Source organism: Primulina eburnea, chromosome 11 (genome assembly GCF_022965805.1).
Source record: "Primulina eburnea isolate SZY01 chromosome 11, ASM2296580v1, whole genome shotgun sequence".
Lineage (NCBI taxonomy): Eukaryota > Viridiplantae > Streptophyta > Magnoliopsida > Lamiales > Gesneriaceae > Primulina > Primulina eburnea.
This window is the reverse complement of record NC_133111.1, coordinates 3,306,126-3,508,891: the sequence shown is the minus strand read 5'-3', so window position 1 is coordinate 3,508,891 and position 202,766 is coordinate 3,306,126. Positions and strand designations below refer to the sequence as shown.

The 202,766-nt window shown below is 33.4% G+C and overlaps 27 protein-coding genes, 2 long non-coding RNA genes and 1 pseudogene across 52 annotated transcripts; 15 read left to right on the top strand and 15 right to left on the bottom strand.

The window, feature by feature from the left end:
- The first annotated feature begins 15,991 nt into the window (after nt 1-15,991).
- Nucleotides 15,992-23,960, top strand: LOC140804506 (actin-related protein 5). Its single transcript, XM_073160545.1, has 12 exons — nt 15,992-16,155; nt 16,276-16,346; nt 16,694-16,818; nt 17,786-17,830; nt 18,211-18,313; nt 18,445-18,554; nt 21,252-21,361; nt 21,448-21,538; nt 21,630-22,061; nt 22,224-22,351; nt 22,747-23,101; nt 23,219-23,960. The coding sequence occupies exons 1-12, from the start codon at nt 16,055-16,057 to the stop codon at nt 23,711-23,713; spliced, it is 2,166 nt and encodes a 721-aa protein (XP_073016646.1). The 5' UTR covers nt 15,992-16,054; the 3' UTR covers nt 23,714-23,960.
- Nucleotides 23,961-24,416: 456 nt separating this feature from the next.
- On the top strand, nt 24,417-29,060 carry LOC140805096 (RNA pseudouridine synthase 3, mitochondrial). 5 transcript variants are annotated; one of them, XM_073161285.1, is made up of 10 exons: nt 24,417-24,638; nt 25,735-25,856; nt 26,382-26,453; nt 26,608-26,766; nt 27,091-27,138; nt 27,241-27,321; nt 27,492-27,608; nt 28,033-28,134; nt 28,208-28,366; nt 28,562-29,060. In XM_073161285.1, the coding sequence occupies exons 1-10, from the start codon at nt 24,596-24,598 to the stop codon at nt 28,940-28,942; spliced, it is 1,284 nt and encodes a 427-aa protein (XP_073017386.1). In that variant the 5' UTR covers nt 24,417-24,595; the 3' UTR covers nt 28,943-29,060. The 5 variants fall into 5 exon arrangements, with proteins under 5 accessions (XP_073017386.1, XP_073017384.1, XP_073017385.1 ...); XM_073161283.1 differs by having other exon boundaries at nt 25,410-25,856; XM_073161284.1 differs by having other exon boundaries at nt 24,417-24,824.
- A 1,074-nt stretch (nt 29,061-30,134) lies between these two features.
- Nucleotides 30,135-34,664, bottom strand: LOC140805095 (telomere repeat-binding protein 3-like). Its single transcript, XM_073161282.1, is given in 11 exon segments — nt 30,135-30,608; nt 31,007-31,070; nt 31,186-31,337; nt 31,339-31,507; nt 31,658-31,899; nt 32,166-32,245; nt 32,348-32,401; nt 32,483-32,647; nt 32,761-33,559; nt 33,644-33,789; nt 34,493-34,664. Coding segments are annotated over 10 exon segments (2,013 nt in total). The 5' UTR covers nt 33,725-33,789; nt 34,493-34,664; the 3' UTR covers nt 30,135-30,401.
- A 3,915-nt stretch (nt 34,665-38,579) lies between these two features.
- Nucleotides 38,580-40,406, top strand: LOC140805072 (uncharacterized). The gene is made up of 3 exons (XR_012112261.1): nt 38,580-38,893; nt 39,306-39,674; nt 40,332-40,406. It is a non-coding gene; the product is annotated as an uncharacterized lncRNA (long non-coding RNA).
- A 6,141-nt stretch (nt 40,407-46,547) lies between these two features.
- LOC140804520 (probable transcriptional regulator RABBIT EARS) lies at nt 46,548-47,084 on the top strand. Its single transcript, XM_073160555.1, has one exon. It carries the CDS (start codon nt 46,548-46,550, stop codon nt 47,082-47,084), a length of 537 nt encoding a protein of 178 aa, XP_073016656.1.
- Nucleotides 47,085-51,984: 4,900 nt separating this feature from the next.
- Nucleotides 51,985-54,018, bottom strand: LOC140804490 (cysteine proteinase inhibitor 6). The gene is made up of 4 exons (XM_073160529.1): nt 53,756-54,018; nt 53,156-53,375; nt 52,800-52,945; nt 51,985-52,360 (listed from the first exon to the last, which is right to left on the bottom strand). The coding sequence occupies exons 1-4, from the start codon at nt 53,999-54,001 to the stop codon at nt 52,223-52,225; spliced, it is 750 nt and encodes a 249-aa protein (XP_073016630.1). The 5' UTR covers nt 54,002-54,018; the 3' UTR covers nt 51,985-52,222.
- A 2,550-nt stretch (nt 54,019-56,568) lies between these two features.
- On the top strand, nt 56,569-58,330 carry LOC140805001 (protein phosphatase 2C 37-like). Its single transcript, XM_073161183.1, has 4 exons — nt 56,569-57,178; nt 57,277-57,606; nt 57,697-57,802; nt 57,898-58,330. The coding sequence occupies exons 1-4, from the start codon at nt 56,705-56,707 to the stop codon at nt 58,239-58,241; spliced, it is 1,254 nt and encodes a 417-aa protein (XP_073017284.1). The 5' UTR covers nt 56,569-56,704; the 3' UTR covers nt 58,242-58,330.
- A 3,913-nt stretch (nt 58,331-62,243) lies between these two features.
- On the bottom strand, nt 62,244-63,476 carry LOC140805033 (2S seed storage albumin protein-like). Its single transcript, XM_073161213.1, has 2 exons — nt 62,881-63,476; nt 62,244-62,277 (listed from the first exon to the last, which is right to left on the bottom strand). Exon 1 carries the CDS (start codon nt 63,447-63,449, stop codon nt 62,976-62,978), a length of 474 nt encoding a protein of 157 aa, XP_073017314.1. The 5' UTR covers nt 63,450-63,476; the 3' UTR covers nt 62,244-62,277; nt 62,881-62,975.
- A 724-nt stretch (nt 63,477-64,200) lies between these two features.
- LOC140804417 (probable methyltransferase PMT11) lies at nt 64,201-70,071 on the bottom strand. 3 transcript variants are annotated; one of them, XR_012112174.1, is made up of 11 exons: nt 69,257-70,071; nt 68,728-68,877; nt 68,343-68,613; nt 67,546-67,656; nt 67,045-67,204; nt 66,677-66,934; nt 66,428-66,550; nt 66,168-66,245; nt 65,622-65,907; nt 64,569-65,009; nt 64,204-64,460 (listed from the first exon to the last, which is right to left on the bottom strand). XR_012112174.1 is itself a non-coding variant. In XM_073160431.1 (9 exons), exons 1-9 carry the CDS (start codon nt 69,923-69,925, stop codon nt 65,706-65,708), a joined length of 2,022 nt encoding a protein of 673 aa, XP_073016532.1. In that variant the 5' UTR covers nt 69,926-70,071; the 3' UTR covers nt 65,530-65,705. The 3 variants fall into 3 exon arrangements, 1 of the variants encoding a protein (XP_073016532.1); XR_012112173.1 differs by having other exon boundaries at nt 64,201-65,009; XM_073160431.1 differs by lacking the exons at nt 64,204-64,460; nt 64,569-65,009 and having other exon boundaries at nt 65,530-65,907.
- A 3,779-nt stretch (nt 70,072-73,850) lies between these two features.
- On the top strand, nt 73,851-79,068 carry LOC140805705 (ultraviolet-B receptor UVR8-like). 4 transcript variants are annotated; one of them, XM_073161986.1, is made up of 11 exons: nt 73,863-74,244; nt 74,751-74,824; nt 74,911-74,995; nt 75,461-75,595; nt 75,665-75,898; nt 75,987-76,229; nt 76,502-76,545; nt 76,975-77,157; nt 77,463-77,553; nt 78,434-78,477; nt 78,682-79,068. In XM_073161986.1, exons 1-11 carry the CDS (start codon nt 74,043-74,045, stop codon nt 78,802-78,804), a joined length of 1,458 nt encoding a protein of 485 aa, XP_073018087.1. In that variant the 5' UTR covers nt 73,863-74,042; the 3' UTR covers nt 78,805-79,068. The 4 variants fall into 4 exon arrangements, with proteins under 4 accessions (XP_073018086.1, XP_073018087.1, XP_073018088.1 ...); XM_073161987.1 differs by having other exon boundaries at nt 73,869-74,244; nt 75,464-75,595; XM_073161988.1 differs by having other exon boundaries at nt 73,874-74,244; nt 75,464-75,595; nt 75,993-76,229.
- A 1,395-nt stretch (nt 79,069-80,463) lies between these two features.
- LOC140804336 (mannose-1-phosphate guanylyltransferase 1) lies at nt 80,464-83,793 on the top strand. Its single transcript, XM_073160289.1, has 5 exons — nt 80,464-80,764; nt 82,204-82,358; nt 82,464-82,526; nt 82,621-82,860; nt 82,958-83,793. Exons 2-5 carry the CDS (start codon nt 82,248-82,250, stop codon nt 83,627-83,629), a joined length of 1,086 nt encoding a protein of 361 aa, XP_073016390.1. The 5' UTR covers nt 80,464-80,764; nt 82,204-82,247; the 3' UTR covers nt 83,630-83,793.
- A 102-nt stretch (nt 83,794-83,895) lies between these two features.
- On the bottom strand, nt 83,896-86,959 carry LOC140804337 (CASP-like protein 5B1). 2 transcript variants are annotated; one of them, XM_073160291.1, is made up of 4 exons: nt 86,630-86,959; nt 85,863-85,995; nt 84,309-84,475; nt 83,896-84,140 (listed from the first exon to the last, which is right to left on the bottom strand). In XM_073160291.1, the coding sequence occupies exons 1-4, from the start codon at nt 86,758-86,760 to the stop codon at nt 84,113-84,115; spliced, it is 459 nt and encodes a 152-aa protein (XP_073016392.1). In that variant the 5' UTR covers nt 86,761-86,959; the 3' UTR covers nt 83,896-84,112. The 2 variants fall into 2 exon arrangements, with proteins under 2 accessions (XP_073016392.1, XP_073016391.1); XM_073160290.1 differs by having other exon boundaries at nt 83,896-84,475; nt 86,630-86,954.
- Nucleotides 86,960-93,865: 6,906 nt separating this feature from the next.
- On the top strand, nt 93,866-99,055 carry LOC140804294 (protein DA1-related 2). 7 transcript variants are annotated; one of them, XM_073160197.1, is made up of 12 exons: nt 93,866-94,583; nt 95,074-95,213; nt 95,734-95,821; nt 95,972-96,083; nt 96,184-96,304; nt 96,897-96,980; nt 97,075-97,194; nt 97,291-97,503; nt 97,581-97,643; nt 97,942-98,057; nt 98,163-98,221; nt 98,506-99,055. In XM_073160197.1, exons 1-12 carry the CDS (start codon nt 94,538-94,540, stop codon nt 98,862-98,864), a joined length of 1,521 nt encoding a protein of 506 aa, XP_073016298.1. In that variant the 5' UTR covers nt 93,866-94,537; the 3' UTR covers nt 98,865-99,055. The 7 variants fall into 7 exon arrangements, with proteins under 7 accessions (XP_073016298.1, XP_073016296.1, XP_073016295.1 ...); XM_073160195.1 differs by having other exon boundaries at nt 95,047-95,213; XM_073160194.1 differs by having other exon boundaries at nt 93,867-94,583; nt 95,047-95,213; nt 95,933-96,083.
- A 196-nt stretch (nt 99,056-99,251) lies between these two features.
- LOC140804298 (uncharacterized) lies at nt 99,252-99,884 on the bottom strand. The gene is made up of 2 exons (XM_073160203.1): nt 99,507-99,884; nt 99,252-99,417 (listed from the first exon to the last, which is right to left on the bottom strand). Exons 1-2 carry the CDS (start codon nt 99,823-99,825, stop codon nt 99,401-99,403), a joined length of 336 nt encoding a protein of 111 aa, XP_073016304.1. The 5' UTR covers nt 99,826-99,884; the 3' UTR covers nt 99,252-99,400.
- LOC140804297 (uncharacterized) lies at nt 99,728-101,027 on the bottom strand. Its single transcript, XM_073160202.1, is given in 2 exon segments — nt 99,728-100,746; nt 100,748-101,027. Coding segments are annotated over 2 exon segments (525 nt in total). The 5' UTR covers nt 100,792-101,027; the 3' UTR covers nt 99,728-100,265.
- Nucleotides 101,028-102,402: 1,375 nt separating this feature from the next.
- Nucleotides 102,403-105,662, bottom strand: LOC140804295 (rop guanine nucleotide exchange factor 5-like). The gene is made up of 8 exons (XM_073160198.1): nt 105,379-105,662; nt 105,110-105,310; nt 104,674-104,790; nt 104,442-104,596; nt 104,085-104,159; nt 103,717-104,007; nt 103,122-103,457; nt 102,403-103,020 (listed from the first exon to the last, which is right to left on the bottom strand). Exons 2-8 carry the CDS (start codon nt 105,303-105,305, stop codon nt 102,658-102,660), a joined length of 1,533 nt encoding a protein of 510 aa, XP_073016299.1. The 5' UTR covers nt 105,306-105,310; nt 105,379-105,662; the 3' UTR covers nt 102,403-102,657.
- A 2,129-nt stretch (nt 105,663-107,791) lies between these two features.
- LOC140804296 (guanylyl cyclase 1) lies at nt 107,792-112,744 on the top strand. 4 transcript variants are annotated; one of them, XR_012112159.1, is made up of 11 exons: nt 107,792-107,930; nt 108,841-109,159; nt 109,328-109,452; nt 109,824-109,935; nt 110,507-110,581; nt 110,983-111,071; nt 111,356-111,417; nt 111,659-111,731; nt 111,942-112,017; nt 112,400-112,505; nt 112,578-112,738. XR_012112159.1 is itself a non-coding variant. In XM_073160200.1 (11 exons), exons 3-11 carry the CDS (start codon nt 108,995-108,997, stop codon nt 112,439-112,441), a joined length of 819 nt encoding a protein of 272 aa, XP_073016301.1. In that variant the 5' UTR covers nt 107,797-107,930; nt 108,338-108,383; nt 108,841-108,994; the 3' UTR covers nt 112,442-112,739. The 4 variants fall into 4 exon arrangements, 3 of the variants coding, with proteins under 3 accessions (XP_073016300.1, XP_073016301.1, XP_073016302.1); XM_073160200.1 differs by adding an exon at nt 108,338-108,383 and having other exon boundaries at nt 107,797-107,930; nt 112,400-112,739; XM_073160199.1 differs by having other exon boundaries at nt 112,400-112,738.
- A 2,485-nt stretch (nt 112,745-115,229) lies between these two features.
- Nucleotides 115,230-115,959, top strand: LOC140805325 (18.2 kDa class I heat shock protein-like). Its single transcript, XM_073161595.1, has one exon. It carries the CDS (start codon nt 115,356-115,358, stop codon nt 115,818-115,820), a length of 465 nt encoding a protein of 154 aa, XP_073017696.1. The 5' UTR covers nt 115,230-115,355; the 3' UTR covers nt 115,821-115,959.
- Nucleotides 115,960-116,500: 541 nt separating this feature from the next.
- Nucleotides 116,501-119,284, bottom strand: LOC140805185 (uncharacterized). Its single transcript, XM_073161415.1, has 3 exons — nt 118,826-119,284; nt 118,198-118,560; nt 116,501-117,346 (listed from the first exon to the last, which is right to left on the bottom strand). The coding sequence occupies exons 1-3, from the start codon at nt 119,081-119,083 to the stop codon at nt 116,702-116,704; spliced, it is 1,266 nt and encodes a 421-aa protein (XP_073017516.1). The 5' UTR covers nt 119,084-119,284; the 3' UTR covers nt 116,501-116,701.
- Nucleotides 119,285-119,588: 304 nt separating this feature from the next.
- On the bottom strand, nt 119,589-120,451 carry LOC140805186 (18.2 kDa class I heat shock protein-like). Its single transcript, XM_073161416.1, has one exon. The coding sequence runs from the start codon at nt 120,300-120,302 to the stop codon at nt 119,841-119,843; it is 462 nt and encodes a 153-aa protein (XP_073017517.1). The 5' UTR covers nt 120,303-120,451; the 3' UTR covers nt 119,589-119,840.
- Nucleotides 120,452-121,321: 870 nt separating this feature from the next.
- LOC140804608 (17.3 kDa class I heat shock protein-like) lies at nt 121,322-122,116 on the bottom strand. The gene has a single exon (XM_073160674.1). It carries the CDS (start codon nt 121,953-121,955, stop codon nt 121,485-121,487), a length of 471 nt encoding a protein of 156 aa, XP_073016775.1. The 5' UTR covers nt 121,956-122,116; the 3' UTR covers nt 121,322-121,484.
- A 2,623-nt stretch (nt 122,117-124,739) lies between these two features.
- LOC140804637 (17.3 kDa class I heat shock protein-like) lies at nt 124,740-125,536 on the bottom strand. The gene has a single exon (XM_073160709.1). The coding sequence runs from the start codon at nt 125,521-125,523 to the stop codon at nt 124,909-124,911; it is 615 nt and encodes a 204-aa protein (XP_073016810.1). The 5' UTR covers nt 125,524-125,536; the 3' UTR covers nt 124,740-124,908.
- A 1,361-nt stretch (nt 125,537-126,897) lies between these two features.
- On the bottom strand, nt 126,898-131,757 carry LOC140805785 (uncharacterized). Of its 2 annotated transcripts, none has more exons than XR_012112339.1 (6): nt 131,475-131,757; nt 129,844-131,107; nt 128,855-128,921; nt 127,681-127,799; nt 127,282-127,358; nt 126,898-127,182 (listed from the first exon to the last, which is right to left on the bottom strand). It is a non-coding gene; the product is annotated as an uncharacterized lncRNA (long non-coding RNA). The 2 variants fall into 2 exon arrangements; XR_012112340.1 differs by having other exon boundaries at nt 126,899-127,182; nt 127,282-127,333.
- An 11,616-nt stretch (nt 131,758-143,373) lies between these two features.
- Nucleotides 143,374-146,787, top strand: LOC140804237 (probable sugar phosphate/phosphate translocator At3g11320; annotated as a pseudogene).
- A 615-nt stretch (nt 146,788-147,402) lies between these two features.
- LOC140804236 (sedoheptulose-1,7-bisphosphatase, chloroplastic-like) lies at nt 147,403-149,874 on the top strand. Of its 2 annotated transcripts, none has more exons than XM_073160110.1 (8): nt 147,403-147,648; nt 147,729-147,854; nt 147,967-148,152; nt 148,452-148,533; nt 148,633-148,854; nt 149,059-149,159; nt 149,250-149,321; nt 149,433-149,874. In XM_073160110.1, exons 1-8 carry the CDS (start codon nt 147,532-147,534, stop codon nt 149,715-149,717), a joined length of 1,191 nt encoding a protein of 396 aa, XP_073016211.1. In that variant the 5' UTR covers nt 147,403-147,531; the 3' UTR covers nt 149,718-149,874. The 2 variants fall into 2 exon arrangements, with proteins under 2 accessions (XP_073016211.1, XP_073016212.1); XM_073160111.1 differs by having other exon boundaries at nt 147,404-147,648; nt 147,735-147,854.
- Nucleotides 149,875-157,991: 8,117 nt separating this feature from the next.
- LOC140804290 (glycosylinositol phosphorylceramide mannosyl transferase 1-like) lies at nt 157,992-161,602 on the top strand. Its single transcript, XM_073160185.1, has 5 exons — nt 157,992-158,451; nt 159,411-159,807; nt 160,360-160,523; nt 160,616-160,686; nt 161,239-161,602. The coding sequence occupies exons 1-5, from the start codon at nt 158,255-158,257 to the stop codon at nt 161,397-161,399; spliced, it is 990 nt and encodes a 329-aa protein (XP_073016286.1). The 5' UTR covers nt 157,992-158,254; the 3' UTR covers nt 161,400-161,602.
- A 423-nt stretch (nt 161,603-162,025) lies between these two features.
- LOC140804289 (uncharacterized) lies at nt 162,026-164,613 on the bottom strand. 3 transcript variants are annotated; one of them, XM_073160183.1, is made up of 4 exons: nt 164,382-164,613; nt 163,827-163,944; nt 162,562-163,712; nt 162,026-162,373 (listed from the first exon to the last, which is right to left on the bottom strand). In XM_073160183.1, the coding sequence occupies exons 3-4, from the start codon at nt 163,704-163,706 to the stop codon at nt 162,127-162,129; spliced, it is 1,392 nt and encodes a 463-aa protein (XP_073016284.1). In that variant the 5' UTR covers nt 163,707-163,712; nt 163,827-163,944; nt 164,382-164,613; the 3' UTR covers nt 162,026-162,126. The 3 variants fall into 3 exon arrangements, with proteins under 3 accessions (XP_073016284.1, XP_073016283.1, XP_073016285.1); XM_073160182.1 differs by lacking the exon at nt 164,382-164,613 and adding an exon at nt 164,199-164,362; XM_073160184.1 differs by lacking the exon at nt 164,382-164,613 and adding an exon at nt 164,220-164,360.
- Nucleotides 164,614-168,964: 4,351 nt separating this feature from the next.
- LOC140804980 (pectinesterase-like) lies at nt 168,965-170,933 on the top strand. Its single transcript, XM_073161159.1, has 2 exons — nt 168,965-169,884; nt 170,027-170,933. The coding sequence occupies exons 1-2, from the start codon at nt 169,524-169,526 to the stop codon at nt 170,701-170,703; spliced, it is 1,038 nt and encodes a 345-aa protein (XP_073017260.1). The 5' UTR covers nt 168,965-169,523; the 3' UTR covers nt 170,704-170,933.
- A 17,868-nt stretch (nt 170,934-188,801) lies between these two features.
- LOC140804869 (uncharacterized) lies at nt 188,802-192,963 on the bottom strand. Its single transcript, XM_073161026.1, has 5 exons — nt 192,302-192,963; nt 191,864-191,981; nt 191,165-191,279; nt 189,619-190,671; nt 188,802-189,370 (listed from the first exon to the last, which is right to left on the bottom strand). The coding sequence occupies exons 1-5, from the start codon at nt 192,426-192,428 to the stop codon at nt 189,125-189,127; spliced, it is 1,659 nt and encodes a 552-aa protein (XP_073017127.1). The 5' UTR covers nt 192,429-192,963; the 3' UTR covers nt 188,802-189,124.
- A 795-nt stretch (nt 192,964-193,758) lies between these two features.
- Nucleotides 193,759-195,462, top strand: LOC140804518 (uncharacterized). The gene is made up of 3 exons (XM_073160554.1): nt 193,759-193,821; nt 194,657-194,701; nt 195,098-195,462. Exons 1-3 carry the CDS (start codon nt 193,759-193,761, stop codon nt 195,341-195,343), a joined length of 354 nt encoding a protein of 117 aa, XP_073016655.1. The 3' UTR covers nt 195,344-195,462.
- Nucleotides 195,463-202,766: the final 7,304 nt, after the last annotated feature.

The following is a 202,766-nucleotide window of genomic DNA, read 5'->3' as shown; positions in this document are numbered from 1 at the left end:
TACTTCTTTAGTGCAGCACCAGAACCAGCAGGGAAAGGTTCTCACGAAGCCTTTCATTTCATCAAGCTAAGGAGGCCGGATACAAATGTCCAAAAATTTATCAAGGATCCTCCAACAGAAGAAACACCCCTGGTTGCTTCAATCACTGAAGATGACATTTCTACCAGAAGAGCTTGGGGTCTATGGGTCTGTCTAACTGAGATGGACAAAGTCAAGTTTCCGTTCAAATTCTATAATCATTCAGTAAACGGATCATTCCTGTTAAATACCATGACAGGAAAAACAACAAGTTTTGCAAAAGATTTATTCGAGAAAAAGAGAAATCTTTTGTGGAATAGCAAGCTGCCGGCAAGTAAAGAAACTCGTCGGAAATTCTGTAATATGGCACATGTAGGAAGATGGTCTGAAAACATCTGTCCAGAATGCCAAAACCAGAAGGAACCGGAATTCGGTAAAGGATTCAAGCCGAGATCTGATCGGAAATACTTTACCGATACCAGTACAAGTGGGGATGAACCCGCATTCACGTTTTCCTCGAGGAAACCGAAAGCCAAAGATTCCTCGACAAAGTTGATAGTGGACCTGTGACTAGTCCACTCACAAAAGAAGGACCACCATGTGAATAATCATGTGAGTGGGATGTCAAAACAGGACCACTAATAATAGGTGGTAGGTGACTCGTTAACCACTAATAAGTGGAAAAAGACAAGATGACATTGGATACCATAAACCAAAAGAGAATCCAATGAAGAAAAGCAAGATAACTGGTCCCGAAATTTTATCTATAATTAAGGACATAATAGAACCAGTTAGACACACCAAGATCAAAACTTAAAGATGTGCCGAGTATATCTGAAAGTATTGAAAAGAAGAATCAGTTACAAGAGGAAAGAGGCGGAGGCCCTTAAATGGCTAGTTAATTGTTTCCAGGAAAAAAGAGACGAAATTACTGCAGATATCCTAGAAACTCATCGTCACTGGTTTCTAAGGAAAATAAAAGAGGATGAGGAGTTAATTTCTAGATTAATAATCTAGAAAAGACAGGTCAAGAAGGGACCACTCAACCACTATATGGTCCCTAAGCAAGTTGTAAAGGCTAATGAAGATTTGAAGTCCGAATTTCAAATCCGAAGGAGCCTTCTATAAATAAAGGGCAGAAGGAAGATGAAGGCATCGATCAACCTCTTCATTTTTCTTCCAAATCATTTGTAATATTTTCTTTCAAGTTTATGAGTGTAGTGAGTTCAGCTACTATTAGTAGCTAAACAAGTTTCTCCTCCTCTACAGGAGGTTACTATGTAATAAATAAATGTTTGTGTTTGAATAAAAGAGATCTTTGCTCTTGCCCCTCTCATGTATTATTTTCAAAATTTTATTTTATACTGTACACTTTAAGGTAGGAAACGAATTAGAGTTGTGCCAAGTACTGCTGAAGGAATCTACGTCAGTAACCATCGGTTGCGATCGCGTGGTTGGACTGTGAGGAGCAGTTCGTAAAATACGGTGGATATAACCCGGTGGTACTCCGGTCAAAGAGGTATAAGATTTTATTTTATTTTACGGAAGCATGATGGGCCTTTATTTATAAAAGAAAAATCAATTATTTAAAATTAAAGGATGAAGGGTATTATGGGAAGCTAGGTACTAAATTTAAAGTTTGAAAGATTCTTGTACTGATACGTAAGTTGCTCTTATCGAATTCCTCACTTCGAGAGCTCGACCTTCCTTACTCTGTAACACTCAAATTAAGCTTAGAAGGTGGCCGAAGATATAACCCTCAAACGTTCAAGTCAATATGAGATCTCATGTGAGACCGTTTTACGGATCATAATCTGTGAGACAGATCAACCCTACTTATATTCATAATAAAATTAATATTCTTAGCATAAAAGCAATATTTTTGTATGGGTGACCCAAATAAGAGATTCGTCTAACAAATATGACCCGTGAGACCGTCTCATACAAATTTTTGTCTTAATTTTACCATACTAAAACCCGGTCTTCTTATAGATAAAAATCAGGGTTCTTGCAAATATGGGAAGATCCATCTCTGCACTTGGACTCCTGCCATGTTTATTAAGATCTTGGAAGATCTTCATCTGATTTATTGGAGTTGTAATTTTGCATGTCGCAAGTACACATTGTCAAGTTTTAGTATATGATTAAGTAAAAAAAAAAATCCCGAAGAGAATATATATTCAAAATGTATATCAAGTATCATAATTAAGATTGTCTTTAACTTTATTTAGAAGATTCAATGATGTTCTCAATTGTTTATAAATAAGAGTAGGTCTCTTGTGAGACGGTCTCACGAATCTTTATCTGTGAATCAAGTCAACCCTGCCGAAATTCACAATTAACATAAAAAATAATATTTTTAATGGATGACTCAAATAAGAGATCTGTTTCACAAAATACGACCCGTGAGACCGTCTCTTACAAGTTTTTGCCTATAAATAAGTGAATAAATAAAGCACATCACAAACATACAAGTAAATAAATTCAATGAGAAAATGAATTTAGATTGACGATTTTACTTGGTCACCTCTATATTTAATTGTTGTTGGAATTTGTACAACTAAACTCATTTTGTTCATTAACCGAGAACATTAAGTTAAATATTCAATTTCCTAGGTGATAAATAGAATTGTATTGTGTATTACTGATATTAATATTCATATTCAAAATGTAGCAATACAAAAATATGCAAATGATGTTCTTACCACTATTCCAATAAATTTATACACATTCCGAGCAATATAAACACCAAAAGATGCGTTTTTAACTTTTTATACGATCTTAATTCAATCATATCTCCTAATTTATATATATATATATATATATATATATATATATATATATATATATATATATATATATATATATATATATTGTGTAATCAGTCGAATCATGACCGATAATTCAAGAGCGTCAAGAACAAACAAACACAAATAAACGAAAATATACGTTCTCGAAATATACGTTCTTCAATCTTCTTCCTTCGTCTTCCGACTCATTCTTCCAGTGCTTGCTCACAGGTATCCTCGTTCGTTGTTCGCACGTCTTCTCGTGCACGGGTCCGGCTTAATATCGCGAGGCCGTGCGCATCTCTCTGCTCTGTCTTGAACTCTTGTATGCTTCTTTCACTTCCAAGATTCATTCCATTTCACGTCCACTTTGCTCCGATCTAATTTTTGTATGAGATTTTTTTTTGGGTTAGTAACGATGTATTAGACATAGGAAATTTGTAGTAACATGTGAGATAATTATTAAAATAGAATATTACATAAACATTTTGTTATTGAGTCAAGTATTATTTTTGAAAAGTGATGAACAATTAAATTACATTAATGAAGAATCTGAAGTACGAGAATCGCGTGGAAATTAGTTTTAGGGAAGGGAATAAAAACATTTATTTTGAGTCGCCATTTAGTGCAATTTATTTGTAAATCTCACTAAGCTTGTAGGACAGCCTCACTGAATTTTCCTTTTTCTAGAATTTTTTTTAATATTTACATAAAGATTACAAAATTATTGTGAGTCGCCATTAGGGCAATTCATTCAGATGCCACTAGTTTCTAATTTACCTCTATTTCGTCTCAAATCGAGATATTAATGTTAGATATCATCGGCTAATTCATCTCAAATTATTATCACGTTTTTGGGTGAAAAACTAAGAACTAAATGAGCGAGGATTCGTTTTGGGGGGGAAAATAAAGTAGTTTTTATAGTATTATGTCTCTCGTGAGACGATCTCACTGATATTTATCCATGAGACGAGTCAATCATGCTTATATTTATAATAATATGTAATACTTTTGAAATAAAAAGTATTATTTTTTTTTTATGCGTGACTCAAATATGAGACATTTATCACAAAATTGGAGATTGTTCCACCAAAGTTTTTGTGCTTAATTTAATAATCTCATGCATTTATTCACCTATAATTTAAAATTTAAATAAAACTTTAAAACCCACAAGAATACAATGTTTGTTATAAAATCTATCTTATATAGATATATAAAAAATCATTGTATATTAAAAAAAATACTCTAATTTAAAAAATTACGAATGGTATATACTTGCTACATTTTTTTTTCCCGGAAATTAAAATTTGATATACCTAGGACAAAGTGGGTGCACGTGACATAAATGGCCGGATGAACGAGTCGTCCAGTCATTCCAAGGGTTTCGAGTGAAAATAGACAGACACATGGATAGGACACGAGCAAAGGTAAAAAGTGATAAGATGGATGATATGCAAATGCCGACACCCGCATTCATGCTCCTATACCAAAAATGTCTCACATCATATTATTTTAATCCACGGTGAGAATTATTTGAATGATATATATACTGATGATGGTTTGTAGATGGGATGAGTTGGGTGGACGATTTATCGAGCCGGATAGAATCTTCTTAGACACGTTAGCGACCGGACATATGCTAATCGAGCTAAAGTACGTATCCACACATTTTAAGAACAAAAAACGTTAGTGGGGAATGTTTTTTGACGTAACCACTTCTACGTTCGAGTCATCAAGTCTTTACACAAAAGAAAGTGCAATCGACAGTATACATTGAGTTGTTCATGGAAAATATTATGTGAATTGAATATTTTATGATCAAGTAAAACTGACTATTAATAGAAGAACAGTCAATAATGACTTTGTTTTTAGTGTCTGACCACTCTTCATCACATGATTACTGACAACCCATATTATTTCTACGTAGTCTTATCACATCAATCCTCTATTGAATTGTTTGAAAATTAATGTAGTGTTTGAAGATGTTTGTAAATGTTAATTTTGGAATTGGCTGAAATATGGCAGATAAGGGTGTCTCGAAAAAATTTCGTTGAGTTAAAAAAAATATAATTATTTTCGAAGAATCATAATCAGCATGAGAACAAATTACATATTTGAATTAAACTAAACAGAAACATAATGATGATTTGTGATTGAGAACCACAAAAATCTGATTTATTTAGATGTTTCAAACACTCTCGAAATATGTTGATATTTGAACAAACACTGATTTATTTGTTTGAAAAAATTTAATTTTCATAGAAATAAGACTTAATAGTGACCAAAAGCCAGGTACCTATTCTTGGTAGTGATTAAAAGCCAGGCCATTCAAGCTAGAAAAATAAAATGAAGGAGCCACTCATATATAACCTCTACGCAAAAACTCGAAGATGCATTTAATTAAACGTTAATATCTAAATTTGAAGTTGTAATCGATTTTATTAAGGTTGCCGTGTGTCGTGTCGGTCGGCGCGGCGTCGTATTTGTCTCCGGTCATCCAGACAAAAAGTAATGTGATTCCTTTCTCTTTGTTAGTCAACCATCCATCTTTATATGATTCCCCTAGATTTTAGCAACGCTCAGTGGTCATTAGATTGCAATTAATATTTAATCCAAACTCATTACATTTTTTAATTATGCCAGATTAACGACCACACCACACCTAGCACGACATTATCAATATCATTTAGTATGTGTGTGTGTGTATATATATTTGAAGTACACATAAGTACGCACGTTAGTTGTGTGACATATCAAAATTATATGCACGTGCATCGATGATGTGTCATTCACGTATTAGACATGATGAAACTAGAAAAATTGCACATTCAAAAGGTGAGTGACACATCACTGATGTTCACATAAGTATGAATTTAAGTTGTGCAATATATATATATATATATATATATATATATATATATAATTTTGAGATACTGTGCATATTAGATGTGATGGAACATATACAAATATATATTGCTAGATTCATGATAAAATATGAAAACATATACTTGAAAAATTAATTTTCTGGCTGATGGCCTGTACCCAATCCAGTATCGAAATCTCAGGTTTTGAATGAGATATCGAATTCGATATTCATTTGTAGCCAAAATCCTCCAAGTGATTTTTTCCAAAAATAAAATAAAATAATGTAAGTCAATATTTTTAAAATAAGTTGTGGGCTGGTCAGTGTACATATTGAATCACTACCGTGAAATTTGACTCGAGTTGAATCAGTACTCTACATATTAATTCACATGCAGGCAGTAGTTGCAAGTTGAAGATCTACTCTTTTTTTCCCCAATTAAATAATGATATTCAAATATATGTTTGAGTTATTTTTATGGACTTTTGATATGTAATAAATACATTCGTATATTCAACCATTAAATGCATTGTCTTAATAATAGGTTTCTTGTGAGACAATCTCACGAATCTTTATGTGTGATACGGGTCAACCATATCGATATTTACAATAAAAAATAATACTTTTAGCATAAAAAGTAATAATTTTTAATGGATAACCCAAATAAGATATCTTTCTTACAAAATACGACACATGAGACCGTCTCACACAAATTTTTGTCTTGTTTTAATTATGTCCCTAACAATTAGTAATTTATTTAAGTTTTGGTCAAGTAAATAAGTCTGAGAACAGAAATAATAATTTTAAAAAAAATTAAAAGTATTTGTAAATAATCAGGGAATATTGATAATTATTCTATTATTACAATTATTATTATTATTATTATTATTATTTAATCTAAAATTGAATGCAAACATTAAAATCAGTTGATGCACACTTTTGTCTATGAACAATGAACACCTGTTGGTTCAATATATTTCTCAATTTTAATTTAATTTAATTTATGGGGACGACATAGAATATGGTCTCAAATATTTATTATAAACTTTAACATTTTTTTTAAATTTGTGTACGTAAAACGAGGGATACTCGTAGCTAGCTAGCTAGCTACATTATTATTATTATTATTATTATTATTATTATTTATAAAAATTATTTGGACAAATATGCATGGGTACGTGAATTATATATGCAAAATTCAAACTTTGTCCTTTTTAAAAAGCCGACAAAATTAATTAAAATAAGATCCATCAACCCACTAGCCCACGACCCCCTTTTAACATTATTGTTATCTAGTACATTATTTATTTATTTATTTTTTAAAAAAATATTTTGCCATTCGGAAATGCATAGTGGTACAAATAACAAAACAAAAAAAAGTGCCTGCACAAGTAAAACTGATGTTACATTTACTAAAAAATTAAAAAAAAAGTTATACGACATTAGTACATGTTATCTTATTCGCAACTTTTCCTGTTTTTATTTAATACAAAATATGGAACTTTTTTTTTTACCATTTATATTTTTAAAGTAATGTGATATCTGTTGAAAAGTTGGTAGGAGTCAAGTATGTGTAGCAGTAGTGGAGGAGTCATCACTTTCTTAACATTTATATTTGGAGTTTTAAAATCAAATGTATTTATTTAATTGTCAAAACTGTTCACAAGTTAAATACTCACTTGTAATGCAATTATAATATGGTAAAAACTTATGTGAGATGATCTGATGGGTCGTATTTTGTGAGACAGATATCTTATTCGGGTCATCAATGAAATTATTACTTTTTATGCCAAAAGTATTACTTTTTGTTGTGAATTTAGGAGGGTTGACCCGTCTCACAGATAAAGATTCGTGAGACCGGCATACACAGGAGACCTACTCATACGGGCGGACCAGGAATAAGACAAATGAGTTGTGAGACATAACGTACAAACTAGGAGACCTAAACTCAATAATAATTAATAAGTACTAAATCTCGTTCAATATAGAGTGTCAAACAATCGGCAAGAAAGTCATCCTCCATTTTATTGCGAAGTGCCGTCTTCACATGCTTCATTGCTGAAAAAGCCCGTTCAATAGTGGCAGTAGACACAGATAATGTCAAAACAAGATGAATCAATCTAGTCAACATAACATAAACACTTGACCGTCCACTCTCGGTCAATTTCTGACACAACTCAACAAGTATAGAAACCTTTAAATTCTGCATCACATCGAGTTTATAAATGTATCAATTCATACTTCAAAACAACAATTTCTTGATCTGTGAAATCTCCAGGATAAAACTTCTTCGCAAGCTTGCAAATATCATCACTTAATATAATCAGTAGGTCTCTTGTGAGACGGTTTCACGAATCTTTATCTGTGAGACGGATCAACCCTACCGATATTCACAATAAAAAGTAATACTCTTAGCATAAAAAATAATATTTTTTCATGGATGTTTCAGATAAGAGATCTGTCTCACTAAATACGACCTGTGAGACCGTCTTACACAAGTTTTTGCCAAATATAATATATCCATAAACATTTTGTAGAATTTGGTTTTTGTCTTTGCTGGGAATTGAGATTTCCGGTATGAGATATGCTACAAGTATAATAAGATTTGTATAAATTAAAAAATTCGATACAAATATTTCATTTTTCAAAATCTTATTATAAATTCAATACAAAATATCATCTTTTAATATTAAAATCTTTTTATATAAATGTTGTAAATATTCGATGTAGGGTATATTTGTTGTTTCTTTAGCTTTATTCTTCCAATATTCTCAAGTTTTATCATATGTTCCCATGTGAGTCATTGAGAAAAATAAATAAATATAAAATTATGTCCTATTGGGGGAGGAATTAGAGGATGGCATGCAACACGCCAATAAATTTTTTTTTAACAAAAAAGAATCGAATTTTTATACAAATATATTAAGAAATTCAATTTTTTTAGGAGAAAAAAAAGAGGAAGAATACAGAAATTCTCCTCCGTTAATACCTGGTTGGCCCAACAATGTTAATCCTTCGATCGCTAGTAGTAGCCCATTAGCAATTGTTGGCCCGTTCAGTAATTTTAAAAAGTCCAATAGGCCTTTTATGGGCTCTCGCTTGGAATATTTGACGACTCTAATGTACGAATATTTGACGATTAGACTTACGAATCTTTATCTCTTAGTGTTGGGGAATTATCTCGAAGTGATGCCGATCACGATGATAATAGTACCCAAAAATGCGGAATAAAACAACCAACAAGAACACAAAGATTTACATGGTTCACCCAATATAGGCTACATCCACGGAGCACTGCAACTTTTATAACAGGAGAATATTACAACAAGTGTATACACCAATACACTCAATATCTCACGATCCCGACCCCGAGTATACCGAGAAAATATTTTCTCTAACTCACAAAAGAGAATTCCCGCACTCAAGAAAAAAATACACTCTTTTTTTCTCTGCACTCTCTTTTCATCAAAGCTGAAAAGCTTTTGATTTTGGGATACAATAACTGAAGGAATTGAGCTATATTTATAACTCAATTCCTCGTTCAATTTTATAACAAAACCGATGTGGGATATGTGAGAAAGCATGTTTTATATTATTTAATTTAATGCGGGTCCCACCCCATTAAATTCGTACATAACAATTCTCCCACTTGAAGACTTGATTTCAATCATGTCTTCACACCATCAGTGCAGCAGCTCATACCTCCTTTGTTAGTCCAGGAGACCAACTAAAGTCAAACACAACTTCAGTTTTTCAATGATAACAGCCTTCGTGAGCATATCAGCTGGATTCTTGCTTTCAGGAATCTTCTCAAGCTTCAAAACTCCATTCACCCGATCTCTAAGGATCCCCAGTCCAAGGATTTGTTTTGCAGCACCCAAATCCTTCAAAGCAAATTCCTTTGATAACTCTTTCCCGAGTTTATCAATCTCATCCAGACAAGCTCCTGCTATCAACATATCATCTACATATATCAGTAGTATGATATAATAACCATCAAGCTTCACATGACAACAGTGATCAGCCTGATACCTCAGAAAACCATCATTATTCATTACACTGTCAAACTTCTTGTACCACTGTTTTGGAGCTTGTTTGAGACCATACAAGCTCTTCTGAAGTTTGCACACCATTTTCTCTTTCCCTCGTACTTCAAATCTCTGTGATTGATTCATTTCTTCATCTAGCTCACCATGAAGAAACATCGTCTTTACATCTAACTGTTCAAGATGTAAATTTTCTTTTCCCATCAATCCAAGTACAGTCCTGATAGTAGTTAACTTTACCACCAGAGAGAAAATATCAGTGTAACCAATGACTTTCTTTTCACCTTTTACAACAAGTATTTCTTTGTACCGCTTGCTACCGTCATTTTCTAACGGGTACTCCCACTTGCTCTGTAAAACCTTTTTACCTTCAAGAAGTTCTGACAACCTCCACATGTGATTGGATGACAGCAAATCCATCACATCTTCCATGGCTAACTCCCACTGTTTAAAGGTCTCATAAACATCCGATTTATTTTTCACAAAATAAACCCAAAATCTCCTGCTCGAATCGTCAACAGTAGTGCCATAATATCTTGAGTGATCTCCAAGGAATGGCACAGGAGATGGTCCACATACATCAGTAAGTATCAGCTCCAAATCCGCCGATATCGGTTCTCTGACCTCTTTTGAAAAGCTCACCTTTTTCTGCTTTCCAAAAAATACAACTTCACACAGCTTGTGCTCAACGATCTTTAATCCCGGTAGCTTTCCGTTTGAAACAAGCATCTTCATTCCCTTTTCACTCGTATCCCCAAGCCTACTATGCCATAGACTTGAATTAGCTCCAGCATCCACAGCCGCTAATTTATTTCTCAAACTGGAAGTCATATAAAGTGTTCCAGTTTTCTTTCCTCGAGCAACAATCATGGCTCCCTTTCTCACTTTCCAGGAACCATCACCAAAGGTCACCTTATGGCCTTCGTCGTCAAGCTGTCCCACTGAAATCAGATTGTGTGTCAACTTTGGTACATGCCTTACTTTGTTGATTTTCCAGACAGATCCATTTGTCATCTTCATCCGGATATCACCCATACCAATTATTTCCAAAGGTTTTCCATCAGCCAGGAAAACTTTTCCGTAATCTCCCGCAATGTAATTATCGAATACATCACGATTACCAGTGGTATGAAACGAAGCTCCCGAGTCCATAACCCAAGAATCAACAGGGCTTTCCATGGATAATAGCAGAGCATCATGTACCTCCTCAGTAACAACATTAGTGTTGTTCTTTGTTGATTTGCAATTCTTTTTCAAGTGACCAGTCTCACCACAGCTCCAGCACTTCACATTCTTTTCAAAGTTGCTTTTGTCTTTTCCATTTCTTGACTTGGACCCACCATGCCATTGGTTAAAACTCTTTTCGCCACTCCTGCCCCTTCCTCTATTCTCGATAGAGCAGAACTTGATGATGTTCCTTCACCAGAATCCATCTTGCGAACTTCCTCGGCAAGAATTTGATCTCTGACATCATTAAATTGTAGCTTTCTTTTTCCAACAGAGTTGCTAACCGCTGCCCGCATTGGTTCCCAATTGTCTGGTAAAGACGCCAAAAGAATAAGTGCCCGAATCTCATCATCAAATTTAATTTCAACAGATGTTAGCTGTGAAACAATCGTGTTGAATTCATTGATGTGTTTAGCCACCGAAGCACCTTCTCCCATCTTCAAGTTGAATAACTTCTTCATGAGATGTACTTTGTTAATTGCCGATGGCTTTTCGTACATGTCCGACAAAATGGACATCATCTCCTCAGTTGTTTTTGCCTCCGCCACGTTATGTGCCACGTTCTTCGTTAGGGTCAATCGTATTACCCCTAACACTTGTCGGTCAAGAAGCTTCCAGTCATCATCCTCCATCTTTTCTGGCTTCTTTCCAGATAGAGGTTGATGCAACTTCCTGCTATACAGATAATCTCTAATCTGTAACCGCCAGAACGAAAAATCTGTTCCGTCGAACTTGTTGATTCCCGGTCCCGATCCATCATCTCCGCCCATCACTTCTCTAGCCTTAACAGAAAATCAAAAAAATCTTTTCTGATGTGGAAGATCAGACAAAGCTGCAACCACAGAGCATACTCAGAATTTTTAAGAATTTTCACAACAAGGCTCTGATACCAGTTGTTGGGGAATTACCCCGAAGTAATGCCGATCACGATGATAATAGTACCCAAAAATGCGGAATAAAACAACCAACAAGAACACAAAGATTTACGTGGTTCACCCAATATAGGCTACATCCACGGAGCACTGCAACTTTTATAACAGGAGAATATTACAACAAGTGTATACACCAATACACTCAATATCTCACGATCCCGACCCCGAGTATACCGAGAAAATATTTTCTCTAACTCACAAAAGAGAATTCCCGCACTCAAGAAAAAAATACACTCTTTTTTTCTATGCACTCTCTTTTCATCAAAGCTGAAAAGCTTTTGATTTGGGATACAATAACTGAAGGAATTGAGCTATATTTATAACTCAATTCCTCGTTTAATTTTATAACAAAACCGATGTGGGATATGTGAGAAAGCATGTTTTATATTATTTAATTTAATGCGGGTCCCACCCCATTAAATTCGTACCTATGAATGACCCAAATAAGATATCTGTCTCACAAAGTAAGATCCGTGAAATTACCGTCTCACACAAGTTTTTGCCAATATTGTTTGTAACAATTTTATGAGACAAAAACAATTATAAATTTTTTTTAACAAGAATCTTATTCATATAATGGCAAAAACTTGTGTGAGACGGTCTCACGGGTCAAATTTTGTGAGACGGATCTTTATATGGGTAATCAATGAAATAGTATTGCTTTTTATGCTAAGAGTACTACTTTTTATGGTGAATATGAGTAGGGTTGACCCGTCTCACAGATTGAGACCCGTGAGACGGTCTCACATGAGACCTACTCTCATATAATAGAGAAGATCTGATACGATATCTTTAACATGAAAAAATGTAGGGGTAAACGACCGATGTCGAAAAATCAAAGAGGATAAAGCTATGAAAGGGGGATTTGTTAAAACCTGTGTGTAAAACATTACCTCTGTTTCGTACACAAAAAGTACAGACATAGATGCAGGTGCAATTCAAGACATGAAAAAGAAGACAAAAGTTCTTAAATTGTTGCTGCTGAATTATATTGTTCTTAGGTTATTGCAGTTCTTCCTATGTTTTTGGCATCACAACAACAAAATCCAAATGCCATATACATACATACATATATATATATACATACATATATATATATATCGTTAATTTATTATTTTATATGATAAATTCTCTTTTGAAACACACTCGCACATATTATTGGAAACGGGTATATATTAATTACTATTTTGAAGCAAATTCATAATATATTTTCGTAATATGTGGTAGATATACTGTAATCTATTATATTTTTCTCAAATTTAATCAAAGGGGCTTCTTACCTGTTTAATTTCCTAATATTTTTCATGTTTTGAGAGCAAGATATATAACATGCACCAATATTATGGCTTCAAAAATAGAACTAGTCATTAATTGCCGCTGCAGCATCATCAAGATTCTCACACGAACTAGCTCAAAAATTGAAAGACGAGTCGCATGAATCTTGATGATGCTCCATCAGCAAAAACTGACTGAAGGGTCTTCAAATCTTCATCGTTCCCAAACTTGAAACCCTATATATTTTGAGGAAAGATTCCAAGTCTGCTTCAACAAAAGGTGGCTTAATTAACTTCCTTCAAGATTTAAGGAAGTATGAACGTCAAAAGAGAGTGAAATGAAAGATTATGTAGAGAAAAGGGTAAATTAGCAGCAAAATATACACATGAAAAAAACCAAGAAAAATAACAAAAAGGGTCAAGAATTTAAAGGGATCGATCGGAGCTGAGTATATATATATATATATATATATATATATATATATATATATAATATATATATATATATATATGTAGAAGCAAAGAAATAACGAGAGAAAGAAGCAAAGAGCTTCCAGTGAGGGTAACTAGCGAGAATGACAAAATGTATCAGAAGATGCATGATTATTTATAGAATTTATTCAAGAAGACTGGTTGGTGACAAAATATTTATTTAATTTTAATTTATTTGCGCCACACTATAAATCTCGTCTAAACACGTCCTGGTTTATGTAAATTCTTTATACAATATTTCAAATTTTTTTCTCATTATATATTCACCTAATTATAAGTGGAAATTGGATGAACTCCAGTAAGTCTGTGCAATATATGTGTAAAAAAAGAGCTTATAAACACTATTGTATTTTATAAGTATTCATCAAATGTATACAGACGTCGTAATTAATCACACACACACACACACACACACACACACACACACACACATATATATATATATATATAAAGATATATGTTGGATGCGTAGCGATGTCACGAGAAGATAACATGGTTCACTAGCTAATAATAATGAGCACAGTTAAGCATCGCAATTCTTGGTACCAGATTTGACCAAAAACTTTATTACTTTCTGAGGATGTCCAGTTGCTATACATGTCAAATACTAGAAATCGTAGGTTGTCCAAGAATGGTAATGAAACTTGGAAATTAGGTTTGGAGTATTTGTTGCGTCCTGCACAAGTATTATTCAAACTTGGGTGATTTGAAATTTGACAGACTACTGAGAGGTGAGAGACCCCTCCTCCTCTGTACGTTGTCCGATCCATTTCCTAGCTGCTACTGCTACTTCAAATATATATTGAATTTAAATTATTTCTTGCTTTGATTCTTCTTTCCCATGCATTTTCCCATTCTTTAGCTCCTCTCTAACCTTGCCTTTCTAGTGAAAACCCTACTGTTCGTGGTGGACTGAGTGAATATATATATATGGGAATTGATCAAATCGAAAATACTTACAATATTTAAATATGTTTTAGCTAGCTTAATTCATAGATATAAAATTTAAGATAAACCAAATGGCATCTAAGTACGTAGATTCAAAAAGCGTCTTTGCCATCTTTCTGAGTTGGAAAGTGAGAAAATTTACTTTCGGGCAAACCCGATATGCAGCAATGAGCTTGCACACTCAGTGCGTGACTTTCCAGGTTGTATATATCCAATCAATCGAGTGAAATTTGAGTTCCGAACATAATGCGCGCTCATGACTCACTGCGTGGTGAGCCGAGGTGCACAGCGCCGCGCCCTTTGTAATTCGAACTCTGGATAAATGGCTTGCTAGACGTTTATTTTGCTATATGTTTTTGTGCTTTTGTCGAGTATATATATATGTAATGTGAGTAATGACTTTTGGTTTACATTTTGCATTTAAAGTCTCGAAATATGTACGTATGTCTTTTGTAAACTCTGATATTGTTTTAACCCGTTTACTTTATCTGTATTAAACTCGGAATATCTAATAATCCCATATTTCATTAATTGTTATATAACCCAATAATTATTGCCACGATACTTTATGTTCAGAGATTATTAGCTTTTAAGCAGCAAAGAAAAATAGGTGGGTGGAATATAATTTGATTATATTAACAAAATATTAATTTTCGTTCGAATAAGTAAAACTTGCAAAGTTCTCTTAATTTATCATGAGTACGTAAGTTTCTTTAACCATTAAATTGTAATTAATGAGTGTGATGACCTAAATTTTGCCAAGTTTTCAATTCGGTGAGCCAAATCCTCAAATCCTACCTGTTCAAGTTGGGAAAAATGTGCCAATATGATCGGAAGTATGTCCTTTTTAGACTGCATGACAGATTTTATTTGTGAAATAAGTCAATCATGCCCACATATATAATAAAAAATAATATTTTGACATAAAAAATAATATTTTTTTATGAATGTCTTAAAAATTGACCAATCTGATCGTCTAACATGAATTTTTGTATACGACAGAAGATGAGTCACACACATGAAACAGAATATTTGGTTCTCCAAATCAAGCCATACCTGACATAATTTAGGTATTATCAAAATAAAATATATCAATGACACTAATTATTTCAACGTCAAATATAAGAGTGTATTCAATTTTGAAAATTTAATATCTTTTTATTGACTATTGCTAAATATCAATCAATTAATATTTCTTATTTATTTATTTATTTATTAACATTTTAATTGTTTCGTATCATTTAAGCACAAAAACATGCTAAGGCAATGTACCTGGTAACATGAACCGTCCACTGAAAACCGGTCTGGCATAGGCACCGGTCTGGTTCGATGGTATCTTTCCTAAGTCTCTTGTGTGAAGATGATGAATGCAGTCGAGGAAAAAAGCTTTTGGCGCCGCTGAAGATTAGCCTGTCTTCTTCGCCTCCCGGCTGGTAGATATAGCGGACGTGTGCAGCCTACTAAAATGCCATTTGTTTCGAAGATACAGAGACAATCCGATTACAGTACCTTTCCTTCGGACCACCCTATCGTTATCGACAATGGTGGCTCCTATTTTCGAATTGGGTAAGCGGAAAAACCCTAATTTCTGCAATTTTGTATTGTTTTTGCTGGCTTTATATTTTAAGTTGAGTGTTCAGGGAATTACGTATTATGTGAAGTTTTTTTTTATGTGTGTTGCGGCAGATGGGCAGGAGAGAGCGATCCTCGAGTTATTTTTCGGAATATCATCCAGAGGCCCCGTCATAAGATAACTGGTAATCCTTGACGAGCGTTTGTTAGCTACAGTTACTTCTTTTAAGTTTTAACTCATGAGTTCAGAGGAGCCTTTTAGCTGGAATTTGGCGGGGGCATTATTTTCTAAAGTGTTGGTGAACTTGAATTTTTTGTAAGGAATGTGGCTTTCCTTGAAATTTGTTTTGGTTTAGTTGACTTTCTTATGTGAATTGTTTTGACCATGAATACATTCTTGCGATACGCTGTGAAGGGGTTAGAATTCGCTTCTGGAACAGATAAATTTCTGACTTTCAGCCAAATCATTGAATATTACTAAAACATGCACGGATACTGTACATATTGGTAACCTATAGATTTTTTTATGCAGGTGAAACTATTACAATTGTAGGTGATCATGATACTGCATTGTTGAAATACTTCGATTGCACTAGGTCAGGACCTCGTTCGGCATTTGACAGCAATGTTGTTTATCAATTTGAAATAATGGAATACGTAAGGCCGACTTCACTTCTGGTTAATTACTTCGTTCTTTAGCCATTTTCTTTGGGAGATATGTTGTCTGATTCCTCAGTATCCCTTCCCCAGAAGAGCTAGAAACATTTTACATATTGATATTGGTATAACCTTTTGAGTTTGCTATCATCTTCTATGCTTGTAATTAGTACAAACTTTCCATATGAAGAATGGCTGCAGTAAAAAATTAGTGACACAAATGCATACTCTGGAAGAAGCTAGCTTGCACCGTTATATAATCAAAGTCATTTTGTTTTTTGATTGATGTTATATTATGAAGATGTCATTCCTTTTTCCATATCTAAGTGAAGCTGTTGTTGTTATCTGGATTATAGCATGTCATAGAGCATGGTTAGCGAAAGAGTGATGTATAGCATACAATATCAGGAGCCACTGCTAGCTATTTTGTGACAAAAATTCATACAATCTATCAGAGCTGACTTTATACTGAAAGCAACCGAACCAATGGTCTTTATTCTAGAAGCAACCAAATCAATGGTCTGTCCAAGTGGCGTCATTCTTATGATCGCTGTTAACGTTGTATGGTTTTTATGACATCCTATAAAGATCAATGATAGAGTTGATGCTTATTTTGTGTAGTAATCAATTGATTCATTCTTGTGTGAGGTGATCTGAAGAGATGCATGCGGAATAATATAGTAGGCAACGAATCATATGCCAAATGCACAAGTTCATTTCGTTTTTTCTAACATCTAGAACTAAGAATTATGATTTTATCAGGTGTTGATGGTTATTCTAACAAAATAATGCAGTTGTATGATTGTTTATCGCACACCCAAAGTCTAGGGCATGATGTCCAGTTTGTTAAGCCATTGGATTTTGTTCTGTAACCATTTTGCATTTCAGTGTGCAACTGGATTCTTGAATTTTGAGAGCAGGAATACTAGCTTGTTTAATGACTCTTAACCTGTTGATGCATGACTAGATTCTTGACTTTGGCTTCGATCGATTGGGTGCTGATCAATCACAGGTATATCTTTACTCCATCTATTATTAGTTTATATATTTGTGGATAGAGGAGAGTTTTTGGGGATGGTCAGTGGTTACATATGCACTAGATGTGTGTCCATTAATGTATGGATACATGGGGCACGTGTATCCACCAGAAAAAAAGTGATTATATTAGAGGCTAGGGGTTATAATCCTCTCTTGATCTTTTAGTGGAATGAAAACTTGAGAAAATCTTACAGAAGTTGCTTCATTGCGCACAAAACCTTACAGAAGTTGCTTCGTTACACAGAGTTTTATTTTATCTTCGAGTTTGTGACTAAATCCGAAAATATCATGAGGATTTGTGAGCTTCGTTTTGTACTGTGTTGCCTAAACCTGTCACAATTGATTGTCTAACAGATTGATCATCCTATCTTGATGACCGAATGTGCTTGCAATCCTGTTCAGTCTCGAAGTAAAATGGCAGAACTTCTTTTTGAGACATATGGAGTTCCATCAGTAGGTAAAATGATTGCAATTCGACATATGCCGATCTTATTTATTGTTGGTCCATCTCATTCTTTGGGTATTGTTACTTGTCATTTGTACTTTTGATCCACTGCTAAATGACCTCTTGTTTTCATGGCATTAAAGCATTTGGCGTTGATGCTGCATTTAGCTACAAGTACAACCAACAACTTGGAATGTGTAGTAACGATGGCCTTGCTATCTGCTCTGGATTCAATACAAGTCACGCTATTCCGGTACACTATGTTATAGTAGTTTTGTCGATTAAAATAATGCATTATAGATTGGCTTATTTATTAGCTCGAAATGGCTTATTCAAAAGATGTCTTTGAAACAAATGGTGCAGCACTTCAAGTAGTTGTGTGCTTTAGGCATGACCATTTATAGCATATTCTTTAAGTTCTCCATTTCTGAGGCATATCAATGCAGTTGACTTATGTTGTGCAGTAACATAAAGCATCCTTACATTTGTAAATACTAGCATGATACACGTGCGTTGCACGTAATTTCAATTATATTATAAAAATTAAAAAAATATGATCTTCTAAAAAATAATTTGAATCATTTTGTTATTTATCCGAGCTTAATTTCTTATCATATTAGACGATTTATAAGAACTTATATAACTTACTCTCAAAATTGTTTCCCAAATTAAAATTCAAGCAGTTGATTTTATGTTATATAATAAATTGTAATGAACATAATATATAGAACAAAATAAACTGAAACAATTTTTTTTTAAAAAATATATATATTCAAACACAACGTATATTCATAATAACCTAAAAATCAACCAAATTATGTATTTTACAATGTATAAATCATAACCTACAAAAGTGAAGCGTACTAAAGACAAATAATAATCAATTTAAAATCACTATGACTAACTCATAAAACATTATTAATACAAATGAAATAGTAATATTGATAGTAAAATATAAATCATAATATTTAATTTAACCTCTTAAATTTTTTTTTTACTTTTTATTTTTACAATTCTATATCATGGATGATAAATTTATATATCGATCTTTCGTAGACTAACATTGATGACTGTTAATTTTTGTTAAATAAATTTTAAAATAATAAATAAATCAATATATGTAAAGATGACTTTTTTCCCTTATCTATTTTTCATTATAATATTTAATTATGTCATATTTCATTTAAAATAAATTATTTCATTCTATATATATATAAATGTGTGGATGATAGAAAAATTTTCCAATTATAAATTTAAAATCACCGTGATTCACTCATAAAAACAATATTAAAACAAATGAAATAGTAATATTGATAGCAAAATATACCTCATAATATTTAATCTAACCTCCTAAAGGATTTTTTTACTTTTTATTTGTACAATTATATATCATGGATAATAAATTCTATATATCGATCTTTCGTAGACTAACATTGATGACTATTATTTTCTTGTTAAATAAGTTTTACAATAATAAATAAATCAACTTATGTAAAGAAATGCACATTCAAATAAGATTATATGGTAAATATCAAATAAACTCATATAATAATTATTAGATATAGATTTTAAACTATTAGTATGATTTTCTAGTATGCACCACGTATATTAATTTAACCTCCAAATTTTTTTTTACTTTTTATTTTTACAATTCTATATATCATGAATAATAAATTCTATAGATAAAATTAATATAGGAGACACATTCTAATCTTGAAGTGAGTATAGAAGGTTAATTTTGTCATTGCACAATTGAAAAACAATATCCTTCATCCACACTTTTATAGGTATATAGATTACAATTCTATATATCATGAATAATAAATTCTATAGATAAAATTAATATAGGAGACACATTCTAATCTTAAAGTGAGTATAGAAGGTTAATTTTGTCATTGCACAATTGGAAAACAATATCCTTCATCCACACTTTTATAGGTATATAGATTGTACCTTTGAATGCTTTGAATGTCTCATTTGAATAAGTGATGATTTGTGTGGAAGAACTGACAACAGAGTGAATTTTGTGTTTTTGCCATTTTACCCTTGAAACTAGTGGTTTGAGGTCGTGGTGTTCACTCAATGGTTTTCACAAAAATGTTGTTTTGGTAAAAATACATCATTTGACATCAGTTGGATATCCTTAAAATTAGAAAAGGGAAGGAGTGTGGTGTGAACTGTGTACTCTATTTTTACTTCATTCACTTAATTATTTAGCAGCTTGTGTCAATCATTTTACGTAATTGGAAAGAATGTGCTGTACTTACTTGTGGAGGCTCGTTTGGCATTCGCGGGCTTGGATTGTATGAGTGTTGATCCCAAGTCTGCTGACTATGCATTTTTAGGAAGTCCCATCTGATATGTAAGTGGGGCAGTAATGATTTATTGATTAAGCACATTTAGTACATCGAGGTGTCCGACAATTGGTGATTTTTCTAACCTGATAGTATTATTACTAGCTGTGAAATTAGTAATCTGCCCTTAATCTAAGATAACAGAAGTGGGAAAATATTTCCCTGACTTCTCATAATTTTCTTTCCAGTTGCAACCTACATATGTTGGACCCAGGGTATTCATGAGAATGATCAAAAAGAAAAATTAAAAGGAGGATGATTGCTGCATATCATATTTTACTTCTTATTAACTGTTAGCTAAGTTTTTCTTGGTTGTCCTTCTTGACATGCATGAGTATGATAAAAGAAAAATTAAAAGGAGGATGATTGCTGCATATCATATTTTACTTCTTATTAACTGTGAGCTAAGTTTTTCTTGGTTGTCCTTCATGACATGCATGAGTATGATGCCAAGTTACTTGTCAATTGTGTAAGACCGAAATTAGACTGACTTGTAACTTACGTTTGTGCAGTTATTTACTTATTTACCATCGATGATTTCCCGTGTGTTACTGCTGGGAACATTTTTTGGCTCATATTTCGTCTTTCTGTTTCAGTTTGTGAATGGAGAACCTGTGTATGAAGCATGCTGCCGGACTAATGTTGGTGGATATTACATCACCGATTATCTAAAGCAGCTTCTTTCACTTAAATATCCTCACCATATGTAAGCTTGCATGCCCAGTTGTATTTCACATTTGATACCAGTCAAAGAGATGACAAAATAAAATACACGTGAAAACTCTAAACCAGGACTAAGCTGACGTGGGAGAAAGTTGAAGACCTAAAGATGGAGCACTGTTATATCGCACCCGATTATGCATCTGAAGTTCGATTGTTTCAGGTAACCATTTTCTTAGTAAGGACCTCTCCCCTTTTCCCATTCTCTCTCGCATAACTCCCTATGCAAACTTATCATTTAAATGGTGTCACAGAAAGGGGACAATAAAGCCGAAGAAAAGACCAAGTGTTGGCAGCTTCCTTGGACACCCTCACCAACTGAGGAGGCACCTTCAGAAGAAGAAATTGCTAGAAAGGCAGCTGTTAAAGAAAAACAAGGTCAAAGATTAAGGGAAATGGCTGAAGCTAAGAAGTTTAACAGAATAAATGATCTAGAAAATGAAGTGAGAGACTTGGAAATGCTTTTACAGAAGCTCAGGCACGCTAAAGAAAATGACATTCCGTCAATCCTTGCAAAGACTGCATATATTTCTAAACAGGATATGGAATCTGCTTTTGCTAAGACAGTGCAATCTTTACGCAAAGCAAAGGGTGAACCTGTTGAAAATGTCGAGAAGATGGATATTTCAACAGCTGAAAAGTACAATCTTGTTAGTGTACCAGATGAGACGCTGACACCAGAACAGGTCCTTCATTTTATGTGGTGTTGCATAGTCCTACTGCTTCATCATAAATTCTCATTCTTCTGATCTTTGTTTGCATGTTGTATTGTGCTTATAACTTACGAAAACAGTTCATTATTTCATGAACCTCGACATCTGATTTGAAAACCCAACCATTATTGACAGCTTAAGCAAAAGAGGAAGCAGTTATTCATAAAATCCACGTCTGAGGCAAGGCAGCAGAAAAAACAGAAGCAAGTTGAGGAGGAATTGGAAAAAGAAAGACAAAAGAAACTGGAGGAGGAAAGACGCCTGTAAGTTGCTGACCTTGCAATTTCGTTTTGCATTACTGCTTTATAGATAGGAGAGATTATTGTTGGAATGAATTATGTGATTCAATGGTTTTGTATTTTTTTTGATAGAAAACTATGATTTATTATAGTAGAGCTAACGTTTACAAGATAAGTGGATGAGTGATCCACAAAACAAATTCGTGCGAGGAGCTATGGGAGAAGATCAGATTCAGGGTGGCGAGTTGGACGCTCAACATACCGCAGTTTCGGCATATGCTTATATCAAACCTAGTTAGGGATTGGAGATTTATTTGTTGATAGTGATAGGGCTGTTTCTGATCACGGATTCTGTTTGGGTTTATTTTGACTGCTCTTGTTTCTCTTTTCTCAGTATCTAGTTTTAATTTTTTGAATAGAGAGAATCCGGTGCATTATTTGGAGGAGTTGCAAGCAAAATACAGAGATCTTTCTGAGAAACTCGAGCAGCGAAAGAGATTAAAGACAAATGGTGGACATACAAATGGAAATCATAATGGCTCAGGAGCTGTTGGTCGTGGGGAAAGATTGAGTTCTTCCCAGAGAGAGAGGATGCGCCTGCTGACTACTGCAGCATTTGACCGGGGCAAGGGAGAGGATACTTTTGGTTTGAAGGATGAGGACTGGCAGCTCTATAAGTTGATGAGTAGGGATAATGAGGATGATGATGAAGATAGTAATAACAAGCCTGATCCGGAGGAAATTGAGTTAGCCCGCATCTCTTCTAGACTCCGGGTGAGCTATTCCTTCATGTATTTATATTTGTTGTGACCCTTCCATCTTGTATTTTTTTTGTTTCCTACCATTAGGTCGATTCTCCTCTACTGAAGCTTAGACCTGGATCATGTACAGGAAATCGATCCAACCTTCATATCTGAACCAGGACCCTCTTCTGCAGAGGCACCTCAATTTCGCCCACTGACCAAGGAAGATTTCCAGATTATACTTGGAGTAGAAAGATTCCGTTGCCCAGAAATTCTTTTCCACCCAAACTTGATAGGCATCGATCAAGCAGGGTTGGCTGAAATGGCCGGGGCATCAATAAGGAGATTACCATTAAAGGGTCAAGGGTTGGAAGAAAGAATAACCAACTCAATCCTCTTAACTGGTGGGAGTTGTCTCTTTTCGGGCTTGAGCGAGCGTTTGGAAGCTGGAATTCGAATGATTCGACCTTGTGGGACACCCATAAAGATAGTCAAAGCGCTGGATCCAATCTATGACGCATGGCGTGGAGCAGCTGCCTATGCTGCCACGATACAATTTTCTCGTCAAACTTTTAGCAGGATGGATTATTATGAGAAGGGTGAAGATTGGCTCCGGAGTTATAAATTGAAGTATACGATTTGACCATTTGTTCGCGATGCTCTCGGCAAGTTCTCGAGTTGATTGCAGTGAGTGTTACACATAGGGAAGGGTGTAAGCACGAGACCATCTCTGATTCTGTGTATTGCTATGCTGCTAGTTTTGCTCGTGCGTGCTATCTATATTTGTTTCCTTTACTATCTTTGTAGTATTGAGGAAACTACAATATTTTATTTAGTCTGCAATGAAAATCTATTGCCAATTGTAAGATTTAATTCGCCTTCGCCAATGTAATGGGGAAAAGTCGATTGGTGCAAGCTTTTAGCTTAGGAGTTGGGTCTAGATTTGTTAAAAAATAGTCCTAGATATATATAGAGTTAATCCTTGATTCAAAAATTAAAATATAATTATCGTAGCAAACAAGCAATTAAAGGCTACAAATTTAATAAATTTGGCTCATAATTTCAAGCAAGATGTTTGGTTTCTTGTAATAAGACTATTACATGTCCAATTTTATAATGACCACTTTTTTAATATTTAGGCAATTTTCTTTTAAGATTTAAGATTATGATGTGTCATAACTTTAAGAATTAAAAGAATTGGAGTATTATTTTATTACACAAAAATTTTATATCATCTCACGAATTAATTTTGTGATATAAATTTTTGAATTGACCTGATTGTGAAATAAATTATTATAATTTTACATTAATACATGCTTTTAAATATTTTTTGGGTGGAAAAAAAAAGGGAATTAGGGATACAATTTCCTCAGACAGTCTGCCTCCCCCAACCATAATCTCCGCACGAGCCACAACCATCCACCGCCTTACGAAACGAGTGGCCGGAAATCAGCAAGTAAAGCGGAAAAAAAAACAATTTTTTGGTTTGTTTTCTATTCTTCGACGAACAAAATTCCCCGAAACGATGTTTATAGGCTGTCATACATTGATTCTCAAGTCTCGAAAGAGTATGAATCTCAGCCTTTAACCGTTTTTTGCTAGTTTGATTGTTTTTATACTTCTAGTGTTTCAGCCTACGTTTGATAGTGAGTTTTAAGATTGCAATAGTGTGTATAAATGCCGCTGCAGCAGCATGAAACGATTGTGCCCATGCAAAAGAAAATACCACGGCAAACCCATTCTCAACGATGGATGTGAGTTAAATAATTTTTTTTTTTGGTTTTCAGCCTTTAAAATTGTGTTTTTAATTTTGAAAATGCTTTTTAGGATTAATCGAAATTTTAAGTAAAGTTTCTACTTCGGACATTTTTAGTGCCGGAATGATATTCGGAAATTATGAAATCTGGTTTTATGAGTTGTTTCTAGGATACTTTTATTCAAGTTAGACATTGAAAATCACACAAATGGGGTCAGCAAGACAGAAATTCGACAAGTAAAACCTATAGCGGATAAGTGCATATTAAAAAATAAAAAAATTAGAAAGTGTGGAATGCATACTAAATAGGTTTTTTTTATTATTATTTTTATAGATCATTTTGAAGCATTTTTCTAGTCAAGTTCTAAGCTTTGGAAGTGTGTAATGAGATTTACAACCCAAGTTCATAGGATAGGATTGAAGGTGTTTGTTGTTATATCCAATTTGGTTGTAGTGTGGCTAGATAAGTAAAAGGAGATGTAATTGAGAAGTGGTTTGTGGTATAGGTTTGGATTCTGTACGGTGTGCGTGGGATGCCAATTTTTTCCAGCAGCTAATCATTTTTCACAACCTTTTTTCCCAGGCTTTAGCATTGATATTGAACTTAATTCCTTAGAGAATGAGATACTAGAAAGCGAAACTGGAAAGCCCCTGAGTGCGATGACTCAGGAAGTCCATAAGGTGTTTCAACAGCATTCAGTTAAATCAATAAACTGCATAGATGCTTAAGAAACTCCTGAATCACCATAGCCTCTTGGCGGTTCGGTACATTCATGGGTCAAAGATCCATCCTCCACCACCAGCTTCTGCTCAGGCCATAATCAGAATGTCGGATAATGTTTCACATTTGGCCCGCTCCAAAAAAGATTCAAAACCTCCGCAACTGATGTATTTGCCTCCATTCCCAGGGCACCCTCTGCCAGGAAGAAAATCAGTCTCGGCTATGCGTGTCACAGCCATCAGCTGGCTTAAATATTACTTTGATGATGTTCATCCACACGCCATTCAAACCCTTTTCAATCGGTGCCTCGTAAGTGTTGTTACTTTCATTTCTTTACTGAGCTTCTCATTTTCTTTTGGTGCATGAGTGTGCTCCTTAAGTTGTGCCTTTATAAAGCTATATTTTCTACTCACCAGTGTTTGTATGATTTGATTGCAGAGCTCACAGAACACTTTTCTGCACCATGAATTACTGAATATTGTGTATTTTTGCTGATTATAATTTTTTCCTGGAAATAGAGAATACAGTATCTTTAGGAGAGACACAATTATGATAATAAATTATTAATCTACTTTGCTTTGCTTTTCGATTAATGTCTAGAACAAAGATGCTTTGTGAATTTTTAAAATGAGCAGAACAAAGATATGCGAAAAGACAGCAGGCATTCAGTAGATCTTGTAGGTTATGCAGTGGTTTGCGGGATGAGTTGATTTACTTCTCTTAATCAGGCATGGAAATCGAAGAGAATGTCCTTTTTACCTACATGCAATAGATGCTAGAAGTTTGTTTAAACATCGAAGAATGTAGTTTCAATACCCTACTTGTTTTGAACAGGTGCAGATGGAATCTCTTGATTCAAGCCACTCATCAGGATGCTACAAAGGGCAAGCAATGCTCGTAAAGAAGGTACTGTTGCTTTTATGAAGCAACTATAAATTTAAGACACTTATTGGGTGATGGAAATCTTATATTTCATTTCCTTCATATTTTTTCATTTTTTGAGTTCAACATTTATCATGCCTTATAAAGTCATCTTTCATTTGTAGTACTAAATGTGCAGATTAGACATAATGAGGTCATGGAGGTGGGTGCTAGAATCTCAGTGCCTATTTCAGTTGCTGAAAGTAAAATTTCCAAGAGATTCGATGTTATTCCGAGCGGAACATTGTATCCAAATGCTGATGAGATTGACTACTTACGAAGAATTGTGAAGTACAAGGCATGTAGTTGATTAAACAATATTTCTTTTGTCTTCCAGTTAAATGTGAGAAGAACAAACAGTTGCAACATCGTGGATGTACATACTACGAAGTGCTTTCTGATTGCTTTTAATTTGTTAATCTATTCTCTTGTATGACACGCAAATACACTGAAAGAAAAGATACAAAACACCTTTTCATTCTACTCTATACAATTCTGTTAGCTGGACAAGGTTTTTCTGTTACTGTGGCTATCCTTTGTGGTGATGCTTGAATGACCACTCTGCTGTAGTGCCTTGATGTTGGTTATCTATATTGTTGATTTTGTTGCTTCAAAATTTCAGGATTCTGCTGTGTTAGTGTTAAACAAACCTCCTAAACTGCCAGTCAAGGTTAGCATCCTTGACTTGTGAACCACATTTTCTTTCAATTGGGTTTCCTAGGTGCTCTTTCGCATTTGAGTTGTTAATGCATATTGCTTGTCATGTAATTAGGGAAACCTGCCTGTTCATAATAGCATGGATGCGTTGGCAGCTGCAGCATTGTCATATGATTATGATGAGGGCCCAAAGTTGGTGGGTTACACCGTCTTTTCTTTGTTTCATGATGAAAGGGCGTCAACTAAATCTCACATTGTTATCCTGAAGGCTGAAAGTAGTATTTGGTGGTTTATGTTACATATATATCTGCTAATTTCATGTTTTATAATTTTAAGTTTGTTGATCTTAATTACTTGCTCTTTTAGGTGCATCGTCTTGACAGAGAGAGTAGTGGCCTCCTGCTATTTGGAAGAACAAAGGAGAGTATGTCCTATCTTCAACAGCTGTTCACCGATGTTCAAAATGCAGACTCCATGTTTAAGGTACTACTGTTGAATCAAAGCTGCCAACCATTTAATATATAGAGTTTCTGGTTGTTAATTTGTCCACAGTTACATGCACCTTTCTCCATAGTAGCAATATGGGAAGTTTTATGGCCCCCAATGGAGTGTCCGAGTTGGTGTAGTAGATGAGCACTTGACCAATGGTCAGGAGTTAGATTCTACCTACCAACACCTTTTCAGACGATCTTTTCACACAAACTTGCCCAGTGCGGTTTAACTGGCTTACATGGTTTGCATGCTATTGCATTCCCGGTGCGTGCTGATAGCGGCTGCGGGTTCCACTTCATAAAATATAAATAAAAATAAAAATATGCGGAGTTTTATTGACAATTCTTTCTCATTCTATTCCTAATGAATACTTCAGACTTCCTATTTATATCCTCTCTGATCTGCTTGATTCAAGGCTTGGAATGGTGCTGGGAAGACAGTCTATCGGAGATATTGGGCATTGGTCATAGGCTCCCCTAAGCAACCAGAAGGCTTAATTTGCGCCCCGCTGACAAAGGTTGTCACTTTGACACGACATCGTCATCCTGAATGTGGATTTTAGCAAAAGAATCACATGTTTGTTGTTGCAGATACTTATAGATGATGGGGAAACTGACAGGGTTATTTTGGCTCATAATTCGGGTTTAGAAGCATCCCAAGAGGCAATAACAGAATATCGTGTACTTGGTCCCGTGATCAATGGATGCTCTTGGATCGAGTTGTGCCCGCGTACAAACTGCAAACACCAGGTTCCACAAAGAAAATTGATATCCTTTCCTACTCAGAGTATTTAAGAATCGCACCTCCAGTTGATGTACATTCTGCAATAATTTTGGATTTACATGTTTTATTTCTTGACGCAATTGACTGTATGGTGTTTTGATTCTGGTATGGAGGACGAACTCTGCACCTTTGAGTAATCTGTTACTCGGTTCTTTTCGCAGCTCCGAGTGCACTGTGCTGAGGCTCTTGGCACTCCCATAGTTGGTGACTACAAGTATGGTTGGTTCGTTCACAGAAGATGGAAGCAAATGCCCAGAGTCGATTTTGAGCAGAACACTGGAGAACCTTACAAATTGAAGCGGCCTGAAGGTTTGGATGTTCAAAGAGGTAGTGTCTTATCAAAAGTTCCTCTCTTGCATTTGCATTGCAGGGAAATGGTGCTACCTAACATTGCGAAGTTTATCGATCTTAACAAGCAAAAATTCAGAAAAGACGGCGCAAACTCTGAGCTTCATTCAAAACCAGATATCCTGCGCATAGTGGCGCCAATGCCTTCTCATATGAAAATTAGCTGGAATCTAATGTCCTCTTATTTGGTTTAGAGCATGTCTGGAAATGAGCATTGTTTCATTCAAAAGCAAAATTTAAAAAATTCAGATTTTCAGCTTATGAATCATATCCTATGTTAAAATTGAGTATTCTTATTTATTTCGTGGTTAAGTGATGTCTCTCTCATTTTAGAATTGTGTCTGAACATTGTAATATCTTAAAAGTGAGGATTGACGATATCGTGTCATAGTGACTGAGCTCAATGTTTACCGAATTCCCACATGTAGATTCTATCTGCCGCACTCCTGCACACTTGAACAATTACGAGGAAAATTTTAAAAATTATTAAGTTAAAAATTACGGACAAGATGTAAAGAATTTCATTATAATATTTTATGGTGTATGATCATTCATTAGTGGTATGTCATATTATGGTGATTGAATGGTTCATTCTCTACTATAGAGTAGTTGGATCGCATGTTTTTTTTTTATCTTTATTGGGGAATCTTTTGCTTTTGAATGGTCTCCGAGACAAACGTGACTCGTGTGGACCTTCACCATTTGGACTTGTCTCTACATTAAGTTTATCTTATGATTTTGTTGTGTTCTTCTTTGCTTCTAATGTATAACTTTGATAAGCTCTTCTTGTAAATATTTCAAAGTATTATAATAAATTATGTAAATATTTAATCTCGAACATATGTTCGAATCCATAATTTTGGAAAAAAATCACCTCATCAAACATTTAATTACACAACAATAACAATATTGTATGGTCAAAATAATTTTATTTCAACTTTGATATTATTTCTGATCTAGTTATAAAATCAAACATATTTTCGATACTTTATCAAAGCTGAGAGCTCAAACTAAGATTTTATGTTCTATGGAGTAAATCCTAAAGTGAACTTGAATTGAGGATTTTCCAGTAATTTACCCTAATTATATAAATAGTTATTTTAGTTTTAACAAAATGATAATTTAAGAATCATATGACAGAAAATCACAATCATCCCTTAGTATATTCTTTTATAATGCGAATTTTTATGACAATCATCCCTTAGTATATTCTTTTATAATGGGAATTATTATTATTATTATTATTATTATTATTATTATTAGTTATTATTATTATTGTACGAGAATTTTCAAATGTCTTCTTCAGGAATTCTGGCCATTGCCATTAATATCATAGAATAAAGAATGATAACTTTGGTTTGTGTATCAAAATTCAGAAGGAAACTAAAAGTTAAAAAATCTGCAATAAATTATTTGCTCATTATTGTTTCAAAGTCTAAACAAATGCAAAACAGTGTAATTTCAACTAGAACACCTTTATTCCACCAACTATTTACAAAGAGCCAGTTTAGCACAGACCAATCAGTGACTACGAGAAGAATACTACATCAATCGAACTAAAAATAAATCACACTTTTTTACAGTTCAATGGTCAAGTTTTCCTAAAGAAAGTAGTACTGAAACTTTATACATTTTCACAAAGGAGGTTCCAAACTATTCATGCCCCAACCATTTCACCACGGATATCATCGACGATGTTAAGGCGTTCCATTGATTCTTTCCATGTTGCTGCTTACATTGATGCTGAGACCAGTAACTGTGGGAGGATAAGACTCGGTTTAAGAGCTCCTGTGGCACTGGTTCGCCCCTTCTTTGCTGAGGGGATATGCTTGCCGTGTGAACTAAGGTTTTCCATTTATCCTGGAAAAAAAAAAAAAAACCTTTCATCACATGGTCAAAGGTTTGATTTATTTATTTGCTTGATTAAGTTATTAATTAGAATCTAAGAATATCCAAAACAATCCATGTGACAGGTTCTTTAGCTTTTAATGAAATCATAGTACTCAACAAAAGATTCGATTGGGTATTATACACCTATTAAACATGTGAAATACAGATAATATCAGGCAGATCCATCTCCTAAAATGGCGGATCTTGAATTTAAAACTGACAGAAAGAATTCTTAAAACTAAATAACAAGAACTAAGATCCTCAATCAAGAAAGTATACTTGTGGTTTAAGAAAATATACTTGTGGAAGAGGAAACAAATTTCTAAATAGTAATAGTATTCAGATGATATGACAGATACATTTCCTACCTTCAAATCAACATAGGTTCTATGATCTGCATCCTCAAAAGCACGCTTTTTAACGTCACGCCACCTGCACAATGAAATTAAATATCTCAATTTATGTGATCGAAACATTGGAAGAAAATAATATCCATCAATATTCTCAACAATCTACACTTCACATCCTCCAAGATCCTCTATATTACCTTCCTGTCCCAAGATTTTCAACTGCTTCAACCAGGGCTTCCACCTCTGATACAGAAAATGGTCTCCTTGTTCTACGCTGCGAAACTTCACCACGTTTAAGTTTCGGGTCCACTGGAACTAATGCTAGTGACTCCACATTCAATTGGATTGATTGGAACCAATGCCTTAGAATCCGGAGTTAAACAATCTGTTGATGTGTTAGTAGGGGTTTCAGGGGAGGCAATAGGCTTTCTTTTATCAACATCAGTATCCAACTTATTAACAACTGGAATATCCGAGGAGCTCGAAATCCCCGAACCAAAGTCTGCAGTGGCGGGAGACCTGGAGATATAGTACATGATTAACAGGTCCACCGAGAAATGGAAAGCAATTCAAGAAATATCATTAAAGTAGCTAGTTCAACAGCATCATTTCTCAATCTGAAAAAATAATTGGAGACTCAACTCCAACAAACTGAAGATATCATAATACCTAGGTAATTTTTTATCAGCATCACATGGAAATGCTAGGGGAAGCTTCTTTGGAGTCATGGCCGACGAGAGATTCGTAAAACTTGGCTCTAATGTAAAACCGAGGGTATCAAGATTGCAACTCTGGGAAATACCAGCCTGCTGCAGAGTTCTATTCTCATCTCGGACCTTCTTTCCTTGAAGAACCACCCCTACTCGTATTCCACCACCAAGTATAGCAGTAACAGCCTCCAATACAGTTCTCTGAAAAAAAAAATGCAGAGAACTTCAATAGTTTAGCTATCATGAATTAAATTTCCTAAGCATACTGCCATGCAGGAATAAAATCTCCACCACTTGTATGATTTAAATGATGTGCTGTCGCCAAAATGGTAACCCTTGCAACTCACACCAAGATGGCATGTCTTGTAAATCACATTATAAAATGCTCATGTGTCGCCTCTGCACAAAAATAAAGATACTACATATTGTAATTTGCATGTAACAGTGAATAATGAGGAAAGGCAAACCTTCAGAGAACCAACAGTTGTAGTTTCAGGGACTTCAACATAAAGTTCTGGCACCCTGAAAGACTTGATGCTAAATTTCACTGAATGAAGAGAGAAAAAAAATCCATAAGAACTTCTTTTGAATCAAACAAAGATCAAGCTAGTTAAGGAATACATGAATTTTGTGGTCAAATCTCTTATACCACGAGAATCCTTCACTTTTTGGTGACCTTTCACTGTAGCTGACAGTGCACATGCTGCAAGATATTACAATGATGCCTCAGAAACATAGCTAAAAACAGAACAAGATAATACAGTAAAACAAAATGACAGAGGACCTCGTTTTTCGGGAGAACTGGAAATGCTTTCACCGCTGGTCTCCTGATCATATGCAATGGTAAAGCGGTGATCAAACAATTTCCGTTTCTTAATAGGTGCTCTTTGATACCTTTCTCGTGCATAAATGTTCTTCCTGTATCTGTAGAAGGACCTCATTCTCTCACCTGGTAACAAATGTTATGTTGATGTGAGTAGAAATAAATTATGCACAGATCATCATCAAAATGCAGAAATTTAGAACTTCTTACGATAATAAAAATATTTCAATTCCACTTACTAGAGTTATAAACATCACAATCCTTCAGCTTTGGAGCTACTTTCCAGTATTTGGATGTCAACATCTTCCTTATCCTACGGTTTCCACTCCATGGTTGTGGCCTAAAGGGCCTAATCTTGGTGCTAGGTTTATTGCACCCAAAAGAATATTCATCATCATCACTATTTCCTAACTTTACATTACTCCAGTGGTTACTTAAGAAAGCCCCAGTGACGGGGGCTCTGTGCAAGGGCAACTGTACATTACTATCTGAATTAATCAGTACATTAGTATTCACAGATTCTGCATTTGGATCCTTTACAATCGATGTGGTAGCCACAGTTACGTCACTAATATGATTTTTGTTATCATCTGACTGCGATTCAAGTCCATTCTCCATTTTGTTATTAAACCTGTCATCAGTCTTGCCCTCACAGAATCCTAGCTTAACATCTGAATCCACATTCTCGAGTAAGCCCAAGCTTGCATGTGCAGAAGAGCATTCCAAAATGGGAGTATTTCCCTCAAATGGAAATCCATCCAAATTGGACAAGAGATTACGCTCCTGAACATAAACTTCTGGAACAAATGCACTCTCAGCACAACTTCCATGGTCAAAGCCTTCTGATTTCAAAGGGTTACCATGCTGTCCCTCAACAAAACCATCTTGACCAATTCCAAGCTGCCCTTTCTCTTCGCCTGCATTACTGCAAGCAGAGCTTTCAGTCTCCTGCAATAACTTTCCAGCTACAGCTGCAAGTAGTTCAAAGGGGCAAAGTTCTTTGTCTTCCACCAATTTCTTGAATGTGCGGCGTTTACTCTGCGGTACAAACAAGATGAGACACTTGTCTGCATATACAATAATATGATGGCGTAAAATACATGATTTTAGAAATAAAGTTACCCGAATCGATCTAGGAGCCCTAGGAATAACTGGAACTTGGAATCCATTCAACTTCTCATCCAACCTCTTCTTCGACACCATATCCTAGGCAGCATGCCAATACGAAATCATCAAATGCAATGATGTGATGTGAAGTCACCCTCAATCTACAAAAGTCGGACATGCATCAGTCAACAGGAAAGAAATCACTCTCTTCACAGATGGTATAATTAATCAAAACAAGTCACGAACGTAGAAACAAAAATCCAGATAAAACCCTATGCTAACGAAACATGATTACTTCAACATAGTGGTTCATCAGTACATTCCAATCATCCATGAAGAAGAAAAGATGTAAACAAAAAAAAAGTGAATTTCTTGACAAGTAAATTAAATCATCGGCAGGACACAACTCTTTTAACTTCTTTTCACATCATAGAACCTTCGCGCAATGGCACAAAAAAACAGACAAAACTGAAACAACAAAACGAATCAAATAAAACCACAAGTAGAAGGTTGCAAACTCCAAATAAAGAAAGATACAACATCAGGCATTTCAAGTTGGTCTTTTTATTTTTCAGTGTCGCGGAAAATACCACGCCAAACTTGCATTAAATTCCAGATCTGCCGCTAATCTTAAACAAGAAATTCCCATTTTTGCACTCTAACCGAAATCACAAAATTTAGAAGAATTCCATCAGATCTCAGGGAGATCAACAAGAATTTGGGGAAAAAAACAAACAAAAACCCACCAAGACAAAATTTTTAAACAAACCCAAACAAAAATTCAGAGAAAAAGAAAACAAAAGAAGAAATCGGAAGCCAAAATGATCACAAACAGAATATTTCTCAACAGAATTCGAATTTCACCACGATGATTGATCTGATTCGCGGAGAGAAATCTAGGCGTCGTTCTTGAACCTTTGACGTTTCTATACACAAAATTCGAATTTACGTCACGCAATGAACTACTGTTCGCTTTGATCTTGTAATAAGAATAAATAATCTGCAAGAAATTTTATATAATCATCTGTATTAAACCTCTGAAAATACAACCAACCGTTTAATAAACCCCCCGCTGTTTACTTTTCCATCCATATCTAATATTTTAATATATATTTTTTAGTGAGAGTAATTTAAAATTTTACTCTCCATTTCTTTTATCAATTTTTCTTAATTTAGCTATCTTTAAATATTTATTAATTAATTAGAAAATATTTTTTAAAATAAAAATAAGAGTGACAATTTGACATTCTCATACCCATGTGGATAATATAGCTTAGATTATAGTGGCTATATGACAAAAACTTATATGAGATGTCTCACGAGTCGTATTTTGTCAGACATATATTTTATTTGGGTTATCCATGAAAAAATATTACTTTTTATGCTAAAAGTATTACTTTTTATTGTGAATATCGGTGGGATTGACCCGTATCACAGATAAAGATTTGTGAGACCGTCTCACAAAAGACCTACTCTAGCTAAATATAACCTCAAATGACCATAATATTTTCAATTCCAAAGCCTAAAATTTAAGTAAAAATTTGTGTGAGACGGTCTCACGGGTTGTATTTGTGAGACATGTCACTTATTTAGGTCATCCATGAAAAAATATTATTTTTTATGCTAAGAATATTACTTTTTATTGTGAATATGGGTAGGGTTGACCCGTCTCACAGATTAATATCCGTGAGACGATCTCACATTAGACCCACTCAAAATTTATTATGAAATCTCACGCATTTTAAAAGTAGGAGAAGATATACTATTTAAACTAATAAAATAATAATAATCTCAAAATTTCTTAATTTATTTCAATTTCTACATCTTTTTACAGTAAAATAATAATATTTTAGTCGTAACTTTTTTTTATGTTAAATTAAATATTAAAAAATAAATTCCCATTCTTCTCAACGTAGGTGTGTGGTGATATTGCTGTGTAAACAATTATGTTAGTTGGGAGTAATGTTAAAATAATTAATCAAATTTATTAATAATATTATTATTCGGGCATGCTGCGGTGGCCATATGCATGGATTAGATAATGAATATATTATTGACCACAAGACCGGATGAGCCGGTAGGAGGGGCAAAATAGTCCAGAATTTAATTGTGGGGTGGGGTGGGGTGGGGTTTGGGGTGGGGGCCTTAAATCTCTAATCCTTGGACCACTTCCTATTTGCTCTCAAACTCTTTGCAACCACCACTATGCCTATCTCTTAGATAGAATCTGCCACGTGGTACTATACATATTTTTTTTATGTAAAAATTTGTGTGAGACGATTTTACGAGTCGTATTTTGTAAGACAGATCTCTTATTTGAGTCATCCATTAAAAATATTATTTTTTATGCTAAGAGTATTACTTTTTATTATGAATATCAATAGAGTTGACTCATCTCACATATAAAGATTCGTGAGACCGTCTCACAAGAGACCTACTCTATTTTTTTAATAATTAATTCTTTTCATCAAATTCAATTTTGTGTTATGAATATCTACTTTGAACTGATTTATGAAAAATATTATTTTTTTATTATATATACGAATTAAGTTAATCCGTCTCATAAATATAAATATCTGACGAACTAAAAAAATACATCAAAAGCTCACAGATAACAAAGTTTTGTCTCGTCACATTTTATTCTTTCATAATATTATTTCAACTTTAATATGACTTCTTTTAATTTCTCTCCAAATTTTATTGTTTTCTAACTTTCGAGTATTATACCCAAATTCCTTCGGCTGTATCGTTTATCATTGATATAATTTATTTTAATATATTTATTCAAAAATATGTTTGATATATTTTAAATTTAAATATTAGTATGTTGTATAAGTTGATGGTTTGCTGATACCTAGAGAATCATGGGATGAAGCTACTAGACACTCTTACCATAATTCGATAAGTTTAATCAGAAATTAATTTCTGACATTCTCATGACCAAATATTTGTGCATGAAATGAGGCAAATTAGTGTAAGCCCGAATAAAAGAAAATGTACTGGATCACAAAGAGTTGTGAAACTACGGCTAGCTGTATCTCTAAACCATTGAGAATAACACAAGCACTGGATTATTTGTTTCCGTTGAGAGAATAAATTCAAGAAGTTGAATTATATAAAATTATGATATAGTAAATTCAAGGAGTTGAATTTATAATAATTAAATTTTGAGAAAAGAAATTGAAGGATTTGAATTTATGAGATAGTAAATTCAAAGAGTTGAATTTATGATATTTAAAATTTGGAGAGAATAAATTCAAAGAGTTGAATTTATAAAATTTGATAATTTAATTTATTAAACTAAAAAGTTCAGTTTATTAAATATTAAATTAAAAATAATGGGAAATATGTTTAATGGGCTTGTAGGAGTATATGTCTAACAAATTAAATAACTAATGTTCTTAATGAATTTTGATTAATTAATTAAACTAGTTGGACTAGTCCAATTAATCAATCAAGCTCATTAAAGTTAATTATGGAACCTAAATCTTATATTATGAAAATTAGGTAATGAAGGCTTGGTTTAAGTAGAAGACTTTTTCAAGGATTCGTTTTAATAAATCTCAACGCAAAATCTATTCTAATTTTCTAGTGCAAGTTAGAAGATGAACAAATAATTCAGTCATGGACATGATTCGAAGATTAAAGAAATGAGTTTTAGAAGAAAGTTCGTAGATATTTACAACAAGAGCTACGTCTCCAGTATACCGGAGTAATTTGTGTCAAGTGAAAAAGTCACTAAATGTATATTACTAAATATCTTATGTATGTTTATTTAATTTAAGCCATACGAAAGTCCAAAGAATATTTTGAATGTCAAAATAAAATTTTAAAATTTCCACTGCGTTTTGAACACGAGAAAAACGATATACATTTAAGGTAAAGCTTTTTTTTACAGGGGAAGTTGGATTTGAATTTCACCATTGAATGTTGTGTGTTGTATAAGTTGATGGTTTGCTGATATGACTCGGTCTATGACTGATGTGGGGAAAAGGGAGGAGGTCCTTATGGTGCTGGAGTAACTAGGGGACAAGATCTTACTGTGAAAGATTTTAGTGGGAAAGATTCAATCAAGCAAGATTTCAAGACGGTATGCATTACCTAAAACCATTTTCATCTGTAATCGTGAATTCTCATGGCTTGTGTTATGCGTTTTGATTATCTTTTTTATGCTTGAACAAGCAGACCAATTTCAAAGGTGTCAAGTTTTTAGGAGCAAGCTGCTTTGATGCGGATTTGACTGGTAGTTCCTTTGTTATGATCCTTCATGTTTTTCAAGTGTAAATGACTTTTATGCTCATTAGCTTATGCTGGTTGAGCAAAGTTTTATTGTCAAGCAACTGATGAATTTGAATTACTCCATGAACATTTGAGTGTATATCAGCTGGGAATTTGGTTAATAATCAAAAAATATCCTCGACTCATGCCTGGTCAGTTGAATCTTTTTAATGCTTTCAATATTGTGTCAACACTTTTGTGCCCGATCCTCGAGGAATAACACTGAGAAAGAAGGACTAGGGGGAGTTGGAAAAAATTCCTGTTTAGTTTTTGGTGGGGTTGGGGATGAAGTTTGACAAGGAGTAGGTAGAGATTGTATATGTTGGAGCATCAATTTCTCGTACCAAAGGAGCAACGAATGTTTTTTTAAAAAATTGTTTTTGACATTCAAAATGTTTCTTGAGTTTTGTATAATTTAAACTATTCACATGGTGTTTTAGAATACTTTACATTTGCGTATATAACGTCAACTCCAACTATTCCGGATTTTAACCGGAAATAATCTTTGTTATAAATATTTACGAACGGATCTTTCTGCTTCTTCAGTCGTCTAATCAGGTCTCGTACAGATCGAACTAGATATCTAAAAGAAATCCAGTGAGATGGCGGCGGCGGCGTTGGCGCGGCGGACGAATGGACATCTTCATGTCCTTACCAATGAAACATTATGTTAATTTCATGTTCGACTTGGTGGAGGTGGTCATACTTTCCTCTGTCAATGCCACAACTGCATTGTAGTTGCAAACCAGGATGATAGGAATGAAACATAAGGTACACCCCTACCATCTGTTTCCGAATAGATTTCACCAGTCAAGTTTGTAAAAGTGTTTGATTTGCACCAAGCATATTAGTTCTGGCTTCATTTTCATATTAACATAGTTTTGATTTTATTATCACCTTTTCATCATTTTTTCTGATGTCTCAGGCGCTGCTCTTTCTGATTCTGACCTTAGAGGTGCAGATTTCTCTTTAGCCAATTTAACAAAGGTGCCGAATACTCTTTGTAGAATAATAGTTTGGATATTCTTTCAACTTTTTTTCGGAAAGCTGTGGAGAGATGCGTCTACCACTTTGAACCATCTTTCCACCACTTTAATTTATTTAACCCTTTTTCCTATAACAAAATTCATTGTCCTGTGTGAAACTAATGAGGTAATGAACTCTGTTTGCTTCCAAGCTTGATATTTTTGGATTGTAACTTCATGGTCGGGAACTCTTGTTCCGATTTTCATAATTTTCGATTCTATTCTCCAATATCATCTTTTCTAATCAATATTTGATGTTCTCGGTATGGGAATGGTATAGAACAAACCTTTCATCACATTTTTTTCCTGGATTTCTCTGATAATTTTTTGTCATATTTGGTACTTATCAGACTTTACTGATGTTCCATTAAGAGACGAACAACGACAGTACCTATGTAATGATTCATCAGCGGCTCTTGCCGTCACTCTTTCGCATAGTAAGGCGCTTGTTTGACTGAAGTGATTTTAGTGTTTTCTCGATAGGGTGAATCCAGTAACAGGAAATGAGACTCGAGAGACGTTGCTATGCAGGTAACATGTCCTTTTGGAGATACAAAGTTTCCATTTTCTTTGGTGAGAGATACACTCCGAGCCTGCTACCAACTACTTAATGTTCTATGTGCATACGTTTTTTTAAATCGTTGAGTGATATATATGGTTTTTAAGTTGTCATGGGCCTTTTTTTGTGGCGTGTGGTTTTTTTTTTCTTGAATTATTATTTGTTTTTATAGTCGTAAATTAAGGTCATCAGGGGTAAGGGTGGGTTCGGTACGGTATACCGTACCGAACTACGGTATCGTATACCGTACCGAAAATATCGGTATGGAAAAATTCCATACCGATATCGATACCGAAAATTCGGTATACCGCACATCGGTGTACCGAATTTTCGGTATAGAAAAAGTTCATACCGGTACCGTACCGACACCGAAAATTTTGTCGGTATACCGAATTTAAATTTTAAAAAAAATAATAATAAAAAATTATTTTCGGTATTTCGGTATATACCGAAATACCGAAAAAAAAAATATTTCATACCGTTACAGATACCGAAATGTTCGGTATACCGATTTTTTCGGTAAGTTCGGTATTTTTTTTTGGTACGGTTTTTCGGTATTTTGGTATTTTTCTCATCCCTAATCAGGGGCGGATTTATATTAGGGCCCACGAGGGCCACGACCTCAATTTTTTAGATGTTATTATTGAAGAGTTTGAAAATTTTAAGCAACGTCGAATTCTTTTTAGTTAAAAATTTTCTTTTTAAAACGTATTTTTTATGTTTAGTTGAATATAACCGATGAAATTTTTGTTTTTTTTTTTAATATTTTGTCCTTATGTTATAAGCGGCCTCTACATAGTTCGAACTCTACATAGTCGAAATTTTAGATCAGCCTGTGAAGGCGATGATAGGTTTCGCGCTGTTTCAATTTTCTATATAATTTTAAGTTGTTTTCTATGTTTTGGTGTAATTCCTTTTCAAACTTGGCCTGCTTACATAAACTCCGAGTGGCGGAGTGGGTTCCAAAATTTCCAATTTTTAAAGTACATGCATATGTTTGACACAAGACAGAGAACTTTTTCCCTTTAAGGGGATATGAAGAGATATAGTGATTCTAGATAAACTTTAATTTTGATTTTTTTAATCTTACAGGGGTGTATTCGTTGCAGAGATTTGCTGATATCTATATATATATAAAAGTAGAGTTTTTGTCAAAAATAGTAATTTCCCACCAAAATGACATTTTTAAAAATGGAAAGATTTATCATGAATATTGACATATGTGTACTGCAATTAATGATCACTTCAATTATTGTTTGCATTGATTATATCAATTTATTTAATTCAATTTTGAATTTAGTTAATTTTTATATTAATTCAAAAATACTTTATATATTATATTTTTTTTATTTTTTACTCAAATTAAAACTAAATTCTATTGAAAACATAAATTATATTAAAAAAATTTGCATTGATTTCAGTTTATAATTATAAATTATATAAATAAATTTAAAATATAAATGATTGCAATGTTCAATCACTCATTAGGTAAATCATTCAAAAATAAATTTTTTATTTTAAGTAATTTTATGTCCAAATTACTTACTAAAAAGAAATACAATATTTAATTAGTTTATTTAATTTTTATAAAAATAAAATTGGTTGAGTCTTAAAAGTTATCACTACAACAAGATTTTCCAATGAACATTAATTTACCATTTAATAATCAAAATTTTTTATCTCAAATATATATATATATATATAATCAGAGTTTTTGTCAAAAATAATAATTTCCCGCAAAAGTGACATTTCTAAAAAAATGGAAAGATTTATCATGAATATTGACATACGTGTACTGCAATTAATGATAATTTCAATTATTGTTTGTATTGATTATATCATTTATTTAATTCAATTTTGAATTTAATTATTTTTATATTAATTCAAAAATAATTTATGTATTATATGTTTTTATTTTTTTACTCAAATTAAAACTAAACTCTATTGAAAACATAAATTATATTAAAAAAAATTGCATTGATTATATCAATCAGTTTAATTAAAAATTATATAAATAAATTTAAAATATAAATGATTGCAATGTTTAATCACTCATTATGTAAATCATTCAAAAATAAATTTTCTATTTTAAGTAATTTTCTATCCAAATTACTTATTAAAAAGAAATACAATATTTAATTAGTTTATTTAATTTTTATAAAAATAAAATTGGTTGAGTGTTAAAAGTTATCACAACAACAATGTTTTCCAATGAACATTAATTTACCATTTAATAATCATAAATTTTTTTATCTCAAATACATATTATTTAGAAATTACCTTAATTTGAAAGAATTAATGCGTTGTAGTTTTCTTCCAAAATCATATGTATATTATATATCTTGAATTGTCTTCTTAAAAATTCAAATAAGAGATCACAAAAAAATTAAAAGAGTTAGATTCAAAAGAGTTTCAAATGAACATAAAATTAATCTCAATAATCAGAAATGTTTAACACACAATGCATGTAATTCGAGATTTTCATAATTTGAAGGAGTTAATGTATGATATAATTCTGTCGAAACCATCCGATGTATAATTTTTGTCCCCTGAGATGTTTTATTTGAATTTAAAATAATAAATAATGCAATATTGTATATTATATTAGAAACCGCTTTTATTATATTTATTTTATTAAATTTATCTACTCCAAAATTGAATACTGAAATGACTTCTTTTTTCAGCACCATACATGAGTTGAATCCTTCCAAGATGTAATGTTCGTTTACATTTAGATTTTTTCGTTGTTATGAACTACATACATATGGAAACAACGAGAACAACAAGACACTTTGAAATCTGTCTTTCATGATCGAGAAGTAAAAAATATTATTATCTATTTGTACAGATTTTAATTATTACATATTACTAATGTGATAATTTTTTTCTATATTACAAAGTTTACGGATACATGATAGTATAAAATTTCCCGTAATGAAAATAATTAAACCAATTCTAAAGAAAGTAACCATCTTATTAGAAAAAACTTTATAAAATTTATTGACATTGTTTTGGAATACACATAATAAATGTTAATTAAATAAATTTTCGGATTTATACATAATTTACTTATGATCACATGTTTCATTTTTCTTTCGGAATAATAGATTGTTATGTATATGTAAAGATATTTTGTAAATAAAATCACAACCTATTTGGATTGATGAAATAATTATTGTTATCATTCAAATATGTCAAACATGTGTCATGTCACAAAATTTTTTGTGAATGTGAATTTAGACGAAATTACTGAACTTTTAAAAATTATTTCTCATTAATATTATTGAGTGTGATTTAAAATATTTTTTATCACATGTTAAAAAATAATAATATATAGTTTCTCAAAAATTAAAGAATTAAATATGTATTAAGGTTGGTGGCCGACATCAATACACTAAACACGATAAGCATCATGTCATTGCCTTAGGCTAACACAATCTAAAATGTTGAGATATGATAGCGATTATTAGCCCTAAAAATTAATCGACATACGTTGAATTTAAGAAAGTTTTTTACGTGCATACGAAAAAATAATTTTTATTTGTATTTTAATAATTATATTATTTTTTTCAATTTAAATATCTATTCATTTTTACTAATTTTTAATAATATCATCCCGTGCATCGCACGGGTTAAACACTAGTTTTTTAAACAACGGACTTTTTAGAGTTGATAGATTTTTACTTACTTTTGCAGAATCTCACAAATTTTTAAAGATTTTTACAGAATCTTGTAACTTTATTTGCATTACTTTTATGAGTAGATCTTTTGTGAAACAGTCTCACGAATCTTTATCTGTGAGACGGGTCAACCCTACCAATATTCACAAGTAATACTTTTAGCATAAAAAGTAATAATTTTTCATAGACAACCCAAATAAGAGACATGTCTCACAAAATACGACCCATTAGTCCGTCTCACAAACTTTTTTTTATAAAACTCTATTGATTTTTAATTTATTATTGTGATCTTTTTAAATTTATTTGAACTAATAATTGAACGTGAATAACTTTTTATTTATTTTAAATATTTTCCTCTTTTAATAAAATATTTTTTATATATTGATTTTACGAAAAAAAAAATAAGTATTAAACTTAGACAAAAACTTGTGTGAGACGGTCTCACAGATTGTATTTTGTGAGACAGATCTCTTATTTGGATCATCCATGAAAAAATATTATTTTTTATGCTAATAGTATTACTTTTTATTGTGAATATCGGTAGAATTGACCCGTCTCACAGATAAATATTTGTGAGACCGTCTCACAAGCGACCTACTCTTAAAATTATTGTAATTAAACTTCAGTTATTCAATTCAACGTACGTGTTTATTTAAATAATTAATTTTTTTTTTAAAATACAACAATAATTTTCAATGTCAATAAAGAATCAAACTTAAAATAATTTCATTCGTTTTAAATAACTTTTGGTATAAAAAATATATCAATTTTGTTTTTGACAATATGTCAAACCAAAAAATAAACAATAGAATTATTTATATCAAAAAATAAAAATATGCGAAAATATTTGTAATTAGGTCAATTTTATAAAATTTTAATATATATAATTTATTATAGTTATATATATATATATATATATATATATATATATATATATATATATATATATATATATGTGTGTGTGTGTGTGTGTGTGTGTGTGTGTGTATCAGTCATACACATTTATGTATATATTAATTTAAGTTAATCAAAAATATCATGTGTAAAATTTTTGAGTTATAATTAAATCAAGATATAGAATAACTAAAATTATAGAAAATAATTAAACATCAAATATTATATAATATTAATAAAAATTTAAATTGTACTTATTAAAAATAATTATTATTTTCAATTTATAGGTCAATAAAATATTATAATTTTTTTAATTATGTAGTGTAATAATTTTTTAAAATTTTAATAAATATAATCTTAAATTTTATTAGGTTTTGTATAGGGGTGCAAACGAACCGAATCGGACCGAATAATGCTAAAAATTTCAGGCTCGAGTTCGGCTCGAATCTAGTGTGTTCGAGTTCGAGCTCGATTCGAAGTTCGAAATTTTCAGATATTTGGGCTCGAGCTCGGCTCGAAATGAAGTTCGAGTTCGAGTTCGGCTCGAAATATTCGAATATATTCGTGAACTATTCGAATTATTGCTCGAATATTAAGGTTTGAAAGCTCGAAAATACTCGAAATGTATATATATTTATTATATAATTATATTATATTAATAAAATATTAAGGCTCGCGAACTATTCGCGAACTATCGAACAAAATAATATGGGCTCGAGTTCGGCTCGAAAAAAAGTTCGAACATGTTCGAGTTCGGCTCGAGTTCGATAAGTTCGAATACGAATAGAATATTTATCGAGCTTGCTCGAAAAGCTCGCGAACATATTCGGTTCGTTTGCACCCCTAGTTTTGTAACTGAAAATCTTAAAATAAAATGATCGATGTTAATAATTTTGATTTTAAACTATTGTTAACAATAAAAAATATGTTTTTAAAAATAAAAATAAAGAAAAAATAAATGTATCAGGAAAGAATGAAAATTTTAATGTTTGTATTGAGTATGTGAGTTTGAGAAATTTATCGATTAAATGTACATTCAAATCTTTAGGTTGAATCAAAGACGTTTTTTGACATTTTATTATTTTATCTCAGGCTTTAATTCTTGTACTTGATAGAATTCAATGGAGTCATTAAAAGTCTATTCACATTTTGAATACATATAGACTTTTATAAAGTTTTTAAAAGTCAAGTTTGAATACCACGTAACTTTTTAAAATTCAACAAAAGTTTACATTTGAATAACATTAAACTTTTATAGAGTATATAAAAGTCTATATTGAATATCTCTAGAGTTTTAAACTCCATAAAATTATTAAAAATCTAGAAGCAATACCGATGTGATTGCGCTGAAATGGGTGAGTCGGGTAAGGAGCTCTAACGGATCAAATCAACAATTTATAGTGTTTCGGAATTTTGAGTGAAGATAATGGCTTGGATTAGCACCTGCAAACAAGAAAGTAACTCGTGAATGGGTGTCGGTGGGTGTCCGACGTAGCCACTCCGATGCTTAAGTCAGCAGGTTTTCAGATGAACACCAGCAATATTTGAGAGAAAATATGTTTAATGCTTGAAAGTTAAAAGATTTCAAAATCCTTAAATGAGAAGTGTACATGCTATTTATAGTAGAAAATGGGGTAGATACTTCGATTCCAGTGCCACCTACTAAGTATGGCAAGTCGGTTGCTGATACTCTAGCTTCTGATGGCTTATAGGAAACTTCAAGTCCAAGTTGTTCTGACAGATTAGACTGTCTGTATCCATCACAATCGAGTATGGTGCAAGTTTCGAGGTGACCCGGGTAGTAGAGTATCCGGGTGGTTGGTGGAGAGTCCGGGCTTATGATGATCGCTCGGGAAGAGCCGCAGTGCCCGGGAAAAGAAGATTTGCCCGGGTCTTAGGAAATTAACTGGCGCATTGACTACTATCTCGGCTATCCAAGTAACAAACCGGGTTAATGATGATCCGGATCTCTATGGGGATATCAAATACATTAATGTTTCAATATATTAGTTTGATTCAACAGACAAACCAGGGAAAATCAAGTCTATTATTGGCATTCACCAAGCTGTGAATGGATGAACTTATTTCATGCGAGATGGAAAATGATTTTCAATTATTGACAAAAATATTCCCGTGATCTTCTTGGTTGATGAGACGTTATGTTCATTGAAAAAAATCATGTATCTCACGTGTAAGAATAAATGTGACGTGAGCTGTTAGATGCACATTTGGCATAGTCTAAGACTATAGCTAGGCTGAACCCAAGGGATGTTCTTCTTTGAGTTAAAAAGTATGGTTTTTCATTTGAATTATTAGATATTAATATATATGTAGGACTGGACTGAAAATGGCCAAATGAGAGACCACCACACCGCAAAGCTACCAAAAACACCTTTTGTAGCTTTCATGCATTCAATTCACGCTCATAAATCCCGCCTTTTAATTTCTTCACAGACACACAATTCTCCCCTGGGAACACTGCAATGGAGCATCGTCAGAACACTCCCACTTTCCCAAAATGCTCCACGAGAAATCCTTCATCCTTTCAAGAATTAGTGCGTCGCAAAGAGTTGGTTTGGCCTCCAAGAAGATTCTACAGTTGCAGCTTCTGCCGAAGAGAATTCAGGTCTTCACAAGCTCTAGGTGGACACATGAATGTTCACAGGAGGGATAAAGCAATGCTCAAGCAACAATACTCCCCCAAGTCGTCCCCTTCAGATCAAAGCTCTGATCGTATGCAGAAAGATTCGGCAATGTTCTTTCTCGACATTGACTTCGGGGGCCTGCAGATGTTTCCTTCTGCTGGTGATCATGAAATCCGAACAGTACCATTGTTCGAGGACGGTGAGTTGTTAGATAAGACAGTAGCGAGCTGTAAGAGGATCAAGAAAAGTGACCGTAACTTGCCATGTTTGCGAAGGGAACTGTTCACAGGTTGTAAGAAGATCACTGGTTCCGTGGAAGATGTGGATCTTGAGCTCAGGCTAGGATCAAAACCCCCCCTCCCTGCGGTGAACTGAAATAAATAGGGTTTTTTGAAGTCGAAATGGATGCAGAGTACCGTGGACATGCATTAAAATTGAAGTATGTGTTCACCAACCGTGTCAACCTCTGTGTCCAACAATGGTGATATTCACTTATTTGATACGATGAGATATATCAAAATTGTATATTCAATAGATGAGTGTTACTTTATTCGTGGATACTAAGGTTGGCATAGTTGGTGAGCAGTGTTGCATAAGATTTTAACATCATTTATCTTGGAAATTATAAGGATATAACATCAATGTTACAGTTTCTCCTTTATCTCAGAAGTTGATTTTATTAGTTTTTATTCATATATTATAATGCTTATGTTCTACAGGCTCGTTCATGGATTCAAACAAGTAACTTTCTATTCAACCATATGTTATAGACATACAATTTCACTAGCAATCTCAAAGCTAACTGAGCATATATGTCGTAGAAATATAAGAGGAAGATCATGAGTTAATAAGATAAAATGATATCTCTAATTAGTACGAGACGTTTTTGATAAAGACCAAAAGCAAATATATGAAAGCTTGGACTCAAATTGGACAATATATCAAGGACCAAAAATTACAGCCTATGGAGAATCAAAATGAAAGTGATCCCGGTTCACAGTGGTCTGTCGGCGACTATCAATGAAGAATCGTTCAAAGAAATGACGTCAGACGCAAAAAAGACTGCAATCTTATTAAGTTTAGCGACGAAGTGCTACGAGAAGTCGCCGAAGAACTGACTGCACTCGAGATGTGGGAGAAACTTGAGAGTTTATATCTCAAGAAATCACTAGCTAACATACTGTACTTAAATACATCGTTGTACTCAATTTATATGGAAGAAAGAAAATATCTAAGAAAGCCTATGGATGACTTCAACAAAATCATTCTCGATCTCAAGAACATCGACATCAAGACTGAAGAAGAGGACTATACGATTCTCATATTGAGCTCTCTGCCCAAAATCATATGAGCACTTTGTTGATACAATCATGTATGGAAAAGAAACACTCACCATTGCTGAAGTAAAATCAGCACTCAATTCAAAAGAATTGCAGAGGAAACATGAAAGCAAGGATGAACTCAATGTTGTCAAAATATATGGAAAAACAGGACAGATATGCAGTAAACCAAACAAGCGTGCTGTTCACAGTAGAGTATGACTAATGTATAAAACCAGCAAATCAGTATCTTGAAGAAAACAATAGTATAATGCTTAATTAAATCAAACCGAGGCCTGTAGCTTGTACAGTTTCCTTAAAACAGATTCGCCCCATCCGGTATGTGCTCTGAGGATTCAGCGGACGTCTGTATCCCAGGATACAACAGAAAAACCAGCAGAGTTGCAGCACAAAGCACTATGCTAGCGAACAGAATCAGTACCTGAACTTTATCAATAAACAGAGCAGAAGCACAACAAACAAGCAGAAGCAGTACTATAGCAGAACGAGCCGCAGTACTGTATCAGAACAGAAGTACTGTAGCAGAATAGAAGTATTGTAGCAGAAGCACTATAGCAGAACAGAAGCACTATAGAAGAACAGAAGTACTACTGTAGTGGAATAAGCAGAAGAAACATCCCCTATTTAATACATGTCAATACCATCCATATGAAAGGCCATGGGTTGCCTTAAATATACCTTAAAGATGGTAGATGAAGCACCAACAGTTGGGGAGATGAAGCACCAACAGTTATATCATGCGAAAGGTTTCAAGGGCATGTGAAAGACCTCAACTGAAAAAAAAATAACAAAAGATGGCATAGACTGCTAGGCAACTTTTGCCTTGATCGGTCCAACATTCGACGCGCCCGTATGCTTGCACGGGCCCATGATTTGGGGCCCCCTGCGCCTGTGTGCGCGAGAGAGCCTCTTGACCAATCATTGTTACACCTCCATAAAGTATAACACAATATAAATTTATCTATACCACTTCGTTTTTCAATGTGGGACAAACCCACCTTTCAAAATTTCCATTCACTCACATGGAAAGCCCATAAGCCTAAAAGCCCACCTTTAATCCAACACTCAATGGTGAGGAGTTCATGGTCAAAGGAAGATCTATGAAACGAGAATCAAGAAACCACAGGAGCAAATCAGGATCTAAGCCCAGAAGTAAATGGAAATTTTTCCGTTGCCACAAAGAGGGCATTTCAAGAAGGATTGTCCGGAGAGGAAATGGAAGAATCAAGAAAATACCAAAGAAAGTGTAGATTCAGCTACTGTAAGTGACGGCTATGAATATTCAGAAGTGTTATTTGCAGCTGTTTCTGAACCAAATGACAATTGGATATTGGACTCATGATGTTCCTTCCATATGTGTCCAATCCGGGAATGGTTTCATGACTTTGTAGAAGCTGAAACAGGATATGTACTCTTGGGAAACAATAAAGAGTGCAAAGTAAAAGGGACAGGAACCATTATTGAGTTAAAGCTAGCTGATGGATGCAGAAGAACAATATCCGATGTCAGGTTTGTCCCAGACATGAAAAGAAACCTAATATCAGTGGGAATGCTAGATTCTAATGGTTTCAATGTCAGGGTCGAAGGTGTTGAAAGGTTCACTCACAGTGATGAAGAGATTCGAAAGAATTGGTTTATACATCCTGGAAGCAAAGACAATTGTGGGATCCATGGATGCAATAGCTAGGAAACATGATAAAACCAGCTTGTGGCATGCACCATATAAGCGAGAAAGGCCTTGTTGAATTGGGAAAACGGAACATATTAAGTGGAGATAGAATTCAAGAACTTAGTTTCTGTGAAGATTGCATCTCGCTGAGAGGATGAATAACACCATCCTTCAACGTGTGAGAAGCATGCTATCAAAGGCATGTCTGCATCTAAAGTTTTGGGCCGAGCCTGTGGAGACATCTTGCTACTTGATTAATAGATGCCCATCATCTGCCATTAACTTCAAGACACCTCTGGAGATGTGGAGTGGACATCCCTCCGACTATACAAACTCAAGAATATTCTGGTGTACAACATATGCACATATAAGGCAAGATAAATTACGGCCAAGAGCCAAGAAATGTGTGTTTCTGGGATACGCCGAGGGTGTTAAGGGATAGAAGTGGTGTGTTGAAACTGGAAATGAGAAATTAGTATTAAGTAGAGATGTCGCTTTTAATGAGGATGAGTTTCCATGCAAAACTCTATCAACACCTAATGATCATATGCCAAACCAAGACAGTAACTTGCAACTACGATTGATAATAGTGTTGGATCAAAAGTTACTGACTCTCAGGACCAACAGATCAAGACCAGTTATCTTCAGATGAACAATGACTTTCATTGCACAATAAGCGGTATGTCTATAGGAAACAGTCATGGTCTAAATCGATCTTCGTGGGTAGATTTCTCGAATACTTAAAACGAAGGAGGTAAGGGCTCCCATTCAAATCCATGATGAGATCAAGGCAGACAGTGTTCTTAGTATTTCATGTAAGGCATTTGGTCCAAATGCAGTGTAGAGGAGTGACCTCGAAGATGAACATATGAGATTTGAGGAGATGCTCTAACCAAGAGAAGAATGACGATCCTATCGAAGATATGATTATTGATAATGCAACTAATATCATATTTGAAATAGAAGGTGAAGAATGAAAGGATATCTACATTGGTGTGAGACCTTTTTAACAGAAATCAAAAGCAAATCGTGACAATATCATATAATTGTGAAGGTACATGACTTTCATTGGACACACACACACACACACACACACACACACACACATATATATATATATATATATATATATATTTTCCATACAAATATTTTTTTTGCTCTTTTTAAAAAGTTTTTAAAATTTTTTCTCTCAACCTCCACTCCGCCCCTGCATACACACACGTATATAATATATACACACAATAAAATAAAAAATTTGAGGGGGGCGGTGGCATCTCCGGTCCGTCACTGTGTGTATGAGTACGTACGTTGTCCCCATACATGAAGGTTGCAGAATTCAATCTTGCAATAATTTTATTATATTTTATAATTCTTAAAATAGAAGTCTGAAGGACCATTGACTTATAATCCAAACAATTAATAATTCTGAAAAGTAGGCATTTATTTATATGGTAAATTGACGTAACGAATATATTATATTCCTTGGATGGCATCAGACCCAAATCAATTAGCTGTCATGCAGAACACCGATTTACGTGCAAATGCCACAAACATGTCATCAAAGTTTTCTAAAAGATAGTTTTATTTTTAAAAAAACCAGAAAGATAACTTGTGATACAAATTAGCTTTTAAGACACTGTATAAAATAATATTATTTTGTAATAAAACAAATATAAAATCTAAGAAAACAAAATATCTATAAGATTTGACACTTAATTTTTGTTATTTGACAAGTAAATCTATTAAATTTTGAATAGTGACATTTGATGTGTTGGAATGGTGCAGGGGTGGTAGCATTAATTAGCTAAACAAGATGCATGGATGAGCGCTGACGTTCCAATAGGGATGATGCTGAAATTTACACATATCTGTAACGATCAAATAGCTAGGAAGGCATTAAATTTAGATTTTATTCATATTGTAAAAACGGATTTAATCGATGATGAATTATTATTATTATTATTTTTTTAATCGACACCATCAGTTTGATAATATAAAAATTGGGTCCAGTCTGATTCGAATCGTGGAACCCGATTTGATTCTCCAAGAAACGCCAAAAAGCACAGCACAAAATGACGAAATTGGGAATTCCAGATAAAAGTATATATCCCATCCTAAGTTAAACCCTTTTTTTCTTGAAAAAACTTATCATTTAAGCTTCTCACGTGAACCGTAAATTAATTTCTGATACCCCAACGGTTATCATAAACCTTTCTTGAAAATAAGCTTTTAAAAGAAATAAAATACGGACAAGCAAAAGCAATGAAAAAACAAAAAAGCAGCATGAGGCAGAAACAAAACAAGGGTCACTTTCATCGACAAAACAACCAAGTCAAAAGTGTAGTACATAGACAATACAACACAATTCAAGATCCTTATATAACATGACCTTTGATGATAGTATTCAGCAAGCACGATTAGTTACTTAACATGAGCTTATTCGGACACTACCCTTTATTGTTAGAAAGTTATGCAGACAGCATCGACACTAGTCAGTTCAGCAGTTAAGAGTGGTGAGAGTCCATCTGATTCAACAGGAAATTACCTTCACTATTCCTATGCACCTCAACTTTGAACTTCTCCTCTTTAGCTCCTCTGTTCACCTTGAGAAGCATGTCGAACTTAGCAGAAACATCGACCACCTAGGACAGGGGAGTTGGACAGAATTGATTATCATCCTATTTGCATTTGATTTTACTGACTAGCACACAAGGAGTGACTTGCACACTCTCGAGTATGGTAGTGCATTTTCTATGATATATGGCATTACATTTTCGATGTATAGTTTCACTAAATGTTAAGACAAATATTCTCGACCACATCACAATGCCTTTAGTGCGGCCGTGAGGCAATAACGCAGCAAAAAATGTATCATAAGTATGCAGATGGCATAAACCAACAAGGCAGCCAAAAAATAGTTGATCTAATCCATGAGAACGAAAAATATGCGAAGGACCGGGATCCTTTGATATCTATTATAAGAAAAGTCTATTTGTTTCGATCAAGGGAGTCTAACAAATTAAGAATGATAATACATAAACATACTTATCAGAGCAAAAAAAAAAAAAATCAAACGTCTACCTCAGCGTTCGCATGGACAATTTCCCTAAGTTCGTAAGGAAACAACGAGTTAGATCTCTCCTGAATAGTTTTCACAGCATGTTGAGCGGCATCTTGAACAACTGGATCATGCACAGGCACCGATTGCCATCCAGATCCCTGTTCATCTGATTTGAAACAAAATCATAACAACCATTTTCTATCCCCGCGAAAACCAAAAAAGGTCATGTCTTTCCTGAACAACCTCTGCTTTTCTATTGTGCCAACCTACCGAGTCTATGAACAAGATCAGCAAGCGTACAGTTCAACCAAGGTCGATAAACTAGAGGCCGTAATGAACTTATCATGAAATAACTGGACTAAATCGGCAGCTATACCTTTCTTGACACCGAGATCTGAGGACGTAAACGCAGGAACATCTTCAACATGCCTGAATTCTTGCAGCTCCTTAAAGTTCATCCATGGTTTTACCCAAACTTTTGCCTCATAAATCTTCTTCTTCCCAGCATCAAGTATCTCAAGTGTAAGATGATGCATAGTACCAGCAACGACTTGTTCTTTCGCCTTCACTACCCTCGCCAACTCAAACAATGAATTCTGGAAAGATAATCGGATATAGCTTATTAGATAAAAAACGAATTAAGCCAGGGATTTAGTTGCATGGAGGAAGAAGAAAGAAAAACGCCTGATGAATAGTATATCTCAACTTCAAGACAATATCTCCGTTACTACACAAGTAAATCTTGCAGAAAGCTACCTAGAATTTGTTAGCATCAAAAATCTGTAATTCCTTAGGAAGGAAAAATTGGGACAAACCCAATTTCTTAGCATTAAAAAATCTCCAAATTCAACGAGTCATTTTCGTTAAAAATACAAACTTCGCTCCAAAACACAACCCTAACACTCCAATTCCTCCTCCCGAATTATGAAAAAGAAGCAATTTAATCAAAACGGAGAAAAAACGAGACAACGCGCACCTCCTTTTTGTTATTCTCTTGGACAGCAAAACGGGCGATGTTTTCGATCTCGGCGCTGTTTTCAGAATTGGAAGATTCGCGGACGCCTCCGAGGGTGGAAGCCATTTGAATCAGATGATTATCTTCCCCGCCGCAAAACCCTAGCTTTTCTTCTGGTGGATCGAGAACGACAGCAATCGCTGATGAAGAAAAGCAAAGCAGCAGGATGCAATAGAAACGTAAATTCAACAAATAAATTAGTCTCATTTGCTTCAGTTTAACCATTTTCTTAACACGCAAGTAAACAAAATTGTATTTAAATCCTACCAAAACAATTATTATTATTATTATTATATTATTAAATTTGAGATACTCAGAGTAACTAACTTTTGATATCTGTTTTAATAATTATATATATTAATAAAGTATTAAAATCGTAATATAAGCCACATGTAATTTGGTAGATAGAATCTTCGTTTTTAAGACATATAGCCGTTAGTTCAATTTTTTCTTGAGGTTTTTTTATTTATTTATTTTTAATTCATATATCAAAATTACATAATACTCTCTCACTATTTTTTATAATTATGAAAAATATTGTACACGTATGCAACGAGTATATCGGTCCATAATTATTATTATGATAGCGAATAAAAGACTGGATGAGGTAAAAGAAAAATATAAATAAAATATGGTTTTGTGAAAATATATCTATTACTTCTATTATCTATACTATTATATTAAGTGTGAGGCCTTAGAATAGCTACTTTTAAGGACACAAAAATATTTAATTTCATAATTACCCTTCTTACCATACTTAAAACATTTTCAAGTCATTCCATATTTTAAATAGAAAAATATCAAAATAAAACTTCCCTTTTAAATCGAACAACTTTTCTAAATCGAAAATAATTTCGTGTTAATTATTTAGTATTATTTGATCAAATTAAAAATAATAATAGCACATGCATTGTGCATCTTTTACTAGTTATCTATTAAGAATCTCCTTAATAGAGACAAAAAAGTGGTTTGTTTTTTGCATTCTCAATTTTGTCCTCATTTGATATCAAAATTACATGTTTGTTTTTAATTTTTTTTATTTCAAAATTTTTTTTTTTAAAAAAAATTTACAACGATTCAAATAGTACTTTAATCTCTCGATAATTTATCAAATTTTATTTTAGTCCATAGATAAATATAAAAAACTGTACGCACGCACCACTTGTTCAAAACAGCTAGTATTAATAAAAAATTAATAGCACCTACTTTAGAAATAAAAATTAAAAAACTAGACTTTTAAGTAAATAGATTAATAAATATAAAAATAAAATTAAAACAGATGATAAATTAATTAAAAATGTTTTTTTCTCTTCCGTTTTTTAATTTTTTTTTTTCCTGAGAAATTAATTATGTTGGGTGGCGTGGAGGGATGTGGCTTTGTGTAACCTTAGCACCTGGCTTAAGCCGCAAGCGTCCGATTTTGTCTTCGCATTGAATTCAACTACATCAATTTCATAGCCGTTATCGTCATGTGTGTGTCTATATATATATATATATATATATATATATATATATATATATATATATATATATATATATATATATATATACTAAAAAAATAAGAGCCATAATTTTAATATTAAAATACTAAAAATCATAGGATCTTCTAATTAACAATCATTAAAAAATTCAATTATCTAAACATTTTTATTTTCAAATTATTTTATTGATTGAAAGTGTACAAATAAATTTATATTTATTTAAAATTTATATTATAATAGATGATTATCATAACATTCTGGGTAAAAATAATAGAATTACTAATTAATACGAATATCAATTGATAAATTAAATACTGAAATTTTTATATATTTTAAAAAAAATTTAATAAATGCCATTTTTCTAATTCTATATTATAGCATCATAATTGTATATTAAATGTTAATAGAATCATAACTCAAAATATATTTAAACAAATTAAAAATAATAATAGAATAATTTTTTTTATATTTTAAATTAAAGTGCAAGGTTTAAAACCAAAAAAACATTAAACAGCCCAAAACCAAGTGCAAAACATTCGATCATCGAAAGCATGCAAATTGGGATAATAAGTGAGCTTTTTCATACGCAGTTGTGCTTTAGCCGTCATATGCGACAAAAACTTGTGTGAGACGATTTCACAGATTTTATTTGTGAGATAAATCTCTTATTTGGGTCATCCATGAAAAATATTATTTTTTATACTAAGAGTATTATTTTTTATTGTGAATATGGGTAGGGTTGATCCGTCTCACATATTAAGGTCACATTGAATGTATGAAGTTAACATTTTTTTAATCGATTTATTTATATTGAAAATAATATATAATATACCATGTTCAAATTTAAAGAGAAATTTAGGAAATAAATAAATAAATAAATATATATATATATATATATATATAATTTGTGCAAAAACTAAAAAAAAAATTAGCCAATAAATTATTTTGATAATCGGCATCGGATCCACGTCAGTTAAGAATACGTGGCAAAAAATATAAGGCGAACACACTTGAGAATTCGGTGAGTTTTTAAGGAGTCAACTCACCAAAAATTAAATAAATATTTAATCAAAAAAGAAAGTAGGACCCACTTATTTAGATCACATGCGTGTCATTACGGTACGATTCGTGTTAGCTTCTCATTGGTTCACGTTATATTCCCAAACACGTGGTTCACGACCATGAGGAGAGAAATGAATGGACGGCTCGGATCTTCCTTTTCTCATTCAGTGTTTCTACGTCAAACCAACTATGTGTGTCGGATACATTTCACTTTCCTGCCCGGGACGGTGACGGGCATGCGGGCAGCTGCCCGATCAATCAACAATTACTATAATGTGTGTTCATAAAATCTCGCATGTTTCTTTGAATTCTCGTTGATTTCTCTGTCTTGTGTTTTCCGTTGTTCCTTTGCCAAGAGATTGTTATCATGGCGGGTATGTGCTGCGGAGTTAATATTGGTGAGACGGAGACGGCTGCGCCGGTTGAGCCGAGCTCGAAATCTGCTCGGAGGAGGAGGCTGCTGGAGATCCACCAGTTCAAGTTTCTACCGACTGATAATGCGGTGGCGACGCCGATGGAGGGTGGCGGAAGAAGGAAGCGGCAGAAGATGGAGGAAGTGGTTCCGGTGTCTTCGCTGAGGGACGTTCACAACTGCGAGGCGAAGGAGATGGAAAAGAAAGGGCTCGAAACAAAATGGTTAGAGTTGACAGCATCGACTTCGAAACAGCAGCTTGGAGAGCCGGTTCCTGAGTGCCCAAAATACGGTATGACTTCTGTTTGCGGAAGGAGGAGAGACATGGAAGATGCGGTGGCGATATGTCCCAGTTTTTCTGATCGAAACCCTAATTTGACGGGCGGGATTCATCTCTTTGGAGTCTACGATGGTCATGGTTGCTCACACGTAAGCATCGAAACTCTGCTTTAAAGCACCTGGATAAAAACAAAATCTTTTTGCTGCGAACGGGTTTTGATTGTTCATCTTGACTTGGTTTTTTTCAGGTGGCGACAAGGTGCAAGGATCGAATGCACGAAATAGTGAAAAACGAGATCGAAAGCGGCGGTGGAGCTTCGTGGGATCAAATTATGTCCGAAAGTTTCTCGAAGATGGACAAGGACGTCACCGAATGGTCTACCGGAGGCGGAGCTGGGGACGAAGTCTCTGCATCCGCCTGCCGGTGCGAGCTAAAGTCTCCACAGAGTGAGGCTGTAGGATCAACCGCTGTAGTGGCGATCGTGACGCCGGAAAAGATTATCGTCTCGAATTGTGGCGATTCTCGAGCTGTTCTTTGTCGAAACGGCGTGGCGATTCCCCTTTCCGTGGACCATAAGGTTGATTGATATGCTAAAATTCAACATTCTGTCAAGAAAAACTTTAAATTTGTAATACTTGGTTTAACGTGAATTTTGCTTCGATTACAGCCGGACCGACCTGATGAACTGAAACGGATTCACGATGCCGGAGGCCGAGTTATATACTGGGACGGGGCTCGAGTTCTTGGCGTCTTAGCAATGTCTCGTGCAATCGGTAACTCTCATTTTCCTCATTCAGAATTAACGAAATTTATTTAACTTCATTTCTTCAATATCCGTGAAGAAATTATTTACGATTTCTTTCTTCAGGTGACAATTACTTGAAGCCGTTCGTCATATCGGATCCGGAGGTGACTGTGACGGAGAGGAGGAAAGAGGACGAGTGCTTGATATTAGCCAGCGACGGGCTTTGGGATGTGGTTTCGAACGAGACAGCTTGTGGGGTGGCGCTCAAATGTTTACAATCGTGTAAACCACGTTCGCCGCCGATATCGCCGGGGAATGACATCACCGTCACGGCGGCGGGGGAGAGTTCCGACAAGGCTTGCTCGGATGCATCCATTCTTTTGACCAAACTAGCCTTGGCTCGCCACAGCGCCGACAACGTCAGTGTTGTGGTGGTAGATTTGCGGAGAGGCCAAATCGGTCATTAAATTATTTTACAGCGATACAACGTGTATTTTCTACCTTCCTTGAAGAGCAATTGCAAAAATTTATAATTAATTAGTACCGATTACGATCATTTTTTTTTGCATTAATATATATATATATATATAGAAATTTTTTGCAAAAATTTATAATTAATATATATTTTAAATGAATACACATTTAATTTTTAATTATTATCTTTTGACCGAAATACATCTAATGAAATTCATTCAAAGTGCATGCCTTTTTTTCTTATAATAAATATAATATTAATTGAAAATTTTCATCATTGACCAAATATGCCATTTATAATTACAATTATAATGATCAATTTTTAAAGATTTATATTTTCTATAAAACAAAGTTGTTTCATAAATAAATATGTGTTTGAACAATTATTTTATAAAAATATTTTTTCGATTAAAAAGTATTATGTATTAATTTACATCATTATTTTTATTTCTAAAAATATCAAAAGGCAAATTTCTATTTTTCCTTAAAAAATATAATTGGAAAACACCATTTTTCAAAACCATTTTACAAATATTTTATTGAACTCGTAGTTTTTTATTTAAAAAATATAAAAAATATTTTAAAATTATTGTAAAAAAACCGTAGTTTTACTAAAAAAAATTCTAAATTCAAAGTGTGCCCTGCCCATGCGGTTGATTGAATAAATTCATAATCCGTGGAATAGAATTGCGACAGACGCGTGTTAAATGAAAAATAAATATATTTTAAAAATTACATTTTTTTTAGTGACCAATTGATATTGGAATATATTAAAATATTAAGAAGAGCACTCTGTTGGCCTATATATCGTTAGAATTATATATATTAATTTCATTTGAATATTATTAAAAAAATTAAATAAATAATTCTTACGCATAATGTTATTAAAAAAATTATTTAAAATTTAAAAAACAGATATTCCAATCATTAAAATAATATAGTGTTGATGCATGTGTTTAAAATCAAATTATCAAGATTTGATAGTTAATTAAATACTAGTTGTACAGATAATACCAATATAATAGGCCTGCCAGAAAATTTTATGGCAGGGAAATAAATATTATAAAAATAGAGTAATACTCCAGCTCCATCAAAATTGGATATTAAGTTTGTCTGTATTATTTTTATATAAATTAAATTAAAAAAAAAAGGAACTAACTATATTTTCTCTACTAGCTAGCTGATTATGTCCCCATTATAAGTTTCAATTTTATTTTCCGTGCCGACGAGACATGAACCTAATGATTAAGGTTGATGTTTTCGAGATTTGTTAGTCTCATGTTCGAAATCTAGTTGATTGTGAATAATTTTTCCACTTTATTTAGTAGATTGAGTTGTTTCTTTGTATTTTTTTTAAAGGTGTCAATTCGGGTGAGTTGAGTCGGGTTGAGCAACAGCATTATTCAAATATTGTTCAACCCGAACCCGAGCAAACCCGAAAACTCTCAACTCGAACCTGGACCCGATCAACCTGATTGTGAATTTTTTAAAATTATTTTTAAAGAAAATTAAATGAAATTCAAAAACATATAATAATATTTTAATTTAAACGCATAATAACAAAATATCCCTCGTATATATGATTTAAATTTGAAATTTTAATTGTAGAAAATAAAATAAATTTACTAAATCAAATAAACAATTATATAAACAATAAAAAAATGTACAAAATAAAGATTAAATTATGAAAATTTATTATATAAATATACAATAAATATTTTTTCAGACATACAATATATAAAAATGTAAGAAATATTTATTAATTATATTTATTTTATTTTTAAAAAAAGTAAAATTTTCGAGTCAATCCGAGCCCAATCCAACCCGATCATTTTTTTCGGGTCACTTGTCGTGTTCTATCCGATCTGACTCGAACCCGAAATCTCCAAACTCGAACCTGATTTTTTTTTGGCTTGAACCGTGACAGATTGGTGATTCATGTCTGATTTTGACACCCCTACTATTTTTGTCTGAGATAAACAAATATTGGGTCTGTTCTCAAGTCCTGTGTGTAATGGGGCATTTACATTATATATTTTTAATATGAAACAATAGCATATTTATATTCTAAAAAAATTATTTTTTGCTTGTATTAAATATATATTCAACTTTCCACGTTTAATGAATAATTTTACTAATATACCTATAATAATGTGCATGACTGTATAATTTTCGTTTTTTAGTATCATAAAATAAGAGTGTATTAGAAAATTTGTCACCATAGTTGTTTTCCAAATATGATTTAATTTATGTGAAAAACAAATGAGTAGTTCTCTTGTGAGATTGTCTCATAAATCTTTATCTGTGAGATGGGTCAACCCTAGCGATATTCACAATAAAAAATAACATTCTTATCATAAAAGGTAATATTTTTTTATGGATGACCCAAATAAAAGATTTGTCTCACAAAATACGACTTGTGAGATCGTCTCGCACGAATTTTTGACAAAACAAAGTAAACTATATAACTGGAACCGATGGAGTATATCATCACTGATTTGAACAATCTGGGATATATATGAGATAAATTGCAAATTTTCATCTTAGAGTTATGAAAATCATGAATTGAAAATCACTGGATTTTTTTCTAAAGCATAGCTGAAATCCCTTACTGGGAAATTAATTAGTTAAAAAATCACCTTACATTACGCTCATGGCTATATTTTTTTTGTAAAATATGAATGACCAAACATTGTCATATTATTTTGTAATTATAACTCGATCGCAATAAATTTGTTATGGTACATTTGCTTTTCGCGCGCATGTAAATATATACGTGAAATTATATTAACATTTTTTTAAAAATAAATAATAATAGAAATTCTTTTCAAATTCAAGGAAGATAATAAATATACATAATATTTATTACATTAAAATGGTTAAGTAAATCCCTTATGATACATTATATATATCTGGGTCGGTTATTGATAAAGTGAATAAATATGTCATTTCTTGAAATCTCTATTATAATTCAAAATTGCGGTGTAATGTGTATTCTCCCATGTTTCAGTCGTGGAATATGTAAAGTAAATAAAAAGAATAGATTTTTATTCAAGAATGAAATCTTATTGGAATTGTCCATATTTGATTCATCTTTCAAAATCCTACAACACCTCGGATATGATGAAGATAAATTGAAACAATATTTTGTAAATACGTAAGTATCTTGAATATGTGAACCAATTCTTTCTTTTCTAATCGGAAAGGACAAAAGAATGATCTTGTTGTTTCTTCGGTAATTTCTGATCTTTAATGGATCTTTCAGTGAGGTTGAACCAAGATGACGTTCAAATAATCTATCAGAGAAAAAAAAAATGAACGGATTTTGTAGAATTCCCAAGAAATTCTTCGATTTTAAAATGTTTCGAAATTCTTCGATTTTAAAATGGCCAATGTGTTTCGAATTGTTTGTTGAGATAGACAAAGTCAAGAAAGACTTCTTAAATTATTTTGGACATATAAAAGTTCAGAATCAAATCTTTTTAAGAAAAAAATCTTTTCTCATGATAACCAGCTCCAATCCCCTTGCATATTTTAACCTTTTCGACGTGCTACGTACACATTATTTACAATAAATAGATTTTGTGAATATTATTATTCCATGTCACACAGGCTGGCAAGGTGCAATTTATAATTAAAATAGTATTAAATCCATTTTTTTATTAATTATTTGCTTGAAGAATTGGGAATATTTATTAAAATCTGCGACTTCTCCAAGGTTCTTGCGTCGGGGTCCCATTTTTATTTTATAATACTGTATGTACATATTTGTGAAGAGTGATATTTACGTGGAAAGCAATGATGGGACAACTGCTGCACTTAATTACATTTTTTATAGTATGGAATTCAAGCATCTTACCGAACTTCGTTTATCCTTTGTTCATTGGATAAATGGAATACAATTTCATAATCTTAAGACAATTTCATGTTAATTTAGTTCAAACCCAGAGTGTTAAAATACGAGGTTAATTTAAAAAGAGCCGATTTTTATTTCATTCCGATGGATTTATTATCGTACAGACATATATACTATTAATTGTCCCACATCGATGGAATAATATTCATGGGACTTGCATATATGGGCTTGGACAATCCTCCCCCCTTGAGCTAGCTTTTGAGGTTGAGTTAGGTCCAAGTTCCAATCTTTACATGGTATCAGAGCCCGAGTTTCACCGTTATGTGTTGGACTGCCTATAATTAGGCCACCCGTTCTGCCCATAATTGGGTCATTTGTAAACTCCACGCTCCAGATGTTCATTCCTGGGCGTGAGAGGGGTGTGTTAAATGTCCCACATCGGTTAGATAAATAACCTTTGAGTGGCATATATTGGCTTGGACAATCCTCCCCCTTGAGCTAGCTTTTGGGGTTGAGTTAGGTCCAAGTTCCAATCTCAACATGGTATCAGAGCCCAGGTTCCACCGTTATGTTGTTGAATTGCCCACAAGACGTTGGACCTTGTAAACTTCACGCTCCAGATGTTCATTCCTGGACGTGAGGGGGGTGTATTAATTGTCCCACATCGGTGGAATAATATTCATGGGACTTGTATATATGGGCTTGGACAATCCTCCCCCCTTGAGCTAGCTTTTGAGGTTGAGTTAGGTCCAAGTTCCAATCTTTACATATACAACCATAACAACTGATCTCCCATCGGAAAAAGACAGCTAACTCAACACAACAGTTGGGGAATATACAGCTAGCTGCATCTGCACACACTCCTTTGAATCTACAGAAACACGCCGCTCAATTGGCATTGCTGGGGGCGCCTCATTTGGCACATGCGGGGAAGATCTCTAGCTCTCTCGTACACCTTTTGGAATTCCTCGCCTTGGTAGCCGCCTCCCTCCTGCTGTTGCTCCCTCAATGCCTGCTTGATGGCTTCGCATCGGCACTGCTCGTTCACATTGCGTAGTTCCTCGCAGCACTGCATCAGGGATTCGCGCTGCTCAGGGCGGTTCAGTGCCGGAACAAGGTCACTATCTTCTGAGTCGTCGTATAGGCCTCCTCCTCTTCCTTGTTGCAAGTACCTTTGGCAGGAGCGGAACCTATGACCTTGTAGCTGCTGTTGACACTGTTGGTGCCCAGGTCGATTGGTTTCATCGTCGATGGTGGTGGTGATGGTCGTGGTGTAGGTGTTGGCGGTGGCCAGGGATTGCATGGCCACAAGGAGAATCGACGCAAGTGAGAGATTCTTCGCCATGTTCTGTGGTGGAAATGGTAAGGTTTCTGTGGGTTAATGGAGTGAAATTTGGTGCTGCGATGAAGGGATTTTTATAGTATTTTTTTTGGTGGATTTGCATGGGATTTTACGTGTTGATCGACTAGAGAAACGTGGATGAGTGGCGTTTTCGAGCTTCCATGTCCGGTTTGCATGGCTTTTACGTGTCGATTTGATGACATAAATTAGAGCTGGTGGAAGAATTTTTCTGTACGAGGTGGCGTTTTCGAGCTTCCACATCCATGCAAGAGTTTTTATTTACATCCTTAACAGTTGCTGGTACTAATTAAAAACTCCATGCTTGTTTTCTAGTTTTTAAAAGATATAGAAATATACTTCAATATTTGCACTCTACGATCTGCATGTGAAATAACATCAACTTACGAACTAGAAATCCAACAACAAATTAATCTACCATCCTCATATTAATTAGGAAACAAATCTTACTCTCGCTAACATTCTGGTATATACATTGATCAATGAACTTCTGTTATCCCTTAAAAACAGTTGTACGTTTTATACTTGATTAAGGAAAACGATCAGTGTTAAATTGTTATTTCCTGAAAGAACTTGATGCAATTTGTTTCCCTCTCGTTACTATGGGAATCTGCTTGTATCTATTGGCAAGGAGAGAAAATTAAATTAAATTGTTAAAAGGTTTCCAAGAGTGTACGTAGCTATATGCTTTGGCTTAATAAAAGTGATGCCATAGTAAATATTATTAATGAAAGCTGTTGATGCATGCTCAATTTGAGTTAATTAGCATGGTAAAATAAATGGTTGATCTAATATGATCTTGATTCATGTGTCTTCTGAAGGCGGGAGGGCTGTTGCTGTAAAACATTGAAGATATTTGTGCTGTAAACATAAACAGGCTTAAGTCCGATATATAGGTTGAGATTGATCAATCAAAGTTCTTTGGCTGAACTCTTCATTTATTTCCTTGCAAAGGTATTTTTGATACCAAATATTAGCATAGCAACATTGTCGTTCCTATTTGGATATCAGATTCATGTTCAAAATAATAGTCAAGAATAGAAATAAAGTCGCTTAAAACAGAATAGAGCACAGCTCTTCCAATGAGATTGACATAGATTTTACCTGATTGCACTTTCCGTATGCTGACCATTGCCCAAGGCCTTCTGAGCGACGTATTAGCCCGTTTTCTGGACGACGGGAGGATGTTTACAGCAACACGAGATGGTCACCAAATACCTATTCACTATTTATAGCTAGAAAACCCATTGCAAATTCAGTAACCGTGCAATATGTGGCAAGAAAACCTGCTACAGATCACAGCAGAAATGGCCTTAGCCCTCATTTACAAGCTCAGAGGAAACCATTGCCGTTACAGGTAGGAAAGAAGTTTCGGAATCTGAGGATTGATCAACAACAAAACGGGACGAGTAATTAGCCTGCCCAGGCATCTTCAAGTGAAAGGCAGCAAAATTGGTGGCCAAGATCCCAGAGTGTAATTGGTCAACTTCATTCTGATGGCCATGAAGTTGAATATTTTGTACGTGGCTTGCAGAAAACCAATACCTTGTCAACAATAAAGTGGCAAATTACCCCATCATGTGTTGGTGAAAATGCTGTATTTGGTGTACAAAAGTAGCCCAAATTATATGAAAATTCGTCTGCTGTCAATGTCAATATTCTATCAAAGAGCATGCCTCCGTGAATGGTTCACACATTTGGTAAAAAAGATGATTCATTTTATGGAGGTTGATGATCTATGAACACGGGTTAACGTAGTTTTCTACTTTTCTTAGCTCTTTTGATACTTGGTTCTGACTTAAGATCGTGTTTGGTTGGACCGATGGGTTCATGATCTGGTGATCGGTTGTTTATGTAATGAAATTTGTGTCTCATACGTACCACAAACCTACGAACTTCGCATGTAGCAAGTTTCAATATCGAATGAAAAAAAAATTGTCTGTTGCTATCGTTATTAGCAATTAAATTTACTATGCCATTATGTTGTGTCCGAACATGACTCGTAAAATTGTGTTTTTGATTCTTTACGGAGCCGTTCATGACATACGTGACGAAAAAGGTACAATTTTTAAATGACATCACTTCAGAGGAAACTAAATCTATTTTCCAGGGAGTGGGATAATTTTATAAATTATACACAAGATCATTCTCTTTTACCTTTAATGTGAAGGTGAAGGGATGCATCTCTATCCACACACACGTAGATGAATGCAATATACTCTGAGTCTCGTCATCTCAAGACTACCGGAGGCGTTTGTCACAAGTCAAGATCCTATAACTTGCATGAGGTCCCTCGGATGTATCCCTCAATGATACATGCCAGCCAAGGGCGGTACCAATCGATTGAAGTTCATCCATTACGGAAAGAGAATCACGAATGTATACAAGTCCACCAGGCCTCAACATTCTATCCATTTCAAGCATGATGGTAGAGATATTGCATCTGAGATAGACAAGTCAACAAATATGTCCTAGTTTCAGTAAAATAAACAATAAATGCAGTTTCCGATTTGTGAGATGGTCAACATAGTGACAACGAACATCAAGAATTTCCACGTAATAATCAACTGCCAAAGTACTCTGTATATTTAAAAGTCAGAGCCTGATAAATATTATAAAATTGCAGGATTTCATCCAGAACAGATTATAAGATCCAGAAAGAAAGAAGTCACATGGAGCAAATAGAGTAGAAATAAAACTCACCTCTTTCTTTCAACAGAGAAAAGTCCTGCTGCGTGAATCAAGTCATAGGTTCTTGGGTATGTGTCGAATGGCTCACACCTGAAACATTGCGGGATTTTCATTATGCGATAACTGGTGTATTGCTATTTAAGAAAGTTTTTTTTTGACAATACTCAATAAATTTAAGCTTGTAAACAAAGATATGTGGGGAGTGCCGTGGCGTGGTGTTTGTGGTTAACGTACATAGGGGATGAACAGGAAAATCATAAACAAACATTTACCAGTCGTGCATGACACCAATGAGACCACGGTCATATATGACAGGCAATGTATTGGGCTCACTTGTAGGAATAACATTGAGCACCCAGCAATCCAAATTGTTTTCAATCAGTGCTGCTGCAAAACTGCCAGGTAAGAACTAAGTATCAATATCAAAACCCAGGAAAGCCAACTGATGGCAAGATATGTGGTCCTTCATATCATAAATTATGAAGGAGTGTGCTGTGAATAAAATGAAGGGAAAGAGTTACCCTCCAAAACCGGCTCTCATGTCCAACACGTTTCTAAGTTTGAACTTGTTCCAATGTAAAACACGGACATATCCTCCAATTATCTCTTTCCAGTATCTTGATTCTGCCCGGTAAAGCTCTTTCCTTGATATATAAGCATCAGATTTTATGCTCTGAAGCCTATCTGGAGGATTTTGCAGGCGTTCAGGCCAAGTAGCAATGTTAGAAGCATATCCTTCCTCAGGTAGGCGAGCTATACATGCCTTTAAATTAACATACCTAAAATATTTTGAAATGGGAAAAATTATACCATAAAACAAAGGTTAATTAAAATCTAGACGATGAACCTTAATTATCACGACAGAAAAACGTGATATCAGATACAATACCAAACATTGTCTGGGTCGTCGTTAGATTCACAGAGTGGGGGTTGCATTCCTTCCTCCCGCCTCAAATAGCAGCTGTTATTGAATGGCTTCTGCCATATTGCAATGTAACCTTCCTTCTTTACAAGGTTCCAACAAAGACGCGTGGTAAGGTTAATCATATCTGGAAACGTTAAATAAAACTGTGTTAAAAAAAGACTGCCAGTCGCTGATTATTTTGGAGGCAGGCATCCAAACCTGTTTACGCAAATGCAATTCAAATTCTAAGTGTCTCTATGAAACATTAATGATATGAGAACTCGATATTTTTCCTTTTTTTGTTGCACAAATGTAAATATCACACCAAGTTCAAAGGAGGGGACAAAAGCAAGGCCAGTCATGGGAAGATTTGGAAATGTTTTATTTCTTACCACGGAAGTCCAGAACCATTGGGATTTTAGTAGAAAGGCGTGCAAGTAATTTGGCAATAGGTCTTGATTCATACCAAAGTTTTAAGCATTTTACCTTTCCATTGCTCTTCAAGGACTACTTCATGCTTATAAACAGGCTGTGCTGCCCAAACAAAATATCCTCCTGCTCGAAGCAACCTGTTTACCTCAAGCAGCAATATCCCATCTATGAAACAACGCACAAACCATAAGCACTAACAGCAGTCATACTGATTTAATATATCTATTGAAGATCTTCCGGGAATAACCAAACAAAAGTGAACGTATTTTGCATTTGAACGAAAATTCTAATCACAGAATCGCCCGCATTATACAACCACAGTCAATCAACAAACAACAAGGCAAAGCATTTCTATGACTTGATGCTCAAAAGCACAAAACTGATTCATATATCTTATCATTACACTGAAAATATTAACAATTTCATTTTCACACTTTATCAACTTTCTAAAAATCACAATGGCTGAAGAAGTAACCATACTGTTAAGATTGGAACTTGGACCTAACTCCACCCCAAAAGCTAGCTCAAGGGGGAGGATTGTCCAAGCCAATATATGCCACTCAAAGGTTATTTATCCAACCGATGTGGGACAATTAACACACCCTTCTCACGTCCAAGAATAAACATCTGGAGCGTGGAGTTTACAAATGACCCAATTATGGGCAGAACGGGTGGCCTAATTATAGGCAGTCCAACACATAACGGTGAAACCCGGGCTCTGATACCATGTTAAGATTGGAACTTGGACCTGACTCAACCCCAAAAGCTAGCTCAAGGGGGAGGATTGTCCAAGCCAATATATGCCACTCAAAGGTTATTTATCCAACCGATGTGGGACAATTAACACATACCATCTCGAGTCCAGTTGATTCTACACCTCGAACAATGAATCAAGTCAAATGACTGACTTGGATAAAGTAAACGTCTAGTTGCAAATGCAGCCACCATCGCAGGCACGCCACGTTCAAGTGCAAATTGAATCTGATTCTCGTGAACATCTTTTGGAGCTATAGAAAGCGTAATTACATTCCGTGACATTAGATAAGCGCCAAAGCTTGCAACACCACAACCAACATCCAAGACAACTCGAGTGTGTCGACCAAATGCAATTTCAGGGATCATCTAAATAATACGAGCAAAAAAGAGAGTTTCAAATCTAATTTTGGTTCTGTTTAGGCCATAGCCTATTTCTCATATTTCGACGTTGGCGGATAGAAATTTATAACATCTAAACACCTTCTGAATCTGATCCAAGTAAGGATCAGCTCCATGAATGAACTGAGTGCCACCTCCAGGAAACTTGAACTTCTTCTTGTCAACCACAATCCAATTCTGACCTCCTTTGTCCTCAGCTAATCTGGCATGAGGAACATTGCTAAACCAGACCTGTAGAGAATAATCAGTTGTAGAAGATTTCCAAAAAGTCTAAATAATTATGACTCTCATGTGCACTCCGAAAGAATCCTAACAGCTCTCAAAATCATCACATGAATTTGGATCACAAGTCAAGTAGTCACTGCACCTATATCTAAATCTGTATTTAGGCTTGATACATATCAAGCTACGTATCATGCATAAGAGAAAAAGGTGCTTGGCTAAACCGAACGTTCAAGGAGACTATGACTGTTTCACTTTCTGAGAAAGAACCCAAATTTAACATAAATCCAATCTTAAAGAACAAAAAACCCAGTCTTTCAAAACAGAGAGCCAAAAAGAGGAGAAAAAACATTGAGAAAAATATTGGTAAGCAAAGACAAAACATAACCTCATCTCTACTTCTGGGCCAGGGAATCGGAGTTTTGTACCCTTTAGGAGCAGGGATCAAACAATTTAAACCCTCTCCCTTTTCCGGGCAATGCCGCTCAAATTTCTCCCCTCTTCCCGTCGAGTTCAACTTCCTAATTGTTTTCTCATTGTCCAAACAAGGTATATAGTCACTCATACTCTCCGCACACATCGGAAACTTCTTAATCCGAACCCTAATCTCACCCTCTCGCTCTAAACCAGGAGTCTCATTGGCCCTCGTCCAATTCTCCAACACCTCAGGATCATACTCTCCCACCTCAAAATCATCCGTCATCCTACCGTTCTCATCCACCACCCCCATCCTCAATAAAGACGGAGGTTTCGGCGCCTTCAGCTGCGGCAGACGAGGAGGAGTCGGTGAAATCGCATTTTCCTTCATTCTTGATGCAGGAGGCGACACCGTCTCATTTAAATTCGACGACAGATCAAAGGTTTTGTTCAAATTGGGAGAAAGGGCGATCGTAGACGAAGTCGGCGGCAATTCACGGTTCTCCTGAAAGGTGAAGAACGAAAGCTGCTGGGAAAAGGATACATCAGAGAAGCGCTTGCCCAAGTAGAAGAAAACGACGGAAACAAAAAGAAAAGCAGATATCTTGATCAGAGCCGATGATCCTCCGCCATTCTTCATCTTCAAAACTGTAGTGATTCAATGGAAGCAAGGGAGAAGAAGAAGGTGTGGTGAAGATTGATTGAAGTAGAAGAAAGCTAAACGTTGGTTCTCGGGTGTTCTGTTCTCGAAGCCACGTTCTATGATCATTCAGTTGCCTTCTTCAATTACTCCACAGTTAATTCAAATTATTTAACTAATTTACATTTTTCCAAATTCCTAAATGGAAAAATATATAATTTAAACAAAAAAAAAAAAAAAAAACAAGCATAGCTAGCTATATTGGATTATTCTTGATAATCTAATGCAAAATAAAAAATAAATTTGTACCGAATAATATATATCATCACAGAATGCACCGTGAGTGAAAATGATTTTGAATTTTTTTTTATAAAATTGCATACTTTTATGAAAAAAAATATCATACTAATTTTTTTAAACATTTACAAATACTACTTTATGATTAAAAACAAAAATTATTAATGTATTGATTTAAATGATCAATTTTTTCAAAATATTAAACTTAGATTACATTCAAACTATTTTGAAGTCGAATTATTTGATCGAAACCATCCTACCTCGAAAAATATGCCATTTCTGATCTAAGGGAGGCCTCCTGCTCCGAATAAGCTGTGTTTAGACGTTGATGTTGAGTTTGATGAAGGTAGAAACTTTTTCAGTGGTGGGGCTGTGATCCGAGATAATAATAGTAGAGTTTTGGGAGCTTCGGCTCGCATTATTCGTCATCCAAGATTGGTGAAAGTTATGGAGTTACGTGCCATCAGGTTCGGTATGGAGTTTTGTTTGAATCTTGGTCTCCATGATATTATTTTCTCATATTCGATGCTTGTTGTTCAAGCTATTAGCAACTCCCTAGTTGACCTGGGTCCGAGTGGAGTGCTCGCATTCGACATACTCAACTTGTTGAAGTCAGATACTTTCTTATTTACCAACCACATGTCGAGATCGGCCAATCGGGTTGCTCATCGGATGGCTCGTGAAGCTTTTGATGTTTCTTCTTTTATCGTATGGTGTTCTGGTGATATATCAGCTTGATTACTTAATACTGTAAATCAAGATATTATGAAGTAATGCATTTGTTTTACTTTAAAAAAAAAAAAACTAATTACCTATAATGTAGGGGCCTCTCAATATAATGACATCATGTGTCATAAAAATGAAATTTGAGATCTTATAAATCTCCCACCCTATATAAAGAAAAGAGAAAAAAAATTACCTTTAATGCATTCTTTTGGTTCCACACGTGCTGGTTCTCTTTTGACAAAAACTTGTGTGAGACGGTCTTACGGGTCATATTTATGAGACGGATCTCTTATTTGGGTCATCTATGAATAAGTATTACTTTTTATGCTAAGAGTATTACTTTTTATTGTGAATATGAGTAGGGTTGACCCGTCTCACGGATTAAAATCCGTGAGACGGTCTCACATGAGACCTACTCCTCTCTTTTACCCGCAATAAAGAGGGTTCTTCTTTAGATTTCGAGACTCAAGTTTGATCATCATTTGATATTTTTTTTAAGAAGTGGACCGAGAATGGAAACGAACTTAATTTAATTTACAATAACATAAAAAAAACCAATAAAAAATTAAAGGATCAAACCTTTAATACAAAAACTTTCAAGAAATCATATACCAAATTTTATATCATGTGCATGAAGATGACTGTCTATCTATACCATCCTCAAGTTGTTCCTTCCTTTAATAATAGAATAAGTTTTTTTTAGACGGTCTCACGAATCTTTATACGTAAGACGGATCAACTCTAATGATATTCACAATAAAAATTAAAAAGTAATACTCTTAGCATAAAAAATAATATTTTTTCATGGAGGACCCAAATAAAAGACTCGTCTCACAAAATACGACTCGTGAGACCGTCTCACACAAGTTTATATATATATATATATATATATATATATATATATATATATATATATATATATATATATAAATCTTGAAATTTTATTATTCTCTAAGCTTAAATTACTGTGTTTATTTATATATCCATACCTAACATGTAAACACGAGATAAAGCTAGTTGTAGGGAAGGTAGCCCATCACCTATTTGTGACAAGTAACTTGCTCATACAGCCTTGCCCCATAAAAAGGCCACATGATTTGGGACCAAGAATCCCCACTTGGCAAACAGGGGGAATGAAAATGGGCAGCATCAACAAAAATATAAGTGGGTTTCAAATGCCTTTGCACTATCCAAAATACACTAAAAATGAGTACCAAGAGATGCCGGAATGGATGCTGGATAGGCTGTTGGCTGAGTACGGGTTGCCTGCAATTGGTGACTTGGCTCACAAGCGCGATTTCGCAATGGGCGCATTTCTTTGGCCTACTAACAACAAATCTTTCCATCACCACTCCAAAAATAGCAAAGAGGCCGTCGATCTTCTCAAGAAAAAGAACGACTAAATACACGATATCATGAATTTTTATTTTGATTTTGGTGTCTAGATTTTCTGATATAATTGATATAAAAATTAAGTTAAGCTCAAACCATGTTTGACTTTTCTTATTTTTACATCTATTATTATGTTGAAAGGATGTGTGCTAGTTGAACAATTCAAAGAAAAATTCGATTCAAAATCTCGGTTTTCTTTGGGTTTTGAGATTGGAATGGAGCCACTCGAGAAGTCAATTTTCAGCAACATAGATGGGCCTAACCCGTGTGGTCCTGGCCGTAGGCCCAAGATTTGATAGAGGGCCCCAATCGATACAATCATACCAACTAATCAACCAAGGTTAACGAAAATTAATTATCGAGGGACCCATATGCAAATTTCAGTACTTTTGGGGTCCAATTTAAAAATCCAAGCCAACATTAACCACTGAAAAATCTTGAGGTCAATCAATCACTCGCTCACTATAACTAAGATCCATTAAAATTTCTCCAGATCGTCGAATATTATTTTGAGGGAGACAAATGATATTTACAATCTGGTCATATGAAATACGAAATCAAATTTATATAAACTTACTTGACATCGCATTTTTATATATCTAGACAAAAGATTTCACACGCGATCAAACTTGTCTAGTTTTCTTTTAGTATTTCTCCTTAGAGTTCAAGTGTACGGCTATTGAAAAGAGCTTGAACTGTCCGAGAATGCTCGGATTCTTTTAATAAAATAATGAAAATTGTGAAATGACTCCAAAGATTTTCAATTTAGACCATTTTCATAAGAGAATATTATTCTTTTTGTTAAATATAAAATATTAATAAAGAAAATTAAAAAAAAAAAAACCCTTTAGACATATAGAATTTTTTTTAAAAATAGGAGATATCTATGGGAAAATTTGTAAAATACCTTCAGTCAACTATTTAATTAAAAAAATGACATTTTCATGTGTATTTGAAAAAAAAATTCATTTTTTTAATTAAATAATTGAAGAGTGTATCTCATGTGAGACCGTCTACGGATCTTAATTTGTGAGACGAGTCAATCCTACAGATATTCACAATTAAAAGTAATACTCTTAGCTTAAAAAATAATAATTTTTCATTGATTACCCGAATAAGAGATCCGTCTCACAAATATTACATGTAACATTGTCTTGTACAAATTTTTGCCATAATTGAACTAGATTAAAATAAGAAAAATAAAATGCCCCAATACCTACAATTGTATGAGTCACCCATTAATATCCTGATTGGCTTATCTATTGACCAAAAACAGAAGACAGAGATTAATCATCACTTGTCATCAAACCCTTACTCTCTCGACACGTGTCGCTTCATAAGGGCAATGTCGTCTAAAAGCCTCTGGGTCCCACAGAGAGACACGTGACAAGGAATAAATGAACGCAAGGACACAATGGTCAGCGGGAGCTCCTTCACGCCTTCCAGAAACTTCTTCGAATTCCTGGCCAAGAATCGTCGAAAGATCTACGGTTCATAAGCCGACACTTGTAAACAGTCCACGTGATCATCCTACGTAGCACTCGTATTAGCCCAGAAATTGATACGACAATTTTAGTGTTTGCTTTGCTTTTCCAGTTTTCCATTTTCAACACAGATTCAGTATTCGCTTCTAGAAATCCATAGATTAGGTAGAGAGTATTGATATTTTGATCAAGAATTTGGTGGTACAATATCTCGGGGAATGAATCTACGTGGGGAAGGAGTTGGAGAAAGTGAGAGGAAGGAGAATGAGAAATTGGTGCTGATGTGGGGGTATTTACCGGGAGCGTTGCCGCAAAGGTCGCCGCTTCTTTCTCCGGTTCCCGTACGGCTGCCCCCCGGCGCTGGGAATTCTTGGAAGGATGTTTGTGGTGGTGGCTGTGGTTTTGCCATGGCCATTTCAGGTTTTCTTTTGCCTTGGAATCTTCTTCTTCTTGATATAAAATAAAAAAATCAGTTGGGTTTCTTTGTTTTTTCTGTTTTTCTTTCAAATTTTTCGAAGGGTACTTGACATGCATAGCTTATGTTCTTCAGTTTCTGTACAACGCTTTTCTGATTTATCAAGATCTTTATCTATATTTTTGAGTGAAACTGACAAGATTGAAATTTGTAAGCATTTTTGGCATCAAGCTTCAATGAAATCTGCAAAATGCAGGCCTCAAGATATACTTATACTATATTATAGGTTCATTTCCAAAGTTTATGTTTCATATTTTGAGATTAAAGTCAACGGGAATCTTTCAAAAAATTTAGTTGATACACGGATGAAAATCTTGGATATAAGCGACCTATTGTTTACCCAAGATTTTACTAAATACTGGTTTAATTACATTTTTATTTTGTTTTTCTAACTTGAAATCTACTGTTATAAACGTTCGGACTTCTAATCTTGCAAAATTGATGGTGGTAGATCCCGGGAAGCTCATTACATGGGGATCTACAGATGATTTAGGCCAAAGCTACGTGACATCAGGAAAACATGGGGTAGTGCGACATATTGTTTTGCTTTGTTGATTTGCCTCTTCAGTTTCTTCTTTTTTTAACCTGTGTATTCACCGATAATTTTTAAGGAAATGCCAGAGCCTTTTCCACTTCCGACAGAGGCCTTAATAGCGAAAGCTGCTGCTGGTTGGGCGCATTGTGTGGCTGTAACAGGTAGGCTTAATCCGATTTTCAGTATTGAAGTAGTGAACAACGTGTTACGTTGTTTGCCTATAGTTCTCTCTCTTTATCTGGTAATGAACTTATATTAAAGAATAAAGATTAAAGCAAAGCACACAGAACCATATTCTTTAGAATTTAGATGTACAAGTAAAGTTATATCACACAGCATCAACTATGTAACAAAGATTAAAAAAAAAAAAATCATCTGTTTGATGTATGATTATTGCATTGAATTTCATCCAAAATTCACAAACCCTGCATTTTAGGCAGTGCCTCCATATGTTCCCCGCTGACTCCCATTTTTGGTTGGGTTTGGAAATGCAATAACATGGTTGTTGAAAACTTTATAGCGGATTAAAGTAAAATGAATCCGAGATTAGCTGTGCATGTAATTGTTTTTCTTGGTTCATATATTTCTGTTGCATCATAAACCGACTCAGCGCAAATGGTCAAAAGCAGAGGGTGCAGAAGTTTACACTTGGGGGTGGAAAGAATGTGTTCCTTCTGGAAAGGTCTTTGGTGACACTGCAACAGGATTAAGCACAGAGAAGGACGTCTTTGAGAAACACAACTTATTGGTGGCTGATCAAGGTATTTCCTGTAAAAAGTCTTGCATTCTAGTTACACGGATTAAAATGTTGAAGAGTGGCTCCATTACAGTGAGCCCTCGGTCTCAGGGGTCAAAATCCAGAGGTGGGACAGTGTCTGGTGGAGATATGAAAGGTGGGGATGAACCTACGAAGCGAAGAAGAATATCCCCGGCTAAACAGGTAGCTGAAAGCTCAACATCTGGTGATGAAACTCTCTCAGCCTTTCCATGCTTGGTGACACTTAGCCAAGGTGTAAGGATAGCTACTGTTGCTGCTGGTGGTCGACATACTTTAGCATTGTCAGGTAAATTGTTGTCACATTACTTCATTGCAACATGTTGCTCAGGGAATTTAATAACAGGAGAGCTGTAATCTTGTATATTTTTCCTAAGTTTCAGATGTAGGACAGGTGTGGGGTTGGGGCTATGGGGGTGAAGGACAGCTGGGATTGGGTTCTCGGATCAGAATGGTGTCGTCTCCTCATCCTGTGCCATGCATTGATTTGTCCTTCTCCAAAGATCGCTCCATGGCCCTTTCTCGTGGAAGCATGGGTTCAGAGGGTCAAGGTTTTAGAGTTCCTGGAAGTTATGTAATATCCATTGCATGTGGAGGTCGACATAGTGCAGTAATTACAGGTATGGTCTTATTACGTTTTCTGTCATACACCGCCTGCTTTGATTTTTACAATATCGTGACTATGCTAAATGATTTTTTTATCATTGTGCTCACGAGTCAATGCAATTAATTGTGTGATATATCCTCTTTACAACTAGATAATACGTCAAGGTTTTTTTGTTGCCACCATCTTCTTCCTGGTTGGTAATAACGAATAACTTTCTTGTAAACCTCCATCTGAACTCTTGGGTATTTACGCATGGATGTTTTGATGTGATATTTTGGTGAACAGATGCTGGTGCAATATTAACTTTTGGTTGGGGATTGTACGGACAGGTGAGATCTCAGCTTTCTTGCGATTTTCAAATGAGTTTTATTTGGTCTTGTTAGTTTATGTACATCCTACATATACAAATAAAAGTCTAATATGCCAGTTTTGCAGTTTCTATGAGTTATGTAGAAGATGGTCGGATGATTTTGACTTCGCTTCTAACGTCGATTTGTGAGGCGGCTTAGACGTACTTATTCATTTGTGTCATATATTCACTGTTTACCCCTCATCATTTGACTTAATACATATATTGGCTACCTCTTAAAATCTTCATCTGATGTTGATATGCTAAGTTAGTGTGGTTCAAACAATTTGTTTTCTCAATTTAATTCTTAGTTTTGTTCTTTTGGTCCATTTATCAACTCTCATCTCATTGTTTTGCATGACCGATTAAGCACAAATTCATTCTTATGGAATACTGTTTCATAATGCAGTGTGGTCAAGGAAGTACAGATGACGAGCTAAGCCCAACCTGTATATCTTCCTTACTTGGCATTAAGATAGAAGGGGTAGCAGCGGGACTTTGGCATACTGTCTGCATATCTGCTGATGGTGATGTTTATGCTTTTGGGGGAAATCAATTTGGTCAGTTAGGAACTGGCACAGATCAAGCTGAGGTATTGTTTCAACTTCCTTTTGATTGTACTGAAAACTTCAAAGCGACACATATCATGAATTTTGATAATCTTGATGCATAATCACCCACTGATGGAAAGTGTTGTATGAATTTTCTGTGGAATTCCAACAATACTGTTGTCTCGTTAGAATTTTATTACTTCGAAAGTAGAAACATTGCTTCCAAAATAACTAAATAGGGTTTCACATTCTTGAGTTTTGACGCATTTTAATTCTGGTCATGGAATATTTTTTACTTCTTGACTCACAACTAATTCAGTATTTCATTTTGTTGAAATGCCTTCAGACTTTGCCTCGACTGCTGGATGCTCCATCTTTGGAAAATGTGCACGTGAAAACTGTATCTTGTGGAGCTCGTCATTCTGCCATTCTCTCAGGTATGGTATGTAAATCATCAAGCAAGTAAAGTCATGTAGAAATCTTGAAGATTTCTTATATGGAGCATTTTTTATTGACTTTCTTTTTCAAGTGAAATTATAAAGATATAATCCACATCGTTCAGTAAATGTTCCATAATGGTGTCACGCATGTCAACCGCTGCAAGCTTTATAGAATTTAGATGATTCAAATTTCAAACAAAATGTTAATTTTTCCTGCTCAAAGGCAACACATCCAAAGAAAATTTCAAATTGATAAGCATTAAAATGAGTCCTGATTGTCCTCGTTAACTCCCAATGAAATATGCATTCAAAGATTTACCTTCCTCAGCTGCCGGAACACGTGAAAGAACTACAATTGTGTTATGTTGAAGGATTTGGATTAATGAAGAAACTGAACTTGGTGTAATTTCCGTAGGATTCAACTCCATGTTGGAAACTTAATAACTTGGGATTCGCACCCCAACAATTTTGTTTTCCTTAATCACGGATCTGAAATCATTGGAAATTTGTTTAATTACATCATGAGAAGAAATAGTTGTCACTGAAGAAAATTTCATTGTGTAGCATACAAATTCGCCTACACGTTGAAACAAGCTAGAATGATGCCACTGTTAAAATTTGAGGTCATGAAGAGTTGGAACACACGAGTGATGCATTTTGATCTACATAAAGCAAAGAAGATCAAAAGCAAACTGTTTATTAAATCGAATGTGTACTCGTACTCGGAACTATATGCAAGCTTCTTCTCTGATTAACATCTAGTCCAGTCTATTCTTTATTTGGCAACATATGCTTGTGTGATAAAACCACGTTGAGCTTCATTTCTCACTGGTAGTGCCTTTCTGATTCACCAACTCTTTCTTTTCACTTTGTGCAGAGGATGGAAAAGCATTTTGCTGGGGTTGGAACAAGTATGGTCAGGTACAGTCTCCAACTTTTGGCGTAGTATACAAGGATCAAACAATAATAACAACAATTTTCCTTAAGATATTCAACATTTGATGTATTTCATTACCATACGCAAAGATTCTATACAGTTTAGTATATCAACAACCATATAGACAATGCAGTTACATATGCTACACGGATACATTGCAATCCAACTAGTTTTACATGATCCTGCAGCTTGGATTAGGTGATGTGATCGACCGCAATGTCCCTTGTCAAGTTTTAACGGACGGATGCATCTCGAAAAATATAGCATGTGGCTGGTGGCATACTCTACTGCTTGCTGAATCACCAGACTGAATATCTTCCTCCTGGTCGCCACAGTTTTGATAGTTTAGAAAGTTTCCTTTCCATTGTCATTAACATATGTCCAAGTTCTATGTATACGTACGTACAATAGCTTTTGTACATATACTTGTATTCATTTGATGACTATTCCTTAGTGGTTGAGGCCTGCTACAGTTTAACAATTCCACTGTACTGATGAATTCTTCTGCTATGTTGGCACTGATCAGCCATGCCATGTACATTGTGTCATATGTGCCAAAAATGTATAATTTGAGATACGAAAATATGTTTTAATATTTTTGAAAAATGGTTGCAATGGACCGTGATTCAGTGGTATCCCACAATTTACATTTTTTTATTTAGAAAATAGGCTTAACTTTTTAGAGATTAGGTCTCTTGAGAGACGGTCTCATGAATCTTTATTCATGAATTTTTATATGTAAGACGGATCAGTTCTACTGATATTCACAATAAAAAATAATACTCTTAGCATAGAAATCAATACTTTTTCATGGATGATCCAAATAAGAGATATGTCTAGTTCTCACAAATATGACCCGTGAAATCGGTTCACACAAGTTTTTGCCTTTTTTAAATACTTCTTTATAACATAAACGATACATTAAAAGTTTTTGTGATTCTTTTATTAACGGTTTATGTATCGGATTTCATTCACCCCATGGATGGGAATTAGTGATTGGTTTTGTCTACAAGTATTTTGGATTTGTTCATAATGATCAAATCATATCTGATTTTGTTACTATTTTTTCAGTTATTCTCGATATTATTTTAAATATTAGATTTTCTGTTATTTAAATCGTGTATCCCGTCTCTTGTAGCTATGTATCATTACATTTTGTTTCTTCCACAACATGATGACAAAACTTATGGTTTTCTTGATAAAAATGTTTAAAATGTCAAACAAATTAAACAATGGTGATAAATCTGGGAAATAATTTATTTGTGATGACTCGTTATAACATGTTCTCATATGAAATTAAAATCCAAGCCATGGTCTGGTGCCAAAGTTCAACAACCTCGTAAATTCTTAATTAGATCGAAGCCATGTTCCATCTCCTACTTGTTAATTTTATGCATAATTTAGTAACTTAATTATTCAAATATTTTTTCAATTATATAGGAATATTCACATGATGAAGATAAGATCGGTTAAACATTCATTTTAACTCAGCGATATGTGATCATTAGATGTTGTTAAAAAAAAAATTAAAAGGAAAGTAGTCGATTTTTTAAATGAAATATCTCGAGAAAAAATAAGATAGAAAGTTAAATGTGTATTAGGAATATGAGATGATGTTTTAAAAATAATTGAGTTAAATATTATAATTTATTTTTGTTTCAGATGTGATATTTAACTAGTAGACTGTGACAGAATATGATATATAAAAAAATGAAAAAGACGTTTTTTTTATAAAAATTTAAAATGAAGGTTTGTCAATTTTTTAAATGAAATATATGATGGAAAGTTAAATGTAGATTTGTAACGTGGAAGGATGTTTTTAAAGTTAAATATTATAATCTATATTTGTTTCATTGATATAACATCAACATTTGTTACGAAAAATAATAAAATTATCAAAAAGATTTCTTAATTTTAGATAATTATAAACATGTTTTGCACGGAATTATTTTTATCATCCAATAATAATTTTCATGATTTGTGCTAATAGAAGTTGGATATGCCAAACATTTCTTGATCCGGAGATAAAGTAATATCCAAGGCAGAATGGATGGTTATCTGTAAATACAGGAATAAATCCAAGATACAAATACAGATTTGGAATTTCTTGATTGTTGAAAATCTTTGAAAACTCTCCATCACTCCCACGACACCGACACTAGTGACAGGAGTGGCGCTTTAGATGCTGGGGTCTTACTCAAGGCAACATAGACAAATAACAAATACAGTTCTTTGACAGGAGTCGGATCTGCCACGCCTAAAGGCAAAAGGGTATCGTTTTCTGGATTGAATTTCCATCTGAGATCTTATGTTTTATGGAATCCGTCCCTGGGTTTGTGTTACAATCTTTGTCCAATCTGAATTTCGTTGGTTTTTGGATATTAGCTAGTGATATTGTGTGTGTTTTGGATGGAATCTGGCAATGTGGATTTATATTTGTCCGATTGCTGGTCTTGATCAGGCCTTTGTTCATGTTTGATCGAGTTTTTATTAATAATATTATTTGAAGGAAATGCTTTGAGTCTTATGACTATGGTATGCTCATTTGGATCTGTTTGCACATGGTACTTTTTTTGGTGATTTAAATGAGTTTAATAGTCTTCTATTTTGAATATTGGAGATGTGTTCATTCGATCACCCATGGATATGGATGTGAGTGCAATTCTAAATCTAGTTTACATTTCAGCTGTTGGACACTTTCCTCTGGAAAGTCAGCTTTACATTTTTGTCGGAGATTGGTGCTTTGCAATTACTATAATCTACAGTACTAATATTTGTTGATAATGCTAGGTGAGATAAAATCTTCACGATAAAAAAACAAGTTGTGGACTTGATATGCAAGTGCTGCTTTGAACTCCAAATATTTCCTCGTTGATTTAATGTAAATTGAAATTTTTTGTTTAAAATTTTGCATTAGGTGGTTAATGCTTATTGCTACTCCATTACATCTGGGTAGGTCTCCGGTTTTGGTCCTGCTTATCTAAGAACTTGTATTGGTGGCTTAAATTTAAAGGAAAGTCTTCTTGAAATCAACATGTAATGTATTTCATGCCATCTGACAGTCTTTTTCCGAAAACTTTATAGAGTAGGAATTGATTGAGAGTATTGGTTTTTTTAATCCATCTTAAAAGTTGAAATACCTGTAGTAGCAACTTTGGCATTGTCCAATGACCTAGAACTGGTAGTCCATTATATATCTGTTTACTTATTGAAAGATCCAGCCTGTAATACAGCTGGAAATTTGTTGCTTTCTGTGCTAAATTTGGTGCATGTTTCAGCGTTATCTCACGACGTATATGCTTGCGTCACCCCACTTTGTATGTTGAAGGAAAGTTTCAGTGAATCATACATGCATAATTGGATATTTATTGTTAAGATTTGCCTAAATAACTAAATTTCATGATACATATGGGTGGTTTTGAGATAATTTAATGTTCAACCGGCAGAGGGGGAAGGGAACATGACAACACGCTTCAACCACAGCTTTAAATTTTATGTATTTTCCTCTTCTCGACTCCTCCATGCACATAATGCATTCGTGTCGATGTGAGCGTGAAACGGTTATGGAGAACCAACAACTTCGATGCATTTGAGACGTATCATTATATAACATTACAGATGTCAGTGTAGAGTTTTATAGAGCTGCATGCTTCTTCCTTTCTCCTGCATAAATATGGGGTTGAAATGACTCAATTTCCAATTTGTTTCAGGCTGTTAAATTAAATCTATAGAGAAAAAATTTCTCAATCTAAGGATGAAGGCACTAATCCTGGTTGGAGGGTTCGGCACTAGATTGAGGCCCTTAACGTTGAGCGTGCCAAAGCCACTTGTTGATTTTGCTAACAAGCCCATGATTTTGCATCAGGTATAAAATGTCTGGTCAGCTGTTTTTGAATTATATCTAAGCTTACATTTGATTAATCAATGTCAAACCCCAGTCCTTAGTTCAATATGTACGTTTCTATTGCAGATAGAAGCCCTCAAAGCTATTGGAGTGACTGAAGTGGTCCTGGCTATCAATTATCAGCCTGAGGTGAACTGTTTTGTGCTTTCTCTTTCCAGTATTACAGATCACTAAGAACTGAGTACAAATAGATATTTTACTAAAATTGAAAGTTTTTGTGCAGGTTATGCTGAATTTCTTGAAAGATTTTGAGGCGAAGCTTGAGATTAAGATTTCGTGCTCTCAAGAAACTGAGCCTCTTGGAACAGCAGGTCCCCTTGCTTTGGCTAGGGACAAATTGATAGATGATTCTGGTGCACCATTTTTTGTTCTGAACAGTGATGTCATCAGTGAATACCCGCTCAAAGAGATGATTGAATTCCACAAATCCCATGGAGGAGAGGCTTCCATAATGGTCACCAAGGTAAGGAACCTCGACATGTTTTTATTTTTTCTTAAGATTCTTGTTTTGATCCAGGTCATACTTCATATAAATGGTGACAATTAATCTCTTGATTTAGGTTGATGAGCCATCTAAATACGGTGTTGTCGTGACGGAAGAATCCACTGGACAAGTGGAAAGGTTCGTTGAGAAGCCAAAGTTATTTGTGGGTAACAAGATCAATGCTGGAATTTACCTGTTGAACCCTGCAGTTCTCGATCGTATAGAATTACGCCCCACCTCAATCGAGAAAGAGGTTTTTCCAAAAATAGCAGCCGAGAAAAAGCTATATGCAATGGTCCTGCCGGGGTTTTGGATGGACATAGGCCAGCCAAGAGACTACATCACCGGTCTAAGACTTTATCTCGACTCCTTAAAGAAGAAATCTTCTCCTAAGTTGGCTGCGGGATCTCATATAATTGGTAATGTACTAGTGGATGAAACTGCAAAAATTGGGGAGGGATGCTTGATAGGGCCTGATGTTGCAATTGGACCGGGTTGTGTGGTGGAGACGGGCGTGAGGCTGTCTCGATGCACGGTAATGCGTGGTGTTCGTATAAAAAAACATGCTTGTATTTCTAGTAGTATCATTGGGTGGCACTCGACTGTTGGCCAGTGGGCTCGTGTGGAGAACATGACGATTCTTGGAGAAGACGTTCATGTCTGTGATGAAGTTTACAGCAATGGAGGGGTGGTTTTGCCTCACAAGGAGATCAAGTCGAACATCTTGAAGCCAGAGATTGTGATGTAATCAAGTGTATGATACTTCAGATGTTTTGTTAAATTATTTTTACTTTTCCTCCTGTGTAACGTTGAAGCTTATATAGGTACCGCCACTGGTTTGAAATTATAACTTGTAAAATAGCATTTCCTGATTCGTCCCATCAAAATTCATATATATTGTAAATTAAACTACGACAGTTTATTTTTATTGTTTTGACAACTCTGATAAAAATCCTCGAAAATTTTGGTTTTTATTAAACAAGAATATTAAAGTGTTTATTTGTTCAGAAAAGAGAAACTAAAACAATTTAACGTTCGAATATAAAATTGAACAAGAGCTTCCTTAACCTTTATTTTTCTGTTGGCTTGAATCGGCCCTTTTCTTTTGTATATGAAACCCGACCAAATACATTGTTTTTTATGAAACTGTTTTTTCCTATTGACAAACGCTTTTATGGTAAATCCTATACATCCAACCGCGCTCTTAGTCCAAAGCTGGAAAACAATGAATTCACATGTGCATGCAGCAAAGTAGGAACCTACAATATCAAGTTCAGAGCCATTGTTGGGGCAAGATATTGAACTCTGTATGGGGGCATCTGAAAAAATCGTTAACACACTTATATACATGGCAATTTATAAAAAAATGGTGTCAACGACAAAAAAGGCATGTTTATATTGTTGCGAAAAGCCAAAACATGACATACGAAGAAATGGCAAGAAGAAACCATGATGCAAAGGCGAAAGCTATGGATATCTGGAACATATAACAGGAGAATTTGAGCTCCATTTGGCAGATTGTTGTGTCTCTTGTAAAGAGAACCATCACACCAGCGGAGGAGCACGCAGCTGCAAGAGATAGAGTAGCTGTTACCTGCACAGACAAATGCATATATCTTTAGCAATGAAACTCGATCCAAAATTTGAAATCAGTGCCAATACTTCTGGTTTAGATCCTAAAATGTGTCGCAAAAGTTGCTCTTGTTTGGCTTATGTGATGCATGCGCTGCATAACAATCCAAACATAAATCTTGCTGATAAAACATTTGATACAGCGAAATGTAGTTGATCCAAAGAAGTTAATGAATTTCAGGAGAACCCTAAGCTGGTTTTTATATATCAGTTTTCACCATAGTTTTCAAATGTGATACACGCACATCCCCAGTATGATGATTATCTGATTTGTTTTTACATGGCACCCACAGCTGACCTATTTAGAGTCGATGCATGCACCCTTAAAGAACGTAACAACACCGCAGCCACATTTTATTCCATTATGATCATCTCCACAATCACTCAATCAAGATCCACTTGAAAGATATATAAGCTTTATATACTTTATATGTTTTGTGTGACTGTCTATGTTGTACAGCCATAGAAATTTCATTTCAGCTATTGTATGGTTAAAAATAATCGATTAATCCAATTATTACTAGCTAAAAAATTTTGTCAAGTTGGATGTGTTCGATCCTACAAGAAATCTACATTTTCAAGAAAACCCACCTTTAAGTCCAATAACCCCCCTTCTAACAAAAGCTGGATTAGTTCTTTGGACCATTCCAATGTAACTTTTATCCTTTCCTGAAGTTTCTAGTCTCATGTGACAACATTTCTCTTCATGCGATTCACACAATATTGAAGAACAACGTGATGAAAACCATTAGATGTGCACATTGAATGGTATTCTTGAGAAAAAAGTATCAGCTCCACACTTTCGTGCACCCTTTTTACTATCATTGCTTAATCTGCTTTATGTTGTTTGGAGTGCATTGTAACGTGATTTTTAAAAGAAAATAAGAATCCTTATAGTGTTAAGATATGTCAAGGTCCTTAGATGAAAAAATAATATAAAACTGCAGCATGGGGCAACAGGTGCACTTGCATGGTTTTCCCAGGTGGTTGTATTTCTAGTGTCAAAATCAACCCCAACATAACCAACAGAGGAAGCTTCTGCAGTCAGACTCTTAAACTAATAAGTATTTTGACAATAATAGAATAAAAAGAACCGGAAATTATAAATCATCTCATGTCGGGACATGCAAGTAAGCGAGAATTATGCTTACTTTGATGAAAAACTTTACTCAACTTCATTAAACTACTTGTTTCAAATAAGTTGAATGGCTTGGTTTTGAGCAAACATATTTTCTCACCTTAGGAGAGAGAAATATCCTTCCTAAGTGGAATTCTCTTGGTTGATTTGGTGTTGGAATGTTTGGATCGAAGCATTTAAAGATGAAGCTTAATTAAGAGATATAAGTTACCCAATCACCAACGACAAAAAGGCTGACTATGATGTGATTATGCAAATCTTTGTCGAATCTCAAAGCATGCACGTCGAGGCACGCAAGTCCAAAGCTCCACAAAACCTGAAGCCCCATTGATGCAATTAAGTAGCTGTTAAAGATGCTTACTGATTAGCAACTCTTTGACAATATATTGCATACACAATTCCTACACTAAAAGGTCAAAAAATAGCCTAGTGATATGAGAAAGAACTGGCAAGTCTTTAATTTACAGTAAAATGCACAGAACATACAAGAATATGTGCTCTTCAGCATGATAACAAAAAAACACAGCACATGCTATCAAATTTGGTGACAAACATGTCAGATACAGCCGAAGTCCTACAACATAAATGAACACCTCAAAATATGAAAAGAGAACCAATGAACAAACATGCCACTCAAAGTTTATATTTGCTCGCTTAAACCTCAATTCAGACAGCAATTTGAGTTCTCAAAGCTTGATGGATCCCACACCCGTCATAAATTCTACATTTGATAGCAATTGTTGTAAAATGGAAATACATAAAAGTTACGGATTAAATACTTCCCCTTTCACACTACATCAAATTAAGAAATTTGAACCCCGTACTCCTCCTGAGTAATACACCCAAAAACAGGAAAAATAACCAATAATTCTTCCTTCATGTATAGATAAAACCCTGACAAAACCAAATTGTTTTTCCCCAAATACCACAAGGAGCCCACAAATAGAATGAAACCAAATCAAGGTAAGGGTAACTTACCAAAAAGCAGTAGTGGTCGAGAATCCAGAAGCGGAGGCCATAATTCCAATTGAAGCTGCAGCAAATAAACACTGCCCGATTCTTAGTATCAGCCCACTCTTTTTCCCTGGACTGCCAAATAGCTCCTTCATCTCTCTCCTACTCCTCCCTCCCTCTCGTTCTCTCTCACTCTGTGTGTGTGTGTGTGTATATGTGTGTGTGTGTTGAAGGTAAAAAAAATTGAATCTTTTACGGCGTGGGAGATTTTCCCAAGAAAAATGTCACAGTGGCAAGTAATTTCAGAGCATCCCCATTAGCTCAAATTATCTCAAAAGCAACTATTAATATTGCAAAAATACCCATAAAATAATCTCTTTCAATAAAAATATTATTATAATGTTTTGTCTCATCTTTACGACTTCTGCAATCTCCATCTTAAGCTTCATCTTATTTGATTTTACGTGATTTTCTACATGTTTGATTGACAGGGTAATTCTGTGAATTTCATCACTTTGTCATTGTGTTCTATGGTGTATTTTTGTCGGTGAATATGGTTGATTTGTTGATCACGTAAATTGGCCAGGCTCAAGCCTGATGTTAAACTACTTGTACTGTGATTTGTAAGAAGACTATCTTGTGATCCAGACGTTAATCCTGATGTCGAATTGCTGGATGTCAGCATTGAAAAGCAAGAAGGCAAGTCGATAGATAGACGATGGTGAATGATTTTGTCTGATAATCTCTCGCCACCCCAAGCTTCAGGCGGAGTAATGGAAGAAGAGTCGTTGGTAAGAGTAGATGTCAGGGTCGATTTCAACTGTCTGTGGGAAAGTAGAACGGACGTCATCCTGCAAGAGCTCAAATTGTATCAAAACACATCATTGAAGAAGACAAGCCGTTCGAAAAATATAGTAATTTTAATCGAGGACAATCAAAGTATCTGCCTATCTACTATTTTTATTTTTCTAACTGTTCTTTTCCATGTTATGTATGCAAATTATATGTTTGCAACCGTTGCAAGAGAAGCCGAATTCTGCCTATTTCAGTCAAAAATTCTCATAAAAGAATTTTCCTATGGATCCCATATGTCCTTGACTACTAACAGGTGAGTTAGTAGAAAAGTATAACTTCCTTGCCAAAACAGAATATGAACCATCCAATTATCTCATCTAGACAAAATGCATTGCCATGATGCAGACCTTTGGGGTGCGACCGGTTGTGTCCCACAGGTGGATCATGGAACCATCATCGCCAGCTGTGACCAAAAGGTGCCTGCTCATCCTACAATAATCAAGCAAGCCCAAAACCTGCTCTTGCAAATTTCAGGATAAAAGAAGTTAAAATAGAACATATTAGATATGTGCATACATACGAATAGCATACATTTCGAAGCACTGTTGTTTTAACAGAAGATCTTAGAATAACAAAATCAACCTGTCCATTTGGGTCCCTGAGTTCAGCAGCATTTGTACTAGAAGCAATGCTATGAAGTATGAGATCTCCGTTACGACTAACAGAAGCTATATGTTCATCTTTGCAGTTGTACATTACTGATAGGCTCATAATAGTTAGTATTTTTATTTTCATATTTCTCATTATTCCAATCTCCGATATGTTTAATTGATACATTTTTGTGTAATTTTATTGTAGGAGGAACTTTTACGGTCTTGGAGCAAATTTGAGCTAAAAAGGTGATGTTTATCACATTTGAAGTTTCCAAGATAGAGTTGAAACTGAATGACCAAACTAGAAGAAGTCTTGGAATAAGGCGTGGCCACGCCTTATGACGATACTTCAGCTACAAAAAATTGCAAGAAGGGAAAATCTAAATAAAATATTATCTATTATTTTATATTTTATGATTAGGGTTAATTAAGAGGTTAGTGGGCTTTTTAGCAAAAAAAAGATTTAGACCCAAATGAGCACACTATTCACGTAACAAAAAGGAGGAGGCGGCAGGAAGATTTATTCTCCAACCATTCCTCCACATCTCACGTGAAGCACAAGAAAAAGTGGTTCGAGGATTTTCTCTCCAACTCTCTCCACACTTTTAGGCTAAGTTTTATTTTTTGATTCAAGGGATATTTTTACTATTTCGATTTATCGCTTAAGGCTTTTTGCACTCTAATTTAATATTCGTGTTTTGTTCAAGTATTTGTTGATTTATGATTTATTTATATGAAAGTTGTATGTTGATTAATCTGACAATTTAATTCGATATATAATTTTATATTGCTATCCATGAATTCAGTAATCCGTAATTTTCATGAACGATTGGTAAATGAGTAGCGATAGATTAGGTGTGTTGTGTTATCATAGCATATTTAATCTAAATAAATCAACGAAACTCGATCTATCAATTGCAGCTATCTCGGATGTTAGATTTAGGATTAACTGTTTTCACAAACGAAAATGCTATTTTTGATTAATATAGAACGCTTAATTATTAATAAGTTTTGACTGGATGCTTGGTTTGGTCAATTATTTTAAGAAAACACAAGAATTTTAGCGGCTATCTCTATAATTCTAAAGTTAATTGATTGTAATTGCATGAATAAATATAGGTTAGTCGATGAACAGTGATACAATTGAATAGTAGAAATCCCTTGAATCGAGCTTGGTAATATTAATTTACATTTAATTAGTTTTTCATCTTGATTTGTTATTTCTTCTTGCATGTTAAATTAGTTCTAGTATTTTATTTAATTCATATCCAAAATCCGCCCTTTATTTGCATTTTGCTCGAAAGAAATAAATCTCCCGTTCCCTGTGGATTCGATCCTGCTAATCATTACACTAATTTTATCTAAAGAGTAGGAATTTAATTTTGGTGGGTCAACGACAACACACCAATTACCCATGTTATAGTATCACAATGGCCTTTCAACCGTCTGACACATTTGTTATTCTGTAAAATCCTATATTCTAACAACCTGACCAGTTCCAGCAGAGCAAAGATAGCGAGATCCTTCGTTGCTAAAGCTTAAAGTTGATATGGACTCTGAAGGCTGTTTAAACAGAAAAGGAAAATATGAAAGAAAGTCAAGTAGATATTTGAAGAGAAGACAACACATATTTCAATAAACCAACTCAACTCATGCTCACATGTTGTGACTTCCAAGTCATTAAAGGGTCATGTCAAATTTTTTTTAGGTAAAAATTTGTGTGAGACGATCTCACAGAGCAGTATTTTATGAGACAGATCTCTTATTTGGGTCATCCATTAAAAAATATTACTTTTTATGCTAAGAGTATTACTTTTTATTGTGAATATCGATAGAGTTGACCCGTCTCACAGATAAAGATTCGTGAAACCGTCTCACAAGAGACATGTTCTTCCTTTTAAGTTTATATCAGGTTTTAATCCACCAACAGTTGAGTATTTTATCTCCCGGTACGATGATCATTTCATGCCTAATATATTTTAAAAAACTTGATTATTGTATATTTATAATATAATTCTAATTTTAATTTTAATTATAACTACTAATATTAATACTTCGTTTATAGACAATCAACGAAATTTTATTTAAAAAAATATCTTCGTTTATAGAGAATCAACCATGAAGCTCAAAAGAGATTAATACAGGTCCATGAACGAAGGCCCAATAAAGGCATAAACATTTAGCCCAAATGAGCTGAACTCTACCGCTAAAGAAAATGACCCAACGGCCCAAATAATTTAATATCACGAAGTTACATGGACAAGTTATCATATTCGGGTCGCCCGGATGATAACCTGGGATAATTTTTTAGCACACAAAAAAAAGAATCAGATTTAATAGAATCGTAGCCAATTGGGCCCAATCCAGATCCGACAAAACAATTCAATTCGGATCGGATCTTTGATTCGATGATTTGAAATAATAATAAGTCGATATATTATATTATTTTTCCCAAATCATGTTGTACACCCAGTTTGTAATGGGATTTTTTTTAAATCTAAAATTAAATAAATCTGTAACGAATATAGTATCCTCTCATAAACGAAGTTAGAAATCGAATATGACGCGAGCCGCCGTCATCGACGCCTTCACTCGCAATACAAGATTGACCTAATTTCTCAACGACAGGTCGAATAAATTTGATTTTGTTTGATCTAATTGTCAATATTCTATCTTTTATTTCACTAAAATGATGATATAAATATGTGCATTTGAGGGAAGAATAATCTTTTTTTCAATTACACTATCGACCGATGGAAAATGGAATAATTTGTATGCTGACAACTAAAAAGAAAAAGCGTCATTCTAATTAACCATTTAACCAATTCGTATGAAATAGGTTAGCTTTTGGTAGCACATTTTGGCTGGAGATAATATATACTTCCAGTAAAAAAAGGTACCAAAGCTGAACAAAACACGACTTTATGTGTCGACGTCTAGTCATTTTATGCCTTCTTTTACGTACGTATTTCTGGTATTAAATATACGTGTATGCATGCGTACGTACACACATACAAATTTTAAATGCCTGTGTAAGTGGCTGAGTCAGAAATATGACTCTGCCCGAGTTATAATTTTAAACATTAGAATCTTTTAATATTTTAAATTGATATATCCGGACTAATATCGTATTATTTCAAAATTATACAAAATTTATACATAAATTTGTTAAAAAAATTGGGAGCCTGGGTACAAGAGCATGTAGCTCCGCCACTTGTATATATATATTAATATAAAGGAATATAACGTGAGTTTTATATTCATGGGAATAATAACAATGGTAGGCTCAAATGTAAGAATCCGATACCTATAAGTTTGCAACACTTCATGTTATTAAATGAATATATATATGTGTGTTAGATTTTAATGAAAAACTTTCAGCACGACAAACTTTTGTTTATCGATTCCATTTCGAGAGCATGGGCCAGTTGGAATATTTATCATCCTACAAATGAACAATTAACGTGGCATGCAATATTCATTTTTGTATGTAATTTAATATATTAAAATATCGTTTGTAGGATGAGATAATGAAGTATGTATGGAGTTGGAATTTTTTCACGGTTTTAGTAAAACCATGGACAGATTATTACGGGTTTTTTAAATCGTAGGTTTATCGATGGATAACCTAAATCGTCGCTGTTTTAGAAACTGTTTAAAGAAACTCATCGTCAAATTTACTAATGGAGACGTTTTTTTAAAAAACCGTCGTTAGTCGCCTATATATATCTCTCCCCTCATTTTTTCCGCGATTTTTGCTTTTCTCGTCTCGTATGGTCAAGTTTTTACCTCTTTTTTTTTTTTTTGTCAAATTTCGTGCATTTTAATTACTATAACTTGTGTTTTTGTCTAATATTGCAGATCTGATTCACTTCAACTTTATAAGTCCACACTTCAATCATATTTTTTTTATCGTATACATAGTTTTATTGTTAACTAATAGATTTTTATATGAAAATATTGTATGTTAGATTATTTAATTTATTGTACTAATTAATTGTACGTTAGATATAACTAGTATGGATGTATGCATGTGTTATAGTATTAAAATTATAAATAATATTATTTTGTATAAAAAAATTAGTTATTTTGTATAAATAATATATTCCGTCGCTATTTTTAAAATTATTTTATATTTAAAAAATAATTAATTTAGAGATTTTTTTTTTCAAAATTCGTCGCAAAACTAGCTAGTCGATAATAGTTTACCATCAGCCAGTTTGGCAACATTTTTCGTTTGAAAACTGTGGCAAATTTAGAGACGGTTGATTTAATAATATAACTCAAAACATCGCTAATTGAAGTCGTTTTTTTTTTGGTAGTGTAGATATGATCATTATCAATGGATAAGTTAAATAAAACAAAGACGAGCAACTAACAAATGCATCAGCATTCTCACCAAAAGATGATTTAAAAATAAATCTTTGCCCTTAAAATCCAAGGTATCATTTATCATGTCAACTCTCCATTTGAGTACTTGCATGAGAATATAAACATTGACATGGAATGTTGGATTTCCAACTTTCAACTAGCTTTGCCAATACTTTTGACAAGGCAAGAAGGAACAAATTTAACCGTTAATTTGTTGACGCTTCCCCTACGGCCCTGCATTACCCATAAGTTATATCATGATCGATTTAAAATATTTGATTTGGGGACTGACTGCAAATTTACTGAAGATATAATTTCATACTTACATAGTACATATGCCACAATATTTTTCTCAATAGATTTCCCAGAAATCAGTTAAACAATTTTTATATAGAATAAGTTTCTTGTGATTTATGAGACAGTCTCAAAGATTTATAATCGTAAAACAAATTAATCTGATCCATAACTATAATGAATAATAATATTTTGACATAAAAAATAATATCATTTTATGAGTTGAGTCAAGTGCGTGATCTATCTTACAATATTGACATGTGAGATCATATCAGGTAAATATTTTTGTTTTATATTTCAATCACATTCATGATCGTATAGGATACGATACTTATTGTGTTTGAAATAGTAAAAGTGTTAGTTTCTCATCCTCTTTCTCCCCTCATATTTCCAAAAACTTCTCAATCAGCCAACGAAAATTGGCCTGAAAAATTGGTTAAATTCTAAAAAATAAATACTAATCGCACGAAGAGTAACCCTCCTTCATTAATTTAAAAACAAGCAACAATTTTTTTTTTTGAGTTAGACAAATTAATGTTAGAATTGAGTTCCGTACTTGAGATGTCATCCCAAATTTGGAACATTGGTGTCATATAAAATACAAGATATCGACACAACAAATATTTTTTTCTGGAGTGATCGGCGCATCATGTTAGCTCTTGATTTCGATAACATGTCAGAAATTATTATTACTACTTTATAAAATTTGGAATGAGAAACTAATACTTTTTACGCTAAAAAGTATTTTGTGAGACGAATCTATCGTATTTTGTCAGAAATTATTATTACTCTTGATTTCGATAACATGTGTGAGACGGTCTTATCGATCGTATTTTGTGAGACGAATCTATTGTTTAGATCATCCATGAAAAAATATTACTTTTTACGTTAAAAATATTACTTTTAATGTGAATATCGGTAAAATTGACATATATGACATCTCACAAGACAGATATCTACTCAATATGCAAATGGCTGGCAGCCATTATGAAACAGAAGGAAGAGAACATGCGTATGGAATGAACAGCCCCTTAATTCCGCATTCATCGTATTTAGAGAAAAAGTTTAGATGCATAATTAATTTACATCCTAAACTCGAAGGCCATTGCAGTTTATGCCAAACTGATAAATGGATAGCCGATGATATGACGGCTCGTGTTACTTCAATTCCCAGTATCGTATTCGACGGTTCATGTTTCTTGACATTGACGCACTTCCTCTTCCTCTCGATTTTCTCTCTTACAGACCAAGATTTCAAGGACAAACGAAAATATTCTTGATTCTCGATTGATTTATATTTCTGATGCGATCGTCTTCTGATTGAGCTTTACTTCAATATCTGAACCTTGAAATGTGTTCTTCGCTCGACAACTTCAATTCTCAGCCGTTCAAGCTGCAGCCTTTACCTTTTCTTTTCACTTTACATATATTCCCCTTTATTTTTTTCCCACTTCCCCCCATCACCAATCTCTCTCAGTAGATTCTCAACTCCCCCATTTCATTTTCTTCATTCCTTTCCCCAAGCCAAGAATCTCTTTTCCCTCTCGCAGATTCCTTCTCTTTTCATCTTTCTTTCCCTCAAAACTTAGCTTTATTATGGATGATGCCATCTCCTCTTCTCTCTCTCTTCTTCATTGTCTTCTTCTTCTTCTTCTTCTTTTTTTTCTTCTACTTCTTCACCATCTTCTTCTTCTTCTCGTGTCCTTTGTATTCTTCATCTCTCTTAGTCCTTTTCACCGTTTGGGAACCTCCCTTTTGGACTACTCGAATACCGCGGGAACCCTTCTTTTATATATAAATTTCCATCCATCTTGGCCCCATGCCATCTTCAGAAATCAACCACATCTCTCAACCGTGTATTTATGGTACGTCTTATTGTTTAGTTTGATAGAAAATGTTGTGTTTTAGCGTTATAGGTGTTGCCCATTTGATAACTTTGGTGTACTTTGTAGTTTTTTGTGCAAAGTTTGCGTCTTTTCGTGTTTCATTTGATGCCCTTTCCATAGTGTTGTTTTTTATTTGAACTTTTATTGTTCTGCCGTTTGGCATTTTGGTTAATTTCCCTTATGATTTTGGCTATCTTCTAGTCATGTTTAGTAGATTTTTGGAATATCGTGTTGATGTCTGTATGGTTGGTATTTGGATAATCTTAATATCATTGCGTCGAATCATGCTGCAACATGCAATTGAGCTGACCGAATATGTGACGGAGAATTTGCATCTTCATTGATGCTCAAATGCCAGTCATGGTTGAGTTTTAATTAATTAAATAATTATGCGTTCTTCTATATATGAGTGAGATGATATGAGGTAATTATTGGGTTTAAGCAGGTCATGCTCTTTCTTCTCATACAGAGAGGAAGTCAAGGTTTATGAAATGGCTTAGCAAATTTTTCAAGAGCAGCGCTGACAATCGGGGAGTCGCAGCCAGTGGACAGCGACCTCAGTTTCTTGGGGACGAAAATATGGTCTGGCGTGCCCCGATTAGATCCTTGGTATTAATTTTTTTATCTGTTCGATTGACTTGAAAAAAATCTACGAGGAAACTGAAACATTTTTCTACAGCGTGGCAATAAGTTCTTAATGTGAAGCTTAGTTTGGTGGTTAGCACATGTGGAAATTCATGTTAATGGTTAATGATACGGACAGGAATTATTCCAGTTGAAAGTTGAAGAGTTTCCTCACATTGATCTAAATATTGAAATTCATTTTTATTTCACTTCAATTTTTCATCAAGTTTTATTCCCACATCATTAAAAGATTTATCAGACGAGTTCTTTGAACTTATGCCAATAATCAACCTCAATTTTTCAGTCCTCTTACATCACGAGATTGAATGAGTAAAGAAAGGCTAGAATCATGCATCTTTTTATTGAGATATTTGTAAATAGATTATTTGTTTAACCATAACTGATACCTGCATGTTAGCCCAGCTATCATCAATGGTATTTTAGCTGCTCTCATCATTGCTTGGACATCTTCTTTGAATATGTTGAACCTGTCAAACATCTGTAGGATGACCGAACTAGAGTCAATAGACAAAAAGAAGAACTAGACAGGGCAATTGCACTCTCTATGGCTGAAGATATAAAGAGACCAAATGGTAACTCATATATTGTGATTTTCTCTAAATTATCATTCATAAGTAGAGGACTTGAGAGAATTCATCTTGCAGGAAACAGATGGCAAACGAAGATCGATGAAGATCTAGCAGGAAACAGATGGCAAACGAAGATTGATGAGGAACTAGCAGGAAACAGATGGCAAACGAAGATTGATGAAGATCTAGCAAGGTCACTTAATGATGATTTCAATTCAGCATACCCTCCATACAGCCAAAGAGAACACTATCCCCAGGGATATAGGTAGTTTATGTTTAACGTGATGTAATTTTTTAACTTTTGACTTCTATACCAATTCAGTGTTTATACATGGCAACAATGTGGCTAATCCCGTTACTTGCAGAATGTGTGCTGGCTGCAAACGTGAAATTGGGTATGGAAATTATCTGGGATGCATGGGGTCGTTTTTCCATCCAGAATGTTTTTGTTGCCATGCATGTCGTAATCCAATTACTGAACATGAGGTATTTGTTATGGAATATGAAATATTTGATGCATCCTTGAGTTACCTCACCTTCGAGGTTCTAACACTTTCTCGGTGGGGGAGTGGAGGGGCGCAATGTTTCCTTTCTAATAAATTGTACATGAATTGTCAATTCTTGTTGTTGCGACCTGTTAAATTATGGAATTATTCTTGGATCTCCTCCCATAAGCTCAAACTTATGAGAAAAGGGGTTCTAACATGATTTCGTATTATTAGGTCACAAGTTAGAATCATATAGATGCAATCCATTTATATTCCATTAGGTTGTTTTTGGGTCATTATTTCTGGTCCCATTGTCAAATAACTGCAACATTTGTTCGTATGCTTTGAATATCAATTTTGAATATATATTCCAAAGTCTCCAGTTTACACACGAAGGAGTGGTTTAAAGTAAAAGTATTGTTGCATTGCCTCCCATGAGCTCAAACTTTTGGTATAAGTGATTTCTGACACGGCCAAGGATATTATTTTATCGTTTTTTTTTTGGATCTCAATCTCATCATCTAAATAAATTACGCGACCGGGATATTTCTCTCATTTAGTTCTTATTGGTTTTTCTTTCTTGATTCAAGTTCTCTTTATCAGGGAATGATACGTATCACAAGTCCTGCTTCAAAGAGCTCACTCATCCTAAGTGTGAAGTTTGTCATCAATTTGTATGTGGCATCATTTTTCTGCCTACACTACATTTCATATTTCATGATCAACCTTTTGCTATCAAGATTAATAGCCATATATACACATACACAGATCCCGACTAATGGAGTAGGCTTGATCGAGTACAGATGCCACCCATTTTGGTCCCAAAGGTATTGTCCTTCTCATGAACACGACAACACAGCTCGGTGCTGTAGTTGTGAACGTTTGGAGGTATTGAGTTTTTAGACTTAGTACATTGCGCTAAAATTGAATTTCAACAGTATTAAATCGAAGGTTCAACTTAAGAGTTTTTTTCTTTTTCCCAAGTCATGGAGTACTAGATATATATCACTGGGGGATGGACGGAGCATATGTTTAGAGTGCATGGAATCTGCTATCATGGATACCGGTGATTGCCAACCACTGTACCATGCCATTAGAGATTACTATGAGGGTATGAATATGAGAGTCGATCAGCAAATCCCAATGCTTCTTGTTGAGAGGCAAGCCCTCAACGAGGCTATTGAAGGAGAAAAACTTGTAATGATTGTCTCCCTTATTTTTTTGTCCTTGTTTTAATTTTTAAACAGCATGAGTTTACTTTCTTTTCCTTGCAGGGTTTCCATCATATGCCCGAAACAAGAGGTTTATGCCTGTCTGAAGAGCAGACTGTTACTAGTGTAAGATCTTCAGCATCACTCTATATGGTTTCATCTTGTGTTTTAGATTTTAAAATGTCAAACTTTTAACCGAGGAGAATAGATTATTGTAGTGTTCTACATTGGTTGTGTGGTGAAATTGTAGTTAATTTCTGGGTGGTTAATCTGTATTTGTGTAACATTGGTTAATCATTTTCACATCGTCCAATAAACACGAAATAATAGCAAAACCTGCTGTTTATAATAGCAAAACCTGCTGTTTATAGTTTCTATTTAGGCCCTGAATGTTTATGCAATGTCTTGTTATATGAGCTTTCAGATACAAAGGAGACCAAGAGTGGAACGTCGTGGATTGGTAGGAATTAGAACACAACCACAGAAACTAAGTAGGAAGTGTGAGGTTACAGCCATTCTGGTACTCTATGGCCTTCCAAGGTAACTTGTGGTGCTCCGTTTCGAAGACAATTCCATATGAAAGTTGTCTTTTACATGTGAAAAGTATCTAAATTTAATGGTGTATCAAATCAATTCTTGATGCAGACTACTAACTGGAGCTATCCTGGCACATGAGTTGATGCATGGATGGTTACGTCTTAATGGTAACTTGCTGATACTTTTACTTATAGCTGGCACAACAAATGTCATTGCTATCCAATGTTACTGTTTATATAGAAGAGCACTTGAATTGTGATGCTATATTTCGAAAATATTAAAGTTGCATGATTATTAATAGATGCAGCTTTTGTTATTATGGTAAACATTTGATGCTACCATAAGCTCAAACAACATCCAGAAATTATGATTCACCTGTGTCATGGAAACACGAGCGTTCAGTCCAGAACAGAACGAGTGCTATTTTTTTTATTTCTCATGTCCCTTGCAGGTTTTCGTAATCTCAAGCCTGAGGTAGAAGAAGGTATTTGTCAAGTACTATCTCACCTGTGGCTCGAGTCAGAGGTGATGCCTGGAACCAGAAACAACCCCCCGCTCACGTCTACATCAACTTGGTCGTATGGATCCACAAGCGTGCCATCTACATCAACAGCATCGTCATCGTCGTCTAAAAAAGGTGGTAAATCTAGTGTCGAGACTAAGCTAGGCGAGTTTTTCATGCACCAGATAGCACATGATGCCTCTCCGGCATATGGTGGAGGATATAGATCTGCCATGAAAGCAGTTAATGAGTATGGTTTACGTCGAACTTTGGACCACATAAGGTTTACGGGAACGTTTCCCGAATAATTACATGTTGAGTTGTTTGTTGTTGTGTTTGTACACACACCTTTACTTGTGGAGAAATCCACAAGAGGATCAAGTATGATCATATGGAGAGTTTGTGGATCAGCTCTCCCTTATTTTCTATTGGAGCCGTGGGTATATTTATGGTCGCAAAAAATCAACTTTTTTTAAATATATCTGTATAATCATTAATATATATTTAGTATCTTGTGACATGTTGGGAGATTTGTTTGATCATTGACATTATAGCATTACTTAATGTTCAAAATTTTAATATAATGATGGCTTTTTACATGATTAAATTAAATAATTATGTCTCACTAACATAGTAACATATATACTTGTTAGATACATAATTAATAGCAAAATCAGCAAATTAAAAAATAATAATGAAAAGAAGGAAAGAGTTTTGTTTATTCTCCATGTGTATATTATTATTGTAATTACATTACATTTGCTAAAAGTAGCATAAGATACACAACTGATCATGCAGTACTGGTACTTCAAAGGCACTGAATTGCCATTTCCTCCAAGCTATTTTAAGGCAAAATGTAAGCTGCAACATTAATTTCCAAAATATATGATCAGAACTAAATAATGAATTTAAAAATAATAAATTATATATGTTCCTTAGAGAAATAATACCTCCACATTTGTAACCAACCGGCCTGTCAGCAAGGTTGCATCTCTTGGGAATGGTTATGGCGATATCAGCCTTCACCCCGGAGCTCTTGGCCGTTTTCGACAGCATAACTGCACACAAGCACTTGGGGTTCTGCCCCAGTTTCTTAACCTGAGTGCAGCAACCTTTGGAAACCGCGGCGTTAGAATCTTGTGCGGCGGAAGCGCACGGAAGAAGCTTCATCGCTTCCATGTCTGGGGTTGATTTAGGACATTCACCGGCTGAATACACACCGGCGATCCCGATGATCATGAAAAGCATAATGCAGAAGAGTTTGTCCATTGCCAACTAAGTGAAGTAGTTAGTTTTCAGATTGTTTTTCCTGGTTTCGATGTATGAGCTGATGTTTTTATAGTGAAATGTAGGGCTTAAAGGGGAGTGGGAGTGAGTAAAAATCCACCATCGTTGTTAGTGGACGGAGCACCAATTGAGATGATATGATTTTCAATTGCTGCATCGACTACATATGTGGCCGGTTTGGCCAAAAAGACTCCATACGTGTGATACTTGTGTCACTCTTTTTTGGCACAATATATTTCTGAAGTTATTTTTGAGGGAAAAACTAAGTGATGAATATTACTAAATTATATTTGATTAATACTTTTTTTATCCATAAGCTCTGACTCAGACCATCTAAAAATGGACTTGGTCTCCTGCTGGACTCAATTAGGCTGAACATTATTACTTTTAATTAATTCAATGAAAGGAATTCGGCAATTATTTCAACGAGTAAAAGCGTAAAGCACAGTACAAACATAAATCAGAAGCCCCGACGGCACCAGAATCACGAGCGGCACCACCGCCGCAAACCCATGCCTGCTCCCTCCACACCCCAGCATTCCTAGCTTTATCTGCACCACGTTCACCAGAGCCAGCATCAAGAAAACCGACCCACATACCGAACCCGCGGCGGAGAAAGCATACCCGATCCGGAGACCCGTCTTGTTCACCAGTGCCAGGTCTATCGGCCAGTGGGCCGGGCTGTCGCGGGCCAATCTGATGGCCTGTTTCAGCCCCAGCGCCACGAGGCTGGAGAATAGGAAGCAGCTGAAGGAATACACGTGAAAACACACGAGGCGTTCGGCGGTCGTCGGGCTCGGGGAGCAGTCTGGTGGTTGGGTCGGATCGATGAGAGTGTTGTTGGGGTCGGCTGGGTTCCATGCGAGGCCGATGAAGACGGCGAATGTGAAGAGGGAGTTGACATACGATCCCGTCGAGGGCCGTTATGTGGATGCTGGTAGCCGACATCTTTGGCAGCGCCGCGGCGGAGATTGATCGGAGTATCGGAGATTGATCGGAGTATCGAGAAGAACGTTATGTTTTCTTGATTGCTGCCCCTAGGGAGTTTAAAAAAGTGAAAGTTACTCCTTTTGCTTTTCGGACATTTGGACGCCGATGTTTCGGCGTAGGATAACATATAAAAAAACTGCAAATTAATTTCTTATTCACGAAGAATACTTGAGAAGCTGAGAATACTCAAATTTGGTTCATATATATTACTTAAAAAAAATGAAAATTGAACTTGCCCTAACCATTACAAATTAGGATAAAAACCTTTAATCTTGACCTTACATTGTGTTTCAGTGCTTACAAAACATCTAAAAAATGGGCTAAATTCATACTCGAAGCATATCTTGATTGGTTGGTGATATTTTGAAATTGAAGTTCGAAACATGGTGTAGACTAGATAATCTTCAATTTCTTCGTTTTTACACGCAATATATTATGGATTTATCTGCCGTTCAAAATGTGAGTTGTCGGTCTATCTAAGATTCAAAACGAGTCTGACAAGCCGAAAATTGTTTATATAGGTGGGGCTTAAGAATTTAAAAACGCCGACTTTGATAAGTTTAATTATAGCAACTTATATGACATGTACACAATGTGTTTTGTCAATAACGTTAATATGTGATTTTCTATAAAATCTGTGTGTATTAATATAATAAGGGCTTACAAAGATACCAGGAGAAAAATAAGTTAAAAAATATATCGCTTGTATAAGTATACAGATGTAGTTCAAATTTGGATTGATGAGACTGTCGTTTCAGAAATGGTGATGAATCCAAAAGGAAATATAGTTACTCCTCCTCAATTCAAGACCAATATGTTCATTTTCTTAACGAAAATGGTCTTAAGTCTTGTCCTCTTTCGCCAGAACATGTGTCTGATTTAAATGTTCGCGAAATTCATGAGACTTTTACATGTTGTAGCCATGATATCTCCCCTCATAAGTCTAGTTATGCTCAACTTGAATTTGTTACATATGTTCGTGAAGATCTTGTAAAAATGTATCTCATAAAAATTATGTCTTTAGTGACAATGATGAAGTTATTAGTGATTTTAATGAGTTTGTTGAATCTTCGGATGCAAATTACACATTGTTAGCCTTTTTTTGTTTGGACATGAGTATTCATCCATAAAAATTAATTCCCACCAATGAGTGTTAATGCGCAGATAACATCTTTCTCTCCTAATAAAAGTTTTTTGACAAAACTTATTTATTTTCCGATGATGTAATAGCATTATTTTGCGGCAAAAATTTGTGTGATACTGTCTTGCGAGTCGTATTTTGTGAGACAAATATCTTATTTGACTCATCCATGAAAAAGTATTACTTTTTATGCTAAATGTATTGCTTTTTATTGGATTGACACATCTCACAGATAAAGATTCGTGAGACCGTCTCACAATAAACCTACTCTTATTTTACCGGGAGATGAACGTTTTACTCATTTGATGAAACTTTTGTGTGAAATTCCACAGTTGTCTTCTTTTTTTTTCATTTAAAAATTTACTAAGCTAGTTCTGATTATTCCTTGTGAACAAAAAAAATCATTCAGATTGGTTTAAACGCATCTTTCATTCAAAGAGAATTCTCCTAAAAGAAACCAACACTTTTCCATGTACTCCCTGCCCCTTTTCCCACTCAAATAAATGAGTTGACCAACCAAGCCACCAATGTTTTCAAACTTACATATATGTGTGATTTAAAATGTTTCGTTCGAGAAACAACCAAAAGCTATCCTCGTTCTACTATCACTATTTGACCTCTTTGTGAATAGAAAGATGTCTCCTTCCCCTCCTTTATCAGATCTCTGCATTCAATAATATCACTCAATTCTTTACATTTACCTCGCTTTCCAGGTAATTTATGAGCACCCTTCTTGCTCCTAATCCACGGAGTGGGGATGGTTTTTTGCCACTGCCACCAAGATGTGGACTCCTCTGGCCTCTCGCAGGGCTATTAGCAAGTCGAGCAGGTGAAAAGTTTGGCGTGGTGAATGCTGTGCGGTATGGAGAGCCCGAAATGGTCACTGAATATGGGACTGAAACCTTTCTGTGGCCAATCATGCTGGTTTTATTAGAATGTTTGCTTATGTCATCTACGTAGAGTAGATCATCGATACGTGCCACGATGTTGAATGCCAAACTTTCTAAAACCCTTGAGTAGCTCTCTAAGATGGACTTCCCCACATCCTTAGGAGTTTCAAAAAAACAGGAAAAACAAATCAATATATAGATTGGCTAAAAGATGAGGCTTTCAAGAAGAATGAGATTAGCTGGTAGTTAGTATAAACCTTGTTGCACTGTATTTTGCTGACATCTAAGTCAGTTTGTGCAAGACATGGGAACCGTTGTCTCAAACATAGAAGAAGGCTTTTAGCTCTTTCAGCAAGCAGATTCCTCTTGTCTCCGTCTGTCACTAGCTCTTTAACAATCTCCCAAGAGGATTTAGCTGTGGAACGGTTTGTGGCCCGTTTTTTCCGTAAGTCGATTGCTGCCTCCACTCGATTTGCTATGTCTAAAGCTGAATATTCAGTAGACAGATCGAGGCAATCAAGCAAGCATTCCGAGGAGAAATGTTCAGAAGTGATGCAACGGTATATGACATCCCCCAGACAGGCTCTCTCATTCTAGCATTTTGAAGTAATTAACATCAGAATGTCAATTTGGTTTAGTCGTATGATATGCTGGGGGACTAGAAACACCGTAAACTATATCATTCGAGAGAGAAAAAGCATTTTAACTTCAAGAAATCCATAATAGCTCATAAATAGAATCTATAAATCCTCAGCATTTGCTAAAATATTTTCAGGTAGGAAAACTATCTGGTCTTCTATAATCTTGCTTTGCTAGTGTGCATTTAAACGGGTAAATGCAAGAATTTCGGACCTTTGGAAGAGTTTCTGAGTATGATTCTGGAACTTCCATCTCAGCTAAGGCAATGCTGTTAATAGCCATTGCAGCTTTATGGATCTGACTTGCACATTCACGCCTGTGGTTTAATTTCTTTCTCGTGTCTTCAGGGAGACCGCCAGGGGGGACACGTGGCACAGGTAGCCACCATTTATCCTCCTGTCGTTGAATGGCTTTCTGAAATGAAACTGCACCATTAGCCTCTGGTGCTATTGTACCTTTATCAACATACCAAAATTCTGTATTGGTGAATCCGTCTAGTATTTCCTGAAACCAAAGCAATGTGAAATCTACGCGAACTAAAATAAACAGGGATAAAAACAAGAAACACATTCAAATCTTACTAATAGCATGTTGTCAAGTTTTCGAAGAGCTGGGAGATTAAGAAAAAGATCAGATCTCGGGCGACAAGTCATAACCTGAAGCAGTCGAAAGTGACCATCATTGAAATATCTTACAAAATACAAACTCGTAACTCCATATCAGTTACTAAAATGGCATAGGTTCCGTCAAAGTAAAGATAACTGTGCTATTGGAATAGTCAATCATTCAACTCAATGAGTGAAAAGTAGAAGCATCAGCTGAAAAATGAGCAAGATTTTCAAACCATTTTCATTTTACTTTTCTGAACAAGATCTTCTCTCTGAATAATGCTGAACAAATCATAAATGCAAGTTTCTTGAGAAGCGAACAAGTATTACCTCAACCTTAGTTCCATCAGGAAATGTTTGGCAAGATGGTGCCAGTTCTACTATATGACCACCCACACAAACAAGACATTCAATCTCTCTTTCCCACATTGCTTTCTTCTCAGATTGTAGGGGCTCCAATCTCGACAGTTGCCCAAATACAGTAGCTAGACATATAAGAAATAAGAATTATGATGTTAACTTTAGAATATGTAAAATTGAAAGGAAGCAACTAAGCCTATACCGCAAAGATTGGTGATGGCATTCGAAATAGCCAGGGCAGGGGAAACCCCTTTGCCACTTCCAGACATGTCTTCACCAAGTAAAAGTTTTGCAAACTTTTCTTTCATCATCTCCAATTCTATTCATTTGAATCAATATCATTAGCCAGATGTTAAAATTTTAAGAAACCTAGCGTTCCATTACTAAGCTAACCACACCCCTTATCATGTCATGAGTACAACTTCGCAATAGGTCTTACAAACAACCAGACAAAACATAAACTCCATCAAATTTCAATTCCTCGTGAAGAATACAAATTACAAAACCACAGCAACAACAAGAAATATGTAACTTGCTTGATAAGTTAAACACAAAACAACAAACAATACCGATCTTTGTATTCAGCAAAACAGAAATCACGTTCCAGAAAAAATGGAAATTTAAACTTCATATTTAACCTGAAAGTCTTGATCTTTGATTATTGAACTTGCAATAATCAGCAACGCCATTGACATTAGCATTAAGCTTGCGTTTTCCTTCAAATGCATCGTTATTCACGCAATCTCCTGCTCTTCTTATAGGCCAACCAAGAGGATCTAACAAAGAGTTATCGCATCCTTCCTTCTGCTTGATATTCTCAGTTACACCTTCCATTTAAACTTCAACTTCCAAAATTAAAAACACCAAAAATAGCTGGGAAAAAAGCTACTCCAGATCAAGAAATGACCGGCGTAGCTTGATTCTCTCAGTCCAAAAAATGGGCTTATCCAGTGCCATTAAATCGCACTCCAAAGTCTCGATCTTTACTCAGTTTAAAGAGCTCAAAAGGTGAAAAAAAAAAGCAAGTTAAAGGCTAGAATCTTTAAAAGGGATTGAATTTCATTTAACTTGAAAGATTTACCGGGAACGGTGGATTTGATTTTCAAAATTCTACAAGGTATAGAACTGGTAAAGTGAGGAGATCAACGTCAAGTTTTAATCTACGATTTCCGTTCAAAATGAAATTGATACATGGCTCCATGTTTTGCCCTTTTAAATTCATATTTAATTCATACTAGTACGTGGGGTTTTTAAATTAAATATCATAAAAATCAAATAAATTTATCAAAATTGTACAATTTTATAGATTCATTACATTCAAACATTTATCCACAAATTGACCAATGAGACGGTCTATCATGAGTTTTGACGACGATAATATTTTTATTTTAAAAAATAGTGTGTTTAGAATGTTTGATTTTCAGAAAAAATAAAGAACCGAGATAAATTACGGAATATTTTAAAAAAAAAATCTTGACAAATATATCAAAACCAATAAACCAAAAGTTTAACTTAATTTGTTTCATTTATTAAACATTCTAAAGGTTTATCAAATCCTTACAAATCTGAAAAAATGGAATATTTTGATAAATTTATTTGATTTTTATAGTATTTAGATTAAAATCCTAGCATGTGTACGATAACAATTAGTAATTAGTCCATCGTTGTGGCTTGTATATTTTTATAATTAATTTGATTTATATTCAAATAAAATAATGTCATACCTATAAAAAAAAGTATAAGAAGACATACAACAATTTGAAATTATTATATTTAAATAAGATCATATCATAATTGTAAAATTAACGATAAATTAGATTATGACTTAAAAAATTTAAAAAAAATAGCCACGATGCATTTTTTTGTCGTAATTATAAAGATTCAAAAGATATATAATATAAAAATGTTATTTTTATTAATGTATTTTGTTTATAATTTTCTACAATAATTTTGTAGGGTTGGTTGAGAGAAAGATATGGCAAAAATGGTTAAAATTACTAGTAAGTACAAGAAATCGAAATCCAAATACCAAATATGACATTTGGCCAAAAATTTGGGGCGTCGGTTTGGTATAACCAACTAGACCTTTGAAATTTGACAAAAACTTTTGTGAGACGATCTTACGAGCCGTATTTGTGAAACGAATCTCTTAGTTGGGTCACCCATGAAAAAATATTACTTTTTTATGGTAAGAATATTACATTTTATTGTTAATATGGGTAGGGTTGACCCGTCTCACATATTATGATCCGTGAGACGGTCTCACATAAGACCCACTCTTGAAATTTCGGTTTGGTATATTTTGTCTGGTCACGATGATTAAATTTAAGTTGCTTTTATGGCGACTTAGTGTAAACGATATTATAATTTGAAAAAAGTAGTAATTAGATTTTAATAGAAGTTGAGTGAATTTTTTATTTGATAGTTAGCTAAAATGATTATAAGAAAAAAAAGAAGCATATATTAAAATAGTTATAGCATGCTACATTATTTTGCAACTTACAAAAAACATAAACTTTTTGAGTTGTAATTATGTTTATTTAGGTTTTAATAATATAATACAAACTAAAAATCAAATAAAATATTTTTATATAAAAAATCATATTAAATTAACAAAATTTATTACATGCTTTAATTTTCTGTATTGATGTAATTAGTTCGAATCAGTTTCATTTGGTTTAATTTCATCCAAAATTTGAATCATATCAAATTTTTGTTTGATTTTAAATCAATCCAAATTTTAATTGCGTAAAACACAATTCAAACCACGCAGTTCGATTTGATTTTATAGTTTGGTTCGATTTAGTCCGGTATTTAGATATATACCCATACAAAAAATCAAAAGTTACTAACATACGAAATTTTGTGCAAACATGGGATCATTTCGAATTTCATTGTTTTTTGTGTATATTAACTTAAAAGGTCATAATCAATATCAAGTTTGGTATTAACAATCATTGTTGTTCTAGAAATCAAATTAATCACGTTTTGTTACACAAATTGATACACTTGTACCTTATATGTAGTCTTCAATTTATGAAATTAATTTTGTGCAAATAAATAAATATATTTTTTCCCTTAGAATAATTAAATATTACAAAAACAAAATCACGGGTCGTATTTGTGAGACAGATCTCTTATTTGGATTATCAATGAAAAAGTATTATTTTTTATGCTAAGAGTATTACTTTTTATTATGAACATGGATATGGTCGATCCGTCTCACAGATTAAAATCCGTGAGACGATCTCACGTGAGACTCACTCTATTAAAAAATAACGAAGTTGGGATATGTTCGGTGGATCCCGGTGAAAATTTATTTTTGTTGCCCCCCGAAATTTAAAACAAAAAGGAGAAAAAGAGAGAGAGAAATATAAGAATCAAACGCCTTCCCTGATAGGCCTTTGCGCCTTCCACATCTCGGAATCCGAATTGTTGTAAACAGAATTAACCGAAAAGGTACCCTTTTTTCCCTCGCAAAATTGCTGCCTTTTTGTTTAATTTATGCTATTGTTTTTTGTGATAATGCTCATATAGTTTTGTTATTATGACGTTATTTGATTTTCTACGATTGAGATTTTTGGATATTTTTACCAATTTTTTAATATAATATAGATTTTCTTTTTGATTATTCTGGACTGGTAGTATTGTTTCTGTATTAAATAAGATGATTTTGGCGGTTTGATTTCCTGTAATCGTTTCTTGGATGGTTTAGTCTGGTTGACCGGTTGTACTTGAAATCTGGAACGTCTGTATAAGTGTAACATCGAATTTGCTATACAAAGGACGGTCTTCGGTGTTGAGCTATAATTTTGAATGTTTTTTAGTTCTTTACGATCGATTTGTTCATATTACTTTCAATAGAGGTGTATCGGCTTGGGCTAGCTCGATGGGGGGAGAAGGAAAATAAAGGTTGTTAATAAATACCCTTTTCACGCGTATAAATGTAGTAAGGTTGGTTTGTATGTAAGCCTGCGGGTATAAATTTCTGGTTCTTTTTCATTATTCTTCTACGTTGAGCCTGGTCCAACAGTCATCATGTCCTTATTAGAGAGACTCGGAGGGATCACATGTTTCAAGTATTTTTATCAGCTGGTTTAGGATTTCTCATGGCATTTTTATGGGGATTTGGGGTTAAGAGTTTTGTTTTATGTTAAAATGACCTTTTCAAATAAATTAACAACTTAATGTGTTTTTTCCACCTCTTGAGACAGCAAGATTGGCTTATGATATATCTGTGGTTCTGGCATAACACCACCTTAATTTTTCGTGAATGCATTTGAAGATTAGCTGATTTTTACAAATGGAACTTGACAAGAAGAATACGGACCTTTGTGAAAATATAAGGTGATCTTTGAATGGTTTGCAGGGTATTTTGTTCGAAGACTGAAGTGTTGTTGACTCATCAGCTGTCACTGCTAGACAATTTGGAATTCAGCTATAGAAGCAGCTGAATCCTTTTTCTCGACCAAAATATACATTTTAAGCCATTTTTCCTTTAACTATAGTAGTGTATATACTGAATGATGTGGCCTATACATCTTGTTCTCAACAAACTATTAAAGCCAAACGAAGAAGATTTTGAAGGATCAGCTGGAAATCACTTGAATTTTATAGAACCCTACCAATTAAAACAGTCATCGAAACTCGATCAGTGCAAAACTTCCGTCTTGTCCCACTTCATTGACGTAAGTCTCATTTCTTCAGTGGCCTTGTTATTTGATGTGATTTTCCTTAGCTATTCCTGAGCTCAATTGCAGTTATGTTGTGGTCCTAGGTACTAGAAGATAATCTAGAATTCAGTTGCATGCAGCTTTTTTCATTTCAAATAAACTGGAGTATGTCAATGATTCTAGGTCCCGCATATAAATCAACAATACACGTGGGATTGTGGTCTTGCTTGTGTTTTGATGGTTTTGAGAACTCTTGGGGTCTATGACTGTGATATTCAAGATCTGGAAGATCTATGTTGCACTACAAGGTACCTTGTTTTTGAGAAGATCTGCAACTCTAACTCATGCTTGGTCAAATTTTCCCTGGCTTTTTTCTTAATGTAATAGAATGAAGAAATTTTAGTGCTTCTGGATCTCTACTGAGTTTTCTCACTGTCTCCATTTTTTAAAATCAATTCTGTTGCCCCTTTTACTTTTCCTTCATACTAATTCTTAAATCAGGATAGTTACTTGCCAGCTTGTGCCTTATGTTGTATTGTCCTCGTAGAGTACCGATAAGCTGTATTCTTGTTTTTCTATCAGTCGATTATTAATGGTAGTGATAATTATGGTCTCAAAGTGTGTGTATATCTGGAATATTATTCTGACAGTCTATCATTTTGTCATGTTTCCATTTCAGTATTTGGACTGTTGATTTAGCATATTTGCTGCAAAAATTTTCTGTGGTCTTTACCTACTGTACAGTCACACTGGGAGCCAACCCAGACTTCTCGGTTGAGACCTTTTACAAGGTAACATTCTCGGTGGACTTGAGTAAGTAAGTATATTGCCTGCATTAAGTGGTAAATGTTTATAACGAGTTTTTTTATCTAATAATCAATAACCTCATTGATTCCTTAAATGTCATATAAACCGCGAAGATTAACTTCACAACAATTTCATGCACATATAGCTTCATGGTACACTTGGTTTGTCTAATGTTGCTTCCTGTAAAAGTGGTTAATCGGAATTCTGAAGGATGAAGAATGTTGTTTGGTTCCTTTAAATTTCTTTTTATTATGATGGATTTATAGAGTTGATGCCACTTGGGAAAATGAATGCGTGGTAATGACACAATCACAGAGGAGTTGGACAGTTGGGTTTTGCTGATATGTTCTGCTTCTTGTCCCATTGCATGTCTACTTTCAGTTCGCCATCACACTTTTTGGTCCCCTTTCCATTAATATTCGTCATGCATGAACTTTTACTGGGCTATGTCCACCATTTTCAATTATTATTGCTGAAACTTGCCCTTCATCTCTATATGATTTGCATGTCAAATTATATACTCATTACCTCTCCCATAATTTGTATCTTATGCAGGAGCAACTACCTAATGATTTAGTTCGAGTAAATATGCTGTTCCAGGAAGCTCGTGAAGCTGGAATCTTTGTAGAGGTACAATCTACTATCTATGTTCATAATACGTTCCCCATATTTATGTGCCTCCCAAAGGACTTGTCTATGGATAATTTTTTGAAAATCCTGATGTACCATACATGAATTAGTTCCTTAACGTGCTAGCTATAGGTTGAACACCTGCATCTACCCGACCTATTATAGATTGAAAATGATATGCTACCGAATGATCTCATTGTAAATTTCTTCTATGGATTCAAGATACAAAACAAGCTTATATCTCCATGATATGTTTTCATAACTTCATGATTAGCTTTTTCTTGTTTTTGGTCTCTATGGCCAACTTTTCCTATTACAAAGCCACTATCTCTTGATTTTATGCATTATTAATTACTTCTACTTTTTGCCATCAATTTTAATTTCATTTTTATTGTATGCAGTGCAGATCTGTTAGCACCAGTGAGATTTCTGAGCACATCTCATCTGGAAAGTATGTTGCTATTGCTTTGGTTGACCAATACAAACTAAGGTACACCATGCGTTTATCTCTTTTATTGCTTGATTGAGGAAGTCTTTTTTTCTTTTCAATTTCCAATTTTTTGTCAAATATGGCAGAGGCGTGCAAAATACCAAAAATATAAAATTACAGTGAACTATTCAAGCTATCAATGTGATCGATCAGACAAGTACCATGGGCTTTCGGTAGACTTGTTTCATCTCCAAATTTGCCTGCGACAAGTCTTAAAAATATGAATTTGTTTGTTTCATTCTTTGAAGAATAAATTCTAACTCCTCCTTGTTTTCTGGATGCAGTTATTCCCGGTCTGATGGTGTTTGTGTCTCCAATATCTGTAGTGGAAGCGCAGGCTACACCGGTAAGAATTAATCAAGTATTGATTTAACTGGCAATCTTCATTAAATGTCTTGCAAAACATTACTTTCATGCGTAGATTTGTACTGGAAGTAATACTATTTAAATTTGTAATCATGTACTTTCCCATGGAGCTGTTATCTCAGTGATAGCAATTCAATGTTCTCGATTTTGCCATCATGGTCTAGTTCCTTGCACACACATGCACACACACGTCAGACTGATTTCTACTACTGGCCCTGCAGGACATTACGTTGTTATATGTGGCTATGATGCTGTTACAGATGAGTTTGAGATTCGGGACCCTGCCAGCGCAAGGTTTTCAGTTTTTTTGTCTTTGTATGATGTTGTGTATTGGTTTACATTAAAAATCTTGAGATCACGTTGAACTTCAATGAAGCAGTCCTAGTTTTACTGATGTTTTCGCCCCAGATGGATTTTTGAATATTTAATCTAATATTTGTGGAGTTTGTTCAAACGCAGTGATTTAGTTTGTTTCACTCTGGCGTTATTGTATTTTCATTGCAGAAAACATGAGAAGATTGCTTCGTGGTGTTTAGGACACGCACATAAATCCTTTGGAACTGATGAAGATCTTCTCCTGGTAAAGCTACCAACTCTACATTTCTTTCACTGTGTATATTGACATTCGGCAGCTGTAAAATTGTCAAAAATGATGACGATGCTTAAATATGTTACCTTCTCTCTGTTTATGCTCGGGGCTGGCTATTTTATTTTTCAAATTTAGTCGCTTGTTAACAATATCTGGGGGTGTAGTGTTTGGCTCTTTTTGATATTTTCCTCTTGTTGAGAGGTGGAAACACTCGGCAGTACTAACTTCTTGATCGTTGTGTTTTGATTGTTTTTATTAACTTGAGAATGGTGGTACCACTGGTACGCGCCAAATTTTATTGATATATTTATCGTTGTGTCTCGATTGTTTTTATTAACTTGAGAAGGGAGGTGTTCATCAAATATTATTGCAGATTTCTCTCGAAAGATCAGAAAGGATCAGTGGGACTTGTTAGGGATGAATTCCTTGTATCGTTGATTCTCCGGCAATTCTTGGATGAAAGAAATGCCATTCATTTGGTTTACTGCTCACATTTTGGTCGCTTTCGTTCTTTTATAAATCACAGTGTCAGTGAGTGTATACAACTTGAGTTTATGTGTAGCATAATTACAGAGGAAGCATATATATGATTATTTATCTCATTCAGCTGTCTTGGATGTCAAATCTTTATTACTGCCCCATTTTTGTGTTATTGAATACTACATCTATTTTTTAATTTAGGATTTGCATTGTAATGATTATATCGGATCAGATGTATTTCAGACCATTTTTTTTTCCCAATTTCTATTTTTTGTTAATTTTTTTATTCGAGTACATAACTTGAGTGTATATAATAATAATAATAATAATAATAATAATAATAATAATAATAATAATAATATTTTCTTTTGAGGTATGAAATGAAATAAAAATTGTTTCTATGATCAAGACAAGGGAAGATGCATTTATTTAAGTAGAGATGTTGCACTTGGTATGGAGAGAGTGCCGTCGGGCGATATTGCCGTCAAACGAAACGTAGGTTTGAGATGGAAATTTGAAAATCCAACTATTTGAAATTTATTTTGTAGTTAGACATGTGTTCAAAATATAATGTTCTAATAGAAACTACAATTAAATTACTAATTAAGGTCGAAAATAAAATAATAGGCTCAATGGTTTATAGTTAATCTATTATTTACAGTATCAAATTGGAAACGGAGTCCATATTTGTTCGAAATTCAATTATAATATACATTGCTCAAAATGAAAATATAATAAAATAATAGATCTTTTGTAAGATGGTCTCGATCTGTGAAACGGATCAATCATATTTATATATACAACATTAAGAAATAATTTTGACATACAAATCAATACTTTTTCAAGATTCGTAACTTCGAATGCTCTCAGATCAATTTAAAAGAGTGAAGCGCGATGTCTAGACTGTGGGATAGCTCCTCATTTGCCTTGTTTGGTTTTTATGTTTCTATTGATGATATTCAAATCACCATTATAGAATATATTTTGCCAAATAATTAACACATTATTTGAGTTAATAAAAAATAATCGGTTTGATTATGTAAGGAATATTTTTCATTTTCTTCCATAATGTTCTCATATAAATATACATTCATTTTTCATTTCAAAATCAAATCAAAACACAAAATCATCTTATCTACAATTCCGAGTGTAGAAGTAAAATATATGATTTAATGTGCGACTTCTTAATAAGTGTTTATTTTTGAAAGGAATACGATTAACGAAGAGAAAATGAGTATTAAATCAGAGTATTTTGAGTGAAATATTATAATAGTATTAACAATAGTTAGTGTGATTAAAATTAACAATATTCACAAGAGGTCCATCAAAAGGCCACATGAGTATAAAAGAAATAATTATGATAATGCTTAGATAGATTGATTTCAAACTCTTGCTTGTTTGAACGTACAAAATTCAAATAAATCTTAAATTCATTCTATATATCAAATTAAACAATATCAATAATATTTGCAGTATGCATTTTCCAATTGCTTATATTATATTATATTATATTATATATATATCTGAAGTATGGATAATAAATTTTGGAAGAAAACTTATCGTGTGTCCATTATTTCCAGTGATGCGGTGAATAAATAATGTTATGTGAATAACGAATAACGTTAGATCTGGTGGGATACATGGCGGGCGTTGAGAAAATCTTTTCGACGCTCATGTCGATGATCATCTCAATAATGTATTTCAAAAACTTGATAACTTTTGGAGTAGAAATAAGAGTGTACTTTTTAACATATGAATTTCTCAAACATGAATTATGGTCTTAAGGGCATCTCCAACCGTCCTCATTACGGAGGATGAAATCATCTCCAACCGTACTCTATTTGTTTCCTCTATTTTAGAGTATGCAACACTGATCTCTATTTATAGAGTATCACTGTTCATATGGAGGATTGAAAAAGACTTAGAAATAATTACAAAATAAATAATTTAAAAATTATAATATAATCATTCTGTTGATCGACTGATGACTTGAAGAATAAAAGATCCACCCATACATAAGTTTGGTCGACTCACGCACCCACACTTGGATCGACCAAAGCAGATTTGATGGTGCTTTGGTCGACCAATACAAAGCACCATGCTTTGTTTGTGCTTTGGTCGACCAAACATAGCATGGTATGTTTTGGTGGACCAAAGCAAAAACATGCTTTGGTCGACCAAAGCATGCTTTGGCTGCCAAAGCAAGATAGATGACCAAAGCAAGATGCTTCGACCAAGATAAAGCACCAAGAGTAGATAATCAAACTTTGTTTTAATTTTTTAATAAATTAATTATAATTTACAATTTATAATAGTTATCAAATAAAAATAATGAACAATTTAATCACAAAAAAATACATAACACAATTTATTACAAACATGACTTAATTTAAATAGATAAAAATGTGATATTTTTAGACATAAATTAAAGAAATAAAGTCGAATACACGTGTAGTTGTGCCATGTTTAGCGAATTAATTAAGTTCAGTTAAATATTATATTATGAAATTAATTAATTATATGTGTTTGTATGTATATTTGAAAATGAAATAAATTTTTTTTAAAAAAAGAAAGTAATTATGAAATTAATTAATTATATGAGTTAAATATTATATTATGAAATTAATTAATTTAGGCCCATTTAAACCAAGTAGAAAGATATAGAAGCTTGTGGAATGGCCGAGTTTTTCCTGGACTACTTTTATGCAAAAAGGGTGACCCGAAGGTGCCAGAATGATCCTTCCACTGGTCCGTCACTCCTATAAATACTCGCGCTCATTCGCCTGTGGAAGACATCAAGAATTCGAACAAATTATAGATTTCAAACAGCAGATAAAAGTTTCATCAAGATGTCTCTGATTCCGAGCATTTTTGGCAGTAACAGGAGCAGCATTTTCGATCCTCTCTCGATGGATATCTGGGACCCTTTCCAGGGCTTCCCATTTCACGGGTCGGTAGCCAACCGAGATATATCGGGGTTCGTCAGTACGCGCATCGACTGGAAAGAGACTCCTGAGGCGCACTTGTTCAAGGCTGATCTCCCGGGGCTGAAGAAGGAGGAGGTGAAGGTGGAGGTTGAGGAAGGAAGGGTGCTCCAGATCAGCGGAGAGAGGAGCAGCGAGAAGGAGGAGAAGAACGACAAGTGGCACCGAGTGGAGAGGAGTAGCGGGAAATTCCTGCGGCGGTTCAGGCTGCCGGAAAATGCGAAGGTAGGTGAAATCAAAGCGGCAATGGAGGACGGAGTGCTTACTGTGACTGTGCCCAAGGAAGAAGTGAAGAAACCAGAGGTGAAGGCCATCGACATTTCCGGTTAAGCCATGATACGATCTCGAATCCAGATCTCTCCCTATTTTCGTATGAATGATTGCTCTGTATTTGTCTTCCAAAGAAAAAGATGTTCTTGAAATATGTATAATGATATTAATATTAAATAAAGGAGAGTTCATCTTTAAATTTCAGAAACAATGATCCTAAAAAAATGTTTATACCAAGTGATTTGAGGACTAAATCATAATAAAAGAATAAGTAGGATTTTGTGTGAGACGAATAATCTTATTTATATTTATACATAAAAAATAATATTTTTAACATAAAAAATAATATTATTTTATAAATCGTCTATATAATTTTTGGCTAAAAGAATATATAATGCATTTTCTATTAAGCATGTAATCCATTTAGTAAACGAAACAATTAGTTTATTAACAAAAAAATGTATATTATCTAAACAAGTTTGGATTTTGTTCATGTTGTAATACTTTGAATAGATAAATCATGATCATTCGTTTAATAATAATATATATACGAATGATTATAATTCATCATTTAGTACACATGTCAAGAATATTTCATTAAATCGAGTCATTTGATACAAATTTTCAATCTTTCTAATTTTGAAATAAAATCATCTTTTTTTTTACTATTATTATTTTGAATTTGTGCATCACTCGCATATATTTTCTAATATATAAATAATAAACACAAATAGGAGAGCTGAAAAAGACTACTATCATTAATTTATATATACAAAACTTGTGAGATGGTATTATATGTTCTTACATATTTTATGAGGCGAACACATATGAGACTCGAATCCAAGATCTACGTATATCCCGGAAGAAAAATCCCAACTATTGGGTTGGACAGATCTCTTCTCTTTTTCTGCAGAAAAATTTGGACCTTGTTTAATTTTAATTCAGAATTCTCCATCCCTTTCAAAAATCTCTAAGCTCTCTTCATCAAAAGCCACCACTTTTGTGCCTCCTTTTGCAACAACCATCCTAGAAGGATTGGCCAAGATCATCCGTTGCAACGACTTGTTTTTTGTTATGTCGCCCTTACCGATCATCCCGCATCCTTCATCCTCCTTCTTCAAGTCAGCAGGGGGCAAGAAGCAATCAATGGAAAGCCCCATTATGTTGAAATCCACCTCTTCCACACTCCAAACCTCTTCCATCCTTGTTCTGGTATGGCTTTTCGAGTTCTCCCCGAAACTGAACAACGAGACGCTAGTCCTTCCACCGTGTGCTATGTTAATACCATCGATGGTTCTATAATCTTGGATAGATGACTCCATTGTTGTCTTCCAGAAAACGTCGTTTTTTGGGTCATTTACTCTTAATAAATGTGAGTCTTGTAGCTGGACTAAGAGTCCTGTTTTTTGGCTGAAACATCCCCAAACCGTGTGCCTGATTATTTCGACATTGTTGCTGCTTCTTGCGTTAAGAGTGGATGGATCAGCTTCCAACTTTAACACGAAGCAATCCTCGTTGTTCACAGTTTTCTCGCCAACGCAGATCGAACTGGAGAACAGATATGCCGTTGATCTTGGATCCAGACCCTGTTTATATGATTAATCAATAACATGATCAAATTTTGATTTGTGAGATGAAAAATGTGACATCATGCGTGCCTGCCACATGTTGATCAGGTCAGGGGCTGTGAATTCAGGAGATTTACATGAACTATCGTTCTCTTTCAAACGATACATATCTATACAAAGTTTCGTATGAGTAGTGTCTTAAAAGTGTCTTTACAAATAAATTTTTAGTGTATCATGTGTGACAGTGTGAATGGTCGCGTAACTTCAAATGATTAAGCATGCCAATTTAGAAAGCTATCAAATGGTAAGAGGAAATTTATGTTTCAAGTGATAGTGACTCCGCAGCAGGATTTCGTGAAGTTTAGTGTGGTCCATAGAATGTGGTTCAATTTTTGACCTTTTGGGTGTGAAGTTAGTTCATGGCAAGTCTTTCAAACAGAATTACTGTCCATTCTTATTTTCTTTGTCCAGTATGATCAGCCAACAATCTGAAAAATTGAGTTGTCCCAAGTTGAATTTCAAGCAGAGTTTCCACTTTGCTAAAATCAAGAAAAACCCACAAAATTTTTCAAGGATAGTTTTTTGTTTTGCTAAAGTCACAAGCTTTATCAACCTTGTATAAAAATTTCCTACTTTCAAGATATATAATCTCTCTTTGAATTACAAAGATAGTGTTCCATGTTCATCACTGCAGAAATGCTATGAAGGAAACCTGCTGTCAAGGGTATTTGAACTGATGTGTTGCTTAAATTAAGACACAATACCAAAAATCACAGATAATCATTCACATGCTGATCTAATATCTTCCTCTGCAAAATTCGATCGGTTTTTTTACGCAACAATGGTAGAAGATTGATAACAAAATTTACCTGTAACAACCTCCGTAGCGGTCTGGGAGGGCCACGGGATGCATGCGGGTGTTGCCAGGGAGTTTGCCGCCAGGCCACCTTACCATCACTACCAGCACTGGTTTTACAAGCGGAAACCATCAATTCCAGGCTCCATAAGTCAGGCCTCTTCTGCCAGAGAACGAATCCCCCGACTTCCCCGGGGCCGCAGTGTTTCATGTTCTTAAGCTTTGCAAACTTAGCAGCATCTTTCCCGGAGACGATTTCGGATGCTGCCATTTTGACTTTCCCCATCGCGTACATACTGTCGATAGAGTTCAAAGCATGTTCACCTCCTGCGGCAGCTATGTATTGTTGCACTATGTATTTAGCCATCGAAGTCTCCTGTGATGACCATTATTGCATAAGCTAACACCATCAATCGTGGATATCAAAAAATCATCTGATTAAATCAACTAAAAATTTTGGAATCTTTAGAACAATGCTTATCAAATTAAGAAAAATACCAACTCGGACAAGGAAATCAACTTTTAGTTTCAAAACAATAAACTCAGAACATGTTTCCGCATGCTGCAAAATATTCACCAACCCTTTGTCCCAAACCAAGAAATTTAATAACTCGAAATTCAAGCATACAAGCATGACTTACAATGGGATGACCTTTGATGTTATTATTGAGTGTCCGATCACAACGTATGGGAAGAGGTACCAAAGGAGCACCAATCACCCCAAGCAAGAACTGAATCTCCCAGTCACGGCCTCCGAAAACCGAACCAGCCCTCTCAACATGTGGCCTCATGACCCAAGATGAAGTCTTGTTAGACCCGAACATCTCTTCGGGTATAGGGACCTCGAGCACCGTCTCGAGTGCATCTTCTCTCTCTAGATTGGGGCACAATGTCCTCATGAAAGACTTGTTTTTTTTTTTTTTGGGTGATGAATGTGAACTTCAAGGGAAGAAACTCTTGCTGTTTCTTGGGTTGGTTATAGTTTGAGAAAGTGGTTTGAAATGGTAATAAGATTGTGTTATTTGTCGAGTAGAAAATTATGGTGGGCCGACACCAACGTGCTATGTTTTTCGTATATGTCGTGTTTGCACGCTTGCTTTTTTGATTTTTTATTTTCTGATTTAAAGTCTGACGTTCTCCAACGATTTCTTGTCTAATGATTAATTAATTTAATGTATTATAATAACCCCACTAATATTTATTTATAATAATAATAATAATGAGAGTTAAATAGGAATTAATAAATTCAAATCCTAAACATTCAACTAATTTGTCGGCTGAGGCATCACATGCAAACGACCGTCTTAAAATGACAAATATTAATACACTTCATTCTTTCATTATTAATGTAAAATCAGTGCTTAGAATCGCACTAATTATGCCGTTCACGCCAGACAAACTGGATTATTAATTTAACCAAAGGCCTTCGCTTTGAGTAATAATTTTAAAATCTATAGAATAATAATATATCACTCGATATATCTCTCAACTCATTTATTATGCACTGAAGGGATAAAACCACTATTTATATACAAAATATTAACCAGATCAACGTACGAGCGATTTTACCATTTGGAGCAATATTTACCGGACCAAATGACCTAACCAATTGTGTGACTAGGTTTCTGGAGCACATGTAAAAATCCAGCAGATGAGTTACATTTTTGAGTGTCTAGTTTTTGTCATGATTTCTTCCTTGGGCACTGTGACAGTCAGCACTCCGTTCTCCATCGCCGCCTTTATTCCTTCTACCTTCGCACCCTCCGGAAGCCTGAACCGGCGGAGGAACTTGCCACTGCTCCTCTCCACACGGTGCCACTTATCGTTCTTCTCCTCCTTCTCTCTGCTTCTCTCGCCGCTGATCTTAAGAACCCCACCTTCTTCCACCTCAACTTTCACCTCCTCCTTATTCAAGCCCGGAAGATCCGCCTTGAACACGTGAGCTTCCGGAGTCTCTTTCCAGTCGACGCGGGCACCGACAAACGCAGAGACCTCACCTCGTGCATTGTTCAATTGACCTGAGAAAGGGAAACCTTGAAAGGGATCCCAGATGTCCATTGAAAATGGGCCGCAAATGTTGCTCCTACGGTTGCCAAATAAAGTCGGAATCAAAGACATTTTTTGCTCGATCGAACGCAGATTATACACAAGCCTGCAATTATGAAACTCTTTACGTTACGTGGATGGTTTTGACGAATCGCAGGTATATAAATAGGAAGAAGCCGATTCTAGCACATTCGTGAAAGACCGCCATTAATTCTCCTCTTAACATTTCGCGCATATGCTGGTTCTTTCGTTATGCTTCTAGGACTTTCCTTTCGTGGGTTATTGGGCTTCTTCAACGAATGATGAGCTAATATGTTGTGGCCCATTATTTCGAGCCCAAAGCTGAAATAAGTCAATATTCATTCTACAGCTCAAATTATACAATACCAATAATATTTGAAGTTAATTTTTCGCCTTTCGGCTTTTGACAAAAAAACAGTTTAATAAATTAATTGAGAAACTTGGTTGTGATGTCCGAATTTTATGAAAAAAATGTTTTAAAAATACTTCAAAATATACGACATTGTTTCTTAACATCGGCCAAATTTGGTCAGAAGCTCGGTTTTGTTCATACTATCTTAATGAATAATACATTTAAGACAAAACATTATTAAAAAAATGATTTTTCCAGTATGAAATAAAAATTATATTCATATAACAAGATAAAAGACGTACTTTCGTCAGAAGTCGAGCGCTTTAAACTTATTTTGTCTCAACTATCACCCTACGTGACTCAACTTTGGTATGTTTTTCAGTGCGATCTCATGTACATAAGTAGTCTTTTTTTTTTTTTTTTTGAGACATAGGTAGTCTTAATGTCTCGCTTTTCGGGTTTTTAAAAAGAAAGTAACCAAGCCAATTTCCCGTGTTCTCTATAAGATATCGAGTAGATCTCATGTAAGACCATCTCACGAATCATAATCTGTGGAATGAATCAAACCATTCCATATTCAAAATAAAAAGTAATAGTCTTAACATAAAAAATAATACTTTTTCAAGAGTGATCCAAATAAGATATTCGTCTTACATATACTACCCGTAAGACCGTCTCACACAAATTTTTGCCTATGATATTTGCACAAAAATTTAGATATTATAAAATGTAACTTCAATAAAAATTCTTATTTAAATACAAAATTTATTTAAGCATTCATAAAACAAAAAAAAAAAAGAGACAATTACTGAACATTCGGTGAAACTAGAAAGTAAAAGTCGAACAGCATGGTCACAAATAAATCACGGGCCATTGATCCCTTAACCGGAGATGTCAATGGCCTTGACTTGCGGTTTCTTGATTTCTTCCTTGGGCACGGTGACAGTCAGCACTCCGTTCTCCATCGCCGCCTTTATTCCTTCTACCTTCGCACCCTCCGGAAGCCTGAACCGGCGGAGGAACTTGCCACTGCTCCTCTCCACACGGTGCCACTTATCGTTCTTCTCCTCCTTCTCTCTGCTTCTCTCGCCGCTGATCTTGAGAACCCCACCTTCTTCCACCTCAACTTTCACCTCCTCCTTATTCAAGCCCGGAAGATCCGCCTTGAACACGTGAGCTTCCGGTGTCTCTTTCCAGTCGACGCGGGCACCGGCGAACGCAGAGACCTCACCACGTGCATTGTTTGATTGACCTGAGAAAGGGAAACCTTGAAAGGGATCCCAGATGTCCATTGAAAATGGGTCGCAAATGTTGCTCCTACGGTTGCCAAATAAAGTCGGAATCAAAGACATTATTTGCTCGATCGAACGTAGATTATGAAGATCGTACACAAGCCTGCAATTATGAAAATCTTTTCGTGATGTGGATTGATTCGACGAATCGCAAGTATATAAATACGAAGAAGACGATTCTAGCACATTCGTGAAAGACCGCCATTAATTATCCTCTGAACATTGCGAGGATATGCTGGTTCTTTCGTTAAGTTTCTGGGACGTTCCTTTCGTGGGTTATTGGGCTTCTTCCATGAACAATGAGCTACTATGTCGTGGCCCATTTCTTCGAGCCCAAAGTTGAGTGTAGAATTAAAATAAATATACCTTATAAATATTATAAAGATATTATTATTATTATTATTATTATTATTATTATAAGAATTTATTTTTATACGGCTTAAAACGATTTTTACGTCTTATAACAAAATATAAATTTGGATACAAAATTTACGATTTTCTCATTTTTGTATTATTTCAAGTATATTATTAGATTAATGTTTCTGTTTAACAAATCACTAATTAGTTTATTATAGTTTTATAAAGATTATATTTTCTAACCATTAATTTGTGAGATGAAATGATGATAATTGGAGTATTTGAAAGTATGAGTGTTTAAATAATAACTTAAAATTATTGATATAATAATTATATCAATAATTTGGTTTGTTCCGATAGTTCATATTTGTGATATAAAATGGGATTATTAATCATTCTTTATTATTTTTCATATTAATATCTCATTCGTGCAATGTACGAAGTATTAAGATTATTAAGTATGGGTGTTTAAATAATAACTTAAAATCATTCATATAATAAATAAATTTAATTCTTATATCAAATTTTGTATACCATTTAAGATCATATTCAAACAAAGAGTGAGTCTTATGTGAGACCATCTCACACAAGTTTTTGCTTAAAACAAGATAACAATCCAACTGTCAAATTTAATTATTTATCATTGTATTCGACATATTGGTTGAATAGAACTGTTACTAATAAAAATCAATACAATATATTAAAAAAAGGTAAATTTAAAAAAAAAATGACTCTGTCAATGTTTGAATTAAGATTTATTACATAACCAGAATTTTTCAGAATCAGTACCTCACAATACTATATTTTTACTTTTATCTCCCTAAAAACTCAAATTTACAATTTTGTCCTTTTATTATTTAAATAAATAATACATAATATGACGTCTCCAAATAATCAGATATGAGTATTTACAGGAGAAAATCAACTATTTGTAACTCGAACTAGGTTTTCTTTGTAATAATTTATGTATCACATTTTTATTTCACGAATGACACTATTGAAAATATTAACTTCAAACTATATTTTTTACATAATCAAATAACCAAACTTGAGTTTTTGAATGATAAAATTATGTATTTCTGGACTCGAATTATGTATTTTTTGTATTAATTTAAGTATCATATTTTTACTTCACGAATATCATCATCAAAAAACACTCAATATTACCTTCGAACTACATATATTGACATAAAAATTAATTTATATTTATTATTTAGAGAGTAAAATAAAGTATTGAAATACTCGAATTAGATATTTTTTGTGCTACGTTAGAAATCACATTTTAGCTTCACAAATGCACATCAAAAGTCACTCAATATTACTTGAAACTATATTTTTTTATATCTCAAAATAATCGAAATTGAGTTTTAAAAGGGTAAGATCAAATATATGTAGAATCGAATTAGGTACTGTTTGTACCAATTTAAATATCACATTTTTAATTCACAAATCTCATCATCAAAAGACACTCAATACTAACTTCAAACTATATATTTTGACATCATCAAATAATCGAATTTGAGTATTTAAAGTGTAAAATCAAGTATATGTGGACTCGAATTATGTATTATTTGTATTAATTTAGGTATCATATTTTTACTTCACGAATGTTATCATCAGTGTAGGACCGAACACTTGCCGCTTTACCAAAAGTTACAGCTAGTGGTAATGGTGCAGCTCAAATCTTTTAAACCGCACAGTAGCTCCAACACAACGGTTCGATCGCTGTACCAAATATGGACAATTATTGCACCCAACAATCAATATCACTCAAAATTAACTTCAAATTATATTTTAACATCCCCAAATAATTAGATATGAATATTTAAGAGATAAAATCATGTATTTGTAAGCTCTAATTAAATACTTTTTGTACCAATTTAAATATTACATTTTAACTTAACTGACACCGTCAAAAGTCACTTTATTAAACATTTTTTTTAAAAAAAAAAACGTCTCTTGTGTTCATTATTTCTAGTAATGCCGTGAATAAATAATGTTACATGAAACGCAGTGGGATACATGGCGAACGCTGAGAATCTCATATTTTATAAACATCATTTTAAATATTTGTTTTATGCAGCTTCTTAATCTGCCACGATTAACTACTTTAATCAACTGCTTAGAATCGCACTAATTATGCCGTTCACGCCATAGACAAATTGGATTATTAATTTAACCATGGCCTCCTCTATGTCAGAAGCTCGATTTTGTTCATACTACCTTAATGAATAATACGTTTAAGACAAAAACATTATTAAAAAAATGATTTTTCCTGTATGAAATAAAAATTATATTCATAGAACAAAAGAAAAAACGTACGTTCCACGGAAGTCTAGCGTTTTAAACATAAAAATAGAAGATATTTTGTCTTGACTGTTCGCCATGCTTTTTCGCGTGATCTCGTGGACATAAATAGTCTTAATGCGTCGCTTTTCGGGGTTTTAAAAAAACGTAACCAAGCCCATTTCGCGGGTTCTTTATATGATATTTGCACAAAAATTTAACTTCAATAAAAATTCTTATTTAAATACAAAATTTATTTAAGCATCTCTAAAACAAAAAAAAAAAAAAAGAGAATTACTGAACATTCGGTGAAACTAGAAAGTAAAACTTGAACAGCATGGTCACAAATATATCACGGGTAATCGATCCCTTAACCGGAGATGTCAATGGCCTTGACTTGCGGTTTCTTGATTTCTTCCTTGGGCACGGTGACAGTCAGCACTCCGTTCTCCATCGCCGCCTTTATTGCTTCTACCTTCGCACCCTCCGGAAGCCTGAACCGGCGGAGGAACTTGCCACTGCTCCTCTCCACACGGTGCCACTTATCGTTCTTCTCCTCCTTCTCTCTGCTTCTCTCGCCGCTTATCTTAAGAACCCCACCTTCTTCCACCTCAACTTTCACCTCCTCCTTATTCAAGCCCGGAAGATCCGCCTTGAACACGTGAGCTTCCGGCGTCTCTTTCCAGTCGACGCGGGCACCGGCGAACGCAGAGACCTCACCACGTGCATTGTTTGATTGACCTGAGAAAGGGAAACCTTGAAATGGATCCCAGATGTCCACTGAAAATGGGTCGCAAATGTTGCTCCTACGGTTGCCAAATAAAGTCGGAATCAAAGACATTGTTTGCTCGATCGAACGTAGATTATGAAGATTATACACAAGCCTGAAATTATAAATCTCTTTCGTTATGTTTATGGATTCGACGAATCGCAGGTATATAAATACGAAGAAGACGATTCTAGCACATTCGTGAAAGACCGCCATTAATTCTCCTCTAGCATTTCGAGGATATGCTAGTTCTTTCGTTAAGCTTCTAGGACGTTCCTTTCGTGGGATTGGGCTTCTTCACTGAAGGATGAGCCTACTACGTTGTGGCCCATTTCTTCGAGCCCAAAGTGGAGTGTATAATTTAAAATTGTATTAAGCTTATATATAATATATATGTATGTATTGCAAAAACTTTCATAAAGTACTTGAACATGTTATCAGATATTTTAAGCAACTTATAAGTTAAGCTGTAAAGACACTCATTTTTTTTTAGAAAATCTTACAAGACATTATTAGTATTGGCAAAAATTTGTGTGATACGGTCTCACGGATCGTATTTTGTGAAACATATACCTTATTCAGGGTTTGGCAAATTCTACTGCACTTTTTGTTTTGTTTCGATTATTAATAAATTATCGATAGAGTTTCATTCAGATGTGATCTCTCTCGCCAAACCTCGATGTCACAATTATATATGAACGCTGGGAAAGGAGGAGATCCATCTGTACACGTAATTCAACACATTGATACTTTATTAATACTAGCCACTGAGGCACACGCGTTGCGAGTGTCATGAATATATTGAGCTAATATATTAAACATACATGATATTACAACAACATGACACCAAAATATTTTGTACTTGATGTATGTTTTAATCATAAAAAAATAATATTCTTTTGAAGCCGCAATATCATCTCATGTGAAATAATGATAATATAAAAAAGTAAACTAATAATCAAATGATTTTCCAAAAATTATCATAACATCATCGATCTAAAATCTATTGAATATAAAAACTTCAAATTTGTCTCTTAAATTCAGCTTAGTAATTGAACAAAAACAATTAAAACTGTATTTATCTTTAGGCATTGTATGCATAAGTTAAACACTTTATGTTCTAGCGTATTAATAAAAATTCATTTTATCGAATCATACAAAGTACAACATATATATACAAAAGAAATAGAGCAATCTATTAAAGCGTGATATAAAAATTTGACATGACATAACAAAATGTAAACTACTGCAAGGATTTTGCTAAATATATGGAAAATAAAGTAGAAATTGACAAACTCCTTTTGTTTGCCAAAAAAACCAAAATATTGTAAGTATATTAATTCACAAAGATGAACAATACAAATTATTTCAATAGGGGTAGAATTAAATAATTTCCGGAAGACACGTATTATGTTTTGCTTAAGTTGAAATAGAAATCAACAATTTAAGTAGATAACAATGGAAATAATAAGTTTGTAAATCCATGCTAAGGTCAACTTTATTAAGGTAATACTAAGACTTTTAAAAACCTGCGCGTTGGCTATTTATGGAGACTATTGGTTGGATTCATGCCTCCATCATCCGCGTTTTTTATGTATGAATCGTCAGGTTTAAATACATATGCATGAAAAATTCAAATATGTCAAATCAGTAAAGATGCAAATGTGTCAGATAAAAGTTCGGATTTTGAGATCGAAACTTTGCTAGATCTTGAAACATTTTAGTTTAATCTACCAACCAAAATGTAAATTTGTCTGTAAAGATTATATAAAACAATATTTAAGAAGACTTAAGTTAATGATTTAGTGAATACATTGACAATATGCGAGAGATTATATCATATGACCGTGAAGCTCGTAATAAATACATTATCACCTGCAATATAAAAACAAACAAACGAATTTGATATGATTATTAATATAAAGCAACATAATAAATTATAGATCATAAATTTATTCATTGTTAAAAACAAACCAGATGAAGATTGGGCGAGTAGATCTAATCCATTGAATTGAGTATGTCATTTCTACAAATAAACCAGTATCCTTCAGCTTTTGAGAAAAAAAGCACAAAGTCAAAACCAACAAAAAAATTGAACTTAAACCAACAAAAATGAAATCATAAATAATATGTTTATCCATTAGACACTAACCAAGTACTTTTTAAAAATGATTAAATAAGTATAGAAATTGTAATATCCATGCCAAAAATGGTTATTTGAGAGACGTGATAAGTTATAGGATGAGAAATAAATAAACATGGATAGAGATAAAAACATGGTTAGAAAACAGGGATAGAGATATTATTAATTCTTATTAAGCTAAATAGTATTAAAATGTTTTCTTGAGATTTTGAATGAAAAAAATAGCATACATGTGGAGACTTTGTTGTTGATTTGCAACGTCATTTTGGATAGAAAACATGTTATTGACATTGTTGTCTGATCTATGTTCTCCCGAACTCATGGCTTTCATGTTTCAATATTTAGATATCTGCAAGACAAATATATTCTCATTACATCAAAATCAACCTAAAGCATAAGCTAACATACTGAATGAAGAAACCATTGCCAAAACTATTTAAAGAAATTTCAAAAATCTGAAACAAAATATGATAAATTTATTGCAAGTTGTAGAGAAATTGTAGTAGAGAAACAGTTAGAGAAGCAAAAGATAAAAGTTTAAAGTTTTGTTTTTAAAAAGATGTAAAAGACATATCCAAAGCAGAATCATTATAAATGGTACAAAATTCGAGTCCAAATATTAAAAAATGGTCTCGAGGTCTGGTTCACTTCTGAACGCATATGAAAGGTGACGTCTCCTAAGACAGTTCCAAGTTGTGAGCGTCGTGAAATGCTGATAATTAGATGAGAGTAAATTGACAGCACTTATCACAAATGAATCTAAGAACACCGAATAATGAAGATGAAAAAAACCTGAGAGAATAAAGAGTTGGACAAAATTTAAAAACTTGATCTACAATTAAATATTTGAAAACATTCATAAAAGGGAAACTGAAACTAACATTCAAAATGTGTGTCATATTTTAGAGATTCTATAATTCGAACGATAAAAAAAAATTGGAAAACACTCATAAGGGGTAAAAACATTACTAAAAAGAGAAAGAGATAAAAATCAAACTTTTGTAAAAAGATCGTTGAATGAGTGAAGTATTTCACCAAGACACCGTTTAGTTATTCTAGCATGCCCAACTTTAATAAATAGTAAAAGATATAAAAGATGTAATAGTAGTTTTTTTTATATCATGTAAAAAAAATATCATATGACATTATGATCACTATTTCATAGGGATAAAATTAAATAATGAGGATTTTATGATACTATTTTATAACGAAAGAACTCATAATAAAATCTGAAGTTGATCTCTTTCAGCTTCACCAATGAATGAAAAAATATTCCATATAAAAATCCAAAATAATTTACGTGTTATTGTGTAATTTAATATGTATTGACAAAGAAAGATAATAGTAAAATCATCAGTACATGAAGGAGAATTTAATAATGAGATTGCTCAGTAATATGCAAACCTGATATGAATACATAATTCAATTTATTGAGCTGCAGTGTTGATAACTCTTTCACTTACTCTTACTTCTACAATAAAATCATTAGAACTTAGATATTATAAATAAAATTATAAAATTTGTTAGTTTCATAATGGAGTCATATGACAAAGGACCTAAGGAAAATTGTATTTCGAGACAAACGAATGATCATAATGAAATTAAAGAAGTTTAAATTTTCCAGCACCTAAAGAATTCCAAGTACATTTATACAAAACCACAACACTCGATTATCTCGTATAGACAAACAACTCAACATGAGGCGATATAAAATCCTACCATCCAATTTGAAATCAACATTTCTCATAGCAAAATATAAAAACAATGTACATTTGTTTCTTCAAGTTCAAGTGACAGAATAATAATTAAATTGTCAATGTATGTCGGATTCAGTTGATCTACAACATTTGAAGTAGAACATTTATGTTGGCAATAGAACAAAATCTCTCTAGCTTAGACTAACGAAAAAAATTTAGAAATCATATTTAAAGTATTTCAATTATCACATTTTCAATTTTTTGAATAACAACAATCAATTCACTGTCGATGTCGATGTAGTTTAAATCCTTGACCCTTAAAACTAAAAATTATAAATTCAGTCTGTGATACTTGAAAACTATAAAATCTAACTCAACACAATACAAATGGAATAAAAAAATAGAATTTGATAACATTCAATTGAAATTGACAAATACACTAACAATTATTAAAATAGACTATTTCTGCAGATTGTATAAAACATTTAAGGACAATGACTAATGGTGCAAATAAAACTTGATAATTATAAATTACAATGACATCAAACTTCAAAATATCTTTACAATACCCGAAAAAAGGATGTGGGAAAAAAAGAAATGTGTTATTCATCGAGCATAAAATTAGATTTGAAAATAAGAATACAATGAAATGGATGTAAAACCAATCTCAATTATCAAACTGAGTGTCACCCTTACTGATAAAATTTAAGCAGACCACAAATTATCTGTTTGAGGAACCATCTGCATTAAAACTCATAAGTTAAACAAATTTAATCACAATAAAACTTTTGAAATTGAATATAAATTATTCAATTTAGAACTAAATGAGATCAAAAAATAAAGTGAAAAGATACTCACCAAATTACATTGGTCTGTGCGCTTAGTTAACCACTCTTTCCCCCAACATAATATCATTCACCATAAATAAAATGATTCTATAGAACCCCATTGGCCTTCAATGAGCATAACCATATATCAGCCGAGTTATCTAAGAAAAATTGCTGCAGAAATTTTTCTAAGACACTCGTTGCAGTGAAATTTCATATAAATAATACGTTGATTAAAATGCTATTTCGCTAAACTCACGGCTACAGTTAAACGAAAGTGTGTATAAAATTTATAACTATTTATAAACTCTCTGACAGTGGTTGCCGGTTGGTAAAAAATTTACAAAAGATTTCTGGCGCTTAAAAGATATGCTAGCTCGATTGATCTAATTCCGTAGTATCAAAAAACCCAAATCATACATGATAAATAGTTGAAGAAATGAACCCCAGACGACACTTTGTAGTGCAGAAAATTAAGATTCTTTTTCTTATTGTAACGAAGAGAATGAAGAATTATTTTGTAATTTATTTATATTTTAAAAAATCTCTATGAACTTATTTTATAAAAAAAATCTCTATGAGCACCATAAAATTTTAAGGTACCGACTTTCTACTAATAAATCTAGAAATAAAATTATATACAACAAAGCCTCACTTTCCAACAAAAAAGCCTAGAAGCACGGGTGGGTCGTCTCATCTTAGGAACCAAACAGTATTTAAAAATATTTAACAAAATGAAACAGAGACAACGACCATATATGCATGAAAAAGACCTTCCAAATAAGGTTCTATCTTCTACGGCTGCAGTGAGAAAACATGCAATACAGTTGTTTACAGAACCAAATACAACAAAAGTTAAAGATACTTGGAGCTATAGACCTCACGGAATTTGACATAGAATAGTTCATCAAATATTGCTGGACGGAAATTTTAGTTCATTAAAAATTGTAAATGAAGCTAAAGACAATTATTGTCATACCAGCAGTTGGCTTCTTAGGCTTGACCCCTGGCGTCTCTTCCACCAGCAATGTCTCCAGATTTAAGCAATTTCAATAGAATGGTATCACCAAACAACATTTCCATCAGTCATTGACTATTATATACTTGACTTCGACACTAGATTGCTGCAAAATCTAATAAATTCAATCAAATATATTCGTTTCCTATGATTGCTGCATTCACGAGAATTATTCGGTGTACGGACCTTCCATTTAAGTATTTGTTCACGTAATTTTGTCAATATAATACCCCATTCGTTTCCTATGATTGCAATCATTTAACATACACAAAATAAAATTAATAATTAATTTTTCACACTTTTTAATAAAAATTTGTTTATATTCTTGAAATCTGTAGTCATTTTTGAATAAGTTTTAACCGTCACAGTTACCGAATCAAAAAGCACACAAACAGATGTAGAGTCGATTAAGGGGAAGAAGGGAAAATTTTGAAAGGGAAAAAATATATATATATAAAATACACTATAATCGCGAATCAAACCCGTGTAAATCTTCACATCAAACACAATTTCCTCTTCGTGGATCCGCCATTGAATTTCATATAATTGACTGTGACGGTTCTGAAAACTCCGATTAGATTTTTTGTAGGGAGATGGTTTGGGGAAGATATTTTATCAGGAATTGATAAAAGAAGAAACTGGAAATCATTTTTTTATTTTGTGCGGTTCTTGGTTCGGTAGAGAAAGAAGAGGGTATGATGTTTTGATTTTGTGCGGCAATTGGGTTTGGGAGTGGAGAAGAGGTGGGAATCCTAAGAACGTGGTGTGAGGGAAGGGTAATATAGGAAGTTCATAAAACAGACCAAGACACCATACAGTTTTTATATGGGATTTAACTTTAATAAATAGTAAAAGATATAATAATAAAATATAAATAAACAAGTTTTTGGAAGAAAACTTAATATATACTAGTTACTATGCACACGCGTTGCGTGTGTTTACAATTTTTTTTATTATTATCGATGTACTAAAGTGAAATTTGACAAATTTTGGAGGGACTAAATTTATATTTAATGGTTGAAATAAAAAAAATAAAAATAAAAGTGTGTGTTGAAATAAAAAAAAAACAAAAAACAAAAGTGTAATATTAGTATCATATGAGGGTAAAAGTGGGAAAAAAAGTTGGTGTCCTCTCTAGGTAGTTACTATGAGGTCCTTTCACTTAATAATATAATAATAATATAGAAGTATATATTTATTCTGATATTTTCATATGTTCCTTAACATGAAAACTAAAGACCCAATTCTACCAAATTGGACTGCGGTTCGATTGAAAAAAGTACTTGTCGGCCCAATCTACTGGCCCAGTTTATTTTTTTAACGGGTTCCCGTCAAGAGAAGCGTGAAAACTGTTTTTTGTTTTTAGGGAGTGTTTGGTTTGATTGATAAGGTGAGTTTATTTTTTTTAACCCACCTTATCATTCGTTTGGTTCGCGTGATTATTTAACCAAGTCAATACCTCCTATGAATGATTAGGTTATATTAGGTGGGTTAAAATAATATCTCCTCACTCCCTAGGATTATTTATCCAACTCTTAATCATTCATATTTTCCAATTTTACCCTTATCTTATATCCAAACTCACCATCACTTCCCGCCATGACCGCCGCCACCGACCACCGACCACCGCCGCCCCGCCTCCGCCAGACCGCCGTCGTCCGTCGAACCGCCGCCGCCAGCCATCCGCCGTCGTCCGTTGGACCGCCACCGACAGCCGCAGCCGCCGGACCTATGTCGTCGCCAGACAGCCGCCGGAGTGGAAGAAGAAAAAAAAAAGAAAGGACAATTTTGTCCTTTAGTCAAAAAATCTAAAATTATCTCACACTTAAAAATCCTACCAAACATAACACCATATATTACATTCCTACAACAATCATTTTCTTTATCATTTATTTACTAATCATTAGTTTATTTTATCCTCCAAACCAAACGCAGCCTTAGTATAATTTTAATTATGTTGAGTTGATTAATAAGTTAAATAACATATAAACATACAAATTTTAATAATAAATGCATAAACTTTCAAGTTATAAAAAAATATGTCTCAAAATCGTAAATTGTGTGAAGTAAAACTTTTATGTTGGGTTAAGTGTCATCTCTTAATATTAAGGATAGGTATCTTGTGAGATGGTCTCACGAATCTTTATCTGTGAAACGGGTCAATCCTACCGATATTCACAATAAAAAATAATACTCTTAACATAAAAAATAGGTATCTTGTAATATGGTCTTGATTGCGTACCGTCGTTAATTTCAGCGACGGTTCTTTTTCTACCTACCACAACGGATAAAAACCGTTGTCGTTGAACGGAATTTCAACAACACACTCAGTTACAATAGTTTTAAAAAGACTATCGTTGTCGTATGCCGTTTTTGTTGTGGTGCCTTTTTCAATCAAACAACTCTTCTAAATTGAAAATAATTTCGTGTTAATTGTTTAGTATTATTTTATCAAATTAAAAATAAGTATCTTTTATTAGTTCAAATAAATTACTCAAACAAGAAGATGAGGACGATGATGAGATATTAAGATTCTAACTTTATCAACTCATTCAAAATCAATACAGTCGGGCTAGGGAAACCTAAATGTACATGATATTATATATATAATGGTAAAGTTTATAAATATATTTGAAATTTCATCTTTTACACGACATCATTTTTATTTCAGTAGGTTTTTTGTGAGACGGTCTCATATATCTTTACTCGTGAGATAAACTCATATTTACAGTAAAAAATAATAATTTTGAAATGAGTGATTTAAATAAAATATCTTATTCAAAAATTGAGTGGTGAAATCACAATCGGCAGCTAAACAATCATTTGAGCTTCCGATGTAGATATAATGATTGGAGCTTGAAGCTAAACATGCAAAACCTAGCTAGTCTTCTACCAGTTCAAAAAGTATATACGAGAAATGAAGAAAAGCCGCAAGTGCAACTCCATCATCTCCACTGTGAGACATGGCAGCGATTGCGGAGACACACACCAAATTACATCTATTACCCAACGCATGTGGTCCTTTTTTTCTTTTGTTTTTTGGACAAAAGAAGTTTCAAAACTCTAAAAACAGCAGATCCCAGATCCTGCACAAAAATATATACTTTACTATTGAAATCTGCGACGTGTAAGTAAATGTAATTTCTTGGTCGTACGTATATTTGTGACAAAATAATTTGTGTTTTATGAAAAAATTAAATTAAATTCTTGGTTCATTCCATACGGACAAAACCCATGAAGTCTGTCGGTTTACACGTACATGGTTCTCTGTCGGGAATACTTCCTATTTAATTTTAATGAGTACTTCTACAATTATGATTCTGTCATGAAGTCTAGTCGGTTTATAGTTACATAATTCAGTTTGGTTTGGTTCGGTTCGATTAGCCTTCGGTTCAATTACCCGAATGCTGATCACCTCATTGACCATAACAATAAAAGAAAAGCAATTTCGTTGAAGTGTTAGTGGAAGATGGCATTGAATCAATGAGAATTCATATGAAATAAAGAGGCCAAAAACAAGCATGCAAATGACGTACGACAGCTTCTTCCAAGAAATGCTCTACCATATGGGCAACAATCGCAGTGTGGGGATCATATATATTCATGCACAATAAAGAAGAGACAAATGTACTTCAAATTTGATTTCCAAAAACCCTCGTATCTAAATCTGTACGAGATAAAAACAAATTCTACTTTTTATTTCACAATAATTTTATTATATTTGCGTGTTTAATTTTGGAGTTAATGTGCAGTGGGTGCCTACTCAGTATCATACTAAGCCTGCATGCACTACACTGAGTGGTCCATTCATGTTTCACTAGTGAAAACAATCTCATTAATATATTTTTTAGTGCACAAAAACTTTTGAAACGATCTTCTGGGTCAATTTTGTGAGACATATATATTCTATTTAAGTTATCCATGAAAAAATATTATTTTTTATATCATAAGTATTACTTTTTATTGTAAATGTGGTTATTATTGATCTATATAACGAATAAAAATATATGAAACTGTCTCACAAGATATCTATTCTATTTATCAAAAACCATTATTAATGTACGTGCGGAATTCATCTAAGAATTATTGATTTTATTATATGGAGGAATTATTAATTGCTAGGTGAGGGAGGGTGGGTAGATAATATTTCCAGCTATATTATTTAACAATCTCATACAATGTAAAAAACAAAAAATGATTTCATATAAATTTGTTTCACTGTTCCGACAACATAGGGATCCCGAGATGTTGTCTTGCATTGAAAACTTTGCACGATTATTTTCGCTTTAAACTTTTATTAAACCTGCCAAAGTAGGTTCCCTAACACAATGTCAATAATGTTCTCGTGACATGACTTGACTAGGAGTGACTCTATATGTTACAACTCTCGATTATTATTGTATAAGATAATTGTTCGATCATTTCATTATATAATTAATTTTTTTTTTTGTCGATAGTAACTCGTCCGTATCATTACAGTAATTTGTAAATGCTAGCTAGGATTCTACTACTTATACTCGATTGATTCCATCGAACATGGTAGAGTCATTAAGTAAAAAAAAAAAATTAAATTAATTAGTTTATATATATAGCTGGAAATTGCACGGGGGAAATTGTTGGCGTGATAGCACAATTTGTGGAACAACTTATGCATCATGCTGAGTAGCTGGGAGTACATGTTTCAAAAGCATTCAAGGCATTACTTGCCTCCCATGTGAATACATTAATCTTTCTATGGTACATCATAAATAATAATATTATTCATTGTTCCGGGCAGGGTGCAGGTAAAAATAGAATCTGTACGTGTAATAATGCAAATCTTCCATTTGAAAAAACATTTTTAAAGTAAAGTTTTCAAAAATCTCAGTATATGCGTGTGTTATGTGATACTAGATCTCGAATAATTATGTGAAATTAAATTTTAAAAAAAGAAGAAAATTTGAGGAACAATGTCGTCCTAAAGGTCCCCTACCATGATGTTTTTTTTCCCAGTCAATAAAACCTTGCTCTTGTCAATATTGGAATGTCGGGCCACCTTTCAATTTAATGAGAGGTATTATATTGGATGGCAGACTGGCAGATTGCGCTCGTTACTTGCTTTAGGCCCCTTTAATCAAAGATTAATGACACGCCACGTCCATAAGTCGAATGTTCGAGTATCCAACCTCAAAGTGTTCGGGTCATCCCATAGCTCTAGCTGGTACGAGAGCCAATTAGGGTCTCATCCCCGGAATTACAAAAACAAGATTTGAGAATCAGACCGACCTACTTTTGAATGAGCCCGGACTCTCAGCTTAGTCAAGACAGTATAATAAAACTTAGAGAGATCAGTGGTTTTATTCATAGCCTAGCATAACGATCATTGCCCGAGCATTCCGGGACAAAGGCCAATCTTGGGCCCACATGTATGAGAAGTCGTGCTGTGAAATCATTGATATATTATTCAGTACACGCAAGGTTAATGTGACGGTAATAGAGGTAGTATGTGGTGTCAGTTGTGACAGTGTAAAAAAAATAGGGCATGCGCAGCCATCACGTTTTCAAGAGAGGTCGGACATCTAAAGCAGAGTCATCAATCACTTGTGTCTCTATATATACTCTTGTTTTTATTGATTATGAAGCATTCAATTCACTTACTGTTTCCCACAAATACTCGATTTACATTCTTTATATCGCATTTTTCTGCAAAAAAAACACTTGACTGAATTGATCGTCGGATTAAATACGCCGGAAAATCATCTGACGCCCCATTAACGTTCCTTGTTCTGTAAGCGTGAAGATTACATAGTCCGGGAACGGCCAACCCAATCTCCCACGTTCCCAAGAAAACTCATCTGGCTCGGTTAAATCTACCACTTAGTTTGCTCCATTTACCCATCATCATTAGGCTTTAGATATTTTACCAATTACTTTTACAAAAATAAATTTAAAACACGAAACAAAAATAAAAAGAAATTAAAACTTATCTAAAATAAATAAATAAATAACGTCAAATTCAATCAAATTAAATAAAAAACAAAAGGATTATTTTAAAATACATTTATTTTTATAAAATTTACTCACATAGGAAAAATATATTCTAAATGTGCGCATGAAATACTACTGAAAATATTACACCAAATTAAAGTAATATTACTATCATATTCTTCACTAATTAATGACATTAAAATCAAAATTGTTTGTTCATTAGCAGACACGACAGAATTTACGATTTCTCAAATTTTTGTTATAATATGGATATAGAACCAACAAATTATAGTTTGATAAGACGTACAATGTCTAAGAAACTGTTATTTTCACCCAATTTACGGCCACTTGTCCAGATATGTATCCTGATGGAAACAAGATTAATTACCCTTATTATTAATTTCGGGTATCTTTGACCATTAAAAAGAATTGGACGTACATTAAAACCCCACACTAATAGATTTTTTTATCTTTTAGATCTTCATCAACTATCTGTATTTGGATGGTTATATTGATTCATTACGTATATTAATTGTGTTGTGATTGTTTGAATTGGTGTAATAACAAGAGAGATGAAGGCGGAAAACGATCTTTAATTTCACAAAAACTATTGTGAAACAATCTCACGGATCAATCTCTTGGGTCGAATATCTTATTTGGGTCATCCGTGAAAAAATATTACTTTTTATGCTAAGAGTATTACTTTTTATTATGAATATCGGTAGGATTAACCCGTCTCACATATAAAGAATCGTGAGACCGTCTCACAAGAGACCTATCCTCTAATTTAGAAACTGATTTCATAAATTCATTCTCTAAGTATGACATTGGTCTCTCATTTAACGACCAACTCATGAATCGGTATCAAAATTAGAGACTGACTTTAATTATTCGGTATCTAAATAGAAACCCCATAAAAAATATCGATCTTTATTATAAAGATCGACGAGGTGAATGCGGTCGCTAATTTAGAGACTAATTCATGGCATTGATCTCTCACAATTAGCAACCAAAGTTATTGATACCAACTAAATCGATCGCTAATCGATCTCTACTATGGAATAGAGACTGATTAGAGACTGACTCGGTGCTAACTATGGTAAGAATATTGGGATACAAAACATTGAGATACAACGACCCAATTATTTTTTCAAAAGACAAAAACTTATGTGAGATAGTCTCACGGGTCGTATTTTGTGAGACGTATATCTTATTTGAGCCATCCATGAAAAAGTATTACTTTTTATGCTAAGCGTATTACTTTTCATTGTGAATATTGGTAGGATTGACCGGTCTCACAGATAAAAATTAGTGAGACTGTCTCATAAAAGACCTACTCTTTTTAAAAAAAAAATAATGCAAGTTCAAGCATGGACTCCACATCTTTGGACCAATACTTGCCGTTAATTCGACCACTCCGTAGGATCTTGTTAACCAATAGTGAGTGAACTTGAGTTTTAATACATAATCAAAGAAATCTTTGATATTATAAAGTAAGATTAACATTTATTATTTCATGATGTCACGCTGTAAAAGAATGAATTATAAAGATTCAATATTCAATTTGAGGCGACTTCAATTTGTAGCAATCAACGTGGATGGGACCATGAATATCATTAATCTAATTAGTTAATTAAAACAATCATTAAAAATATTTTAAATATTAATATCTCAACCCAACTTGTTTGGAATTTCGAAAAAAGAATGGTTGACCCACCTTCCCCCATGTGTCTGCTTTATAATAGAAATAAATAATCATAATATATAGATTAAATAAAAATAGTGGGTCTCATGTGAGACCATCTCATGCTCATAATCTGTGAAACGAGTCAACCATATCTATATTCACAATAAAAAGTAATACTTTTAGCATAAAAAGTAATACTTTTTCATGAGTGATCCAAATAAGAGATTCGTCTCACAAATATTTGCGTGAGACCGTCTCACACAATTTTTTGTCAAATAAAAAAGAGTAGGTTTCTTATGAGACGGTCTCACGAATTTTTATCTGTAGACGAGTCAATCCTACGATATTCATAAAAAAAAGTAATACTCTTAGCATAATAAGCAATATTTTTTTATAGATGACTCAAATAAAAGATCCGTCTCACAAATATGATCCGTGAGACCGTGTCACACAAGTTTTTCCAATAAAAAAAACTAAAGAATTTTTAAAAAGTAAATATTATATATATAAATAAATAATAAATAAATAAATAAATAAATAAAAGGCTCAAGTGAAGGCATGAATTTCATTGGAGCAGTTTGTTTTATATATTGAAAAGTTCTCAGATAACTTCTTTCTCCTTCCTCTCACACAGCGAGAGATTTTCTTCATATTAATTCACAGTATCTAAAGGAGGAGTCCAAAGGGATCGCATTGATCCCATTTCAATATATGAATTAATATATACGATCTATTGAATTTTGGATCATGCTATCCCTTCGGATTCTTCCTTTGGTGGCTTCAACTCTACAACATGGAGATCTGGTGAAGATCTTGAAACAAAACTGTTTCATGGAAACTAATGGAGAAATGGTTATTATTTTGCAAGCAAGTGCATCTTCTTCTAAGAAAGTTACTCAATCAATTTATTTAGACGAAAAATGGGTAGTTCCCACTTCCCAAATTCGTGTCTTTTTCAGATTGAATGAGGTAAGGTTTCATTTCCAAGTCTTTTTTGGCTCAGAAAGTTTAATATATATGTAAATGACCAGAAATCTTGGGTGGTTTTGATGTATATTATTCTTGGTTAGAACCTTTATTTTGTCAAATTCTCGTGTGTGCATTCATTAATTAACCTGCAAGCCGATTTCTTGAAGAAAACAATTTAAATTTATCAAATGAATTAGTGTAATAGTGCATGATGATTGAGATAACACACTAACACTTCTTACTCATGAAATTAGGGCATGTTTTCTTGAATCTCAAGTGGGCTATCAACATTTTTTTTTTTTTTTTGGTTTTGGGGTTTAATCTTTTAATCGGCAATGATGTTTTCATTTGGCACGCATATAGTGCAAAGAATGATTGCAAATCTATACACTGCCATGTTCACTTCTTCTTCTTCTTTTTTTTTTTTAGATTTGACACTCTTTGGTGTTAATTGTTTATTTTCATTCCCCCCACCATGTATTCAACTGCTGAAAATATATAAAATAGCTTTCGGATAATATAAATTAGTTAATGGCATTAACATTCATTAAACAGAGAAATCCATCCTTAAAAGTTTGTGGCAAGCTCACCGAATTTGAATTTTTTTTTTCTATTTAAAGTTTAGCATATTTCAATTTGGAAATTTAAACAATGAATATGCGAGATGAAATAAACAGAAAAGATGGTACACTAGTATTTTTCTTAGTAAAATTTCAAGAAATGCTTGCCTTGGATTTGAAGTGTAACATCAAGTTAATTGTGTTTCTACATTGCATAATGTGTTGAATATTTTTATATAGAAACTTCCCTTTGAAAGTTCCTAAAATTTTTCTTTCCATTCCAAATATACTTCAAATATAATTTGATGCTTGTAGATTAATGACGTGTATATGTACAAAATTACTCATAACATATAAACAATATTTGGGAAATAAATAAGGTGAAAAATGAAATAACCATTATAAAATAGAAGATGTACCATAGAATGGCACCAAGATTTTCACTCAAATTGTCAAAATCACATGGCTTGAGTCTTAATTTAATTGGAATCCTAGGTACAAGAACTAGGGGGGGAAATATACGATTAAGGGTGTCTTTTATCCTACGTTTAGTGTCCTACAAAGGACTATGTTAAGTAAATATTTAAAATAAATAGTAATAGTTGCAGTGAATTTTAAATTTAGAAATTAGACAAACATATGGAAGAAACATAAACTCTCATGTGACATAATCGCGTGTCAATTTCTATTTGAGTCACTCATGAAAAAATATTAATTTTTATTACAAAAATATTACTTTTTATTATAAATTTGAGCAAATTACCCGTATCATGATCGGTATGATGACAGACCTAATCATTGAATGGAATTATTGATTTCAAATGAAATCCTTCCTAATATTATACCCCTCCGATCCTCTCTCGACATTTCATATTCTTCGTCACAACTTTTGATTTTATTGGAGTTGACAATTAATGAAGCTTACCCATTGGCCGTATGAATCTACCGATGCCTTGTCTTCGTTTGTTGGGAGAATACACAGAATAAATTACATATGATGTCCACTGCCTAAAATTCAACAAATTTTGAACAAAGATTGCTAAATCTTGTGTGTGAGTTGTGTGTTGTCAGTCGAAGAATTTTGGACAGGTGTGTCTTTAAATTCGGGAAAAAAAGTAGGCCACATGTCTCCCACGTGGACTACACTTTTATGTTGTATAGGACAAATAAAAGTGTCGAATATATTGTTTTTTAATCAAAACATAGGCAGGGTGATATGGTCCTACTAGACCTACTACTATGCGACTAAAAATTTCCGACCCCAATTTTTTCAACCTTTTACTTCCACTACCTTTGTAGTTACCCTTTTCAAACATCCCATTTCCAACTTGGTTTGCTATATAAATCATGTAATATTTAGCATTTAGAAATAATTTCCAACAATCGTTACACGACCCGCGATAAACCATCGAACCAACTCGTTAATATATATATATATATATATATATATGTGTGTGTGTGTGTGTGTGTGTGTGTGTGTGTGTGTGTGTGCATGCGCGTAATGTTAACGAATATATATATATATTGATTTATGTATATGAAATCGAAAAGTCACTTATGGATAGGCATAAATAATCATCATAACATTAAAAAACCCTGAAATGTTGGTAATGCTCAGGAACGGATCCAGGAATAAGAGTTTGGAGAGACTTGAACTCAATATGATAAGTTATATATTATTAAAAATAAATTCCATGATATCGTTCAACGAAATTATGCCTTATGAGATTTTAAAACATTTCATGGAATGACTAAGTTGAAAGGTTTTTTAAAAAATAAAATAAGAAGAAAATTATTAAATTTTTTGAAAAAATAATTTATGAATTACATTAAAAAATAAAATACAGAATGCAAGGAGTCATTAAGAAAAATATGATATGCTAACCTGTATCTTAGGAAAGTGGAGCGAATCTCAGGATTTAGGAAGAACAAGCAAATGAGCAACTACGATGACGGGCCAAAAAAAAAGAATCCCAAATTTTGTGAAGATAGTGTGAAAATTAGGAGAAGATGTGGCTGGGCTAGGCTGGACCATTGAAATTTTAACTTTAGTGTTAAAAAAAAAAATGGGCTGGACTACAACCCAGTATAACTCATGTATACCTCCGCCTCTGGCAATGCTACTGTTAGTATACTGTATGTGTACATTGATGTTACACAGCAAAATCTGATTTGTTGTTTTTTATTATTATTATATAATTTTAAAAATATAGTGGGCTTTAGTTATATGCTGCATAATAGATATAACAATTATTTACCTGACTAGTGGGTAGTGGACTTATTTATGAGGCAGCCCTAATGAGATCTGGGTCTGCTTTATTAACAAAGTGGGCCCATATCGGCCCATCAATCTTTTTGGTGTTTTCTTGATTTCTTCTTCAAGAAAATAATCTAAAATCTAGGACAACCTAAGAGGACTGATTGGTTTTTGGTTGGTCCGATCATTTAAAAATTTAATAACATTTTAGTAAATTTAACACTTTGAAAATTGTGAGATGTGCTAGTTACTGGTGAGCTACAGATTTATTAAAATAGATTTTTATGATTATTTTTATTAATTAAAAATCGAGTGATTTTGTAATGCAATACCAAAATATCTGGGTTTTTTAACTTGAAGTAGTTACCCTAAATTCCTTATACGTAGTATGTACAAAAAAAAATGATGATGATGACGACAATTATATATAAGTATAGAGAGAGTATACATATTAATAGTTTGATTAAAGTATGAAAATTCGTGATACGATCTCACATGATATCCACACGAGGGAGGAAGAGAAAGAAAACTAAATGATACCTATGAATGCAACACAAGTTGTTCAATTATGGAATATTCTCAACTCACGACTTTATTTTAGTATTATACTAATTTTAAATTAGCGCAAATCTAAATTTAGAACTCATCTCCCAGCCACCATTTCTGAAAAGAATTTATCTACCATTTTATCTAAAATAAATTAATTAATTCATTTTTTCCGTTAATCAATATATATAAATATATATATATATATATAAAATAAGAAAAAATATGACGAATATCCCTGGGTATAGATCCTCCTGTTTCTGTCATTGAATATTGCATGTTCATTTAATTATTTTTTAATTTAATTTATTTTTGTTTTGATTGAATTAATTTAATTAAATTTAATTTAATTTGCTGATTATGGCCTTTTTAATATTATGCAGACTATGGTGGACATGAACAGTTCCATTACCAATTCAACACGAATTTGACTTTCTCATTCGTTTCACATGTGCATCAAAGATCCAACCTTTTCTACACGTCATTCCGATGCTCTTTTCTAACCCTAATAGATCCCAACCAAAATTCGTTATTACCCCAGTTTTATTTATTTAGATGTTGATTTAACCCATTTTTTCGATTCAATTGTTCTTTGGAAATCCGGAGAGATGTTGGGGACTAAATCCTCCGGCCGATATTTCACGATTGGGCTGGTGTCAGCATGGTACTCATCGAACATTGGGGTTTTGCTCTTGAACAAGTATTTGTTGAGCAATTACGGGATTCAGGTACCCGATTTTCTTGACGATGTGTCACATGACGGCTTGCTCATTACTTAGCTACATCGCCATCGCTTGGATGAAGATGGTGCCGATGCAGACTATAAGATCTAGGGTTCAGTTTATGAAGATTTCAGCTTTGAGCTTGATTTTCTGTGCGTCGGTTGTAAGTGGGAATGTTTCGCTTAAGTATTTACCTGTTAGCTTCAATCAGGCAATCGGGGCTACCACTCCTTTCTTCACGGCGGTGTTTGCGTATTTAATGACCCTGAAGCGAGAGGCGTGGTTGACTTACGTGACGTTGATTCCAGTTGTTACAGGGGTTATTATTGCTAGTGGGGTATGTGTTGATTCTTTTATTGAATATTTGATTGGTGTGGATTTTAGTTGGTACATTACACAGTATTTTGATCAAGTATCATCCTTTTTTTTTATCCCTCACGAGTTTTGGTTTGATTTGTATTTATATATTGTTTTGTTTATGTAGTTATAAGAATGATTGATTGCTGTTCTTCTTGAGCTGGGCGCATGATTCTTTCCATTTTTTTTAAATTTTCCATAATGGAATTCCATGGACAATGTTGATTTTGGAGATGAGAGCTTTTGGTGGCTCAAAGGCCAAGGGACATGATTTCAGCTCGCAGTTGCTGTTTTTTCTGTGTCTATGATGACCATCTTTCTTTTAGGACATTTGAATGATTAATGTCTATGGATTGAAGGATTTTTGCTCTGCACTTGAAATCCTCGAATTCCAAAACACTGAACGGTCTTTTTCAGAAAACAATAGCATTGATTTCTTTGGACAACATGAAAAGTTTTGAAACTCCTGATTTGGTTTCACTAACTCTTACTTATGTGTCGAAATCATGAATTAAAAGACAAGGTTTCCTAGTTCATTGCAAAAACTTTCAAGTTTTAAGAAGTGAGGTTTCTTTTGGCTGGATCAGGGTAAGAGCAAATTTCCATGTTCCACATTATGCTTATATATTGACCAGTTTTAATATAAAAATTTAAAATGAATTACATCACGTGCAGATGCAAAATATGTATGAAGTCATGGCGAAATACATATGAACTATGAAGCACGTCATCTTTCTCCGTATTATGCTTTGCTGTTACAGCTGAGTTTCTATTTCTATGGGTTTTTTGAAAAATTGGTGTTGACGCTTCTCTCCCGATTTTATTTTTTTTTAGGGTGAGCCGAGTTTTCATATGTTTGGGTTTATCATGTGCATTGGTGCAACAGCTGCAAGGGCACTAAAATCAGTGGTTCAGGGGATTTTACTTTCGTCGGAAGGGTAATCTTTGATTTTATAATGCACACTTTTTTCTGATACTTACTGTTGTGTTGTGCCTTTTTCATGTAGTATATTCGATATGTATGCTGAAAGTAAGTTTTAATTGTTGAAGGGAAAAGCTGAATTCTATGAATTTGCTCCTCTACATGGCTCCTATAGCTGTCGTGCTTCTACTTCCTGCAACACTCTTTATGGAAGAAAACGTTGTTGGTGTCACATTGGCACTTGCAAGAGATGATATAAGAATTATTTGGTTACTTGTGTTCAACTCTGCGCTGGCATATTTTGTAAATCTGACCAATTTTTTGGTCACAAAGCACACAAGTGCTCTAACTCTTCAGGTATTTGACACTTCTTCGTCCAATTCAAACCTCATTTTTATGATTTATTGAATTTAAACTTGCATGAATGTTTTCATCGAGCGGAAATTTCTGGCAACCAAAGTACATGCTAATCTTCACCTCAAGGAAATAAAGAGACATTTGGATCTTGGAATTTACAGAACAAGAATGAGGGTTGCAAGATATTTTGTGTGGGTTTACAAACAGGACACAACATGTAGCTTTAATACAGATGATACTTATTAGCTGGAATCTGCTTTAATTTTTTTTCCTGGGAAGATGTGACTATTGTTTCTGAAATTACATTCGGAAGCTTAAGACCACGTTTTTTCCCTTTCGTGTGCCACAATTAAATATGCACTACTGTTAAAAGGAAAGCCATCTGGATCATCATTTTAGAAATAATTTCTGAACATATTGCTGAAAGCAATCTTATTTCCACGAGCCACAAAAAAATATGTTGGCATCAATTGTAGTAATTTGAACCAAATATGAGGTAGCTTTAAGCCGCATATGATTGTTTTGAAAGATATAAAGGATATTTATTGGAGAAAAAAAGTGTTGGGGCTAGCAATTTTTATTGAAGAGTAGGCCATGTTTCATTCTTTGGTCCACCCAAAATCTGTTGTTTGGTCTGCTTGGAGTTTATATTTAATCTATTCTTATGTGCTTGCACTGATTTTAGTTCCTTTCACTTGGTTGACACACATGGGTTGCTGATCTCGAATGGGGAGCTTGAAACATGTCGTTCATGTCTGGAAAGCCATGTGAACCATTATAGTTTTATGAAAATATCTTAAATGGAAAGTTTAGATCTATTCCACATAGCCCCAAACATGTAAACAAGATAACATTGCGTGCTTGATTTCAGTTTGATTATTGAAGCAGAAATTTTGCTTTGCTGATTATCTCGGTTCTTCTTTCAGGTCCTAGGAAATGCTAAAGGAGCAGTGGCAGTGGTGGTCTCCATTTTGATATTTAAGAATCCTGTATCCGTAACCGGGATGCTCGGGTATACTCTGACAGTGTTTGGTGTTATCCTATACAGCGAAGCAAAGAAGCGTACTAAATGAAAGAATATACAAACTTGGAATTGCAACAGTTGCCACTTCCATCTATTTGTAATATGAAATGTTCCTTTATCAAGGCAAACTTGCTTGACGACTGCGTGGTTCGTGCTTCAGTTTTGCCCTCCAACATATTTTTTGGCCCCGGAACCCAGGGACAGAGACTTCAACCTGTACTAGTAAACAAAACACCTAGTTAAGAAGGTAGGTTCAATAAGAGTGACTAAAAAATGTTTTTTTTTCCTAAAAAAATTTATATATATTTTCTTTTATTTTTACCTTGCATTGTACCAGAAAATTATTTAAAGTTTTATATGTGTTGTTAATTTATTTTGTATATGGATTATATAATGAAAGATAAGCAAATTGTGCATCTCTGTTTAGGATAAATTTCATCGACTTGCTAATTTCTAAGTTCAAGCCCACCCATCATCACGTTTGTCGTTTGAATTGATTGTTCTTGATTTTAAATTTTTTTACATGATCTGTGGAGCTAGCCCCGGACACCGAAGATCTTAAGGCCACAATCTGGACGGAGAGATTTTTAATATCTGCTTGTCTGTGCTAAATTATTAGGGGCAATCGTACTCCTCCGATAACTTCAAATTTGTGGATATGATCTGTTCAACGCCAAGACCCAACACTTGTTGCAGACTTATCAAATCGTAACTTTGATATATTTAGAAGAATTAATATAGATTTTCGAATTTATATGATCTAATGATTCAAGAATATTTAGGAGGGAACAAACTTTTTTAATGCTATAAAATTTTAATGACACAATAATTCAGGAAGAGTGGCATTTCCTGATCTAGTTCTTTGTATTGGAACAAAATTTAGCATAAAGAACCCTTTTCTCTGCCCTGCCATTTATTCCTCTCTTTTTTATGCTACTCTCATCCACAAAATTTAATCAATCTATCTATAAAATCATACGCCACGTGTCATTCGATAGTGAATTGCTTATCTTATAACCTCCCTGGTCACACTCCATGCACAAATATCAGTCAAGTCCATTCCCTTCCACGGTTCTACCAATGGCAGCTTATCTTTTTTGCAAGAATTAAAAAGAAGAAGAAGAAGAAGAAGAAGAAGAAGAAAGAATCCCAATTCTTCAAACAATCAAACATGGAGACTAGTATTACAAGCTGTGCTCATAGAACACTCCTCCCCGGTATCTCGTCGCAGCAATATTCCCCTTCTCTTGCATCGCCACGTTCTGTTTCACAGCCATTTAGTTCCAAGGTGTGTTTTCATCGCTGTTCTTTTTAAGTGTTATAGGGTCGATATATTGAAGACTTGTGTTGTTGGAACTTGTGCTTCAGAGTCAGAGCTCAAAAGCAAGCTCATTGTTTGGAGAGTCTTTGCGTTTTGCTCCAAAGTCATCAATCAAGCTTTCAAAGGCCAAGAATTCTTCGCTTGTGACTAAGTGCGAGATTGGTGATAGTCTGGTGAGTTGATTACTGTAATGAAAAGGGTTGCTGCTTCCATTTTTAAGAAAAATTTAATGGCTGTATTTTGTGATGAATGATTCTTGGTGGTTGTTTATATTGGTGATTGCAGGAAGAATTTCTTACGAAGGCGACGCCGGATAAGGGACTGATTAGGCTGATGATGTGCATGGGAGAAGCGCTGCGTACGATCGCCTTCAAAGTGAGAACAGCATCTTGTGGAGGAACAGCTTGTGTCAACTCTTTTGGAGATGAGCAACTTGCAGTTGATATGCTCGCTAACAAGCTTCTTTTTGAGGTCAGAATATATATGAAAGAGAGACGAGACATTTAGGCTCCATTAGCTTTGTGAGTCAAATTGTTAATCCCTGTGTGTGGTGTCACAATAAACTACTTCCACCACATGAAGGCCCTGCCTCGCGTGAGTTATTGTTTGATAGATCAGTTATTGCACCAGTGATGTTTTACTTATATGCACACACATTCTTCATATCTTGAACCTGAAATATAAATGCTGAGAAACCAACACTTACATCATATAGCGGTAAAGATTCTTCGAGAAGTCGCAGTTTTATTATTGATTATTGATGCTTGTAGGCGTTGCAATACTCCCACTTCTGCAAATACGCGTGCTCTGAGGAGGTTCCGGAACTCCAAGACATGGGAGGACCGGTGGAAGGTCTTTTATCTTTTCATATCATTTTGCATTAACTATCACACCCCTTCAAAATCATCACAATCATATATACATTTTTTTGGGGGTCAAATTCCACAACAGGAGGATTCAGCGTGGCATTTGATCCACTCGATGGCTCTAGCATCGTCGACACAAATTTCACAGTTGGTACCATCTTCGGAGTTTGGCCTGGAGACAAGCTTACCGGAGTAACCGGAGCTGATCAAGTTGCTGCTGCGATGGGGATTTTCGGGCCCCGAACCACTTATGTTCTTGCTCTCAAGGACTGTCCTGGAACACATGAATTCCTTCTACTCGATGAAGGTTTGATGCATTTTTTAAGTTTTCAGTGGAACACCATTGTGACATTTGACTATTTGAAAGGATTAAATCTGGTATTGATTGAATATGACAGTACTTCAATCTAGTTTACTGGACACCTAATCTCCCATATAGATCGGCTCATTAGACTCGAAATCAATATCTATTTTGCTTTTCATGCGCTTATGTTTTCTCTTTCTGTGGCAGGGAAATGGCAACATGTAAAAGATACAACATCAATTGGAGAAGGGAAAATGTTTTCCCCTGGAAATTTGAGGGCTACTACAGACAACCCTGACTATGCCAAGGTGCCTAGTTGTAAAATTTAAGTTTCAATATAAACATATGATTGTAATAATATTTACTAAAGGTAGGGTGTCGTTGCTTACTACATTCAGCTGATCGATTACTATGTTCGGGAGAAATACACCTTGCGATACACCGGAGGAATGGTGCCTGATGTCAATCAGGTATTTTCCACCTTTTCACTGTAACCACAAAAAATTGAAAATATACACAGAAAAATCGACTGAGTGAAACTTGGTGACATAAGTTTCTCATTGTGTTCATTCAATTTGTAGATCATTGTGAAAGAGAAGGGGATTTTCACAAATGTGTTATCTCCAACTGCAAAGGCGAAGCTAAGGTTGCTATTCGAAGTTGCGCCTTTGGGATTCTTGATCGAAAAGGCCGGTGGATACAGCAGTGACGGCAAACAGTCCGTGTTAGACAAGGTGATAGGCAATCTAGATGAGAGGACCCAAGTAGCCTACGGATCCAAAAACGAAATCATTCGATTTGAAGAAACTTTATATGGATCTTCAAGACTCAAAGCCGCTGCTCAACCAGTTGGGGCTGCGGCTTGATCTTCATTCTTGCTGCTGATCATGCCTTTGATTTTTTCTCATCTTCTTTTTAATATTTTAGTTTCATGCATTTTAATTATACACAAATTTATGAAATGAATCTTACAGATGATTGTTGATAATTATGACAATTAATGTTGTTATTAATAGATCTTCATATATGGTCTATGTATAAACATATACTTTGTGAAAAAAAAAAGCATGAACAATCAAGAAATCTGACAATAGTAATTAATATAAAGCATATATATATATAAATTCATCATATATGTTTTACAAGAAAGAATGTAAGCATTTTACCAAAAAACAATCTTTCTATACTCTATCGCGTCGAATCAAATTCAATATGAAATTTGTATACTATTATTTTATTCAAAATTTCAACCAAATCCCTGTCTCTTTCAAGGCAAACATGCAAAATTTCGTGCATGTGCTCTAAACAGCCTCAACTTCAAATAAATATACCCCACCACGGTGTTTCCAATTCCAAATCCCGTTTCCTTCACAAGCTCTACTCTTCTCGTCTCTACCACACCGAAATCCTTCGGCAGCTTTATCCTAGCGCGACCCACCACCACACGTCCTTGCGACGTTCTCGGATCTTCCCCATGTTTTTCATCAATAAGTTCCAAATTCAAAAACTCGGAAACGTTGAATTCATCAACAATCATGTTGAAACATTGGTTCCATACGGGCTCCAAATTTCCAACCGTAACCCTAGTTTTAAACTCCAATCCAGTCTGATTACTAAAGATCACACTGTACAATCCTCTCATCTTCCTTCTAGTGGGCAAGAACGCACCGCTCAATTCGTCTACGTTTGTTGCTTTGAGAACGAGAAGTTCAAGAATGTTGCAAGATCTGTAGGCAATATTTTCCATGCGCTCTTCTCTCCCATCGCAAATTCTGCGACGATTAAAATTTGTTCGAACATATGGGAGTGAATGTTCTACGCGTTCGTCTTCGCTGCAAATTCTTGCCATTGATACAAGAGATTTTTGTTTGCTGGATTGGAATCAACTATTGATTAATTTGACTCTTTTTGAGGATTTTATAAGAGAATCTTTAGGTAAATTTTTATTGGACGATATCGAAGAGTTTTATGATAGGAAACCACTGTAATAATTTCACATCTTTTTCTAAAAATTTAATTTATTATGCGTAATACTTCATTGTAAATAAATTTGACATTATATATGAAATGGAGCGTAGTCGCGTAGACAACACAATATTGAATGTAAATATCAATTATCTTTGTTATTTAATTAACAAATTAGTCATTAAATTTCATGTTTATTTTATTTGAGAATCCAAACAGGAGACGAAGTTTTGGATTTGTATGATTTATCTTACTTTTTATTCAAGGAATCATAATAACTTTTGTTGAAAGAATTTGTCCATTTTATTATTTAAATAAAATCAGAAAGTTTCGAAACTGGCTGGATATTGGGCTTGCGTGAAAAGCCCAATTAATTAGCCTGATCGTATTAACTTTTAAATTACAAGACACTGTGTTACTTAAATTTCTAATATTATTTCTAGAATGATCATATTTTTTTTAATTTTAAAATTAATTATATTTTGGGAATTTGAATCGGTGTTAAATGCATTTGTAATAGTTCTTTTAATCAACAACTTTGGGAAATTTTAAATATTTTACAAAGATAAAATTGTGAATTTAATTCCCAGATGTTTAGAATTCTTTCACTTTATCCATTTATTTATCTCAAAAAAATGTGTATGGAATTCAAAATGGATTATTAAAAATAAAAAATAAAGTTTCCGAGTACACTATAAAGTTATAAATCAGCCAATCCAAACGTCCTGCTAGTCTAAAGATATGGTTTAGAGTACCAAAAAAAAGTGTTTTTGATAAGTGGATAAGAGTTTGACTCTCCCTACTGATATTTTATCCGGTGAGCTTGTTACATAAGACTTGTCTATTGTAGTTTACATGACTAATGCAGTGTGGAAGCTATTGTGTTTGTCCGGAATTTATCCGGTGCGCACCGAAAAATAATAGGCGTGATTTTCTACGTCATAAAAAAAAAAAAAGAAGATAAGGTATGAGTTTGAATTTCAATTTAAAGTTTCTATTTGACATATTTAATAGGCGTGATACTAAGTCGGGCAAGTTCACGACCCGTTGTTTGCTGATCTCGGACAATGTTAGAGTTCAGTTGTGGGTGAAACAGTTCAATGCCTTCGGATAGTTTTTGCAATGGGCTCATCAGTTGAGAATGGATAGCTAGTCCCCATTCGATCTGCCTAGAAAGAACGCGCGTAATCGGAAGACTATTTTGTACCATTAAAATCCATCCTATTACGAGCAACCCATATGCTCAAAAAATCAAAGCAAATAAACCAAGATCATCTCCTTGACCATGTTTGAAAATATGACAAAAAAATCACAGAACGAGCCCTTGTCGAAGCCACAAATTACTGGCCAAATCGAAGTCAACTTCCACAAGTGCCAAGTATGGATACAAGACCGAATGTGTGTGTGAATATATACTATGGTTGTGTGTTGCATCTAGGACATAATAAATCAACATTAATATCTCTGACAAGCAAGATTAGTTCTGACGGACAATGCTTTAAAATAGATGCGCCAAATACGTATCTTGAATTTGTTAGGAAAACTTAATTTCCACATCTTACGAAGACCTGAAAGGACACACTAATCATGGCAAGGGTTTGGTCATGTTCACAGGGGAGAAACCAAGCTATCAAGATTCAAGGGGATCTCTTGAGCAAGCGACATGAGGAGCTAAGTTGCGGCCTGATAGTTTTGAACACAAGACACGTGAATTTTGGCAAATGAAGCTATAAAATAGGCTTTATTGCATCCGGAACCTTTGTGAGGGATCTAATACTCCCTAGGAGACAAGAGGACGAATGTTCTAGATAAGTCGACCCAATGGCAAGAGCGGACCTTTACCAACTGAACTATATCCCCCGAGCCAAGTGAAGCATGCATGAAGTAGTCAGATGCTTCTTCTATTCTTATTCTTTTTCCTGGCGCAGCTGGAGAAGAATGATGAACTTGAATGTTATAGGAAAGACCTAGAATATAGTTGACAGGTCAGGTTCTAGGTTTGTGCGGAAGGACATAGAACAAGGTGGATGAAACATGAAGGTCTAGGTTCGTGCAAAAAGGCCTAGAACAATGTGGACATGACTTGAACATTATAATCTATTTTGAAATGACTTATAATATTTTGGAAAATGTTGGGTCTAGAAGCTTCCGAAACAATCAAGAAGATGTTGAAACTTGGAGAAAAAACTAGACAATTTTACAAACACTATAATATATCGTAGAACGTAAATTTATAGTAAGTTCTAGTGTACTTTATTATAGAGTAGTGTGAAGTGTTCTAGATGCCAGAAGGATCTGGATAGGTTAGGGAACTTGTATATATAGAGGTGTAGGAGCACGTTTGTAATCAACCAACTCATTCATCAATCAACGAAGTATTAAGGTACTTTCTCTCTCTACAAAATTTCCAACTAAAATGTGCTTGTTTATATGCTTGACCAGAGTAGGGTTGTCAATTCATGTGGGTTGGATGGACACATATTACTATTTAAAAATTGCTCCACCCGTACCAGACTTGAACCCGAACTTGAGTCAATCCGATTTTGATTTTTTTTTATATTTTTTTAAAAATTAAATAAAATTAAAAAAATAGTATAAAATTTAAACACATAATAACAAAATCTCTCTTATATATGATTTAAATTTGAAAATCTAATTGTAAAAAATTTAAAGTATATTTACTAAATTAAATAAACAATTGTTTTAAAAAATAAAATAAAAATACAAAATAAATATTAAATTATGAAAATTTATGATATAAATATATGATAAATATTTTTCAAACATACAATATATAAAATATAGACAATATTATTAATTATATATTTTTTAAAAAAATTAAAATTTTCGAGTTGGTGAGTCGAGTACGATTTTGATACCCCTAGACCACCAAAGATTATTGGTAAAGCTACTTTGCTAGTATTCGTAGAGGCGAAAACAAGGACCAAAAGCTGCACATTTACTTAGAAGGGTTAAGTCGGTGACACTCAATTTCAAATAAATATATACCACAATTGTGTTTCCAATTTCGAATCCTATTTCTTTCACAAGCTCTGCTCTTCTTGTCTCTGTCAGATTGAAATCCTCCGACAGACATATTTGAGCGATCCAACACCACACGCCCTTGCAACGTTCTCGGATATTACCTATGATTTTCATTAATAAGTTTCAAATTCAAAAACCCGAAAATGGTGAATTCATCAAGTATCATGTTGAAGCATTTGTTCCAAATGAACTCCAAATCTCCAATCGTAACCCTAGTTTTAAACTCCGATCTATGATCACTCAATATCACAATTTACACTCTCATCTTCCTTTTCGTAGCAAAGAAAGCGTTGCTCAACTCATGGATGTTAGTCGCTTTGAGGATAAAAAGTTCAAGAACATAGCCAAATATGTAGGCAATATTTTCCTTGTACTTTTTCTCTCACATTGCAAATTCCACGACGATAAAAATTATCAACATACGTGAGTGGGATTTCAGAATAATCATGTTCTATGCATTCATCTCCACTGCAAGTTCGTGTCATTGATACTTGGGATTTTAGTTCGCTGGATTAGAACATGTACGGCTCTTTAATTGATTAATTTGTTTTTTTTTTTTTTTTTGTAGACGACCATGATATTTTATAAAAGTATTCTTTTTACCTTATCCCCAGGACTCTAGGCAATTTTTATTGGACAGTATCAAATCATCCTTAGGGAAGAAAACAACTTTTTCATTAATTTTCCCTCCTTTTTTAAATCATTAACATAATTTAATTTATTCATTAACGAATTAGCAATTATATTTCAAGTTTATTTTATTCAGAATCCAAAGAGGAGACGAAGTTTTGACATATCTTACTTTTTGTTCAAGGATGAGAAATTGCTCCTCAATGATTTTTTTGCAAAATTCTGTCCATTTTATTATTTAAATTAAATCAGAAAGTTTAAAAACTCCCCTACTACGTGACTGCTACAATAAATTAATTTTCAAGAAATTTTTTGTTAATTTTTTATTTATTAGTGAGTGAGATGCTTCTTTTAGATTTTAAATTTAGATAAATATATATTTTTATTTTTAAAATTTAAAATATATTATTTATTGTATTATTAATATTTTATATAATATAATTGTTTTCTAGTCCGATTATCGATTCAACCGTTTTATAAGTTAAATCGATTTATCACTAAATCACCGGTCCTGTTGTGAAAACATTACAAAGTATACCTATATAATGAAAAGAATAATGAAAAGACATAAGAAAACTCACTGAAATTCACATTAATTCGAGAAACAGGGTCTCCAATGCCCCCATGCCATGTTTCGGGCTCCCCTGCACTCCTTGCATAGGGACTCCCGCACACCGGCGCTCTCTGTTTTTTCTTGGCATGGTGCAGGGCACCTTTGTGTCTCTTTGTTGTATGAGAATTTTCTAGACAGTTTTTATGAGCATGTTTTCTTTGTTTTTGAGCTTTTTAGTTTAATTTCAATTCGTCAGCCATATATCACATGATTATTCAATTTTTTGGCTTGTGTTCTTGTAATATGCTAGACACTCGAGCGATCAGAGTCTGAAAACTACAGAAACAAATTTAATTATGTGGTAAAATAACTAGAACATGTTTTTAATAACAAACAGAAACAGAGTTGGGAGTCGGAGTTCAAGGCTGGGCTTTATAATCGGAGTTTCGAAACTGGCTGGATATTGGGCTTGCGTGAAAAGCCCAACTAATTACCCTGATTCTAATTGAAAACGAAAAGAAACGCAAAAAGACCCATAAATACTAAGAGAAAATTATATTGTTGTCCTATAATTTATACTATTTTCACTAATGACCATGTTAACAATAAATTCATATTTTTCATCATGTAACTTATATGTATTTTTTTGTTATGTTAGTATGAATTTACATATTTAATCTTGTAACTTGTATTTTTTTTTTCACTTTTTAGTCATATTTGTTTATTTTAGTTCTATAAGTTCTATTATTAATATTTTTGGTCATGTTAACAATGCATTCATATTTTTAGTCACGTGATTTGTATGTATTTTTTGTTATGTTAATATGAATTTGTATTTTTAATCATGTAACTTGTATTTTTTTCATCATATTTGCATATTTAGTTATATAATTTCCAAAATTTTTGTCTTTTTTACGTACTCAAGTCGTGTTTCTTTTTAAATAATATTTTTTTAAAAAAATCACGAATAATATGCAAGTTTTGATTCTAAAAATCCATGTCAATATCCACATTTATCATATAAGCAATCTCCTGTCAGATAAAATAGACTACAGTAAAAAAATATGCAAATTCCATTACTAAAAATACAAAGTCATTGTTAATAATACAATTTAGAGTACAAAAAAATACAAGTTCACCTTAATATGACCAATTTTTTTTTTAAAAAAAATACAAATAATATAATGTTCACAAAAAATAATGAAAACCGATCACTTTTGAAAAAATGTGATGACATAATAGCCTAAAAATTAGTTACGATTCCACGCCCATTTTACGTCTATGAATTTTATATTTTATTATGAATGATATAGGTTTGTCCACTCATTACAAAAAAAAAATAATTAAATAAAGAAAGACAAATATTTGTGTGAGACGGTCTCACGGGTCGTATTAGTGAGACAGATCTCTTATTTGGTTCATTCATGAAAAATACTATTTTTTATGCTAAAAGTACTACTTTTTATTGTGAATATGAGTATGATTGATTCGTCTCACATATTAGGATCCGTGAGACGGTCTCACATAAGACCCACTCATAAAAAAAATAGACACAAACAGCAGATTTTAAAATAGATACCGTTGAACATTTGGGGACTTATAAAAAAGATCGAATAAAAAATTATAAGTAAGAATCAAACATTACGTAACATGTCACGCTTCCGATTCGATATTTGACAAAAAAATGCTTGCCCCACTTGGCCATTCTTAGTTTTTATCCCTAACTATAATGACAACACGATTAATCCTGTCCAAGATTGCTAATATCTTCTATATTAAATTAAAATAATATGAAAAAAAATGTGAAATCAATGAAATTTGATCAAGGTCGTGTTTATATTCAAGTTCAAACTCGATTTTTGAAATAATATCGAGGGCAAGTTTGGTTTTTTTTTTGAAAAAAAAAAATTCAAAGTTGATGATATAACTGTATCAATTTCAAATGTATAAATAATATTAGGACACTGATACACGCGTTGCGTGCTTGTAAAATATTTTTAATATTTCATTTGGTTTGTATTTAAATAGTGATCAAAATGTAATAATTATAAGAAATTATTTTGATATAATGAAAGACTACACTATAATTTTGATATATGAATTTAAAAAGTAAATAGATAAAAAAAGGAAAAGAAAAAATGTACAAGTTGATTCTTAGAAAACAGAGCATGTCTCTTTTGAGACGGTGTCACGAATCTTTATTTGTGAGACGGGTCAACCTTCCCGATATTCACAATAAAAAGTAATATTCTTAGCATAAAAAGTAAAATTTTTTGATGCATGACCCGAATAAGAGATTCGACCAACGAAATTGATCCGTTACGCCGTCTCACAAGAGTTTTTGTGTAGAAAACAAAAGTTCTATCCGATAAGTTACATGTCACTTACAGTTAAAGTTTTAACACTTTATTAATATATATAATTATTAAAATAAACAATATCATCGAAATTATTTACTACAAGACTTAATAATGTAATATAAATGTATCATGCATACAAAAAGAATGAGAGTAGGTCTCTTGTGAGACGGTTTCACGAATCTTTATCTTTGAGAAGGGTCAAGCCTACCGATATTCACAATAAAATGTAATACTCTTAGCATAAAAAGTAATATTTTTTCATTGATAATCTAAATAAGAGATACGTCTCATAAAATACTGACCAGTATGATCGTTTCACACAAGATTTGGTGTAAAATGAAGAGAAAATGATTACCCGATTAAATAATTATCAAATTATCGTCTTCATTTTCAATGGTGCATTAAAATAAACTTCTATGAAAAAGACTTAATAGTTAGATTGGCATATAATGAAAATAACCAGAAATAAATATATTAAAACTAATTTAAGTATATATATATATATATATATATATATATATATATATATATATATAATATCAAATTTCCGCAGTCCTGGTAGAATTATTAGTTTTTCTATATTATCTTCTTGTTTTTGAAAAAAAGGAAATTAAATTCAAAACGCAGAAAGGTAGAATTTACCGGCGCCTGACCTATCAAGATCTTATTTCGATTCCCTCAACGCATTCGAATATCTGTCGCCCGTCTTCTAAATATGGAAACCCAGGCATGACGTCATCACCGGCCCCTACCAATCGTCGGAGCCCGTCCTGAGGGCCGCATTCAGCCGCACGAAGGATCCTATAGGATTCATTATCATCGTTTCTGACTGCGTGCTGTCGGAATTCCTATGACTACCATGAGGTCCAGGCTTTTCAGCCGTCGGAGTATAAGGCAGGGGGCGGTGTTAGCAGTTGGATCGACGAAGATAAAGTTACTGCTAGCATGTTGTGTTGTTTTATCGTTTATCGCGTTTTCCGGGCGTAAGGCGTCATTTATGGGATGGGAGCAGAACGATGTTTCTCTGTACCCTTCCTCCTTGCCCCGGTAAGTGTTCTCGGAGTCATGCGATGATTCTACTGGAGCGTGCAGATTTATGTGATTTTGCGATAAGTTTTCGTTTATTTCGATGAGATGAAGCTGCTATTTATGTGTGTTCGATCGTTGGATTGGTGTAGTAAATGCCGTGAGAATTCATTGGGTTTTTTTGTCGTTGTGTTTGTCTTGTTTTGCGTTGCTTAACTGGACAATTGATTTGTTTTTGTCTTTACTTTAATGACGGACTTTTTGAGGAAAATACGTTAATTTTTCTCAAAGTAGCGTTGTGAGTTTCCATTTGCAGCAATGCAGCGACAATTGGCGACTAGTAATCAACATTCATCTATAATTTGCTTGGAAGCTATTAATTAGCCCTTTGATTTACTTTACGTAATTGAATATTAAACCTATATGTATTCTGCGTTTGCAAGAATAAAGAAAATGGTGAGAAATTGTCGAAGAAACAACCCGATTTAATGTCTGGGTGTTCTCTCAGTTTTTGTTTTTTGACACGAGTCTTTGTTGTGCAAAGCATTTGCTTTCGTATTGTCTTTGGTTTGGCAATATGCGAAGCTCTGATAGACATTTGGTAGTCTTCACAAGGAAGAGTTAGTTCGGAATGGCTTTTCATGAATGAGGCAAGATGTGTCTTTTCCTGAATAACGAAGAGCTGGTCAAAGAATATTTCTTTGTTTGTTGTCAAGCCTGTTGACTAGAGTCATGATAGCCCATAATTTTATTATATTTCATTCCATTGCTTTGGGAGCATATTATCATCTGTTGTTACTGAACGTCTGTGTTGCTTCTTTTTCAACAAATGATTTTGTATACTTTGACTCAGATCAAGCATTTTTTCTTGGATTTTTTAGTGGTTTATTCAGGAATTAGAGAAGGCTGTATAAACTATATTAAATACAATTGTTGTAATTGGTTGCCTCATGCTAATTCGGATGTAATGCTTTGTACAGGAAAGGATATACCATATTGATGAACACGTGGAAAAGAAATGATCTTCTGAAGCAGTCCATATCTCATTATGCATCATGTCCCGGGCTTGATTCCGTCCATATAGTGTGGAGTGAGCCTGACCTTCCTTCAGATTCTCTAGTCAATTTTCTTACAGATGTGGTCAAGCAGAATTCAAAAGGTGGTCGAGAAATTGAGTTGAAATTTGATATAAATGTAGAAGACAGTTTGAACAACAGATTTAAAGAAATAAAGGATTTGAAGTCAGATGTGGTTTTTTCCGTTGACGATGATATTATATTCCCTTGCACAACAGTAGAATTTGCTTTCAGGGCCTGGCAGAGTGCACCAGACACAATGGTGGGATTTGTGCCTCGCATTCATTGGCTCGATAAATCGGTCCGTGCTTTTACTTTTTGTGCTTCTTTTGGTAATGAAACAGCATAAGGTTAGGGAAAGTAAACAAGCAAAATATGCCACTTTCAAGCTCATACTTTTTCCATAAGGGGTTATATTTTTAAGTCTCTTCACTGCTAATTTCATTTCCTTTGCCAGAACTCTGCATATTTGATCAGTTTGTTGTAAGATGGCAAATTGGTTTGTGGCGTTCCAATAATCAAGCCTGCATGTTCATTCAGTTTTCTGATACATTTCCAGTGTACAATGATGTAAAGATTGAGTTCTATATCCATGTAATCACATTGTCCATATGACAATAAGTGTAATATTGTATACAGGTATTTTGTTCTTTTCTGCACACAACAATTCTTGACTTAGAGTGTATCTGTATAAGTCTTCTTTACCCAAGCTCGAATTGATATATGAATTTCTCTACTGCAATGTTGAGGTTACCCTATCATTTAGTTGGAGAAACTGTTATTTAAAATGTCCGAAGAATTGCTTTAGATCTTCTTTTGGGCAGCACTTTCAACTGGTCTTTTTCTGTCACAGAAAGGTGATCAGGACACCTATATTTACAGTGGATGGTGGTCTGTTTGGTGGACTGGTACGTACAGTATGATTCTCTCAAAGGCTGCCTTCTTTCATAAGAAATATCTCAACATGTATACATACGAGATGCCATCTTCCATTCGAGAATATGTGACCAAGAACAGGTTCTTCTCGAACCATAATTTTTTGTTGACTTTTTTCACTCTCTCTTTTTGCAAATCTGAAAGCTTTTAATCGATGGGTATGGATCTATTAGAAATTGTGAAGATATTGCCATGTCTTTCCTCGTTGCAAATGCTACTCGTGCTCCGCCGATTTGGGTGAAAGGTAATTTTTCTATTTTTACTCAAATCTTCTTTCTGATTGAAAGCTTTCATTCATTCCTTTTTAAAATGGTGTACTTCAGGTTTAGATTTGTTATTTGGCCTTTCACTGTTATGGTTTTGTTGTTTGGCCTTTAACTGTTGTAGTTTTGGATCGAAACACTTTGTTTGCCAGTTTATATTCCACTTTTTTAATCAGTTATTTCCTAGTATGTTCTTTTTGTGGTTATGGAGCTTCAAGTGTTATATAAGATGCTATTTTGCGTGGATTACACGCAATATACAACCACATATTCGGGAAAGAGTAGGATTCCCTGTAATGTTTTTTTTAAAAAAAATGTTTTTGCATGAAATCCTAATTTAAGTTACGTTTCCAAGAATAACAATTACCCCACTTGCTTAACTTCCTGTCTAAAAGCAATCATTGCAGCATTCATTTCTTCCACATCTTGGTTCTGGGGAAACAAAATCTCATCAAGTTTCACATCACTAAGAACAGTGTAGTAAGTCTCTAAAATTCGCACTCTAATGTTTCCCACCTCATGCTATAATTTAGGTAAAATATATGAGATTGGCTCCACTGGGATTAGCAGCTTGGGAGGCCATAATTCAAGAAGAACTCATTGTGTCAATCGTTTCTCGGTTGAGTATGGAGGAATGCCTTTGGTATCCACTTCAGTCAAGGCCGTCGATAGCCGTTTTAGCTGGTTTTGGTGATGATGGTGTCTCTAACCTCACCATTTTTCCACGTAGTACAGTCCTCTTATTCCACGTCTTATTAGTTATTCATTTGGTGGTATAATCACAATTTACCACATTTACTTAGGATATATCAATGAAGCTTTTGTAGATTTTTACTTTGAAATAGAGTACGAATATTGGTTCCTCCCTTGAATGATGTAATATGTCCTTGTGCCTTAGCCACTGTACTCGACATTCTGATCGACATTCTGGCGCTTTATGAAAAGAAAACATATTAAAAACAGAGCAACATCTCATATACCCTTATCTTTATCAAAGAAGTTTCATATCTCGAGGTAAAAATGCGTCTTTTCGCTCTTCGAAAATTTAAATGATACCGTGCTTATTCAAATATATAGCTGATGATCTAAATTCCAACTGTACTAGGCTTTGCTCGCAAGAAAAAAACAATGTTTTTTTTAACAACATAAAGAGTTTCATTAGCTAGATGATAAAAGTTATCAGGCTCTACCAAATCAAGGAAGTAGATGTGTTTTGATCTCTTCTATTATCAAAGCAAAGCCACTACATCTTTCTGTGCGCGGATGCGAACCTGAATATTTTAACCATAAAACACCAAATGCGACATTTGAGAAGCCAAGTAAGGTTAAACCAGCCACTCCTTCGATGTTGGCCGTTGCAAGACCACACTTGCAACTTTATTTTATTTTCTTTTCTTTTACAAGAGTATTATTGCATTAATCTACAAGTTTGAGTTAGGTAAATCGCTAACAGGATAACAGGTTTCTTCACCACCAGTACTCCACAAGAAATTAGCATATCTCGAGGCGTGATAAGAGTTATCAGGCTCAGCAGCCAAGGCTTGTAAAAACCTCTCTTCCGCTTCCCACAAATCCCTTCGCACCATCCACAAGAAGTTCGCATACAGGCTCAGGGCCTCTGCATCCGTTGGCATTACTTGTACCGCCCGCTTGTAACATTCCTCCGCCCTGTGAAGCACAATAATGGAAAATCAGCTTGAAAATATAAATCGAGTTCAGACAGTTTCACATAGAGTAAACAGGTATTGTCCATTCTGGGTGGTTATGGAGAGCATGTACACAGTACAATATCTACAAGATAACATCATAATCTTTAAAGGAAACGAACAAGGGATTTGAGGGATTTTCAAGATTACCTGTCGTAATCACGAGTAACAAGCTGCAAGAACTGCCCATAATTGCAGAGTAAAAGAGGGTTGTTAGGTTCACGAGACAAGTTCATCTGGTATAGAAGATCAGTCCTATGATATACTTCATAGCCATCGGACTCCACCTCCACTGACACTGGTGAGACAAAGCTTTGGATATTTTCGTGATCGAGAACCTCTCTCTCAAATTCTTGCATTTTTGTTGCTTCGCTTCCATCGACAATTCCTTGACCAAGTTGAGCGATTGATGACACTGATAAGTCAATCTCCTCATCATACTCGAATGCTCCCGATGGCAAAATCCTTGTTTGAGAAGCGGAAAAAGTGCCAAAATTTGCTACAAGGATCATAACATAGATCATCAAAGACGGTGTCTTTGAAAAGACTTGTTCAAACAGCCATGCAAATGATGAATGCATTTCTTTCTGAACTTTACGGATAGCAAAATCTAGATCTTCATGGCACGGAGATCCTCTCATGTGTAAGGCATAGCTCTGAAGTTCGACTAAGATGAAAACCGTAGAAGAAAAAGCTGCCTTCACCGAGCAATAATCGGAATCTTTACATTCAGTAAAATCTTTAAAACCCCCGTTACATTGTATTTTCTTCTTTATCATCCTCAAAGACAGCGGGATATCAAAACACTTGGCTTTTTGTTCAATAGTTGCTCGAATAGCAGTCTCGCGATCTGGCCAATCTGGGACTTCTGGCCTGATCCCAAGCATCATGGGTTCCAAGAAATCAAATCGCGAATTCAAGAATGAATCTTGGTCGCCTTTTGTCTTGGGTATTGCGCGAGGGAATCTGTCCATATGTCCTTCACTCTCTGATAAGCCGAAACTTTTGGCTAATCCTTCGACATGACGGGACGATTCCTCATCACGCATTTTGTCAAAACCCGAAAAAGAACATTGAATGATAGGATCTCTGCAAACTTTCTTGTACAAAGCTTGAGAGTTCAGGGGAGTTTTAAACACAAATGGATGGGTAAGAGCAGTGAAGGGGACTGTTCGATCCCGTCCATCCCTTTTCAAGTTTGTAGAGGAAAAAAGAGGAACTGGGACCAAAGGAGCACACGCTTGAAGGGCATGAAGTGAACATTCCACGCTAGCCGGCACAAGTTCAAGCCTCATTAATGGCTAAGCAAGAAAGGGTGATACAAAGGTGTAAGCGCAGCGGCGGAACAGAAAGAATAAGGGGGGCTTATTGAAAATAGGGAACTGATACTTAAAATAAGATGAAAGAACGCTTACGTAAAGGCCGAAAACCAGAGAAGGCAGAGAAATCTCGTGAGTTCAAGAATCCGTATCAGATCTTGCAAAAGAAGAGTAGTTCAGAATCTGGTTTGGATGCCTTAAATGCAATCAAAACCTGCGACATACAAATGTGACAACACAGTAAATTAAACAGATAAAGGTCTCTCCTCCCCATCCCACAAATTTGCCAACATTCGTGCACAGATACATCAAAAGCTTGAAACTTTCACTTATTAAAAGAAAAAATAACGCAAGTTCTATCACCACAACATGTTACAGCGTGGCCCTTTTGCTGATACAACTACAAGTAACCAACATACGCAGATTCTACAACAAAGAAATAAAGGCAAAAAATGGTAGGTGGTAAACCAGCTAATCAAGAAGCTAAACCAGGAAACATGTTGCCTCCACTGTTCTACAGTAGTGGGAACTGGGAGGGAAGATCAACAGATTAAATGAGAAAAAGAATGGATAGATCATAGATGAAGATGATATTATGAAGATAATATTTTGTATGAGCAAAAGCGAACTTTTAGGAAAAGTGGGGCTTACAGTTTATGGGGGACTATTGCGTTGGAGAGAGAGAGCCGAAAACTCTAATATCACATGTGGGCCTGCTGCCATTGCCATGCCTAAAACAGCAACAAAAAGCGAATGCAGTTCAAACTTCAATGGACTATCTACTACAGAATAGGTGCAACCTGGCACTTTTCTTGAATCATCCCGAATGTGCAAGATTTGGTGGCAGATTTTCTTGACCAACAATTTATTTATCTTTTTCTATATATATATATTGCATTTAATGCAGTCCAAGATTGATCGTGAAAACTGCATTGGATTTGGACGCATTCAGTGACTGAAGATTCATCGAGTTTAATAACTTACACAATTGAGGGATTTACATAAACTCTTCGAAGTACCAAAAATGCATAAATGAATACAAATATTTATGTGAACCTTTTCACGAATCAATTTTGTGATCCATCTCATAAAAGTATTATTTTTTATGTCAAAAATATATAAATGATATTATCTCATAATAAACTTACCTTTTTTTAATATCTATCTAGACGTCCCCGTGAAATTCTTAAATGGTCCTTGGACACTTGGAGCCTGGAGGTGTTTGAACAATGAAAATTACTAAAAAAAAAAGTTGATATTACCCAAATCTCGTGACCTTATGGCTTATAACCTAAATTGTAAGCATAAAGACTTTAGGTGTTGGTGGTATTTTATCATTATTGTCGGTAACAAGGAAAGACTGACAGTCCAATTGGCCGGATCACGTGCCTCCGAACTTATGGTTTCATGGATTTCGGACATGTGTGATTTTATCTAATAAATTATTTTATTAAAAAAATGTGCTTGCATGATATAAATTTCGGACAGAAGTTTAAAGGTCAAAGTAAATAAATCAGATATTTGGCACATCAAGAGATTATGCAGTAAAATTATTCATGAAAGATAATATAGAAAATTAAAACACTGTATCAAAGAGATTATCTAATGAATGTGATTAATTAAATAGCCATTCTTAAAATTAACTACGATGGTTGAATAATAAATGCCTACTTTATTTAGTTAACTTTCACACCTATCATAAAACAAAATTAGCAAAAATTCGTGTGAGACAGTCTCACATGTCATATTTTATGAGATAGATCTCTTATTTTGGTCATCCATGAAAAAATATTACTTTTTATGCTAAGAGTATTATTTTTTATTGTGAATATCGGTAGGATTGACTCGTCTCACAGATAAAGATTCGTGAGACTGTCTCACAAAATACATATTCAACAAAGTTTGTTAAACTAATTATGACAGAGGTCGGAGTTTTTGTTACCTCCTCGTTTTGCTTATTGAAAAAGGTTTATGTCACTGCACCATAAATGGAATCGTCATCCATTAACTATATATTGATAATGGAATAAAAGAGATGAAAACCAAAAATGAGAAGGTCATGCAATTATGTTATCTCCACTATTCTCCTAGTGCTAACATATTCTACGAAAGGGCTCTACTAAATTGTAAAACATAGAAATATTATGTTACCATATTCATGGTATATCCCATTGAGATCTCAACTCTCATAATCAAATGTTTTTTTTTTCAGACAAAGCTTGCAGATTTTGATAACTAAAATATTCCAGAACTTGAAGCAGGCTATACCATTCACATCCAGCATCCTGATATTGCTAAACATGACGAAGTGAACCGAATGTCGTGAACTACTAATCTGTGCAGCTTGAAACTCTCTCAAAAGTTGTATTGACTGGTGGTAGAGGTTCAGGTCCAATCCATCCACATTTTTACCGAAGAGTTCTTATGTGTTTTATATATTTTTGTATATAAAATTAAAAAAATGATCAATTGGCTTGGTGATACGAATTGTTCTTGGCAAAGATGCGTTCCCTGACTTCGATTCCATGACATATCAATTGGGAGAATTGTTTTTAAATCTCCGTAACATAGTTAAACGTGTGTTCAGTTCTTTTCAGACTAATCATGAATAGAAAATTCATTTACTTAATCAAGTCGGATACAAATCTTGATTGAAAATATTTAGGTCCAAGTAGAAATTCGGCTTGACGATTAAATTTAATCGAGCTTTGTTCGAGTTGACCTAAATATTATATGATTTGAAATATGAGTCTGCATTTTAATTTCTAATTCATATGAGAGTATCCAAACTTTATCAAGAATCCAACAATATCCCAACGTTCTCTCGGATCTTTTTGAGGAAATTTCTTCAAATATTTTCTCCACGAGCTGCCTCGAATTCGGATGAATTTAGTTCTTTACAATACTGAAAAAATGGAACACCATCACTTTTTGAAATTTGTAATATTCATTCGGAACTAAGTATTTATTATAAGACAAAAACTTGTGTGAGACGATCTCAAGGGTATTATTTGTGAGACAGATCTCTTATATGGGTCACCCATGAAAAAGTATCACTTTTTATGCTAAAAGTATTACTTTTTATTGTGAATATGGGTAGGGTTGACCCGTCTCACAGATTATGATCCATGAGACGGTCTCACATGAGACTCACTCTTGTTATAAACGTAAAATAACATGTTACCTAGTTGGTGACACATGAAATTCGGATAAACATGAAACTATTTGTTTTTCTGAAATCAATTTTATTTTTAGCTGAGATATTACAATTGAATCTCGTACATAAGATTTTCGTTTCAAATTTGATAACTTTGAAAACTCACACCCCACCATCAAATTCTTGATTCGGATACGGAGACTAAAGTGGAATATGTTCACATACGGTAAGGCAAAAAAAGGTCTATGCAGAGGAAAGAGTATATATCACGTCTACTTTTTCAATAAAAGGTAAAAACGAAAAGCCTGACAATTTTAAATTATGGAGCATAAGAAACAATTTTGTGGGGAAAAAATGAAAATGAGGAAAAAGATAAATGGAAGGAAAATGACTAGTAAATATAATATAATGGTAAAAAGTGTATGAAAAGGAACAATGTATGCATACAATAGGTGATATATAGCCAAAGCAATTTCTATATTGAGTGCCTCAAATTGTAATTTTACCTTTTAAACATTAACGATGCAGATTTTCTAAAATGGGATTTTGGGCTCTCAATTTTCAAATAATATGTGCATATTTATTCACGTTATGACTTAATTGGCCTATACTTGTCAAAATGGATAAAGCATGGAAATAGAATTTGGGCCCTCGGCCCATTCTATGCCATGGTAGGCGGTTCACGATGAATCTCATATATTCTCCTATAAATATCAGGTTTGAGAGTTTAATTATTCATTTACTATATTGATTCTTAACAGCATCTTTAGCTGCTCTATCATTTTTGTCATCAGTACCTGACTTGAGCGTTGGAGAAGTTACCTCGGGACATCCTCTCGGCCTCCTTCAAACGGTCTCTTTTGTGATTTCAGGTCTAGAGCATGTCCGAGGTATGCATTTGGATTCTTCTCACTTACTGGAACCAAACCTTATATTTCTAGTAAATATCAATTGCGTTAGCAAAATAAACAACGACTGAATTTGTTTTGGACATCAAAAGATTCAAAACTCTAACTTTCTATAAATGAATTAAGTAGTATTTTTTGAATACACCTCTTGAACTAACAAGAAAAATTGACTACACAAATTTTTATGGAATTCTAACTAAAATTTGACATTTTCTATTAACGTTCCATTTCTCACATTGGCAAGACAATAAAGACTTGTGGAAACTTGTGAACGAGCTACGTATGTTATTAAAAAAAACAATACAACTCAATTTAGTAGAACAAATTAACAAGCAAATGCTATCTGATTACTAATATAAACCACTTGTTCCAATTACTTGTACCAGCAAGATAAAAGAAACATGCACATTACAGACAGTCCACAGTATCAATAGACAAGCTCTCCCCATCGAACATAAGTGAAAGTTTACAATCGCAAGTATGTGAAACAGTCCTGATGAAAAATTCGAAATCAGTTTACGAAGAGCGATAACCAATCGAATTTACCAGCACACGTATATTATCATAGGGCTGCTCTGATTTCTACAAAGTTGGCCATTATCTCTATACATCTTAAACACGAAAATGCAAATTAACTATAAATGTAGATGTTACCATTTCTGTAATCTGTGTCCCAATATAAGGAAGACTTGTTAAAGTGCATATAAAACCCATAATAGAAATTTCAAGCGTATATATATAATGGGAAAGATGGACAATAATGAGGACCATCACTTTGCAACAACACTCGAAAAACTTACAGGCCGAAGCTTCAAGGTTGGAATCACATTACAGTTCTTGCTTGAAGTTTGAGGTCATATCTCCAGGAAAAGTTGTAAGAATTTATTATTATATTTGATCAACTTGTGTTGGGATTACTTCTCTGCACGATGCTGTGTATTTTTTTTATAAGTTTACGTGTTTCATTTGTATAAATTTTGCAAATTTAGTATATAATATAAAAAAACCAGTAAGGATTTATTTGTAAGTTGGAGGTCAATCGAACGTGGAAATAGGGATGGAACCAGAATAACAAAGTTTGGGGACAAAAAAAATATTAAAAAAATTAAGAGGAGAGACAAATTTTAGACAGGGATGAAATAATATAATTATGTATAACCTTCTGTCCTTAAAATAAAATTGAGGGCAGCCCCCATTGGCTCCAATCTCTTCATGTAAACTTATAGAAATTACACAGCATCAGCATTGGAATGCCATTGTTGAAGCACATAATGGATTTGGACAATCTTCTGCGGAATTCATGTGTTTCAAACCTTGATTTGTACTGATGTTGCTGAATCCTCCACAGAAAAAAGTTGCTGCATGAGAAAAATCAAGTACAGAGGCACACTTACACTTTATAGTTTACAACTCATAACTTACTCTAGCGATATAAATAACCTTAAACCTGGTATATTAATTCACAAGTGACTGTGCTTCGGTTAATTGATCAACTACTTTTTTTTCCCTCTCTTTTTTGAGTTATGCGAAGATCTAACTCTGAGGAAAGAACACTCGAGGTGAATCTCAATTCTGTTATGTCTGTAGTCAAGTTCAAACAACATGATTATATAACATCCCATGCCAAAGCCATATCAGAATTTATCATGACAACGAAATAAGCACTCTAATTCTAAAATACTAGACATTAACATAGAAATAAAATCATATGTTTTATTCACTCTGAAAATGGACTTGAACAGGAAAACAGGTAAAAGAAGCAGGGAGAAACAATCAGTTATGAGTTGTATTTGTATTGTGTTATCCTTCCTCTCAGCTTTACAAGGTGTATACCCAAAACGGGCTTTCATAGTTGCCCAGGATGGTAGTGGAAACTTCACCACTCTCTCCGAGACAATATCAGCAACACCAAAATACGGGTCAATGATAACTTACATCAAGATAAGAGTAGGAATTTATCACCAGAACGTTTTCATTCCAAAGGAGAAGATCAACCTGCACTTACTAGGAGATGGAATGGACAGGACAAAGATATGCGGGAATAGAAGCACGAACATGGGCTTCTTAACTTTTGAAGCAGCAACAGTTAGTAAGTACAACATAAAATTGTCTTCCAAAATATTGCTTGACTAGTATGTTTGTGTATATATGCTGAAGTTAGGAGTGACCCTTTCAGTTGAATGTTACCATTAAGGAGACGCTAAATTCTTATTATGTTATTTATATTTCAGGAATCGTTGCTGATGGTTTTGTGGCCAAAGAAATTACCTTCGAGAACACGGCTGGGGTAAACATGAACCAGTCAGTGGCTGTAACAAACGAAGGTCGATATTCTGCTTTCTATAGATGCCGATTCCTGAGCTATCAAGATACATTATATGTCCGGAAGAACATCCGATTTTTCAGAGAGTGTGACATTTATGGGACAGTAGATTTCATACTTGGGGATGCAAGAGCACTCTTTCAAAATTGCAATGTTTATGCATGCAGATTTCGAAAAGGGCAGTCGAATACCATCAAGGCACAAGAAAGAAAATCAGACCAATACCTTTCAGGCATCGTGATGCAAAACTGCACGATTGTAGCTGCACCAGATCTGCGGCCGAGGTTCAACGCGAGGACCTATTTAGGCAGGCCCCGGCAGAACTACTCAACAACGGTGATAATGCAGAGTTTCATGGACAAACTAATTGATCCAAGAGGCTGGTGGGAGTGGCCAGGGCACGGATTGGACACACTATTTTATGCAGAATATCAAAACCGGGGGCCAGGGGCAAATACCAAGAACAGAGTAAAATGGGCGCGCACGATCAATTATCCAGGAGCGAAAAGATTCACGGCAAGGGTCTTCTTAAAAGGAGAAAAATGGATTAGTTCGACTGGAATACCTTGTTACCTTGATCTCTAATAATCCATCACAAGTATAAAGATGGAAATACTCTCGATAGATTATTTTGTTGTTCATGTCAAGGTCAAAAAGAAAAAGATAAACGAGATGTTTGTATTAAAAATCATCATCCTGAAACAAGAACTGGTTGTTGCCCAGAGATGAAAGTTAATGCTTGTGAGGCAAGTAGATTTAAACTTGTTAGCTTTGTTACTGCTCACAGTGGACACAACTTGGTTAGTCCAAATAAATCTCATGTGGAAGGGTTTGTTGCTCATAGACGTACATGAAATAATTATACGGAGTATATCAGAATTTGATGTTGTGCTCGGGTGTTGTCAACACCAGCATACAACATGCAGCGAAAATCAATTAGTGAAAAACATATAAAACTTGAATAAATAAACATCAGTTATAAATTATGCACAAGTACAAATACTTGTACGATGACTTATGACAACAAAAATTCACTAGTATAATATGTAAATTGTTTACACCAAAACAATATCAGTAGGAGTAAAAAAAAAATCTAAATTCCTTGACACTCCAAGGAACTAACATATTCATCAACAACACAAATCAACTCTAGATGCATAAATCAAATATGTATGGCTTAGAACAACCGAAACCACTCTTCGATCAACACTCTGCGTCAGTATTGTTTTCGAGTGTTGACGGCACCAATCAGCAACACGGAAAGTATGTGAATCAATCACACAAAGCTCTCAAACGGAAATCTTCCGACTGAACTTCTCCAAGTTCGGAAAATCCTCAATAGCAACGTCGTTTCTGTTTCTTGGAAAAATCGGTCAATATCTTCTCTCTCAATGTTTCCTCTATATAGATCTTTTCCTCTTTTCTCAATATATTTCCATAGATACTCAAATCCTATAATTAAGGAAAAACAAGAGTTTATAAGGAATAAGACTCTATTCTAAACTAAGATGTTATAGCTTAGAGATAAGTTCCTAAATTAAAACATGTGGAATAAATCTCAAGAATAAACTTTATCTAGGAATAAATCTTATCATCTAACTAATTTATACTTAGTCTAGAAATACGAAATTATGATATTTCTTTTTAGATAAAATACAGATTAAATAAAATAAAATATTCCTTTCATCATATATTGAGATCTCAAAGAAAATTAACTATTGAACAAGCAGCACAAATATCTAATATTGAGAAATCAAGGATACAGCTAAATGCAGGATTGAACTACATTGCTAGTCAAGTTGGTGGACGTGAAAATATTGTGTTGATTCTTGACGATTATAAAAACTATCTACGTTCTCAGAAGTCAGAATGATAGAAATTCGTATGATATTTGTGCTGGCAAAAACTTGTGTGAGACGGTCTCACGGGTCGTATTTGTGAGACGGATCTCTTATTTGGGTCATCAATGAAAAAATATTATTTTTTATACTAAGAATATTACTTTTTATTGTGAATATGAGTAGGATTGACCCGTCTCACAGATTATGATCCGTGAGACGATCTCACATGAGACACACTCATTTGTGCTGCTTGTTCTTGAATATTTACAACAGATGTAATCAACACATGATAGCTATCATGTACTTGAATATTTACAACAGATGTAATCAAATGATCCAACTTTTTTTTTATATTTATTTTCGAGTTGATAGTAGTGATCTAATATCTTCTCTAGGACGGATGGACAAATGATAGCTAACTATGCGTATTTTGGAGATGTGGTATGTTTCGATACAATATATAGGAAAAATGAAGAAGGAAGACCATTTACTCTTGGTCGATATGAAGATTTGAAAGTTTATACGAGGACAAATTATATTATTCCAGTTTTGTCTTTTCCTGTATCTTTTATGAATCAGGTTCTTTTTAGTTAACTAGCCAGAAACACGTAAATATTAATTATTTCATAAAAATTAAAATTGGGTTTTTTTTAAAAATAATTTGAATCATTTTTTTTATTTATCTGAGTTTAGTCTTTTGTCATATTAGACGAATAAATTAATTAAGAACTATATAGATTTACATTTTATTCTTGAAGTGATATAAATTACTACAATCAATATATATTATAGTGATAGCCCTTAAAATAATTAGAAATAGTGTATCTTTATGTTATTGTTTGTTTCTAGATATATATGTTAATTAGTTTAGTAATAATATTTTTCGATTTAATTTAAATTATTAAAAATAAAAATATATAAATTTATAATATATCTACTATTTTACACACACAGGGTAAATTGCATACGACTCCTTGTTCTTAAAATAACTTATAACCCTATTTGAAAAATAAGTAGACGGTTAACCCTTCATGTTTTTTAAAAAAGAAGCTCAAATAACCTCAACTTTTAATATTTCCAACAATGTAAAACTCACATTTTATGTGTTTGAATGTACGAAAATTGCCATTAAAACCATACAACAAATGTTTTTACTGTTAAAATGTAATAGTTTTCTGCAAAATGACACTAAAAATTTACCAAATAAATAAAATTAAAATACCACAACTTTGCTAAAAAAAATAAAGAGAAAAACAATGTGATTTATATTCATTTGTTTTAATTATATTTTAGATTATATGCATAAAATATGATGAAAAATTATTTTGTATTCGATAAAGTTGGTAGGAATCATATTAATATTTTTGGGTCTATGTTTTTTTTTAAAAGGATTAAACTTCTATTTATTTTCACAAAGGTTGTACACAATTTACCCTAAAAAATACTCGTGCGCGTGTGTATGATTATATTTATATTTAGTAGGTATCTTTGAGACGGTCTCACGAATTTTTATCTGTGAGACAAGTCAACCTCACCGATATTCATAATAAAAAGTAATACTCTTAGAATAAAAAGTAATATTTTTTCATGGATTACCTAAATAAGAGTTCTGTCTCATAAAATACGACCCGTGAGACCATCTCACACAAATTTTTGTCATTTATATTTATATTATTCTATCATGGTAGCTTTTCTAATTTTATTTAAGGTAAACGTAATTAATAATTTCTCAAAATCAATAGTCAACTCAACGGAAATATGATATATACAAGATTTTCGGGATATAAAAACATCATGAAAATATAGGTTAATAATTTCTCAAAATCAATAGTCAACTCTGCGGAAATATGATGTATTAGTCGCCGAATCAATTCTGATGCTTTGAATACAATGTTGATTTCTTCGCTCAATTCATATTTTGTAGTAAACTAGTATTTAACCCGTGCGATGCACATGATGATATTATTAAAAATCAGTGAAAAATGAATAGATATTTAAATTGAAAAAAACAATATAATTGTGAAAAATAAAAATAAAAACTATTTTTCGCTAATTTTAAAAAAACTTTCTTAAATACAACGCATGTCGATTAATTTTTTTAACTAATAATCACTATCATATATCAAAATTTTAGATTGTGTTAGCCTAAGTCAATGACATAATGCTTATTGTGTTTAGTGTATTGATGTCGACCATCAACCTTAATACATATTTAATTATTTAATTTTCGAGAAGCTATATATTATTATTTTTTAACATGTGATAAAAAAATTAGTTTTAAATCACATTCAATAAAATTAATGAGAAATACTTTTTTAAAAATTCAGTAATTTCGTCTAAATCCACATTCACAAACAATTTTGTGACATGACACGTGTTTGACACATTTGAATGATAACAATAATTGTTTCATCAATATCTTTATTCAAATGTGTTGTGAATTTATTTACAAAATCTCTTCATAATATACACAACAGCTTATTGTTCCGAAAGAAAAAAGAAATATGTGATCATAAGTAAATTATGTATAAACCATAAAAGTTATTTTTTATTAACATTCACTATGTGTATTCCAAAACAATGTCAATAAATTTTATAAGGTGTCTTCTAATAAGATGCTTACTTTCTTTAAAATTGGTTTTATCATTTTCATTACGAGACATTTTATACTATCATGTATCCGTGAAATTTGTAATATAGATGAAAATTATCACATTAGTGATATGTGATAACTAAAATTTTGTACAAATAGAAGGATGATATTTTTTACTTCTCGATCATGAAAGACATATTTCAAACTTAATATCTCGTTGTTCCCATTGTTTCCATATGTAGGTAGTTCATAACAACGAACAAATCTAAATTTAAACGAACATTACATCTTGGAAGGATTCAACTCATATATGGTGCTGAAAATAGGAGTCATTGCAGAATTCAATTTTGGAATAGATAAATTTAGCAATATAAATAGAATAAAATTGATTTCTAATATAATATGTAACATTGTATTATTTATAATTTAAAATTCAAATAAGACATCCCAATGAACAAAAATTATACATATGATGCTTTTGACATTATTATACCATACATTAACTCTTTCAAATTATGAAAATCTCGAATTGCATGCATTGGGTGTCAAAATTTTCTGATTATAGAAGGTAATATATATGTTTATTGATAGTAATTCAATGTCCATTTGAAACTCTTTTGAATCTATCTCTTTTAATTTTTTTGTGCTATCTTATTTAAATTTTTAAAAAGACAATTCAAGATATACAATATACCTATGATTTTGGAAGAAAACCAATGCATTAATTCTTTTAAATTAAGGTAATTTCGAAATAATATGTATTTGGGATTAAAAAAATTATGATTATTAAATGTTAAATTAATGTTCATTGGAAAACCTTGTTGTAGTGAGAACTTTTAACGCTCAACTAATTTTATTTTCAGAAAAATTAAATAAACTAATTAAATATTGTATCTCTTTTTTATTAAGTAATTTGGGCAGAAAATTACTTAAATTAGCAAAAATTTTTTTTGAATGATTTACCTTATGAGTGATACTGAACATTGCAATAATTTGTATTTTAAATTTATTTATACAATTTTTAATTAAAATTATTGATATAATCAATGCAAAAGTTTTAATTTTCAATAGAATTTAGGTTTAAATGGAATAAAAAAATAAAAAACATATAATACATAAATTACATTTGAATTAATATAAAAATAAATTAAATTCAAATTTGTACTGAATGAATTGATATAATCAATGCAAGCAATAATTGAATATATCATTTATTGCAGTACACATATTTCAATATTCATGACATATATTTCTTTTATTAGAAATGAAATTTTGATGGGAAATTACTATTTTTGACAAAAACTATGTTTATATATATATATATATATATATATATATATATATATATATATCATAAATCCTTTTGAAATATTTCCTTTTTTATCCATAGGGTTTGTGTGTGTGTGTGTGTGTGTGTGTATATACAGATCACTCCAATTGTTGTGCTGCGCATCTACGAAACATGACCGTGCAATGGCAAAAAAAGTGTTTGAAATTGTTGTTGTTGTTTTGGTGTTTGTGGCCTCTTTTAGAGGAGCCAATGCAGGCATCACCAAAAACATGGCCTTGATAGAAAGAGTGTGCAAAAAAACACAAGATTACAAGTTGTGCGTCTCTACGTTGAAATCGAATCCTGACAGCTTCAAAACCGATGTAAAAGGGCTAGCACGAATCATGATGGGGGTGATACAAGGCAAAATAGGTGGAATATTAGCAGTGATCCGTCAAATGGAAAAAAAAAGACATCGGATCCGGGCATACGGCGGTGTCTTGTGTCAACAAAGAGACAAGAGTTTTAATGAGATGGGGCCAAGAAATGTTTATAAAAAAAATAATAAACGTGGGCTGCTCAAATGCGAAGGAAAATTTGAAACGGAATTATTTTACGCGTTTTTAACGCGTGTTCACACGGTCAGGAGGCTCTATAAATAGAGCTCCTTCCTTCATTCTGAAATTATCCATTTTTCGAGTTTTCTTTCATCTTATAAGCATTTGAGTGCTTAGTTCTATAATATTTGTGAGGTGTTTTGTTCTCCTGTATTAAGAGAGTGTGTGTTCTCTTTGAAAACACAGTGAGTGAGTTGTACACCACAAAATATTATAGTGGAAATTTTTTCATCTTGCCCGTGGTTTTATCCTAATAATTTTTAGGGGTTTTCCACGTAAATCTCGGTGTCTAGTTTATTCTTTATTTTCGGGTTTTATTATCTCAAATTCCGCATGTGGGACCAACATCTTGTTGACGAGTGTTACATCGAGTACGATAGCGCCACGAATAATATTCAAGATGCAATAGGAGATTTGGAATCAGGTTCCTTTATAGACGCAACAACTGACGTACAATGGGCATGGGACGGTGCAGAGGATTGCGAGAGTTGTTTTGTTGAGCCACCAATCCGCCGCAAGTCTCCTATTACGCATATCAACTCTTATTTTGGTGCTCTCTGTAATATCACCGAAGACATTATATATAATAATCTTTTTAAAAAATAAAAGTATTAGGGTTTGCGTGTTTCTATTTTTTTTTTTTTTATGGTTAACACTTGTAATTTATTGCAAAGCCAATAAGTCTTTAGTTACAAGATGAATCAACCATACGGGAAAATCTCCTATCTCCCAAACAAATTGAGAGTTGGAAGAAATAACAAAAGCTGCTATCGAATGGGCAACCACATTTGCCGATCGACGAACATGAAAAAGTGATGTGCTATTCCAAGAATTTCAGTAAAAGTTTTATTTCTGTAACAATGGATCCTGAATAGCTGAGATTTTCTTCCGGCGTTGTGACTGCTTGCACGACAAGGAGAGAATCTGAGGCAACATGATGAATCTCTAAGTTCTGCATTTGGGCCTGTTTTATACCCCCGAGAATAGCGAGAAGCTCGGCGCAAATCACCGACTTTGCGTGTTTCTATTCTTATTCAATATATTGCGGACGAACGTTTTATCTGATTAATTTATTTTTCCACACGACACCGATATTTCTTCATCAGACCAACGTCGGAGAAAGTTTTAAAAAAAATCGAAAAGCTAAAAATCATTAATTAAATATTGATTTTAGATTTTTGTTTCATTATTTTTTCTTTTGAAAAAAAAAAACTTTACTCTTTTCAAATATAAATGAATTCTTCTTATTCTGGAAAGAAATTTTTAAAAAATGTACTGCGATACAATATTTTTTAAAAAGATTTTCTTTCTTCACAAAAGGATTCTTATTCCCCTTTTTTTAAAGTCCTTATTCACAAGTTTTAAATTTGGATAACAAGGAGATAATTTTATGTACCAAGTAAATTACATTAACATGGCTTTCATATATACTGCGTTTTCATATATGCATTATATATATAGACAAAAACTTGTGTGAGACGGTCTCACAGATCGTATTTTGTGAGACATATATTATTTGGGTTATCCAATAAAAAGTATTATTTTTTATGCTAAGAGTATTACTTTTTACTGTGAATATCGATAGGGCTGACCCGTCTCACATATAAATATTCGTAAGACCGTCTCACAAGAGATCTACTCATATATATAATAACGGAGAGTAACACATGCGAGATGTGATCCCCATGAAAATGAAGAAGGAAGTTTTTTTTTTTTTTTTTGAAGTTTTTAAATGGAAGTTTTCAAAAAAATTATCGATTTTTGAAATTGAAATATTAGAAGAAAATAGGATTAAAAGAAATTTTGAATATGGAGTTGAGTGGTTGAAAGGTATATTTGGAATTTTATTTAAGATAAACGTAATGAATAATTTCTCCAAAATAAATAATCAACTCCACGGAAATAGTATATGACACATGCAAGATTTTCGGATATAAAAACATTATTTTCAATAAGAGCATATGAACATGTATTAGTCACTGTGTCAATTCGGATTCTATGAATATGAGAAAGATTTTATACTGAGAAGATTCTTTTTTTATACAGTGTTGATTTCATCACTCAATTTCATATACAATGTTAGAAACAAGATCTTCTTGCATCTATTAAATTAAAATAGTTTCTCAATAAAATATTAATTAATTTTTCAGAAAACTTTATGTATCTGATTAAAAATAACTTATCTTTAATGTCGCAAGATCTTTCTCTATTTATAGTGATGATAATGGAAACAAATCATTTTGTAATAAATACTATAAATCTTTCTTGAAATGTTTTTTTTATATTGATAGCGTTGGCATGTACAAAATATAATTCACACACACACACACACACATATTTAAAGAATGTCTATTGTGATACGATCACACCGATCTATATCTGTGAGATTGTTAAGCCGGTCCATAAATCCAATCACCAATTATTAAATAAAAAAAATTACATAAATCCAATCAGCTAAATCAAGCTAAATTAATAATAATAACTAAAAACATATCAGGTTCTATTATTTTAACATATAAGTCATCGGTCATTTTTCGGGTCAATTTTGTTGTTCGTCTCGGTTGCTAGCATCTTGTTGGCTTTCAAGGGCTGCCACATTCAAATCGAAAAATATAGAATCCCGCCGCTACCTGTAACATAAATAAGCATGTGAGATTATCATTTTTGATTTTATAAAATTAAAACTTATAAATCAATGAATTTATCTGAAAAGATTGTGTCAAGCCTGTACTCCCCATTTGTGGATTCTATTTTCTTTATTAAAAAAAAAAATAGAAGAAGAAGAAGAAAGAAGTGGCAATGAAAGATGAATGTTAGCGACATGGTTTGAAAAAAATAATTAAATAAATAAATAAATAAATAAATAAATATATATATATATATATATATATATATATATATATATATTATTTATTTATATACCTATAAAAGTATGGATGAGGGGTAAATTTTTTGCATTGTGATTTTACTATATTGCCCAAAAACTATGCGTTGATTGTATTAATTGCTTGCATATTGGTGGAAAAAGTATATAAAATTTAGGGACACATTTGAAATATTGAATTTGTAATGTCTTGATTATTTATTTATCTATGCATTGTTTGTATTAATTGTATGGGCATTGGTGGGAAAAAATATAAAAAAAATTTAGGGACAAATTTGGGATATTGAATTTGTAATGTATTGATTATATATTTAATTGATGCATTTATTTTTGAACTCATTAAACACATGAGGATCATAATATTTTTATTTTTTAATAGAAAATTGTAAAATAAGAAATTTTGAAAATAATATTACATAGAAATTGAATTGATATTCGATAATAAAAAATTTATTAGAGAAAAAATATTTTCTTCATACATAATTTTTAGAAAAAAAATATTAAAAGAATAGATTTTTTAATAAAAAAACATCTTTTTCATTAAAAATATTAAAGGAATAAATATTTAACTATTATGCTTATAAAGAAAAGAATAACAAAATTTTTCATTGTAAATTTTCTATTATTCCCATAAATTGTGTATTGTAAGATTATAACAAAGTTTTTCATTGTAACTTTTCTACTATTCCCATAAATTGTGTATTGTTAGATTAATTGAATGAAAATTTTCTACACAATCGTTAAAATACATGAGGATCATAATAGTGTTTTTATTTTTTAATAGAAACTCGCAACATAAGAAATTTTGAAAATAATGTTACATAAAAAGTGAATAGATATTTGATAATAAAAATATATTAGAGAAATAACATTTTCTTGATACATAATTCTTAAAAAATATATTAAAAAAATATATTTTTTTATTTTAAAAAAATTTCGTTAAAAATATTAAAAAAATCTATATTTAACTATAATACTTATAAATATGTAAAAAAAATTAACAAATTTTTGCATTGTAAATTTTCTATTATCTCCTTAAATGTGTATTGTTAGATTAATTGCATGGAAATTTTCTACACAATTTATGGGAAATCTCATGCATTAAAAATGAATATATGTTTGATATTAATTTTTTTTATTTATTTATATACCTATAAAAGTGTAGATCATTGTCCGTGTTTTTCAATTGTCATAAGATAAAAATGACATCCTCATCAACATAAATCCAAAAATTCAATAAAGATATATAGGTAAATTTCTAATTTTTGCAAGTGTACAAATGAAATATCAAATTTTTTTATTTATTCCACCTAATATATAATTAATTAGTAGCCTAATAATTTCACATAATATATAATTAATAGTTTAACAAATGCTAATGAATTACGGGCAAATTTGCAATCACTCCCTTTTCTCATACTCAACTTTTTCCTCACTCCACATCCCCTTATTTCTTTGTTTAAGCTCTCCATTTTTCTAAAATTTTCAAAAACATCCTTAATTCTTTGATTTTGGTACATGGCATTGTTATATCAATCGAGTCTGTTCTTAAAGGCATATAGCCTCAAGACATACGGCTACGTAAGGTTTCCAATCTATATATTTTTCTTAAATAAACGATTTTTTTTTATATATAAAAGGCTCATCATGCTTCTGTATAATGAATTTGTGGTGTTTTTTATCATTAAATTAAAATTATCACTTCTCATAAAATGATATTTTATCCTTGTATAAAATTATTTATCACGGGCCCATGACAATATCATGAGCTTTCTAAAAATTAAAGTACTAAACGTGGGATAAGGAGGATTATTTAATAATCTCGTACCAAACTATACCTAATACTTTTATTTTTCAATAAGATTATTCTATATATTGTTTTATGTGATATTACAAAGAGCACCAAATAAGAGTTGATAGGCGTAATGGCGACTTGCGTTGGATTGGTGGCTCGACAAAACTATCCTAGCATTTCTCTTCATGTTTCCATGTCCTCTGTACGTCAGTTATTGCATCTACCAAGGAACCTGATTCCAATTCTTCTATTGCATATTGAATATATATAAGCTGTGGCGCTATCGGCGAGATGCGGGCATCAGTTGTGTTTTTGCTCGTGTGCTGGATCAGTTCTAATAAAATGCCGCCTATTTTGCCTTGTATTACGCCCATCATGATGTGTTTAAAAATTAACTATATATATATATATATATATATATATATATATATATATATATATGTCAAAATGTGCTAGGTGTAGCCGCGCTCTAATTAGCTGCTGATGCACATATGTTTTGCGTATTAATTTGCGTGTGAAGTCATAGTTATAATGTAACTTTTTGCTAGAAAAACTTGAGCTAGACGGTGCAAATTCATGAAAGATGTAGTTAAATACATTTTTCATGATGAAAGCAGATGTGGATCGAACCATCTTGGTCCAAGTCATGTATATATAGCAGATATATACACATAGGTAGCTAAATATTTGAAAAAAGTGCTGAAATTAAGAGTAGCAGATTTAATGCTGGCTGGTGCCCCGTGCCTTCACTGGCATTTGTGAAGCAGACAATCAACTTGGACAACCTGCATTCTCATCAGCGATTTCAACTGGAGAAAAATAACCTGAACTGAAATATTTTTCTTAAAACTCATCTTACTCTATCATGAAAACTGGGCAAGAAATGAGTACCCAAACCTGGTCACCAGATTCCGCAAGTGGCTGCACCAGTGTGGTTTAATGTGCCCTGGAAGAGTATTACTGACAACAGTGATAATGCAAAGTTTCCTGGACAAACTGACTGATCCAAACGATCAATTATATTGAAGCAAAAAATTAGGAGAAAAAATGGGTGGGTTTGAAGTTTGACTGGAATACCATACTACCCTGACTGAGTTTCTTGGACAAACTGACTGATCCAAACGAGGATAAATTGTATGTACGTGCTTTTGCTAGCAAAAACACACATCCGACTTTGCTACAGATCAACGTAGTATGGAACTCCAGTCCATCCTATCGCTTTTCTCATCCTAGGGAAATTTCTTGCTGGCTCGGCATATTCACGTTTCCCCAGCCCTCGACCGGTTAGGTCGTTTGGATAGTAATAAACTTTGTCCAAAAACTATGCATTATTCCTGTTGCAGTAATTAATCATAGGATTTGGCTTTCCACGTACCAGCACTATGGTTTGGTCAGTCAGCTGCTATAACTTGCGCTGCATTCTTCATAATATTGAATTTGACTGCCAAGAACAGAAGCAGGTGAGTTTGAATTTTAGGAAAGAAAATTTCGGTGTAATCTCCAAAATAAAGAGCAGAAGTATCCTTTCCAAAGATTTCGTTGATCTTCCCAGAAAATATCTGGCACCAATGCGATTTACTGGGATAAATCGTTTTTTTTGCATGTTGGTCTCAAATTTGTCCGTGTCTATTCCTCTTTATATAAGCCCAAGACCACAGTTCAGAAGGGAGAAAAGTTATTGCAGTTCGCCCCCTAACTTTTCGAGTATTACCTCTATTGGGTACAAACGTTTTATTAATAAAATATAAATTATTTTAATCCAATAAAATTTATTTTTTATTTATAGTAATATTGTGCATTTTTCAGGTCTTGGAGTAGGAAATATTATTGCAAATAGGAAACATGACTAAGACGTATAACTTGTTCTGCAGTATTAAATATTAATACGTTATTTTTAGTAATTTGATTTGTGGAGTACATCTCATCAAATTTCAAAGTCTTTTTCTTTGCCTCTGTTTGGCTCAATTATTTATTTATTGCCTTCACAGACGAGAAAGAGAAAGGAAACAGAACGAATAGGACAACAGATGTAAGAAATTCAATTGAAACGATGGCTTCTTTTAAATAACAAAGTATGTCTTTTGTGAGATGATCTCACAAATTTTTATATGTGAGACGAGTAAACTCTACCGATATTCGTAATAAAGAGTAATATTATTAGCATATATAAAAAATAATATTTTTTCATTGATTATCCAAATAAGATATATGTCTCACAAAATACGGTCCGTGAGATTCGTCTCACACAAATTTTTGCATAAATAATAATCATGCAAAAGCTATTGGTTTATTTGGTCTTATGTTTCGGGGAAAGAGTATGGGTGAAATTTTTAGAAAATATAAATATTTTTGTCATTTAACCAAACTCACCGACATTTTCAGTATTATATTTGTAGAGTGAGTAGAGCTGTCAACCAGGTCGGCCCGTGTCGGGTTGGGTCGGCCCGACTCGGGTTGGGAAGTGGTCGGCCCATGGCGGGCCGGCCCATCGGGTTGGTGGGTTGGGAAATCCCAGCCCAGCCCACCAATCGATGGGCCGCGGGTTGGGTTGGGCCAACTCACGGGTCTAAAAAAATTTAAACAATTTCAATACATTTGCTTAGTTTTGCATATTGTAGTTCATCCAAAACAATTGACAGAAAACGTTGTGCTGTAATCTGAATAAAAAAGTGTTGTTAACGGTCAAAGAATCCAAAGATGAGTAAATGTTAAAACATGAAATGCCAAAATTGATAGTGAAATAAACGAACAAAGTGCTAAAAAGTTAAAGAGTTCAAAGAAATTAAAGTTCATCAAACTAAACAAAAAAAAACAATACAATTTTTTAAATTTCATTAATCATGAAATCATTCATATCAAATTCTTCTCCTCTATCTTCATCCTCTCCACCTTTATCAATATCAGCATTTGATCCCTGATTAGACAACGCTGTTTTAACACTTGTGTCGTCTTCATTACCTTGATCAAAATTAAAATACAAAAATACGAATGTAGTTAAAATTAAAATAATAATAAACTAATTTATCAACTAAGTCAACAACAAACTAGAAATTTGTAAAAAAAATTACCAACGTAACCATGCAACCAATTGCGAGTGCAAATAAGAGCTCGAATTTTTTCAGGAAGTGTACAACTTCTATACTTGGTTAGCACACGAACACCGATGGAAAAAGCTGATTCTGATGCAACAGTAGTAACTGGAATAGCCAAAACATCACATGCCATCATTGCTATGGTGGGGTACCGATGTTTTTTATCATTCCAGTACTCCAAAACATTCAAATCTTGATGATATGCAAATTCAAGTTTTGGCTCCTCCAAATAAAGATCAATTTGAGATTTTCCAACATTTGTAATTGTCTGGCTCTCATATGACATCATTTCCTATATTAATTGCAATAATTATGATATGAAAATATAAATCAGTTAAATAATACAAGAAAAAAAGTATTAGAATACTTACATAAAAAATGCTTTTGCTCTTTCCTTTACCTTCTCCTGCACTTTGAGGAGCAATTTGTGTGCTAGAAGAAGATCGTGGTCGTGAAGAACTTGCATTGTCAATATTAGAATATTCATCAAAAAACTTATAGAATTTTGCTTTCACAAGTTCTATCTTCTCGAGACATTTAACAAAATCACTCTCAACCTTAGAATAAAAAAACTCCAACATCGAAAGCTTTATCCGTGGGTCAAGAATGGCTCCAAATGCAAGCACCATGCTATATTGTGTCCAATACTTTTCAAACTTTCCCAACATTCTTTTACACATATCACTTATCACCTCATCTTCATGCATTAAGTTTTCCTTTAACAAAACTTCAATCTTCCAGACTTGCATAAAATATAAATTTGATATAGGATAAGAAGAACCGGAGATCAAATTGGTAGTGTCATAAAATGGCTCAAGGAACTCGCATATTTTTTCTCCTCTTTTCCACTCTTCACTTGAAGGACAAAATTTATAATTCTTGTCATTGAATTGAAGGAAAACAAAAGCTTTCTTATACTTGATGGCACTATCAAGCATTAAATATGTCGAGTTCCAACGAGTAGACACATCCAATCGCAAGCCAATACTAGTATCAATGTTACCGACTGCTTGTACACATTCTTGAAACTTCTTCATCCTAGTCTCCGAACCTTTAACATACTTGACTGACTCTCTAATTTTATTCAAAGCAACAACAACGACTTTCAAACCTTCTTGGACAATTAGATTCAATATCTGAGCAGAACAGAAAATACTCACCGTCACACAATAAGCTATCATGCAAAGAGAGTTGCTCTTTCAAATTAACTTGCATGTTGTCATTACTAGATGCATTATCCAATGTCAAAGAAAAAACTTTTTTCTCAATTCCCCACTCCTTCAAAAATTCAAATAATTTTGCTGCTAATTCAACTCCTGAGTGTGGTGGAGGCATATGAGAAAAGCTAAAAATTTTACTATTCAACTTCCAATCATTATCAACAAAATGAGCAGTCAAGCAAATATAACCCTCACTAGTGCACGACGTTCACAAATCCGAAGTTAAACAAACTCTATTCTGAATAGTAGCCAAAACATGCTTAAGTTTCTCTTTTTCCCTCAAATAGATTCTTTTAATATCACAAACAAGAGTGTTTCTAGAAATACAAGGAACATCGGGATTTATGTATTTCATCCAAGCTCTAATACCATCATACTCAACAAACGAAAATGATAAATCATGTCTAATAATTGCACAAGCCAATAATTCACGTGTAATTTTTTGGTCTATTTTCTTAGATCTCATCTTCCCATCTTGATCAAGCATCATTTGTCCTACATCATGGAACTTCAATTTGCTGCAAGTTTTCTGATGACGCCACAACGTAGAAGTTCCATGTTGTTTAGTCCCACATTGATACTGTTTTTTACATCCATTACATTCAGCTTTATCTAAACCATCAATCCCTTTGATTTTCTTAAAATACATCCAAATGTCAGAAGTTTCTCTACGTTTTTTTGGTTTAGTTGAACCCTGATCATTCTTAGGATTTTTCAGTTCATCAACATCCACATCAACCGTTGGAGTTTGAGAAGAAACGTCCATTTCAACGATCTGTATTTTTTTTTTCAAAAACCAACTGTAATTTTGAATTCAAAATTTGCCTAAAAAATAGGATGGTAAAAAATTGCTTGAATGAAGAGCCATTGAAAATAAAGAGCCATTGAAAATAAAGATACATACATACATCAATATCACTGCACATCACCAATCACTACGAGTCTACGACACAAAACCATAAAATTAGGATATTCTGTAAAGAAAAAATTGTTCGGATTAAACGTGATTTAACCAATCAAAAGTATATAATATGAAAGATGAATTAAAATTGAATATCTAAGTGAGTCTACACTTTGCTAAGTTTACTTTTGATAATTTTACAAGTGAAATAGATATATACTTTTGATTACAATATTAATGGATGGTATCTAAGTGAGTCTACACTTTAACCAATCAAAAGTATATAATATTGTAGTCTTATTTAGAAAACAAAGTTAGGCGTAAGTAAGCAATAAGCATCACCTGACTGAGATATTAGTAATATAATAATCAAAATATACACATACATATATGTGTGAATTAATATGAAAGAAAAGTCAGACTATATAACATGACCAGTTCGACAAACTAATGAAAATTGATATTTAATTTTTTAAATCACAAGTTTTAATAATTTTAAATGTTTCTGAAATATATAGTCCGAAAGTCCAATTAATTTTTGTGAGAAATATTTTCCAACGTAATCGTGCTTTCATTTCTTCCAGGACTTGGGAGTCTAGGAGGTGAAGTAATTAAATTTCATTCGAAGTTATTTCTGCATCCTAACTCCTAAAATATATGGTATACATAGGGTCAAATACCCAAATACGTGTAGGTCTAATATTAAATTTCTTATAAATCTATATACATCATGGTCATGGATGATTTCATGGTTATGCTATATAACATAAAATTCATCCCTTATTCTATTAAAAAGAAATAGAGACTTCTAATATTTATGTCCATTTTACAAAATAATTTAAAACTTTTGATGGAACGTGTAGAAAAAATCTTTCTTTTTTAGCAAAGTGTAGAAACAATTCAAATGCGGAGTTAAAAAGGAACAAAAATTTCCAGGATTTCTCTTCGTCCTTGGGGTTCGTTAACACGAGAAAATCAATACATCCAAATAGAATCAAATATTTCATCCTATCAGTAACGTCATCATAAACTAATTGAAACACATGAAAAGAGAACTTCACCATCACCATTTCACACACTCATTAATGAGTAGGTCTCATGTGAGACCGTCTCACGGATATCAATCTGTGAGACGGGTCAACCCTACCCATATTCACCACAAAAAGTAGTACTCTTAGCATAAAAAGCAATACTATTTCATGGATTACCCAAATAAAGATCCGTCTCACAAAATTTGACCCGTGAGACCGTCTCACACAAGTTTTTGCCCTCATCAAATCATCTATACTTTCATATCGATACACATCACACATGCCAGAGAAATTACCTCCACTGAGAGGGCGGAGCAAGTTCTTGATGTAAAAGCAGCCGACCTAAGTTTACCCAACGGCACCCCAAAAACCTGTTCCAAAAGCGTTTAATATTGGAGCATTGGATTTGGAGAAAATTTAAGTTTCTCGGTCCAATTTTTTTATTTAACCCATGGGCTAACCCGAGCCCATCGGGTTCCGCCCAACTCAACCCACAGCCCGAGAAGTTGGGCCCGTTTAGGGTCGAATTTAAATGGGCCAACAAAATCAAAACCCAACCCATTAAATTTTCTTGTCGGGCTGGGCCAACCCAGCGGGCCCAGCCCATATTGACAGCTCTAAAAGTGAGTCTCACGTGAGACCGTTTCACGGATCTTAATCTGTGAGACGGTCAACTCTACCCATATTCACAATAAAGAGTAATAGTCTTAGTATAAAAAATAATATTTTCTTATCGATGACCCAAATAAGATATCTGTATCACAAATACGACTCGTGATACCGTCTCACACAAGTTTTTGCCATATTAGTATTATCGACAAAATAAGAATATTAAAAAAAAAAACAAAATAGGTCAAGTTAGTGAGGCAAAAATTATTCTCCCTTATGTTTTAGCATAGTTAGATTAGATTGTTATTTCGGATATAAATCAGGAGTAAATTATTTATTATTTTAAAATGATTTGAATTAGAAGATTGATGCAATGAGATTCTTGGTGTTCGATTCATCCGGAAGTAATCCTGTTCTTGCTTCTTCTTTTTTTTATTTGTTTAAGCATATCAAGAAAATCTTCTCTCTCTTTTGAGAAATTAATTGATTAATAAGTTTTTACTTAAAATTTAAAAATATTTTTTATTCGAAACATATAAAAATACAATATGATAAAATATTTATTGAAAGGAAATGGTAAAACAGGTATTTTAAGGTAGTAAAAACAATAAATCACAAGAGTTAAAAAAAAAGTTATTCCAAATCTGAAGCTTTGTTTTTTTTTCTTTTTTAAAAAAATAAACTAAACAAAAAAAATCGAGACCTGATCAACTGAACAAGATAATAATTAATCTCACTTGTAAAAATTGTTTGTTTTCAGATCAAATTACAGAGCTGCCTTACCATTTAAGGAATATGGAAAAATCCTAATTAGTAGGCTGCAATGGGAAAAAAAAAACATAGATTTCTGAAATAACACAAATAGATTAGAAGTTAGAATACTGATCAGAATTTCAAAATAAAGGGTGGGTTAATAGTTAATAATATACTCCAGCTTCAGTAACTTCTACTGCCACACAAACAATCTGTCAGCATGTAACACAGTCCTACAAATCATGCAAGATCTCAATCATAACCAATACTCACCATGGATAGAGATTAACATCGACCAGACAAGATTTATCTTTGATTAGTTTCACTCAAAAGCATCAGTATCTCCAGCAGATTTTCGGTCATAAGCAAAGGCTAGGAATCAAATGCGTGTAAAAGATCATCAACGTCCAAGAAAGTTGGCAGGAGATTGCATACCCTTCCCACTGCTAACATCATCATAGGGTTCGGTTCCATCTATGCACAGGGCATTATTGTTCACGCTCACTTCAGAACTAGCATTACTACTCGTACCAAGAGGAGAATCTAAGACACTTGCCGTTCTGCCTCTGTTTGGACCAGATCTCATGCTATACATGGAGCTTGCGAGGAGTGGACGTAGATTACCAGGAATTGTTCGCCTTATGTCCTAATCAAAAGCGGAAACCAGAAGTTATTGTTCCAAAAAGTCAAAGGATTGTTCTAAAATTGTTCTTATCAATCATAATAAAAATCCACTGGTTAGATGCTTCAAAAATAAGCTGAAAAATCAACAGTGTGCGTCAATAAAGATATGCCAGGACAAAAAACAATATGCAGAATGATGAAGAAACCATGCCTAGTATAGCTAAAATTATATGAGTATTGAAGGAGAAAAGATAAGATTAGTATAGATACCATATGTCTCATAGCCATATCTAAAGATTTCTTGGAGAGCATTCTTCCAAAACCTGCACTGTCCGGTGAAGCAGACTTTCCAGACGCATTGCTGTGGGGTGAGTGTTTGTCATCTTGCTTCGGGGGAATTAGTTTCCGCATATTTATTACTCTGTCGACCATTTTGGTCCCAATAAGAACAGGGCTCACGTTGTCATTAGCCTTAGCCCGCAACCGATTTACGGTAGCCACAGGCACAGAACTTCCACTGTTATGAATTGCACCATTAGGAGGCCGTCCTCTAGCTGGAGAACACGATTGACGTCTGATTCTTCCATTTGAAGCAGGTTCAATGGATGACGATCGAGAGCTTGGTGCTCCAGGTCTGCCTCTAGTGACTGATGGAGGCCTATCGGACAGAGATGTCCTTAGATTTGGAGGGGCATCAAGGGAGAATCCAGGCATATCTGAAGGCTTCCATGGTTTTGGTCGCGTAATAGGAGAACTTGATCGCAGTGGCGCCAGATTTTTCTCTGAATTAGAAGCGGGCTTGGAAACTGAAGGAGAAGAAGTTAACGACTTAACAGAAATGACCGTCGAGCTTGTCACGCTTGAACTTGTCATTGGCCTACGAGTTGGAGTTGCGGCCCTAGGAATGGAATTGGATGCAGGTATAGAGGATCGACTTGTTGGTGTCGAAGATCTTATGGTAGACCTTGACGTAGGGGTTACAGATCTTGGAGGCGCAACAGGTTTCATCGAGGGTAAGGCAGGACGAGAAGTAGGTGTTGCAGATCTTGAAGGTTTCGATGTGGTTGATGTTATTTTAGATGATGAAGTTGAGGTTGATTTAGTCGATGTGGCTGACGATGGTCTCATTGATACTATCGAGGTGGATCTAGATTGCAAATTAACAGTTTGACGTCCTGTGGGAGTGACAGGTCTTGATCCAGGAACCCCAGAAGAAGATGGTCTGCGGAGTCCTCCAGTAGAGGTATTCAAACCAGCAGAGGAAGTTGGCTGTCTGGAAGATAAATTGCTCCTTGCAGAAGACTCGGGCTGGGGATTTGCCAGCTTCAGCCATGGAAAAGAATTTGGATAACAAAATCAGTCTTTTTTTATGTTAACAGATATATCTTAAAGTAAATTCAAGTTCTTTTAAGATTATAGCAGATCAGCAATACTACTGTTTCCTTCCGTGTAGCAACTAGCTAACAATTTCAAATATTAGGAGGAAGAAATCCAGAGAGAGTGCTCGAGATAAATTCATGTGAATTCATATCATTCAATTTTCTCTTCCTGATAATTTCAAAGATGAAAGAACTAGAAGTTAAAAAATACTTTTTAAAAATAATGTTCATACATCCGATTCAACATTAATTTCTCAGCAATTTAAACACTAATAAAACAATTTCCAAAGATTTCAGCTAATTTAGCTAAATGAATATGAAAATAGGAGTTCTATGAATTTCATATTTCCTGCCAGTTTGAAATATTGTATATTCTATTAATCTAAACCCAAAAAAAACATCGAAAGGAAAGGATAACATATATAATATAATCTTACTCTAGACTTCAGGGTGGTAGGATTAGCTTTTGGAGCTCCCAGCTGACTCATAACAGTTTTATGAGATTCCATTTCCAGCGAAGGAAAAAGAGGAGTACCAGGAGGCGTTAAAAGCCTGAGAATATAAGAAATTATTTTACAGTGTCGAGGAATGAATGATGATGAAATGAAAACGAATTGAAATTCCATTCAATAATTCTAATGTAAATGGATCCCAAGCCTATTGGTAAATTTGACAGATGTGTCTTATAATCAAGCATTGATCAAACAGAAACAGCAAAACAGACTCAGATGCACAAGGTTGGTCGGTTTGGTCCCAAATACGAAACTGTGCTGCATTCATGGCGTGTCTTTGGCCCAAGATTGGTCCCAGATATGTATCAACTCGAGATATGATTATACAGATTTTAATCACATCACTTGAGCAGAATCATGGTAGAGTGACAACTAGATTTATGCTTAGGATTACAAACTTAAAAGAAAAAGAAATTGTTGCGGCAGTCGTACTAAACTGAGAAATAAAATATGCCCATTGCAATAGTGATCATTAATCTTTCAAAGGTAAATCAATAAAGATCACAAGAGAAATTTCTTAAGCTTTATACAAAATTCACCTCTGAGAACAATCACATAATTAATTTTAAACACGCGCAGTCCAAATCAACACAAGTCAGAATACATAAAGAAGCACAGAATTACCATTCATAATCATTTTTATCATTGTCCGAATTGAGAAAATCATCACTGCCTGTCCTCCTCACAGGTGCAGGGGTAGCCGATAATATATTAAATAATGGTGAACCACCGGACACCATTTCTGTAAACCAGAATACAAATGAAAAACTTTAAGGACTACTCAAATTGAAAGCTCAAGTTTGATGCAGTAATTAACTAATGCAATCCAGTTTGAAACTGCATTCAGTTCCACGAAAAAAATACCAAACCAGTGCCGTACGAAATACATGATAGATGACACGTTCCGCATTTCCAAATTCTAATCAAACAATTATCAACTAACTTACTACAACCAAACAACAATTGTATCTCAGTTACAAGAAAATGAAGAAAAAAATTCGAAGATTGTCAACACGTAAAAGATAGCAAAAAAATTGGTCAAAAAATTAGTTTCAGCAATACCCATCGAAGAATCCAAGTCGTCGGAGTTCTGAAAAAAAAGATCATTCCGATCCTTATCTCGCTTCCGCATTTCCCGAAACAATGCCAAATCCTCGTCTTTATTATCTTTCATCCTCAGGCTTCCCATTTTCCCCCTCTCCGACTCCCTAAAACTCCGATTTATCACAAAATAAAAAGAAAAGCCACACGAACGGTTAAAAACCCTAACGGCTCATCGACATTCTACCATTTCCCAACTCAAAAAAAAAAAACCCAGCTTCTCGTTCTTCCTAACAAAACGACGCCGCCATTCTTACACATCAAAATCCAAGCTTTAGCCCCTAAACAACCAGGAACAAAACCCAGCTGAAAAAGACCCCCATTTCAAATTCTTGGCTTAAAATACCATTACTTCCACCTTTCTCCTCCATATATGGAGTTCCTAACACCGTACAACATGCAGTTTTCAAAACATGAATGCATTTGAAAGCAAGCAAGAATGAAGGGGGAAATGGAGCAGAAACGTAAGATTTCGTAAGGAGGGGGATAAAAAACAATGAATCTCGAGAAGGAAACGGTGGCTGCAGTCGGAATTTCGAGGGAACACGGGGGATATAACGGGAAATCAAAGGGTTTATTTAATTGTTTCGGCCTCCTTGTCTTCTCTTTGAAGTTACGTTACCCGATAATAATTATTTCGGGGCAGCTGAGGAGCTTATAATTACGAGACTGCCCCTACCGGATTGGGTGTGTTTTTTAACGTTCAGGTGATTATTGTGTATTTGCAATCAGCGCCTGAAACTATTGGTGTTTTCATTTGTGGCACTAAAATAATTGAATATTATTTATGCACAAACAAGCGCGACTTTGAGTCAAGTCTTTTTCCAGAACTTGACATTTAGCTGAAGAGGGTAAAGTGCTTTGTTTTTTAAAGCGATTTGTTTCGCGGGAGTAAATCGTGTTTGTCTTTTTTAATAATTCCAGAACTTGACATTTAGCTGAAGAGGGTAAAGTGCTTTGTTTTTTAATTCGATTTTTTTCGTTAGGAGTAAATCGTGTTTGTCTCATTTAATAAAACGGCTAATGGCGACGGATTTGTTACGTAGTTTCGCTAATTCTCAAAAACCGTCGCAAATTGTACACCACTTTCTCAATTACGCGATTTAAGTTTCGATTTGGTGTAAGTTTTTTAACTTCAATTTTTTGTACATTTTTTAGTGTTGGTTAAGATCATGAATTTTGTTAGCTTGTAATGCAGGTCATTTTCCAGTGGTTTTTTTTTGCGCGTGCGCAATGCTCTGACATCTTTTACGGTCATATTGTAAGTTTGTTGTAGATTTATATAATTATATTTAGTTTAATTTGTTTTTATTGCATACTATTTAGAAATTAAATAATATATATTACATGTTTCCACAAAGCAGGCTCGCTTTTAGCATCTGGCGAGAAAGAGGGGTGATAACAATTTCCAGGTGAAGATGTCATCCCCTCAAGCTGCTTTGCCTTCTGAACTCGTCAACAATACTATTAGGTATAGTTTGGTATACGGGACAATGGAGAGATTGATAAATAATCCTCTTTATACCACCTTTGGTACATTTTTAAAAAGCCCATGATAATATCATAGGCCATTGATGAATAATTTTTTAGAAGGATAAAATGTCCTTTCTATTAAGTGTAATAATTTTAATTTAATGATAAAATACACTACAAATGACTTAATTACCCTCAATTTATAAATGATTTTTATAAATCTATACTAGTATGTAGAAATTAAATCAAATAAATATTTTTATTTATTTTTATATATTATATAATATGATAATTATATATATGAATTCGAGATAATTATATAAATAATTTTTATAAATCTCAATAAAATTATTAATATCACTCGATTAACCTTAAAAATTGATATTTGACTTGAATTACAAAATCAAGGGCTCAATTATTATATTATATAATATATAAAATTAGGTAAAAATAAATAAATCATGCAATCACTATCAGCGCATGAACAGATAAAAATAATGAACTCAAATAACAACTTTGAAATTATAACGTTAATTTTGTCATTGCAATCTAATATATAAATTTAATCACTCTTATTAAAATTATACCAAACATTGAATATAATATCCTACATCTTATTTATCTTAACTTATCTTTATATTATATATCACATGTTTATCATATCATTTATACCAAACTATGCCTAAGGTACGAATCATCCTTGTTTTCGTCTGTTAGTGTATATTTTTGTGATAGTTTGAGAAATTATTAGGTATATATGTGTGAGAGATTATGATTTTTTATGGAATCACTAGTTTGACACTGTTGTCAGATCGATAACAGAATTTTTCATCTTTGTTGCAGTTGTACCGCGAATGTCTAAGGCGGGCTAAATTTATTGGCCATAAGGTATTTGATTTTATTCATAAATTTGGATTCTGCACTCCAATATTTGTTCTTCTCTCGACAAGATATGAGAGAATGTGTTACAAATGTCCCTCGTTGAAAAAAATGAATTTCCATTGCTGCATACAGATTGAAGTCAAATTTGCTTTCACTTTGCTCCCAATAGAGTTTTATAGCACTTCAATGTGTCAACTTGTTATATTTTATATTGTAATATTTCGTTAGAATTTTTTAACTCCTCGCTCTTTTTCTGGATGTGCATTTTGTTCTAGCATATAATATAAATATATATCACTTTATCGCCTCTGTCTCGTTGATAGCTTTTTCCGGGTTCCCATTTATGTCGCATTGACTGTAAACAAGAGCACCAGTATCAGTGGGAGAGTTTCTCAAACCCCTCAATCCAACACGGAGCTTGTTGTTGACATGGTTAGGCAACAATTCAAAAGACATATGCACGAGACAGATCCAGAGAAAATTCAGAAGTTGAAGGATGATGCGGCGAGGGGACTGATCAATCACATGCTCTATGAATCTGAAAACTTGACTGGTTGGAAACTTAGCACACGCTCCAGTCGAACATCCTCACAGAGATTTCAATTTTCGGTTGTGATCAAACACTGTCAAGAAATAAGTACAAAATAGAATGGTTTTTATGCCTTTCTTCGTTCGTGGGATTACTTTTTGAGGATTTTTTTCTGTAGTTTTTGGATTCATCCACAATAATTTTATGTACTTGCTCTTGTTTTTTATCTATTGAAAGTATGTCGTGTAATCCTTGTAGTACTCCACTCAAAAACAGTACTGAAGGCTTGAAAGATAGAATCATATCATTAATCACAATATGTTCTCATCACGAGAGGTTGCGCTTCAACAACCAAACTGCTTTCTTCTGGTTATATTATAAATAATTATGAATACTAACTTTCTTAGCAGCCTTTTATTCGTGTACTTCTCGTTAACCAAGATGCACTTCAATTCAAACGAGAACGAGATCCTAAAAACTAATATTCTCTTGTTAAAAGGAATCTGTAGTCCTAACTAGGAAGCTTATCTTTTTTAAAATTTCACTGGCAAGTGTCAACCTCCGCCTAAGAGCAACAGCCCATTTAGCATTTTGTCAGATTGAACCATTGCAAAACAATAACCCTGAACTATAATAATATCCTATTTATATTGCTCCAAAGGTGAAATCGCTCACCTTATGCGTCCCTCACCCCCAGTCCGACAGGAATGTGAGATGAGGTAAATCATGGTGACTCGGCCAACCAGCAGCAGCAAGATTCTGGCTCTTTGATATACACAACACGGGAAAGCGGGGAAATGTATTTGAATCGTTCTTCACTGCCGTCATTCCATCGTGCAATTGATTATTATAAAATAATATTTAAAAATATAATTTTTATGGGCGTCGGGCGATTGAACTTTGATGGACTGAAATTGAAAAAATCATTAGTAATGGGACTAGATGTTAAATTTCTTAATTTTATTTATCACAAAAACAGCCTACGAACTTAATTCAGCTGTAAGAGATTCTTCCAAACTACCCTGTTTTTTTAATAATGGTATCTCAAGAGTACCTAATTTTGTGGGCACGAAGCAATGCACTTGAACCGAAAGGACCAATCTTTATCAAACGGGGAATGAATTTTGCAGCCCGCATTTTAAATAATTCGGTGGGTGTCTTTCTTTTTGGCTCTGAAATTTAGCTTACTCACATTAGGTAGCCACGAGCCGGCCCAATTAATTTTTTTTTATATGATGGTGCTTTACTTTATATTTTTAAAAGAAAATTTATATACATTTGGTTAAGATTGAGATTCAGATTTAACTCAGCTTCAAAAACTAGCTTAATGAGAGATTGTCCAAGTCCATAGTAAAACATGAAGCTCGGAAACTAGCTCAATTGGGAGAATTGTTTAAGTACATATATACAACTCTCAAAGAATTAATTCAGCTGATGTGGGACATTTAACACATCATTCACGTCCAGAAATGAATAATTTGAGTTGGATATTTTACAAGACATTATCGTGTGACTCATAAGACAGTCCAAAATATAACATGTTTCCTGGCTGACACTATGTTAAATTTCATAGTTGAACCTAGTTCAACACCAAAAGCCGGCTCAAAAGTGGATGATTGTTTAATCTATTTGGATTCCTAATAATCTCTTAACACGAATCTAAATATTAGAATTTAGTAATATGTGAAAGACAAATCCATAATCACTTTGATTTAAAGGTTGTAAACAATCCCTTAAACTGATTAATGGAGATGATGCACATTCCTCGTTGTCTAAAGTCCCCTAACCATGTTATCCATAGCACTACTCCAGCCTAGCATATATAGTTGTGTCGATCAAGACAAGTGCAAAACGAATGTTTTGTGGAGCCTAAGCAGACTCCAATCCTTACCGAGTGCATGAATCACGCTTTTGAGTTCGTATATATATATATATATATATATATATATATATATATATATATATATATATATATATATATATATATATGAATGTGAATTGTGAATTTACAAAAATGTCCTTACCTTCATTTACACACTTCATATTTAACTCTTTCACTCACTTTCATGGCATGACTACAAATAATATCAAAATATTTGTTCAACAACTAATGATTCGAATCATTCGAATCAATATGTAATAATATTATTTATAAAATGAATTGGTTTTGTGAAAATACCTTACAAATAATAGTAATAGTGTTATACATTCTTTTATTAAAATAAATAATACAAAAAATTATGCTAATAGAGGTTTCGAACTTATTTTTACAATTTATGTATTAATTATATTTTTCATAATCTTAGTTTTTTACAAAAAAAATACAAAAACATTTATAGGTTTCGAACTTATTTTTACAATTTATGTATTACTTATATTTTTCATAATCTTAGTTTTTACAAATAATACAAAAAAATTTATATTTAACAAAACATATAATAAAAAATTATAAAATTATATGTCGAGGTTTAATCTATATCTATATCTATATACAAATCTATATATATGAATGTGAATTGTGAATTTACATAAATATCTTTATCTTCATTTAATAATAATAATAATTTACATAAATATTCTTACCTTCATTTAATAATAATCATTAATAAATGTTTTTTCCCCATATATTCTTTTAATAATAATCATTTCATTAATACATTTTTATTTTTAAATTTAAAATTAATTACTTTGATATTTACATTGACATCAAATTCACAGAAAATCACTATCATAAATACATGTTTATTTTTTGTTTGTTTTTCATCTATTCATTTAATAATAATCATTAATATATTTTTATTTTTAAATTTAAAATTAATTACTTTAATATTTACATTGACATCAAATTCAAATAAAAGCACTATCATAAATACATATTTATTTTTTTTGTTTTTTTCATCTATTAATTTAATAATAATCATTAATATATTTTTATTTTTAAATTTAAAATTATTTACTTTAATATTTACATTGACATCAAATTCACAGAAAATCACTATGATAATGTTATAAATTTAAATAAATTGTTAATATTACGAACATTAAGGTAATAATGGGAAAACAAATAGAGATGGGTGTGATTGAATAAAATTAAATTATTAATAAATATTAACGTCGTATAAAACATTTTTTCCCTATTTAGAAGGTAGATATATATAGATTACTTATATATCAACAAAAATATGTGATTGAGAGAAAATGTTTGTATGTAAGTGATTTCATTGCAAACATTTAAGTTATTTAATCAATTTTCAATATATGATGCTAAATATATATTACTAAATAATATATTATCTATTAATTAATCTATTAAATATATGACTTTCATTTGTGAGCTTACTATTATATTATTTTTTTGTTTTACAATTTGTCATGTTAATGGTGTTATTTAAGTCATTTTTATCTTAGTCTAATAAGATCATTAATAGTGTATTTAGCTCAATCAAACTAATTATTATTTTAATTTAACTTTAAATTTAATTTTTATTAGTTAAATTTATATATTGCCGTCAAATAATAATCGGAAGACAAAGGGAGATGAGTCGGACTGAATAAAAATAAATTATTAATAAATATTAATGTCATAAAAAATTTCTTTCTGTCGTTTAAAATAAAAATATTTTCAGACTCTTTATGTGTCAATAGAGATATGTGATTGAGAGAAATGTTTGTCTGTAAGTGATTTCAAACAATGTTTTTAAGTTATTTAGTCAATTTTTTTATAAATGCTGCTAAATAAATATTACTAAATAATATGCTTCATTTGATTATTTTGTGTTCTTGCAATGAGAGGAGTTTTTTTACCCTAGCGTTACATGTTTGATTGTTATATGTCATTTGTATTGATCATGTAATTGTGTTTGAATTGTTTATATGATTTGTTTGTTTGCACAAAGAAAAGAGAAACAAAATCAAATATCCAACAAAAATGTTTATTTTTCAATTTTTTATTGTTGAGATATTTTTTTAATTTTTAAACACATAATGCATGTTTTCTGTTTGCTTAGATTACTTAGTTTGAAGTGACTTACAAAATACTAAAAAAATTGAAATATTTCTTCGTTTTTACCTTATGTATCAGAATATCAAGAGATAATATTTTTTATTTATTGTGGCAAATATATTTCCAAGCTTCTGTCTATAAATCAATATTTAATTTTTTTACGATATTATTATATTCTCTAATCAATATTTTTTACTTAGATTGATAGAAGGCATTTTAATTTGAGTTTTTATGTTCTTGCTTATATTATTTTTGTAATATTATTTATTATGAAAATAATAGGTGAACTACAAAATTTGGTCGGTCTAAGAGTCCTCTGATGAACGACAAATATGGATAAATTATTAAAATATATAATATCCAATATATTTTTGGAACACGATTTTGTTCTAATTCAATGATTATGCATTATTCTAAATTTTAATTATATCACAAGTTATCGCATGTTTTGTTATTGCTAGATATATTTTGTCAATATTATAATATTTTTCTATGGTTTAAAAAAAATTGTGTGACTTTGTATTATATTTTTATGGCTGCTTTTCTAAATGGTTTTATTATGATTTCAAATCACCAATTTTCATTTGTGTTTTTTTTAAAGAAGTGGAATGAATATCTATAAAACGATGACATTAATAAGGCGTCTTCTCTTTAATTGAAAAAAATATTGGAAAATTTATACAAATTGTGAATAATATGAGTTAATATTTAATTAGAGAGTGATTTATGCTTTTTATTGCTCGTATATACTTCAATTTCTTTGTTATTGTACTAAATAAATTATTTTTAAACTTTGAGTTATCATTTTTTTTTCTTATCGAGGTTCTTTGCGTTATGATATTTTTATACGTTTTGGTTAGTATTGTTAGCGGCAATTGGTTAGTTTATATAAAAATAAGTATGAGAGTATACCAATCAAAGCCACATATTCTGGGTCTACTGTTGTACGAAGAGAATAATAAATGATTTATGTTAATTATATAATTTCTTGGTTTTTCATACATATATTCTACAAAATGCGTCAAATTTCGAACAAAAAATTAAGACAAACATAGTGGATGAAAAAAAAGAGACATGTTGCACCATAGTGGTCGAACCATGGTGCTTGAGCTACTATGCGGTTTAAAAGATTTGAGTTGCACCATTACTACTAGCTATAGCTTTTGGTAAAGCGGCAAGCGATCGGTCCTACAATTGGCATCAGAGCCAAGATCACGGATTCGATTCTCATTAATTGCAAGGAGTTCAATTCTTGGGAGGAAGATTGTTGGGTGCAATAATTGTCTTGCTTGGTAAAGAGGCCGAACCGTGGTATTTGAGCAGATGTGAGGTTTAAAAGATTTGATTTACACAATTACTACTAGCTATAGCTTTTGGTAAAACGGCAAGCGCACGGTCCTACATATTATGTCCTAATTTCTGTATGATATAATTCAAGCACATTTTTTTTATAGATATTTGAAATTAGGTCCAACTAAGTAACATGAAACATATACATATATATTAAATCATATTTAAAGCAAAATGTTAAGATCAAGAATGATTCAGATTTAAATTTCAACGAAGCACAATGAAGAAGAAATTTAAGAATTGTATGTGTACGTTAAGTGTTATGTAATGATTATGTTGCTACTTCATGGTTGTGCGACATATGTATGTCATATAAAATGTTAATATTTTTCAATAAAATAGTTTTTCAAAAAGAAAAAATTCTTCATTCAGAAAAAGAAATACATGAAAAACAAATTGTGCATAATTCTCATTCTATTTATAATGGTATGAGAACAATTCTAAAACTTTATTGACACAATATATAGTATATCGATTCTGTGCATTTTATTGAGATATTAACCCAGTTTCACTTTATTTCCTCCAATATTATCTCGATATATTTCGAGGTGACTACGAGATTGTTTTTTTTCTCTTTTTTAGTCAAAGTGTCTAACCAGCTAATTCATAACATATATGATGGTAGCATAGAATACTCCTCGTCAAATAAATTCACTTAGCCAAATATTGAAATTCAAATAAAATTCTATAATATTTCATCAAATTAATTTTGACTATCATAAAATGCTCGTGAAATCTAAGTGGTTATATTATTAGATGAGATATCGAATAAGACAAATACTTTGACATATATTTGAATGATGTATATCTTAATTACATTATTCGTATCTCTTCTCAATATTTTTAAAATACAATAATTAATTTTGTATATCGTTCCACAAGATAAAATATTATAAAACAAAATATAAACTCGATATAAGAAAACTTTTTTTGTTTCAATGAATAATATAATATTATGTTCTAAACGCAACAAATTATATTGAAACTATATCATCCTCATGACATGATGCACGCAATCATTATTTCAAAGCTTCCAAAAAATGACGATCAAGATGACTTTCTTGAATTGCGTCAAATTAAATGAGAACACAATTCTAGGATATAGCCATTTGAAGAGATTTCAAGTATTTTTCTCACAGTGATTGAGAAATAGTTGTTAAAAATTTGTTAACCTTATAGCTATATGTTGTAATATCGATACTAAATATATAAAAATGATATCACAAATATCACAATATTTGAAGAAGGTGCAACACTATTCATTGGTTATGTTGTTGAAAAATATATATGTTATACATAATTTTAGTCACAAGTGAAAACTTATCACGAGTAAAAGCATTTTTTCTTAAGAGTTATAGTTGATGATTTTCAAAAACTGAAAAATCATTTAACAATAAAAAAATATTCGGAAAAATAAGATTATTAGATAGAAACAATGTAGAAAACCGAAAAAATGTCGTGATAAAGAAGCAAATTATGAGCATGTCAGATCCCGGATAAAGATTGTAAATAACATAAAAGATGTTAAAGACGATCAGATACTTGCTGAGCATACCAAAATAGTTATATGCATATTATAACAAACTACGACAAAGAGTTGTTGAGTTGTCAAAATCAACCAAGAAACATATTGGAAAGTGTGTCGAGTGGATAAGATAATTTCTCTGATTCATATACCGTCTATGATCATGATTTTTTTATTTTATATAGCTTGGTTTGTTTCAGTTGTGCCAGAAAAAATTCTGACCCTTAAATGTACACCTGCAAGCACTGCCTGCAGGGTGCCTGCAGGTGTAGGAAGGAATAAACCACCAAAACCAGCTTCGATTGCATGTGGCAGTTGGACTTCATTATTCATCAGTATCTTTAATATCATGAAAAATTAAATAATTAAGATTTATGTACCTTATTTGCTATTACCCCACGTTGGAAGATGAGTTTCTCACTAATCTGGTTTCATTTGACATAGTTTTATTCACCATTTCTCATGCAACCGAAACTAATTTTGAAAATTTTTCAAAATATTTCCATTCCATTTCTATTTTTTTTATCAAATAAAACAAAATTAAATTATTAATATTGATATTTACGATTTTGATTCTCTTTATCAATACTTTTTCGGAGGAACAAGTTGTACTCGACTTGTTGTTACAAATGTCCAACGTGAATATTAAATTAATAAAGAATAG

Coding starts and splice junctions, on each gene's coding strand:
- LOC140804289 (XM_073160183.1), bottom strand. CDS start 163,706: ATGAGGCTTGAACTTGTGCCGGCTAGCGTGGAATGTTCACTTCATGCC. Junction 162,374..162,561: donor GTTACTCGTGATTACGACAG/GTAATCTTGAAA, acceptor TGTGCTTCACAG/GGCGGAGGAATGTTACAAGC.
- LOC140804336 (XM_073160289.1), top strand. CDS start 82,248: ATGAAGGCACTAATCCTGGTTGGAGGGTTCGGCACTAGATTGAGGCCC. Junction 82,359..82,463: donor AGCCCATGATTTTGCATCAG/GTATAAAATGTC, acceptor TTTCTATTGCAG/ATAGAAGCCCTCAAAGCTAT. Junction 82,527..82,620: donor CTATCAATTATCAGCCTGAG/GTGAACTGTTTT, acceptor GTTTTTGTGCAG/GTTATGCTGAATTTCTTGAA.
- LOC140804337 (XM_073160290.1), bottom strand. CDS start 86,760: ATGAAGGAGCTATTTGGCAGTCCAGGGAAAAAGAGTGGGCTGATACTA. Junction 85,996..86,629: donor TCGACCACTACTGCTTTTTG/GTAAGTTACCCT, acceptor CATCTTTAACAG/CTACTTAATTGCATCAATGG. Junction 84,476..85,862: donor TTTTTGTCGTTGGTGATTGG/GTAACTTATATC, acceptor TTGTCTGTGCAG/GTAACAGCTACTCTATCTCT.
- LOC140804506 (XM_073160545.1), top strand. CDS start 16,055: ATGCCATTTGTTTCGAAGATACAGAGACAATCCGATTACAGTACCTTT. Junction 22,352..22,746: donor CTGGAGGAGGAAAGACGCCT/GTAAGTTGCTGA, acceptor TTTTTTGAATAG/AGAGAATCCGGTGCATTATT. Junction 23,102..23,218: donor GCATCTCTTCTAGACTCCGG/GTGAGCTATTCC, acceptor GATCATGTACAG/GAAATCGATCCAACCTTCAT.
- LOC140804490 (XM_073160529.1), bottom strand. CDS start 54,001: ATGAGACTAATTTATTTGTTGAATTTACGTTTCTATTGCATCCTGCTG. Junction 53,376..53,755: donor AAGAGAATAACAAAAAGGAG/GTGCGCGTTGTC, acceptor TTATCTTTCCAG/AATTCATTGTTTGAGTTGGC. Junction 52,946..53,155: donor AGATCTCGGTGTCAAGAAAG/GTATAGCTGCCG, acceptor GTTTCAAATCAG/ATGAACAGGGATCTGGATGG.
- LOC140805325 (XM_073161595.1), top strand. CDS start 115,356: ATGTCTCTGATTCCGAGCATTTTTGGCAGTAACAGGAGCAGCATTTTC.
- LOC140805186 (XM_073161416.1), bottom strand. CDS start 120,302: ATGTCTTTGATTCCGACTTTATTTGGCAACCGTAGGAGCAACATTTGC.
- LOC140805705 (XM_073161985.1), top strand. CDS start 74,043: ATGAATCTACGTGGGGAAGGAGTTGGAGAAAGTGAGAGGAAGGAGAAT. Junction 74,825..74,910: donor TGACATCAGGAAAACATGGG/GTAGTGCGACAT, acceptor ATAATTTTTAAG/GAAATGCCAGAGCCTTTTCC. Junction 76,230..76,501: donor ACATAGTGCAGTAATTACAG/GTATGGTCTTAT, acceptor TTTGGTGAACAG/ATGCTGGTGCAATATTAACT.
- LOC140804294 (XM_073160190.1), top strand. CDS start 94,538: ATGCCATCTTCAGAAATCAACCACATCTCTCAACCGTGTATTTATG. Junction 97,644..97,941: donor AAGAGCAGACTGTTACTAGT/GTAAGATCTTCA, acceptor ATGAGCTTTCAG/ATACAAAGGAGACCAAGAGT. Junction 98,222..98,505: donor TGGATGGTTACGTCTTAATG/GTAACTTGCTGA, acceptor TGTCCCTTGCAG/GTTTTCGTAATCTCAAGCCT.
- LOC140805096 (XM_073161283.1), top strand. CDS start 25,548: ATGCTTAAGAAACTCCTGAATCACCATAGCCTCTTGGCGGTTCGGTAC. Junction 25,857..26,381: donor CCCTTTTCAATCGGTGCCTC/GTAAGTGTTGTT, acceptor TGTTTTGAACAG/GTGCAGATGGAATCTCTTGA. Junction 28,135..28,207: donor TTTGCGCCCCGCTGACAAAG/GTTGTCACTTTG, acceptor TTGTTGTTGCAG/ATACTTATAGATGATGGGGA.
- LOC140804869 (XM_073161026.1), bottom strand. CDS start 192,428: ATGGGAAGCCTGAGGATGAAAGATAATAAAGACGAGGATTTGGCATTG. Junction 191,982..192,301: donor CGACTTGGATTCTTCGATGG/GTATTGCTGAAA, acceptor TCTGGTTTACAG/AAATGGTGTCCGGTGGTTCA. Junction 190,672..191,164: donor CTACCACCCTGAAGTCTAGA/GTAAGATTATAT, acceptor CCATGGCTGAAG/CTGGCAAATCCCCAGCCCGA.
- LOC140805185 (XM_073161415.1), bottom strand. CDS start 119,083: ATGAGGACATTGTGCCCCAATCTAGAGAGAGAAGATGCACTCGAGACG. Junction 118,561..118,825: donor ACATCAAAGGTCATCCCATT/GTAAGTCATGCT, acceptor TGGTCATCACAG/GAGACTTCGATGGCTAAATA. Junction 117,347..118,197: donor CGCTACGGAGGTTGTTACAG/GTAAATTTTGTT, acceptor TCATATAAACAG/GGTCTGGATCCAAGATCAAC.
- LOC140805001 (XM_073161183.1), top strand. CDS start 56,705: ATGGCGGGTATGTGCTGCGGAGTTAATATTGGTGAGACGGAGACGGCT. Junction 57,607..57,696: donor CCCTTTCCGTGGACCATAAG/GTTGATTGATAT, acceptor CTTCGATTACAG/CCGGACCGACCTGATGAACT. Junction 57,803..57,897: donor AGCAATGTCTCGTGCAATCG/GTAACTCTCATT, acceptor TTCTTTCTTCAG/GTGACAATTACTTGAAGCCG.
- LOC140804296 (XM_073160200.1), top strand. CDS start 108,995: ATGATGTGGCCTATACATCTTGTTCTCAACAAACTATTAAAGCCAAAC. Junction 109,160..109,327: donor TCTTGTCCCACTTCATTGAC/GTAAGTCTCATT, acceptor CAATGATTCTAG/GTCCCGCATATAAATCAACA. Junction 111,072..111,355: donor GTTGACCAATACAAACTAAG/GTACACCATGCG, acceptor TTCTGGATGCAG/TTATTCCCGGTCTGATGGTG.
- LOC140804290 (XM_073160185.1), top strand. CDS start 158,255: ATGACTACCATGAGGTCCAGGCTTTTCAGCCGTCGGAGTATAAGGCAG. Junction 158,452..159,410: donor TACCCTTCCTCCTTGCCCCG/GTAAGTGTTCTC, acceptor TGCTTTGTACAG/GAAAGGATATACCATATTGA. Junction 160,524..160,615: donor GAATATGTGACCAAGAACAG/GTTCTTCTCGAA, acceptor TGGATCTATTAG/AAATTGTGAAGATATTGCCA.
- LOC140804520 (XM_073160555.1), top strand. CDS start 46,548: ATGGAGCATCGTCAGAACACTCCCACTTTCCCAAAATGCTCCACGAGA.
- LOC140804980 (XM_073161159.1), top strand. CDS start 169,524: ATGGACTTGAACAGGAAAACAGGTAAAAGAAGCAGGGAGAAACAATCA. Junction 169,885..170,026: donor TTTTGAAGCAGCAACAGTTA/GTAAGTACAACA, acceptor TTTATATTTCAG/GAATCGTTGCTGATGGTTTT.
- LOC140804295 (XM_073160198.1), bottom strand. CDS start 105,305: ATGGAAGGTGTAACTGAGAATATCAAGCAGAAGGAAGGATGCGATAAC. Junction 104,008..104,084: donor AACTTGACAACATGCTATTA/GTAAGATTTGAA, acceptor CTTTGGTTTCAG/GAAATACTAGACGGATTCAC. Junction 103,458..103,716: donor ACTCAGAAACTCTTCCAAAG/GTCCGAAATTCT, acceptor TCAAAATGCTAG/AATGAGAGAGCCTGTCTGGG.
- LOC140804518 (XM_073160554.1), top strand. CDS start 193,759: ATGTCATCCCCTCAAGCTGCTTTGCCTTCTGAACTCGTCAACAATACT. Junction 193,822..194,656: donor ATACTATTAGGTATAGTTTG/GTATACGGGACA, acceptor TCTTTGTTGCAG/TTGTACCGCGAATGTCTAAG. Junction 194,702..195,097: donor CTAAATTTATTGGCCATAAG/GTATTTGATTTT, acceptor TCTCAAACCCCT/CAATCCAACACGGAGCTTGT.
- LOC140804637 (XM_073160709.1), bottom strand. CDS start 125,523: ATGGCGGTCTTTCACGAATGTGCTAGAATCGTCTTCTTCGTATTTATA.
- LOC140804608 (XM_073160674.1), bottom strand. CDS start 121,955: ATGTCTTTGATTCCGACTTTATTTGGCAACCGTAGGAGCAACATTTGC.
- LOC140804236 (XM_073160110.1), top strand. CDS start 147,532: ATGGAGACTAGTATTACAAGCTGTGCTCATAGAACACTCCTCCCCGGT. Junction 147,855..147,966: donor GCGAGATTGGTGATAGTCTG/GTGAGTTGATTA, acceptor TGGTGATTGCAG/GAAGAATTTCTTACGAAGGC. Junction 149,322..149,432: donor TGGTGCCTGATGTCAATCAG/GTATTTTCCACC, acceptor TTCAATTTGTAG/ATCATTGTGAAAGAGAAGGG.
- LOC140804417 (XM_073160431.1), bottom strand. CDS start 69,925: ATGAAGAATGGCGGAGGATCATCGGCTCTGATCAAGATATCTGCTTTT. Junction 68,614..68,727: donor ACTTGGATCAGATTCAGAAG/GTGTTTAGATGT, acceptor CGTATTATTTAG/ATGATCCCTGAAATTGCATT. Junction 67,205..67,545: donor CCTTGAAGAGCAATGGAAAG/GTAAAATGCTTA, acceptor TAACGTTTCCAG/ATATGATTAACCTTACCACG.
- LOC140805033 (XM_073161213.1), bottom strand. CDS start 63,449: ATGGCGAAGAATCTCTCACTTGCGTCGATTCTCCTTGTGGCCATGCAA.
- LOC140804298 (XM_073160203.1), bottom strand. CDS start 99,825: ATGGACAAACTCTTCTGCATTATGCTTTTCATGATCATCGGGATCGCC.